Source organism: Miniopterus natalensis, chromosome 11, assembly GCF_054644295.1.
Source record: "Miniopterus natalensis isolate mMinNat1 chromosome 11, mMinNat1.hap1, whole genome shotgun sequence".
NCBI lineage: Eukaryota > Metazoa > Chordata > Mammalia > Chiroptera > Miniopteridae > Miniopterus > Miniopterus natalensis.
The window spans coordinates 36,545,056-36,767,947 of record NC_142091.1 but is presented as its reverse complement, the minus strand read 5'-3'; the positions used below and the strand labels follow the sequence as shown (position 1 = coordinate 36,767,947).

At 48.5% G+C, this 222,892-nt stretch overlaps 4 protein-coding genes and 1 pseudogene across 7 annotated transcripts; 4 read left to right on the top strand and 1 right to left on the bottom strand.

Moving 5' to 3' along the window:
• The first annotated feature begins 12,514 nt into the window (after positions 1-12,514).
• CAPN5 (calpain 5) lies at positions 12,515-64,053 on the top strand. The gene is made up of 13 exons (XM_087821644.1): positions 12,515-12,581; positions 29,050-29,293; positions 35,891-36,022; positions 49,568-49,776; positions 52,945-53,137; positions 54,013-54,206; positions 54,828-54,905; positions 56,516-56,711; positions 57,387-57,509; positions 58,707-58,903; positions 59,770-59,885; positions 60,451-60,587; positions 61,494-64,053. The coding sequence occupies exons 2-13, from the start codon at positions 29,129-29,131 to the stop codon at positions 61,674-61,676; spliced, it is 1,923 nt and encodes a 640-aa protein (XP_087677770.1). The 5' UTR covers positions 12,515-12,581; positions 29,050-29,128; the 3' UTR covers positions 61,677-64,053.
• Positions 40,858-41,364, top strand: OMP (olfactory marker protein). The gene has a single exon (XM_016196390.2). It carries the CDS (start codon positions 40,873-40,875, stop codon positions 41,362-41,364), a length of 492 nt encoding a protein of 163 aa, XP_016051876.2. The 5' UTR covers positions 40,858-40,872.
• Positions 64,054-75,433: 11,380 nt separating the features above from the next.
• MYO7A (myosin VIIA) lies at positions 75,434-141,915 on the top strand. 4 transcript variants are annotated; one of them, XM_087822199.1, is made up of 49 exons: positions 75,434-75,574; positions 80,121-80,234; positions 85,310-85,462; positions 93,572-93,756; positions 94,265-94,386; positions 94,467-94,609; positions 94,889-95,002; positions 96,133-96,286; positions 97,377-97,453; positions 98,087-98,206; positions 99,010-99,152; positions 99,302-99,512; positions 99,995-100,130; positions 101,607-101,713; positions 102,475-102,528; positions 106,511-106,648; positions 108,002-108,160; positions 108,606-108,698; positions 110,800-110,894; positions 112,052-112,136; positions 112,692-112,910; positions 113,369-113,476; positions 114,311-114,520; positions 114,885-115,088; positions 115,343-115,519; positions 116,003-116,092; positions 117,408-117,535; positions 119,659-119,785; positions 120,492-120,611; positions 121,205-121,378; positions 122,251-122,478; positions 123,653-123,823; positions 124,994-125,111; positions 125,825-125,951; positions 126,963-127,246; positions 128,208-128,398; positions 129,035-129,159; positions 129,801-129,976; positions 130,877-131,030; positions 132,229-132,384; positions 132,729-132,834; positions 134,003-134,116; positions 135,104-135,191; positions 135,378-135,484; positions 137,712-137,897; positions 138,338-138,454; positions 139,526-139,609; positions 140,520-140,639; positions 141,262-141,915. In XM_087822199.1, exons 1-49 carry the CDS (start codon positions 75,434-75,436, stop codon positions 141,349-141,351), a joined length of 6,843 nt encoding a protein of 2,280 aa, XP_087678325.1. In that variant the 3' UTR covers positions 141,352-141,915. The 4 variants fall into 4 exon arrangements, with proteins under 4 accessions (XP_087678325.1, XP_087678328.1, XP_087678327.1 ...); XM_087822202.1 differs by lacking the exons at positions 75,434-75,574; positions 102,475-102,528 and having other exon boundaries at positions 80,109-80,234; positions 127,077-127,246; positions 138,338-138,448; XM_087822201.1 differs by lacking the exons at positions 75,434-75,574; positions 102,475-102,528 and having other exon boundaries at positions 80,109-80,234; positions 127,077-127,246.
• A 10,652-nt stretch (positions 141,916-152,567) lies between these two features.
• LOC107524471 (glycerophosphodiester phosphodiesterase 6) lies at positions 152,568-208,335 on the bottom strand. The gene is made up of 16 exons (XM_087822257.1): positions 208,165-208,335; positions 204,496-204,599; positions 197,989-198,082; positions 195,625-195,684; positions 188,415-188,513; positions 188,251-188,344; positions 186,924-187,001; positions 185,946-186,091; positions 185,467-185,549; positions 178,804-178,960; positions 170,587-170,808; positions 169,522-169,676; positions 155,866-156,013; positions 154,345-154,427; positions 153,514-153,566; positions 152,568-152,611 (listed from the first exon to the last, which is right to left on the bottom strand). The coding sequence occupies exons 1-16, from the start codon at positions 208,333-208,335 to the stop codon at positions 152,568-152,570; spliced, it is 1,791 nt and encodes a 596-aa protein (XP_087678383.1).
• On the top strand, positions 160,530-160,868 carry LOC107524464 (vesicle-associated membrane protein 3 pseudogene; annotated as a pseudogene).
• Positions 208,336-222,892: the final 14,557 nt, after the last annotated feature.

Here is a 222,892-nt window from a genome sequence, read left to right as displayed (position 1 = left end):
GGTAATTTACAAGACTAAAAGCAAAAAGAAAGAAGAATAATGTGCAGAAGAGATGGGTGTGACCTGCAAAGCCTCAGAGGTTCACTCTGGTTCTGGGAATTTGCCTCCCTTCTTTAGACCTTCAGCAAATGAGCTCCATAGTGGAAATCTGGTAACTTCTATTAAGTGTTTATGATCTGTAAATACACAGTGTTTTCAACTTTAGAAGCTCTGGAGTAAACACATGAACCTTCCAGCTTTACACACGAAGGGGGACAGATCAGAAACAGAAAGGAGTACTGCGTAAGCCACGCATGTGTGTGATTTCTGTCTTCGGCAATCACCAAAGTCCCATCTAAAAATGTAAAACAAATTAGGATTTCCGACAATTCACCTAGTTTTCCAAACCACAGCTTTTTTTTTTTTTGGAAGTTCTGTGAAAGTTTATGAGAAAAAAATAATCTAGGGCATTATTGTCTTAATTATAAATTTTGAAAAAGATAACAATGAGGAACAAAAATTTTTGCCAAATCAAAGTGGCTATCCTATTAAGAAAATACTTTGTGATTATGTGAAATTGTGTCTGCCTCCCACCTGCAGTGACAACCAGAAAGACCATACCCAAATAGTCTACAAGGGGCCATAATATGCAAGCAGACTGCACTCCTGCCTGGCCTCTACCTGCTCTCTCCAGAGCCTGTCTCCTCTCTGTTCTGACTCACTCCCCTGGAGACGATCATGGAGTTAGCTTACTTTCTCACAGAAATGCTTTCAGCCCAAACCCTCAAGAATCAACCCACTCCAGCTCACTCCCAGCCATCAAGGAAGCTGCAGCTAATGTACTTCAATGGTGACATCAGAAGGGGCTCTGGAGCTGAGGCAGGGAGGGAAGAGAGAGCAGGAGAGAGGACCATGAGGTGGTCTAGCCACTCCAAACCCATAAGGCCCAGTCACTCTCAATAAATTATTCCCTTGGGATCATGGGGCTGGGATTTAGTCATGAAGCAAGGGATTGGGAAATAAGTCTGAACCCTTGTTTACAAACATCTATAAAAGCTTGTCTTTCCCCTGAAGCAGGCACTGTAGATGTGAATGTGGCTTAGTCCCAGGTCTGGAGTATTCAGCAGTCAGAAGGCCCAGGTGAGAAACTATAAAGTGATTCTTGTTAGATGCATCTTCCCAGGAGAGTGGCACTGTGTGTGCAATAGGAGGTTCAACATTATTTGCCCTTAATGTGAAATCTGTAGGTCCGAGAGGGAGCAAAGATAGCTGTGGGAGCTGTGGGCAGGTTCTTGTGGAGACACTGAGTTTAAAAAAAAAGGTTCATTGAGTCTATTGGAAATAGATAATCGGAGACTATGGGATATAAGGCAAGGGATAAAATCAGACGAGTAAAAGTATCTCAAGTTCATAGAATTTCAAGTCCAAGAGCAATTGTCCGGGTTAAAGAGGGTGGTTGCAGTGCTTCTTTTAAAGGACCTGTAGTCTTGGAATGGGATGAAAGAAGTCACTGGACAAATCAACCTAAATCTAGAGAATTTTCACTTTGACATGTAACTTAGCGAGAACTGAGACAGTACTTATTTGCCAGTACAAAGGTGTAATGGCCACAATGATGAGTAGGGTTCTTCAGACCAGCAAACGAAGCAGGCAACTCCACAGAACATAACAGATTTATTAGGAGGTCATTTACTTATGAGAATGTAGGGTCAGAGAGGACAGACAACCCAGCAGTTCTGCAAGAATGATTCTCTGCCCCAGGGCCCTGTCATAGTACTTTTTTTTGTATAATTCAGGTCATACCTCCTAGTGATCTTGAGATAGATGACTTTAAAATTGATACTATCACTGGTTTGATATGTATCTCGGTTTTCATGCCATTCCAAGCATTAGTTACTAACAAAACTATGGCTACATTTTAAGGAATGCAGATAATCATCAACCAGAAGGCTTTGATATGCTGGCTAAGGACAGTGGGGTTGGTCAAAGGTCACAAAATGAAACTTAGAAATGAACTGAAGTCCAGGACACAGAGGTGGAGTTGGTTTTGTTCCCATCTACATCTGTGCACACCCACATCCCAAAGATGAGCATGTGAGATTAACTAGTGTGCCTGTGTTGTCCCAGTCTGAGTGGGAGTGGGTGTGGGTGTGGGTGTGGGTGTGGGTGTGGGTGTGGGTGTGGGTGTGGGTGGCCCTTCGATGGAAGGGCGTCCTGTACAGGGCTGGTTCCTGCCTTGCACCCTGAGCTGCCAGGAGAGGCTCTGGCCACCATGACCCTGCACTGGAATAAGCTAGTTGGAAAAGAATTATCTTCCTTAGATGTGTGTACAGCTCACACTTATTTCAATGTTTAATGTTAGAAGTATTTGAGGCCTTTACTTAGATGTTGGTGATGTTTTTGTAACCAGAAATATGCCGTAGGAACTTAACTCTCTATCAACTAGTCTATGGTAGAATGGATTTCGTTACTGTTTCACTTAAATTTGCAGTTTCTAAGAAGATTTTGATGCTGTTAAGTGAGGACTCACTGTATCCGGGTGGAGCTTAAGGATAAAAACTATGGATCTGGAGCTCAGCTGAGAGATCTGGGCTGAATATATAAACCTGAGAAAGCTTACATAATATTTGAAGCTATGAGGGTAGATGAGATCATGGAAGAAAAGAAGAGGGTCTCAGACTGAGTCCTGGAAACCAATCATTTAAGGGTTAGGTAGAGGAATTTTGAAGGACAAGGGCACCTCCAACCGAAGAAAATCACTAGTCACTTGGAAAGGATGCTTGGAGTGAGACCTGAGTTCTAGCTCCTCCGGTCTGTGGATGGCAGGGTTGGGCTGGACACAAATGTGGCTGTCGGCCGGGTCCTTCATGTGGCATGGGGGTGGAGGGCAGTAACCTTGACCCAAGCTCCTAGCTGCAGCCCATTAGTGTTAGTCCTGACAGGGTGCTGCTACATACTTTATGTCCTTGTTGGTGTCTAAAGACCTGGCTTGGGATGCTGGTCTTCCCCTAAAAAACTGATTATGGCCAAGTCACTTTACTTTAAATGTTGGATTCTACATCAGTAAAATGTAGGCTTGTCTTAAGGGTTAGCACCATGGCATAGTATGAATCTAATTAGAATGGGTTTTCTGAATAGGAGTGTTCCTGTAAGAGTAGGAGTGCCTGCTCTTGGCCTGCCAAAGGTACCTCAAAACTTCTGGACAAACCTGAGGAGTCAACCCCATTTCTAGATCCCTCTCCCACTGACCAGTTCCATCTGGAACAAGGGACAATCCAACTCTCCACCCATTCCTGGTTGTCAGGTGCTGGCCTGTGCCCACAGTACCTGTTTATCTTGGAGTGGGGGCAGGTTCCTGAGTTATCCTACCCCAGTTTTTCAGACTAGGGTGTGGTAGAGTAAGCCCTGGACCAGACCAAGACACTTTATACATTAGGTTAAAACACCACCCATTGTAAAGGGGAGGGCTGAAAGGAGTTAGGATTGCTTTCTTTCCATCCCTGATTTCCATCTCTCAACAGTGCACACCTTTCTGAAGCTACCCTGCCACACCCAGCCACTACCCATCTCACCGAGTGCCTCAGGCCGTTCCCAGACCTTCCTAGAGAGGTCAGAGCTGCCTGTCTTAAAGTCTGTTCATTTTACTCCAATAAACTTACCCCCATTTAACTTTCTTCCCACTTCAGCTCACCCCTAAAATTCCCAAAAGACATTTCTGCTAAGGAGAAAAGATGAGTTTTTAGGGGGCTTGACAAATAGCTCACACAAGTCATTCGGCTAACCTGCCTGCCCTGCCAAGCTTGGCGTCTCAGCCATGAGTGCCACAGGAGCTGTCGGTTGGGAGGAGTACGGTCAGGTCCCTCCCTGGGGCTGTGCCCTGGCCCTTACTGGCCCAAATTAATTGGTGCTTCCATCCTCTGTCCTTCATCCTGCCACCACTCGCTTCCCTTCTCATTTTTTTTTGTTTTTTTCAGTCCTCACCCGAGGATATTTTTTCCATTGCTTTTCAGAGAGGGTGGGGGGGAGAGGGAGAGGGAGAGGGAGAGGGAGAGGGAGAGGGAGAGGGAGAGGGAGAGGGAGAGGGAGAAAAACATCGATGTGAGGGACACACTGATTGGTTGCCTCCCCCACACACCCCAACCAGGCCAGATATCGAGCCTGCAACCGAGATACGTGCCCTTGGCCACAACTGAACCAGGGACCTTTCAGTCCACAGGCCGGCGCTCTAACCACCGAGCCGAGCCGAGCCGGCCAGGGCCCCTCCTCACTCATCCCTCACTCTCTCCCCTGGCCCCTCTAAATTAGTAGGAAGGAGCGGTGAGCATTCCCACAGAATACCCAGTAAGTAACCGAGTTTCAAGGGCACCATCCCTGCCACTCTGACAGCCCCTGCCCTGTGCAGGCCAGGGCCTCGCCTCTCTACCATGGATACTGTGCCACCTGTTTTGGGTCCCCTGCTTCCAGTCTTGGCCTCTCCAGCATCTATATCACCTGTTATAATGGACTCTTGAAAACAGGTATGTTGTCAAAACTTTCAAAGGATTAAGTTAAAAATCCAGGTATGGCATTCAAGGCTCTTGTCAGGGTACCTCTAAACTATCTTTGCACCTTCAACTCCCAATATTTCCCCCTCCAACCACATTAAACCTGGAACATATCCCAGACGTGTCCTGTTTAGTCCCAGACAGACCTATGTGCCTCTGCCCAGAGTGCCCTCTCCCTCTCCACACCCCTCCTTGCCTGCTGGGACAACTTGCCTCCTCAAAACCCATGGGGTAGGTTACAAATGGCCACAAGTTTTTGGAGCTCCTCCTCACCTTTTGCATCTGGGCTGGTCTTGTGACTTGCTTTGACCAACAGAATGTGGTGGACGTAACATGATGCAAGTTCTGAAGCCCAGGACTCAAGGGGTCTTGCAGCCTCCACCTTCATCATCTGGACTCTGAGACCATCAGGTCATGAAGCAGCCCAGGAAGAAAGCACAAGGAGAGCGAAGCCACCATCTCTGCTGAGCAGCTCCCAGCTCACACATTAGCTGAATGGAGCCATACTTTGAAGGACCCTTGTGAGCACAGGGAGCCCACCAAGATAATCCAGAATTATCTTCCTTCTTAAGGTCAGCTGATCAGCAACCTTTATTCATCTATAATGAATTTCCCTTAATTTCCCTTTCGCAGGTAACCTAACATGTTCATAAATTCCAGGGATTATGGCGTGGATATCTTTTGGAGGCCATTATTCTGCCTATCGCAGAGTGTAATGAATATTTGTTGAGTAAATGAACAATAATAAAGGACAAAAATTAATGAACAAATGTGTTAACTTCAAATGCACTCCCTGACGTGGGTTCTCATTCTGGACAACAGAGTCAATAGCCTTGAATTCCCTTTTCCCTAGCTGCCGTTTCTCAAGTGCTTGCAACAGACAAGAAAACACTCCCTGGCCGGGTGACTCATGATCAGAGTATCCTGTACACCAAAAGTTTGCTGGTTCGATTCCCAGTTAGGGCACATACCCAGTTATGGGTTCAATCCCCTGTCGGGGCGCATACGGGAGGAACCTATTGATGTTTCTCTCTCACATCGATGTTTCTCTCTCCCTCTCCCTCTCCCTTTCCCTCTCTCCCTTCCTCTCTCTAAAAATCAGTAAAACCATATCCTCAGGAGGATTAAAAAACAAACAAACAGGAAAAAACAAGAGTCCAGGAAAGAACACCTCCATATCATCCAGAAAGTCTGAGTTCTGTGCTTTGACAGCTTCCCACTTGACAGGCAGGTGGATTATGCCCCACGTTATAAAGAGATTATGGTTCAAGAATTTAACAGCTCTGGAATGTCAGAACACACAGTTATAGGCTTGCTGCATCACTGTGGGTCCTGGTCACTTCATCTTGGGCTGCTGTCCTTACCAGGCCCAGTGAAGGCAAGGCCTGTGCAGCCCTGGTACCCGGTGTCGCCTGGCTCCCTCGGCTGGCCCTGGCTCCGCTAACCCAGCCTCGCTCGCCCGGCTGTTATGCCCCGAGGCCGCCAGAGGGCGTGCCCCCCCCCCCCCCCCCAGTATCCCGCGGAGGCCAGCAGCGGGTCCTGGGTTGGTGTGAATCTGGGCTCTGGGAGCCTCAGTTTCCAGCTACCTTACCTGGGCCAGTGTAACTGACCAGGACCTCATGACCAAGGAAAATGATGGGCCTGTCTCACTCGAACACAGATGCAAAATCCTACAAGAAATACTAGCAGACGGGAGATGGAATGTGGCAATTTGTAAAAAGAATAATGCATCTGCATCTAGATGGATTTATCCCAGAAATTCAAGATGGTTTTAGCATGAGAAAATCAGAATATATGAAGATCTGCCAATGTGGTACATCACATCAAGAGAAATTTGAGTATTTCAGGTGCAAGAGAAAAAAATTTTGAAAATAAAATTAAACATCCATCCGTGATTTTAAAGAAAATCTTAGTAAAAAGTGAGAGAATTTCCTTTAAGATTTGAAAAAAGACTAGATGTTCACCACTTCTGTTCAACACTGTCCAAGCCTTGAGAGCACAGTAAGGCAAAATAAAGATTCAAAAATATGACTTGAAAAAAGAAAACTAACAAAACCTTACAGGTTTGCAGCCCGGTCAGATCCAACTTCCCCTTTCTCTAACAAATTAATTCTTAGACAGTATAATATGTCCACACATATATTTTCAAAAATGAATATAATTATTGTAATATATTAATAAAAGAAAACTAAGATAAAATAATATGAATTTTGATGTATTAATTATTGGGCACAACAAAAAACTCCCTTACAAATTTCCAAACCTCCCACTAGGGAGCAGCACACCTCATTGAGAACCATTAGTATACACAGACACACATACCAAACAGCACACACACACACACACACATCCTAAATATAAATGATTAAATTAATTTTAAAGAATGTATTAAATTTTCCAGGTAAAAAATCAATGTTCAAATTTCAATTTAATTTCTATGTAATAGTAACAAGCAGTCGGGAAAAGTCACCTTTTAAAAGTAGCATTTATAATAGAAATAAAAGGCACCTAAGACTGAATCTAAAAGATACACAAGAAAATAATAAAAAATTACTTAAAGATATTATTTTAAACATCTAATTAATGTAGACTGATGTCATGTTAATAAGGCACCTCTAAGCCCCTGACTTCTTTGGATTCTCACCCCAACCAGGGAACAGGGATTATGATTATAACCATTGGCCAAATGTGGCGACTGAGGCTCAGGTAGGTGAGTGACCTGTCCAAGGTCACACAAGTCTTTTGGGCACAGGCCTCCTGCCAGCCATTCCTGGGCCCTGAGCCCTGCTCTAGCCACCATGCCTGATGTCCACTACATCCGGAGTCCAAAGGCTGCAGCTGAACAAGGCCAGAGGTCAGGTCTCTGGGCTCCAGAGAGGAGGCAGACAGCAATTTGGATGTAGACACACACACACACACACACCCCATTATTCATGCCTTCAGCCTGGCCCATCTCAGTGGCACTTAGGAGCAAGATGAAGCTAAGGTAAGGCCCCACCTCAATGCCCTCCCTACCCAGTCCCTTAGTCTCAGAAGAAAAGAGTAAAAAATGACTATGGAGAGACAGAAAGTCCGAGCCTGGAGAGCCCTGAGAGATGCCCTCCTTACCCCCAGCCCCAGTGAATGTGCAAGCGGTTCAGAGAGGAGCAGCGGCCAGCCCAGCATCACACAGCAGGTCGGTGGCAGAGCGCGGAGGCCAGGCCTAAAGTCAGCTCAGCATCCAGCCCTGGGGAGGGGACCGTGTTTGTCTGCCCCTAAACCCCTGAATTTAATTAGGTACAGCTGCATTCACCTGTCCCAGGAATGACACTGCAGTCTCATAGCCCGTGCTGTGGGGCCACAGGGGAGGGGTCCCCAACCTAGCCTGGAGCAACCGCTTTGAAATCATGAACTGAGACTCATAAGTGGGTCGTGAAATCAATTCAGAGTCTGAAACCCACATTTAAAAAATTTAAAGAGAACAAAATAGAAATTTTGAATCACGCATAGTAAAGATAGAAGTTCATGATATAAAATGTGATTCTAATTGTGGTTGTGCTTTTTAAAAAAATGCCAGCAGCTCTTAATAACAAGGTTGCCAGATTCAAAACCAACATGCAAAAATCAATAGCATTTCTCTACCCCAGGCATAACCAACTGGAAAATGTCATTTTCATAAAAGGTGGGACGTTTCTGTATGATGGCTGGAACTTATTTTCTAGTGGTTCAGGAAAAAAGTGTGTATGTGTGAATGTTCATGAAAGAGAGAATTCACCAATATTAAGAACTGGTATTGAATTCAAGTAAAAGGAGTATTCGTCATTCTTTCTACTTTTCTCTCAGTTTGACATTAAAAAACATAAAAAGTTGGGAGAAAGTACCACTTACAATAGCAACAAAAATTATAAAGTATCTAGAAATTAAGTGAATGTCCAAGGCCTCCATGGAGAAAAAAATTATACTCTATAAAGGGCATAGACAATGACCTGAATAGAAAGATAGTTTGTGTTCTTGTATGGAACTACATAATGTTATAAAGATGTCAATTCTTCCCAAATTAATCTTTAAATTTAGTGCAGCCCTAATAAAAATTCCATTTGGATTTTTAAAAAAATTTTTTTAGGAACTTAATAAGCTTACTATAAAATGTAAGCAAATAGCTAAGTCACTCTTAAAAATGAAGAGTGGTGACATTTGCCTTACTGTATGTGACCACAAAGCTGTGGTGATCCAAACAGTGTGGTGCTCATTCTGGAACAGACTGATAAAGAGGAGAAGGTTCAGAGGCAGCCTGTGCCGGTGGGGACTGGACGTGCAGCACCCATGTAGATACGTTGCTGATGGTGTGCCTCACCCTATGGTCAGCCTGCTGGGTCTTTACCTAATGCTGCATTTAAGAATGAACTCTCTCGGGGCTAGAGCCCTAAATTTGAAATGTAGAGCTATAAAAATAACAGAAGAAAATACAGGAGAATATCTTTGTGACCTAGGGGTAAGGAAGGACTTTTCAAACAAACTTCACACTGATGAATAACAAGATTTTTAAAAGTTTGAATTTGAATGTAACAAGCTTAAAGATTTCTATTCAGTGAAGAACAAAAGTGATGGAGGCTGATAGCAGGAGAGACATTTACATATTCTAAAGCAAACGACCAGGGCTCAACATCCAGAAAAGATGAACCAAAGCCCAGCAGAAAAGTGAGCAAAGGAGGCAACATCCAAGTTCAGAAGAGGAAACTCCAAAAGTTAACAGCATACAAGGAGGTCCTCTAAATTATTAATGATCACAGCAAAAACCAAATTAAAAACAAAAAGAGATAGAACCCTGGCCCGGTAGGTTGGTTAGAGCATCATCCTGATATGCCAAGGTTGCCGGTTTGATCCCTGGTCAGGGCACATACAAGAATCAACTGGTGAGTACATGGAGAGGTAGAACAACAGATCTATGTTTCTCTCTCTCTCTCTCTGCCCTTTCCCCTCTCTTTAAAATCAATAAATAAAAATTTAAAAAAGAGAGAGCTACACTTACAGACGTGTAAAAGTTAGAAAGCTCAGGAGTGCAATGTGACTCTCATTTCTGAGCTCTCAGGAGAATACCATTAGCAACCGCTCCCAACCTGAAAGTTCTGTGTCTGACTGGGCTCCTCTAGATGGGAGTGGGGGGACTGGTTAATGTGGTCGCTTGAATATCCCACCCCAAGACGCAGGGCCTTAGAAGCCTCCATCTTGAGCTACTCCCCTGCCAAGGGGCTTCCTTTAGGGCTCTCAAACAAAAGGTAGGCAATGAGATCTGCTGGGGTTTTAAAAGAAATTATTATTATAAGAGTTTCCATGGGCAACCCAGTTGCATACAGAAGCAGTGGAGACAGGCTTTTTCTGGCCTGGAGCAGAGAAGATTCTGTCTCCTGCAGAACCAGGAAAGGGAGGTAGATCAGCTATGGGTGAAAAAAGGCTGTCCCACCTGGAGTGGAAAGGGCTGCCCTGTGAGGCAGTGAGCTCCCAGTTACAGGGAAATGCAAGCAGAGGTTGGACAGCCAGTCAGAGTCCATAGAAGCATCTTTTCCCTGTGGGAGAGAAGAGGGAAGGGCACAATGTGGAGTCAGACAGGGCAGGTATGGATCCTGGGGCACCTCCCTGGGGCTCAGTTCTGTTATCTACAAAACCGGGCTCCTGCAGAGGGTGGAAAAAACACCTACACTTGATGGCACCATTAGATGCAGGGTCCTGGGGCCAGAGCTTCACAGGAGCCCCACCCCTTCCCCACACTTGTCAGGGGGCCATGCTCTCCCAGACTTGTCTGGAAACTGCCCCCTTCCCCTACAGCAATGGCCCGGCCAATGCCTTCCCCACTCCACCAGGCTGGGTGCCGTGGACAGGTCACTGAATCTTTCTAGGCTCCTTCCCTCATCTGCCAGAGATGGGCTCTGGGTTGAACCTTCCAGTTCTAACATTCTGGGGTGCCTGGCCATCTAGCCACATGTACATGTCTCTGCTTCTGGGGACCTGGTGTCTTCACAAAGTGGGGGGGTTGGGCTAGATGGAAATAGCATCGCCTAAGCCATGCTGAGCATTTAGTCACAACCAGGGAGCACTCCAGGGCTTTATATGATTGGTCCATTTAATCCCCACAATGCCCCCATGGTGTGGTGCTGTAATACTGATTGTACAGGTGAGGTGACTGCCGCAGAGATGCTGGGTCACTTGCCCAAGGCCACATAGCTAATATGAGCCCAGGCAATGAGTCCAGAGTCCATGCTTGCAACCACCACATGACAACCCTCTTGAGGCTCCAACACTGAAATACAAAAGGGGCTGAGGTTGCAGGCTGAGTCACACATATTGTCTCAGACATGACCCCAGCTCAGCTTTGAACACATGGGAGTTGCTCAGCACAGAGGCAATGCTGCCCAACACCCTACATGATGGGGTCTTCCTGGGCCCCGTGACTTGCCTGTACCTGACCATCACACTTCTGCTAGAAGCCCATTTTACAGACAGGAAAACCAGACTTGGAAAGGACAGAGGACTTGCCAGGATTACACAGCCAGTCACCGGCAGAGTGAGGACTGGAGCCCAGAGCTGTCTGGCTTCTCCCAGCACCGTCTTCCCCAGAATGAGCCTCAGCCTGGCCCTCCAGGAGACTCTGCCACCAACTCCCAGAGGCAGCGTAAGTTTAGGGCCCCGGAAGAGACACAACCACCAGGTGGGAATGCTGAAGGTGGTGTAGTGGGGCTCGAGGTGGAGACACGGCATGAGAGCTGAGGCCCGGCAGCAGGACAGGGGTGTGGAGAGGGAAAGAACAGCGCTCCAGACAGGGGCAGGTCAGCAGCAACAGGGTCCGAGAGCGGGGCGGCTGAGAGCGCTGGGGAGCAGCGCCGAGGGCCTGCGAGGCTGCAGCCCAGGGCCCAGGCGCGGGGCAGGGTGGAGCGCCAGCCAGCAGCGCACACTTGGAAGGTGGTCTGGGCGCGGGGGGCCACGGCTACATCTTAGAGTCCCCCTGGCTGAGTAAGAGGCTCCTGGCTGGGTAAGAGGCTCCTGAGGAGGCTGCAGCTACACCCGGATACAGCCGCGAAGCCTGGGCAGAGGCTGGGAGGTGGTGGAAGAGGCCCTCGGGTCAGAGTGACCGAGGGGTGCATGGAATCCCGACCCGAGACCCGGAGCGCGGAGGGGAGATGAGTGGCCCGAGTCTCTCCCTCTGAAAGCGCGCTGATACAGGCCTCGGGTGAGCAGATCGTAGCGTGTCTGCCCTGCGGCCCCCGAGCAGAGGAGGAAGCCCTGAGCGCCTACTGTGTGCCAGAACTGGCCATGCAGACACCTTCTCAGTCTTACTCCTGAAACATGCCCCTCCTCCTGCGGGCCCATCGCAGCACCGTAAAGACTCGGTGTGGGCCTGGAGCCAGTTTTCCCCATCAGACAAGGTCCCTCTGAGCGCCTCCAGGGGTCTGGGTAACCCCCTCCTCCCCCCCCAGGCCTGCGGACGGATATGCACATGGAGGTGGGGGGGGCCGGGCGCCCTCCTCTTCAAGTCCGTCTTTCCCCAGCCCCTGCCGGGTCCTCGCCGAGCTCACAGTACAAGATGCGTGCCCATGCCTTCCGCCTGGCTGGCACGAAATCCTCGGGCACCTGCCGACCCGGGCGCGGCCCTGGGGGGCTCCCAAGGGTATCCCACAGCAGACAGAGCGAGGATGGACGGGAGGACAGAAGAACGGGGACCCGATCGAGCCCAGAGGGGTTAGGCGGCGCCGCACACCCCGAACCCCTTTCGACGCCCCGGCCGGAACTCCGCAGCCAGCTCAGGGCGGGTTAGCCCCACGGCGCGGAGCCAGTTCGCATGCGCAGCAACCCGGGTCCTCCCGCCCCACTGGAGACCACGCCTCTGTCCCCAAATGGGCGGAGGCCGTGGGGCAGGGCGGGGTGGGCAGCAGGCGGGGAGTCCCAGCTCGAGCCCCTGCCTCAGGCCAGCCCCAGCTGATCCCCGGCCGGAGCCGGACGCCGCTGCCCGGGGCGCGTCCAGCCTCGGCCCCAGCGCCCGCGCGGCGCCTGCATCTGAGCCCCGCGCGACCAGCGGCGGCGCTGCAGGTAGGAGGCGCTGCGCGGAGGGAGGCGTGTGCGAGCGCGCGTGTTCCTGTGTGTTCTGGGGTGTGTGTGGGTGGGTGGGTGCGGCGCTGGCCAGTGCGTGCCCCGTGAGCCCCGATCGGTGTGTGGGGGGGTGCACATACTGCACGCCCACGGAGGTAGAGGGTGAGCGCTGGCTTTCAGCCCCGGGGGATGGGAGCCTGGAGGATCGACTTGGGGGGCGGGGGGAGAGGCCGGGGTTCGTCCCCACCCAACCCTCCACCCCACAGCTGGGGGCCTCCCAGGCCCCACCTAACCCCCACCTCCCGGACTTCCGGAGCAAGTTTCCTAGTTCAGAGGCTCTGGGGTTGAACCCCGGGGGTTTGGTCATCTCTTCCTCACAATTTCCCTTTCTTTTTCCCTTTCCAGCCCTCCACCCATCAGTTCCACAGCCCCTCCTGGGTACCCTCCCTCCCTGCCATGCCCCGTCCTGGCAGGCTTGGGACAGGGGGCCTCTTCCTGACCCTCCTCTATTTATTGAACTGGGGCCTTTTTCTTGGGCTGCTGGGCTTGGGTGTGGTGTGAGGGGCGGGGGGAGGGGGCGGGGAGATCTGGGGGAGAGTGGATCCTGGGCTTCTCTGATCCTCCATGGGCCTTTCCGAGTTGGGGATCTGGAGAGACCCACCTGTGGTCCAGAGGTGAAGTAGGGTTAGCAGGTGCCAAGTTCTCTCCAGGTTTCCTTTCATGTGGTGGAATTCCTCCCCCTCCACACCTCACCCCATTGGAATGAGGAGAGAGGGCACAGAGGGGTGAAGTGAGCTACTCTCAGAGGTGCTGAGCCAGAATTTGAACCTGGGTCACCTGGCTCTCAAGCCAGAATCTTCTCCCTGCACCTGCCATGAAGAGAGAAGTGCCAGGGGCAACTACTCCTGGGATAGTAGGGATGGAGAAATGTGAGTAGACTTCCTGGAAGAGAGGGATTTGAGGATGGAGTTCAGCCTAGCTTTGAGTGTGAGGCCTCCTGGGGAAACACTGTGTTCAGCTGCAAAATTAACACCCCCACCTTCACCAGAGTCTTTGCACCTGGTCCTTGCTCCAGTGCCCAAAGTCCTGGAGTAGTGGTGGGAGGCCTGGCTGCTCTACCTGGCTGAGGGACCAAGTGGGATAAGGTGGACCCAGCTGCTGTTGCTTCAGGCTGGGCTGGAGCTGGGTGCCAGGACAAAGGTGCTCAGGCAGGGTTATGCCCTGAGGAGCAGCTCTACTGACTGGTGAGGCAGATGGGTCAACAGATAAGCCCTTACCTAGGGTTACATCCCTTTCTGGGAGCCAAGGCTGGAAGACCAGTCCCTGCCTGTGTGCTGGGGGAGATTTCACTTCAGATACATGAGTGCTAGGTCTCCAGGGATGAAAAGTTCATGCAGAAAAGAGGGCAGGGTCCTGTAGGACCAGGGAGCAGATGGGTAAAGGCCTGGAAATGTAACTGAATGATAGTCTGTGGGGCAGGGCATTAAATAGTCAAATGTGTATCTGAGAAAGGTCATCTTTAGCTGCTATAGTGAGTGGGTCGCTATGAAGGGCAGTGAGGAGGAGGCTAGAGCTCCCTAGCTCCCCACCTCTCCATCTCTCCACTGGTGGGAATCTGATAGGGGTTCCAAGACAGAGGTTGGGGTGAATTGGGGTTGCTGAGGGACTGCACATGGCACCAGCTTGGGGAGGGGTGGATGGGGGAGCCCTGTTTGATTGAGATGGGGCCACCACTGGGGGTGGAGTAGGTCTGGGAGATGTGGACAAGGTAGGGGTTGCACACTGTGGTTGTGAGAGGCTGCGGGCTTTTGGGGTGGCATCCTGGCATTGCTCCCAGGCCAGTGCTGTTCTGGCTGCTTCAGCCTCTGCTTTTCCTTTGGGCTTTCAGGACAGCCCTAAAGCTCTGGTCCCTGCACAGGAGCCCTCCAGGGCCCCCAGTGGGCACAGGGAAGCCTCTCTGCATGACACCGCCTACCTGGTCTGCTCACCTGGCTCCCTGCCTTTCTCTGCCCCCATTTCCTCAAGTGTTGTGAGTGCCTTTAGAGTCACCTCCCCACTCCCCTACCCCTCAGACCCCTCCAGAAACCTCTTCTTTTCTTCATGCCTCACCCTTCCTGCTCAAAACATGCCTTGGCTGGCAGTGGTCCCTCCAGCCTCTCCTTGCCCCCCCCCCTTCTCCTCCTCCCTGGCTTGATGTGAGACCCTGGGCTTGTCTTGCTTCAGTTCAGGCCAAGCTGCCAATTTCCCTTTGGCCTCAGGTCTTGCCTTTCCCTGCTCACTAAGGGCAAAATGGACCAAGTCCCATTGGAGTTTTAATCCAGGATGTTTTAGGGAGCCAGCCTCAGGCTTAGACCTGGGAAGTTGTGGAGTGTGAGCATTTGCTTATTGCAGTGACCCGAGTTACTGTTTCCCATTCTAATTGTTCAGGGATGTGTTTCTGGGCTTAACTTTCCCGGGGAAGAGGTGCAAGGGTGCTGGTGGCTGAGGCTGTGGTGGCCCGTGGGCATGGCCTGTGGTTTTCTGGCACATTGGGGCATGTGGTCAGTTGCCGGAAGAGGGGCTGGTGGCCAGAACAGACAAATTCACCATTGGTACCCAGGTGACCATCACTGTCGGGGTATCAGGGTGTGCCCAGTGATGGCCACGGGATCTTGAGGCCTGGGGGACCAAAGGCAGAGAGCTGCTAGCCTGCTCTGTCTGCCCCTGCCCCAGTTGTCATGTCCCTCCACCCTCCCGTGTAACTTCTGCCAGTCAGGTGAGGTGGCGGACCCAACTGGTTTGTTACTTATAATAGCAACTAAGACATGGAAGTTTGGGGTGCCTTTGTTTTACACGGAGCGATTCGAGGTGTAATAACTTGGTCCTCACTCGCTCGCTCACTGCCTTGAGCAGGAGAGAGGCGTGAGGCCACAGCCCCGCCGCGCTCCCTCGCAGACAGCGTGGTTCTCTCGTGCTGCGCTGACACATTAACACAGGCTGAGTGGTTTAAAGCCACACACATTAATTCTCTTACAGTTTGGGAGCTCAGAAGTCTAAAATGAGTCTTATGGGGCTAAAATCAAGGTGTCTGCAGGCTGATTCCTTCTGGAGGCTCCGGGGGAGACTCTGTTCCTTGCCTCTTCCAGCTTCTGGTGGCTGCTGGCAGTCCTGTGACCTCGTCTTCCCAACTTCCTCTACTTCCCTCTTGCGGAGTCAAGAACACAAGTCTTCTTATGAGAACACTTGTGACTACACTGAGGGCCCACCTGGATAATCCAGGATTAGCTCACCATCTCCAAAATCCTTAATGACATCTGCAAAGTCCCTTTTGCCATATAAGGTAACATTCACTGTTCCAGGGATTAGGATGTTAATATCTTTGGGGACTGTTATTCTGCCTCCCACAGGAACCAACTGCAGTGTCATTGCAAGCTCCTTCCTCAGGGACCCCTTCCTAGGGGCCCACAGCTGCTGGCTTCTTCCCCCATGAGGCCACTCTCAGTGTCTGTGTCCCCCAGCCTGGGAGCTGTGTGGGCAGGGCCTGGGCCTGCTGCACCCCTGGCTACAGAGCCCAGCCTGAGACCATGGTAGCCAGAGCTCAGGGATATTTGGAAGAGAGGAATGTGCCCATGGGCTGCCCCAATGACCAGACCCAATCTTATATTTGACAGTATGTTAGGCCTTTGAGAGTGGAGCGCAGCTCATTTCAGACGTTCATTCAATAAACCCAGTGCTGTGCAGGGGAGATCGCTTGAGCCCCACCATCCCCCTGTGAGGGCTGGCTGGCCAGGAGCCCCATTCTGTAGATTGAAGGCTGATGGAAGCTGAGTTCTGCCTGGATGGATGCATGTGAGGGGAGCAAGGGGGGCAGGCTGGGCAAGTAGAGGGGACAAGACCTTGATTTTACAGATGAGAAATCTGATGCATAAAGGTTACTGTTTTGCCTCATCCTGGGCCTCAGTGTCCCCATCTGAGGGGGAGGATGTGGATGGGACATCTTCATCATCTGCCTGGGCATGCACGGGGAGGAGGCATTGGCATTCAAGGCCACCATGGGCAGGAAGAAGACATGACGCAGAGCAGGGCCCAGAGCCTGGAAGCTCTGCCAGTACACCGTTTCTCGGAGACATGGCTGCCATCCTAGCAGGTAGTGAGCCTCCTGGAACCTCCGAGGAAGAACCCCCAGCCCAACTTTCAAAGAGCCCCAGTGGGGGCCTCCGTTACACCTCCACTACCAAGGCCATGCCATGTGGAGCCCTGCTTCTCTCTCAGGGGCCATTTTTACAGCCCAGTCTCTCTGCCTGCATCCTGACCTCCTCTCCATCCCACCTTCTTATGAACCGCCCAGTAGCCCAGTTCATACCCCCGCACACTCCCATGTCCTCAGCCGGGCTCTCGGGGCTGCCCTAACCCGGCCATGGCAGTGTTTCTGTGCTAGGCCCTTCTTCCTTCTCTGTCCCCTGCCCCCTGCTCCCCAGCCTTGCTGAAATGGTTTCTTCCTCCGAGAATATTCTGTTCTTCTCCAAACCTTCCACTTTCATCTCCTGAAACTGCAGTACACACTTTGAGATCCTGCTTAGGTGCCATCTCCTCTGTGCAGCCTCTCCTGCCTCACCTGAATGAATCACTCCCCTTTGAGAGCAGATCTCTCAACCTGGCACGGAGATGGCTCTCTCCCTTCTGCCAGGCTGACCTCCAGGGCAGAGCCCTGTCTGACCCCTCGCTGCCCCCCTTGTCCGGGCCCAGAGCAGGCATGAGTGAAGGAACAGGACTCTCGGGAGCTGGTGAACACATCACTGTCTTTGCTTGAGTGATGGGCCAGGCAGAGCAGAGGTTTAACATGAAATAGGTCCTGGCTCTGCCCTTAATGCCCCCTTTTCCTCTCTGAGCCTCTGGACTTCATCTGTGCAATGAGAACAGTACAGCTTCTTTCTGAGGTGGTGCAGGGGCTTGACCTAAGAAGCAATCCCCAGTCTGAGAAATGGGCACCCTTTCGCTAGGTTTCCAAACTTGAGACTTAGAAGCAGGTGGTGCCAGGGGCAGAGACTGCCCATGCCAGAAGCAGGAAAAGAGGCCATCCTGGTGACAAACCCTGCAGATTGGAAAAGAGCAAGAAGTGTCCCCTTACCCACCATTCCATGGTGAGAACCTACAGGCCAGAGAAGGTAGGAGGTTGCCTGGGGTCACACAGCACAATGGAGCAGAGATGGCTTCAGTGACCTGATCAAGTCTCATTTTGTCAGCTTATTTTCCCTGTGGGGAGTAGCAACACCTGTCACCTGAAGCTCCATCCTCCCACACTACCCATAGGACTGAGAACAGCCCCTGCTGGAGGCTCTCAGCTGCACCTGCCCCTCCCTCAGCACCTCAGCGGGCTGTGGTGATGGGCTGGGAGCCCTGCGGCAGGATGATCACAGCCCCGGGTTTCTGTGACACAGGACTTTCAGTGCTCACACCAGCTGGGCTGCTCGCCCCACTTGAAGCTGAGCTTTAGCTGCCCCCTGCCCAGGGAAACCCCAGCCTCCAGGAACACGGCTAAGTTCTCCGCTTTTTCCTGCCTTCACTGGAGCGTGCTTTTGGAGGTTTGTCTCCAGGTACACCCCCTCTTACTCCGCACCCCCCCCCCAACACTCTGGGGTAGGACCCAAATGCCAATGAAGAACAGCTGTGGGGCGGAGACCTCAGGACTCAGCCTGGCCACACAGCAAGCTGACCTGGAGGCTGGATTTTTCCCTCAAAATGCTGCCAGGGGGACATCAGTGAGTGCCTCAGGACCACTGCCCCCAGGACCAGTGACAGACCCTGCACCCCAACCCCCTGGCCCTGCCCTCCAGGCCCTTTGTGTCTCCTAGCAGGGGAGCTGCTTGCCTGGTGTATGTGCTAGAAAGATTACTGCAGCTGGGTGGAGAATGAATTGGACACAGACAGAAACGATAAGGAGAGGGGAGTGTAGAAGAAAGACAGGATTTCCCAGCCTCGGTGCCAGCCTGCCTGGCGTTGGCTGGACTGACTCACTGGGCCTGGCCCCTGGTTCTGCTGGCAAAGTTGGGACCCTGGAACCCAGATCCCGGGGACCCAACCCAGCTCTCCCTCCAAGTTCTCCTCTCTCACCCTGCCAATCTTTGTCGGTACACAGTAAGTGGGGGAGGTGGGGTCCTGGGAGGCCCAAATACACCCACCCTGGAACAGAGATGCTCATTAAGCATGTTATTGAAACGGTAGCTTTGGGGCAAGAGGAGGATGGGCTAAAAGGGAATGAATACAATGCCAAAAGCAAAAACGCCCAAATAACCAGGAAGTCACCAAACTCTGAGGCTCTGCCCTTGGCAGGCCCCCACCCCTGCCACCCCTGGCATCTGGCCTCCCTGCCTGGCTCACTGCCTCAGCCTCTTTCATAGCATCTGACCCTTTGTCTCGCCCTCCACCCCTCTCTGGTCGCTGCCTCCTGCCGAGCTGGTCCTGCCAGCTTTCCCCACTCCGAGCTCCGAGCCCTGGCTTCCTGGCTGTTGCTCTGCCTTTACCCTGCCTGCTCTCCCCTGTGACCCATCTTGAAGAGCCACCACCGCTCTTCCCGCCGCTGGAACCCTGCCGGCCACTTGCCTTCCTCCTACGAGCACTGACCGCTGAGTCTCTGGTTTAGTTCTTGCCTTAGACCTGACCCCCATCTTGTCAGCTCTGGACCAGCCCCGAATGGGTGTCAGTGAAGATGTGCATGTTCATTGACTGTGCCCCCTGAATTATAAGACAGCTATTCAGCCCTCCCCGTCCTGGCTGGCTGTTCCCTGGAGCGGGGTGCAGCGGGAGAGGAGTGTATTGCCAGGCTTTGGGTGTGGACGTCATTGGCGCCTCCGCTCCCCCTGGATGGTACCCACTCTGCTGGTCCCGTGCTGTACACTGGCACCCGCCATGGGTATGGGGAACTGGGATACAGAGGAGGAACCCCAGCAGGCCTTCCTCCCTTCTCCCTTTCACCCACACAACCGCTGGCCACAGATAGAGTTGAGTCTCCCACCCGCACAGCTCTAGACCGTGTGTGCTCACCGTTCACACGTGAGGCTGCCAGCCCAGCTCCACGGCCTTCTGGCCTTTCTGCTCTAGTCTCTTCCTTTCCTGATGCATTCTCCACATGGCAGCGGATGGATCTCAAGTCCCTGCCCTGCTCAGAACGCTTCCCCAGCTCTCCCTCACCTCAGGCGAGGCCCGATTCTTGCTCCTGACACCCCAGGACCTCTGACTGGGGTCCTGTGTACCTTCCCACCCCACCTCCATTCTGCCTCAGCTCATTTCCCCTCAGGGCTGAGACTGTCTCCTGAGGACAGGCCCTGGCTGGCTGGCACCCTCTCTCAGATGCAGAGGGAACCTTGGAAGTAGGTGTGCGCCTGGTTAGGGCGAGGGGCTGCCCCCTTCACCTTGTGGGACCCTCTCTTGGACTTGAGCGCTCCAAGTGTGAAAGCTGCAGTGTTCTGAGAGATGGAGACTTGCAGAAGGTCACACAGCTTGTGTGTGACAAGGCCAGGCCTGTGCTCTGACCCAGCCCGGGCGCCTTCCCTCCGGGTGTGTAGTGTCCAGCCTGGCAGGGTTAGAGCTGTTAGAACTGGTGAAATCGGGTCCCCAGGTTCAGCCAATTTTTCTGCCCAGGGACACTGCATTGGCTTTAAAAAAAAAACACACGTTTTATTGAAACATAAGGAACAGTGCATAAATCACAGGTGTGCAGCTCAGTAACCACACCCGGGTAGCCACCGCCCAGATCGAGGAGCAGTGTTCACAGCACCCAGAAGCCCTCTCGTTCCCTTTTAGTCACTACCCCCAAAGGTGGCCACTGTCCTGCCTTCTCTTCACCATAGATGGGGCATGCCTGCTTTTTGATTTTATGTAAATGGAATCGTCGTTTTGCTTTTCTTGTTTAATATTATGCTTGTGGGATCCATCCATGGAGTTTCATACAATAGTTTGTTCATTTTCGTTACTGTGTAATATTCCATTACAATGGGCATTTATCCTTTCTTCTCTCGCACTATTGGGTTGTTTCTCATTTTCAGCTATAACGAAACCACTGTGATAAGCTTCTTGTACGTGGTTTTGGTGAACACGTGCATGCATTTCTGTTCAGCATGTACTCAGGAGTGGACTCACTGGTTAACAGAGTCGGTGTGTTCAGCTTTAGGAGATATGGTCAAACGATTCTGCAAAGTGGTTGCACCAATGCACACTCACCACCAGTGTGGAAGATCTACTTGGGAGTGTGTGTGAGTGTGTGTGTGAGTGTGTGTGTGTGAGTGTGTGTGAGTGTGTGTGTGTGAGTGTGTGTGTGGTGTCTCTCACTTTAGCCAGTAGAGGTGAGGGATGTCGTGGTATCTCATGTTGTTGTTTTTTAACCCTCACCCAAGGATATGTTTATTTATTTATTTATTTATTTTAGAGAACAGAAGGGAGAGAGAGGGAGAGAGAAACATCAATGTGAGAGAGAAACATTGATTGGTTTCCTCCAGTACAAGCCCTGACCAGGAATCGACCCCGAAACCTTTCGGTGTACAGGACGACACTCCAACCCACTGAGCCACCCGGCCAGGGCTCATTGTGTTTTTAATGTGCATTTATTTCCTTGATGATTAGTGAAGTCAGGCACATTTTCTTTCCATTTATTCGCCATTTGAACATGCTCTCTCTTTTTTTTCTTCAAAAAGCTTTATTGCTTTACTTTTCAGTTGGATTCGCATTCTATGTGGAATTGTTTTTGTGTATAGTGGTAGGTAGGGGTCAAGGTGCAGCTTTTTCCATACGGATAGCCAATTGACCCAGCCCCATTCATTGAAAAGACCGTCTGTGTCATAAATCAGGCATCCGTCTACTTGTGGCCTCTGTCTGGGCTTTCTGTTCTGTTGCGTTGGTCTGTTCCTCTACCCTGCACCAATCCCACCCTGTGTCAGTTACCAGAGCTTGGTGGTAGGTCTTGTTAACTGTTAGTGTGAGTCCTCCAGCTATTCTTCAAATGGTCTTGGCTACTCATGGCCATCTGTGTGCTGTTTCCATTATCCCACCTCTTAGAGGAGAGCCCCAAGGCTCAGAGAAGTCAAGTGACTTGCCCCTGCCACACAGCCCTCTGACACTTGCTGTAATGCTAAGGTTCCTTCCTACACCAATAGGAACTTAATAGTTTTTTAAAAATCAACTTCCTTTTTCCCTATTTCTTAAAGAAAACTGTGTGTCTACTGTAAATGGAAAGTCAAAATTACTCTCCATAACTACAGGGTAACTGGAAAAATCTTAAAAATCAAGGGAAAAAAATAGACAAATCCTTCAGGTGCCGCGGCTCTGAGCCTGAGGCCGACTTCTCCCTTGTTAGAGTAGGCAGGCAAAGGCTGTGAGGGACTAACGGCCTGCTGGACCGCACTGAGTTCTCCTTGAGAGAGAGATGGCCCGGGGAACAACTTTCCAACTGACATGTTTATTGCCACATGTGAGTAGGCCCTAAAATGGTAATAGTATTAACCCAGGGCCCTGCTGTGGGAAGCCCTGGTGTGATACCGAGCCTGGAAGTTGGGATCCAGCTAACAAGCCACAGATTTGTGTGTGCGTGTGCTGATTAAAAATTTTAATAATAAAATAAGAGTAAAAAATATGCTATATGGTATAACAAAACGTGTTTTCTTAAGATATTATGTGCCAGAGGTCATTTAAACTAAATACTCCAAAACATTCTTCACAAAGAAATTACAGATCCTATTTATTTAATAACACAATGTCTAATTCTTTAAGAAAATGTTTTTAAGAATGTAACTACAATAAAAATTTCAAAAGCAAATATTAAAATAATATTTTTTTATTAGTTAAAATATTAAACAAATTACTTCATGGGACAGGAGATTAAACTTGTTTCTTTAACACAGCAGGCAGATCGCATGCTAGAAACAGAATAGAGGGGAAACTGAGTTAAACAAAAATTCAGGGAATGGTTATCCATAAATTTCTGGTTAATTGAAGCTTAATATATATATTAATATATATATTTTTTAATCCTCACCTGAGGATATTTTTTCTGTTGATTTTTAGAGAGAGTGAAAGTGAGGGAGGAGGGGAGAGAGAGAAACATCGATGTAAGAGAGACACATTGGTTGGTTGCCTCCCCCACATGCCCTGATTGGGGCCGGGAATAGAACCTGCAACCCATGCCCTTGACCGAAAATCGAACCCGAGAACCTTTGGCCAACTCTCTAGCCATTGAGCTAAACCAGCCAGGGCAAGACTTAGTATTGTTACGGGGGTCTTTGAGCATCAAATTTTGTTTATAAAAATAAAAACGTCCACAAACATCAGAAGTACACCGTCCTACCGCAGGAAAGATTTTTTTCCTTTTACGATTTAGAATTCTCTTCATTTATCAAATATGTGTACAATATCTGGTTAATTTCTTAAACTTAACTACCAGTGTCATCCTTCAGATGATGATTTTGTGGCCTCTCCATATACTTTTTCTCCCTGCTGAACCTAGGGCCTGTGATAGGAAAGTTACTGAAACATGCTTAGATAAAAATTGGTCTTAGAGATACTTCACTCATAAATAATTCAGCAAGTGTTTATTGAAAGCCCACTGCATTTCCCAGTCTAGGAAGAGTAAGACAGACATAAGGCCCCAGAGAGCTTACCATCTAGAATACAGCAGATGAGGCACCAGTTCTGAGTCACTAGGAGCCTTCATTTCATTTTTAAAGATTTGCATAGATATTGATTTCCTCTGAAAGGGCAAATAAAACATGCCTTATGCACCGCATTCTTTAGATTCTCTTGAAGGGTATTTTGAAATCTGCATGTTGACAAGGCCTATACGTTGCTTTCTCTGATTGCTTTCCACTCCTTATGACAATGTTCAGTATCCCCTTCGGTTCTCCCAACACAGCCTCTGTCTGCACTCTGGCCTCTCCAGCTGGCTTTTTCTGTGACACTTTGCTACAGCTTTCTGTTTTCCTTGGCTGCTATTCTTTTGTTTCTTTCCTTCTTACTAGAAGCCTGGTCACCTGGGCTTCCCCATCTTTCTCTTACTGGCTTCTTATTCATTTAACTAATCTTAGCATTTTCTTAAATGCTGGGCCCTCCGTGAGTATAATTAATCAGCATTTCCAATGAGCGTTTTCTTGAGCTTTGGTGTGAACTTCAGATCTTCTTTATAATACTCTCTTCCTGAATGAGATTTAGAAATATTATCCTCAAAACAACAACAGCAATATTTCTTGAGAATTCCTGTTTTAAAGGCTGTATTAAAAGAGACTGGTAGCCCTAGCCGGTTTCTCTCTCTCTCTCTCTTACTTCCACTCTCTCTGAAAAGCAATGGGAAAAATATCCTTGGGTGAGGATTTAAAAAAAAAGAGAGACTGGTAAAAGAATGCATAATTCAGCAAAGGATCATCTACTTTATTTTCAATTCTTAACATTACAAGTATCAGATTCTTCAGGATCATCATTAAAACTCTTTAGTGTGGAATATCAATTTTACACATAAGGGCTAAATCTAAAAATTTAATTTTGGGCTCTTTGATATTAAATTAAAATTTATATGAACACATGAAGCTTGAAACTTAAAAAAAAACCCTATGTAATAAAAAGTTAAGACAGTTAAGTATTCATTGATATGTCTATATCCTTTATCATAAACCATATATATCTAAGAATTCAACTATTTTTGAGTCTGCAGGTCGGATGCTGTCAAGCAAACTGCCTTGCATGATCCACAATCCTTTTAAAATTTTAACCTAAAGACAAATAGGGAGTTCAATAAATTTTACAAATATTCTCCGAAAGAATGATCAGAAGCATCCTCCAGTAATAAAACACAGTCGGATGATCCATTTACTGCAGGCGAACTAGCTGTGTGTGCTGCGAGGTAGCAGCGAACGACGCTATGTTCTGTGGACTTTGTACGCACCCTCAATGCATGAACATTTCCTCTTCACATGACGCGTGGGAAGAACAAGGGACAGGGTCACTCCTGTAAGGCAGGCCTGTAGCAGATGCCACTTTCTTACCTGGCCACTTTAGGAGCTGGAACCGGGTGGGGCTGATAGCAGCTCAGAGGGGTTAGTGACTTGCCCCAGCTCTACATGGTGCAGCTGGGACTTGAACTCGGGTCTCACTGACCGGCTGGAAGACTGGGTCCTCTGAGTTCCCTGGCAAGCCCTCCTAATCCATCTCAGTTCCCCGCGCTCGGTCCCCAGGGCCCTGCTGAGCCAGGCAGGTCGGCATAGCTTTGTGCTTTCCTGCGTGAGACTTTTTGTGAGTTGTTTCCTCTGCCTGGAAAGGGACATCTCTCCCAAAGGACATCTGACTCCTGGGGCCAGGCTTCTGTGTCGCTCTTGCTGGAACCTCTAGAATGGCAGTTTTCATTTTACCTTGTGTTCCTGAAGTTCGTTGTGGTCTGAAACCCTGAATTTTTATAACCCTCCTGGCCTACAAAGTCTGGAAACTTTGTAGATGTCCCCAGACATTGATACTGACATCCCCCGGGCACAGTGCATAAAAGTGTACAAAATGCTACTCCTTGTGGCGGTGTCTCATTTGATCCTTCCAGAGGCCCTGGTGTATTATCTCTTCCTTCCAGACAAGGATGGTGCGGACCAGAGAGGCCACGTGGCCTGTCCTGGATCACTCAGCTTATAGGGACACTGGGGAACTAAAGCCCAGTCTCCATCAGGAGCTGGAGAAAGGCAGAGCTGCAGCCCAGAGCACCCAGCCGTCAGGAGGGGGAGGGAGGGAGGGAGAGGCCTGGTCTTTGGAGACCTGAGAGCTGGTGCTTCTCTGATAGGGAAAGCTGATCCCCCCGGGAGTCCCTGCCACTCTGTAAGCCTGTTTTTCCCATCCTTAAAGGAATTCCTCCCGTATGCCCTGTGTTGGTTCATTCAACACAAATTTACTAAATATGCCCCGCTGATGTTGGACTTGGGATACAGAGAGGAGCTGGACAGGGGCCCTGCCCTGGAGGCTTGTAGGCTGGACTGGGGAGACGGACAAGTCTCCCAAAGATGGGGTACAACGTAATGAGCCTTGTCACAAGGCTTCCAGGATGGTGGAGAGGAGAAGCAATGTCCGGGGCAGGTGGGAGGTCCTTGGGCTGAGCCTTTAAGGGGACCAGGGGCTCTCCCAATATGCACGTGTGGCAGGAACCTGAGTAAACAGCTTTCGGGAGCTGGAAGGAGCTCGCAGCACTGGAACTTGGGCCCAAGGTGGAGAATGGCAGGGGGTCGGTGACATTGGCAGGGGCAGAGGGATGAGGGCAGGATGAAGGGCCGCTGGGAAGCTCCGACTGTCCTGTTAGTGCACGGCTCACACACACAGTAAAACGGTTGAGAAGACAGGTAGTGCTCCGGCCCCTCGCTCAGGTCCAGGCAGAGGAGGCCTGGCTTTCCTGACTCCGGGTTTATCTGTGGCCGTCTGTGCTCATGCCTGGAACTGCAGGGAGAGAGCAAAGTTCAGAGGCTGGTGACTCTGTGACCCAAGGGGGTGTTGGCTCAGTGGATGGAGTGGGAAATGACCCTGGGGCAAATGGAAGGTGCAGGAGGGTAGTCAGCATGAGGTGCAGCCTGTGCAAAGCCCGGGGCCAGAAGAGACTGGCATAAGTCTGCCAGGGTCAGCCTGGCTGGCAGGGGTGAGCGAGGCAGGGACATGGCTGAACTAGGTCAGACCTTTAGCCAGCCAGGTGTGGCCCAGGTTCTCCCAGGCCCCAGCTGAGCTTTCATCTCTCCTACCCCTAGATCCCTTCTGCCCCCCCCCCCCCCCAGGAGCAAACCTTCCCAGCATTGCCGGCTGCTGTATAGCCTGGAGGGCTGCCAGAGCCCTCATTCTCCAGCAGCCTGGCTGTGTGACCTCAGCCAGCTCGCTCCCCCTCCCTGGGCCCTTTGGGCTCTCAACACTGGAATTGCTAGAACTGATTTCTGGGCTTCTGCTTTCAGTTTCTTTGATGTAATTCTTGCACCTTAAATTGCTTCCTGTAGAAATTGGAAGCCATGGAACTAATGACTCCTGGATGGTCCTGTGCCAGAAGCCCAGGGGCTGGCTCCCCAGGCTCAAAGGGTGGGAGGGGCCAGGGTTATTGGCCTTCCTAGGCAGAGGAATGGCCAGAGAGGTTAAGTCCCGGCCTGAGGTCATTCACAGCAGTGAAGCAAGGCAGCCCAGTAGGATGTGGGGGCAGACAGTGAAGTGGCTGGTGGGTTCAGTGCCAGCTCTCAGCCCTCAGCAGGCAGTCAGGGACGATGGCCCTCCCTGTTCTCCCTGCTGTCCGTCGTGTTCCACACTCACTGCCCATTCTCACCTCCTTTCCTTCCTGCTTCTCCCTTCCCTGTGGACCCCCTTTTTCCTTTCCTGGGAGGCTGGCTCGGCCAGGGTGTGTGTGAGGTGAGGCCTGCCCTGCCTGGCACTCAGCTCTTCCTCCTGCCCTGTGGGGTCACCAGGCCAAGGTGGAGGCACCAAAGTCAGAGGATATGGCTCTGAGTCAGACTCTGCCAGGGAACATGAGCAAGTCACCTCCCCTCACTGCGCCTCAATTCTCGTCTGAAAAATGGCAACAATGCAAGTCCTACCCAGCACTATTTGCAAACACTACACATAAACCTCTAGCCAGACGGTTTACACATGGGAGGTGCCAGAGGAATGGACGCTCTCTCGGAAATGAGAGACGGCTTGTCTACTTCTCTCCTCGTTCTTCCTCCCTCTGGCTCACTGCTCGGTCTCCTTGGCCTTTGGTTAATTATAATATCTTCCAATTATTGAAGCAATTATTGTTCCCATTGTGGAGATAGTAAAATGGGGACTCAGAAAGATTCAGTGACTTGTTTAAAGCCACTGAGTAGTACAACTGGGACTGGCACCCACATCAGTCTTGCTCTCAAATTTGTGTTTGGCCCCAAAGCCAACCTGCCTTGCCTTGGTTTCCCTCAGCTGCGTGGGGACGTTGGAAGCTGTGCCTTGGTGGGGTTGCAGTGTTGCCCTGGGCAGGTTCAGGCCAGATGTGGCCCAGGTTCTCCCAGGCCCCAGCTGAGCTTTCACCTCTCCTACCCCTAGATCCCTTCTGTCTCCCCCCCCCCCCCCCCCCCCCCCCCCCGAGCAAATCTTCCCAGCATTGCCAGCTGCTGCTATATAGCCTGGAGGGCTGTATAGCCTGGACTAGGGGAGTGTGGAGCTCTGCCAGCAGCCCAGATGGAGCCTGAGATACGGGACATACATGGGGATGTCAGTCGTGTGCCTGGCTGTCCGAGCATCTGTCAGGGTGTCTGATGTGTCAGGCCCCGCTGGCTACCGCTCCTCACCCTGCCCTCCTCTCCCAGAGACGTCTTGCCAAGTCAGTCCAGTTCGTGTCCCTTGTGTTTGGTTAACATATGGCTACAAGGTTCAGGGCACCTGGAAGCATGGGGGCAGAAGGGAGGGTGATGTGTGCACCCACCTCCTGTGCCAGGGTCTGAGCCAGCAGCTGTGTGCGCATGGAGACCAGACCAAGTACACTCTGCCTTCTGGGGCTTCTGGTCTCATCGGTGCTTGTGGTCCTGATCCCTGGGCTGAGGAGTCTGGGGGATGTGTAGGGGGAGTTGAGGAGTTGGGTTTCGGATTAGTACCCGTAAGGGGCCCTTGGTTCTTATAGGGAGTGGGCCAGTCAGGGTCCCACAAGAGGGGTCCAGGCTGAACACAGGGATCATTAGCTGGCGGGTGAGAGTGAGCAGAGAGACCGCTGGGGTCTCTTGTGGAAGAGGGAAGGTTGGAGTTGGGGCAGGGGTCAGAATCAGCTCCAGGGGTCTCTGAAGTCCAGGAGAAGCTGTTCAGGAGTGTGAGACATGGTGGTCTGGGAAGCTGTCCTGAGAAAGTCTGACTTTGGGGATTGGGAGACCACGTGATGGGGATGGGGGTCTTCAGGGGAATTAGGTCATTGGGATGAAGGAGCAATGAGACTGTGCCTACAGAACTGGAGACATTTATTCTAGAAGTCCTGGAGGGAGGGGACAAGAGGGAATGAATGTGAATGATGGCTGGAGGGGGCCTGGATCAAGGTTTTTCCACACGGGGCACAATTGTGCTGCTCTAGACTAAAGGATGAGTGTCCAGAGGAGAGAGACTTGGAGACAATGCCGCTGCTTTCCTGTGGGCGTGACACCAGCCAGAGAGGTTTAGGGAAGGCTGATGAAACAAAGAAAGTCAGGAGTGGATGCGGCCTGGCAGCCCGGAGCACCATGTGGTTGTGCCCTTGGCCTGCTGGCCTGGCGTCACCTCCAAGCATCAGAAATGAGAGAATTCAGGCTATGGAGTCAGGCCAGTCAGCTCCTATTCCTGCTCCGTGTGTACCAGCTGTGTGACCCTGAGCAGGTCTCTCGCCTTCTCTGAGCCTTCATTCCCAGCCAATGGGAATGAGGATGCTTACTTCACAGGGCTGCAGGGAGGGGGCAGGTGGGGACCACCTGACTCAGGGCCTCTGGTCCTCAGAAAGTAATGATCTTCTTGCCTTCTGTCCTCGCAGGTAACCCTGGGCTCGCCCACACACCCACGCAGCCCTCTGCTGGCTTGTCTTGGCCTCCCCTCTCCGGGCAGCAGCTACCATGTTCTCCTGCGTGAAGCCCTACAAAGACCAGAACTATTCAGCCCTGAAGCGGAAATGTCTGCGCAGGAAGGTGCTCTTTGAGGACCCCAGCTTCCCAGCCACCGACGACTCGCTGTACTACAAGGGCACCCCGGGGCCCACTGTCAGGTGGAAGCGGCCCAAGGTCAGTGCCTGGTCTGAACTGGAGCTCAGGCGAGCAGGCCCAGACCCACCCAGTCTGCAGGGGACAGTGGGGTGGTGGGAGGGGCCCTCCAAGGCCCTAAGTGGCTGATGCAGGGCCCTCCTGCTGTGGGATTTGATCTGGTTGAAGGGGAGGGGATCCAGGAGAATGGGCCTTAATCCCCACTGCCCAGGATTCACCCTGCCCCGGGCCTCTGCTTCCTCATAGGGAAAACTGGGCCCTCTGCCCTGTCACCCTCCCAGCGTCGTTTTTGGGATAAAAATGAGGGGATGTGGATGTGATCTTTTTTAGTGAAATTCAAGCATAAGCGACATTTAAGTCCCATTTAGTGACAGTCAAGTGCAAGGAGTTTGCTGATTAGATTCATAGTGACTGTGACATAGTCGTTTGCTGTAAATGAAAAGTATTATGATGATTAATCAATAATAATAATAGTAGTAAAAAATAATAGTGCCTCATCAGGTTGTAAAAGAGATGATGCCTGGGAGCTTGGCTCAGAGCCTGGCACCCACTACGGACAGCTATTACTGTCACTCTTGAGGATGGCGAATTATGTAGCATCTGGCTGGCTGTTCCCCATGTCCTGGCCTTGGCCGCTGAGGCTAGAACATGTTTAATGGAAGTGTTTGGCCTCATGGGGGCCTAGGTGATGTGTGGAGGCTGCTGGAGTCACTGCCCCAGGTGACACTGTGAGAGTTGGTCACACAGAAGGGACTTTAGTGCAGGAGACTGAGCTGTACCCCAGTGCTTGGGGCCAGGAGGAGACTCCCACTGTCCAATAGTCAGAGAAAGCGTTTGCCAGGAAGGGCTGTGCAGGCAGAAAGCACAGTGTGAAGAAGACTTGGAGGCGTGAAGCCCTCCAGCATGTTTGGGACGTTGCAGTGCCACTGGGGCATGGCTTGTGGAGGGGAGAGAAGGGAAGCGGAGGCTGGGGTCCCGCGGGTCCATAGGGCTGGTGTGTTCTGAGGTGGTGGGCCATCGAAGGTGAGGCTTTCAGCAGGGTGTGCAGATCAGATTAACATTAGAAAGTTCACTCTGAGCACCTGGACATTTTGGAAAAAAGATTTAGTTTTCATATTCCTCTCCTACACTACGATCCCCAGTCCGTGCTAACTCAAAACATCCTGTGTATTTCCTTGGACTGAGTAAGGAAAAGAAACTGAGGCTGAGAGGGGAAGGTGGATGCCCAGATTGCCCAGCTAGCCAGCAGCAGAGCTGGGCAGGAACCCAGCTCCCTGACAGCAGATAAAGGGTCCCTGCTGCCTTTGACTTCAGCCCCAGGAGCCATACTAGAATCGCTGGGCCCTGCCTTGGCTCTCCAGAACTCCCAGCAGCCTCCTGACTTGGCCACATGATTCCTGCCTCTTGGGCCACCCCACTCTCCCACGCCTTTCTCTCTCCTTTGTCTGGCGATAGGGAAGGAGGCTAGCTAGCCTCAAAGGGCCTTTGTGAGGCCTTGGGTGGAAGGAGGAGGGGGAGACACTCGAGCTCTCTGCCTTCCTCTCACTCCACCCCTTTGCTGCCCTTCTGCCGTCACCCAGACGGTTTAGGTCTATGGCTGTGAAGGAGGCTGGTGAGGCCTGGTTGGGGAGTGTGGGTTTGGTGCCCTGCGAGGAGGAAATGCCAGGCGGGTGGGCTCAGCATCCCCCTGCTGTGCGACCCCAGCAGAGTCATCTGCCCTCTCTGGGCCTCTTTCCTTCCCTGCCACACTGCCTTCTCTTTCACTGCCTTCCTCCCTGCTCTTGGTGCCTGGTGCTTTCCAGACACTGAAAGAGAAGGAGCAGAGCTGCCCCTGTCCTGGATGTGCAGGCTGGTGACACACGGCATGTGGTGGTTGGTGTTGAGAGGGAGATGTCTGAGCGGGGGGCACAGGGACGGCGGTGGGGGATCAGCTCCCCTCCGGGTTGGGGATGCAACTCAGGGCCAGGCATGGCCGAGTGGTGTGGAGGAGGGGAGACCATGTGGGCCAGGGTGTGATGGACGGTCCTTGTCAGCAGTGCCTGCGGGGTGGTGGCAGTGCCAGTGTGCGGGGCAGGCCCTCATGCCACTGACAGGTTGGAGGGTTGGTGGAACAGGAAGTTAGGCCAGGCTTGCCTTTGGCAGGTGGCCTGAGACTGGCCAAGCAGGGTGACCATTAACTCCTGGCCACCTGGCCCTTGGCCAGCGAGATGGAACTTGCACTGCGGCTGCTGTATTTCTGTGGAATCCCACTTCCTGGATCCTGCGGCCTGACTGTTTACAAACAGCCAACTTTCTCAACAGCCCAGGGACACCCTTCCTCACTCCCACCCATCTCCAGCTCCTTCTCTGTAGGTCGTGGGTATCGCAGCCTCTGTGTTCCTGGGGAGCTCCTTGTTCAGCCTCCCTGCCTGCCAGCCTCCCTCTGCCTTTCTTCCCAAATGGAATGAAATGGCTGGTTTTCAGGAGGTGGGACCTTGAGCAAGTCACTTCCCCTCCCTGGGCCTCAGTTCCCTCATTGTAAATGGAGAGAATAATTCTCATGGTCATGATTTCTGGAGGTTGCAATGACTTGAGGCATCTGTGGTGTCAGATACATGGCAGATAGATGACAAACTGGCTCCCCTCTCTCACCCACCTGCCAACCCTTTGTTGGGGACCCAGAGCTGGCCCTGCCTGGAAAGTCCCATCTCTAATGGGCTCTGCAGGTGGGGCCAGGCCTAGTGCTTCTCAGTCCCCATCCCGGGCATCCCCACCATGGCACCAGCCAGGGCATCCTCCCCCTCTCCCTCCTCCTCCCCCAGATTCATTGTTTCTTTGTTCCTTCCAGTTCAGTAAACATCTGCTGGCCTCCCCACCAGCCAGGCCAGGGAGATAAAAGGGGGGATGTCAGCAAGGCTTGTGACTCAGGGAATCCCCGTGTAAAGGGGGGTGCGCTTCCTTCTCTCTCAGGCCCAGAGCCTTTAGTAGGGGCCCCTTCTCATCCCTGAGGAGGCAGAGAGCCCCCAGCCTCTATCCAGCACTCTGCTTCCCCTGTCTCTGGAGGTAAGCCTGCAGTTCCGTTGGTGGGACCAAGAAGGGAACCAGTGGGGGTTCTACTAACAGATGTTAGTTTTGGAACCTCCCAGAATTCTCCCAAGGTGACCTGCTGGTCCCCAGCCTCATGCTCATCATACCAGCACCTGGAGGAGGCCCCCTCCTGGCTGTGCTGAACAATAGCCCCTTTATGCCATGAAACAGGTGGTTTGCAGCAAGGCCAGCCACCTGGGGCCCTGCCCTGCCCAGGAATGATCCCCTTCATGGGATATGATACTCTCATGGGACTGCCGTGGGGAGCAGGGGGTGGGAGGCCAGTCTGTTGCAGGAGTTGGGGGAGGGCAGGCTGTAACCCCTGAGAGCACTGCCCTGGTTTCCTGTCCTAGGCGGAGGTCCTGCTTCCTTCCTCGGCCTCTTGCCCACTTGTCTGGTCAATTTCTGCTGTGAGCTGAGATTCTAGAGGGGAGGTGACTGGGGTGAGGTGAATGGTTGAAGAGGGGGAGAGGGAGGAAGGGGGAAGATACCCTGGATCCGCTGTCTGCTGCATTCCTATGTGTACACCGGGCCTGGAACCTGAAGTTCTTGTTATGCCGCTGAGGGAGGTGGTTACTCAGCAGTGACCTGTGTTGGTGGAACTGGTCTAACATGTTGGGAGGGGCTGGGAGGGGCCGCAGGTGCAGAAGGCTGTGCCCCAAGAGGGGTTGGGGATGGCCTGGCCCAGGGCTCACAGCACGTGCCTGTCCAGTCCAGTCCTGCAGGGCACTCTGTCCTCCCTCCTAGGGCTCCTGCCTGCGACCCAGTGATGGAAAGGAACACAGATGGCCAGGAGCCTGGGGAGGATGGTGACAAAGTGGGAGCTGTCTTGAGACTGTGGCACTATTGTGTCTTGGGGGCATTTGGAATCCCTGTTCCCCTCCAGAGCCTCCCTGCCCACCATGCTTTCCATGCCTGGTCTGCTGGGGTTACCTCCTCCAGGCAGCCTCCCCTGATCTCTCTGGGTTCTGCTGTCAGCTGTGCTCACATGGAGGGTGAGAGCTGGTTTCCTCTTCAAGGGCCCTGCCTGTGGGCTGGGAACCTCTCTGTCCAGCTCTGTACTCTGTGCCTAGCTGATGGCCCAGGACAGGTGGAAAGACAGACGATGGCCTTGAGAAGCCTGACCCTGTGGTGGTGAGGGTGAGGGTCTGGGTTCCCCCTGACCCCTTGGTCTCATTATTATACAGTGAGACCCCCAAAGCTGGGCTAAGAACAGGTACAGGGGGACGAGGGAAGGAAGGGTGGCTTTGTCACCCATAAATCTTAGCCCACCTGGAGGCTCTGGAGCTGACTGCCTTAGTTTGAATCTCAGTTCACTTCTTCCTGTGTGGCCCTGAATAAGTGACTTAACCTCTCTGTGCCTTTCTTTCCTTATCTGTGAAGTGGGGATGCACAGGACCCCTCTCTCAGGGTCATTTTGCACAGTGTGGGGGACACTGCAGGTTTCCAGTCATTGTGGGCTCTTTCTGTGATTGTTCCATTTAGGGTGCCCCAAGATGGCTTCTGAGCTCTGGGACAGACTCCAGGTGCTGCCATCCTCAAGTGGTTTCTCTAGGTTGGAGATGGCGAACCCGAACCTCTCTTGGCAGTGAGAACATGCTCAGACGTCCACCTCTTCTCTGCTCCCTCCCAGGCTTGTGGATTTGCCCCGGGTCTCTTTTTTGCTACAGCAAGTGGGGGCAATGCTGGGCCTGGAACCCGGGCCTCCTGACTCCTGAGCTCAGTCTCTCTCTCCCCCTCTCTCTCCCTGGAGCTGCAGAAATGTCTGGAGTCAGCCCTGCTCTGGCGTGGCAGGACCAAGCTGAGACAGTTGCTGCTCTGTGGGGAGGAGAGCTCTGGGTGGAGAGCCCAGCAGACCTGGGCTCTGTCCCATCGGTCCCCATACTTGACTCGTGAGCTTGGGTGTCATTTGTCTCCTCCTGGGCCTCAGTGTCCTCCTCTGTGGAATAGGCAGTCATGTTTCTGTCCAGGGCCCTGGCTGGGAGGACCTGACAAGGAGGAGCGCCTTGGAGGTCACCTCTGCTGCAGACCCTGGTGATCCAGGCTGCAGCTGTCTCTTCCTGTGGTGGGCTGTGGCTTTGGTCCTCCAGATATGAAACCCCCATCCATCCCTGTCCTGCTGGTCCTTCTGGACCCCAGGGAGGCAGGTGCTAAGTCATGGCTGTCTCTGGCTCAGAGTGCTGGGCTGGGAGATAAGGAGGACAGCGGGGAGGGAAGAAAGACTTCCAGATAGCTGCCTTGCTGGGGTTCTGTGACCTGGGGCAATATTCCTGCCGTCTGTGATGTGGGGAAGTCTCCTTGCAGCTTGGCCCTGAACTTATCACTCTGAAGTCCCATCTGGAGCCACTCATATCCTCAGGGGAGTTATGGCCCTCAATCTGGCCCTCCAAAACACTGGTTTTCCCAGGCAGAGGTGGCGACAGGGGTCCCAGACACCTTAGTGAGAAGGGATAGCCCTTTGCCCCATTTTCCCCTGCAAGTGCTGTGCCTCCATGACCTGTGGAATCCTTACACAGCCCTGCAGGGAGAATAACCTCCTTTGCACAGGGGAGGAAACAGAGGCTCAGAGAGGCTCAAAGTTGCACAGCCAATAGTAAGTGGGGAGCAGGAATTTGAATTCTGACTTCCTGACTCTGGAACCCTCTGCTGGCTGTCTTTGGTAGGAACTCAGTAGTCCTGTTGTGGTTAAACTAGCTTGGGAGCACCTGCTGAAGTGGGGGCAGGCTGAAGTGGAAGCAGGCCCATGTGGTGGCCTGTTATTCCACCTCCCTGGGCCTCAGTTTGTTCATCTGTAAAATGGACACAGTGCCCACCCACCTCTGAGAACCATGGTGAGGATTGATCATAATGCCAGCAGGATGCGTGGCACTGGGAAGGTATGTCTTAGTGTTTACCTCCCCCAACCCCCCAACAGTAGCCACACACCCCCTTAGAGCTCTGTGGAGGTGAAGATGCTGATGGGAGAGGAAGTCAGGCCTGGGGTGGGCACTCTGGGAGTTCTGTGGGTGTCTCTTCAGCTCTGTTTGGCATTTGCTTGCTGTATGCCCTTGGCAAGTCACTGCCCCTCTCTGAACCTTCATTCCTCATCTATAAAATGGAATGACAGTGTCACACTCCCTGGCAGAGTGAGGGTCAGATGAAACAGTCTGAGGATGTGCCCATACGTGGTGCATCAGCTCACCACTTCTCCCGCCCTCTGCACTCATCACATGTACTTTTCATGTGTGTTTCCCCATGTGCCCTCACCCGGCTTAATGACTGTGGGCACCTGAGGGCTGCTGGTGCTGGAGAAGGACGTGCTGGCCAGGGGAGGCACAGGGCAGGAGAAAGGTGGTAGCTCAGGGTCCAGCCCCCTGAAGTCCTTCCACGGTATTTGTTCATTGCAGAACCTTTAGCAGAGAGCAGAGCTCTTCAGCCAGGGGAAGGGAGAAGGGCCGTCCAGGCAGCACCTGGGGGAAGCTGGTCTGGGGAAGCCGCCTGGCCCCCAGTCTGCAAGGGGAGACAGGTGAATCTCTGCTCTGACGGTGAGGTCTCCTCTCGGCTTCTCTGCAGGACATCTGCGAGGACCCCCGCCTCTTTGTGGACGGCATTAGCTCCCACGACCTGCACCAGGGCCAGGTGGGCAACTGCTGGTTTGTGGCAGCCTGCTCATCGCTCGCCTCCCGAGAGTCGCTGTGGCAAAAGGTGAGCACCAGGGTGCAGCGGGGGTTGCTGGGGAGTCTTAGTGAGAGACTGCCCTCAGGGGTAGGTGCAGCCTGAACATGCAGGTGAGGCTTTATGGAAGCCCGGGGAGGGGATGGGGCGGGGTGACACCGGGGCTCTCCAGCATCGGCTGAGCTTTAGAATCACCTTCCCCTCACCTGCCGGTCTGAGGTCCCTGAGGCCCCTGAGGCAGCAGCTGGGAATCTGTGCAGCTCCCACAGGGATTCTGACATGTTTCCTCCCCACTGTGGGGGCCCACAGTGTCCCTGGAGCCACTTGGCAAAATCTGTACTTGAGAAACGTGGAAGCTGCCTGAATCACTTGCAGCGTGGAGAGACCACTAGCTGGGGCTCAGGAAACCCCTGCCAGCACCTGCTGTGTGACATGGCCAGTCCTTGTTCTTCTCTGGGCCTTAATTTGCTTACTTGTTCAGTGAGAGTGATCTACGATTCTTGGTTCCAAGCTGCTGATGTTCTGAACCAGCATCAAAGGGTTTGGGGGGAAAGAATGGGCACCGGTCCCGACACTTCGCCCTCTTGTGGCAACAGTTGGCAGTGCAGCCCCTCAATCAGACACCGGGCTCCTCTCCCGGGGAGGCAGAGGGGCTGGAGTGGAGGGGGAACTTGTGCTCTCTTAAGAATTATTAACGGGGATTGCACCCTGGGTTCCCATGCCAGCAAATACAAGTCATTCCTCTTTCTCATCCCTGCCTTTCTGCTCTTCCTGTAGGGCGAGCAGTGGGGCTTAAGAGCACTGGGTGTCTCAGTCTTACCATTCAGGTGCAAGCCTCAGGCTCACCATTTAGTAGCTTTATAAATATCCTCAGCTGAAAAATCAAGGTATCAGGTAGCTCCCTCTCAGGGAGTTGTGTGGATGAAACTGTACTTAGAGGGCCTTAGTCAGTGCTCTGTGAATGGTGGCTGCGTTACTGGTGTTATGGTAATTAATATTCATAGACTCTGTGGGTATTCTTATGTAAGTGGGACACGAGGAGCAGAGTGAGTTTGTTCTCACCTTCTAAGACGTCCCTCAGCCATCAGAGGGAGCTGTGCATTCAGCTGAGGCTGGGACTATGGTGGGGCCCTGCTGTCATGTCTTCTGAATGGAGTGTGACTTCTCAAAGCCACACCAGGGTGGGTATCCCCGGGGCCTGGCCCCTGCTGGTCCTGTGGGAATAGGGTAGCTGTGAGCTGTAGGGCCCGCAGAATGGGTGCTCTTGGGGTGTTGGAGGTAGGGGGCCTCAGAGAGCCACATGGGGGATCGTTGTACTCACGGGCCTCAAAGTCCAGAGAGGGTTGGGCCCTGGCACTGTTCCCTGGGTGTAGGGCTGTCCTCGGGGCTCCAACCACCTTTTCTGAGCCCAGAACCAGGTCCCCCTGCCTCTGAGTCCCACCCTCAGCTCGGTCAGGACAGTCTGGGGGTGGAGGTGGCCCACTGGAATCCTATAGTGCTGGCCTCACACCTCACACCCTGCCCTGTAATTTCCCACCCAGCTACTGGCCAGCAGCGCCACAGCTGACCTTGCCGCATAGGCATCCTGGGGCCTTCGGGGGGATGGAGCCTGACCTGCTGTGTCCCCTCCTGGGGAGTGGGCTGTCTGGTCATTTGTAGAGAAGAGCCGCAGCTTGCTCCTGCCTTGGGCCCTGGTGCAGCTGCTCATCTGGAGAGTGGATAAAGAGGCCCAGAACCTACAGGACACGCCTGCCATTGACGTTGTGTGACCGTGGCAGGCCTGTGTTTTTCTCTGGGCTGGAGGTTCCTCCTGCAGATGCTGGGGCACCTGGCCTGGCTGGAGGCTCCGAGGGCCAGGAGGCTGAGCTCCAAGATCTCGTGTCCTCAGGGGGCTGCGGCAGGGTGGGGTGCTCTGGAGTAATTGCACTGTGCCTCCAGGTGCTGTTGTGGTGACAGCCCCTGGGTCCTGGGAGGAGAGATGAGGCCCTGGGGAGCTCATTACTGTGCCTTACCTCCCTTCCCGTCCCCGCTGCTGGGCCCTGTTTGTTGTCACCCCTCACCTCTGGGCCTGTGGCCTTCTGGGGCCTCCCCTGCTCTACCCTGTTTTCTCCGTGGAATGGGGAGGGGGCTGCTCAGCCTGACCTGCACCCATGCTTCCCCCACCCACCTCACTCTGGGGATGCTGAGCCTCAGATGTGGGCATATCACACCCTCGACACATGTGCCCTTCTCCAGGAAGCCAGTCTGTTACCTCAGTTCTTAATGAAGCCTGGGGCGGATGATTGGAAGCGAGCCAGACCTGGGTCCCTTGCTAGCCATGTGACTTTGGGCAGGTCATGTTCCTTCTCTTGGTCTCAGTGTAAACCTGACCTTTCCAGTCCACAGGGTTGAAAATTAAAGGAGCCGAGGGGAAGGGGAGGGGCAAGTCCTTGGCATAAGGGGCAATTTGAACCCATTAAACCCCCTTCCCTGTCCCTCCTCTGGGCTCTCGCCTATTTCTCTGTTCTGCCAGACACCACTTGGCAGCGGGCCTCCCCCACTATGGGATTCCTTGAGGGGGCATTATGTTCTCCCCAAGTTGACCACACATTCCCTGAAGCAGGGCATGGACGTCAGGGGGTCCAGAAATCAGGATGTGACATTGGGGTGCGGCATGTGCCATCAGGCCTGGCCTGATCCAAGCTGGGGAAGTTCACCTCCCTCAGAGCCCTGTGAAGCCTCGGGGGGTGAGGGCAGGCCTGATCCCTGCTCTGAGCCATGGGGTGCACGGGCCTAGGAGGAGTCAGCTGTGCCCCTGGCCATAGGAAGCAGAAGTAACAGCAGAGTCCTAGTGGGATGCCTGGATGTCTGAGAGTAAGTGTGGGGGCCCGGCAGTCCTAGGGCAGAGCACCTGGTGGCAGGGCCAGGATGTCTTTTGGTTACATTTAAATGTTTCCCATTCCACCTCTGCCCCTATTGTATGAGCAGTTCATGCCCTTTAGCAGGTCATTCGACACACATTAATTGAGCACCAGCTATGCCCCAGCACCATTCTAGGCACTGGGGACAGAAGATTTGAAAAAGTACAGTTACTGAAGATGTTCTTTACCCAGAAACAACTAGTGTCAAGGGTTTCAGTATTTTCTTTCTAGTCTTTTTTCTGTTTGGTGTTTAAGAAGTGTTTATCTGTTTTGTTTCTAAATACACACTTTTGCAATCACGTACTCAAGTTTGTAGCTCCTTTTCTCCTCTCTGTCATTCCAGCCTTTGGTGGGTCCTCTCAAGGCACCTAGTGGCTGAGCAGAGGTCTGTGGGCCTCAGTGGGCCCAGCCCCACCTGCACCCTCCAGCCTCCCCTGCCTTCCCTCCTCTGCTTCCCTGGTTCTCACTGGCCTCTCCCTCCTTCCCTGTCTGTCTGTGAGGTCTGAGTCCTGGTGACAGCTTCCACCTCAGACTCCTCCTGCAAGTCAGTAACCCTCTGCCCAGGCCGAGGCCAGGCTCTCCCTAGGGTCATGTGCCCCTGGATTCCCATCAGTAGAAGCTGAACACCTCCCCCCATGTCCTGCAGGTTTAGGAAGGGTGGGCATTCTCTGCCCTCAGTGCTGCCTCCAGGCCATACGCTCCCCATATAAACCCCTATGGGCTCATGCCACTTGCCCTCCCCCCAGCCCAGCCCACCTTATTGCCATCCCCTGCCAATCAGCTACCATGGCCTCCCACCCAGACACCAAGACCTTGGTACCTCCAGTTTCCCAGCCTTTCTACCCCATCCATCCATTCTACTGCTATGTCCCAGGGGTTACTATGCTCGGGTGCTGACACCCTGCCCTCATCCCCCCGCCTCAGTTCTTGAAATATCTCCGTCATCCTTCACCATCAACTGCCTTAAACTCCTGTTCCCATGGCAGCCATTTGCCCACATGTAATAGCTAAGCTCTTGGTTCCACCTCAGGTACTGGGGATATAGGTGTTTGTCAAATTCTTCCTCTCCCTCAAGCCTCCTGGGGGAAATTGAGGATCAATACAGGTGGAATAAGAGGTGAGATTTTAGCAGGAGAGAAACCTGGGCATGTGGCTGCCATGTGGTGCAGGGTTGAGGCTGGGCCCGCAGACAAGAATCATCCAAGTCAGTGGTTCTCCAAGCACAGCGCCTGGACCAGCAGCAGCAGCACCTGGGAGAAATGCAAATTCCCAGGCCTCATCAGAGATCTGTTAAATCAAGACTCTAGGGGGTGGGGCCCAGCAGTCCGTGTTTCAGGTCCTGCCGGTGGTCCTGATGCTCACTAAAGTTTGAGAACACGGGTCTCGGTGAGAGACGATGGTGGCTGGGCTGGGGCCCTGGCAGTGGGTATCTGGGAGGCAGAATTGACAGGCCTTGGTGATCGGGTGTGGAGGGGTTCGAGCTATGCTGAGTCACGGACGGTTCCTGGGTTTGGCTCCCGTGACTCCAGATCTCAAATCAGCAGGTCCTTTGATCCTGCCAGGGGGTCTTCTAGGCCCTTCTTGCATGCCTCCAGTGAGCACCTGCTCCCCACCTCCCTCCCCGTCTCCCTGCCCTGATTCAGTGCTCCCTTCGTCACAAACAAGCCGGCTCCCAGCCCGTCTGTGGTAGTCAGGGTAGTTGCCACAGCAGTTGACATCAGCGATCTGGTCCCCGAGGAGCCCGTCACCCTCCTGCCTGCCTGCCTGCAGTGCCTCTATTACCGCTTCTGCGAGGAGCGGAGAGGAGGCATTTGGGGACTCCCACCCTCCTACACACCCCGTTTTGAGGACTGGTTGGAGCTGGGAAGGGCCAGTGGCCTAGAGAGGAGGGGAGGAGGGGAGGTGGGCCGGTAGACGGGGCCCCTCTTTGGTGGCCTTTTGCCTCGGCTCCTGGGCGGCGGCAGGGCGCGCAGCACCGGCATGGCAGAGGAGGGGGCGAAGCAGCCGCAGCTCAGCATGCCGCTGGTCCTGGACCAGGCCCTGACCAGGCAGCTGCGGCTGCGCGCCGAGGGCCTGCGGCAGCGCGGGGAGAAGCGCCAGGACGGCGAGAAGCTGCTGCGGCCCGCCGAGTCCGTGTACCGCCTCGACTTCACGCGGCAGCAGAAGCTGCAGTTCGAGCGCTGGGACGTCGTGCTGGACAAACCGGGCAAGGTGACCATCACGGGCACCTCCCAGAACTGGACGCCCGACCTCACCAACCTCATGACGCGCCAGCTGCTGGAGCCCGCTGCCATCTTCTGGCGCAAGGAGGACTCGGATGCCATGGATTGGAACGAGGCCGACGCCCTGGAGTTTGGGGAGCGCCTGTCGGACTTGGCCAAGATCCGCAAGGTCATGTACTTCCTCGTCACCTTGGGCGAGGGCGTGGAGCCCGCCAACCTCCAGGCCTCTGTGGTCTTCAACCAGCTCTGAGGCGGCTGCTCACTGCTGGCCCCCCCCCCGCCCCCCTGCCCTGTCCCCTCCCCGGCCTCCTCCCCCTAGCTGTGTATTTGGGGACATTTTCCTAGTTGCTGGCATGTACTCAGCTTGGCCAGGACCCCAAGCCCGTGTCCTCCCTCCTCCCTTTTCCCTGCTGCCGGCGCTCCTGCTCAGGGAGGAACACGCAGAGTCCCCGTAGCCTAGGAGCTGAAGCGGCTGCTGGTGCTTCTACTGTAGACGACGGAGGCCAGGCTGCAGCCAGTGCGGGAGGAGGGCGGGCCCGTGGCGTCTGCCTTCTTTGTGCCTCATTGCTGGGAGAGACTGCGGGGGACCAAGAGAGACACAGACACAGAGAGAGAGCCAAAGAACCAGCCATCGGGCTTCCCCTGGAGATGGGGACATGGAGACGGCAGAGCAGCCCCATCGGACAGGCACCTGCAGCCCATCCGGCCATGTGCAGGAAGGCGCTGCTCCTGGCCTGGGCCGTGCTCCCGCAATGCCTCAGGGCACTCAGGACATTGGGCAGGGTGGCTGCGGGCATTGGTTTGGGCAGTGAGGAGTGGCTGGCTTCTGGAGGCTCTGCAGGCCAACTCTTGCTCTTCTGAGAATGACTTCAGGAGGGGAGAAGTGAAGGAAAGCATAAAAAAGTCACATAGAGGTGTGTCTATACATATACATATATATTGAGCGAGAGCGTGTTATATTCATATGGATTTATTCTAGAGTCTATGCCTGCCCTGCAGACAAATCTGATTTTAGATGATCTATTATATAATTGCCCAGCTGGTTCATGACTGGCGCTTAGCAGGGCTTGGTCAGGATGACCTTGGGGAGGGATCTTCCTGAGTTGGGAGGCTCTGAGGTTCACACACTGAAGTGGGAACAGTATAGTATAGGGGTTTCCCTCTGCCTGGGGGAGCTGGGTAGAGGGGTCCAGAGCCCTGGAGCTGGGACGGTAGGTTCTCTGGGGCCTCAGGTTTCCCCTGCTGGGACATCAGCTTTACTAGCTCACTGGTCAGAGAATGCAAGTGTTCCACCTGTGTGGCATCTCTGGCATCTTTAGTGGAGCTGAGGGGTGGGGTGGCCTGCTAAGGCAGTGTGATGGCTGATGGTCAGAGGTGGGTGGAGGTGGCAGTGTGCTGTGATGGGAGGACACTGGCCTCAGAAGTCACTGGGCACAATCCACCAAACAGATGGAAACTGAGACATAATTATCAGCAGATTCAGCTCTGCTCCCCAAGCCTCACGCTGATCCACACTGCACTGGCCCAGTGAGCCCCCTTTGAAGGAGGGGCCTGACCTGCCTGGCATCAGCTGAGGGCACCTCAGGAAGTGCCCCCAACACCTTGCATCAAGGCCAGCTCTAGTTTTTGTTTTTGTCAGGGACATGCCCATGACATTTCCTTCATGAAGCAGAGCTGTCGGAGGGCCTCAGTGCCCTGGGAACAGATGCACTGAGAGATGGAAGGTCAGAGCCATCCCCACCGGCCGTGGCTGCTGGGAGGGCAGGCCCCCACTTTGGAGGCATGCGAGCAGGAGCGGGTGTGGGAGTCTGGATTCTTCGGGTGGGAGGTTGGCTGTGGTGTGGGCTATGGAACCCTCAGCTCCCGCCTGTTCCGGGATGTGCTTAAAGTCTTGGCACTGCCTGCCTTGCTTCTCCACTATTGGCCCTGCCCTCTGCCTCTTTGCTTGCCCTGTCCCTGCAGCTCTGGGGACCCTCTTGTGTAGACAGACTGCCTGTACCCACCCTGCCCAACCATACCTGCTCTGTGAGTCCCTCCACTGTGCCCACCGTGTGGCCCCAATAAAGCCGATGAGCCCCTGCCTCAGTGGTGTGCAGTCTCTTGCCGTGAGCCACCCCCTCCCCTTCAGAAGCTCTGACTTAGCTCCACCCCTCACAGCCCAGAGCACCCCTCTCCATGCTTTTCCCCCACACTCTCGCTTCCCCCTCCTACTGCCGTCTGGGATGAGGCCCAGAGTGGTCAGGTGACTGGCCCAAGGCCAGACAGCTGGCAGGAGTTTAGAACCAGGTCTCCTGACATTCATCCAGAACCAATGCCCCTGACAGTATTTTCTCCAGTGGCCCCCATACCAGCCTCTGTCGGGGACATGCAGAGCCCTGCTGAGGCCATAGGGAGGCACCATCTGGTCCTTGGTAGGTGGGGCCCAGAGGGGATGGGTAGGGATACACCAAGCCTGCCCAACCTTGCAAGGTGGCTAGGTGGATGCAGAGGGACAGGGGTGTAGCTAAGGGGTGGGGTGAGGTCAAGCCTGTGCCCAGGTTTCATCAGGCAGCTCCTGACTTCTGCCCAACCTCAGACTCTCAAGAGAACAACCTGCTCCTGTGAAGTTTTTTCCACCCTGTCCTGCTCACTAGATAAGACATTTATTGCCACATCACCTTAGTGTCCCACTGGACCCTTCCTCAGAGCTCTGGCCCCTTGCCATCTCTAGCTCGCTCACTTTTTGGACAGAGACAGAGGCCCAAAGGAGGAAGCAGCCTGCCCCAAATCACAAAAGGTGTGGAGGGACCAGAGGGTGTGTATGGACCAGGCTCTGGGTCTGTGGACCTTTGAGTCCATGACACTGGCTCCCTGGGATGGTCAGAGGCAATGCCTCCACCCTACCTGAGGGCCCAATCTTGGGAGGAAGCTAGCTTTTCCCCAGATGCCAAGGTCAGACCCTGCTTCAGAGTCTAGACTTGGAGTTTTGCTTGGGAGCAACCCCTGCTTCAGAATGCTCCCCCAGCCAGGCCTCACATCCTATTCTCCACCGCAGAGCCCTCCCCAGAGCTCTGCCACACACCTGGGAGAGTCCCGGTCAGCCCCATGCCCCAGCAGGATTTGAGCCCAGCCACTTGGGTCCAGGTGGGAGTCCCCAGGGAAAATCCTGAGAGTGCTCCAGATGCCGGGGACTGCAAGGGGGCACTGTGATGCACCCATTAGTGGGGTCCAGAAGCTTCTGAGTGATTCTGCCGAGAATGACAGCTATGGGGTCCCCTGGGTGTGAGGGGGGGCTCCAAATCCCACACAGTTTTTACCTTGCTGCCTGGTCAGCCCGTGTAAGTGCCTTGGTGCCTCAGGCCTCGCTTTCCCCATCGGCACAGGGGGCTGTTGTGGAGGTTTCCCTTTCTCCTTTGGGAGGGAGGTTGACTGGGTACCTCAGCTCCCTCCCCACCGTGAAGTTTATGAATTGTGTGAGTGCACCACACACTCCATACACCAACGGGGATGACCCTTCACGTGTGCACAGCCCTCCACAGTTTATGCAGCACCTCCTAGGCCATGATCCACCTTAGTTCTCGCAACCCTGGAGGAAGGGTAGGTAGATAAAGACATGAGAATAGTGGTCTGGTCAAAACTTAAGTGCCTGCCATGCACTGTGTCTGGTGATGTGGTGTCCACTAGTGTGTACAGCCAGGGCCTCATGGAAGCCTACGCTTGGGGATTGTCCTCTCAGAAACACCTGGAGCTGACCAGGCCCTGTGCTGGGTGCTGGGGATCTGGGCATGAGTGAGACACGACCCTGCCCTCCAGAAGCTACCCTCAGTGAGCAGAGAAAGAGCTGGAGGAGGGGGTTTCCAAGGGGAGTGTGAGGTCAGGAGGCCCCTGAAAGCTGTGGCTCAGGATCCCCTGAGGGACAAAGAACAGGGTGGGTACCACACATGCATAACTGAGGTGGCCTAATGCCTCACAGGGTGTGGATTCTGTGGGCCCGAGGGAGGCAGTGCTCAGGGGTGAGGCTGAGAGAGTCAGCACAGCCGCCCCACAGGGCTTTGAATGCCCTGCCAGGGAGCTGGTGTCCCTGGTGATGGGGCATTTCAACTGTAGACAACACAAGAAGAGAGATGGGCTAATAAGCTGCCTGTATCCATCTCTCCACTTCAACAACGGTGGCCCATCTCCGTTCCTCTCCACCCCCTCTCCCCAGGCAACATATTATATCTCTGGATGCATTTCTGAATGATAAAGACTTGTTCAAAACAAAACAAAAAACTAACTGTAACACAACTAAAATAATTTTACACTATTTTTCTAATATCCTCAAATACCCGGTAAATGTTCTGGTTTACAATTTGGCCAGCAATGTGTATGCTTTACAGTTTGTTTGAATGAGACCCGAACCAAGGTCTGTAACTGCAATTGGTTGCTTCCACTCATCTTTTAATGTTTTCCTTGCAATTTATTTGCTGAAGGAACCGCTGTCCTGTGCAATTTCCCACTGCAGTAATCCCCTCTTCTCTGTGGTTTTACTTTCTGCAATTTCTGTTACCCAGGGGCAACCGTGGTCCGAAAATATTAAATGGAAAATTCCAGAAAGAAATAGTTCGTCAGTTTTAAATTGTGCATTCTGAGTAGTGTAAGTTCTTGTGCAGTCCTGATCCATCCCCCCTTGGACGTGAACCATCCCTTTGTCTAATGTATCCGTCTGTCTAAGCTGCCCGTCTGTTAGTCACTTAGCAGCTGCAGTCAACTGTCACAGCATCCAAGTGCTCGTCTCTTACTGCGCCTAATTTATAAGTTGAGCTTTATCACTGGTATGCACGTATAGAAAAGAAATTATATAGGAAAAATATAGCTTATATTTACTAAATATAAACTTACGAAGCTAATATCTTACTTTGCCTGATTTATAAATGAAGCTTTACCGTAAGTATGTCCATATAGGAAAAAACAGTCTGTGTGGTACTATCCACGGTTTCAGACATCCCCTGGGGGTCTTGGAACGTACCCTGCGAGGATGGGGGCACTACTCTATCTGGGTTTTACTGGCTTTGGTTTCATGGTGTCATTTAACACGGTCTCAGTGCTCTGTATTTCCTGTAAGCTAGGACTTAGCTCCAGAGGCTTGATAAGGTTCAGGCACAAATTTTATTTGGCACAGCTGCTTCATAGGCGATGGTCTCTCAGGAGGCACGTAATGTCTGGTTGTCTCCCTTTTTTGTAATGTTATAAGCCATGAGTTCATAAATCCATTATTCGTCCGCGGTTGCAAAATAGTGGGAGTCTAATACTCTCATTTCTTAGCTGGAATTCATCTCCACATAAAAACCTCCCTTCATCTGCTATCGGTTGCTCTCTGGTAGTTTGTGTAGAAAAGGCAGGATAAATCTTCCATTCTTTCCCCTCATTTTCCAGTTTAAAAAAAAAATGAGTTGATTCCCTGCCATCCTCCAGCAGTGACTAACTGTGTGTGTATCATAATGATCTCACAGATGTGAGTGTGTTTGACATGGTTTCATCCGTCAGGGTTGTTATCCTTCCTGCTGCTCACATTGGCCTGTCTTTGGCCAGTGGGAGCCTCTTCAAGTTGGTCCTGAATCCTTTGATGTGGCCCCAGGGGCTTTGGTTTCTTCCTTGATTTCCGCCTTAACCTGATGTTTGGAAGGGAGTTGTGTGCCCCGGAGTACTCCTTCCTGACAGCCCAGCAGGCAGCAGAGGGGCAGGGTTGCTGGGGCCGTTGGGGGAGTAGGGCGGGGGGGGGGGGGGGTGGGGGGGTGGGGGGGGGTGGAAGGCTGGCCTGAGGCCCTGCCCCTGCTCTGTCCAATGGCTGTGATGCAGGAGGGGGCAGTGAGGCCCATGGGATCTCTGACTGCATCTCTAGGCCCTGGAGACTTATTAGATGCTTCTTGAACCACAGAGGACTCCGAGCCAAGCCCTGCATTTTACTAATGATCCTCCCACTGCCCCAGTAGGCCCTCCCAGCGCCTAGGGAGGGCTCTTCTTCCCCCCTCCTCAGTTCCCCTCCCCTGTCTCCCCTCTTCTTCCCTCCTCCCCCATTCCAACGCAGTCCAGGGCTTTCAGAGCCGGAGGAGCTGATGAGCTCTACTGGCCAGGCCAGTGTTCTCAGCTTTGGACTCACCACCACTCTGTGCCCTTGGGTAGCTCCTTGCTCCTCTGTGGACCTCAGCCTTCCCATCTGTGTAGTGAGGATGATACCCCACCCTGCATGTGCCCCATTTTTGATACAACTTTCTGCCTTGAGAGTAAAGCTGGAGACAGTGCTAGGGTTCAGGACAGAGGCCAGTGTGGTAGTTTTTACTTAGAAAGGACACAGAATGACTTGAAGGGGAGGTAAGGAGGCAGGAGGGAAAGGGACCAGCCAGTACCAAGCCCTTGCTGGGTTCCAGACACTGTGCCAAGCTCTGAAGCCCTGAGTGTGAATCCTGCCTCCCTCACTGTGCCCCTGGGTGGCCTCTGCCAGTGATTTCTGCAGTATTGTCCCAAAAGATAGCAGTGACGTTCAGGGCAATAAAGTCAACAGCAGGCCCACGCCTGGCACCTCACTGACCTGGCACCTCACTGGCCTGGCACCTTGCAGGCTTGGCACCTTGCAGGCTCTGCCAGTGACCATGGTGCCTCTCGCTGTGCTTAGCATTTTCATTTTCTTGGTCTCAAATGTCCCACTAGGGAACATTTCTCTTTGCCAACATCCTTGCTGATGGTACAAGGCGTATAAACAAAAACATCTTTAATGAACGTGGGGGCTGGGGAATGGCTTTTGGCTGAAGTCTCTGTGCTTAGGCTAGCCCTGCCCTGGGGTTTACAGCCTCCTGACACATGTCTGGCTCCCCAGCCTGGATGACTGTGTGTCTGCCCCCCATACTGGGAGTGGTTTTCCTCTAGAAGGAGCTGCCCGTGGTCCTGATGGTGCTTGACCCCTCTGGTCCCATGGTTAGCAGGCCAGATGGTCCCCCTTCCCTGCCCACCTCCTGCTGCCCACATTGCCACTATTTGTCCTTGTCTGTTAGGGACACTCACTGCCAGCTCTCAGGACACCTGATCAGAAGCTGCTGCTGGCCCCGGGCCGGGCCCCCCACTGCTTTCTCTCCAAGGCCCCAATGTACCCTGTGTGCCTGCCTCTCTCATCAGACCGGGAGCCTCCCGAGGGCAGGGACCATGTCTGATTCATCTGGGTCCTCGGTGGCAGGATGGGGCTGGGCAACGAGCAGTCCTCACTGACAAAGCATGCGTGTACTTTCTAGCTGTGTGACCCTGGACAAGTTACTTACCCTCTCTGAGGCTTGATGTTTTTCATCTGTAAAGTAAGGATGGAAAATAATAATCTACTCACGGGGTTGTTGTGCCAATTAAACTGACATAACCCATGTCACAGGCTTGCTACCTGACATTTCCAAGATGCTCCAGAATAATTATTGTTATTAGAGTCCCATGTAATGCCTGTGAATTTATTTGTTCAGTCAACATGTGTTTATTAAGCACCCTCCAGGCCAGGCTCTGGGCTAGGTGCTGGGGAATAGCAGTGACCAAGACTGAAGTGTCCCTACCTTCAGAGAGCTGATGTTCCAGTGATAGTACCAGAGCTATTCACACCATCACACACTTGTTTAATTATAACTGGAATAAGCATTTCAGAGGAGAAGTACCAGAGGCCATGAGACTAATGGACAAGGGTCCTGACCTAGTCTGAAGAGTCAAGGAGGGCTTCCTGGAGGAGGAGGGTGGATCCTAAAGGACAAGTGAGAGTCAGTTGGAGGAAGAACAAATGCAGAGTTCCTAACTGGAGAAAGACCTTGGAGCAGGGAGCAGGGAGCAGGGGTGGGGCTTGGGGGTTGGGTAGAGAGGGAGGTGGTGGGGAGGGCAGAGGACCTTAGGTTTCTGGACCTCAATTTCCAGGGAGGTGATGATCAGAAAGTTCACTCTGCTGCTGTAGGGTGTGAAGGCAGATGTGGTTGCCGATGCTGTTACAGTGTCCCAGGGCCAGGAGATGGGGGACTGGGCCAGTGAGGTGCCGGGGGAAGGACAGGAGGAGACAGATTTTAGCAGAATGTAGGAACTAGGATTGGCCTGATTAGATGGAGGAGAGGAGGAGGCCAACTTTTGTCTGAGGCTGGGGGTGGGGGAGATTGTGGCACCATTCACCCGGCAGGAATTGGGATGGATATATTTCTGAGGGGGGAGGAAACAGATGGAGACATGAGGAAGGAAGGGGGAAACTCATAGGATCTTAGAATGACCGAGCTGGAAGGAGACTAGGAGGCTCCAGCTACTGCAGAGATGGGGAAACAGGTTCAGAGATGAAAAGGATTTGCCCAAGTCCTACGTTGTTCATGGCAGAGATGGGAATAGAACCCAGTTTTGTTTTCCATTTTGATTCCCTGGAAGCATGTCCCCCTATTTCCTCAGGAAACCAGATGTAACCTCAGTGTGTCCCCATTCTGTCCCCGTACATCCAGGTCATCCCAAACTGGAAGGAGCAGGAGTGGGACCCCGAGAAGCCTGATGCCTATGCGGGCATCTTCCACTTCCACTTCTGGCGCTTTGGGAAGTGGGTGGACGTGGTCATCGACGACCGGCTGCCCACGGTCAACAACCAGCTCATCTACTGCCACTCCAACTCTCGCAATGAGTTCTGGTGTGCCCTGGTGGAGAAGGCCTATGCCAAGTAGGTGCCGGCAGTGGGCAGGTGGCCAGGCTGGGGTGGCACTGCTGATGGGCACGGGTGTTCCTTTAACCAGGGCTCCCAGCACCAATGATCAGGGGCTGGTGCTCAGAGCCCAGGCACCTAGGGCATGGCCAGCAGAGCCTATGCTGAGTGTGTGGGGAGGGACTGGACTGAAGGTCCTCTGGGTACCTGCTTGCCAAGCCCCCACAACTAACCCACACAGGGAGGAATAGTTACTCCCACTTATACTTGAGAAGACTGAGGCCCAGGACAGTTTCCTGCTGGTAGCCAGGCGCAGAGCCAGCACTCACATTCAGGTTAGTGGTTCTTTCCCAAAGATCCAAGCTGCTGAGTCCTCACTGGAGGCCTTATTGGGGATGTGGTATCTCTGAGTCTGGGCCAGCTGTGGAGCCTTCCCTGCTCACTGGCCTCCTGTCTACCTGAATGACCGTGCATCTATTCATTCTGTCTTTGCTGACCACTTCCCCCTGCTCTGTGCCAGGCCCTGGGTCCCCAGCATGGGCAAGAGCAAGGGTTTGCTAAGCTGTTGGGAGAGTGACCTGCCCAGGCCTCTGCAGGATGGGCAGGTCCGGGGCAGGAGGGCCAGAGGGTCAGACACCAGCCACCAACTCTGAGGGAGCCTGGTTCCTCCTCTCGGACCCATTTGTTGGTCTCCTTGGGCTCTGTTTTGGGGGGGGGGGGGGACTCCCAACATTAAAAACAATCCTTAGAGGCCCTAGCTGGGTAGCTCGGTTGGTTCGAGTGTCGTCCTGATACGCCAAGGTACAACAAATTGATGTTTGTCTGTCCCTTCCTCTCTTTCTAAAATTAATACATTTTTTTAAAAAAATTATTTAAGCCCATAGAAAACAGCGGTGAGCCAGTACCATGTTTAATCCTAAGAAAGCAAAGCCTGCCCCCTGGTGGTCACTAAGTCCCCACAGTCCTTGGTTCAGGCCCCTCTCCTCTCACCTGCGAGAGCCATTCGGTGGGCTTGCTCATTTTTGTTTTGTTTTGTTTTTAAATAACAATCTTATTTTTTATTGTGGTCAAATATGTTATTTATCATTTTCACCACCTTTAAGTGTATGATTCAGTGCCATTGCTACATTCACGGTGCTATGTACCCAGCACCAGTACCTGTACCCAGCCTTTTCATGCCCACCTGAAATCTGCACCCACGCAACAGCACCTCCCCTTTGCACTCTTCTCCCAGCCCCTGGGGGCCTCTGTTCTGCTTTCTGTCTCTATAAACTGCCTAGACCAGGTAGCTCATATAAGTGGAATAATCCAATACAGTGGTCCCTTGGTTTTCGAATGTAATCTGTTCCGGAGACCGTTCAAGTTCTGAAACGTTCAAAAACCGAGGGGTCCACGACCAACAGCCAGGCCTCGGGATCCTGCCCTCAGCGGAGGCCGCAGGGCATGTTCGACTTCCGAGGCGTGTTCGAAACCGAAGCATGCATGTCCGTGTTTACAGCGTTTGTAACCCAAAATGTTCGTCAACGGAGACGTTTGAAAACCGAGGTACCGCTGTATTTGATCTTCCGCGCCTGGCTTAATGTCAAATAATATTTTAACGCTAGCATAATGTTTCCAAGGTGCAGCCATGTAGCACATGCAGGATTTCATTCCTCTTTGTGGCCGCATAGCGTTTCATCGCATGGATGTGCGCGTTTTGCTTACTCGTTCATCTGTTGACGGACACTAGGTGGTTCCCACGCCTTTGGCTGTTGTGAACGATGCCGTGTGAACGCCAGTGTCCAGGTATCTTCCTGAGTCTCTGCTTTCTGCTGTTTGGACTATATACCTGGCAGTGAACTTCTGGGCCGTGTGGTTCTGTGTTTACAGTTTTGAGTAACCACCAGCCTGTTTTTCACAGTGGCTGCACCATTTATGTTCACTTGTTTTTTCACTGATTTACTTTTTAAATTGTAAAACGAATGCATGTCTGTTATAGTGAATCCGGAAAATAAAGGAAAATCATGCAGAAGATAACGAAAGTGTCCTGTACTCCGGCGTATTCTTCCAGCCCCACCTCTCTCCTTCCCTATTTTGGGTCATCTGAGATCATCGGGCTCCTCCTGTGTTCAGGAACACCATCCGTGACCACTGTCCCCTCAAGCCCCACCTCTGCCTACTCCTGTCTCCATTTCCTCCCTTTGCTCTCACACTCCTTTCCCCACCAGTGGCAAGTCTTTTTCTTTTCATTTTAATTCTCACCCGAGGATATGTTTTTATTGATTTTAGAGAGAAAGGAAGGAAAGAGAGAGAAACATCGATGTGAAAGAGAAACATCGATCAGTTGCCTCCTATATGCACCCCGACTGGGGATCAACCCCACATCCCGGGTATATGCCCTGACCAGGAATCGAACCCACAACCCTTTGGTGCATGGGACAATGCTCCAATCAACTGAGCCACTAGCCCGGGCTCTTTCAACATCTTTGATGCGTGTTTTTTTGTTTGTAGTTTACCTTGCAAAACCTGTGTTGTTGTTTTCAATTTACATAAATAGTATTTTGTTGCATATCCTATTCCACTTCTCACAGTCACATTCAGTGCTCTGCCTTTAGGACCCCAACCCTTTTCCTAACATTTAAATAGGGAGCCACAGCTGTGCCCCTAATACCTGGTATGTTGCACATAATAGATGCTTAATATTTTTTAAATGAATGCATTTAAATATAATTAGAACCCAGCTGTATGGCTTTCTCAAATGTAATGAGCCAGCCCTACCATGTCCCAGCCACGGGAGCTCTTCCACAACGCTTTGCTCAATGACTGCCGAGTGCTCTTGAGTAGAGCTGCAGTGTTAGTTTTTAAAACCAGTTCCCTCTTAGACATTTAGGTGATTTCTTGTTTTATATTATCACAAATAATGTTACTCATCCAAAATTGATGTATCAAAAGATATATGAGCTTTTAATGCTTTTGAAAAGAATTGATAGACTTCTGGACAGCTAATTTTTGAAGATGGGGCTGCTTAGTCTAAGGGGAATTTGAGTGATAAAGTGGTGTGGCTCAGTGGGACAAATGTTGGCTCTGCTGTGTGACCATAGCAGTTTGGTTGACTCTCTCTGAGTCTCAAAAATCTCCCCTATAATGTGGAGGATTTAGACTAGCTGGGGAACATGAGCTGGGAATTCTTTCCACGTTGCTCCCTAGGCTGGCAGGCTGTTACCAGGCCCTGGATGGAGGCAACACGGCGGATGCACTGGTGGACTTTACAGGTGGTGTTTCCGAGCCCATCGACCTGACTGAGGGTGACTTTGCCAACGATGAGGCCAAGAGAAACGCACTCTTTGAGCGTGTGTTAAAGGTGCACAGCCGGGGAGGCCTCATCAGCGCCTCCATCAAGGTAAAAACCCAGAGTCAGACCCAAGGTGACCCCTCCCTTCATCAACCTTAATAGAGGTGGGAGGTGGCTGTGGTGTCACAGGCAGAGCCCCTGCCCAGGTTGGCTAGTAAATCCAGACCCTCAGCCTCATGGGGGAAGGGGGCAGTTGGAGGGTGCAAGCCCCTCCCCAGTGCTGGGCAACACAAGCCCCAAGCCCCCTGCCTTAGCCCCCTACAATGAAATGCCTTGCCCACACTGTTTGACCAACACCCCCCTTTTCTGGCCCCCTCATATTGGGCTGAATGTTGTCTGTACATCTGAGGGTCCCTCAGTCAAGGTTTGAGGCCTCACAGACTATGAGGTGACTGGGAGAGGGGAGGGAGCCCCCGCTGCCTGCTGGCACATGCCTGGGTCCTTCAAGAGTCTTATTTCATTGACTGCTCATGTTTCGGCTGGGAAATCTAGGGCTCAGTGAAGGCAGAACTTGAATCCAGGTTTGGCTGACCCAGTGGTATGTTGATAAACTGGCTCTCTGGAAAAATAAAAAGCCCTGACTTGTAGCATTTGCTGATTTCCACGGTGTAAATACTCCTATCATGGTTGATTTCAAGCTAACAGTCTGACATCCACCTTGCAAAATTGAGTCAGTGTTAGTGGACTCCAACACACTGCCGGGCCAACCCCACTGCAGATCCGGGTCTTACTCCACACTGCTGCTCCGCGGAGCTTTGTAAAGGGCTGTGAATGGCAGAGCTCAGTCCCTAACCACGGAGGATCCAGATCCCCCTTTCTGTGGGGCTGCCATTCTCTCCCCATCTGCAGGGGGCGCTGTGGCCCCTGGCTCCAGCTGGAGCCTGACATGGCCCTGCATCTCTGAGCAACCCTGTCCCTCGCAGGCTGTGACAGCGGCAGACATGGAGGTCCGCTTGGCCTGTGGCTTGGTGAAAGGCCACGCCTATGCCATCACCGATGTGCGCAAGGTGCGCCTGGGCCATGGCCTGCTGGCCTTTTTCAAGTCCGAGAAGCTGGACATGATCCGCCTGCGCAACCCCTGGGGCGAGCGAGAGTGGAACGGGCCCTGGAGCGACACGTGAGGCCTGGGGTGGGAATGCAGGCACAGGGCAGACCAAGGGCAATTGGTGGGGGCGGCTTGGTCTGAGGGCTCGGGCAAGGACGAGGGTGGGCTTCCTGGAGAAGGTTGATACCTGGGCTCGGTCTTGAAGGATTTGGGGGTTGGATGACATTAGGAAACTGTAGAGTGGGCGAGTGGAATCAGCATGGGCAAAGGCCTGGAAGTGGGGATGAGCTGACTCCAGTAGGGGACACAGAGACCTGTCTGGCGAGTGAGAGGGGAGGAAAGCAGGGAGGGAGGCCACCAGGAATGAGAATGGGGGTGACTTCTCTGTGCTTGGTGAACTGAAACCTGACCCCCAGTAAAAGGAGTGCCTCCATTGAGGGTCTTGTCCCCCTTGTCCCCTACCTTGCAGCTTTGCCCCTTGACCCCCAGGGCCTGGCATGGTGATGGTTACCTGTGGGAATGGGCAGACAGGCTTCTTAGAGAGGGGCTGGGCCTGGCCCCAGGGGCCCGAACCACACCCACACTGAGGGAGGCCTGGTGCTGCACATCCCTCATCCTCTTTGTCCCTGCCACAGTGGCCCTGGTGGGGTCCCTCCCTTACTCTCTTTTCCCTTCCACATGCTCACACCCCAGCTCAGAAGAGTGGCAGAAGGTGAGCAAGAGCGAGCGGGAGAAGATGGGTGTGACTGTGCAGGACGATGGCGAGTTCTGGTGAGTGTGCTCTTGCCCCGGGTGGAGGTCCAGGCTGAGGGAGGACCTCCTGTGTGCTGGGCAGGGTCTCTGAGGGGAGGTAGGAGCCAGGGCTCTAGCAAATGCCACACCCTCAACTTGCCGCGTGGCCTTGGACAAGTCATGCTGTCCTGAGACTTTTTCCTGCTCTGAAAGATGAGTTGGGCAGCCCTTTCATTTTCACAGTGTCCTCTGCCCACCTCAGAGGACCCTTGGCTGCTCAGGCACCCAGGCTGAGCCCTTCAGCAGCCCTTCAACTTGGCCAGGACGCCAGCAGGGTGGGATCGACCAGAGGGCAGGGGGCATGCTCACAGTCTGATTGCCCAGAGCAGATAGGGAAAAAGAGAGGCCTAATGGGGCTGGGGGGGTGGCTCCTAAGCTGAGACCAGTGGTGCAGAGGAGCCGTTGGTGGTCAGGGAGAGAGACCCAATCCAGAGGCAAGAGTGCACACTTGGGATTTGGAAGAGTAAGTTTAGGGAGGCACATGGGTGGAGGTGGACTGAGAAGATGGCAGCAGCATTGCTAAAGAGCCCAATGATTCTTGCATTCATTCACCTTGCATTCATTCATTCTTGCATTCTCTCATTCCTGCATTCATTCACTTCTATATTCATTCACTCCTGCATTCACTCACTCTTGCATTCATTCATTTGCATTCATTCATTCCTGCAGTCATTCATCCTGTATCCATTCACTTCTGCATTCATTCAGCCTGCATTTAGTCCTGACTGTGTGCCAGGCTCAGTGTCATTCTTCAACAGGACATTTGATTCAGAGTCTCAGCCACTTCTTGGAGGGGTACTGGGCACCTTGTGTGTGGCGGATGCTGTGAGGGCCCCAGGCAGGCCCAGAGTGACCTTGGTACCCCAGTGATGACCCCTCCTGCAGGTGTCAGGGGAGCCCCTGGTCCCCTGGTCTAGGCTCCTGTGGGTGAGATCCCACTGTGCCCAATCTGCCTCAGGGCTCAATTGAGTTAAAACTTAGTAATAGAAACTCCTCATTAGTGTAAGGGGCTTCTTCCTAAGGCCTTTCTCATATATGTTCACATACAGTGCATATATGTGCATGTTCTCATATGTGCCTACTTGAAGGGCGATAGGCACTTTCCCCTGACCCACCCAGGCTCCTGGAGCTGTATTCAGTGCACAGTGACCATTACAACATCCTGGCCACTGCAGCACGCTTACCAAGGGGTTCCCGCCACCAGTTTATTCAGGCCCCACAACAGCCGTAGAGGATAATGGATGGAAACATGCTTTATAAACTGTAGAGGGCCGTATATATTAGTTATTCATACTATTAATACTTGTAACAGCCAGACTTTGCAACTGCTTCTTTCTGCCGGGAGTTGTACAACATGCTTTTATTGCATTAGCTGATTTCTACACTAGCTCTGTGTAATGAGCAGGTGTTGTTAGATCCATTCCCAATTTACAAATCAGAAAACTGAGGCCAAAACAGATGTGAAGGGTTAGTGTGATTCCATGTCCATGCTTACTGTTGTGTGAGCCGTGGTTCAGAGCATGCAGGACAAGCAGACGGTGGGCCAGCTGGCTAGGGAACCTGCCTGGCTCAGCCCCTTGCCATGCCAGGATGACCTTCGAGGACCTGTGCCGGCACTTCACCGACATCATCAAGTGCCGCCTGCTCAACACGTCTTACCTGAGCATCCACAAGACGTGGGAGGAAGTCCAGCTGCGTGGGGCCTGGACGCAGCACGAGGACCCATGGCAGAACCGCAGCGGGGGCTGCATCAACCACAAGGACACCTTCTTCCAGAACCCACAGGTGAGCATTCTTGGGGACCCCCACCCTGCCCCTCGAGCAGCTGCGGGGACCCTCTCCACTGTCCCGCCACAGACTCCTGCCTCGGCTCTGGTATACCCCCGGCCCTCTTTGGGCTCCAGCGCACCCGTCCCTACGGTGGGGGTTGGGTGGCATGTCTGGGCGGTCGTGTAGTCCCCAACCTCACAATCTGACCCACAGATGGCAAAACTGAGGAAACAGGCTTTGAGGACTGAGTGTCTTGTCCAGAGTTATTGGGACATTTAGAGGCTGAACTGGGGGCTCAGACCTCTTGTTTCCACACACATAGTGCTGCTCCTTCTGGAGGAGGATGGCCAGGCTGGCTCCTCCACAGGACCTCTCCCCTGCAGCCTCCTCGGTCATGCCTCTTTCTACTGCTTAGCCCCGGTGCTTGGTGTGTCTTTATGGAGCCCCAGCTGCGTGCGTTCTCTGAGCTGAGCAAACATGATCTCATCAAGTCCTCCCACCCCTCATGCAGGGTAGGCATTTTAGGCCCATCTTGCTGATGAGGGACTGAGTCTCAGAGAGGTGATGTGACTTGCCCAAGCTCACACGGCTGAGCGGGGGCCTGGCTGTGAGCTGAGTTTCTGGGAGCCAGCAAGCCGATTATCAGCGTGGTCTCACTGTGGCGTCTCTCTTCCTCCGTCATACTGGCAGTACATCTTTGACGTCAAGAAGGCAGAAGATGAAGTGCTGATCTCTCTCCAGCAGCGGCCAAAGCAGTCCACGCGTCAGGATGGCAAGGGTGAAAACCTGGCCATTGGCTTCGACATCTACAAGGTGAGGTCTGCTCTGGGCGAGGAGAGTGAGGCAGCTGGTGTTTGGGCCGCCTGCACCAAAGGAAGAACATCTTGGTCACTGACTTGATCCCTGCCACCCTAACCACAATGGCTGATGCCATGGGCTTACTGTGGCATGGGCCCTGTTTGCGATATCCACAGAGGGCCCAGTCTGCCTGGAATTGGCTCCCAGGGGAGCACTCAGCCTGATTCCTTCCTGTCCCAGACCCACAGGCCTGGACTGTTTGGTGTCTGGGGAAGGGGAGGATTGGTGCGTGGGGCTGGGCTCTGGGAGCCCCATGCTGCCCCCTCCCTCAGGGTGCTGGGTCCCTCTGAATTAGAGGCTTTGCTAGGCACAGGGAGGAGGCATCTTGGGCAGACCCAGGCAGGCTCACCAGTGGCCTCTTGTCCTGGCTTGGACCCAAGTACCTTCCACCTACTGTGAAGCTCAGTGTGTGATGACACTCAGCTTAGGGGGTCAGCATGCCAGAGCCGAGAACCTAATGACACCGCATGGATATGCGAGGCACGTATTGAGTCCCTGGCATTTGACAGGCTTGGTCATGTCATGACAGTTTGTTCATATCATTGTGGTGGTCCATTCATTGTGTGCTGATGTGCTGTGACTTTGACATGACATGTCTGACTTTCACTGATGTGACTGTAGGTTATCACGTCACTTATTCCAGCAATTGGCCAGCATGTCTTACCAGCTGGCAATATCACTTCCTGGACACCTGCTGAGACCTGGGCAGGTAGTGATACTTGCTTCTGTTGTGATGGTTAGAAACCCAACAGACGTTGTCATCAGGAGAATTCCTATTGCTCCCTCCCCTTTAAGAAGCTTTATTGAGATATAATTCACATACCACACATATCATACAATCCAGTCATTTAAAGTGTACAGTGACTTTAATGTATTCATAGAATTGTGCAGCCATCGCCACAATCAATTTTAGAACATTTTCATCACACCAAGAAGAAAACCCACACCCTTTAGTCATCAACACCGAGTCCCATGCACCCCCACCCCAGCCCTAGCAAACACTCATCTCTTTCTGTCTGTGGATTTGCCTGCTCTGGCCATTTCGTGTGAGTGGATTCTATCACCCTTCTGCACCGTGGTGAGGGAGAGGTGTGGGATGTGGGTGGCGTGGCGCTGGGCGCCTCCGTGTGACCTGCCCGCCTCTGCCCGCAGGTGGAGGAGAACCGCCAGTACCGCATGCACAGCCTGCAGCACAGGGCCGCCAGCTCCATCTACATCAACTCCCGCAGCGTCTTCCTGCGCACGGACCAGCGCGCGGGCCGCTACGTCATCATCCCCACCACCTTTGAGCCAGGCCACACTGGCGAGTTCCTGCTCCGAGTCTTCACTGACGTGCCCTCCAACTGCCGGTGCGCCGGGCCTGGCTCGGGCCAGGGTGGGTGGGTGAGGCTGAGGTCCACGCCAGGCTGGCCTGGAATCTGAGCCCAGAGATGCTCAGTGTCTGCCCAGGCGTCGGGCCCAGGCCTCCAGCCTCCCCCATGCCTGTCTCCCTCCTCTCCCTTCCCCTGCTCCCTTGTGCCAGCTCCTCTCGGCCACATAATGGAATAGCTTCTCATATGAGCATAGCACTTCACAGTTTACAAAGACGCTTTCACTTGTCTCATTTGCTTTTCTCAAACCCAGACTAGGAGATCTGATCCCTCCGTTTTATGGATCAGAGGTGGGGATTGAGGTTGGGGATATTTTCCAAGATCTTGCAACCAGTGGTAGAGTTGGGCTGGGTGGACTGCTAAAGCCATCTCGTCCCTGCAGGGGTGTGCACACTACTGTCCCACCTGAGTAGGCAGCCCACATCCTACACCTGGGAGACAGTTTGGTGAACCAGTGGACCTTGGTCCCACAAGCCTAGGCTCCACCAGCTGTGCGGGTGGGCGAGTCCCTTCCCTGCTGAGCCTGATGCTTTCTAATCTGTAAAATGGGCATAATAGTCACCCACCTTCCAGGGCTTTGTAAAGATTAGAAATAATTCCTTTAACATCCCAACAGAGGGCTTGGCACACAGTAGGTGCTCAGTAAATTGCTTTTCCCTTGGGGAAGGATGGGGCACCCTTGGGTGAGCATAGAGCAGCAGGAAGCCCAGGGGGTTGTCCAGGACAAGCAATGTCTGGACTAAATAGTGCTCCTCTTCCCCTCCCCCTCTTATTGAACTCCCTCACCTTCCATCTTCCTGACCCCCCTCTGTGACCTCACCCCTTTCTTCTCTGCCCTGTACCAGGGAGCTGTGCCTGGATAAGCCGCCCCGCTCTTGCTGGAGCTACCTGTGTGGCGACCCTAAGCAAGTGACCCAGGTGCATGTCCTGGGGGCTGCTGGTCTCAAAGACTCCCTGAGAGGTGCGTTCATTCAAGGAAAGCCCTCCCACTCTCCTCCCCAGGGTGGTTTTCCCATGTGTCGTCCCCCCCCCCCCCCCCCCAGCTGCAGACACCCAGCCTCCAGAGCTCTTATGCTCTCGATCACTGAATGAGCAAGCCTTTTCTGATGTCCACTCAGGCCCAGCCCTGGGATGAAGCTGGGTGCATAGAGAGGAACGCTCTGCCTCTTACTCTTGGGAGGCTTCTAGTGAGGTGGGACAATAAGGCACAGGGATGGGCAGCTATGAGGGAGGCTCAGGGAGAGCTTCCTGAAGGGAGTGGCCTTTCTCCAGGCTGAGGCGGTGTTAAGGTACGAAGCCTGGTGAAATGGAGTAGGGCAGAAGGATGCTCTGGACAGGGGAAACAACATGGGTAAAGGCCTGGAGGCTAGAGATTACCAGTGTGTCCCTCCTATCTCTGGTCTGTGTTCTCTTGAATACATGAGCCCAGGCTTCTCAGGTGATGGGACCTCACCTCCCAGATATCTGCCCCATCCAGTCCCTGCCCTAGCCCCCACCCTCACCCATCACCCCCTCCCTCTCTCTAGGGGTTAACTCTTACGTGATCATCAAGTGTGAGGGGGACAAAGTCCGCTCAGCTTTGCAGAAGGGTACTTCGACGCCCGAGTACAATGTGAAAGGCATCTTCTACCGCAGAAAGCCAGGCCAGCCGGTCACTGTCCAGGTGAGCCCACTGGTCCTGGGGCCACTCCTGTGCCCCTAGCCCGACACTTCCCCACTCAGAGGGGCGAGGCCTGGAATGGCAGAGCCTTTGATGGGACCTGGGAATGCTCGGTTCTGGTTCCTACTCTGTCCTTGACACAGCGTGACCTTGGGAATTCTCTTGCCTGCTCCTCCTGGTGCCCCAGAGACCCCTCTGTAGGGTGGGTAAGTTAGATTAGCTGATGTGACTCTGAGACCCAGCAGGGTCAGTCTTCTGGCCAGGGACAGTTGCCATCTCTGTTGACTTTACCCCAAAGCCTTGGGAGTTGTTCCCTAAATTCCCCTGTAGGTGGGTTCACCTGGAAAAGTTGCATTGAGGTGGCATGTGGTGAGGTGGTTGCTTCCTGAGGGTAGGGGTCAGAAAGCCAGGTCCCTGTGCCTGGGCTTCCTTTTCCTCTCAGGCCAGGGTGTCCAGTGGACAACAATTCTGAGCTCATTAGTGGGAAGCCCTCTGTCCCCTGGGCCTAGGCCAGCATCCCTCTGGGTGAGCAACCATCCATAAATAAACACTTAGGTACCCCAGGGGAGGCACTATAGGTTTTCCAAGTTTTCCTAACACCGGATCTAATCACAGACCCATGGATGTGGGGGCCAGAAGGACTCTTAGGGGCCATTGATACCCTCATATTAAAGATGAGAAACACAGTGCAGGGGGTGTATCACTTTTCAAGGTCAACAGCAAAGCTAATAGTAACAGACTTAACTTTATACGTGGAAAGGAACTTTGACAGAGGGGCAAACCTTGCCTAGGGTTCATGGTGAGGCAGAAGCAATGCAGGAAGGGGATTCAAGGCCCTGCCACCACTGCCAGTCCCCCCCCCCACCAATCCTTAGAGATGGCCCCCCACAATCTTCTGTCTCCTCCTAGATCTGGAACCACCGAATCCTGAAGGATGAGTTTCTGGGCCAGGTGCACCTGAAGGCTCACCCAGATGACCTCCAGGCCCTGCACACACTCCACCTCCAAGACCGAAACAGCCAGCAGCCCAGCGACCTGCCAGGAACCATTGCTGTGCACGTTCTCAGCAGTACCTCCCTCACGGCTTTCTGATGCCTCTCCACCTACCTGGCCCCCACATTTCTCACTACCGTCTGCATGTCCCCAACCAGGGACTAGCCTGGGAGCCAGGACACGGGTCTTTTTCTCAGCTTTTGCTGTGTGACCTTGGGAGGTCACTGCCCCTCTCTGGGCCTCAGTATCCTGAGGATCCAAGGCATTCCTTTCTCATGGAGGTCTTCTTGCCTGAGATTTAAAATAGCCCCCCTTACCCCAACTGTTACCACTGCTAAGAGACTCTTATCTGTTGAAAATGTTTTTCCAGGGCCCTGCTGTCTGCCAACAGAGTGCCAAGAAGATGTTATTGTTTACACACAAACTGCTACATCCCCAAGCCCCATTCTTGCCCCTCCTTCCCTGTGCCTGCCCCAGTGTCCCAGGCATTATTTTCTCTGTCACTAAACCTGGTTTTCTAGCCACCTTGAAAGGACTCTTGGCTCTTGCTAGGTTCCTGCTCAGGCTGGAATTTGGGAAACATGCAGGTGACATTTGTTCATTCTCGAATCCCATCCACCCTCCCACCCATTCATTTATTCAACAGAGATTTGCCAAGTGAATAAGCAATGCTCATGAGACCCCAGGTGGAGCGGGGCCCCTGCCCACAGCTCTGGGAGACCTGGTGTCGATGCTGGGCCTCACCTCTGCTCTGAGGCCCTCTGAGGCAGATGCCCGGATGCCCAGAGGAGCTGCAGCTGCCTTCTCACTCCATGTTCTGATTTCATCCCCAGCCTCTGGAGAAGCTTCATCAGTGATGGAAAAGAAGGGCGTCTTCCCGTCTCCACTGCCCTGATGCCAGAAGGAGTGTGCCCAGTTTGGTGGCCAGGAACCAGGCAGGTAGAGAGGACATGTAGACCCGAGGGGGAGGCCCATGTTCTCAGGACCCCCTTTGCTGCAAAACCTGGGCTTTCCTGGGAGAAGGGGCTCTGTGGGGTTGGTATCAGGCCTGCAAGGGTCAGGTCACCCACTGGGCTTGGCAGGAGATAGGACAATCCATCACCTGACCAGAGGCTCTCCACCAACATTCCCCCCAAAATGCAGCCAAGGAGGCCACAGCTCTCTTCTTGCTGCCCGGACCAAAATGTTCCTTTCAGTCCTCAACATTTTATATTCTTCCTGTTTTAAAACTCTCCATTTTAACCAGGGGTTTTAAAAGGAACCCCTTTTCTCTTCTTAAACGCCATTTCTTGTGGTCCTCTGATTTTATTTTGATTCCACCTGGGGAGGGATCAGGAGATGTCACCCCTTCTCGGGCGAGGTCTGGAGGTAGATAAAGAAGAGGGTGGTTTGTACTTTGATGTTTTACAAGTTGGCACCAATCATGTTGGCACTGTGACCCGCTTCGGGCCTCTCTGTGCCCTTCTTGGGCACCAGAGCAGACAATGTAAATTTAAAAAGCTCCGCTGGATCAAGAACAGGCATTCCCGTGGGCTGTGGGGGACTTCCTTTGGAGAAGAATTTTCGGTTCCAGAGCTGGCTCTTTGGGCCAGTGTCCTGGCTGGAGGGGCTGGATTCTTGACTTTGCTGCCTCACTCCATGGCCGGCTCTGCTCCTGTGTCGTGGCCCTGGGCCATGTGAGGGCCGGGAGCTGCACGACAAGGAGGACAAGAGGACTCTTGGAAAAACTGCACCTTCCTCTCGAGAACCTGGGCCTGAGGCCGGGACTCTACGGATGACCAGGAGCAAGTCATTCAAACCTCCTGTGCCTCAATTTCCCCCTTCTGCAAAGTGGGGCCAATGATTCCTGTTTGCCAGCACTCTTACTAACAAGTGCTGAAGAAGGGCAAAACCACACCCTTTCTCTATGTGTCTGTATGCGTGCACACTGTACACACTCATGTAATCACTTTTCAATGTCTATTTCAAATGCACACTCCCGAGTTGGGGTGGAGAGGCAAGGGCCAGATAAGCCAGCTTGGGGCCTCTGGGACAGACATGTGGGTCTTTTCTCAGGCGCATCAACCTGGGCCTTGGAACGAATCAGGACCAACTGGCAGGTCTGTGGCCTGGGGCAAGGGTGGTGTGTGCCCAGAGATAAGGGAAAAAGGGCTGGGGACCCTCCCGCACTTCCTGCTCCTCTGGGTGGGCCAGGCTGGATCCTGGATGTGCGGAGGTCTCTGGTCCCTGGGAGGTCCCGCGGACAGGGCAGGTGAAGTTGGAGTTCTTCCAGGCTGGGACTGGAGGGTGGGTGGGGAGAACATTGCTCTGTGCGCCTGATGCACCCTTCAGTCCACAGGGGCCCAGTCCCCTTTTGCAGATGGGTGGGGCCTCTGGTTCACACCACCTGATCTGGGCTTCACTCCCTTTATGGCGCACCGTGGGGTTGGGGAGACCTGTTCTGTTCTCAGAATAAACATTACCATAATCCAAGAAAGACCTTCCTGTGTCTGTCTGTCCCTCTGGGTTTAAGGATAATGGAGGAGCTATTTCCCAGGCCCGGATGACTGTCCTCTGGTCAGAGACAACGTAAAGGAGAACGGATGTTACAGCTGAGGCTGGACCCCCGCTACTTGCCCGTTGCATCTGTGAGCTGACATCACTGGCATCGTTCAGTTACTCCCTTAGCTGGCCTTGTCCCAAAGAACTAGGCATGCAGGGGACCAGCCACAGTCCCTGCTCTGGGGCAGTCTACAAACTAGTGGGAAAACCAATAGAAATACAGTGGTATCTCAGTTTTCTAATGTAATCCATTCTGGAGACCGTTCTAGTTCTGAAACATTCGAAAACTGAGGGGCCAACAGCCAACAGCTGGGCCTCAGGATCTTGCACTCAGCAGAAGCCATGGGGCATGTTCGACTTCTGAGGCATTTCGGTTCGAAAACCGAAGCATTTCCTTCCGGGTTTACAGCCTTCCTAAACCGCAGTGTTCGTCAACCGAGGCATTTGAAAACCGAGGTACCACTGTACTCTGATCTGGACAAGCGTCTCACAGAGAATTGCTAGCAAGGTGGTGTGGGAGTTACTGGGGCTGTTTGAGCCTCTGGGGGAAGGAAGGCCTAACCCTGATCCAATCGTCAGATGGAGGGAATAGCCGGGTGAAGGGCCGCAGACAGAGGAGATGGGCTTGTGCAGGTGCAGGTGGATGTGGGGAGACCAGAGCACACAGCTTGAGCCAAGAAGCCAGGGGTGGTGGTGGGGAGAAACAAATAGAATGTGGAGGTACAATGGACAGAACTTGATGGCTGGGTTGCAATGAAGAGTGAGAAAAACAAATGAATTAAGACCAATTCCTAGATTTCCCCATAGGGCTGTGAGAAATGAATTCTGTGCTCACTTTAGTGCAGAGCCTGGCCGCTGGCGGGCCCTGAGTACATTGTGGCTGTTACGGCGTCTGGAGATCACATCATACCTCGCAGCTCCCCACCACCCCTCGCCCATCGCTCACAGCTCAGACCTGCATTCTGCCTGGGGCATCATGTGCCTCTTGGGGCTCAGCTCTCCCATCTGCTTAGGGCTGACTCCACTTGCCTGCCCAGCACGGCTTAGTAGAGAGGTGACTGGAGGAATGGTAGGTACCTGTCTACGGCAAGCGCGAGTCTAGGAGTGGGGACGGTGTTCCAGAGCAATTCCTGCGAAGGCCACCTGACCAAGCACACTCTGGCATCCAGGGGTCTTCAAGGGTCACGACTGTTGTCTGTCAGAAGTCAGAGGAAGCCCTGGCTTCCGCAGAGGCCGAGTTCCCCACTGTCACTTCTCCAGGCAGAGCTGGATGCTCAGCCTTGCTCCCAAGGGGGAGCCATCATCGTACAGCTACACCTTTGCCCAGCGGGTGGCGCACTTGGACCACTGGGTTCTGGGGGATGGGCGCCCCATCTTTTGGAGTGGTCCCTTCCTGCCTACCTGCCCCAGTTACAGCCACTGGGGATCCAAAGAGCACCTCTCTCTGCTCAGGCCTAGAGCTGCCCCTGAAAAGGCCCGCAATGATGGGGCACCTGCCACGCAGAGGGTGGTGAGGAGGAAGCCCCAGGACTGTGGGGAATCCTCAAAAAACAAACTTCCTGTTTGCTCCTCCTTGTTTGTCCCCCACATCCCCTTAAAAACCACACATGTCACTTTACTTCGTATGTGTCCCTGCTACATGCAGGTTGCTCCAAGTCGGCTGGTCTGAGAAAGTTTCCTGCATGATCATAGACAACGCTCCTCCCCAGCAGGTTGTGGGCCTGTGGTGAAGTGAGGGGCACACATCTGAGGGGAGCCCTCAGGGAGTGGCCTGGGGTGAGGATGCTGTGTGCACAGGGATGAAGGAGAAAGGGCTGGAACGGGGCTTGCAGCATCTTGCCCTACCCGGTCCTTTCTTCTCAGAGTCTCAAACGGCCACTTATGGAGGAGAAAACAGTCTTGGTGGAGGACAGGCAGGGGCCGAGACTCAGCAAATCAGTGACCGAATCAGGATTAGGACATGGTTCCCTGCCAGGTGCTGAGAGCAGGTGGTGGTACTGCGAACACTAGGGGGGAACTGAGGCTTGGGTGGGCCAGCCAGGGTCCCACGCTGGTCACGGAACAGCCGAGAGAGACCCCAGCGCCCTGCCTCCCTCTGGGCAGCCAGCGCTCTGCACAGAGTCCTGAGCGGCACAGCCCGCCCCCCACGCTGATGTCATGGCACCCGGACCTTGGAGGCCCCTCCGACTCCGACTCCGCCTCCTGGGGGAAGGCTCTGGAGTGGGGAGGAGAGGGCAGCAGTGTCGCTGGACAGCCGACCTGGGCAGGGACGAGAGGGAGACTGAGCGGGAGAGTCACACAGTGAAAAACCGAAAGGCCCAGAGAGACCCCCAGAGCAAGCTTTGGAGCAAGACAGAAGAGAGGCCGTGTGTCTACAGACTACCCCAGAGCCCGTGACCCCAGCCCTCCGTGCAGGTGGCAGCTGCACCCAGGCTGGTGGGCAGCTGAGAGTGGGCAGCCGGGACACAGGCAAGTATGGGCTGCCCCCGTCCTGGGCATTGGAGAAGGGTTTGCTGGACTTCAGGGGGTGTCATGGGCGTGGTCCAACCTGGAGCCCCTGTGACCACAGCCATTTGCTTCCGGTCTGGGCCTCCTGTCACCTTTGGGGGCTCAACCACAGCAGCCATCAAAGGAAACTGTCCTGAGCCTGGAAAGATGGAGGCTTGTACCCTGGAAATGGGAAGAGCCAGGGGCATACTGTTCATTGAATTGTCTGTCAGGGCTGGGGCAGGGAGCAGCCATGAGAGAGAGAGACAGAGAGAGAGAGAGACCTCTGTTCCTGTCCCTGTCCCCTTTGGCCTTTCTTGAACACTTTATCTCTTTCTTTACTTCTCTCCTCAGATAAGTCACTTCCTTCCTCTGTGCTTCAAAGTTCCCATCTGTGAAATGGGAATATGAAACCTCACCAAGGTATGAAGTAAACCAGGGACGGCACAGAAATATAAAAGCAGTTCTGTGTTCCTTGCTCTCAATTTGCAAAGCAAAGCAATTAACTTGAACATGGACTGGTTCTTTTTTTTTCTTTTTAAGAAAAAATATGTCCTTTTTATAGTTTTCTCTTTATGGGTGGCCCTTAAATTCTATGCCCTCACCCAAGGCCCTGCATCTTAATGAAAACCCTGGTCCTTCCCCCTGGCTCTCATGGCTCACACTGGCTCAGGATGTCAGCACTATGGCCCGGCTTCCCCTTCAGATGTAGCTCCCCGTGGAGGCTGCCTGGTCGCCCTTGCTGAATTCCTTTCCCTGCCAGACACCCAGGCCTGATGCAGGTCTCTGGGAGGACTGTGTGCCCACTGTGTCCCACAGCTCCAGGGCAGGGGTCAGGGCTCGGGTGTCGGGCAGTGTCATGGACAGAGGATCAAATGCCCCAGTGCCTCTGAATGGACCTTGTGAAAAATTGATGCTCATCCTGGGGGGCAGGTGGGGGGCTGGAGGCTCCTAGTGCTGGGGCCTGTGGGTTGGGGCTGACTTGAAATACCACACTCAGTCCCACTAGTCCTTTCTGAGTCAACTTTAGGCCTGGCCCTGTGCTGTGTGAGGCGATGGCTGAACCCCACTCCCCACCATGGATCAACTCCCTGACTTTGGGGTCAGAGGTAGGGACAGACCCTGACAAGATAACATGCAATACATATAATCAGGGCTGGATAGAGGGAAATATCAGGACTCTCGGCAGCCTTGGGATGGTCAGGGAAAGCTTCCCAGAGGAGGTAACATCTGAACTGAGCATAGGTGGAAATTTACTAGTCAGAATTCCAGGTGGAGGAGCCAGCATATGCCAAGGCCAGGAGGTATGAAAAGGGCTGGCACATTTCAGGAACAGAGAGTGCTGAAGATGGTCCACGTGCAGGGCTGGGGAGGGAAGAGAGCAGTGAGAGGTAAGGCTGAGACATCAGCAGGAGCCACATGGTGCTGGGCCTTAAAAGCCAGACTGGGGGGCTTAGAGCCTTCACCTTGGTGGCAGTAGGTGCTCTGGAAGGGTTTAAGCAGGCTCAGCCCATGACCCTCCCCTTGGACCAGCCTGTCCCTATCACCTTCCTCCTGGGGTAGCCCTGAGCTGGGAGGCCTGAGACCAAATCCTTGTCCTGAACTTACCCTGTCCTACTGTATGAACTTAGGCAAGTCTTCGTCCCTCTCTGATCCCCTTTGCCCATATGTCCAGGTAAGAGGGGTGTAGACTTGCGACTTCCTAGGAGCCTTTTGGAATCTCTGAATAACAGTGACCAAGAGAGGAGCTCAGCTGCTTTGGGCAATAGAGCTGGTGATGGTGGCTGAGGCTCAGGTCACACAAGCTGGACTGCAACCAGAGGGAGAAAAGCCAAGGAGGTTCCCCAGAGGCAGGAGGGGCTATGGCTTTGGGAGAAGCCCAGGTGACCCCTGTCAGGTGCAAGGCTACCAGGGCTGGCCTGCTCAGAAGCTTGACATGGTCTCTCCCCCTGCAGAACAGTGTCTGGCCAGGTGGGCAGCAGGAGTATCTGACGAAGGACAATGGTGATTCTTCAGCAGGTGAGTGCTCTCTGCACCTCAGTGGTCTTCATCTTTATGTGCCAGGAATAACCCTTTTGGGTTGCTCATTTTATCCCATCCCATATTCTCTCATCCATATGCTTAACTATGGAAGACCCTTCCCAATCCTGTCTTTCAGAAAACTCCTTTATATGCTTCAAAACCTAGCTGTGAAGCTTTCCCTGACTGTCCCAGGCCCAGTCTAGAACTACTTCCTCTGATACGTCTGGGTAGAAGTTGTTTATTTATATGCATCTCTGAATCACCAGGCATTCCAGGCAGTGGAACAGCATGTGCAAAGGCCCAAATGTGGGAAAGGCTTTAGGGAAAGGGAAGAGGAACTTGGCAAGTTTACTGATGCCAGACTAGGAAGGATCTTGAGCCTGACTGGGGAGCAGTTGAGTTGGGGATGCCATGGTCCGAGCTGGAGACCCCTGGGGTAATATGTGGAAGAAGCAGAGGTGCTGTCTCTGGCTGAATCCTTCAGCTCTGATTCCTTCCCAGAGCTATAATGGCCCCTGACCCTTAGCCCTTCCCCGTGATCGGACTGAGGCTCTAATGAGCTCCTGGTCTCCAGAGCCAGGAATGTGGGCCCTGAGCCAAGTGGGCCTGGCACCAGGCTTTAGAGCTGGTGGGGCGTGTCCTCCAGGACCATCAAAGGCCAATGGGCAGCCTGCTTTTGTGTGAGCATGTGTGCTGTGTATGAGAAGGCAGGCATCGGGGCAGAATCAAGACAGTCATTTGTCCTGGGACTGGAGAAGGCCTTCTCTGAAACCCCTTGGTCCCCAGGCCTGAGCCTGTTCAAAGGTCTATCAGCAACAGCAGGGACCAGAAAGAGAAGGAAAGTCACTATCTCTGTGTGTTTGCTGTGTGCCAGGGCTTGTGCTGCAGGTGGGGCTGGGTGGGTGGGGGCATGCGCAGCCCCCAGAGGGAGACCTTGGGTAACCCCCAGCCCTCCAAGAGTGTTTGCCCTCTGGGGGCCTCTGAGGCAGACCTCTGACTGACCATCCCCTCTAAGCAGTAGCCCACCTCACCCAGCCGGCAGCCTCTGCTGGGAGCAGGTGTCTGCAGGTGAACGCAGGCTTTGCCCACCCATCGAAAGTACATTTCTGTTACTTCTTTGGTCCTAGAAACGATCCCAACTCTGGGGAGCCAGCCAGCTACACAGCACCACAGGCAGAGCCCACATACCTTGGGCAGATTTTAGGCTCGCTCTTCAGCCTTCCTGAGCCTCAGTTTCCTAGTCTGCAAAACAGGGATAAAACCCTCCTTTCCTGGGATGGTTGTTGAAGATAAAATGTCATGATGGATTCAATCAAAGCGCTGCTTCTTTCACCTGCTTCCTGGGTCTGCCCCCTCCTCCCCTCCCCCTGCCCCAGAGCTCTGTCTCCCCTTTTCCTGGCTGACTTCCCCTCAGGCCTCGCTGTGGTCACTATGCCCTTTGGGAACCTTCCCTGCTCTGCTTTTGTTAAGAGTCCTGTCACTCCACCTTCTTCTGCTCACCTGGGGCCTCCTGGTAAGCTCAGAAATGGGGGACAGCCTTTGCCCTGCTTCCCACTGTCTCCTCAATCTTTGCACCAGCCCACTCACAGATGGCACTCTGTGCTGAATGGATGAATGATTGTCACTACACCCTCATTTGGTCCGAGTGGCTAAGACAGACAATGGTACCTACTTTATTTAAAGGGATGCTGAGAATGAAATGGCATAGTGCATACATACCGCTTAGCCTAATGCTAGACACAGCTGGCGAAAGGTTGGCTGCCATGACAACGCCTACTCTCCTGTGTGTGAAAGTTCTCCATCTTTTCTCCCTCTCACTTTTTTGGGGATAAAAACCTCAGGAAACCTCAAAAGATATGATCATTCTTTCCCATGTGTAGAGTGTCCCCATGTGGAACACATCAACGACAGAGATTCACCCCTCTCCCTCCTTCCTCACCTCCCAACCTTTCTGAGCCCCAAAGGGTACCAGGCACAGGAAACACTTTCACAAAAATGGACTAAGAATTCAAAACATGAAAAAATTTTTCATTTGCTGAGAGTTCTAATTCCTCAAAAGCAGCATCCACATTGGTCCTTAGGCATTCTATGCATGACTCATTTTATTGCCTTCTTTTGTATTTATTTCCCCCTTCAGTGCACTGTTTTGATTCTGTTCTCATTTTCTCTCCTGTATATATACACTTTTCTAGTGTTACCCTAGGCTTTGCAATTAACATCTTACATTTATAACAATCTACAGGGACTTAATACCAACTTAGCTTCAATAGTATATAAAAACTTTGCTCCTATACAGCTCTATCCCTCTCTTTATACTGTTGTTATCAGAAAGTACATCTTTATACACGGTGTACCCATTAGTATAGGTTTGTAATGGTTGTTTTATGCATTTGTCCTTTAAATCATATCAAAAAAAATAGAGGGAAAAGAGGAGTTACAAACCAAAAATAACAATAACCTGGTTTATAATTACCTATGTGGTTACCTTGACCAAGCGTCTTTGTTTTTTGTATGACTTTGAGTTACTGTCTAGTGCCCTTTAATTTTAGTTGACTACTTTTAGCATTTCTTGTAAAGCAAGTCAACAAATGACACCCCCCCTCAGCTTTTGTTTGTCTGGAAATGTCTTAGTTTCTCTTTCATTTTTGAAGGATGGTTTTGCCAGATATAGAATTCTGGTTTGACAGTTTTTTTTCTTTCACCACTTTAAGTATATCACCCTACTGCCTTCTGGCTTTTATGGTTTCTGATGAGAAATTGGTTACTAATCATATTGAAGATCCTTTGTATAGACAAGCCACAGCTTTTAAGATTCTGTCTTTGTCTTTTGACAGTTTAATTACAATGTGTCTCAGTGTGGATCTTTTTGAGTTTATCCTACTTAGTATTTATTGAGCTTTTTGTATATATAGATTCATATCTTTCATCAAGTTTGGGGAGTTTTTTGCCAGTATTTCTTTAACTATTCTTTGCCCCCACTCTCTCCTCTCCTTTTGGGGCTCACATTATGTATACGTTGGTTCATTTGATGGTGTCCCACAGGTTTCTTAGTCTCTGCTCATTTTTTAAAATTATTTTTTTCTTTCTGAACCTCAGACTAGATAATCTCAATTAACCTATCTTCAAGTTTTCTGATTCTTCACTTTGCCTCTTCATATCTGCTGTTGAACCCCTCTAGTGAATTTTTCATATCAGTTATTATACTTTTCAACTCTGGAATTTCTACTTGGTCCCTTTTTATAATTTCTATCTCTTTATTGATATTCTCTTTTTGGTGAGATGTTGTTCTGGTTTCTTTCAGTTCTTTGAGCATATTTAAGACAGTTGATTAAAGTCTTTGTCTATTAAGTCCAAAGTCTGGGCTTCTTCAGAGAAAGTCTCTATTAATTTCCTTTTTTACTGTGAATGGACCATACTTTCTTGTTTCTTTGCATACCTCATAGTTTTTTGTTGTAAACTGGACATTTTGAATATTATAATGTGACAACTCTGGAAGTCAGGTTCTCCCCTCTCTTCAGGGTTTGTTGTTGCTGCTTTTTGCGGATTGTAGTCTTGTGTAGTGACTTTTCTAAACCGCTTTTGTGAAGACTGTATTCTTTGTTGTGTGTGGTCACTACAGTATCTAACATACCTGGGACCAACACAAAACAAATCAAGAGTCTCAGTCTTTGCAAATGGGCTCCTGTGTGGGTTGGGGCATGCTTTCAATGGTCAGTCAGCTCTGCCTTAACCTTCACTTCCTATCTGCATAGAACTCGAAGGTCAGTCAGAGGGGAGAACTTCGGAGATTGTCAAAGCCTTTATTCCCAGAAGCATCTCACTCCCTGATTTTCCTCCAGGCTTTCTAGAATGTCTGCTGTTTGTTTCAACTGATTGTTTTTTCCCCCCAAGCAGCATGAATAGTTCATTTGCCTTTGAATATTTTTGACTAATGCCCTCCATAACTGCTTGTCTGCCCTGGACGAGTTCCAAGTTAGGAAAAGAAAAGCAAGCCCTTTGCATTATTCCTCCAGCAAGCTCTCAGACAGATTAAAATAACCACAATTCTTTAATAACAAGGTCTTTTCTGCTCCCTCTGGCCCCAAGAACCCACACCAGGGATGCAGGCTGCCATCTTCAAGATTGCCACCAAGATGTAGGTGGGGTGGGGGATGGGTAGGTTAAAATACTATAAAACTCTCTTGCTGGGTTTCAGTCATCTTTCTTTTCATTAAATACTCACTTGGTTACTGTAAACCTTTGAATATTTTCTAGAGTTCCAGTAAAGTTGATTCTGATAGTTTTTGCCATGTTTTTTTGGTGTTTCTGTAAGGGATAGGCTTTTGGAGTTCCCTACTCTGTTATCTTCACTGACTCTACTAGATGACAGTTGGCACAGTTATTTCCTGAAAGCTTTTTGTCCCAACTTACTATATGTCCTTGGGTAGGTCCCTGACCTTCCTCTGAACCTCAGTCTCCCCATCTGTAAAATGGGTGGCCAGAATTGTACTGGATAGTGGTGTGGTGGGGGAGGGCAGCACCATAGGTCTGTGTGAGGCACCAAGAGAATACAGAAAGAAGGTAGTGGGGAGGGGGAGTGTGGGGACCAGGGTCACATGACTTTGGAGCTTTGGTGGTTAGGTAGGGGCAGGAAGAGATAGTGGGGTGAAGCATTCTTGACAGAGGGCACAACATTAGCAAAGTTGGAAGGCCCTATCAGGGGTGGTCAGGGTAGCAAGAGATGAGCCTGAAGTAGTAGTGAGGCCTGGTTCTAGGAGAAGATCTAGTGTGATGCCAGAGCGGGTCACAGGGTCATTAGACTTGCCTCCCAGACCTGGTACACAGGCTACCTGTAGGGAAGGGGCACATTTCCAGGCTTCAGCGCAAGGTGGCCTGGGTGCAGGGGGTTGAGCAGTGGGGTCTGGTCTGGCAGGTGTCAAGCTTTCAGCACTTTGCTGGGTCTCTTTCCAGGGGGTCTCTCTCCACCCAACAGACCCATTTTACCATCTCTTCCTTCTTCCTTCAGCTTCTCTGTGCTTTGCTGTTCCCTCTTCTGAATGCCCTACCTCTCATATCTGCATTAAAAAAATCATAACATCCAGTTGCCATCCCCTAACATGACTTGCTCAGTTAATAATACCTAACATTCATACAGCACATTTGTTCTAACAGGCACCAATCTGAGTGAGTTACACACATTAACCTATTTAATCCTGTCATTTCACAGATGAGGAAACAAAGGCACATAGAGGTTGAGGAACTTGCTCAAAGTCACACGGCTTGTGAGTGGCCTAGCCTGGATCGACCTAAGCCGTCTGTCTCCAGAGTCCAACCTCTTAGTGGCCATGCTATCCTGTCTCTCCATGGCTAACCAGTACCTTATCTGGTGGTACCATTTTCATCTGTGTCTGTGTCTGTCTCCCCACCGCCATCCCACCACCCCGGACTGAGAGTTCTGAGGATGGTGTCCCTTAAGCTTTAGTGTGATCCTGTGAAGTTTGGTTAAACGGACAGATGGAAGGATGCCTGAAAGCCCACCCACTGACAGCACCTCCCTGTGTCTGAGGGTCTGATTCCTATTCCCATGGACTTCCTGGGTGGGTGAGCTGGGGTAGGTATGTGTGTTCTGGGCTTGACTGTGAGAAGGAGCCTGCCCAAGGGCAGGGTCCCTGAGAGGATACGGGAAGTAGGTGGGAATCACTTCAGTCAGTCCAATTTGTGCTAGGTGGCAGAGTGTTGTGTCCCCAGGCCTGGGAGAGGTGTTTGGGGTAGAAGGAAGCCCGAATCCAGTGGAGCAGCTCTGAGCTCTGTGTGAGGCCTCACTGTCTCCTTCCTGGCCGGTCCTCCCTCCCCCTACCATGGTTGGTTTGTTTGTGACGGGAGCAGTAGGGCTTCCAGAGTTCCAGACAATGTCAAGGGCCAAAAATGGGAACAAAAGCCCTTGAGAAGAGAAGAGAAAGGAGGAGGAAAGAAGGGAGGAAGCTAAAGATAAGTAGAGAAAGGGGAGAAGGTGGGGGTAAATGAAGAGTCATAGGGCCTGGGCATTCCACACCCTCCGGTGGGACTGTCGCCACTGTGGCTCACAGCCCAGCATAGAACGGAGCAGGTGCCCAGTCCTGTGTGGCTGCCAAGACACAGGAGCCCAGCTTGGTACCCACTGTGGGGTGAGCTCTGAGCCCTTAGGGGTTGCTTGATGTACTCAGGAACCAGGGGACCCCCCTCCCTTCAAGCCTCAGTATCTCCTCTGCAGGCTGGAGATCAAGGCTGGCCTCAGAGGCTGGGTGAGGATCAGAGACAGACTCTTCAGGGGCTTCCCCCCAGAGTCCCCCCTCCCCCAACAGCCCCAGATTTTTATCTGCCCTCACTTCCCAGAGGCAGCCAGTGAGCTAGAAAGATCTTCGATGCACCTTCCCTTTAGTCTTAAAAATTCACGAAGTTTATTGTGTGCTACTTCAAAACATCCCCACGTTTCTTTTCATAGAAAATATACAGATTTTCTCCAAAACTGCAGTCAAGGTGAGGTTCCAGGCGCCTCATTTACGCGGAGGCAGGCTGCTCGGCTGCCACCTGCTGCTGTCCGGGTGAAGCCGGTTGCGAATCCCCGATGATGTTGGGGTGTTGGGGGTCCCGCCGAGATGGGAGGGGGCCAGGCCGGGGCGGGCGCCCCCTCCCCGTTCCCGCCCGCAGGCGTCACCTAAGCCGCCGTTGCCATGGGCCCGCGGCAGATGGCCCGGTTTAGGGTTCCCCGAGGGCGGCGAGCCCGGATTAGGTGAATTAGGGAGCCTGAGCCCTGCAGCCGCCGCCGCCGCCGCCGGACCCTCTGCGCCATGGAGCCCCCCGCCCACCCCGCGGACCCCGCGGACCCCGCGGACCCCGGCGCCCCCGCCGAGGCGCGCGCCAAGCAGCCGGGCAAGTGGGCGCTGGTGCGCAGCCTGAACCAGGCGCTGAAGACCTACGCGGTCATGCCGGTGAGGCCCGGCCGGGGGCGGGGAGGGGGGTGCGCCCCGGGGCCGCCTCCGGGGCCTCAGTTTCCCCTCCTGCCAAGCGCCAGGAGGACCACAGGGTCGGGAAGCCTCAGGGTGCACGAAGGCGGCTGAGGGGTGTGGGGGGACTTGAAGTGCTGCGTCTGGTCCCTGCCTTGGCGTGAACTGGCCCCGCTGCCCCTCCCTGGGCGGAGAGCTTTGCATTTACCCGGGGAGGATGGGCCAGGGCCCAGACGGTCCCAGAGCAGCGAGCCCTCCAGGTGCCCCAGGGCCTCTGTAGATGTTTGCGGCCTGGCTGGCCCACGGAGTCTCCTCTGTCGCCCAAGGTTAGCAGCTGGACACTTCCTTAGGCACAGGCCCCCCAGGCAAGTCGGTTGGCTCACCTTTCCCATCTGTGAAAATGGGGCTAATAAAAGCAGATCGATTATGAGGATGGGTGCGTGTGTAGGTGTCCTGAAACAGACTCCTTTTCATTCCACAAACAGGGACTGAGCCCCAGGCCCTGACCTAGAGGAGGGACGAGGCATAAGGGACTAAGGCCCTTGATGAGAAACTGGGCTCCTGCCTGGGCAGGAAGGTGGGAGACATCCAGGACAACTCGCATTACAGGGCTCTCATCTTCACGGGCAATGACTTCCTTTTTAAGGCTGGTGAACACTGAGACCCAGAGAGTCTGAAAGACTTACCCAAAGTCACAGTGTTAGTGGCAGAACTGGGACCTGAACCCGGATCTCTTATCTATGTGTTCCCTGTGGATGTTCGCCTGCTTCCCTGAGGGGCCCCACCAGGGTTTTGGTATACCCTTGAGAACTTCCAGGCAGATCCATTCTAGGAAAACACCACTCTGGGGCTGGGAGACCGTTTGTTCCAGCCACTCATTGATAGCAGAGAAGCTGGAACTTGTCCTGAGTCACACTGCCACACTGAGGCATGTGCCACACCACAAAGGGGGTGTTCGATTCAAGGTGAGGCCCCTGGTGTGGGCACCTGTCCTGGTGGAGTGGTAGGAATGGGGCCAGATGCAGTCCTGGGCCGCCTGGAGCCTGGCCATAGGGATGGGAGGTCTGGTGGGGTTAACCTGGGCTCAGGGCTCCTTTCCACTCATCCTTCTTCCTGCACCTCACCCAATCAGCGACTCCTGACTCACGCTGTTTTTGGTTCAGGATCTGCAGATGCTCATAGTTTTATTGGTCACTGATTTGATGAGTGACTGTGGCCAAGTTCCTTTCTCTCTCTGAGCCTCAGTTTCTTCATCTGTAAAATGAAGACCCTTCCAGCCTGGCTGCGTTCTGATGTTCCAAGGGCTTTCCCTGGGACCATGGAGACTTTCCCCCTCAGGAGTTCTCAGGCCCCAGAATTCTCCTTGAAGCCTCTTAGCTGCCATTTCAACCTCTTTTCACAAGTTCGGACCTAGAGCAGAGACAGTTAAGTTACTGCCCTCCTGGTATCAGTCCTTGGTTAGGAGGGTTCTAGACACTTCTGTTTGCTATGTGGTCCTGAGCTCCTCGCCCAGCCTCTCTGAGCCTCCATATCTTGCTGACACAAGGTCTTTCATTTTGGTTTTTTGTTTCCTGAGTGGTGTGCATTTTCTTTGTTGGGTTGGGGGGTACAGGTGACTCAGAGACAGTTAACCTTGCCCTCTAACTTCCCTCAGTCCAAGCTCCCAGCTTACCTTTTGAGCCCGTGAGTCATCTGTGGACAGAGACCCTATTAGTGCTCCCCATTCTGCTCACACAAGGGGGTTCAGGGCTGGGCCCAGGGCATGCCCGGAAAATGCACCGGATTTGGAGTTTCTCAGGCTTGGCTTCATTTCTGGCTCTACCACAAAACGGCTGTGTGAACTCGGGCACGTTTCTTGACCGCCTTGAGGAGATAAGTGGAGATAGAATCTCCTGCTTAAGGGTTATCATGAGGTTCAATGAAATAGTTAATTACAGGGAAGCATCAAACTCAGTGCCTGGACCATTGTGGGGTAATTGTGAGTCAGCGCAGAACAGTGTCCTGGTGCCACAGCTGGCCTCCGGAGTCAGCCAGTGTCTTTCTCTCACACACACACTCACACACACACACTGCACACTCTCCTTCTCTCTCACACACGCTCCATTACACACTCACACACACACCCTCTCACATATGTGCTCATGTGCTCTCTCTCTGTCTCTGACTCTGAGACAAATTCTGCTTTTCTGTGTTTGACTCTGGGAAGTCACAGGTGAAAGACTCGGACTCAGCCCTGGCCTCAGAGGGCTGCAGGCTAGTGGGGAAAGGATCAGATGGCAACGACCCAGGGTGGTGCTGGCTGCCCCGAGGGATGCCTTCATTCTCCACAGACTAGCCAGGGTGAAGTTTTGAAACTCACTCCATTCCCCTGCTTAAAACCTCCCAATGGCTTCTTGTCGTACTTAAAAGCCCAGCTGCTATCCATGGCTTTTAGGACCTCTGTAACCAGGTCCCTGCCCACATTTCCCTCATCTGGCTCTGTCCCCAGAGTCTGGACCAGGATGGGCCCACAGCTGCTTTTCTGCAAATATGTGCTGAATGAATGAATAAGCTCTTCAGGAGTTGGGGAGGAGGATAGTACGGAGGTGGGGAGGGGCAGAGAGAGTTGTTATTTGTTCTGGATCTGGACAGGCAGGCAGACATCCGCTCTTTGGAAAGGTGGGGTGGGGGGCAGGTGAAGAACAGCTTGAGCAGGGCCATGTCAGGTGGCCCAAGGGCTGGCCTTCAGAGGGTGAGCAGGAAGCTCTGCTTGGGTTTGGGACTAAAGCAGTCGTGAGGATTACCTGGGGCAGTTTATGGAAGTGACCATGCAGCCGGGGCACACAGTAGATGCTCAGTAAACATGTGAGTTCTCTTCCCCTCTCAGAAGCTCTCCAGTTATTCTTAATTTTTCTGGGAAAAAGCTTGGGTTTGGAGTAAGCCTGTCTCTAACATGTGCTAATGCCCCATAAAGTGAAGACCTACAATGACAGCTATGGCTGAAAAATAGTTGTTTCCAGTGGGAATAGGAGGGGGCTGGAACAGTGACGAGTTGACCTTGGGACTCACTGAGCCCACCCCTCACTGAGACATGTGGAAACTGAGGCTCCAAGTGGTCAGTGGCTTATCCAAGGCCAAGCAGGTCCTACAACCCAGTATCCTGACTCGTAGTCCACAGCTCTTTCCCCTGGGCCATTCCCATGGGCTTATTTAAATGTGAATCCATTTTATCAGCTGTTAGGTTTCTACCTGCTGTTTGATAGTAAGTTCTATTTTTATTAGGATGTCTACATTCTCTTACTTTCCTGGGTAATTTGGGAACCACCAAAAAGAATACTCTTTAAGATTAGAATAAAACCTAAACTTTTATCTCCAGGCTAATGAAAAGCCTTTGTGTCCTGGATCTTGCCCACCTCTTATGACCACCTCTCTCTTATCAGGTCCTGACACAATGGCCTCCTTGCTGTTCTTTCCTGCCTCAGGGCCTTTGCACTTGTCATTTCCTCTGCCCAGATTTCTACCCTTGTTCTTTCCTTGTCTGGCTTCTTCTCACCTTTCAGGTCTCAGCTCAGAAATTTCCTCCACAGAGTGGCTTCCCCAGCTACTGCACCTACTGTGGGCCACTCAGTCATTCTCCACCACTGAGGGGCTTATCGCCATCACAACACTTACCACCATTCAACGTGGTCGTGTTAACATGCTTGCTCAGTTGTTTGTTTTCTGTGTTCTTCCAATTAGAGTGTAGACTCCACAGTCACTGCTCGATCTCCAGCATTTAGCTCAGTCAGTGCCTTGTATTCAGTAGGTGCTCAATACATGTTTGTTGAATGCATGATTCCTGAAAGTGGTTATTCTAAGTCCATTTCTCTGATTCTGGGTTCTACATTTGGCTTCCATGTGCCCTTACTGAGTGTGTAGTGAGAGTCAGGCCCTGTGCCAGATGCTGCAGGGGACACAAACATGAGACCCCTCCCCCTCAGGGTCAGAGCACTACCCATAAGCCAGGAGACAGTGCAACTGAACTCATATCACAGAGCCAGGTACAGAACAGTGTCACTCTGAGGAAAACATAACTATAACTATGAAAATCGACCCTGGAGGAGACAGAGGCTGTTAGGGTGTCCTGGGGGAACACTCCTTTAGGACAGAGGAGAAGTAGTTTAGGTGCCTTAGTGTTTCTACCTAAAACTCAATGAGTCTATTGTACATGTGTGAGGTATAGAGGCTTAGCAGAGCTGGGCTTTGAATAGTCCTGGGTTTGAAGCTGCCCAGCTGTGTAATCTTGGCTCTTCTCTTTGAGCCTCTGCTTACTTATCTGTAAAATGGGGACAGCAATGCTGCTACAGAGGACCCGTTGATGATATTGCATGCATACCCAGCCCAAGGCCTGGCACCAAATGGCTTCCAACAAGTCCGAGTACCCTTTTCTTCCTTCTCCTTTGGTTAGCACAAAAGTCTCTCGTGGTGGTAGGGGTCGGTCACACGATTGTTTAGAGGGGGCTCCTGAGCCCCATCCTTGCTCACCCAGCCTGGGATTATCTCTCACCCACAGGGGGACTATGTCTGGATGGATCTGAGATCCGGGCAGGAGTTCGATGTGCCCATCGGGGCGGTGGTGAAGCTCTGTGACTCTGGGCAGATCCAGGTGGTGGACGATGAAGGCAATGTGAGTAGCCCCCTGTCTTCCCCCGCCCCCATGCCTTGGGGAGGACACAGGCTGATAGGGGCCAGGGACCACGCAGTGACCCCTTCGAGGGGGTGCAAGTGGTGCCCTCCCTCTCCCCCCATTAAGTTTCCCCCACTGCCCATAGGAGAGGGCCCTTGCCCTTCTGCCCCAGGCTACCTGTTCTGTTTCCACACGCATGGTCCACTCTGTCTAGCATTAGAGACCTGGGTCTCTGCGGGCATGTGTATATGGACGCGGCAGGGGGTGACTCCAGGCTGGGGGTTCCTCGGGCACGAGCGTGCTTCAGGGTCAGACAGACAAGGTTCAAATTCCATCCTGCCCACTTACTAGCTATGCAAGCTTTGCCAAGTCTCTCTTCCTCCTGAGCCTCCGTTCTTTCTTCTGTAAAATGGGGTTAATAGGAACTGTCTCACAGGGTGTTGACCCCCAAGTGAGATCACACATGGAGAGCTCCTCAGTAAAGTGAGAGTCTGTCTATTGGTTACAGCATTGTGTGAATTCATTGTCTACCTTGATGCCCTTGGGAATCAGCCTCTCAGATTAACCCTTTATCTCTCATGGCCCCGAAGGGAAGGAACACGGGAAGTGTGAGTTGATAGGTAGTGAGATGGGGCTTTGGGGAGGGAAGGAAAGGTCTGAGGAAGGTGGGTGGTCTGGATGAGGGCTCAGAGGGGAAGACTGGGGCCTCTTAACGTGCATGCATGTGTATTATGTGTGTGTATGTGCATGGGAACATGTGGATGTGGTGCAGAGAACAGGGCTGCTACTTAGCAGGGACATGAGGGCCCCAGGGAGATTCAGTTCCACCATAATTTGTGTTGTGCTCAGTGCTATTTCCTCAGCTAGGGACACAGAGATGGGACTGAGTCCTTGTCTTAGCCTCCAAGTCTGATGGGGAGAAAGAGGGTACAGGGACTTGGAGCAGAAGGCTCTGCAGGGCAAGGGAAGGGCTCAGGACCCTGGAGGCCTGGTAATGGACATGGAGGGCTAGGGGCATCCCTGGTATCCTTCCAGCTCCCAGACACCCTCGTCAGGGTCTGCACAGCCCTTTGACCCAGTTCTGTCTTTGGGTCTTCACAGCATCTGTCACAGGCAGGGAGGGCAGCCACTGTTACCCCAGGGGAAACTGAGGCCAGAGAGGAACCACCAGAACTAGTCATACAGCTTGTAAGTGATGGTGCTGGGATTAGGACCCAGGACCTCTGGCCTCTGTGTATTCAGTTCCCCTCCCAATATCTCAGTGGCAACTTAGGGACTCAGCTTTTGTCCCCTGGGTTTAGGAGTACCTGCAATATAATTCCGGAGGCTCCAGTTCACACACTCTCCAGGAAGCCACTGTGAGGTTGCAGCCCCAGAAGGGGGCTTGGCAGCACAAACAGGCCCACTAACCTGCCGGCAGCCTCCAGGGTGGGACCCAGGGACTCTGCCTACAGGCTTGAGTTTCACTTGGGTCATGTTGCATGTCAGATGGTGTCCCGTAACTGTGTCACCGGATCTCAGAGGTCCCTTCCCACCCACCCCCACTAAGGCCCTGAGAGTGGGGGCTGCAGAGTGGGGAAGGCCATGACTGGCTGGCCTGGAGCAGGTTAGGGAGGTTGGGTTGGCCTCAGTGGAATTGGGTGCTGGGGGTTTCTGCCTCCTCTTACCCGAGCCTTTCTCACCCTCATGCCCTCTTCATCTTTCCAGGCCATCTCTTTCATCCCTCTGTCTTCCCATAGACTCCTTCAACTTGAGAGTAGGGACCAGGTGACTCATGTCTGGTTCCTCAGAGCTCAACAAAGGGTCTGCCCAGAAAATGTTCTCCATAAAGACTTGCTGAATGAATGAATGAATGAATGAATGAATGAATGAATGAATGAACGAATAAATGAAAGGTTGTGGTTCCAGTCCTCACTGGAATCTTAACACTGCCTTTGCCCAAGCCGTTTCCACTCCCAGATGCACCCCTCCCTCCCTTCCTCTACATAGCAGGTGGTCCCTGTCTTGCTGAGCTCAGTGCCTGCCGGGTCAGCTCTTTTCCAAATGTGTCACAGTCCCTGGAATTGGCCATGATCTTTCTCTCCCTCTTCCACCTTCTGTTATCCCTGTAGGGCCAGGCCTTGGTTTCTGCCCAGGTTACACTTTGGTCCATGTTGTAGGTGCCTGTGGACATTGATCTGAGGGGTACTGACCTCTCAGCTGGAAAAGGGTGGGGAGAGGCTGGGCTCTGCCATTTGACTGGGCAGGAATGTGACTCCTCACTGTGAAACAGCTCCTGGTCATTCTGTCATGAGGAATCATAATGTCCAGCACTGGTTGAGCAATTACCCAGCACCAGGGCTTTTCAGACCTAGCAGGAGAAAACAAAGGTCAGCCTTTATTGTAGCAGTTAATCTCCCAACATTTCCAAGAAGGGATTGTTATTCTAATTCCCATTTCACAGGTGAGGTCATGGAGGCTCAGGGAAGCAGTGACATGCACAGGATTATAGGGTCATGCAGTGGCTGAGCCACCTCTTATCTCTGTGCTGAACTGTTAGGGGGAAGAATTAGGAGACCAGAATTTGGGGTTGAGTGAGGAAGGCAGACAGCCTACCCAGGAGTCCCCTCCCTCTGGCCCACACTGGAACCTAGGACCCAGTCAGTGAGCAAGGACCAGGCAGAAGGAATTTTCCGACTGGATCAGCTTTTATGAGGAAATAGGGTGCCTGGGGGAGAGGAATGTTCCACTTGGGATTGGAAAGTCCAGGTGTGTTCTTCAATCTCACTACCTGGCCCATTCATGCCTTGGGAGAGCTGTGTGAGGGCCTGACCTGGATTGAATTGCTCTTGGCCCAGGAGGTGCCATGAAATGCCAGGGAAACTGGAGTTGTGGGCAATGGCTGTCCCTGTCCCTGAACCTTCTGAGGGCCTTATGCAGGCTACCACCTTACTCTTGTCCAGTTCTCTCATGTGAAGTGAGGGGATTGGAATAAGAGACCTCTGGGGTCTCCCCATGACTAGGACTTCTGTTTCTAATTCATACCTGGTCTTCAGTGATCACCAGCTGGCCATCTGTCCCATTAGAGATTCCTTGCTATGTCATTTGTGCCCGGTCCCTGTATGAGGCACTGTGGAAGGGATACAGCAGACGAGAGTCTGGCCTCCAGGAACATCCAGCCTTGGGGCAAAGTAGGAGGTCAGCACTCAGACAATGGCAACCCAGGGTGACCACTGCCTTGCAGTGGGAGACCTAGGCAACATGGCAACCCAAAGGGGGCCCTGAACCCTGCTTGGGGTGGGGGGGGGTACAGGTGGAGCATGTGAGGGTGGGCAACGGGGTCAAGGAAAGCTTTAAAAACTGGGGAACATCTGAGCTGAGCCTCAAAGGCTGAGTGGAAAGAAGGTAGAGGGGATAGCACAAGCAAGGTCACAGATGTGTTTGGGAAAGTGGACACCCTCCTTCCCTGGCTTGGAACTACAGGGCTAACTGGAGCAAAGGGTAGCAGTCCCTGTGTCCAGCTCATGCTGGCCCTTGAATGCCAGGCTGAAAAGCGAGGGAGTCAGAGAAGCGCTCAAAGCCCAGAGTGGTGGGATCAGACTGGTGCTTGAGGCAACTCCCAGGGATAAGGGGTCGGAGGGGAGTGCGGGAGGGGAGGTGGAGGACAGCAAGGGGCAGCGACCAGGTGAGAGCTGGTTGTCTGGATCAGGGGAGGGGCTTGAGATTGCCAAGGAGGGCACTTTAGAGGGTTGACTGGGTAAGAGTGGGTGACCAGTTAGGTTGGGGGTGAGGAGGGATGGGGGGGCTGATGCCCAGATTCCTGCTAAGGTCTAGGTGCTGGGGTTGGAGGGGACCTGGAGGAGAATCAGGTGTGAGAGTTCATGACATGCGCATCACACCTGCTCAGCAAGCCTGAGGGCTTGAGCTGGAAGGTGGCGGAGAGGTCCTCTTTACCCTACCCCCCAAAAGGCAGGTCCCTGCCAGGTCCTGAGTCTCCCAGGGTTCTAACATTTGGAAAGAGGGAGGGGGCTTCAGAGGTTTGGGGGTGCTTGACTCAGGTTGTGGCCGCACCTCAGAGCACAGGTCAAACTTGCTTCCCTGGAGGGCTGGGATTGTGAGCAGAAGGTGCTGAAGACTACCAGGGGGAGGGGAGGCTTTCCAGCACTGGGAGGAAACCGGGGCTTTGCAAGATTGTTGGAAGAGCCAATGCTGTTGACCAGATGCTCCACCGTCTGCCACCCGGTGGCAGCAGGGAATGTTGCAGGGAAGAGTAGGGAGAGCCAGAGGGCAATCTCCTGGTTTCTGCTTTAGCTCAAAGCAGAAACTGTGGCTGGGGAAGGAGACGGTCTGTAGCACAGGTTCATGTGCCTCTGTAGGTTTAAAAACCACTAAAAGCTTCCCTGCTCCACATACATCAACAAGCCCTATGAAAAATACCCCGAATGGGTCCACTTCTCCCCATCCCCACTGCTACTGCCCTCCTTCCCCAGCCTCAGAGCCTTTGCTTTTCCTGTTCCCTGGCCCTGGAATTTCCTCTCCCAGGGAATTCCACATTTTACAGGGTCTCTTTCTTACCATTCAGATCTCAACTTAACCGGCACCTCCTCTGAGAGGTGGTCCCTGATGACACTGTCTAAAGTAGCTCCCCTGGTGATTCTCCATCCTGTGTGTCTGTAGCTCTATTCTTGGAACTATTTGAAATTACTTCTTGTGCATTTGTTGACCTGAGGCTAGCTTTGAAACCAAGGCTAACTCCATGTATTACACTTTCCATCCCATCCTGCAAAGTGCCTGGGTTCTCTAATCCCCTTTATGACAACCGTAAGGTGGGGACAAAGTCCCTGGCCTGCCTATCTCTTCGGTCTGCAGAGAGAATCCCTAAGAGGAGGAGAGGCCCATGGTTGGGGGTCGGCAGTACTATCCTCGTGGACTCAGACCTGTTAGTACTGACAGCGTTTGGCCGCAGAAGAGAACAGAACCCTTACCAGGGTCCCACAGACAGGGGGTACACTTCCTCCCAGGGCCTTTTCCCCAGCAGGGCGCAGCCTGGGATTCAGGAGAGCAACCTGACATTAGCCTCTGTGCCTACCCCGCAGGAACACTGGATCACCCCGCAGAAGGCCACGCACATCAAGCCCATGCACCCCACGTCGGTCCATGGCGTGGAGGACATGATCCGCCTGGGGGACCTCAACGAGGCTGGCATCCTGCGCAACCTGCTCATCCGCTACCGGGACCACCTCATCTATGTGAGCGCCGCCCTGCCCAGCCTGCCCCAGCCCGCCTGCGCTGCCCAGGGGCCCAGCCTGAGCCGGCCAGGCCTGCTGCGGCCAGGGGCCAGGGATCCTCTGCCTGTATCCCTCAGTCTGCCTCATCCTTTCTTTGGGCCGTGGCCTGTGGTCTGTGGCTGGGGAAGGAGGCAGTTTGCAGCACAGGTTCATGTGCGTCTGTAGGTTTTGAAATCACTGGGAAGCCGGGGCGGAGTTGGTGAGAGGCTCAGTGCTTTGCTCGGAGACAGGGAACTGCTGCCCCTTCTGGGTCTGCTGTGGGGTCTGGGCCTATTGTTCGGTCCTCAAGGTCAAGAGAGGATGGGTTGGGAGTCTGTATCCTCAGGCAGGGGATGGAGGAGGGAACGTGCTCCTTGACCTCCCTCCCCCAAACCTCATCATCATAACCAGTCAAACACAGGCCCCGCACTCCACCCTGAAACTCAAGAGGACAAATACAGACAGTCTCGCTCAGACAGCACTGAGCTGATCCCAGGAGGTGGGCTGAGGTCATCAGAACAAGAAGGGCCCTTGGTGATCACTTAGTCCCAAGGTTCTCACACTTTTTGGCCCCAGGAACCCTTTATCCTCTTAAAAATTATTATGAACCCCAAAGTATATTTATGTAGGTGATATTGATTGATATTTACTACATTAGAAGTTAAAAGTGGGAACCTTTAAAATTTTATTAATTCATTTAAAAATAACCATAAAAATCTATTATAGCATGTTTTCATGAAAAAGAACTATACTTGCCCCCCTCCCCCCCCAAGTAGTGAGAAGAGTGACTTTGTTTTACAGTATTTTCAAATATCTTTAATGTCTGGCTTTAATGGAAGACACCTGGATTCTCATATCTGTTTCGCATCCACTCTGATGTGCTATTGTTTTGGTTGAAGTGTATGAAGAAAATCTGGCCTCACTGGTAGTTGGGTGGAAAAGAAAAGACCTTGCTGACTTCCTGAAAGGGTCTGGGGATCTTCAGAGATCTTTGGGCCACACTCAGCACTGCTGATCTAGTCCAATAGCCCCATTTTACAGACAGGAAAACTGAGATTCCACAGGTTTACAGGGTTTAGCCAGGCCCACGGCTGTGCGTTGGGGTCACAGCATGGCTCTGACCCAGCCCCTCCCTCAAGCAGCTCATGGGTGAAGGTAACTGGATGTGCAGCAGCAGGCAGAGAGCAGAGGGAGCCCCTTGAGGGCTGGTCCCCAGGCCCTGGGCAAGCTGGTGTGGAGGGCATGCTTGGGGGGCATGTGGGGTGATGAGAGCCTGAGAGAAGTGCAGAGAAGGTTCCAAGGGATTTGTAGGAGTGAGGTGTCACTCTCAGCTTGAGGAGAATGGTGGGGTTCCTGGAGGTAGGTGAGGTGGGCTGGTAGAGATGGCATTCAGGAAAGGGCACTGCATGAATAGAGGGCAGGAGGCAGGACCACGCCCGGTGAGTGAAAGGCACAGTCACTCACTCACTCAGGTTGTCAGGACTGAAGGGGAGCCAGGGAATCAGGGGGGGAGTCTGGGGGAGTCCAGGGTTGTCCCTGAGGAATCACAGCAAGGGCCCTGGCATTGTGGCCCCTCATCTGCTAAGGAGGCCCTCTGCCACCCTCCCCACTCTGGGTCCCTCTGGGCTTCAGACGCCCAAGGAGAGCCTGTGTCTGGTCCCTTTACGTCATCCATTGCACAGGCACAGCAAGCCGCTGTCGCAGGAAGCCCCTTCGCACTGACAAAGCCCCTCACTCTTTCCCTCGCCCACAGTGGGGCATGGCAGAGATGGCACACCCAGACACGAGCAGTGTCACTCAATGGGGGGGCGGGGCTAGAACTCGAGCCAAGGCCAGAGATACCCCAGGAATCTGCACCCAGCTGTTGGCAGTTCCCTCCTTGCTCTCTCCCTGGATGGCGGGTGGACACAGGAGGGTCCTGAGGCTCTCCGTGGCCATCACTCCGGCTGGGTGGAGTCTGGCGTTGGGTCTGAGGTTAGCAGGGAGCTGCCCAGCTGCCGGAGGCCACTGTCAGAGCTCATTTCCTGACCTGGTCCCTGTCAGGGTGCTGGGAGCCCCTCACAGGGAGGAGCTGAGTGAGATGGGCGTTGTCTCCACTGGGGACCCTCAGGCCATGTCTGAGAATCACTCAGAGGCATGGAGGTGGTTATTTCTCACACAGTTTGGTTTTTTTCTCAGACACACTGGTTCCTCACGTGGGAGGGAGATGGTTAGTAGCCTGAATCAAGGAACAAAGGCAAAAACAGGATTCATAAGGGTTGGGGGTGGAAAATTTCAGACAGTCCGGGGTCAGTGAATCCTGTTTGTGAAGTTTTAGGGGGTAGACTGATTGGCTGGCAGCTAGCGGAGCAGCCTGGACATTGTGTCCTTGAGTAGGCTGACTAGGGGGTCAAAGAAAAGAACTCCAGACGTTTATAGATTCTCCAGAAAATTCCAAGATCTGCACCATTTGCCTCATTAGATGTGTCACTAGTTACCTTTCTGACCACTTTTCTGGGAGAGGGAGAGGAGACTGGGAGGGGACAAGGGACGGAGCCGAGAGGAGGCATGTGTCTAAGCTGCCTTCTTATTCAGAGGCTATGGCCAGAAAACCCAGCCAGGGCACCTGGAAGATCCCAGCTCCGATGGTCCGCGGGCCTAAGATTCTGGGTGTCTGGAGAGTTGCTCTAAGAATTGCAGGGCGCAAGGAGGTTTCCTCCACTTGAGGGCTCCAGGATCCTGTGACTGGGTGGATGATGCAGGAGTACAGCAGGGCTTTGAAGAAGCAGTTGGGCCATTGTCCCACTCAGAAACCGTACCTGTCCCTAACCATGGCAACCCCTGGTCACTTCATGGCTTGGGTTACCCTGAGCACAGCCCCATACACCCAGGATTTCCTCAGATTACCACACCACTCAGTCATGAGCAGGGGAGACACCCTGTCCCTGACTGTCTGCCCTGGGCTTGCCTGCTCCAGCTGGCCAGCCCCCCAGGAGCCTGAGGGACAGACAGTGCCCCAGGGCCAAAAATAGGAGAGGGACCCCAGAGAACACCTAGAAATCTCTCACTGGATGGTGGCAGAGGCCAGGGGCTGTCCCTGGGCTCTGCAGGGGAGAGGTGGCAGGGCTGATGGGGACCCAGGACTTCGTTGAACAGAGGTCTGGAAGCCTGGGTCCAGGTCTTGGCATGTGGCCTCTGCAGAGTCTCTGCCACTCTCTCATCACAGCCTTCTCGCTGGCACAGTGAGACTCCTTGGGTGGACACCTCTGTGACTTTGGGAAGGTATGTGTGTCCTAGGATGTGTGTTTTGGTTTCCATGATCTGCTAAGGTAGAGGCCGCAGGCTGGCCAGCCTGAGGGCTTCCCGGAGGAGGTGAAGCTTGAAAAAACCGATTCCTGCCACATCGTCTCTGGCCCCAGGGAGGCCCCCTGGTCTCCCCAGGAGACTTGGAGGCCCCTTAGGACTTGTGTGCTGTGCTCAAGGCTCGGGAATGGTCCTTATCTGTCCTCCAGCCCAGCCCATGGCCCCATAGGGCAGGTTTTATTACTGGAGACTTGAGCAAGAGGCCTGTGCTGGGTAGGTGGGCATTAACTGTCTGCTGACTGTGGACTCTCGGAGAGAGAGAGCCAGAGGGCTCAGGAAGCAGTGCTGAGTGTCTCGGGATGGCTGGGCACCGAGGCCCAGAGGGGCAGGCAAGCCTGGGTCTCGCTGCTAGCCTCTTGCTCCCCACCACCCCGCGCCTCCCCTTCCCCAGCAGCAGCTCCACAGTCCCCAAGGTGCATCCTCAGATTTGGGGAAGTCCAGGTGGGAAGGAGAGAGCTGGGGCTCTGCTGCCACGGTCCCTTGCGCATCCCAGTCCCTGCTTATCTGCTGTGTGAGCTTGAAGTCTTCCCCTTCTCGGAGGCTCAGTTCTCCCGAGAAGGGAATGTGACTACACCTCTCAGTGGCCTTCTGAGGAGCTAAGGGGGAGACGGAGTGCAAGTTGCAAAGTGCACTTTTGAACCCGACAGGGAACTTCCTGGCGGTTGGTGTGTTTTTGTCCTTCTGCCGGGGAGGGTCCTCCCCCTGAAGGAAGAGGCCTTGTGTTTATTATTTGTTTTGAAATGGGTATATGTGCTACAAATTAGAACTTTTTCCTTCTGCCATGCAGAGAACCACAGCCGTTAATTTCTAATCTATCCTCCAAAAGGAAGGCTATATATCTCTCCCTCCCCGGCTCCCGGGTTCCACACTGCTCCTACCGTCTGTCCTCACTGTGAATCATGGGGTCAGGCGGGCCAGATGAAGGCCTGTGATGGATATATGTATAGGTCATCCCTTGGTCTATACAGGGGATTGGCTTCAGGACCACCAGCCAATACCAAAGTCCAGGTTGCTCAAGTCCCTTGTATAAAAAGGTGTAGCATTGCCCTGGCCCTGGCTGGCATTGCTCAGTGGTTAGAGCATCAGCCTGTGCACTGAAGGGTCAGGGGTTCGATTGCCTGTCAAGGGCACACACCTGGGTTGCAGGTTCAATCCCCACCCCCAGTCGGGGCCTGTGCAGGAGGCAACCAGTCGATGTGTCTCTCACATCGATGTTTCTCCCTCTCTCTGCTCCCTCCCTCGCTCTCTCCCTCCCTCCCTTCCACTCTCTCAAAAATCAATGGAAAAAATATCCTCAGGTGAGAATTAACAATAACAAAAAGGTGTAGTCGTTGCATATAACCCACACACATCCTCCTGTATACTTTAAATCATCTCTAGATTACTTATAATACCTAATACAATGTAAATGCTATGTAAATAGTTGTTACACTGCATTGTTTAGGGCAACAAGGGCAATAAAAAGTCTGTACATGTTCAGTCCAGACCCCACCATCATAGGCCTAACTACATAGTACGTCAGCAACAGTGTAACCCCCCCAAATATTTTTGATCCGTGTTTGGTTGAATCCAAAGATGGGGAACCCGTGGATGCAGAGGGCTGACTGTATATGTATATACATCATATATATGGTGTAAGAAATATATATACGATTAAAAATTCTTGTCTACCCAGCCTGTAGCATGTTCCCACACTGTTCTGTGCTTTTCCACTAGCCACGTACGTGTCCGGGCCATCCTTCCCACCAGTGTATGTGGGGCTGCCTCAGTGTTGCTGACAGGCTTGTCCCCTGAGCTCCCTTCCCTGCTATTTCCTGGGCAGCAGGTACTTTCTTCACCCATTAATGTAGTCGCCCTTTCAGTTAGTCAGCACACATTTGCTGAGCATCCTATGTGCTGTGCAGGGTATAGGGGAGAGCAAGGCTGGGGGCAGGGCCTTGGACCAGAATTACAGGGTCAGGTGGGCCAGGTGAAGGGCTGTGATGGGTCACACAGGAGGGTGCCCGACTGCCTGCAGGGGCCCCATCTCAGCTTGGACAGGAAAGATGGGCAGGAATTAGCTGGGTGAAGGACAGAGGATGGAGTATGAGGTTTTTAAGTAAGGTGTTTAATATGGAGGGAGCCTCTGGCTGTGAGGTGCAGCTGGCGAGGGCCAGGGCTAGGGGTCTTGTGGTCAGGGAAAGGATATGGACTTTGTCTTGAGGCCATGGGAAGCCACCTGAGGGTTTTCAGGAGTTGCCAACGTGCTCAGACATTTAAAAAGCTGACCCTGCTTGCAGTAGAAGATAGATGGTAGGAGGCAGTGTGGAACTTGGAGCCCAGGAGGGAGGTGCCTGGCCAGGGGGTGTCCATGCTGATGGAGAGAGGTGGGCTGGTAGGAAGGAGAGGGAGGTGTCGAGGGGACTCCCAGGTCCTGCCCTGCCTGGTAAAGGATGGTGGTGGCATTGCTGGCTGAGCTGCAAGGCTGAGGAGGAGCAGGCTTGGAAGGGAGAGGAGCTCTGCTCTGGACAGGCAGGTGGACATCAAGTGGGAACATCCAGGAGGCAGGGGGCTGAGAGGCCTGGTTCTCAGGAGGGCCCTCTGGACTGTGGGCACAGTGGAGAGGGCCATGGAAGCCCTTGTGGGAGAAGGGGGTCGAGGCCCAGGCCTGGGAAGGCTGTTCCTGGTGTCTCTGAATGCCCTTGGCCCTCTCTGGCATTGCCCTTTCCCCACCCTGGGTCACGGAGCCTGCTCTCAGGCCACCTCTGGCTCTGACTCCCCTCCCGGTGACTGGGTCATTAGGTCTGAAATACTGTCTCTGCCTCCAGCCTCTGCGGCTGCTATTCATCTTCCCACAGCTGCCAGGGCCACCTTTCTCCCGCAGACCTCCCAAATGTCACGCCCTTTCATGCTTCTGTGCTTGAGTCCCACTGAGAGGCCTCGACCCCCCTCTCACATGGGCCTCCTCCGAGCTCCCACAGCCCCAGGTTTTCCCTTCCTGGCCCCCAGTGTCTTGCTGCCAGCCGAGTGCCGCAGAAAAGGGGTCCTGAATGACCGCATGGAGCCGGCCATGCTCTGTGGGTCACCGGCCAGGCGGCTGAGCTTCGCCTTATGAAGGAGGTATAAAGAGGAAAGGACAGCCGCTCTGCCCCAGGCGCCTGGCAAAGGTCATGCCCTTTGGTCTTCACAATAGCCTGGGAGGTGGATGTGAACCATCCCCCACTTTTACGGATGAGCAAACTCAGGCTTAACGACTCAAAGTGATCTGCCAAAGGGCTTTTCTTTGTGGTCACTCCCCCACCCAGGGACCAGAGTCCAGCTGGTCCCACAGCCGGGCAGGGCTGAGCTGTAGGGGAAGATGCCGGGGTGTCGGCAGGTTCTGCTCTGAGAAGCTAGCCCAGCCCTGGGCTGTGTGGGGTGTTGTTGGTGGAGAAGGACCTTATCTCCCTGTTCCCCACTGACCAGTTTCCAACCTCAGATCAGCTGTGGCGGGTGGGTGAGTGCGGCACAGAGCCTGCTCCGCACTTGGCCTCCCCGCTCCCCTTCAGCCCCCCTGTTCCCCGGTCCTGCCCTGTCTCCCCCTGCTTGGGCTCTTGTGCACTGTCAGTTGGTCAGCATGGTGAGGCTCAGCTGCCTCTGGCATGGGCTGCTTGAAGGAAGAGCCCGGGAGGGAGAGGAGAGTCCTGCGGGGCACAGAGAAGGGTGGTGCTAGGCCAGGTCTCCTACCCCAGGGCTGCAGAGCCAGGACTGGATCCCGGGTGTCAGGCGCTCAGCCCAGGGCTTTGAGCCACCACACCTGGCCCCTGGGGTGGGCGTTTTCCCTGCCAGCAGCAGTGCCTTTCCTACATGGCCACCTTGGGCTGAGGCTGCTGGGGCATGGCTGTGGCACTAAGCCCTAGGCTGGAGGGGATGGGTGGGACTGTCACCTCCCCTATGAGATCACATCTTTCTTCAGCCTGTCTAAGCCCAGATGTCAACACATCCATCACCAATTACAGTCTCAGACTGACTTTTTCAGGTTGGGGTGGGAAGGGGCAGGAGGAGGGAGCAGTAACCCCTAAGTGCTTCACTGTGTTTTGGTGGCCTTGTTGTCCCTTAAGTGGCAGGGCTGGGGCCCACAGCAGGAAATTTTGCACACAGGTGGGCATTCTGTGCACTAAGAAAGGAACCCACAGAGAGGGGTCCCCAGAAGGCACTCTGAGATGCATTGGCCCTGAGCCTGCACTGCCCAGGATGTCTAAAGGGCTCTGTGTCTGAGGATGGGCAGTGCTGCAGGGACTGGGGCCCACTCAGCCCCCAAACCATATACCCCAGTCCCGTCAGCTCTTTATGGCTTGTTTCCATTCCCTCTGTTCTAGAAGGATCCAGTTTAGAATTTCACTCTAGAAGTTTGGGCTGCAAGGCTTGGGGGCAAAGTGAGCCAGCACTTAAGGAGTAGTTATAGTGTGCTGTGAATTTTCTTTAGTTGTCATAAGTAATTGTTTTGTGCCCATTTTACAGATAAAGATAAAGAAATCAAGGCTTAGAGACCCTCTCCTCACTTCCTCCCTTCATCAAATGTTACTGACCCCTACTCTGAGCCAGACCCAATACCAGTCTGAAGACCTGCCCCCAGATCATAGGGAGGCAGGATTCTGACCCCAGAGCCATGTGACTCCAAAGCCAGTGCTGCCCCTTCCAGAGGGATGAAGCAGGCAGACCTGAGCGCTTTCTACAGTCAGAGCCTCCCACACGGGGCGTGGTGAGCTCCTTGGTCTTTGTTATCCACAGACATACACAGGCTCCATCCTGGTGGCTGTGAACCCCTACCAGCTGCTTTCCATCTACTCGCCAGAGCACATCCGCCAGTACACCAACAAGAAGATTGGGGAGATGCCCCCGCACATCTTCGCCATCGCCGACAATTGTTACTTCAACATGAAACGCAACAGCCGTGATCAGTGCTGCATCATCAGGTGGGCGGCCCAGCACCAGTGTGGCGCTCCAGGCCTAACCCCAGAGCTCTAGCTATGTGCTTCTGCTAATGTCTCATAATATAATCACGTCCCCTTCCCTGGGTCTTATATCTCTGTTAATGCTACCAACGCTCATGTTAGCTTTTGAGGCCAACCTTACTTACTGCTGGTTCCTGTTAAGTTATGGTCAGTTGAAAGCTCAGGATCCTGTTCTTTCTTGGGCAGAGTGCAAAAGGACAGAGCATGATCCAACATCTAATACATACCATGCTCTGTGGCAAGTAGGGGTGGAAGGTTGTGCATGTCTGAATGAAGGGGAAGGAACCTAACCTTCAGCTGTGGCAGAGCAATGAGCTCCCTTAGCCTTCCTCCAGCCCTGGAAGGTCTATAGTGTCAGCCCATTACACAGATGGGGGAGGGGGGGGAAGCAGCTTGGGCTACAGTCCCGTGGGGAGGGGAACAATGCAGACTGTGACAGGCCCTGCCTTTCTCTGGGAATCCTCTGCAGTGGGGAGTCTGGGGCAGGGAAGACCGAGAGCACGAAGCTGATCTTGCAGTTCCTGGCTGCCATCAGTGGGCAGCACTCATGGATCGAGCAGCAGGTGCTGGAGGCCACCCCCATCCTGGAAGGTAGGGCCAGGGATCCCAGGGCGGGGTGGGGTGGCTGGGTGGGGGCTGACCTTGCCCGTGACCCTCTACCCACCCTGAAGCATTCGGGAATGCCAAGACCATCCGCAACGACAACTCAAGCCGCTTCGGGAAGTACATTGACATCCACTTCAACAAGCGGGGTGCCATCGAGGGCGCCAAGATAGAGCAGTACCTGCTGGAGAAGTCACGCGTCTGTCGCCAGGTGGGCCCGGGGCCGGGGACAGAGCTGGGCCTGCACAGGACCTGGAGCCACAGTGCTGGGTGGTATTTACACCATCTGAATAGCCTCAGTTGTCCCTGGGCGGCTGCCTGCTTGCCTGTGTCTGAAATCCCACCAGGGGAGCTTTTTCATAAAAGCCTGTTGTTAAAACAGCAAACCATGTTCCTACTCTTGACTGATTCCTGATGGCCTCCTGATGGCCTCCTCCTGCCCTCCTGCCCTCCTGCCCCTGTCGCCTAACACCTGTGCCCACATTTTCAGGCCCCTGATGAAAGGAATTACCACGTGTTCTACTGCATGCTGGAGGGCATGAGTGAGGACCAGAAGAAGAAGCTGGGCCTGGGCCAGGCCACGGACTATAACTACTTGGCTATGGTGAGGCCCGGTGGGGGAGCCAGGGAGGGGGCCATCCATCCTACTGGGGTTGGGGCAGCCTGCCCAGCCCCTCCCTAGCTCTAGGCTCCGTGCGTGGGAATTTCCTTGTGGGCTTTCTCCTGTCCCCTCACCCGCCCCAGTCTACCCTGGGCTTGCGTGTGCCATAAGGTCTGTTCCCTACTTGGGCACACACCTGCCCAAGACACACCATAGACACACATTTTAAATGTGTGTAGGTGTCCTAGACCCAGGGACACATAAACACGCACACCTATGTGTACATGCACACGGACCCACCTGTACACATACGCTGTGTTAGTTGAGTCTTTGAGGACATGAAGACTGGGACCTCTGCCAGGCCCCCAGGAGTGCAGGGTGCAGGTCGCTGTGGCTTCGTATTCGAGGGCTCGCTGATTGCAGGGCTCTTGTGCCAGCCTCTTGCCGCTGGCAGACCACCAAGGGCTATTGCTACCAACCTGAACTAAGTGGGTGGCCATGCACACTGCAGGCTGGCTTGGGGGGCACCAGCTTCCTTAGTCTTGGGGAAACCTTATTGCTGGTTGCCTGGAGCTGGCTGGACTGAGCCAATGGCACCTGAGGGATGTGGGACAACAAAGACACAGGCATGTGTGTATATGTGTGTTATAGGTATAACAGGTCTTCCTGGACACTTCCTGTAGCTGCTTGGCCTGGCACACTTGCACACACACACACACACATACACACACAAACACACGAGTCTTATAGGCACACACAGTGGGGCAGGCCCTGTCAATGGTCCTTCCACCCCAGGCTGCATCTGGTAAGGGGTTCAAGTCCCTGAGGGTGGGTGTCCATGGGTTGAGGGGAGCATGGAAATGCTTTGGTGCTGTGCCTGCCAGGAAGGGTGACAGACCAGGCCTGGCATCAGTGACTCAGCTCCTCTTACTCATGAGAAAATGGGGCATCCAGGGTTTAGATCTAGGAAATGTGTCCTTGAGGAGCCCAGGCAGAGCTTTCTAGACTTTCTGGAGGAGTTGTGGTCTCACTAGGTGAGGTCTGTGCCCAGAGAGCCCCAGGTTGGCTTGGCTTGTCAGTGAGGGCCCCCCCCGATGCTCTCTTGCACCCACTCTCCCACTCTTGCCCACCAGGGTAACTGCACAACCTGTGAGGGCCGGGAGGACAGCCAGGAGTATGCCAACATCCGCTCTGCAATGAAGGTTCTCATGTTCACCGACACCGAGAACTGGGAGATCTCGAAGCTCCTGGCCTCCATCCTGCATCTGGGAAACCTGCAGTATGAGGGTGAGGGGCCGAATAGCACCCCACTCCCCCTAACCCTGCACTGGATCCCGGGCAGCGTTACACCTAGCTGTCCAGGGGATACTGGTGGCTCAGTTTCTGTCTCAGCATGTACCTTCTTTGGGAGAATGCACCTGTGGTGGATTTGAATAGGTCTCCTGGCTTCAGGTGTGGTTTCGTTGCGCCGAAATTCCACCACGGAGATGTACATATAAACTGTAATGGGGGTTGACTATTGGCCCTTTAAGGCCACTTCCAAATTTAGTGTCATCTTTAAGGTCAGATGTCTTGGAGAGGTGTTAAATTTTTTAATTAATTCATGCTAAGGTGTGAGTGACAAAATAGCCATCCTCAGAAAAGGGGGAAGGCTAGAAAAGAGAACACATTCACTCATCTAACACTCCCTGGTCACCTACTATGTGCAGGCTGGGAGGTGGCCCTCTGAGGCAGGCACCAAGTCCCACTTTGCTCTTGTCCCACATGGCCCCTAGACTTGAGCTTAAGTCAAAACTGTCCCTGTGGGAAAGTTTTAGTGAATGAATGAATAATCCCAGCTCTAAGAAGCTTATAGTCTAGTGAGTCTTAAAAGACTAAGAGAATGCATAAATAATGTAACAACAAATCGATGTTTCTTTCTCTCTCTAAAAAGGAGAGACTAAGAGAAATGAAGAAAGGGTCACCAAGCAGAAGGAAGAGTTGATGCAAAGTCTCTGAGGCCTGAGGGAGCAGGGCACATTTGGGGGAGAACAAATAGTACCAGGCACTAAACTGAGCAAGTTCATGAAACCTGTCTCACAGGAGCCACGGGTTGTTCTGGGAGCCTGGAGTAGAGGCTGGAGGGGAGGGGCATGACTGCCAGTGTCTGATACCTGGGTGCCAGGCATAGAGCCAGATGTTGGATACACACAGTTTCTATGCTCATGGTGCTCATAGTTCATGATGAGAACATTCATCCAACATACACTGACCCAGAGAAGCATTTAACCACAGCAAGCCCCTGAGTGCAAGTGTGGCATTCAGTCCCCTTAGACCGCCCCCTTTTCCCCATGCCCACCCTTCCTTGCCTGAAACTGTGCCCTCTTGCTGCTAACAGCCCGAACATTTGAAAACCTGGATGCCTGCGAGGTCCTCTTCTCCCCATCCCTGGCCACGGCCGCATCGTTGCTCGAGGTCAGTGCCCAGCCTTCTGTCCCCACAGCTGCTTTTGTCTCTCTCAGAGGGACAGTTTTGACTCCAGGCTCAGGGGCTGGGCATGTGGGACTCAAGGAGCTGGGGCCTCTGCTTGGGAAAGTTCTAGAAATTCAACACTGAGAGCACACTGTGTACAGAACCTGTGCTGGGCATGGGTCCCTAGGAGGAGTAGAGCCCAGAGCTTGGGAGCCACATTACCTGTCTTAGCCCAGTTGCTCCTGGGGATGGTGGGGGCTTAGGGGACCAGGGTTGGGGACCCTGAGTAAATCAGTCTGTTAGTCTTTTAGCAAACACTTACTAGGCTCCTGGGATGAAAAACTGCATCGAATAAAGCCAGAGCAAGAGCAAGAGCAAATCCTGGGAGGGACAGGTAACAGGCTGTGGGGACAGGCAGGGGCTGTCAAAGAGGGAGCAGTTCCTTCCAGGTAGTGTTTGGGTGAGATTCAGTGGTTGGGGAGGATTTGGCTTTAGGGCCGTGGGGAAGGGCATTCTGAGTGAAGGGAACAGTCTGACTGGTCATGAAGTGAGAAGAGGATTCTAGGTGTGGTGGGAGCTCTAGGGAGGGATTAGCTGGCAAGTGGCTGGGTGAGCTCCTAGATGTCGCTCCACCAGGTGAACCCCCCAGACCTGATGAACTGTCTGACCAGCCGCACCCTCATCACCCGTGGTGAGACGGTGTCCACCCCGCTCAGCAGGGAGCAGGCGCTGGATGTTCGAGATGCCTTTGTCAAGGTGGGTTTATGGAGTGGCCTCCTACCCTCCCCACTCCTCCGGAGGATGGGTTGTTGATGGGCAGGAGCTGAGGAGTCCTCAGAGCTGGTGGACATTTGGGCCATGACTCTGGCCTGCCCTTGGGCCCAGGCTCCGGCCACTGGCTCTCTCTGGGGCCTGAGCAAGTCTGCCTTCCGCTGAGTCCCACATGGGTTGGGGGTTGTGCCTTCCAGGGGCCCTGCCAGCTCTGGTCGCCTTGGGCCCTCCACCCTGGTCACCCACCAAGAATGGGCCCTCCAATCTTGTTCCTCATGCTGGGTCATATTCTTTGGGCACTCTGTCTGCTGTGCTGTTCTTAGCTCAGGGGACACCCTCTCTGGTCTCTTCAGAGAAGACATTGAATAAGGGCTGGATTTGGTGGGGAGGGCTCCAAATCCTGCCTGTTTCCACAGTCACAGGTTTGCTATTCATTGCGTTCCTCCCTGCTCTAGGCCCTGTGCTGAGCTCTGGGACCCTCAAGGTATTCAGAGCTGATGGGGAGACAGAGATGGATGGAGAAATGGAACCCCAAAGGGCTCCTTCCCAAACTGTGAAATCAGGGAAGGTTCCTTGGGGGAGTTTTCAAAAATGAATAGGAATTTTTCAAGCAGAAAAGGGTGCTCCAGGCAGAGGGAACAGCTTGAGTAATGGCTTGGGAGTTTCAAAGAGCATGCTATCCCATGGAAGGGGCCGGAGCAAGGCCACAGAGGGCCCAGGAGCTGGGCCTGTCTCCATGGGAGGGTGTGGCTGGGTCCAGAGGCTGAAGCAGTCGCCCTGCCTCTCAGGGGATCTACGGGCGGCTCTTCGTGTGGATTGTAGACAAGATCAATGCCGCGATTTACAAGCCCCCCTCCCAGGACGTGAAGAACTCTCGCCGGTCCATCGGCCTCCTGGACATCTTTGGATTCGAGAACTTCTCTGTGAACAGGTAACATGTGGAGCTCCACCTGAGAGGTTGGAGAGTCCACAACAAGAACGCTGCACATGGAGCCAGAGCTGGGCCCCTGAGCCGTAGAGCAGGGCCAACACCCACTCATCCCATGTGTCCCCTGTGTCCCCTGTGCACCCCTCCCCCAGCTTTGAGCAGCTCTGCATCAACTTCGCCAACGAGCACTTGCAGCAGTTCTTCGTGCGGCACGTGTTCAAGCTGGAGCAGGAGGAGTATGACCTGGAGAGTATCGACTGGCTGCACATCGAGTTCACTGACAACCAGGAGGCCCTGGACATGATCGCCAACAAGCCCATGAACATCATCTCCCTCATTGATGAGGAGAGCAAGTTCCCCAAGGTGGGCCTGCGGCAGGGAGGGACCCTCGGCACCGAGCCTCAGCTTTTCTCCTCTGCAAAATGGGGCTAATGACACTTGCCAGTTAGGGTAGCTCTGGTGTATTTATCTGACATCTGGAAATCACCTATAGTCCTTTGGGTTCTGCACCAAATAATGAAGATCTAAGCATGTAGCTGGTACAGAATAGGTGCTCTAGGCATGGACTAGGTCTTGGAGTCAGGGAAGGATTGCTCCCACGATTTTACACCCAGGAATAGATTTTTTCTAAATGGAATATACTATCACCGTTGTGTTTTTCCACTTCACCCGCTTAATAGATGGGGAAATGGAGGCCCAGGGAGCTCCTGTGTGAGCTATAAATAAAGGGAGGGAAGCTCTTGGGAAAGGCAGAACAGAGGGTGCAAAGACATGGGGCAGGACATAGTGGGGGCTGGTGGAGAGGGGGGAAAGGTGGCTCTACAGCTGCCCCTTGCTTCCCACAGGGCACAGACACCACCATGTTGCATAAGTTGAACTCCCAGCACAAGCTCAACTCGAACTATATCCCTCCCAAGAACAACCATGACACCCAGTTCGGGATCAATCACTTTGCCGGTATCGTCTACTATGAGAGTCAAGGTACAAGCAGGCTGACGGGGTGGCTGATCTGTGTGTGCCCCTCCCTGCCTTACCCTTCTCCAGCCGAGGACAGAGATATCAGGCCCTGGAACAGAGACGGAACACTGAGATCAGTGATTTTTTTGGGGGGAGGGGGATTAAAAAATATAGTAGTAAAAGAAAGATATAAAATGTACTATTTGAACATTTTTAAGCCTACAATTCAGCAGCATAAAGTTATTCACAATATGGTGCAACCATCATCACTATCCATTTCCAGAGCCTATTCATTGCCCCGAATAGAAGCTCTGTGACCATTAACAATAACTCCCCATGCCCCTAGCCTCTGATATCCTCTGTCCCACTTTCTACCTTACATATTCGACTACTTTAAGTACCTCATTTAAGCGGAATCGTACAATATTTGTCCTTTTGTGTTTGGCTTAGTTCACTTAGCATAATGTCCTCAAGGCTCACGCCTGTCACAGCATGCGTCCTTTCTGTTTCTCCATTCATCTGTTGATGGGCATTTGAGCTACTTCCACCTTTTGGCCATTGCAAATAATACTACTGTGAACATGGTGTGCAGGTATTCATTTGAGTCCCTGCTTTTAATTCTTCGGGATGAGCTCAATGCTCTTTTGTATATATGGGAAACTGAGGCTCATAATGGGGGGAGGTTTAACTGTCCTTACATGACACAGCCCATTGGATGCAAAGCCAGGCCTAGAACCAGCCCTTGGGCAACCGTCTCCTGCCCCACCCTAGCAAGGACCCCCCATTAACCAGCTTCTAACTCCCCAATCCTTGGGAATGGCAGCTTTCTTTGGGATCTGTGTGGTGCAGGGGAGCCTCCCTGGGCTGGCATCAGGGTTTGGGTCTTAACTCTGCCTGTGCCTTGCTGTGTGATGTTAGGCACCTTGCTTAGCTTCTCTGAACATCGGTGTTCTCTCTTGTGAGATGAGAAGACAATGCCTGCTTGTCCCACTCCTCTGGGGGTAGTTGTGAGCATTGATGCTGTGAGGGCACTTTGTGAAACATCAGGCAAGCCATTTTGAGTTAATTTTTTTACTACTGGCTAGTACCAGATCAACATGTATTCTCTCCTAGGTGACACTTACTTAACAAGGGCTTTGAACACCTTTGTTTAAAAGACTAAGACTGGCATTTAAAGCATTGGGGTTCAGTCAGGAAGGTGCCCCATTTCCTCCTGGGGACACACCTCCTGCCCTTCTCTCTGGCCAGCCTAAAGAGGGGGGCTGTGTGGTTGGGACGATGGAGTCTCAGTTCTGGCTCTGCCCTCACTTTCTCTGTGACCTTGGCCAGCTGCTACCCTCTCTAGGCCTCAGTGTCCCTCCCTGTAACATGGATGTGGGTGAACTAGGCAAATTTTGAGGGTCCTCTTGGCCTTTGGGGAGGATTTGGGGCAGGGCTGAGTCTTGTCAGGTGGAGGCTGCTGGAGCTGGCGACGTGTGGCCACTCTTTGCCTCTGCCCAGGATTCCTGGAGAAGAACCGGGATACCCTGCACGGGGACATCATCCAGCTGGTCCACTCCTCCAGGAACAAGTTCATCAAGCAGATCTTCCAAGCCGACGTCGCCATGGTAACGTCAGGGCAGGCCTTCCATTGGGCAGGAAGGGTCCCCAGGAGTCAGGTCACTGTCTAGGCACCCCTCTTCCAGCAGCTTCAGCAGATTTCCTTTGGCTACAGAGCAGGGACAGTGCTTTCCTGTGCTTCTAGGAGGGGTCGGGGGGGCCTCCAATATCCTCCCACATGGTTCTCTTGTACTGATTGGGGGGGCAGGGGTGCAAGGCCCAGAGAAGGGTTACATAAGAGGTCACGAACAGAGCCTGATCAGGACTCAGTTTACCATGTGGGTTCCCCTTCCCTGCCTGGACCTCCTGCTGCTAACAGGGAGCAGGGCAAAGGGGGGGCGTCCAGCCTCAAGAACATGGGCAGGTGTGGGTGTTCAGAAAAATTGCACAAAGGATATATCTGTACCAGCCCTGGACCCCATATGGGAGCAGAGAATTTCCCACCCTCTGTATTTCTTTGTCCCCAGAGTGGCAGGCTGGTGGACTTTTCCCTGCAGGATCACATGCCTTTTTACTTCATATTTCCTCCTGTCCCGTGGCTTCTTGGAGGGTGCACGGAGGGGCTCACAGGGAGGGCAGAGCTGCTGCCCCCACCCCCGGTGCCCATCCAGGTGCCTCTGACGTCCCCAGCCCCAAGGAGCCCAGACCTCTGCCCTAAGGGTCCTTTTCTCTCCCTGCTGGGTTTTGCCCTCGGTTTTCTGACCCAGCCCGTTCTCCTTGCCCCCTCACCTGCCCCGCACCTCGCCCTGCACTGTGGTTCCTGTTATAGTTTCTCTGTGGTTACTCATCGGGCATTCTCCGCCAGTCAGCAGCTTCTGTGAAGGTAAAAGACCCCAGAGGCCTGGGTAGTCCCCGGGGCTAGGCTGTGTTCTTGGCTCCCATGGCACCAAAGCTTTGGGAAAGGGCTGGCTTTTTCTTCATTTTTTTGGAGTGTGTTTTTTTGTGGAGTGGTTTGTGGAGTGGCTTTTGTTTTTTTGTTTTTTGAGTTGTGTGTACTGCAGGCATCTCAGTTTCTTAAAGAAGGAAACTGAGTCCTAGAAAAAGAGGCAAGACTTGCCCAGGTATCCATCCCATGAACCAGGCGCAGAGCTGGGACCAAACCCAGGCCTCCCAAGTCCTCTGCCCCCATTGAGTCTCTGAGGCATCAAGGCCAGCTCCTTCTACGAGGCCCTGCTAAGCGTTTCTGTGTCTGCAACTCGGTCAGGTCCTCTGATAAGCTTGTGGAACCGGAGGCGCAGGCAGTATTTTTTTCATTTTGCAGATAGAAAGCTCAGAGATAGGGTGTTACTCACCCTAAGCCAGCATCCTGGGGAGCTGGCATTACACCCCCAGCCCTCCTTAGGCCCTGGAACAGCACCCCGGTGTGTACTGACCTACACCTCAGGTCGTGGCTCCCAAGCACTTTAGGCCCCAAGGGTGCTGGGGGCCCCTTAGCATCAGCAGAGCTCTGCCATCCCCTTTGCCTCCCTTTTCCCTCCTCAACCCTCATTTTCCTCTCTGCCTGATACTGACATCCTTCCACATTTGGTCTTAATGCTGAGTCCCTTTCTTCCTAAGTGTCTGGCGCCCCCTGCTGCCCAGTGCCTCATACAGTTCTGAACAGTTCATGAAAGTCACAGGCAGAGTGGCTGGGAGCCAGGACGGTGTCTAGATGCTATCCTCTGTCCTCTGCCCATGGATCAGCCCTGGGCCCCTCCCCCAAGCCAACATTGTGGCTCAGTCTGTTGACAGGGTAATGTAGGGCCACCACCAGATGGGGCTCCAAGCACCTGAAGCACCAGCACCAGCACTAGCAGTCCCACCCCGAACCCAGCTATCACAGGGGCACAGCATTGATGAGACAGGTGTGCCTCTGGGCTCTCCTCCATTCTTTCCTCTCATCCTCTAGCTCCCAGCCCACCCCGTGCAGGTCCACCCACTCCTGGTCTTGGATAGTCCTGGAATACCATTGAATCCGGTCTTCTCCTCCTACCCCCTCTCTTCTCACCCCAAAGCACCTGGAGGCATATGGGGACCTCTCCATGAAGTTTCCTGTTCTCAGGCTCCTTCCCCTGGACCTTGAGACTAGAACCCACTTGTTGAGGAACCGTGGAGAGGTCCAAGCGTGAGACCATGAGATCTGAGGTCTCCAGGAATGGCCCACTCCTGAGGGAGGTTTTGGAGCACAGAGTTAGACGCAGCAGTGAGAAATTTGATCAATTACATCTACCCTTTGGGCCGGGCTGTGAGCTCTGCACTTATATTTCTCACCTCGTTCACTGCCCCCAGCAACCGTAATTACTACTGCCCCCATGTTGCAGCTGAAGAAGCTGGGGCCCAGAGAGGCCTAGCTGCTTGCTCGAGCTCACACAACTTGTGAGACACAGGGATTTGATCCAGGTCTGTCTCAGCAAGGTACAGGGACTTGCCCAAGGTCATATCCAAGTGAGGGCTAAGGTGAAGCTTTTCAAGTCCCTGCTCTTTTCAGTGCACTATGCTGTCTCTGTGTCACCTCTAAGAAAGAGAAAATGCTTTGTAACTGCTAGAAACATGATAGCTCTGTTAAAGGAACATGGAAATCAGCTGGATGAAGTGTGAAGTCACAGTTATTCGATAGTCTACTAGCTATTGTGCTTTCCTCAGGGCGGAAGCCCAGACACCGTTGTCCAGCCATCTGAACTCATGTCCTGTGCAGGCCCCCACTCCTGAATTCCCAGCTTTGCTTCTGGGTCTGCCTCCCCAGGAGAGCCCGGCAGCCCCACCCCAACCATTGCTGCTGAGGAGATCAGCTGAGCCATAAGAACGCTAGTTCTTCCAGGGCATTGAGCACCCAGATTAATGTCTAACCCCAGTCACATGTCCCCAGGGCCCTGAGTCCACAGGACACTTTGTTTGCTCTGTGCAGGTGGATTCTCCTGCCTGCAACTTCCCAGCCCCATTTCCATCACACTCAGGCTCCTGTCCCTCAGATCCTTTCTATGGCATCACTTAACATTGACTTTTGGACTTTTCACTCCTGCATTTACCCCTATCCCCAAATATCTTCAGATTATAACAGAAGACAAGGAATATCAGAAAGGACCACCTTTCCCTTCAGTGATATAAACCCAAATCAGGAACCCAGGTGGCCAGGGAAGTGAGAGCAGCTCCATAGCCCCATTCACTCCTTGACTCAATCATAAATATTGATTGTTTCCATTATATGCCAGACATTGTCCTGCATCTTGAGGACATAGTAGTGAACAGAACAGTAAAAAATGTTTTGTCCACATAGACAATGTCCTCATGGGGCCTATAGCTCAGCAGAAAAGACAGGCTAAAAGTAGTTCCAGTGTGATCAAAACCAAAAAAGGCTGTGTGTGTGTGTGTGTGTGTGTGTGTGTGTGTGTGCTGTCTGTACAGGTGTGCTCTGTGGGTGCATTGTATGTGTGTACTGTGTGCATTGTGTGAATTGTGTGCTGTATGTCTGTGTGTGCTGTGTATGAGTGTGTGTCTGTGTCTGTGCTGTGTGCGTGTGTGTTTATGGCAGGGGCTCCAGCACAGGCTGGGCACAGGCCAACCTGGACAGCTTCCCCTCCAAGTGCTGCTGCTGGTCAGGTTTGGGGGCCGCCAACATGATGTTCACCCTACCCCAATGCAAACACTCCCCAGCTTCCCTCGGCAAACCTTAGAATATGTTCCAAATAAAACTAAAACGGAAAACTCAGAAAATTTCAGACCAGCGAACCTTTGCTGATTCTCTGCAAGTTTATTTCAGTCTGGGGCACATGGTCTATTGGGTTAAACACCAATGCCTCCCCCACAACACCTCACATGTCTGCATCTGCGCCCCTGGTTTTTGGTGCTACAGGAGATCACATAAAATTATGTCTCGTTTAAAGCACAAAATCTTGCAATGAAAATCAAATTCATTCATAAGAAATCCTCACCTAAGAGAAATTGCCAGCATAACAATAACATAAAAATGCATTGGAATAGGATCTGTTTTCTATGTCCAGTTTCTGGGCGCCGGTCTGCTTCTTGTTTGTTTGCTGCTCAGGTCCTCCCTCAAGACCACCCGTTCTTGAGAGGGGCTCCACCAGGGCAAGGAGGTGCAGGGGTCCTGGCGAGCTCTCCCAGAGAGAGTGGCTGCTGGAGCACAGAGCCTTGGGCCTCTGGCCACGCAGTGGGAGGCCAGCTGTGTGCCTTCTTAGGAGGTTGATCTGAGCCTGCTCCACCCAGCCTGCTGCTGAACCATTAATGCCACAGGGAGGGGAGGACACGGGCAGGACCCCCATCTCAGCTTCCCAGGTGGTGTTTTACATACTCTGTGCCCACCCTCATCACAGCCCTGTCAGCTAGATAGACTATTCCCATTTAGGAAAGGAAGGCTCAGTGCTGTTTAGTCACCTGCCCAGGATCACACAGGAGGTAGCGGGGCCAGGGTTTGGATTTAGGTCTGTCTAACTTATCTCTAGGGAAGACAACAGTGACTAAGGTTGATCACTCATTTATTCCTGGAGAATGAGACTGGAGATTCAGAGAGGGCTTTGCCTTGCCTAAAATCGTCCAGCACACCCGGGTGGGAACCCAGGGCTCCCCAGTTCTCCTGTAGCGCTCTTTCTGCCCCAGGTCCCAGGAGGCTCCCTGGAGGGGGTGTGTCTGTGTCCAAGCTCCAGCCCAGACCAGGCAGGTCACAGGAAAACCCCAAGCGCCAGGGCAGCCTGCTTCCCTGAGCTGTTCTCCTTTGGGCCCTGAGCCCACTGACCTCCCACCTTCCCTTCCCTTCCTGGAGAACTCGAGGGGCACAGGTCAGCCCCTCCCATCGCTGTGGTCCGTCCCCCCAGGGCGCCGAGACCAGGAAGCGCTCGCCCACACTCAGCAGCCAGTTCAAGCGGTCGCTGGAGCTGCTGATGCGCACCCTGGGTGCCTGCCAGCCTTTCTTCGTGCGCTGTATCAAGCCCAACGAGTTCAAGAAGCCCATGGTGAGCACCCTGGCTGGGGGCCAGCCTGGAACCGGCCTGGGGAAGAGGGTGATGGAGGGGCCCAGCCATGGGGGGGACAGGGTGAGGACTGGGTGATGGCCCACATATCTGAGGTGTGGGACTGAAGGCTCTGGAAGGTTAAGGAGCTTGAGGCTGCAAAGCCCAAATCCTCACTGAGCACCCTCCCCTTCAGGGCTCTGGGGTGTGCTGTTTACCACAAGGCTGGGGTGGGGGTGGGGTGAGGCCCTAGGGGTCTGGGGTGGGCAGGAAGGCTTGAGGCCAGGGCTGGGCCAGGGAAAGTGCCTGGAGGGAGAGGAAACAGGTGGCGGAAGGAAGCCAGCCATCTGCGGGAGCTGTTGGCCCTGCCCCCTGCCTAGAAACTTTTCCCAGAGCAGGCTGACCAGTCCTTCTGGGGCTCTAGACCAGGTCTGCAAGGGTGTGAAATTCAAAGAGGGCTCCAGTGAGCTCCCCATCTAAAGCAGGAATGAGGCCAGGGCCCTGCCAGGCAGTTGGGTGCCATCATTCCTGCTCTCAGATGCCCCCAGAACCTTCTCTGGGACTGGACCTCAGTCTGTGGCCTGGACTTTGACAGCAGGACATCCTCGCTGCTCTCCCAACTTCCTGCCTCCCACCTCCCCGTCCAAGGCCCCTTCCACTGCTGTGAGAGACCAGAGTCTCAAATGCATATCTAACTGATCACTCCCTGCTGCCTCCCTAGCCTGGCCCCTGAGGGCCTTCTCAGCCCCTCCAGGAACCCCAGGCCGGCCCTGCCTGCTGCCTTCACAGAAACAACTTAGTGCCAATTAGACAAATGTATCTCTTTCTTGACGCACTTCACTGTCATCAGCCAGAAAGTTGTCTAAATAATGACAAATCTACGGTGGCTGTAACATGAAGAGCAACCCCGGGGATTGTGCAAAGCACCCAGCACCCGCACAGTCATAATTTTGACGTCGATTAGCCTCCTCGGTCCCTATAAAGTTCCCCAACATGTCCTGCACTTTCAGGCTTCCACACCTTTGCACATGCTCACCCTGCCCCTCTAGTGCCCTCTCTCCTATAAGGGTTAGAGCAAAAACTGCCTCCTCCACGCAGCCCCTTCCAAATGTCCCAAGGGGAACCGAGCCATCTCTCCTCTGGGCCCCCAAAGCACCAGCTCACCCGTCCCCCCCAGGAGGGTCTCATTTCTTGCTATGTGGGTTTGACCTGAAGATCCGCATTCAGTCCCACCTCTGCTCCTCATCTGCTGTGTGGCCTTGGCCTCTCTGAGCCTATGTCTGGGGCTGGGGGAGTACAGAGCAGGGAGGCCTCCCGGCGGGAGCCGCCAGCACTGACGCCCTTGGCTCTGGGCAGCTGTTCGACAGGCACCTGTGTGTGCGCCAGCTGCGGTACTCAGGGATGATGGAGACCATTCGGATCCGCCGAGCTGGCTACCCCATCCGCTACAGCTTCGTGGAGTTTGTGGAGCGGTACCGAGTGCTGCTGCCCGGCGTGAAGCCGGCCTACAAGCAGGTGCAGAGCCGGGGCACAGATGGAGGGAGGGAGGGTCGCAGCTCTGGGCTGTGCAAGGGCCCCGTTTTCTCTTTGAGACGGTGCTGGGCATGACATCAGCTTGGCCACCTGAGGTATGGCTGGGGAAACTGGGGGTTAGGCGGTGGCGTGCATCAAGGGCTTTGATGGCCGTGCTTGGTGGCATGGACATCACATGTGGTGTACTGGATGGGGCCGGGGTTACCAGGTGGGCCCTGGATGTTAGATGTGGGAGAGGGTTTTGCAGCCATTGTGCTGAGCTAAGGAGAAAAGTGAGGGTCAGAGAAGGCAGGGCCTGCTTGCGTCACACGGTGAGTCAGGGGCGGAGCTGGAGCAAACGCCCTGCCTCCTAGCCTTGGGAGGTGCATTTGAGGTGGCCTTTCCAACTGTCTATTCCCTCGTGTACCACCTGTCCCCCCCACCCCAGGACGACCTTCGGGGGACATGCCAGCGAATGGCTGAGGCTGTGCTGGGCACCCACGATGACTGGCAGATCGGCAAAACCAAGATCTTTCTGAAGGTGAGAAAGTCTCTGACCCTGGCTACCTTGGGGGCTGTGAACTCCCTTCGTGGTGGGAACAGATGCTAAGGGGCCACTTTGGAGAAGCTGCAGCATCAGATGGGGTCAGTGCTGGGCCTTTGTGTCCTCCTGTCCTGCAACCTGTGATAGGTCAAGTGGGCAGGGAATGAAGACCCCTTGGTAGGGGTGGGGCAATTAGTATGGAGCCCATCTGTGACCTGGGGGTAGGGTCAGAGAACTGACCCTGGGTGAGAAAACAGAAAACCAAAGTGGGCTTACCAGGGAGGCCTAGATTCAATCCTGACCCTTTGGCTATCTTCCCTGGGATTTAGAACAAGTCACTGGCCCTTTCTGAGGGCCACAAAATGGGATGTGCCTGGAGGGGGATTTCTTGAGTGTATCTTTAGGTCCTCTACTGTGGTTTCCTGCCAGGCAGGGTTCACACCAGGCCCTGCGCCACCTTCCTCACTCTTTAGTGTCTCTAGTTCCTACCCTCCCAGAGCACAAACCTGGAGCTCTCTGGCTCCCACCTCAGCCTGGGCAGGACATCGGAGCCTGGCAGATGGGGTGGGGGCAGGCCTGGGAGCAAGTAGCTAGGTCATGGGGAGTCCTGGCCTTGGAGCAGAGATTGCTGGGAGTTGGTGGTGGCGGGGCAGCTGCAGCAGGGACAGCGTGAGCTCCAAGCATGCTGCTTCCTCATTTCCATTTCCGCTGTATTAGATTACTGGCTGTCCTGGGTGACAAGGCAGGGCTCCTTCCTCTGGAACCGGGCGGGGCCCAGGCCGTGCAGGACTTCTGGGTGGAAGGAAGAAAGGAGTCAGCCCTGAGCTGGAGGGAGTCCTGGGCTCCAGCATAATTCCTTCCTGGCTGAATGACCATGGCCAGTCCCTTTATCTCCTTGAGCCTCCATTTCCTCTTTAAAAAAATGCGTGCACTGTGCCCTGCATCTCACAACTGCCTAGACTCTGGCAGGGCTTTTTGTCCATGATCTTATAGTCGTCCCAGCAGCCACTGAGGTAGGATTATTATGCCCATTTCAGAGGCTCAGAGAGAAGTGAGTTGCCCAAGGTCAGGCACTGGGCTTCCTGATGGCCAGCCATGTGGGTAAGGGAGGGAGGGCATGCAGCACGATCGCACTGAGTGCCAGGCAGCTCCGAGGACCATCATTGTCCCCATCCTCACCTCTCTGGGATCTTCAGAAACCAGCAGTGGTTTCCAGAGCCTCAGAGTCCACTTCTCGTTCATTCATTCATTCATTCATTCATTCATTCATTCATTCATTCAGAAAGGCATGGCTGAGTAGCTCTTCTGTGCTGAGCCCTGTCACAAGAGATGTGGTCTGTGATTAACTGGTGGATGTGGCTCCCCCACAGAGACTCAGCCTCCCCAGTGCAGGGCCTCTATCTGTCTGGTTCCCTGAGGCCCCACTCCAGCACCTAACACAGTGCTGGTAATGAAGACATTCAATTTATATGCATTGAATGACTGAGGAGGTTTTGTCTAACCGGAATGAGGGTTGGGGGTTCTGGGGTAAGGAAAAGACAGGATTGGAGAAGTTGTCAGGGCTTGGATCGTGGAGGGCCTGAGTGCCGGGGGAAGAGACAAGGCTCAACCCTGAGAATCATGGGGCATCACTGTAAGATCACCATCATATTTGCTTTAGGAGGGTCCCTCCTTAGGGAGAGCCAGGGGGAGTGACAGATGCCAGGAGACTGTTTAGGAGGCTGCTGCCAAGATCCTAGAGGGATATGAGGGTGGCCTGGCCCAGGTCAGGGACTGATACGGCAGAGGCATCTGGAAAGGTATGGGCTCGGGCAGAAAAGGCCATAAGGATGAAGCCAGTGTTTATGCCTAATATACCCTCTGACTCCATCCAGTCAAATTAGGCTCCTCCTGCTGCAGTTGTCCCACCCAGGCCTCTGGGAAACAGTCACAAGCACCTCTCTCTGTACTGTAGCTGTGAGAGGCTGCCCCATGGAGCCAGAGCAGGCCTGGGAGCCTGTACGGCCCAACTAAGCCCTAGGCTGGAATCCAAGAGAAGGAAGAGGGAGCCTTCACTTGGATTCCCTGAGGGCTGCTGCTCAGGAGCTCTGCCCTCCAGGACCACCACGACATGCTGCTGGAGGTGGAGCGGGACAAGGCCATTACCGACAGAGTCATCCTCCTCCAGAAGGTCATCCGGGGATTCAAAGACAGGTACGTGCTGGGACCAGCTCCTCCTTATGTCAGCCCACACACAGGTGTGTGTGTGTGTGTGTGTGTGTGTACATGTGTGTGTGCTTGGCTCACCTCCATTCCTCCAACTTGAACACTAGGAATAAGCATGCACACCCATGTGCGCACATAGAACCAAGCACACACATGCATAGCACACGGATGAACACACAGACCCATGATTTACATAGGCACACACACATGGGTTCATGGGGCATACATATTTGGGCACTCTGTGGTATCGGATGCCAGGTGAAATTTCTCAAAGAGGAAATTTGAGGTTTTATAATTTACAAAATGTGTTCCATATTCAGTGTCAGGGACATGTGTATAGCTGTGACAATTAACAAATCAGGACTGACTCTGGAGTGTGACTCAGGCTCCACAAAAATCCCACAGATAGCCTGTCCCTTTTGAGGTTCATCTGGTCACCCCCTCCTCTCCATCCATCCATCCATCCCTCTATCCACCTGTCTGTTCATCTATATGTCTGTCCATCCATCTATCTGTTCCCTTCCACAGTTGCTCGCTTGCTCATGTGTGCATCTAAGCATTGGTTTGCTGGCTCATTCACACACAGACATATTCATCTTTCACTCCTCCTGTATTTATTTTTACATTCAGCAGGCACCTGCTGTTTGATGTGTGGTCTCTGTGTCCTCCATCAGGTCATAGGTGACTGTCATCCTGTGAAAGCTGCCTACTGTGTGCGGCAGAACAGCATTGCCCTCACTCAGTCAGACAGTATGGGCTCTAGTCCAATCTCATCTAGTCTCAGTTTTCTCACCTATAAAATGGGGACATTTGACAGTAGTGAGTGATGTTCCTGTGTTCAAATCTTTTAATCTTTCATATTATTTTATTTACTTTATTATTCATTCAATAAACACCTTCAGAAAGTCTTATTGGGCTCATATGACAAAACTGTGAGCCGGCAGGGAAGGTACCATTCTACCTATTTTACAGATGAGGAAGTTGAGGCAGAGAGGTGATACCCTGTTGCCTTAGGTCATGTATCCGGGAGACACAGAGCTGGAACTAGCCCTGCTGTCCTGATTCCAAACCCCACCTGCATCCTGGCTGCCTCTGGGCACCACCTCTCAGCTTTCAGGATCTCCTGTATCACGCTGCTGTTTCAGGTCCAACTTCCTGAAGCTGAAGAACGCTGCCACCCTGATCCAGCGGCACTGGCGGGGCCACAACTGCAGGAGGAACTATGAGCTGGTGAGCCCCCCTGAGGGGGCGGCTCCTGCCCCGCGAGGCCTTTGAACCCGCCCCACTGCCATAGCAGCAGGATGTACCTGTGCCCGGAGACTGGGTGGCCTCCTGTCACTGCCCCAGTCTGCACCTACCATTTCTCTAGCCCAGCGTCCAAGTCTGGTTCTTGTGGCTTTGCACATCTGGTCTGCAATGTTTAGGCTTTCCTTCTGGAATGTTTTGATGAGTGTGAGCACTGGGTCATTAGAGACCTCAGAGGGGGCTGGAAGCAGATGTGTCCCACTGACCTCAGTGGAGCAACTGGGCTGCAGCCTGGGCACAGGGCCAGGGAGGCAGGCAGGAAGGAGAGTAGCTCCTCCCCCCGAGGATGGGGGAGCCAAGGCCACTCCTGGGAAACTTGCTCCTGAGGGGAGACAGAGCTTATCTCTGGGGAGCCCTAGTCCAAGGAAGGCAGAGCTGTTCCTTTGGGGGATGCCAGCGGGAGAGCGACCCCAGTGCAGTGGCGCCCTGTGAACAGGGTCAGCCTGGAGTCGGGGCTCTGAGCCGGCCTTACCCTTGCAGATGCGGCTGGGTTTCCTGCGGCTGCAGGCGCTGCACCGCTCCAGGAAGCTGCACCAGCAGTACCGCCTGGCCCGCCGGCGCGTCATCCAGTTCCAGGCCCGCTGCCGGGCCTACCTGGTGCGCAAGGCCTTCCGCCACCGCCTGTGGGCCGTGCTCACCGTGCAGGCCTACGCCCGGGGCATGATCGCCCGCAGGCTGCACCGGCGCCTCAGAGCGGAGGTGAGGAGTGGGAGCCCGCCACCCCTGGGCCCCGGCCCCCAGGGAGGTCCTGCGAGGGGCGTGCCTCTGAGGGGAGCTGCTGCGCCTCAGGACAAGTCACCCCCACGTGTTGGCTGAGGCCTAGGGCTGGGCGTCCTCTGAGGAATGAGGAAACTGGGGCCAGACCCTCATTTTCGTTCTCCCAGCCAAGGGCAGGACTGGGGACCCCAGTCACTCTTGTGAATCTTCCTGAGGTCGAGGCGAACCTGGTTTGGTTTTAGGATCAAGGGTGTCCCCCGCCTACTGTGTGACCTGGGGAATTTCTCAGATGCCTCAGTTTCCCTATCTGCCAAATTATTTGGCAAAGTCGCTCCCAGTCCCAGCGTTCAGCCAGGGTGGGGTGGGGCAGAGCCAGCAGGCGGGAAGCACAGTGACAGCCACACAGGGTTTGGTGCCCACCCGGCTGTCCCTTCCCTCAGTACCGGCGGCGCCTGGAGGCTGAGCGAATGCGGCTGGCAGAGGAGGAGAAGCTTCGGAAGGAGATGAGCGCCAAGAAGGCCAAGGAGGAGGCAGAACGCAAGCACCAGGTGAGCGGAGAAAGTCCCAGCCCTTAGATGGCCCTTCACCGGTCCCACAGCCTCCACCCAACACTGGCTGTCCTTGCTCCATGCTACTCCCCTCCTTCATTTGTGCCCTGGGTGCCGGGTCCTGGCCCAGGACAAAGGACAGAGGGCTGTGGCTCCAGAGTGCAAGGGTCATGCCCTCAAGAGCAACTTTTCTAGCTGGGAGACAACACCTAGATGGAAAGCCTGATGTGGGTGAGAGCACCCAGCATGGAGCCGCCAGCCATGTGTGGCGACTGAGCACTTGAAATGACAAAGCACGCCAAGTGTAAAATACACACTAGATTTTGAAGACGGTTAGAAAAAAAAGAATATAAACGATCTTGGTACTATTTTTAAAATATTAATTACTTGTTGAGATATTTTGGAAATATTGAGTTAAAGAAAATATATTACTAAAATTGATTTCACTGTTTCCTTTTACTGTTTTAAATGTAGCCACTACATATACAAGGCTCACATTGTCTTTCTGTTGGACAGTGCTGGTCGAAAGCCTTGACCCAACCGCGGTGGGATTTTTGGTGGGCGTTGCCTCCAGCTGGGGACGCATAAGCAGGGTTCCTGGAGGAGATGTTCCAGCTGAGCCCTGAAGGGCAGGCAGCATGTGTCTGCACTAGGCTCTGAGGGGCGATGGGAGCGAGGCCCAGGGTGGAGAAGCCTGAGGCTCAGTCCTTCCCAGTGGTCAGGAGGCGCAGAGGAAGATTGGGGACTGTGGCCTAGGTGCTGTAGGGGCCCTTGGGCTCCCCAGGGAGGGCTTGTCCTCTGAGGCCGTCTCCTCGCATCACCCCCACCTCCCAGGAGCGCCTGGCCCAGTTGGCTCGCGAGGACGCTGAGCGGGAGCTGAAGGAGAAGGAGGAGGCGCGGCGGAAGAAAGAGCTCCTGGAGCAGATGGAGAGAGCCCGCCACGAGCCCATCAATCACTCAGACATGGTGGACAAGATGTTCGGCTTCCTGGGGACTTCAGGCGGCCTGCCAGGCCAGGAGGGCCAGGCGCCCAGTGGCTTTGAGGTACCAGGCTGGGAACGGGCTGGGAATAGGCCTCAGTGGGATGGCTGTGCCCCCTGGCATTACAGACCACCTGGTCCCCTCTGAGCAGAGGCTAGCAGCAATGACCTGAGTCAGGAGCCATAGGTCCCAGGCCCTTTCCAGCCTCCAGCCTGCCATGTCGGTTCAATCACTGTCCCTCTCCAGGGCCACTCACAAACTTTTATTCATTTGTGCATTGAAGTCTCACCATGTACCAGGTTCTAAGTAGTGAACAGGACAACACAGCGCACCCTGGTGGAGGAAGTGCTGGTCCCGCAGGGACAGGTGGGGGGCTGCAGCCCAGCCCTGAGTCTGTGCCCACATCAGGGAACCCTTCTCGTCTCAGGACCTGGAGCGCGGGCGGAGGGAGATGGTGGAGGAGGACCTGGACGCGGCCCTGCCCCTGCCCGACGAAGACGAGGAGGACCTCTCCGAGTATAAATTCGCCAAGTTCTCTGCCACCTACTTCCAGGGCACAACCACCCACACCTATACCCGGCGGCCACTCAAGCAGCCGCTGTTGTTCCATGACGACGAGGGTGACCAGCTGGTGAGGGCTGGGGCTGTGCTGGCAGCGTGGGTGCTAAGGAGGCAGGCCCCTGGTGAGCTGGGACCAGGGCCCACTTTACCCGGCCCCCAGCCTGGGCCAGGCCACGTGGGCAAGATCCTAAGAACATCCAAATGCACTCAGCACAGCGGCCCTCCTGTGGGTTTCTCCAGCCCTCTCCCCAAACCCCAGGTTACTCTGATGGCTTTAGCAATATCCTGCACTTGGACTTTCTGACCCCTTGGCTCTGCCCCCAGGCAGCTCTGGCAGTGTGGATCACCATCCTCCGGTTCATGGGGGACCTCCCTGAGCCAAAGTACCACACGGCCATGAGTGACGGCAGCGAGAAGATCCCTGTGATGACCAAGATTTACGAGACCCTAGGCAAGAAGACATACAAGAGGGAGCTTCAGGCGCTGCAGGGCGAGGGCGAGGTGAGGCCGAGGTGCCCTCCAGCCGATGTCCCTCCCGGGCCAGTGGGCAGGGCTGCCTGGTACGCCTAGCCTCAGGGTCCTCGGCAGAGGAGAGTTCTAAATTTTGCTTCTGCCCCACCTCCCTACCCCACCTCTCTGTCTATTTGCGGGAACAAAGGCCTGAGCGTCTTGTAAACTGTCAAGTGTTGACGACCACGAGTGGGTGAGACCCCGTGGCAGAGCAGCTGAGCTTCACAGCAGAGCTAGCAGCAGTACTGTCTCACTGGGGGTCATTGGGCAGGTTACTACACTTTCCCAAGTCTCAGTTTTCCCACCTGTCACTTGGCTGGTGGTGGTAGGGGCAGTGCGTGGGGGTGGCAATGTGGGGTTTACCTTGTAAACATTAGTGGAGGTGAGACACTCCTCCAGCCATAGCCCCATTGCCAACTGGGCTTGTCATTACTTTGGCCCACTCGCTTGACCCTGACCCCCACTGTCCTGCAGGCCCAGCTTCCTGAGGGGCAGAAGAAGAGCAGCATGAGGCACAAGCTGGTGCACTTGACCCTGAAGAAGAAGTCAAAACTGACAGAGGAGGTTAGAACAGACCCCAAGATGCCTTAGGTGGCCCAGGCTGGGCTAAGGCTGGTCTTGGGACCCACGGGGGTGGGAGCAGGAGTCAATGCTGCCTGTCCTCAGGCTGTGACAGGACAGCTTAGAGGGCGATTGGGAAGACGGGAAGAGGGCAGTGAGATCAGGCCGGGGCCAGGTCAGGGTTTCCTTCCCAGACGAGGGAACCTGATGGCCGGGGAGGACTGGAGTGGCAGCTGGTGAGGGGGAGGACGTGTCCTGCCCTTGGGTTTGATCTAAGGACCTTTCTGTGAGATGAGTGCCCACAGGGCATTAACACTATTGCTTTGTTTGAACTCATTGGTATAGTCCCTGCCCTGTGTTCCAGGGTTGCTCAGGTGGGGGGGGGGGGGGCAGACAGGCACAAACCAAGGCATTCACAGTGCAAGGGGGCCGGCTCCCCCATGCCCCTACATTTGCACATACCAGCCCCTCTCTCTAAAATTCCTCCTTCCTCTTCTTTACCTGGGGGTGACCTCCTCCAGGAAGCCTCATGGGACCCCTACACAGCCATCAGGCTCCTCCTTGGAGCTTCCCCAGCTGATCTTGCCTCTGTTCTTGTCCTGTTCCCCATCTGAGGCTCACATCCAGTCTTGCAGTCATGCAGCCCTAGAGTAGAATACCGCTTTTGCCACTGAGTATCTGACACCCAGGGAAGAAAACGCCCACTCCATGGGCCCCCGGGGGATGGCGCAAGATGACAATGGTGGATGCCCAGTAGATGTGAGGACCGCCCACACCCCTTCCGCCTGGAGAGGCACATTCTCACTGCTCACCCTCTTTCTCACGCCTCATCTCTGGGCAGGGGCAGGGCTGGTATTGTGGGCTGTGAGACCAGAGAAGAACCCAGGCCAGGGGCTGTTCACACAGCAGGGCTAGAGCATAGGTGATGGTAACTGGGGAGTTGGAACCCAGGGAGGACTCTGGATGTCAGAATTGTGTGTGGGAACCCCTGGAAAGATAAGGGTCTTGCCAAGAGCCAGAGAAAGGGCTTCCCTGGAGTCGGGAGCTGGGGTGGGGTATCATGGAAGCTGCAGAGGAGCCTTAACCCCAGAAGTGGGTGCCACCAGGCCAGTGCTCCTGGCCTTATGGGCTGGTCATTGACCCAATGTCTCTTCTGCATGGGCAGGGTTGGGCAGGACTCGGGGTATGACTGGTGGAGCCAGCTCTTCTGTCCATTCCCAGGATTCCGCTCTGGGGGGGAGGGGGCAGAGTCAGGCAGGAAGCAAGGTTCCTCACTCCCCCCTGCCTGATCTAGCCTTGTCCCCTCCCTGCGGCCCAGGTGACCAAGAGGCTGCACGATGGGGAGTCCACAGTACAGGGCAACAGCATGCTGGAGGACCGGCCCACCTCCAACCTGGAGAAGTTGCACTTCATCATTGGCAATGGCATCCTGCGGCCAGCACTCCGGTCAGTGCCCGAGGGCAGGGGTGCAGGGAGCGGGGCTGCTGGGGGCACCCTGCACTTCCTGGAGTACAGTCCTGAGAGGCTTCTGGTGGCTGAATTGTGGCTCTATCACCTTAGCAATAGATTAAGTCATACAGGCCTGGGTTTAGGTCTGCTGCCAGCTAGTCATGTGACTTTGGTGGCATTAATTCCTCTCTGTAAGCCTCAGTTTCTTCATCTGTAAAGGGGGAATAATAGTAGTATCTGCCTCATAGACTTGTGCACGGATGAATCTGTGGAAGGTATGTAACACTGGAGGCACTCAGTAAGTGGTAGCTGTTGTTATTGCTTGACAGGCATTTTCTGCTTTACCCCATCCCTGCCAGCTCATGCCTGGGACCCAGGCCTGGAGGGGCTCCCTCAGGTCCACGGGGTACTGGGGAGGAGATGGATGATTGAGGAACCATCAGGAGCAATTAAGGAATCAGCTCAGCTGGGTCAGTGGAGGGAAAAACAGGACTTTTCTGAGAATTCTATCTGCACGGAACAGTTGGGTAGGAGAGCTGATCCCATGAACACTCACAGGGAGGACAGCAGTAGGGTGCGTGGGGGGTTGAGCCCCATTTTACCAATGGGAAAACTGAGACCCAGAGAAGGGAGAGACTTTCCTGGGAGTCACTAGCCTCCCAGACCTCCTGCTTTCCCTCCAGGCCTCCTCTCATTGCTCAAAGCAGGCCATCACTGCCTCCAAGAGCTGGTCACAGTGTCCAGGGCCACTCATCTCCAGGAAGAAGGGCCAAGTATCTGTGACCCAGTTATCTCTACAATAGACCTAAAGCGGTCATTTCTAGAGAACACAGAGCCACGAGCCCTGGGCCAAGAGTCACAATGCTGGGGTGTTGACTCCCTGAAGGGCCACAGCTGGTCCCTCCCTTATCTCAGCCTAGGTGTCCCTGTACGTCCATAAAGTGATGGGAGTCAGGGGCTCCTAGCTGCAGGTGATAAAGTTTTTATTGGTTTGTGACAAGATGGAAAAATAAGGATGTTTCTAAAACTAAATTTGATTTCTTTAAAGGCCTGTTCTTTGTTCTGAGACTTCAGCCTTTCTACTTTTTGAATATTAAAATTACCTCTGTTTTATGAAATAATTGTGATATAGTTAATGGGCAGGTTGTGTGAATGTGGTGTGTTTTAAATGTCCTTATTTGTCATGATAAAAAGTTAGCAACCTCCAGAATTTATTTTAAAGTTTCACTGATTTGTGAATTCTCAAAATTGGGAGCCACTGAATTAGATAATCCCACCTTTCTACCCAGGCCTGCCCTTCTGAGAGGGAAAAAAAACTGTGAGTGCCCCCTGGTGGTCACATCATCATCGTGGGTCCTGCTCTTGGCCCCTAACGGGCAGGCAGTATCTTAATTGCAACTAGCATTGGTTGAGGGTTTATTGTGCTAGGTGCTTTATAAACCTTGGCTCATTTTTCTGACAGCAATCCTGTAAGGAAGGTACTCTCATTTCCCTTTAAAATGAAAGGAAAACACTATCTTCATTGCTTTAACCTGATTACAAAAGCAATATATGACCATTTAAATTTTCACACATTGCAGAAATGTATCAAGAGAAAGTCAAAGTCCCTGCTTATTCCACACCCCTCCCTGAGAAATGTCCCAGATGTTTTTGCTGTTTCCGCTCTGCCAGTTGCCATTAGTAAAAATTACACCTGCTCTCATGACTGTGGGCTGGGCTCATAAAGGTGAATTCTCCTGCCTGGGCCACCCAGCTAGTGAGGGATGAGGCTGGGGCAGAGGCTGTGCATCTCACCAAAGGGTCACCAGTGGCTGTGGCCACACTGCCCCAGAGCAGCATATGAACCACCCTCGGGATCATGGAGCCCCATCTGTGGACCTGATTAGAGTCAGGAAGGGCTTTGTGTCTAATGATCCGGTCTCCAAAGCAGACCCTCTTCCCCAGAGCCCTGGCTCCAGCCTTCCTCACCTGGCCTCACTCTGTCTCCTCCTGGATGGTCTTGGGCAAGTAGGAGAGGAAGGCATGCATGTCCCATCTGCGGCTGGGAGGCAGGGCCGGGGTGGGAGGGAAGAACTTTTCCTCTGAGGTGACCTCCCTTCTCTGCCTCCCCATCTGCCCAGGGATGAGATCTACTGCCAGATCAGCAAGCAGCTCACCCACAACCCATCCAAGAGCAGCTACGCCCGGGGCTGGATCCTCATGTCTCTCTGTGTGGGCTGCTTCTCCCCCTCTGAGAAGTTTGTTAAGGTAGAGTAGGCGCCTGGCCTCCTGAGGTGGGAAAGGGAGCTGGGAGAGAGCAAGGGGGGGAAGAAGCTCAGAGGGGCTTGGTAATGAGGCCCTGCCTGAGTCACCTCACTCAGGCCTCACAGCTACCACCAAGCCTGTCTTCCTGTCCTCCCCTCTCTGGCACCCAGAACTTCACGCTGTTCTCCCCTCAGCCCATTTTCTTTATGAGGAGGCTGAGTCTGACAGCAGCATCCCCTGGACCCTCTGCAATTGTCATCGAGCAGGCGCTTTAGTTCCTCTCAGGCCTCTTTCCTGCCTGCTCCTTGGTTGCTGGGGACAGAGACAGAACAGGTGACAACAGGACCAACTCGGCCGGCCAGGGTTGTGCAAAGGGAAGCACTAGTCAGGGAGGTGGGCCCTGGAGGAGGAGGGGCAGCTAAGCTAGGTGAAGAGGGGGTAGAGTGTGGGGGTGAGGCAAGAGGCATGGCTGAGACTTGACAGGGCTGGGTTGTGGTGGCCTCTCTGCCAACATGAGGTATGTGGATTTGATTGTAAGGGCAGTGGGGGGCCATGGAAGGCATAGGAGGGGTGTGGGCAGATGTGTCTTGAAGAGCAGGTCCTGAGTGTGAATGGAGGGACTGAAGGCAGGAGACCCAGCGAGGCTACTCTGATGGTCGAGGCTGAGGAAGCCAGAGTGGGGGCCCCTCAGCTGGTCCTCTGTCTGCAGTACCTGAGGAACTTCATTCACGGGGGACCGCCTGGCTACGCCCCGTACTGTGAGGAGCGGCTCAGGAGGACCTTCGTCAATGGGACACGGACACAGCCACCCAGCTGGCTGGAGCTGCAGGTGCAACCCTGGCCCCACCAAGCATGTGCATATGCACGTGTGTGTGTGTGCATGTGTGTGTGTATGTGTGCGCACTCATGCATCTCTAGTGCCCAGAAAACTCCCTGCTTCGGGATTCTGTGGTTCTTCACACACCCATTCCTAAGTTCTGGATTCCCAGGCCTACTGGAACAGGAAACCCCCAGTGGATGATTGACTCCCATCAGCTGGCTTTACGCTCAAAGTGATTTGGGCTGGGCTTCCCTCTGTGTCTCAATGGCTTCATCAGCAACATGGCCATAACGATACTCATTTCACAGGGTCTTGTGATGGTTATGTGACATGAGTGCAGAAGCCCTTGTCATGTGGCAGTGCTTAACCTCCCAGCCCCAATGACCTGGCTCACAGAGCCTGATGGTCCTATCAGGTTGGGGAGCACGACAGGGCTCCCTGGGTACCTGTGACCTGGGACAGACAATGTCCTGGTGAGATGCTGGGGCCTGGGAGCCCCAGGGGCAGGTCTGATCTCATAGGCAGCAGAGAGCCAGGAGCCCAGAGGGGTGAGGTGGTCTGAGGTGAAAGGATTCCCACAAACCCTCTTTGGTCACTTTCAGGCCACGAAATCCAAGAAGCCCATTATGTTGCCTGTGACATTCATGGATGGGACCACCAAGACCCTGCTGACAGACTCAGCCACCACGGCCAAAGAGCTCTGCAACGCGCTGGCCGACAAGATCTCACTCAAGGACCGCTTCGGGTTCTCCCTCTACATTGCCCTGTTTGATAAGGTATGGCCCGCCCTGCAGAGCCGGCTCCAGGCACCACCCTGGGCTGCCCACTGGCTCCCAGCCCAGTGCTGCCACCTACTGGCGCAGGTCACCTTGCGTGGTTACTAATCTTCCAGGGCCTTGGTTTTCTGTTAGCTGGTGGTAACCCTAGCTCTGGCCAACTCTTCAGGAGCGCTCTTAAGCCACCAAAGAAAATGAAAGAATAGTGTAGACTGAAACCCAGAACTCGCCTTGATCATGTAGCAAAGCCATGTCGGCCCCCTTGGTACAGGAGAAACAACATGGCAGAGACAGGCTGTCAGAGCCTGCAGCCATTAGGCTCTCCAAGAGTCCATTTCCTCATTTATTAATGGGAATATAATTCCTCATCAGGTTGCTATGGTAATTTATTTTCACTCCTTAGTGACCACCTGGCACATCTAAGCCTGGAGCCTTCTCTGTGGAGCTGGGCCTGGGGATGGCTGATTTTGCCTCTATACCCAGCAGCATCCCCCACAGCAGAGGTGCCCCCCACCCTGCAGGTCCAGGGACAGAACCATGTGTCTGACACAATTTATCTGAATTTTTCTCCTGGACAGATAGATACCTCTTGCGTTTTCTTGCGTTTCTGATGGACCATTTATCCATCAGAGTTTCACAAAAGGCTTGTTCTAGGAAATGGGAACTCCATGAGGCTATTCCAGCTCAGAGCCCACGGCTGGGGTCCAGGACTCCCATGCTGGTCTGCCTCCAGGATACCTGAGCATCCCCCTGCCTCTCTCTGAGCCTATTTTGCATCCTAACAAGAACAGTTGGCACAGTTGATGTCTCTTTGTAGTCTTTCTCTGCTTGCTCACCCTTCCATTGGGTGACCTCCAGCCCTGTGCCCATAGGTGTCCTCCCTGGGCAGTGGCAGTGACCACGTCATGGATGCCATCTCCCAGTGTGAGCAGTATGCCAAGGAGCAGGGTGCCCAGGAGCGCAATGCCCCATGGAGGCTCTTCTTCCGCAAAGAGGTCTTCACACCCTGGCACAACCCCTCAGAAGACAACGTGGCCACCAATCTCATCTACCAGCAGGTGGTGCGAGGGGTCAAGTTTGGGGAGTACAGGTGTGAGAAGGTGAGTGCGGGAGACTCTCTGACTGAGCTTGCGTGGCTCACAGCCACCTGTTCCCCGAGTTCGGGCCGAGGGTCACTGTCTGTGACCCGCAGTTAGCTAATGCGGAGGTGAGCCGGCTGAGGGCGGCAGGGCCCGAGCTCCTCCTGGGCGAGGGCTTTGGAGGACAGCCCGCACTCTGCCAGTGGGAGGTGATCCTACACCGTTGTGGCCACTGCGCTCGGTGCAGAGGACATGCTTCCCACACTGCTGTAATGTTGTGAGTTGGTCTAGCAAACTCGGCTTTCTGAAGGATCGAGAGATCCAGTCATCAGACCGGAGTCTGCAAATGTGTGTCCTTTTATCTTTCTGAGGACAGGAGCAGCGTGGTTGTTTTGTTGTTGATGGTGATGATGGCTCTCATGATACCTGTGATTCTGCTGGTGACTATGATGGAGCAAGGAAGATGGAGATGATGGAAATGAGGGGATGGTTGGTGGTGGTGGCGGCGATGTTGGAAATAGTGGTGGTGTAGGTGGAGGTGTGAGGGCAGTGACGATGATGATGGTGGTGGTGATGGTGATGGTGGTGAGCTAATATTCGTGCATAATGTATTAGGACAGCCATATCAATTGCTAAAATTCTGAAATATTTTGAACTAGTTGGAAAATATCTACTGCCTTTAAGGCACCCAAGAGCCTTTCTTTACTGCCCTTGCTGCCAGAGCTGGGGGAGCCCCAGGCAGGCCATCACTGGGGCTGCCATGCACCAGCCACAGGCAGAGCAGGGGCAAATGCCTAGTGCCCACCTGGCTCTCTGGAGCCTCTGCACTAGAGCCTGTGGGTTGTTCAATACTTTGTCCCAAAGGGTGTAGTGATGGTGATGGTATTGGTAACAGTGATGCTCTCCCTTCACTGACAGTCTCTAGTGGTACCCAGGTCCCCACCCTCCAGGGCAGTCCCTGCCTGTTCTCTTGTCAGCCCCAGTTGCTGTCTCGCCAGGCTGAGGGTGTAGTGAGACCCATTACCAATGAGCTGGCTGGTCTCTCTGGGTCAGTTCTGGTACCTCTGGTGCCAAGAGCACCCAGGAGAAGGCAAGAGCCACAGGAGGCAGGGGCCCGGGGGCTTTGGTAGTCTGAAAGGGCTTCTCAGAGGCGGTATGAATGAGATCTCCACATACACCCCCAACCCCAACTTAGGAGGACGACCTGGCTGAGCTGGCCTCCCAGCAGTACTTTGTGGACTACGGCTCTGAGATGATCTTGGAGCGCCTCCTGAACCTCGTGCCCACCTACATCCCTGACCGCGAGATCACGCCCCTGAAGACACTCGAGAAGTGGGCCCAGTTAGCCATTGCTGCTCATAAGAAGGTAGGAAGGCCGGGAGGACTCTTGGAAGAGGGGCTCTCTGGTTACTGGGGCCAGGGAGTAAGCACCTGGGGAATCAAAAGAGTCACAGTTTTCACCTGACATGTCTGTCCACAGGCTGCAGGGGGCAGGATGGCACCCTTGACCTCCTGCTTCCCAGCAGCCTTCCTCCACCAGGGACATTAGTTCTCTCATGTCTTCTGTCATCTGCTCTGGCCTGGGTTCCAGGTATACAGAGATGGAGCACATCCAGCCCTGTGGCCTCATGAAGGAAGCCATGGGTGTAGGGGTGTTGGGAGTACCCACCCCTGGCCATGCACAAGCTCTTACTAGAGCCACAACTCAGGAGTTTGGTGCATGCTGGAGGAGGTCCTGGGAAGGGCGCCTTCCTTCCTCGTGCAAGAACTCTGGTCCACCTTCCTGCCTGGGGAACTTTAGGTCCGGATCCCCTTGGCGCCCTTGCTTGAGGTTTCAGGCCCATAACCAGCCCTGAGTAACTCCCTTCCAGGCTAAGGGGCTGCCCAAGTAGAGCAGGGGTAGCCTGCTGGGGAGGGGGTGGGAGAGCCTGGCTGCTGGAGGGGCCCCCGGGGCCTCCCCACTTCCAGGCCCTGGTCGTGTAAGAGCAGAATCATTTTTGCACACAAGTTGCCACAGGGCTTCACAGACCAGTGGTCTCTCAACCCCTCACCACATGGCCCCTTCCCACCCAGTCTCCACCCCTCCCTGAAGGCTCCCTGCACTCCCTCTACATCTAGGCCTGGCTCACCCCGAGGCTCTCCCCTCCCTTCCCCTCCAGAAGAAATACGTGCTCTCCCTCCATCCCTCCATCTCTCTATCCTTAGCAGTCTCCTCTCCATCACCCCTTACACTCAGCTGCTAAAGCCCATCCATTCCCTGTACCTGTGCTGGCTGGAATTGTGGGCTTTTTCTGTCACTCTGGTGAATTGGGAGCTCCCTGTGGGCAGGACCCACGTTTCCCTAGCAAGTGCTGATGTTGATGAGGAGGGCAGGTGATGGGGTGGCTGCAGACCTATGGGATGGGGTGAGGCTATGACACACAGGAAGGCACTGCAGCCCTGGGGCCACTCCTGGCCTGGGGACAGGGACATTTGATTTCCAAACAGAGCAAATATGATGTATTTTTGTTCTCTGTGCTTGTCTGCCCCCCTTCAGGGGATTTATGCCCAGAGGAGAACTGATTCCCAGAAGGTCAAGGAGGATGTTGTCAATTATGCCCGCTTCAAGTGGCCCTTGCTCTTCTCCAGGTTTTACGAAGCCTACAAATTCTCAGGTACCCGCAGCCCTCCTGCCTCCACAGCCTCTCCCCACCCTCACTCCGGCCCATGCAGGGGAGGGGTGGCCTGAGACAGGTGCCCCAGCCAGCCAGCTCCTGCCTGTGGGCTGCTTGGTGTCTCCAGGCTGGTATGCCAAGCGGGTCTTGCCTCCCACGTCCAGTTGGGCTCTGTGGCACACAGTGGGTGCTCAGCGGCACACTGGGTTGAACAACTGAAAGCATCTACATAAGAGGGTGGCCCAGAGCGCGGGCTGGGCTGACTCTGTGAAGCTGAGAGTGGATGTGGCCAACACAAACCTGCACAGGCCGTTAGCTCAGCTGTCCTTGGGCTGTCATTTTGGGGTATCTGCTCCGTGCCAGGCCCCATGCTGGTGCCAGGGTTCACAAAACCACATTATCAGGTGGGAGGGAGCTTTGGGTCTCCATGAGTCCAAGCCCTTGCCACACCCACCTCACTGCAAGGCAGGGACTTGTCCACAGCTGCACGAAAACCAGTGGCACGGACTCACACCTAGTGTCCTGGTCCCAGCACTCTCTTCCCACCACACACTGGGTTTTGGCTTCTAGGGAGGTTGTGCTCTCTGAGGCTCAGTTTCCATTCTGTGAAATGGAAATCAACATACTCCCCGCCTTGGTGGTTGTGAGGATTGGGCAGGGCTGGGCCCAGGAGTGGGGAGGCATCCCTCTCAGGGCCTTGGTCTCTCCCCTAGGCCCCAGCCTCCCCAAAAACGACGTCATTGTGGCCGTCAACTGGACAGGTGTCTACTTCGTGGACGAGCAGGAGCAGGTGCTTCTGGAGCTGTCCTTCCCCGAGATCATGGCCGTGTCCAGCAGTAGGTTAGTCCCAGCTCCCCTGCACCCTACTTCAGTACAGGGCATGGGTGAGACTCAAGCTCAGAGTCCTGATTCAGCTCTGTCTGAACTGAGGAGGGGCAGAGGGACACACAGATGAGGAAAGAAAGGGCTCCTGGAGCTCTCCTGAGGGTCATGGGCCTTTGAGGGGAGTCTCCAGTTCACAGAGGACATCACCGAGGTGCAGTGGCCTGTCCTGGTCATGTGTCATCAAGCAGTTTGTGCAGACCCCTCAGGCCCCCTCCCTCCTAACGGGGTTGGGGAGGGAGGTCTTTAGGGCGCATTAGTGGTTCTGAGGTGGGCGCGGGTGGTTAGGATAGTCAGGGGCAGTCGAGTGTGTATAGAAAGATCCTGGCCTGAGAATCAGGGGCCTGGGTGGGACTCACCTCCATGCCCTCATCCCTAAAATAGAGGTCTTAGTACTTTTCCTCAGTAGCTGTGGTGACAAGTGCATGCAACAATCAGTTGGAGAGTGCTTTGTAAACTGAAAAGTGTGGTGCATGTGGGAACAAGGGTGGGTTCCTGGCATTCCCAGCAGTCCCTCCAGCTTCTGGGGCTTGTAGGATTGTCTCTGGGATGCATCAGTGTGGGCCAGGGTTGGGCCATGGCCAGCTTTAAGCAGGCATGTGCCAGGCACAGAGGATGCAGTGGTGACAAGCTAGTCCTCCCCTTCTGGAAGCTTCAGTCAAGAGGGGAGATGGATATTCAACAGGTTATGTTAAAGCTGGAGCAGTGTAATGAAGGCTGTAGGAAGGAAGGGAAGGCTTCCTGGAGGAAGGGGTATCCACGCTGAGACTAAAGGGTGATTAGGAATTAGACAGCAAAAGGGAAGTGGGCTGGGCTACTGCAGGCCTCCCTCCGACCATGTGTGACTTTGGCTGGGCCATGTCTGACTCAGGCTGAGCTGTGTCTGACCTGGGCCGTGTCTCACCCTGGCTAGGCCAGCCTCTCTCTGGCTAGGCAGTGTCTGAGTGGGCTGGCCTTGGTCTCCTTCAGGGAGTGCCGTGTCTTGCTCTCGATGGGCTGCTCTGAACTGGGCTGTGCTTCGTGTCACTCGGGCTGGGCAGGACTGACCCCGGCTGGGCCCTGTTCTCCGTGTTGGTCCTGCAGGGGAGCGAAACTGACAGCCCCCAGCTTCACACTGGCCACCATCAAGGGGGACGAGTATACCTTCACCTCCAGCAACGCCGAGGACATCCGTGACCTAGTGGTCACCTTTCTGGAGGGGCTCCGGAAGAGGTCTAAGTATGTGGTGGCCCTGCAGGACAACCCCAACCCTGGTGAGTGGCTCCTGGCACGGGCTGCCAGGCACCAGGGTCAGGGCATCAGGCAGATCACACTCCTTGGCCTTGGTCTGGCGCTCAAACCTGCCAGTGCCTCCTACCCATCCTTCCCCAGATACCCTCAGCCCCAACTGAGCCAAATAGCCAAACTCTGCGCCTTCCATCTGTGCTGTGGGGACCCTTCTTCTCCCTCCCTCTGGTCTTTAATACTTACCCTGTCACCTTCTCCAGGTGAGATCAGGGGTTCCTCCTCAGTGTTTGCCAAATACCCCCCATCTTCAGATGATGACAACATTAGCAGTTACCCCAACTGAGCTTCCCTAGAGCTTGCTGGGCCCCGGGCAGAACGGTGAAAAGAGAGGGGAAACGGACCCTGACCCTGCCCTCAATGGGGACAGGGGGTAGACACAGACAGTGACAGTCCCTTTGACAGTGCAGTGACCAGGGAAGCCCAGAGGCTGTGGGAGCCCAGAAGAGAGGCCCCGGGGAGCCTGGGGTCAGGGAGGAAAATGTGTGTGAGTGTTTGAGGCAGAGAGCAGATCACAGACCAAGCACTGAAGCTGGAGAAAGCTGGCATGCCTGGGACTGCAGAGTTTGGTTTGGCTGGGGTGGGGGAGGGAAGAGAGAGAGGGGAAGGGGCGAGAGCAAGGTGGAAGACTTCGAGAAGGCCAGCCCACAGCAGGCTCTCTGAGCTTGTCAGGGAGTGTGGGCTTTCTCCTAAGGGCAATGGGGAGCCACAGAAGGCTGTGAGCAGGGAACTGGCCCACTCTGATGGCCGTGTCTGTGTGGAGGGCTATGGCAAGGTGGAGGCCTGGTGGCCAGTGAGCAGACACGAGTGGAACAGGGCCTTAGTTGTTCTTCAGCGTGAGGGGCGGCTTATAGGCCATCAACCCAAATAAAGGTGTTTCACCCAGACTCTCTCTCTGCCCGCATGTGCCCTCTCCCCACTGCCCACCAGCCGGTGAGGACTCGGGCTTCCTCAGCTTTGCCAAGGGAGATCTCATCATCCTGGACCACGACACGGGAGAGCAGGTCATGAACTCGGGCTGGGCCAATGGCATCAATGAGCGGACCAAGCAGCGCGGGGACTTCCCCACCGACTGCGTGTATGTCATGCCCACAGTCACCATGCCCCTGCGGGAGATTGTGGTACGTGGATGGGGGTTCTCTCGAGTCCTTGTTTGTCTCTTTTCCGTATCTGAGTGAGGGGTTACAATAGATACATGGCCTGCAGCTTCTGTGAAGATGATCTGGGTGTCCAATGGGGCCACAAACTTAAAGTTGGGGCAGCTATCAAACCTGGAGAGGGGCCTAGAAACTGCATCAGATGGGGAACTACCCAGGGGCGGGGGGGGGGGGGGCAGGGACATCACTTAGCTCTGTCTGAAAGGGCAGTGAGGGCAGAGCTGGGAGGGAAGTCCCTGGTTCTTTGGAGTCAACTTGAGCGCAGCACTGAGAACTCAGAGCTCAGCTTTTCCAAGCAGCTCCCGTTCACTGGGCGGTTCTCACACTGTCTCCTCCCGCCTTGTCCAGCATTTCTGACTGACCCAACCTGGTTCAGACACAGGGCACCGAGGGAAGGGTCCTGAGCCCAGCATGATGGAGACGCCAGTAACTTCAGAGATCACAAGGAGCAAAGGGGCTCCCAGGGTCAGAATGGTCCCAGGGTATCCCCACAGTGACAGTCCCCCTTACCCCAGTCCAGAAGGCTCTGTGCTATGTTGTGATGATCCCAGGAGCTCCAGGCCGAGAGCTGACCTCAGCCCCCTGTCTCTCTGTCTCTAGGCCCTGGTCACCATGACCCCTGACCAGAGGCAAGATGTTATCCGACTCCTGCAGCTGCGAGCACCAGAGCCCGAGGTGCGCGCCAAGCCCTACACACTGGAGGAATTTTCCTACGACTACTTCAGGTGACAGGGAAAGGGGAAGGGAGCCCTGGGATGGCAAACTGCAAGATTCTGCGGTTCTCTGGTGGGGACATCACAAAGTGGCCCCACCTCTGAGCAGGGCCTGGTCAGAGGGAGCCAGGGGACAGTTTCTGTCAGTCAAGATGACCCTTCTAGGGTGTGTCATCTTACCCTTCCTTCATTTAAGAGCTTGTGGCTGTGCCCATCCCAGACGAGGTCCTGGGCACTCATGACTCACCATCCTGGTGGGGAGATGGGCACAAAGCCAGGCAGCTGTGATTCTGTGTACCCAGCATTGTGATGGGCTGTTGGGGACAGAGGAGAGGCTTCCCGCAGGAGGTGGCCTCTGCGCTGAGCTATGGAGGGGCTAACTGGGGTAGAGCACATGCCGAGGCCAGAGCAGAGAGGAGCAGGAGTGAGGGGACTGGGGAGGTGGCAGGGCTGTCTGGGGCACATGTTAGAAGCTTAGTTATCCAGCTGAGAAGGTAAGACCAAGGAGGGCTGGTACCTGCCCTAGGTCACAGGGCAGCTGGGAAGAACAGGGTCTGTTCCCTACCCTTGGCCTCCAGAAATGGGGCTGTGGATGGGGGTGGGTCTCATAACTTGGGTGTCAGTTAATGCTGACTGTCCCTGTGCCACATCAGGCCCCCGCCCAAGCACACACTGAGCCGTGTGATGGTGTCCAAGGCCCGAGGGAAGGACCGGCTGTGGAGCCACACACGGGAGCCGCTCAAGCAGGCGCTGCTCAAGAAGATCCTGGGCAGCGAGGAGCTCTCGCAGGAGGCCTGCATGGCCTTCATCGATATCCACACTGACAGGGGTGGGAGGCACGGAAGGGGGTGCAGGGCGGGGTGGGCTGGGCCCTTACCTCTAGAGTTTTCATCTAGGCACCTACTTCCTTCTGAGGGCCCAGCTGGGTCCTGGGCAGATGTGGAGGGACACTGATGGAGCAGCTCCATCCATGTGCCAGGGACCTTACAGTATGCAAGGAGCCACCTCACCTGTTGTCTCTTCAGACCCTATTATTCAGTTGACAGTACTGTGCCATGTTCTGAGCCAGGCATGGAGACATGGCGTTGACCAGACCCAGTCCCTGGCCTCAGGGGAGACATGCTGACCAAGATCAGTGCTATGATGGAGGTGGGCAGGGAGAGCTTCCTGGAGGAAGTGATATCTAAGCTGAGACTTGAAAACTGGAAAGGCCTTGCTTAGCCGGTCAAAGGGCAGATAGGTGGGGGTATTCCAGACAGAGGGAGCAGCATGCACAAAGGCCCTTTAGCAAAACAAAGCAAGGCTGTTTCCAGGGCACAAAATAATTCAACACAGCTGGAGGGCAGATTCCAGAAAGGAATCTAAAGATGTGGGCTGACTCATGAAGGGTTCCCAAGCCCTGTTAAGGAGCTTGGACCATGCCCCGAGGCCATGGGGAGCCCCTGGCACAGTCAGACTAGTGATTCGGCAACCAGTGCATCCTGGTTGCTCTATGCACTTTGGATGTGGGATTAGGGGCCTGAGGAGGTGGCTGCAGGAGTCAAGGAGAGAGGGTTGGTGGTGAGCAAGGACCACAGGGTGGGAAAATAATGCCTATTTCCTAAGTGAGTAGCCTGAGGCCCAGTGCCACATGATCACGAGGCAAGCCCTATGGGAGAATGTGGCCTCCTGCTTCCTAGGCCAGTGCCACCCCCCGTTGGCCACAAGCTCTTCCTTGACGGCTCCCCAGCCATGCTCAAGTACATGGGTGACTACCCATCCAAGAGGATGCGCTCTGTTAATGAGCTAACCGACCAGATCTTTGAGGGTGCCCTGAAGGCCGAGCCCCTCAAGGATGAGGTATATGTGCAGATCCTGAAGCAGCTGACTGACAACCACATCAGGTGAGCCTGGGGTGGTGGGCAGGTAAGGGGGCAGGTCCCCATCCCTTGTGCTCACAGCTGAAGGGGATCTTAAAGTCATGTACCCATTGTGATGGGAGCTGCCTCCATCCCAAAGCAGCAGCTGGCTCTGCCTGGGAGAAGTCCTTCCTCACTCAGAGCAGGGAACCACCCTCAGGCCCCCTCAAGCCCTAGCTCTCCCTCAGGTGGGTCAAGAACCAAGAGGTGGCAGCTGTGCCCTCTGAGTCTGTCCTCCAAGTATAATAGGCCCAGGTCCTCGTAACTTCATGCCACTCCCTGCTTGAATCCTCCTGCCCAGCCCAGACTCTGCTGTCTGGCTGCAGGTTCAGGTCATGAGCAAATGTCCCATCCCTGGCTCAGGCTGAGCTGGGTGTCAGCTGGACGCTCTGGCTGAAAACTCTCATGGGCTAAAGGGGTTTGTCTCAGAGGCTATCACCTTCTTCTCCCTGCTGGGCCATACAACTGCAGGAGGGGGAAGTCAGGCACATGCTAGTCTCAGAGCCTGAGAGAAGCCCTACCATCTCCCCTTACGCCCAGACCCCCAACTCTCTCCCCAGCTGTGTCACTCTCTACATCTCTCACTCAAGAGCCATACACCAGATCTTTTCACACTGACAGACCTCTGTACGTGCCATGACCACAGCCAAGAAAACCTTTCATCTCCTTTGCATATCAGAATTTGTTTCATCTTTCAAAGCCTAGATCAAATGCCACCTCCTCCTAGGAGCCCTCCAAGCTTCCCTCCTGTGAGGCTCAAGGAGCTCAGACTGGTGCCTGAGGGAGCCCAGTGACTGGTCTAACTTAGTGCTATTCAAAGAGTGGGTGACTTAAAGAGCTCCTGCCAGAATAGAAATCACACACTGCTTCCTTCACAGGAAAGTCTTGCTAAGATAAAAAATCTTAGCTGAACCAAACAGAGTGCTTGGTGACATGGCTGACTGTCATTCTGGCATGAGCACCGTATCTCCATGTGGCTGATAACTGTGTGGCCCCTCATGGGTTGGCCGACCACACTTTAATTAGTACTGATTGGATCTAGCAGTCAGGGAGGGGTCTGTGTTGGTCCTCAGACGGGTGGGGGTCAGCCAGGCATGTGCTGCGGTGGTGAAGAGCTGAGGGGCATGCAGACCCCTGTGGAAGGCCCGAGGTGCCCTGCTGGACGCCGCGTCTGTTCCTGCAGGTATAGTGAGGAGCGGGGCTGGGAGCTGCTCTGGCTGTGCACGGGCCTCTTCCCCCCCAGCAACATCCTCCTGCCCCACGTGCAGCGCTTCGTGCAGTCCCGAAAGCACTGCCCGCTCGCCATCGACTGCCTGCAGCGGCTCCAGAAGGCCCTGAGGTGCGGCGGCAGGGGGCAGGGGTGGGGGCGGGGGCGGGCACCGGATGGGCTCCTGGCCACACCAGGCGTGTGGGACGGGTCCCTCTGGGGATGAGAACATGGCCACACAGCAAGCGGGACCCATCCCTGGGGTCCCACTGCCACCACCTGTGTGGTGGGTGTTATTCTCTTCCCACGGTACAGAAGAGCAACTGGAGGCTCTGAGAGGTTAAGTGACTGTCACCTGGTAGGAAGTGATGGGGAGGGATTAGAAGTGGGGTATTCTGTCTCCAGAAGTGCCCTCTGTTCCTTGCCTCGTGCACCCGCTGGCTCCTGACTTTGTCCCCTCCGTCCCCTGTGTTTAGAAACGGGTCCCGGAAGTACCCCCCCCACCTGGTGGAGGTGGAGGCCATCCAGCACAAAACCACCCAGATATTCCACAAGGTCTACTTTCCCGACGACACCGACGAGGTGAGGGCCACTGGCTTCTGTCCGTGGATGCCCCCGAAAACACCAGGCTCTCTTGGGGACACAGGGAGCAGCCCTGATGCCGCTCCCCACCATCCCCAAGTCTGCCCCCCCCCCCCCCCCCGTGGAGTCAGGGCTCAGTCAAGCAGCCACAGACTCCCTGGGTCAGGAGCCCTTGGGTTCCTGGTCCAACCTTCCGCCTCTGCCTCCATGAGCAGCCTCCTTGAGAAGGTCACCCCTCCCTCTCTCTGAGGAGGCTGTGCCTTGGAACAAAGTGCTTTCTTCCTCTGAGCCAACCTCTGTGCTGGTGCCCCCTCCCCGATGCCGCTCTGTTCTAGGCACAGGCCCACCTGTGCCCCAGCTCGGGCCTCCCCTATCGCCCTGAGCCCACTTTCCTCAGACCCCTTCCTTCCTCCCCTCACCTGACCTGATTGGGGGTCCCCGCCACCCTGGTCCCCTTGTCCAATGGTCCTGTTTGTCCTCCTGTCACACCCATTCGGTCAGGCTGCCTGCTGGCCTCCTCTCCTTACTCCAGCTCAGCACAGTGTCTCATTCAGATAAACGAGTCCAACATGGAAACTTTCAGTCTGAAAAGCGGTTTTAAAACTTGTCTAGAGACTAGAGACTCAGAAATGCCACAATAGCATTTCAGTCCCAGGGACAAAACTTTCTAAGATCCTTTCCTGTCCCCTCCAGTGGAAGGTGACGGGGAGCCCCACTCCCCATCCCACTCCTCCCTCCCTCTGTCTGAACTTCCCCAGACTCTCCAGTCCCTCCCACCCCACTCTGGGCTGCTTCCCCCTCTCTTTCCTCCTCCCCCTTCCTGGAATTTGCTTTCTTCTTCCTGGAGTCTCTCTCTTTCCAGCTGCCCCGTCCCCCTGCCGTCTCTGCTCCCTTGGCCCCATAACTCATGCTTGTACAGCCAGGCCCAGGACCCTAGAGGCCAAGGCCCAGTCTCTCTTGGAGGGTTGGGGAGGACATGACCTGGGGAGACCCAGGCAGGAGTTGCCTTTCTCTTTTCTCTTTTCTGGCTGTGCCTAGCTCTGGACCCGTGGGCAGCCCCTTCAGAGGGGGATGTCTTGCATAGGAGGGGGTCTGTCTAGTTGGAGGCACAGCCAGAGGGGCGTGAGCCAAGTCCCCCCCCCCCCCCCCCCCCCCCGCAAACCCCCAGGCCTTCGAGGTGGAGTCCAGCACTAAGGCCAAGGACTTCTGCCAGAACATCGCCGCCCGGCTGCTCCTCAAGTCCTCTGAGGGATTCAGCCTCTTTGTCAAAATTGCAGACAAGGTGGGTGGTGAGTCCTTGCCTATTGCTGGTCTGTCTATCGGGAAAATTTGCTGGAGCTATTGCTTCTCATGGGGCAGCAGGGGGAGGGGAGAGAGACAAAGGAGGGAGGGAGGGAGAGAGAGGCACTCTTGTATGTGGCATCCTACTGCGCGGTCTCCTTACATCCCCACATGCCCCCTTACAGGAGGCAGCTGCCCCGAAATCTCTCTCTGAGGCACTGCACAGCGTGGCCTCACACGAGCCCCCTCACCCCACCCAGCACGTGTACTTCCAGATTTGACTTGACTGGTCCCTCAGCTGCTGAGCTGAAGCCAATTAACCCTTGAAATGACCCTTGAAGGGAGGGTGATCATCCCACCTAATAGATCACGAAACCTGGGCTTAGAAAGGTTAGCTTCTTCAAGGTCACCCAGAAGGGACTGAGATCTAGTTGGGTCTGCCTGCAAAGCACAGGCCCCTGCCACCATCCCACATTGCCCTCCCCTTCTCTGCCCTTGGAGTCAAAAGCCCAGTGTCAAAGCCCCTTCCTGTGGGAAGGCTTCCCTGGCCAGCTGGGGCAGACCAGAGGCTCCCTCCGGGGCAATCCCAGTTCCCTGTGCATCCATGTCTGTCTCCTCACTTCATGACTGTCCCTGTGCCAGACACTGGGGACGAAGAGGAGATCTCAGTGAGGTCCTGGACCCAGGGTCGCTTAGAGCCTGCAGGAGGAGCAGAACGTGGACTGGGAAAATGTCCAAGGCAGGGACTGGGCCTTGTTCTCAGCCTTTTTCCCAGGGCCTAGGGCAGTGCTCAGTAGATCTTTGCTAAATGACAGAATGGAGTGATTGTCTCTCTGGGCAGGCTGTGTTCTGGAGACACCCAACAGGCACAGCTGGGGCAGGGTGCGGCTGTGGAGAAGGGGATGCCAGGAGGTCCCGGGGTGGGAAAGTCAGAAAACTCAGTATTGCTCAAACTAAGATGAGGGAACTAGAGTGGCCATGTCCTTAGGTCATCAGTGTGCCCGAGAATGACTTCTTCTTCGACTTCGTTCGACACCTGACAGACTGGATAAAGAAGGCACGGCCCGTCAAGGATGGTAACGTGAAGCTGGGTCCCGGGCTCATCTGAGGCCCAAAGCAGGGCACATGCTGGCTCAGTGTCATGCCACGACGCCCACCTGGGTGGGACCCGAGCTAGGGCCTCCTCCAGGGCTGGTGCTGGGCATGGGCACACCTTTGTACTGGGACCCTCTGGGTGACAAAGTGGCTGCCCTCTGCCACAGGAATCGTGCCCTCGCTCACCTACCAGGTGTTCTTCATGAAGAAGCTGTGGACCACCACGGTGCCAGGGAAGGACCCCATGGCTGATTCCATCTTCCACTATTACCAGGTGAGCTGCCCGGCGCCTCTCTGCTGTTGTTGCCTCATCTGTGGCCTTGTGTGGTTGTGAGAGCAGAGACCTGCCGCCCTTGCCAGGGGCAGGGCTGGTACCAGCACAGCCCTGAGAGATAGATCTGTTACGTTCTCTCTTCCCGGGTGCTCTTCTCTCGGTTCTTTCCCTCTTTACCTGCTGAGCTTTTCGATGTGAATTCAATCATCTTCTCTCTTCTTTTTAAACTAACATTTTATATTTCAGGTGTACAGCATAATGATTAAACAATCATATACTTTGCAAAGTGTTTCCTCCAGCACGGCTGGTGTGGCTCAGCGGTTGAGCATCAACCTGTGATCCAGGAGATCAAGGTTCAATTCCTGGTCAGGGCGCATGCCCGGGTTTCAGGCTCGATCCCCAGCAGGGGGCGTGCAGGAAGCAACCGATCAATGATTCTCATCATTGATGTTTCTATATCTCCCTCTCCCTTCCTCTCTCTGAAATCAATAAAAATATATTTTAAAAAAACAAAACAAATAAAAAGAAAAAAACAAAAAAGTGTGCCCTCCAGTATTTTCAGTACCCATCTGTCCCCATACATAGTTATTATAATATTTATTGACTGTCTTCCCTATGCTGTACTTTAGATCCCATGACTATTCTGTAATTACCAATCACTACTTCTCAATCCCTTCACCTTTTTCACCCAGTCTTTGCCCTCCCCCCTCTGGCAACCATCAGTCTGTTCTCTGTGTCTAAGAGTCTGTTTCTGTTTTGCTCATTTATTTTGTTCATTGGATTCCACATATAAGTGAAATCGTATGGTATTTGTCTTTCTCTAACTGACTTATTTCACTTAGCATAATACCCTGTAGGCCCATCCATACTGTCACAAATGGTAAAATTATATTCTTTCTTTATGGCGGAGTACTATTTCATTATATAAATGTCCCATAGCTTTTTTATCCATTCATCTGCTGATGGGCACTTGGGCTGCTCCCATAAACTTGCCTATTGTAAATAATGCTGCTATGAACATAGGGGTGCATATATTTTTTCAAATTAGCGTTTTGGGTTTCTTTGGATATATACCTAGAAGTAAAATTGCCAGATCATAAAGCAGTTATATTTTTAATTTTTTGAGGAACCTCCATACTGTTTTTCATCAATCATCTTATCTTAAGGGAAGTCTTCCCTGTCCTCAAGACTGTATCAGGTCACCTTATTTTATGTTCTCATAGCACGGAGAACAGTTCCGTCAAAGATTGGAATTATACTTTGGTTTGGTGTGGTGATTAATGTCTGTCCTTGCCTTGACTGTAAGTTCCATGAGCGTAAGGAGGGTATATGTTGTTGCTTAAAGGGCTTGGCTCATAGTAGATGCTCAATAAATATTTGTTGGCTTGATGGATGGGTGAGTAGGTGAATCAGTGACTCTGAATGGATGGGAGGATGGATGGTAAGTGAATTTATGAGTTGGATATTGGTGTGTGGATGGGTGAATGGGTCAGTAGGCGGGTGGGTGGGTAGATGGATTGACAAATGGGTACAGATGGACAGAGAGGTGGTAGGGTGGATGAGTATATCAGTGAGTATTTGAAAAGGTGGGTGGATAATAATTGACTCAGGTTTCTGACTTGCAGTTTGTCCTCAGGCCAGCCTCAGCTTCCTTGCACTTCAAATAAGAGAGTTGTAAGGCTCTCAGAGCCTGAGGGCAATGCTGGCCCTGCAGAGGGTTCACCTTGGCTTTTGAGTTACCAGAGTAACACCTCATTCTCAGTTACTCTGGTTCTGGGTCTGGGAGTTCAAGGTGGGGGATGGACTGGTACTGCTGATAAAACCAGCCGGTCTCAAGGGAACGCAATGGAAGGAGGCGGGTCTGAGAGGCTTTTCCCAATGAAGGACAGGCCTGGGAGGTCAGGGGCTGGGAATAGTCTCAGGTTCACCACTCTGAGTTTCTTCATTTTTGAAATGGGACTGCTCACCCCACTGGACTATTATGAGGGGAAATGACATACTATTCACACACAGCTATTTTGAACTGCCAAGTGCTGAATCTGTGCAGGCACAATCACTCTTGTCCTGCACTGTGCCATCTCCCTTTGAGGAGCAGTGTCAGCTGAGGCCCAACAAGCGGGTGGGCCCCAATGTGGGGTAAGGCAGTGGACCCGGCCTCAGGGTGTTAGGGAAGGAGCCCACTTCCTCCAAGTCCCTCCCTCCCTGTGACCTGCTCTGTCTCTGGCAGGAGTTGCCCAAGTATCTCCGAGGCTACCACAAGTGCACGCGGGAGGAGGTGCTGCAGCTGGGGGCGCTGATCTACAGGGTCAAGTTCGAGGAGGACAAGTCCTACTTCCCCAGTATCCCAAAGCTGCTACGGGAGCTGGTGCCCCAGGACCTCATCCGGCAGGTCTCGCCTGACGACTGGAAACGGGTGAGCACGGAGTTGGCAGTGGGAATAAAGTCCCCCACAATGGGTCTCTGGATACCCCAGGGGCCAAGGGTGCAGATGTTGGCCAACAGCCAACAGCCCAGGGAAGTCTCCGGTGGCCCTGTGTGTGATAAGGTCACCCTCCCATTCCCTCTCCACCCGCTTTAGTCTCCAGTCTTTTGGGCAAAGGATGTGCTGGCCACTTCGCAATAATTTTTCCTGTCCTGTTTACCGTGTTTACCATGGTGTCCTGACTTTACTTGATATTCTTTGGCCTGTTTGCTTGGGAGGGCAGGAATCCATTAACTGGGGTAAGGGGGTAGCCCCTCATGGCCTCCAGGACCCCCTCCTATGCCTGGCTCTCCAAGACCCATGACAGCTGCTGACAGCTCAGATGGGGCGGGAGGGGCGGGGAGAGCACCCTGACGCCCCTTCCCCTGCAGTCCATCGTCGCCTACTTCAACAAGCACGCGGGGAAGTCCAAGGAGGAGGCCAAGCTGGCCTTCCTGAAGCTCATCTTCAAGTGGCCCACCTTCGGCTCAGCTTTTTTCGAGGTGAAGGTACGCCGTGGGTGGCTCCTCAGAGAGGAGTAAGGAGGCAAGGAGGGGGTACGAGAAGGCACAGAGCCCCCTTCCCAGGACTGTGGGAGCCAGCGATGGCCTCTGCTGCCTGCCCTGCAGGGAAACTGAGGAAAGCCCCTCGGACTTGCCTCAGCCAGGTGTCTCGGCTAAGTGCTGAGCCCAGACTCAGTCCTGGGGCAGAAAGGGACAAGAGCTCACCCTGGCAGGAGAAGCAGATGTATAAACAGGTCAGAAGCATGGAGGATAATCTGCGGGGAGCTCTTGTCAAGGTGGCAGAGCCAGGGAAGCTCACTGAGACTGTAAAGGCTAGGCGGCTTCCTGGAGGAGGCAACACCTGAGCTTTCCAGGGAGATTCTGGGGAGACCGTTCCTGGCAGATAGCCTGAGCATAGACCCAGAGGTGTGAGAGCTCAGGCCGGGGCAAAAGGAGCAAGTGGGTAAGTGTGGCTGGATGTAGGGTAAGAGGTGAACAGACTGTCGTGAGAGGCAGGTTGGCAAGAGGCGAGGGGTTTTTCCTGCAGGTGGTGACCAGCCTTGGAGACTTCTGAACAAGAATGATGGGACCAGAGCTCCGCTCTGACTGCAGGGCGAGGGGTGGGTCTGGATGGAGAGGAGAGGATGACCTGCCACACCTAGGATGGGAGGCCTTCGAGAAGCCAGGCTGTGCACAGAACAGAGGGGCAGAGAAGTAGCTGGAGGCAGGTGTAAGGTTCCAGGAGGGTTTTTAAAGATGAGAGACATTTGGGCTGCGAGAGGAGATAGAAGAGGCTCCTAGAGAAGCAGGAGAGAGGGAATGGAGCTGCTGCACGGGAGAGTGGAAGAGGGGGTCATTGGGGACCAATTCAGGGGTTTGGGGTAACAGTGAGGGCCCAGCAAAGGTGGAAACTGTGAGACCATGGCAGGGCTGCCAGCTCCCTGCACCCTGGGCACCAAATAGGCAGAAGGAGAGGTCAACTTAATCCCAGCTGGGGCGTCTTCATTCCTGCCCCAAATGCACATGGTTTTCCCTGCTCTGGGTCCCCCACCTGATGGTTTTGGCTTTCTTTACTAGCAAACTACAGAGCCAAACTTCCCTGAGATCCTCTTAATTGCCATCAACAAGTATGGTGTCAGCCTCATCGATCCCAGAACCAAGGTGAGCAGTGACAGGGAAGAGCAGGCAGGGGCAGGCTACTCTGTCGGCACCTTTAACAAAGGCCTTGCCAGTTTATATCCTCACTTCACCTGCCCCCTTGGCCACACATCTTGAGAGGCTGTGTGTGTTTGTTCTGTCTACATCCTAACCCCTCAGCTGCTCCATCAAAATGGCTCTTCTAGAATTACTAACCCCTTGTTACTAAATCCAGTGAACTCTTTTAGTACTTGGCCTTTTAGCACCATCGGATGCTACCATCCACTCTCTCCTTCCCAAATGCTCTCTGCCTGTCTTGGTCAGGATGGCAGGCTGTGCTGGGGTAACTAATATTCATATTTATGGGCCAGGCAGTCCTCACCAAGGGACCAGAAGCACAGTTCTACCATGCGCACAGGAGGAGTACCACTGGACAGTTGGCGATAGGTGCCAATGACCACCGTCTTCCCCTCGGCTTCACGTGCCCCACTTTCTTGGTTTTCCACATATCTGTCTCTCCGTCATTGCTCTCAGACCTGTCCATGGGCTTCCCCTCTACCCAGGCCATAAATATTGTGTTCCCTAAGGTTCTGTCCTGTCTTCCTCTTGTCTCTTTCCTCAAACTTCCCCTGGACCGTCTTATCCAGGACCATAGCTTCAGTTCCTTTAGGCCCCCAACATTTCCAAGTCCAGTGCTGCATGCCCAACATTCTCCTGGACTTCCTTGGGTGTCCTGCCTGCTGGTCCCAGCCAAGACATGGAGGGGGAAGGCCCCTGCGTCCCACAGCAGCTCCATGCAGAGCTAGCCTCTACCCTCCTACTCTTTTCCCTAGGGCCCGAGGCCCTTCTTATGGGTGATGTCTGTGGGCTGGAGCTGAGGGGAGTGAGGCCAGAGGGTCCAGGCTGTGCAGCTTCAGACTTTCTGCTCCCCTAGGACATCTTGACCACTCACCCCTTCACCAAGATCTCCAACTGGAGCAGCGGCAACACCTACTTCCACATCACTATTGGGAACCTGGTGCGCGGGAGCAAATTGCTCTGTGAGACGTCACTGGTGAGAGCTCTTCTTTCCAGGCCTGGCGGGCTCCCCTGCCTCACCTGCAGCTTCAGCTACTCTCCTAGGCCCTGGAAAAAACATGGGGAGTGTGTGGCTTGGCCTGGGGTCAGGATCAAGGGTCAGGTTGGGATCAAGATCAGGTCAGTTTGAGGCTCAGCTTTAGGTCTGGGGGGAGGGGCTAATCTGGGGCTGAGGAGCAGACCCCTCCTCCAATAACTATTGTTTGAGTGCCTTCAGTACCTTGGGATTGAGCCTTCATTCCCTGAGTTCAACAGTAAAACCATTAGCAAGGAGGCCTCCTGAACTGGGCTCAATTTCCAAGGCATAGCTCACCTGGTAGCTCCTTTAGAATCACTCTTGGAAGTAGGCATCCAGGATTTGAGGGACCCACAAGCAAGGGCCTTAATGTGGGGTCTCAACAGCTTAGAACCTTAGACATCTGGATGGGTGGATAGAACCCCTCGACTGTATAGCTGGGGAGACAGCATCCAGAGCAGACCAAGACACCTTTGTCCAGGGTTCTGCCTTCTGCTGAGTTTTCTGGGAGCTGTGTTCTGCATCTGAGTGGGCTGGCCTTGTCCTTCTTCGTGCTCTGTTATCTTCTTGCCACTGTTTCCAGGGCTACAAGATGGATGACCTCCTGACTTCCTATATTAGCCAGATGCTCACGGCCATGAGCAAACAGCGGGGCTCCAGGAGTGGCAAGTGAACAGTGTGGAGATGGCACTGGCTCTGTGCCTGCACCCCAGGCAGCAGCTGGCTCAGGCCCATCAGCTACCTTTGCAGCTAGGGGAAGACCTTTGCCATCTGAGCAGGGAGGCTGGGCCAGCCAGCCACCAGTGACTGCGTCAGCTTGGACTCTGGCCTGCCTTCCAGTGAGGTGGCCTTGCTGGGATGCAAAACACCCCTCAAACCACCTGAGGCTCCTGGGCTGGATGTTGTCCTGGCTTGTTGTGGCCTTCCCAGTTGTAAGAGCCTGTGCTCCGTGCGTGCTTTTCTCATCTCAGACCAGCCCTGCCATGTGACCTCCTTTGGCTTTCAGTGCACCACTGGGACTCGGAATCAAGAGGACAACTTAGGTCTTCATACTGGGAGCAACCAGACCAAACAGACTGAATCAAGAATATTCTGAGACCTAAGGGACCAAACTAGTTTAATTCCCCTAAGTCCAGGATTCTCAGCTTGGGGAGGAGACAGACCACTTTTATATATTGCAGTGTGAGTGCTGAGCCCCTGCTTTCCTGATCACCTCAGGACATAAAGCATGTGTTTCACCTTCTGGCCCGAGAGTGTCTTTGTTGAGGGAATGAAAGGAGGAGGGAAAGAGTATGTGGGGACAGGGCCCTGTGTGTGTGTGTGTGTGTGTGTGTGTGTGTGTGATCTGTTTAACGTTCTCCTTGGCCTATATGTAAAGGAGGGTTTGGGGGTAGGTGTGCCTGAGCTCAAGGGGTGATTGAAAGAGACTTAAAGGAACTGGCGGAGACAGGGGCAGATTGCAGAGAAACGCTGGACATTAGCCTGGGAGGTGAGGACCTAAGTGTGCATGGGCAGGAAATCAAGGAGAGACTGCCTTCTGAGCCTTAACAGAGCCAGTGAAGCCAGAGTGGCCCTTGTATCCCACCAGAAACATCTCCTTGGCTCATCAAGAAACCACTGACAACCCCAAGAACAACTCTGCCTTGGGTTAAATCCTTACATCTGGTGGGTGCTTATAAAATGCTGTCACCAGGAAGGAACAGCCAAGTTGGCTATGACCTGGGCAGATCTGAGGGTGGGGGCTTCAGACAAGGAAGGTGTGATTTGGGGCTGTGGCTGGGAATGAGTGCCTAGAGAAGTGACAGTGGAGAATCCCCTTGAAGTGGGTGTGCTTGTGATCTGCCTCAGGGTTCCCTGATACTCCAGCAGAGCCAAGTCCTGCTTTCCTCACACATCCATGTGTCTAGTGTCATCTGCACCTAGGTGCCTAAGCAGCTGCCTGTGGGAGGGGGTGAGGCCGGTTGTGGAAATGGAGGTCTCAAACCCCTGCTTTCTGGGGTAGTCATGTTGCTGTCAAAGACCTCTCTGTCCCCACAATGGTTACATGACTCCAAAGTCAGCCCACGATGAATCTGAACCATGACCTGGGCAGGCCTGAGGATGCTGCAGGTCTGCCCCTTCGCCATCATCACAGAGATGGGGATACTGAGGCCCAGAGAAGAAGTGTGTATAGGTGCTGGTCACCTAGTGGAACTCAATCCACCGCTTTCTAACTTTGGGCTCCCAGACAGAAGGAGCTCCAGATGCTTGTTCTAAGCTCTAGTTTCCCTTCAAGGACAAAGGCCATTCGGTGTGCATGGGACTATGCCCATCATTCCACTGGGGAATCAGCCAACAGCAAGCTATTAGAAAGCACCCCACTTCACATTAGCTCACAAAAAGTGCATGTGGGATAAAATTTTTGCCCCCAACTCATGCCCAAGTTACCTCTCATTTTCTGACTCAGGATGGCATCACTCTTGCACTCATTCCCTAGTCTTGGTCAGCCTGAGTCATCACAGAAGGGTCCAAAGAACACCAGTTACCTTCTGCATCGATGAAAGGTTGCCTTTATTTACATGCTGATGTTCACCACAGCTGCCCCATTAGCAGGGAATACAATCAAGGGTGCGGATGAGACAAGCCCTGTGTCACCCAGAGAACAACCAGTTCCAGCTCCGAAACCACAACAGCTGTTTTTCTCTTGCCTATACCCTGGAGTTGCACCCTTTATAGAAAGTCTAGACCAGAACATTCTCCGTAGAACCTCAAATGCTCTTTTGCCCTCCTTTCTTGACCACTCCCCATCACTGCCTTTAGGCACAGAGAGGAAACGGAAGAAAGGGGCAAGATGTGGCTAATTCTTATTTGAAGACAGCCCAGAGGAGGGGGGAATGCTGGATGCGGCGGAAAACATAAAACAGGATCATTGGGAGTATTCAATAGTAGGGGTCCTTTTGGGTTGTGTTTCAGGGTAAGGGACGGGACCTCTGTGGAGGAAACTGCTGGTTCCTTTGCCTTCTGATACTGCAGTATGGAGGGTGGTCTCTCTGTTGGCCTCCTACGTGGGTACTTGGGTGGGTTCAAAGGCCTCCGTAACGGGCACCGGTTATGTAACATTTTCTGTAGCAGGCGTGGTGGTTTCCTGGACTGGCTGTGCTCCTCTGGCTTGGAGGCTTTCAGTATCTGTGGGATAGAAAAGACAAAAACACAGACTCCTCAAATGTCACTTCCCCAATCTCTGCTGGTCATGTGGTGAAATCCTAGTCATCTTCAAAACGTTAGTCCCTCACTTACCATCTCAGGTTCTTTCTCCCTGCTTCTCCCTATCCCAGACTCTGCAAACTTTATCATGGTCCTCCAATTCAGCATGGCGCTGGAATTGAAGGGTCTACTGTGTGAGGCTCTAGCTCCCCTCAGGAGACAGAAATTGATATCTTCTTAAAGTTCATGCATTTCACAACCATTGTTTTAAAAATGAACACAATAAAAACAAAGAGAAAAAAAAAAAGAAAAAGAAATAAAATGAACACTCCTCTGTTAGAATAGGAGTTTTCTATGGTGAGAGACTTTGTCTTGCTTGCCACTACATACACAGCGCTGTCACACAGTAAGTACTCAATAATTTTTATCTAACTGACTGATAGAAAAAATAGAAGGTGGAGGCATCTTCTAGCAATGGAGCTAGGCACCTGATTCTTAAGACTAATTAAAAACTGGATAATATACAAAACCAAGAAAGCACCTTAAATTATATAAGAATTTACAATAAGGGAGGAACTGTGGGGCCAAAATCTAGAAGAAAGTGAGAATCCAAAGCAGTAAGCCCAGAACTCAGTTATTTTTTACCCTGAATGCAACTTCAATCTGGAAGAAACAGCTGCACACATGAGCTTTATCTTTTGTTAGCTTCACAGGAGGAAGGAGATTTTTTATTGCTCTTAAGTTGAATTTGTAGGTCAACTGAATTTTAGGACAACAAATACTGTAATACTAGGTTTTCTAATTCATGAATGTGGTATATTGCTCCATTTATTTGGGTCTTCTTTCTCTCAGCAAACATTTGTAGTTTTCAGTTTTATGTTGTTATAAATGCTATTTAAAATATTTTAAATTTCCAATTACTCATTGCTAATATAAAGACATACCAGTGATTTCTCTGTATATTGACCTTATATCCTGAGACACTGCTTAACCCACTTATTATTTCCAGTAGGCTTGTTTGTTGTTTGATTCCTTAGAATTTTTTTTTATTCAAAATATTACAGATGTTCCCTTTTTTCCCCATTGCCCCCTTCCACCCCACACCCACTCCCCACCCCAGGCCTCTACCACACTATTGTCTGTGTCCATGGGTTGTGAATATATGCATATAACTTCTTTGATTATTCTCTCCACCCCCACCCCTCCATCCCCACCTCCCTCTGAGATTCCTCAGTCTGTTCCTTGCTTCTGTGTCACTGAATCTATTTTGTTCATTAGATTATTGTGTTTAGATTCCACATATAAGTGAGATCATGTGATGTTTGTCTTTCTCTGCCTGGCTTATTTCGCTTAGCATAATACTCTCTAGGTCCATCCATACTGTCCCAAAGGGTACGAGATCCTTCTTCTTTACAGCTGCATAGTATTACATGGTGTACATGTCCCACAGCTTTTTTATCCACTCATCTACTGATGGGCACTTGGGCTGTTTCCAGATCTTAGCTATTGTAAACTGCACTGCTATGAACATAGGGGGGCATATATTCTTCCTGATTAGTGTTTCAGGATTCTTAGGATATGTTCCTAGCTCAGCGTTGCTAATCATCAGAGAGATGCAAATTAAAACCACAATGAGGTATCACTTCACACCTGTCAGAATGGCTGCCATCAACAAATCAACAAATGACAAGTGCTGGTGAGGGTGTGGAGAAAGCAGACCCCTGGTACACTGCTGGTGGGAATGCAGACTGGTGCAACCACTATGGAAAACGGTATAGAGGTTCCTCAAAAAATTAAAAATGGAGCTGCCTTTTGAACCAGTGATCCTTAGAATTTTTTAATGTAAATAATCATATCTGCAAATCAGGAGTTTTATTTCTTCCTTTATGCCTGTCATTTATCTTATTAAACTGGCTACAATCTCCAGCACAGTGCTGAAAAGAAGTGGTAAGAGCAGTATCCCTGCCTTATTTCTGATCTTACAGGGGAAATATTCACTACTTCACCATTAAAAATGATATTGGCAGTAGGTTTTTATAAATATACTTTATCAGATTGAGGAAGTTTAATCCCTATTTCTAGTTTGCCCAGAACATTTATCATAAGTGGGTGTTGACCTTTGTCAAATATGCTTTTGCTATTTTAATATGGGATTATATTTATTAATTTTGAAATGATATATCCATCTTGAAAGGATATAAACTTTACATGCTCATGATGTATTACCTTGTTTACATTGATGGATTCAATTTGCTAATATTTTGTTAAGGATTTTTATGTTTAAATTTGTGAATGATATTGATCTGTAAATTCATTTCTTATAATGTCTTTGTGAAGTTTTATATGAGGGTATTGCTGGCCTCAAAAATCAGCTGGGAAGTGTTTCTTCCTCTTGTGTTTTTTTTTTTCTGAGTTGGTATAAGATCAGTATTATTTCTTCTTTTTTTTAGTTAATCCTCATCAGAGGATATTTTTTCCCCATTGATTTTTAGAGAGAGGGGAAGGGAGGGTGGGAAAGGGAGAGAGAGAAAGGGAAACATTGATGTGAGAGAGACACACTGATTGGTTGCTTGCTACATGCACCCCAAGCAGGGCTGGGGATCGAACCTGCAACCCAGGTACATGCCCTTGACTGGGAATTGAACCTGTGACCCTTCGATGTGCAGGCCAATATTCTAACAACTTAATCACACTGGCCAAGGCTGTTAGCATTATTTCTTAAATATGTGAATAACCAGTGAAACTCTTTGGGCCCCAACTTTTCTTTCTGGTGAGGTTTTTGATATTTGATTCTGATAGTGGGTTATTGCAAATTTCTGTTTCTTTTCCTGTCAGTTCTGGTAAGTTATATATTTTAAGGAATGTTCTCCTTCATTTAATTTGTCAAATTTAATGACATAAAAATGTTAATAATTTTCCTTTTTAAGTCTAGGATCTGGAGGGATATTCCCTCTTTTATTCATCATTAATTATATTGGCAACCTGGCAACCTCTCTCTCTCTCTCATCTTTCTAAGAGTTTATCAATTTTATTAAACTTTTCAAAGAACCAACTTTTCACTTTTTTCATTTTTCTCTATCTTTTCTATTTTATTGATTACTGCTATATTTAGTATTTCCTTTCTTTTACTTGGGGAAAAATGTACTCTTCTCTTTATAGATTCTTAAGGTAGAAACTTAATATTAAACCTTTCTTTCTTCTAACTTTGAAGTTACAAATTTTCATCTAAGTCCTGCTGTTGTGTATGCATTATCCTTTAGTTAAAAATATTTAATATCTAATTTCCCCTGTGATTTATTCCTTGATCAATGGGATGTTTAAAAATACATTAACTTCTAGTATTTAGAGGCTTATCTAGATATTTTATTAATATTTGTTTTTAATTTAAGTTTGTTGTGGTCACAGAACATACTATGTAAAATTCCAGTCTTTTGAAATTTATTTATTGAGACTTGTTTTATGGCTTGTCATCTGGTCTATTTTGGCAAATGTGGCATGTACATTTGAAAATATTGTATATTCTTCCAGTTGTTGGGGATTTTTATGTCAATGTGATTGAAACTGTCGTTTAGATTTCTATATCCTTTCTGATTTTATTTTGTGTGTGTGTGCTTATTTGTGCTTTCAAGTACTGAGACAGTACTTATAAAATCTCCAACTATGAATTCTCTTTCAGATTTGTTTTGTGGTTTGAAGCTCTTATATTAAGTGCAAACACAGTTTTATTTGTAATGCATTCCTGATATACTGATCTTTTCATCATTATGAAATCTATCTATTTCCACTAATGTTCCATGTTTTCAGGTATATATTTTTCCAGATATTGTTTCTTATGCTGATTGTCTGCATGACATCATTTCCCCCATTCTTTTACTTTGACTCTATTTGTGTCTTTGTATTTTAAGTATTTCTTCTGTAGACCACATATAGTTGAGCCTTACTTTTTTTCTATCTATTTGACAATCTCTACTTTTGATTTGAGTATTTGGCTCATTTATATTTAATGCAATTAATAAAATGGTTGGATTTGTGACTACCATGTATCAACTTGTTGTCTATTGTTCTTTCTGTTATTTTGCTTCTTTTGTTCTCCTTTTCCTGAATCCATCTGCTATAAGATATATTATTTTCCTAGCTTTGAAAAAGCAAGTTGCCATGTAGCTAGAGGGCCATATAGCTAGAACCTGAAGGTGAATTCTAGGAGCTCAGAGCAAAACCCTGGCATCAGTGATCAAGAACAGGGATAATTACAGTCCTACAATTGTAAGAAACTAAATTCTGCCAAAAACAAGAAAGAATGGAAGAGGAATCTTAAGTTTCAGCCCAGGCCAACTCCTTGATTTTAGCTTGGTGAGACTCTAAAGAGAGGACCCAGCTAACCCATGCCTAAATTCCTGGCCCACAGAAACTGTGAGTGATTAATTTGTGTTGTTTCAAGCTGCTAGATTTGTGGTAATTTGTTACACAGCAATAAAAAATGAATATATATTGCAAAAGAATCTAAGCACAGAAATTAGTCTAAAAATAAAAATGAACAGTCTCAGTAACCTATAGGATAATATAGATTACTATAACTGTCTAACATATGTGTAGTTGGAATACCAGAAAAAGGGTAGAGACAAAAAAATATATTAAAATAAAAACTAAAATTGTATCCAATTTGATGAAAATATACTCTGACTGATCTAAGTAGTTCAGCAAACCCCAAGCATGATAGAAACACACACACACACACACACACACACACACACACATGCACACACATTCATGTACACCAATGTAAACCATAATCAAATTACTGAAAACCAGTAACAAAAGAAATAATCACAAAAAGCAGTCAGAGATCCAAGATGGCAGTGGATTGAGTGGTAGCTACACCAACACTCTCCCAGGACCAAACTGGGATTACAACTAAAATATAGAAAAAACACTCTGAATAATCAACTGCAACTGAAGACTAACTGGGGAGCACCCTTGTAACCAAGGAGGAAAAGTGAAGACTGCGTAGAGACTGGTACTGTCTGGGGTCCCACAGGCAGCAGCTGAAGGTCTGGAGGGATATCTCAGCTGTTGGGAGTTCCCACTGAGAACTCTGGGGTCTAAACCACAAGCTGGGTTCCCAAGACCAGAGCACCAGAACTGAGAAAGGTGCCCACATAACATATGGCTGTGAAAAGCAGTGGGATTTCTGTCTTCCAGGGAAAGATGGCTGGAAATGCAGGCACCTTCTTAAAGGGCCAAAACACAAATTTTCATGTGCAGCCACACACCTTGGGCTCTGGTGGAGGCAGAGTGGACTGGAGCTGTGAGGGGAGAATCCAGGAGGTCTAGCTGGGGGAAAATATCTCAGAGGTTGCCCATTTGGACCCCCATGCTGAGTCATTTCCCCATATGGCAGAGGACATCTTTCTGAGGCAGACATTTACCTTCCAAGTAGCTTTTGCCTGGGAAGGAAGCAACTGCCCCACCCTGCTGGAAAACCTATCACCTCACCCCATGGAGTTTCTACAGCCTGAGGCTCCTTAAGAGACTGAATAACAGCCTCTGGGTGCAAGGCCAGTCACAAATAGTGTCTGACACTGGCCTGCACCAGAGACCATCCAAAAGACTGGGAGTCCTAGCAGATCTACCTAATACATAGAAACAAATCCAAACAGGCAGCCAAAATGGGGAGACAAAAAAAAACAAGCCCCAAGTACAAGAACAAAACAATTCTTCAGAAGATGAGCTAAGTGAAATGGAGATAAGCAATCTATCAGATATAGAGTTCAGAATACTGATCATAAAGATGCTCAACAGCATGAAAAAAGATATGGAAACTATGAAGGAAATTAAGGATGACATAGTAAAAATTTTTAAAAAAACACTGGAAGGAATGAACAGCAGATTAAAGGAATCTGAGAATCAGATCAGTGAATTAGAAGACAGGGTAGAAAAAAATCAATCAGAGAACCAAAAAGAAAAAAACAATTAAAAAACAGGAGGACAGTCTAAGGGAGCTGTGAGACAACATGAAACATAATAATAGTCACATTATAGGGGTGCCAGAAGAGGTCAAAAGTAAGCAAGGGTTAGAGAACCTGTTTGAAGAACTAATGGCAGAAAACTTCCTTAACCTGGTCAGGGAAAAAGTCACACAAGTTCAGGAGGCACAGAGAGTCCCAAGCAAGAAGAACCCAAAGTGGCCCACACCCAGACACATCATAATTAAAATGGCAAAAATTCAAGACAAAGAGAGAATCTTAAAGGCAGCAAAAGAAAAGCAAGTTGATACCTACAAAGGAGCTCCCATAAGGCTGTCAGATGATTTCTCATCAGACACTCCACAGGCCAGAAGGGAATGGCATAAAGTATTCAAGTAATGCAAAACAAGGATCTGAAACCAAGACTACTCTACACACCAAGGCTATCATTCACAAGAGATGGTGAAATAAAGAGCTTTCCAGACAAAAAAAGGCTAAAGGAATTTATCACCACCAAACAAGCATTTCAAGAAATGTTAAAGGGTCTGTTATAATAAGAAGTTGAAATAGAGAGAAAGAAAAACATAGGCATAAAGAAGTAAAATGGCAAGAGATAAGTACCTATCAATGATAACCTTAAACATAAATGGATTAAATGTCCCAATCAAAAAACATAGGGTAGCAGAATGGATAAGAAAACATGACCCAAATATATGCTGTCTACAAGAGACCCACCTCAGAACAAAAGACTCACACAAGCTGGGGGGGAAAACAAAAACCCTTCTGGAGGACTTTGAAGGAGAGATCGACAGCAATACAGTCATAGTAGGGGACTTTAACACCCCACTGACTTTACTGGATAGATCCTCCAGACAAAAAAATCAACAAGGACACAGTAGATTAGATGGATTTAATTGACATTTGCAGAACATTCCACCCCAAAGCTGCAGAGTATACATTCTCCTCAAATGCACATGGGACATTCTCAAAGACAGACCACATGTTAGGACACAAAACAAGTCTTCACAAGTTCAAGAAGACTGAAATCATATCAAGCATCTTCTTGGACATTTACACCATGGCATACTATGCAACTGTAAAAAAGAAGGATCTCTTACCCTTTGAGACAGCATGGTGGGACCTGGAGAGTATTATGCTAAGTGACATAAGCCAGTCAGAGAAAGACAAGTGTCACATGGTCTTACTCATATGTGGAATCTAATGAACAAAATAAGCTGATAAACAAAATAGATCTGGAGACACAGGAAGCATGGAACAGACTGAAAAATCTCAGAAGGAATGCAGGGAATCTCCTAGGATCCAGGAGATTGCAGTTCGATTCCCAGTCAGGGCACATGCCGGGGTTGCGGGCTTGATCCCCAGTCAGGGGACGAGCAGGGGGCAGCCAATCAATGATGACTCTTTCGCTGATGTTTCTCTCTCTCTCTCCCTTTCTTTCTCTGAAATCAATAAAGATTTTTTTTAAAAAAAGGATACATTATAAGTAGAGGAACAAAGATAAGAAAATGAAAAACCTATTTCTATCTTGGGAGACTTTTCATAAGAAACTATATAAGACATAAGACAAAGGATTGACTTCTTTAAAGTGCTGAAAAATATATCCCAAAGCTAGAAAGGTACTGAATATCTTCTGGTGGCAGCTGCAGTACATGCCCATCCTGGAGTGGTTGTGGTGCAAGAGGTGACATTGTGCTTAGTGTTGAGGGCTCTATTCCCCTAACCTGAATGGGCCTAGACTGAGGTTTTAGATTCTGTCCAGTCTTCCTTGTTCCTCTGAGGATTCCAAACTTGGTCTTGCACCTTCTAGGTTTTTCTTGGAAGTACTCAGTCTTTTGATACCCTTTCTTTCTGTTTAGATCAGGCAAAACTGGTTTATGCAACAGGCAACTAAAAACTCTTAAACAGGAAAAAAACTCAACGTATTTTCTATTCACTTTCTCTATCATCATTTTAACATGGTGAGGTGTTGAGGTCAAGCTGAGTATTTTTTCTAAGGCATTATAGCCACTTTCTTCATTCAATGTATACATATCTTCAAATTTTCTTTCAAAACTCCTCGCACATCCACAATTTCCTCACCATTTCCATGTTCTTTTCATTTTTTGGCTCAGTTTCAGTTATGGGCTCAATTATGTGCCCTCCAAACTCACATGTTGAAGCTTTAACCCCAGTGCCTCAAAACCTAAACTATACTTGAAGATAGAGCCTTTAAAGAGCTGATTAAAATGATGTCATAAGGGTGACCATAATCCAATTTCATTGAAGAAGAGAAAATTTGGAGACAGAGACATTGAAGATGTGTGTGCGTGCAGAGTAAAGTCTGTGTGAGGACACAGCAAGAAGGTGGCTATCTCTGCAAGCCAAGTACAGGGGGCTCAGAAAAAACTAAACCTGCTGACACACTGACCTTGAATTTCTAGCCTCCATAAGTGTGAGAAAATAAATTTCTGTTGCTTAAGCCACCAGCCTACTGAAGATCATAAGATATCTGGAATACAGGCTTCAGTCTTCTTAACAGCCAGTACAGTGATCTCCTTAATATCCATGTAAGTCAAAGTTACTTAAGAACTCTTTTCCCTTCAAGAGATTTGGGCAATCTTGGTTTGAACCTTCAGTTTCACAGTATGAAAGCCCATTGCCTTCCATTTAATTTATTCACATTTCTGAACTTATTTTTTCAGAGTTCCTGTGGATCCATTCCTGACTCTGAGTATTGTATCATTCAATCATCCACCACTGGTCCATAGCATCTCAGGATCTTCACCACTGTCCACAAGAAATTAAATTAATTCATGAGCTTGTGACTATAACAAGTTAAGGCTCCAGGAGCTGTGAAAGAAAATTATATCAGGTACTGCACAGTCCTCTGCCTTCTAATTGGTTTTTCCTTTGACACTGAACTGGCTTCCCAAACCAATAATGATGTGATTATCACAACATTTTGAAAGTTAAATCTAGCTTCCCTTTCCCTTACTGGGTCTATCTTCCTTCCTCACCCCTGGAGTTCTTCTGCTGAATAATAGGTCATTCTGTTAGTCCATCCTTGTACATAGAAATCAAGTATATTGCTCCCTCATTTGAAACTCATTTGCATCTCCTGACTGCTTATATGCAGAGCCTAGACTCTAGTTCAGGATTTCAGGATCCTTGCTGCCCCCCACCCTCCAACACACATTACCCAAAACAGAAGCTCAATAAAGCACATTCAGTCCTAATTGGCATGGAAGCCTCTCTGTCCTGAACCTGGTGCCTGGCCCAATGGTGTCAACTGCTGTACTTTTGTCTGCTTCCTTGCTGTTCTCTGTGGGCCAACACTCTGCTCTCTTGGGCCACCCTCCATTTTTCAGCTTTCTTCAGCACCTCTCAAGGTGCCTGGCACAAAGTGAAAACTCAAGAACTGCATGATGAATAAATAAATGAAGAAATGAAAAAACACACACCATGTTCAACAGCTTTCAAGGAGTCTCACTGCTTAGAAAATGAAGTCCAAAATGAAGCCTTATCTCAAGGGTCCTCCAAAATCTGTGCCCAGCTACATACACTTCCCAACTTCTCCCTAGTCCCCACCCTTCAATTTCCTGGACTCCTTCAGGACTGTCAGAGACATGGAAAGCAGACCCCGTGTCCTGGGAGCAATGGGTAGGAGTGGGGTAGACCCCCAACTTCACCTGAGTAACTGCTGGTGCTTTCGAAGACTTTTTCTTTTTGGTTCTCTCTCCACCTGGAAGGAAGAAGACTAACCATGAGCCTTGGAGACTTTTTCCAAAAATCAAAATAATCCAAGGCAGTAGCCAGAAAAGAAACATTATCCAGTAAAATTCTCACATAAGCAGAGGATTTGTACTTTTCCCCTTTAAAGGATAACTCACAAGTGAAGAAATGATGGGCATGGTGAGGTCTACACAACCACGGTCTCCTCTAGCTAAAATTCTTCTACCAGGATGTTTCCCCTCCCACCTCGAACCCTGCAATCCTATAGGATTTGCCTGGCAGAGATTCTCAAATGTCATTTTCCTGGGCAGAAAAAGACTACCGCCTGGAAAAGGGCAGTGATTTTCCCAGGTCCCCCAGCAACTAAGGGGCAAATCCAGGGCTAAAACCCAGGCTCCCAGGTTTGTGAACTTGCTGTTTACACAGCATCCCGCTATGCCCAGTTTTGTGGAAGGTGGGAAGATGGAGGTCCTTGTTCTGGACAGCCTTTGACCCCTGTCCTCCCCCATGTGATCCACATAGAATCTGTGGTAACAGGCTTTAACTGAGCATTAGTGACAGTCCTTATCCTTAGAATGACTTGTGCTGAGGAGGAGGAGGGGTGTGATGAGCTGCAGGCAGCATATGAAGAAATGAAGAGTTCAGATGATTAACCCTGTCTTCCTGAGAACGTCCCATGAGGGATGGATTACAGGAAGAGTGTTTAATTGTTTTTACTCAGCTTCCCATAAGAACCACATACTTTTATTTGGGAAAAAAATCATTTAAAATTACAAACATATGCTTACCAATGAAAATAAAATATGGCAACAATGAAAGCTACAGAAATACAATCCAGGAAAAGCCAGAAGGACTTATAGTAACCTGGTGCCTGCAAAACAGAAAACAAACCACAGTCCAAGAACTTTAAATTTGGAAGGGATTTTCAGTCATATGGGCAAACTCCCTTGCTCTGCTGCCAGGGCTGGGGATGGAGTGGCAGGCCAGGGGAAAGAAGCACAGAGAATACCTGCTGCTATCCTAACAATCACCCCTTCCATGTGTGGGGGCTCTACAGGGAATGAAACTTCACACCCTTCATCTCCCTTGACCCTCAACACAGAGGCCCGAGGCAGTCCCGGAGAAGTCACGTAGCAAGTCCGCTCTGGACCCAGGACTACAGCCCAAGTTCTTGAGTTCCAGTGCTCTGTGTTTTCCTGGCATGGCTTCCCAAGCCTGGCTGTGCATCCAAATCTACCTGGGCAGCTTTCAGTAATACAGGTTTCTGGGTCTCCCTACAGAACTCAGGAGTTTGAGTTCCTGCATTTTTAACAAGCTCCCCAGGTGATGCTGAAGCAACCAATCCATTGCCAGCATTTAGGAATCATTGTTCTCTACCATGATGCTTCAAGTAAGCAGGATGAAATTATAATTCTCCCTCACCTAGCATGCCCCCTGCTCCACTCTCCTTGCCTGAATCGCCACATCCCAGAGCTCCACCTGCTGGGGCCTCTGGTGTGTTTTCCGATTCCCTGGTTCCATCTGCCTTCCCTCCTCTGCTCCTCCTCCTCCATGGTACTTGATGCTACTGGGGCTGGCACTTTGCGTTTTTTCCTAGGCCATTCTCCACCCCATCCCAAGGTCTTGCCTTGGACTGAATGATAATATTAATAAAAACACTAATGATCATCATCATAAGAACGACTAACAATTAATGAGCATTTATAGGAGCTAAGGAAGTGTCCTAAGCACTTTAAGGGTATTTTCACATCTAATCCCCACAACTGCCCTACTAGGCAGGTACAGTAGCAGCTCTTAACCAGCTTCCACTAAAATGAGGCCGTTAATCCCCTCTGGGAAACATACTGACGCACGCTTTGGCCTGCTCCAGGATGCCCACCAGGTGAGCATCACCAAGCAACACCAAGAATAAGTTGTTCTTCCGCCTCAGATGGCTTAGAACAGTTGTACTTATTGTTATAATTGCACAGTGTAATTAAAAGTTACTGAAATCTGTAAAATCCGAGTGAAAATAAATGTATGCAATGTGACCATGCTATTCCTTCCCATCAAGAGATGAAGTCTGTTTCTCTGCTCATCAACCTTGAATCTGGACTTGGCCATGTGATTTTCTTCGGCCAATGGAACATTTCCAAGTACACAGTAGAATATGTGTGAGAGAAGGGAGAATGCCACATCTCCAAAATCATAGATGTCTCTGCTCTTCAGTAGCTCTCCAGTGGACTACACAGTGGGCAATATACGGGTCAGGTAGTGTACATACTCTTATTATCCCAGACTTGGAAGGCCAATCTGGACAGTCAGCTCACCATGATGTAGAAAGGGTCATCTATCTGCCTCAGGAGCTCTATGTTGTCTGTGGTCACTGAGTGTATCCTGGAGCACCAGGCCAGTGAGAAGAGCCAAGGCTCATTGATGACATACAAGTTGATCGTGATGTTAGCATCTCTATACTCTCTGTAACAAAAACAGAACCCATGGGGCATTAGGCTTTGTCTGGCTCTCATCATCTAAAAGGGGAACAGCCACCAGGTTTGTGAAAGGCTGTTGCTTAAATCACCAGAAGCAACTGGTCCTGAAACAACTTATGACATGGCATGCAGAATGGGCTTGTGTTACATCGAGATAAAGGAATGGATTTAATACCTCTACTCCCATACCAACAGATGTTAGTAAACTGGATGGCCTAAGGAAAAGTAAAGAAAGGAAAAAGGAAAGGAAAGCCCTATTTGTAGTATTTTCTCATTTCCATGGTATAAATACTCTGACCATAGCCAATTTCAAGCTACCACTGGTGAAACAGGTTTACACAGTTTCTGAATATTTAATAATAGGCTCTCACAAGCTGGTATGAGCCAGCACCAGCACACTGCTGGGTAGCAGCTGTACTTACTTCCATCAGAGCACTTACCACCCTCTATTCTACCTGCTCTCCTTTGGGTCTTCGTCACTTGAGTGTAAGCAAATTAAACCAAGACAGTGTCTTACTCATCTTCGTATATCCAGTACCTAAAATAATACCTGCCTTCATAAACAGTAGTTGAAAGAATGAATAAATGAACTCCAATTTGGTGAGTATTTAAGTTTCAAATATAAAGAATTTTTATAAACTCTGAGGGAATGAAACCCAATTTTTCCCAATACACTAAATGCCAGTGGATACTTGTGCATTGTCTACTGAGACAGGAAGAAAATAACTAGAGGAACATCTAATAATTCTAATAAGATTGCCATTTTCAGGAATTAAACTTCTCAGAAAATAAACCATGTAAGGCCTTCAAAAAATTTTTAACCCTGAGATGGTACAGCATATTGGAAAGAACCCTGTACAGCCTGGGTATGAATCTCACCTCTGTCATGTACCAGCTTAGCAAGTTCTTAGGCTCATTGCATCAACTATAAAATAAAAACAATAATACCATCTTTGCAGGAGTGTTGTCAATTAGTTACCCAATATGTGTCTAAGACAATTCTACAGGTCACCTAAAGGTGATAGATAGATGATAGATGATAGATGATAGATGATAGATGATAGGTGATAGGTGATAGATGATAGATAGATAGATAGATAGATAGATAGATAGATAGATAGATAGATAGATAGATAGATAGATAGATAGATATAGATAAAATAGAAGTAAGGAAACAGTAGTAAAAAGCTACCTTTTTCTTTTCTTTGAAACCAACACACAAAAAACAAACATATTTTTATTTGGTAATAGTGAACAGATAGAAACTAAAATTAAAAACATAGTACCATTAACAACCATTCCAAAGAAAATTAAATAATTAGTTATCTTAACAAAGAAAGTACAGGATCTGTAAGCTGAAAAGTATAAAATATTGATGAAAGTAATCAAAGACAACTTAAATAAATGGAGAGACATATGTGTTTAAGGGCTGAAAGACTCAATACCATAGAGATGTCAATTCTCCTCAAACTGATCCACAGGCTTAATGCAATGCCCATCAAAATCCCAGCAAGGCTTTTTGTACAATTAGGCCAGCTGATTCTAAAATGTATATGGAAAGTCACAACCCCCAAATAACTAAAACAATCTTGAAAAAGAAGATAATAAATTGAGAATCACTCTACCCAATATTAAGGGTTACTAAAGAGCTACAGTAATCAAGACAGTATAGTATAAGAGAAGGGATAGACACATAGTTCAGTGGAACATAATTTAATACCCAGATATAGGCCCATGCAAATATGCCCAAATGATTTTTGATAAAGGTGCAAAAGTAATTCAATGGAATAATGAGAGTTTTTTCAACAAATGGTGCTGGAGTAACTGGACAAGCATAGGCAAAACAAACAAACAAAAACAAAAACCCTTGACCTACACCACAAAATTTATATAAAAAGTATCACAGACTTAAATATATAATATAAAACTGTAACACTTTCAGAAAAAAATAGGAGAAAAGTCTGTGATATCTAAGGGCTATACAAAGAGTTCTCAGACTTGAGATTTAAAACATGATCCATAAAAGGGGAAAATGATGTTACACCTCATCAAAATTAAAAATCTTTTGCTCTGTTGAAGACCCTGTTGAGAGGATGCTACAGACTAGCCACAGACTTGGGCAAAATATTTGCAAACCACATATCCAACAAAAGACTAGTATCTATAATATAGAAAGAACTCTCCAAAGTCAAATAAAAAAAAATCAAGCATTCCAATTGGAAAATATATGAAGAGACATTTCACTGTGGAGGATATACCAGTGGCAAATAACGCATGATAAGATGTTCACTAAGCAATAGAGAATAAAAATTAAACCACAATGAGTACACATTTATCACTACACACCCATTAGAATGGCTATGATAAAAAATAGTGGAAATGCCAAAAATTAGCAAGGATGCAGAGACTTGGGAGCGTCATACATTGCTGGTAAGAATGTATAATGATACAGACCCTTTGAAAAAGTTTGAGTTTCTTATAAAGAAGTAACTGCAATAACCCTGAAATTGTATTCTTGGGCATTTATCCATAGAAATAAAAACTGTGTACACAAGAAAGGATTCTAAGATGGCAGAGAAGGAAGCACCAGGAATCTGTCTCCCCACCTAGACAACAACTGTGCTGGCAGAATCTGGCTAATGTAACTATTTTGTAACTGCAAAGTCTATTGAAGGCTTGCAACTTCCAGAGGAAGATTTGGATGGTAAGTTATCATTAACTTTGGCCAATTTCATCACTTAGCACATTAGCAGTTACCCATCCCCCATACCCTAGTTCCATGGCAGGCAGCTATGCACAAGTTCCTGGAGCAGTCTGCACACAGCCTGTGGGATCCAAGGTAGGCAGGTCTGTGATATGATCACTGATTGATACTTCAGATCAGAGAGGTATGATAAAGAGGAGAGAAGCCCTTATTGTTGCACCTTCCTCCACTGTGGCAAACCCCTCCCCATTCCAGCTGAAGTGACTTTTGGGCAATTTAAAGAATCAGTGATTTTTCTTCCTCACCTTTCATTTTTCTCTTTTTCTCCTTTTGGGATCCAGATATTAAATAAGAGCATTCAAAAGCAACTGCATACATAGGAAAATTAGAAAGTGACTGTGCATGTCCAGGGAAAGGCATAGAAGAGACCTGAGAAGATTTTAGGTTTATACCTCAGACTGGTCCTTGGCACAGAGACAACCAACCAACCAACCAACCAATAAATACATAACAATAAATAGCAAACCCTGAGGAAGAGGGAAAATCTGGAGTAACCAGATTATTAGATTCAAATGTCCTATTTTTCAAAAAAAATCACAAACATACAAAGAAACAAGAAAGCAGGGTTTATTCAAGGAAAAATAAAATCAACAGAAAACTGTCCCTAAAAAAGAGGATGTGGATAAATTAAAACATATGTGTGTGTGTGTGTCTACACACACACACAAAGTGAAAATATTAATAACAAAAAACTTAAAAAGAAATCAAAATGAAATTCTGGAGCTGAAATATAGTAACTGAAATGAAAACTTGACTCTTAGGATTCAAAGACAAATTTGAGCAGTCAAAATAAAGTATCAATGAACTTTAAGATAGAACAATAGAAGTTAATGAGTCTGAAAAAAAGGAAGAAAAAGATTTTTAAAAAGTGAACAGAGTCTGCAAGTACTGTTGTACACCAGTAAACAGACCAATACATGCATTATTATAGTCTCTGAAGGAGAAGAGAGAAAGGAGCAGAGAAAATATTTGAAGAAATAGTTGAAAACTACCTAAGTTTGATGAAAGACATGAATATAAACATCCAAGTTCAATCAATTCCAAGTAAGTTGAATTCAAAGAGACCCACATGGAGATACATTTTAAACAAACTTTCAAAAGACAAAGACAAAGAGTGAATCTTAAAAGCACCGACAGAGAAGTGACTTGTCACATACAAGGAATCCCCAATAAAATCATTAGTGAATTTCACATCATAAACTTTGAAGGCCAGAAGGCAGTGCACCCACATATTCAAAGTGTTAAAAAAAACTGTCAACCAAGAATCCTATATCCAGAAAAACTGTTCTTCAAAACTGAGGGGGAAATTGACAAATTCCTAGATAAACTAAAGCTAAGGGAGTTCATGGACACTAGATCTGCCCTATAAGAAAAGAACAAGGTAGTCCTGCAAGGTGAAATGAAAAAGAAACAAAACACAACTAGATAGTAACTCAAAACTGTATGGAGAAATAAAAGTTTCAAAAAAAAGTACATACATGGACAATTATAAAATCTAGTATTATTGTAACAATGGTTATACATGTACTCTTTCTTTCCTACGTGATTTAAGAGATTAATACATCTAAAGAAAAAACAATTATTAGTCTAAAAACTAGTATAATCATAACTTTGGTTTGCAACTCCACGTGTTATTTTCTACATAATTTAAAAGACTAATGCATTTAAAAATGGTTAGTTTAGCTCCAGTCCTGCTCCATCGCTCCCTCAACACTTGCCCTCCTCCCCCACAGGCAAAATGTCTACAGGTGTGCCTGCAAATCCAAGTACTCCCTCGGGCAGTAATCTGAGACTTCAGCAGACACAGAATCAAGTGGATGAAGTGGTGGACATCATGTGAGTCAATGTGGACAAGGTGTTAGAAAGAGATCAGAAGCTCTCTGAGTTAGGTGACTGTGCAGACACACTGCAGGCAGCAGCTTCCCAATCTGAAATAAGTGCTGCCAGCTTGAAGAGAAAATATTGGTGGGAGAACTGCCAGATGTGGGCCATAGAGATTAGAGTTATCGTCCTCCTTGTCGTCGTCATTGTCATCATCATCATCATCATCGTGTAGAGTGTATCATCATCATCATAATCATCATCATCATCGTGTAGAGTGTTTCTTCATGAAGAACCAGTGAAACTCCAGCCTGCTGTTCCAGAAACCTCTTCAAGACTTTGATTTAGAATCTATGATCAGTCTCACACACTGTAATATCTAAAATGATTATTTTCTGCTGGTTAATGTAAAGTTTGATATTTAGGAAATGTGCCCTTTTTAAAACATGCACTCCAAACTAGAAGTGTAGTCAACTCAGCCCACATTAGGCACAGTGACTTTACAAATTTACATATGGGCTGATAAAAAGGACTTCTTAAATTCCAGGGTGTTATGAACTAGAAGTAGCATTGTCTTATTAATTGCCTTTAATTCCAGTTAAGGGAATTTTTTCCAAGTTAGCTATCCTTGTCACAGGACCTTATCTTCAGAACCACATTTTAAGCCTTTGGGAAATCAGATTTCCAGTTTGTGTCTTCCAGAGAGAACATTACTATCTAACTCAAATCTGTGACAATGACAGGCTGTGCCTTATTTTGCTACTTTTCTGATTCCCTATAAGAGAACCTCTACTGTTAATAAGCACTACTGACACTGGATGTATTTAAAATAAGATGCTGGTAGAGAATTTTTCTTCTTACATTAGATATGAAGATGTTTACTTTCTTGTTATTGTTTTGTATCATTTGCTAAAATATTTTAACCAGAAATAACCTCTTTAAAACATTTTTATAGAACTATGGCTATGACCAAAGTTTCTATTTTGCAAAAAAGTTAAATCCCAGTAAAATGCCCTTGAGTCTGTTCCTGACAGAAAATTCTGAAAAGTGACAAATGGAACTCAAGGCGCCCTTCAGAATTAAAGTTGTAATATTGTTTGTGAAGTTTCTACATCCTAACAAGCCTTTCTTGCCTTTAAAATACTGTAGGTGGTACAACTCCCCTTCCTATTCAGCATTTTCCCCAGGGTTAGAGAAAGTTCAAGCTAGACCCTGACCATCTCACACCTAGAGACAGATTGCAGAATACCACCTGTGGACTCCAATATGTTTCTGAGAATTATGTGAGTGACAATTTTGTAGACTTGAAGAAAGACCATCTGTGAACTGATCATTATCTGGCCCAGTCCTCATAGACTATACCTTTTTGGAGTTTGTTTTTATTTATATTCCACTTCCTATATCTGTCTTTTGAAGTATGCTTTCAATTAGCATTGGTCAAGGGTGGCTGACTTTTCACAGAGGACAGTTAACCAGAAACACTTTGTTTCTTCGATGTCACAGACTGCACATGATGCTGCTTTGGAAGTAGCTATTGTCATCTGAGAGATTTTTGTTGAGACTTTCAACATCAGGCTATGTGGCTCAAGGATGGAATTCAGGTATGAATGAAGACAGGCAAGGAGGTACTGAGGGAGCAACAAAGAAGTTTACCACTCTGGCCCATTGTATTGGGATATCCTAAGATTTTTTTTCACATGCTAGATTGTGACTTACAGAGCAACAGCAGTTGAGGTACACCAGGACACGAGTTTCTTTTCTTTGGTATCTGCTCCCCTGACAGCACTGAAATGATGTAATGCTGAAAATGTGCCCAGCTGTGAGAAGAATGCAGCTGTCAGTGTAGGAGCATTAGCCCCCATTAGCCCCCCTCAGCTCAAGGTATCTGGCCAGGTCTGATGTTGAAACTTTGGTGCTGTCTTCTTAGCTTTATGCCCAGTCCCACGGAATCCACTGGCTCCTGCATTAACGCAGGAACCTCACTCATATCTGTGCATTTAGCTGGGAACTTGTCCACTATAATGACACAAATAAAGTGTTTATAAACATAAAAATTTGATTAGCTTATGTTTTGGGGGCATACAATGTATAAAGATGGATTTTTCTGGTAGCAACAACTGAAAAGAATTGGAATGGAGCTGTAAAGAAAGCAAGTTTTGTATATTATTGAAATTAAGCTGGTGTAAATTTGAAAAAAATTGTTATAATCTTAGAAAGTTAAATGTAGTCCCATGGTAACCACAAAGAAAACAGGTAGAGAATATAAACAAAAGGAGAAAAGGATTTAAATGTTTCAGTACCAAAAAAAAGTCAACTAAAAACAACTAGGCAAAAGAAAACAGTAATACAGAAAATAAAGGAAAAACTATAAAGCATATAGAAATAACAAAATATCAGATGATCAAAACAAAACAAATATTTCAGAAATGACTGAAGTAACAAAATGACAAAAGTCCCTTCTCATCAGTAATTATTATTTTTTTTAATGGATTAAATTAAAGACAGAGATATAATGAATGGATAAAAACACATGATTCAACTTAATGCTGTCTATAAGATTCACTTTACATCCAAAGACACCGATTACAAGTGAAAGGATGAAAAAAGATATTCCATGAAACAGTAACCAAAAAGAACAGCGGTGGCTATACTAACATCAGACAAAATAGGATTTATATCAAAAAGGTTACAAGAGACAAAGAAGGACATTATATATTAAAAAAACATTCAATACAGCAATAAGATATAACAATTATAAACATTTACACACCTAATGACCAACCAGCCAAATTTATAAAGCAAAAACTGACAGAACCAAAGGGAGAAATAGACAGCTGTACGATAAGAGTTGAGAATTTTAACATCCCACTCTCAATAATAAATAGAACAACCAGGCAAAACTTAAATAAAGAAATAGAGGACTTGCCCAAGCTGGTTTGGTTCAGTGGTTAGAGCAGCAGCCCTCGGACTGATGGGTCCCGGGCTCAATTCCGGCCAACAGCACCTACCTCAGTTATAGGCTTGATCCCCAGCCCTGGTTGGGGAGCATGTGGGAGGCAACCAATCTGTGTCTCTCTCACATCGATGTTTCTCTCTCTCTCTTTCTCCCTTCCACTCTTTCTGAAAAGCAATGGAAAAAATATCCTTGGGTGAGGATTAAAAAAAAAAGAAATAGAAGATTCAGTAAACACAAGGAACTATTTCTAATAGATATATACAACATTCACACCAACAATAACAGCATATACATTCTTCTCAAGTGTACAGGGGACATTTTCCAGGAGAGACCACATGTTAGGCCACAAATTAAGTCTCAACAGATTTAAAATGATAGATATCAAACAAAGTATCTTCTCCTACCACAAAGGAATAGAGTTGGAAGTCAATAACTGGAAAATTCACATATTTGTGGAAATTAAACAACACAATTTCAAACAATGGGTCAAAAAAGAAATCATAACAGAAATTAGAAAATACTTAGATGAATGAAAATAAAAACACAATATACCAAAACTCATGGGATGCAACAAAAGTGATCCTAGGGGAGAAGTTCATACCTATAAATAACTTACATTATAAAAAGAGAAAGGAAAAAAAAGAGAGAGAGAATCCCAAATAAACAAACTTTACAACTTAAGAAGCTAGAAAAGAAGAATAATTTGACCCAACATAGCAAGGGGAAGAAAATAATAAAAATTAGAGCAGGCACAAACATAATAGAAAATAGAGAACAGAGAAAATCAATGGCACCAAAAGTTATTTCTTTGAAAAGATCAACAAAATTAATAAACCTTTAGCTAGGAGGAATTAAGAGAAAATACTCAAATTAATGAAATCAGAAATGAATGTAAAGACATTACTACCAATTTTACAGAAATAAAAAGGGTTATACAAGAGAACTATGAACTATTGTCCCCAACAAACTGGATAACCTAAATGAACAGGACAAAATCCTGGAAACACAAAACCTACCAAGACTGAATCCTGAATAACTGGAAAATGTGAAAACCTCTAATAGGAGAGTGAGTGAATCGTTAACCAAAAATCTGTCCCAAAATAGAAATCTTGGAGCTGATAACTTCACTGGCGAATTCCACCTAACATTTAAAGAACATTAGGATTGCTACATCAAAAAACACACACAAATCAATAAGAATGTGAAGGATATGGAAAAACTGGAACCCTTGTGTACTGTTGGTATAGGAGCTGTGAAAAACAACATGGAAGTTCCTCAAACAATTAGAATTACTATATGATCCAGCAATTCGACTTCTGGGTATACAGGCATACCTTGGAGACATTGTAGGTTCAGTTCCAGACCACCACAATAAAGAGATGATCTCACCGAAGCAAGTTACATGAAGTTTTTGGTTTCCAAGTGCACATAAAAGGTATGTTTACATCATATTGTAGTTTATTAAGTATTCAATAGCATTATGTCTAAAATAATAATATACACACCTTAATTTAAAAATACTTTATTGCAAAAAAAATGCTATCATCTAAGCTTTTATCAAGTTGTAATCTTTTTGCTGGTGGAGGGTCTTGCTTTGATGTTGTGGCTAGATTGATCTTCTATCCAGACCAATAAAACTTTCTCATATCGGCAATAAGGGTGTTTCACTTTCCTATCATTTGTGTGTTCACTTTTAATTTCCTTTAAGAACTTTCTTTTGCATTCACAACTTAGCTAACTGTTTGGCACAAGAGACTTAGGTTTTGGCCTTTCTTGGCTTTCAACATGCTTTCCTCACTAAGCTTAATCATTTCTAGCTTTTGATTTAAAATGAGAGACATTTGATTCTTCTTTTCACTTGAACATTTAGAGGTTATTTTAGGGTTAATAATGAACCAAACATTCCCATTAAAAGGCAGAGATTGTCTAACTAAATATAAAAAAAAGAACCAATAATATTCTTTTTATAAGAGATGGACTTTAAATATAAAGATACAAAGCAATTGAAAGATAAATGACAGAAAAAGAGGTATAATACAAACACTAATTATAAGAAAGCTAGTGTAGTAATATTAATAAAACAAAAAGGAATCTCTAAATAAAAATTATTACCAGACATAGTGGACATTTCACAAGGAAAGGGGCAATTCACCAAGAAGACCTGACAATTCTAAATGCATATGCAACCTAATATAAGAGTTTTAAAACATAAGAAGCCAAAACAACAACAGGGCTAAAGAGAGAGAGAGACACAAATCAACAATCTTACTTGGAGATATTAACACTCCCTTCTCAGTAACTGACAGGTGAGGCATAAGGAGCCATTTATTTCTCTCTGACTGGGGAGTTCACTCCCAGGAGAAAGAAGGCAGAAGACTTGGCCTAATCTTCTTGCCAACATGGTAACTACATCATTCGTAAATACAGTAATGACATTTACTAGAAAGAAAAGCTTTATAGATAGAAAATATTCTTTAAAGAATGCTCCTTCTTAAGTATTTCTTTATTACATATTTTGTAAGTAAATACAGAATGTGGATTTATGAGGCATGAGTCTCAGAAGGTCACATATGCTACACCACTCCCTGGGAGTATTACATGGAGATATTTTGTAACTCAAATGCTCCTCTTCTGTGTGAAATATTACAGTGGGCCTTAGAGTACATATGTGTCAATGTCTCTGACTTCTCTTTGCTTTGTCTGAGTCTCTTAACTGCCCACTTATCTTTGAAATTAGTAATAAAGATTGATAGTAGGTAAGTTCTCTGATTGTGTCAGTTTCATCTGCAACCTAGTCCCTTGTGTTAACTTAATAGAAAACAGGGGGAAATTCATTGTGAAATGTTTGAAAAGACTATCGACCAACTTAAAATAATTGACATTTAGAGAATACTACACCCAGAAACTGAAGAGAGCACATTATTTTAGGTAGTCATGGGAAGTTCAGCAAGATAAATGATAGAGTGGGCCATAAGACAAGTTTATGCTCTTGCCTCCTTTGTCAAATATTAACTGACCATAATGGCATGGGTCTATTTCTGGGGTCTCTGTTCTGTTCCATTGATCTATATGTCTGAGTTGTTATACCAATACCAGGCTGTTTTGATTACAATGGCTTTGTAGTATAGTTTGATATCCAGTAAAGTGATCCCACCAACTCTGTTCTTCTTTCTCAATATTGCTGTGGCTATTCAGGGTCATTTTTGGTTCTGTATAAAATTTTGGAATATTTGTTCTAGCTCTGTGAAATATTCTGTTGATATTTTAATAATAATTGCATTGAATCTATAGATTGCTTTGAGTAATATGGACATTTTAATGGTATTAATTCTTCCTTTAAATACATTTAAAAGTACTGAAATCACACAGAGTTGTTCTCTTGTCACGATGAATTTAAATCAGAAATCAAGAACACTAAGGTAGCTGAGAAACCTCAGATTTTAAAAAAACTTGACACACTTCTAGGTAATCTATGAGTAAAGTGGAAAATAAGGGAAATTTAAAATACTTTAAACTGAAGGATAATAAAGACAGTATATCAAAATTATTTGTGGGATGCTACTAAAGCAATGTTTACAGGGAAAATTATAGCTCTAAGTGTTTTAGAATAGGAGATTGAAAATCGATCACCTAATTTTCTACCCAGGTAAAGAAGCTAGCTAGTAAAAGAAAAGCAAATTAACTCTAAAGTAAACCGAAGAGAGAAAATAATAAAGAGCAGAAATCAATAAACCACAAAGGAAACGTGCAAGAGAAAACTAACAAAGCCAAAATGTGGTACTTTGAAATGATAAATAAAATTCATAACCCCATGGCAAGACTGTCCAAGAAAAATAGGGAAAATAAAAATTTCCAGTATCAAAATGTATCAGAACTAGAGGTGATAGTTGTATAACACTGTGAATGTACTAAATGTCACTGAACTGCTCACTTCAAAACAGTTAATTTTATGTAAACATCACTTAATAAATTAGCTTTTAAAATTAAAAAATTTCAAAAAACACTTAAAAATCCCCACATCAGAAATAAAACAGCGGGCATCTCTATATTAATATAATTTTGGTTAAAATAATGTATTTAAACCAATCTGTCAAAATGGGAAGGTCACAATGTCATGTGACAGTGATCTGAGGGACTAGGAAGTGAGCACTGACCATAGAGAATGTATTGAAAATGTGATTGTAATCCCAAATATTCTGGTCATAAACATTAAACAAATACCTGAAAGACAACTGCTTAATTTCTTAAGATTTAGTGGTTCTTGAGTGGAATGACTTGAAATAAAGTCCAGCTCCTGACTTTACTGTGATCAGCTCTGTAGAATAGCTACATAGGACAAGCCCTATTCTTCCTACTTGAACATATGGTTTCCTTAAGGCAAAAGAGGATGCCTTGCTTATGTTGACTTTTCAGAATAGGACTCAGGCTATGACACCCCCTCCCCGCTGGTTCTGATGCCAGTTGAAACCATGCCTGTGTAACTCAGGCCAAGGAATAAATAAATTTAAAAGCCCAGTGGTCAAAGAATTTGGACTCTGGACTCTGTCATACCTATATTTACTCAGTTTGGTCCCCTACTAACCAACTGTACAAACTTTTCCTCTTTACTGGCAAGTTTCCTCATTTGCAAAATGGGGATCAGATAATTTCCAGGACACAGCATGTAAGGATGGTAAAGATAAAGGCAGAAGCTAAGTTATTGTGTTCTTACTTTTGTCCAGCATTTTGCTATGTGCATAACAAGAATTCTCATTTCATAATTTAACAATTCAATCGTGTTATTATTATTCTCAATTTATGAATAAGAAAACTGACAATCAGAAACTTGTCCAAAGTCCTATGTAGATGATAAATGGGCCAGGACTGAAAAAGAGCCTGTGGTCTACCAACCACAGAACATGAACATAATAAATGCTCAATAAATAGAGGCTATTAAAATTCTTTTTCTACTACAAGACTAATCTAAATTATGATTAGAAGAAAAGCAAATCATCTTAGAGCCATCTCTTTATAAAAAGTTAAAATTATAGAAATACACTCAAAATAGAGGAGTAGTTGGACAAAGAGGAATCTTCTAATTAAGAAATAAAGGTAGAAAAATGTTCCAATGCTAAAAAAGACATATTTTATTAAGCCAACCCAAGGCCAAGAGGCAGGAAAAGCAGGAGCAGGAACAGAGGTATATCCCACAGCTTAGTTCATGACTTGAGATGCAGAAAGTTATCTAGGGGAATTTTTACTAAGCCCAAGGAAACTTTGGAGATATATATATCTCTAGAGAAGACTTTGTCTCTGAAACTTTTAGAATTATCTGAAAAAAATATCTGTAAATCTAAGGAAAAGGGGATACGGATTAAATTAAACAGTGATTAATAACAGTTCAGTTTGAAAAAGTGACCATTTTATTCGCAGGTGCTTTTGATTCTCAAAACTGTCTCTAACCATATATTTATAATTGTGGTGGTTAATAATTTTAGTTTTGTCTCATGGTTGGCTGCTTTAAGTTTTTTAAATAATGATTTAGTAATGTTCTTAATTATGCCTATTAGAAATCTGGCTATCTGGATCACAAAGCAATTTTTGAAGTCCTGCAATCCATCTGGTAATGGCAGGAGGAAATAAACACCTTTCTGAGTTCTGACTTTTCAACAATCACCTTATAGAAAAAGAGAAATGCCAAGCATACAAAAACATGTGTTGAATGATGAGAGACTGAAGCACAAAGGAGAAGGGGCTGAAGACTATGTTCCAGGGACACAGCCTATACATGATAAATGTTTGTTGGTAGAGGGAGGGAGGGAGGGAGGGGCAAGAGGAGGGGAATGGGGGTTCCAAAAAGAAAGCCACACACAGAATCCTGAGATGGGAAGGAGAAGCTAAGTAGTTTGGTTAGAATGCAGATTTTGCGCAAGTAAGGCAATACATGCCTAGAGAGGTGTGGTCAAGCACTTACTTCAACCCGTTGTGGAACAACTTCTTGTAGTCAACATTTATTATACTGGCATTTTGTTTTCTAAGTTCTTCAATGGTCCATAATCGGCCTACATGCTGAAAACCAGGAGCAAAAATCCTGACATACTTTCTATCAAAACCAGGCAACCAATAAATCTGTAAGAAGAAACAGGAAATCTTTCAGTGGACAGTCAGCTGTCTAGGTACAAACAGTCCCATATAGAATAGATGGAGCCCTATTACAGTACTAGTAACAGTCTACAGGGAGCAGAGCGAGATTCTAGCCCTTGGCCTAATATTGTCTAATAAACTCTTATAAGGGGGCTTTCACTGGAGTTGTTCTGCAGCTGAGTTTTCTCAGGTAACATCATGGGTCAAGGGCCCATTGTGTGCAGATAGCCTCCCACCAGCCAAAGTGGAAGAGGGGTTGGCAGATGTGGATGAAAGGCGGGAATCATAACCATTTCCTCTGGCTGATGATGCTAAACATCATCTTTGAGAGGGCTCATTTCCTGCCAGTGGGCAATGCTATTAAGAATTGTCTGTACAAATAGTTACATTGGTAAAACAACACTTTTTTCCCCTTCATTCACAGCACTCTTGCATATTCTGAGGATGTAAGAGAGTTGGAATGATTGACTACCCCAATGCAGAGAGTTGCTTCTGAAAAACATGATTAACAAATCTCTGCTCCATAAGAACCAGCTTATCCACCATTAATTGAAGCCAAGCCCTCAAAGCCTTAGTGTTCCCAGGTCCTTTCTAACAGTTCTACCTTGGTGCATGGTGCAAGTCACATCATGTAGTCATTACACACATTCGTTTTTAACAGACTGCTGATACTTCATTTGGTTGGGAATAGCAAAGAGCCTCAATGTTTCCCCCCAGTGGGCCATTCTTACGTTGCCACATCTAACTGTATAAGCAATAATCTCCATTTCTATAGGGAGCAAATTTATTTAGGGATCCCAGGGAAGATCTATAAGATAGGGTAAGTTCAATTGCTATACTCCTGGAACGTCTACCCACCTCCCAACCTCTACCATAGATCCTGAGACAGACATACCAGATGTTGCTCAATTTTAGAGTCAAGGATCACCTGTACTACACGACGTACATATGTATTTCTGAAAGGATGTTTTGGTGGAGGGCCATTAAGATCAAATATCACATATTTATTTGTCTTCTTTGCAAGTTCCAAATAATCACTTAGTGTTGGAATCATCTGCTTTCTTGCTTTTTCTTTATCAGCCTCTGATAAGGGTTTCATATTGTAATATATTTTGTACTAAAAATAAATACATCAGAGAATATATTAGCTCCTATCAAAAGCATTTTCCAATTCTCCTGCTATATAGTCAGTCCTACCCCCAGCCCTACCTCCATGCTGCTCCATTACCATTCAACCCACCAGGCCCTCTGAAATACTCATAATGTCAGGAGGAAATAAACAATTGACAAAAGAGTTGCCAAGGAGAGAAATAAAATATAGACTCCATGCGTAATTATATTTGGAATATTTTTGTCTATATCGAAAAACCTGTTGTATTTGCACTGAAAGACCTTCATGTTTCTGTCTTAACCTTCCTTTTCAGACTTCTTTCTATAACTCAAGGTAATACAATCCCTTTTCAGTTGCCTTGGCTTCCAATATTTGCTCTCACTGTTGGCATCAGATTGAACTGGAGTCGATCCCAGCTCTATCACTCATTTGCCTTCTTTGCCATCTTCACCTGTTTAAAATCCTACCCTCAACCTGAAAAGCCCAGTTCAAATGCTACCTCCTTCAAGCAGCCTTCCTTAAATGTTCCTGAACTAAAGAGACTTGGATGGTGTTAAACTCCAACGGCCCATTTTTGTGCCTCTCCAATTGTATGTCTCATCTGCCTTCTAGAGTTATTTGTGGATGTCTTAGACCGGATTCAAATCCTGGCTCCATATGCTTCCTGCTGTGTAATTAATTGGTAGAACTGTTTAAATTCTCCAAGTCTTCATTGCCCAGACTATAAGGTAGGGGATGGGAGGGGAAATCTATGTATTTCTCGAGATTATTTGGAATATGAAATATGATGAAATATTTACAGGGTCTAGGAGCACATAGAAAAGTGCACAATTCACTAGTCCCCTCTCTCTCTCTCCTGCTTCAACTGGAATGTAGCTCCCTCACGGCAGGAAGCGTCCATTTCTCTTTGCGATACACAGCATTTCATCCCACACCTCAGTCCGTACATATATTAGCTATATTAAATGTAATGGACGGCTGCTTTTATCGTCATTTACCGATTGTAGATTATCTGTGGGTGAAGTCAGTGACGCAGGCACTAGCCGCCTCACATTTTCTTAACTCAAATAATCTCTTTCTCTCTGCACAACTTTGTTTTCATTCTCATTCTCACCCTCTCTGTTTCTTCTCCTTCCCTGCCCTCTTTAACAAGCTGCCCTTCCTCACCTTCCACAATATCTCCCTGCTGGACTGGAAGGCAGACCATAGAAGCTGAATTAAACATAGCATAGATCTGAGTGGAGGTCTATCATGAGGGTGTTTTTCATCCTCAGGAAAACAGAAATTTGCTTCAGGATTCAAGATTTTGTTAGACTCCACCAGATCTAGACCAACTGATTCATTTAAATGTTAAAAGAACAGGATGGCAACGATCAAGACAGGATTTAAATGACTAAGCTGTGCATAATTTTTAAACTGTCTCTGAATGGGAAAAATAGGAAATGCACTATAGGAGGACATTTATCAAATCTTTCAAGGATAAATTGGACAAAAATTCAAAATAGTAAAAATAATAAAGATTAAGCAACAGGAGAGTTTAAAACTAGATTCCATAAGCTTTAAATGTTATTATGGGGTAGATCTAATAGCTGAAGTAAATCAAGTCTCTTTTTTTTTGTATATAATATAGGGGACTTAGTCAGAAAAACTGGAATGGGACAGGCCAGTTTAGACTATCTCCAACATGTGGGTGAACATTTTTAAAAGCCTAGGAAGTAGTGAGATAAAAATAAAAACTTCCAGTTCCCCATATAAAACATCTGGTTCCTCAATTAAAAACAAGACTAAAAGGTGCTTGGTTCTCTATGCCCATGCTTAGAGCAACTGCAAGTAGAAGCACAAGTGGACAATCCAATGTATTATACTGATTAAAAATTAGGTCAATTATCCAAAATCTTTGAAGTGATGTCACGTAAAGGGAAACATTACCACTCAATTGACAATTTTTTAGTAGAACTATCTGTAAATATAGATAAACAACAAATAGTTTCTTGTTGATACAACTGCCACTACCTTTTTAAAATTTCATTAACCCACTACTTCAGACTATCTGAGTTCTAAAACCGCGTAAGTCGTAGGAATTTCTAACAATCCCAAGTCCTTTTCCATGTCCCAACCTACAACTGTTATATTGAGGCCATTGTCAGAAGCACTCCTTTTTCTCTACGGCACTTTCCTATAAGCTTCATCATTAGGAATCTACTTTCTTTGCAAAAAGCACCACCAGAAACAAGTGTACACAGGAGTCAGAGAAAATTCTATTGCACATTATCAAATTATCGCTATAAATATTAGTATGCTAATTCAAAACATAACAAATTATTAGCCATAATACCAGAATCCCTGAGGGAAAAAGAGGCAGAATAATTGAACTCTCAAACCTGTGAGAGTTCAGACTGACTCTGTTGATACTGTTTCTTAAAATCCTCTCAATGCTCAAGTTAAGATTTAAACCAATTATAACAAACAATATAACAAGAATTATCCCTTTCATTAGTCAAAAAAATATCTCTATTTAACCCGCTTAAACCACCCTCCCCAGATGAGAAGGTGGATGATACAGATTTATCTGTGAGCTACTAGCAAAAGTACTTTCTAGTACTGCCTCTCTTTGTTCCTATCTCTATTTACTTTGTGTCCTAGCTGATGAAGATAGCCAATCCTTATTGTCTTCACTAGAGAAAAATCAACAGCTTACCTGGAAAGCTATGCTTCAGGAATTTACTGAAGGCCCATCCTACTCCTTTCAAGTCAAACCAAGATCTTTTTAAAATTCTCATTAAATTTATTGGGGTGACAACGCTAATAAGATTATATAGGTTTCAAGTGTACGATTCTATAATACATCATCTGTATTGCACTGTGTGTTCACCACCCAAAAGTCAAGTCTCCTTCCGTCACCATGTGTTTGACCCCCTCCACCCTCTTCTGCTGCATCCCACTCCTCTTTCCCCTGGGAATCACCGTACTGTCGTCTGTGTCTATGAATTTTTCATGTTTGTTGCTTTCTGTTTTATATCCCACGTGAGTGAAATCATATGGTTCTTAACTATTTCCATCTGACTTATTTCACTTAGCATGACATCCTCCAGGTTCATCATGCTGTCACAATCGGCAGCATTTCATCCTTTCTTATGGCTGATAGTGTTCTATGGTGTACATGCGCCACTTCTTCTTCATCCAGTCATCCGCCAAAGGACACTTAGGTTGCTTCCATGTTTTGACCACTGTGAGTAATATTGCAATGAACACAGGGATACATATATTTTTATAAATAAATACTTTCAAAAATTTCAGGTAGAAACTCAAAAGAGGGGTTGCTGGGTCATACAGTAACTCTATTCGGAATTTTTTGAGGACCCTCCATACTGTTTTCCATAGTGGCTGCACCAGTTTACATTCCCATCAGCAGTGAATGAGGGTTCCTTCTTCTCCACAACCTCTGCAACTTATTTCCACAACCTATTTCTTGTCTTTTTGATAACAGCCATTCTAACAGGTGTGAGGTGGTATCTAGTTGTTTGCATTTCCCTAATAGCTAGTGAAGTTGAGCATCTTTTCATGTATCTGTTGGCCATTTGTATGTCTTCTTGGGAGAAGTGTCTGTTCAGGTCCTCTGCCCATTTTTAGCTGGGTTTTTGTTGTTGTTGTTGTTGTTGAGTTATATAAGTTTTTTGTATATTTTGGATATTAGCCTCTTATCAAAATTCTTTCACTTACCTTGCATTTTGAGTCAAATTCACAAAATCTTCTCTAAGACCAAGACCATAAGTTTAGTACATATGTTTTCTTTCAAGTATTTTATTGTTTGAGGTCTTATATTTAAGTCTTTGATGAATTTTGAGTTCATTTTTGTGCTTGGTGGCAAACCAACGTCCTTGAGGGTTTTGTTGTTCTTGTTTGAATCCTCACCCAAGAACATTCGCTCCATTGCTTTTCAGGGAGAGTGGAAGGGAGAGGGAGAGAGAAACATCGATGTGAAAGAGACACATCGATCGGTTGCCTCCCAATCGGGGCCAGGAATTGGATCGAGGGTCAAGACTGCCACCGAGGTTCGTGCCCTTGGCCGGAACTGAACCTGGGCCCCTTCAGTCCACAGGCTGACGCTCTAACCACTGAGCAAACTGGCCAGGGCAAAAGTATAGTTTCATTGTTTTGTGTGTGGCTTTCCAGTTTTCCCAGCACCATTTATTGAAGAGGCTTCCTTTTCTCCATTGTATGTTTTTGGCTTCTTTGTTGAAAATTATTTGCCCATACCCTGTGCCTTCCACTGAGTGGTCCCAGGCCTGACTCGAATGGCACCCAGCCTCAGGTCGAAGCATGGTTTCTCCCAAGTGCCTCTGAGCCCAGCACAGGCAGCTGCCAACCAGGGACCACTTTGTAGTTCCACCCAGGAGGTCCCGGGCCGGGCACAGGTGGTGACTGAACTCCACCTGTACTGGAGCCCCTCCCAAGAGACCCCAGAACAAACACACCCGGTGGCTAGCCTCAGACCACAAAAGAGCACCACCTGATTAGTTACACAAACAGAATACCCAAAGGGTCGGTCTCAGCAGGCACCAGAGCCCCACTGGGGCAAATTCTGCTCTGTGTGGTCAACCCCTGCTGTGGTCATGGCCAGTCCTCACAGCCAGTCAGCCTCAGAGTAAACCCCCACCCACTCACAAGCTAACAGCAATCAAGGCTCAACTGAAATAGGTCATACACAATCTACACCAGGGACACTCTGGGAACACTTGACGCTGCAGAACATCTACTACATAAGGCCATTCTACCAAGCTTCACCTAATACATAGAAACAAACATAGGAAGGCAGCCAACATGAGGAGACAAAGAAAAAAGACTCAAATGAAAAAAGCAGGAAAAACTCCAAAAAAGAACTAAATGAAATGGAGGCAGGCAATCTACCAGATGTAGAGTTCAAAATGCTGGTTAGAAATGTGCATGGGCCAATGCTCTAACCACTGAGCAACACTGGCCAGGACACACTTAAGCCACCTAAAGGTCATCTGGCTCTTAGAGAAATGTACCTTTGTTTAAATTATTAATTACTATTGATTAGGGCCAGAACATAAAGTTAGATGTTAACTTGTAGAAAACTGATGGAAGTTGAAATGACTTCTGTCCAGTAGAGATGCAAATTATTTTTGTCTGGTAGAGAACTTAACTCCAAAGGTATGGTTTTATTGTCATATAGTATATTAACCAACTTAATATACTAGGTTTGTATCTAATTTAGCAATCTAATTTCAATATTTCTTTGTTGCACTGACTACATTTATGTTGGTTTCTCTCTTCTCTTTTGAGTGTGGGTTTAGTCATCCTGCTTGTTCCCTCATTAATGTGCTAAATGAAACTTGTTCTCATGTTCACTATCTTTAGGCATGAGAATGATATTTTTGTCAATTTGAGAATTATACTTTCCCAAGAGGATATATAAGAAAGCTCCACAGAAATTCTGGTTTTTCTGGAGAAACAGGAACTCAGCTAAACTTCCAGAAACAAAGCCCAGAACTTCTGCACCTACTTTTATTTTGTTATTGATCAGATAAACTGCTTAATTTTCACAAGTAATGTCAAGAATAAATATATCTAAAAATAACTGCCAACCCACCACCATCATCAAACCATAAGCATACCCATCCAATGAAGAACAACAGGAATAATCTTTATGGAAAAACCCACCATTTCTTTGTTATGAAAAATTACCCAAATAGCCAAATCTTTTAAATCACATGTTGACACCACTTCAACCACCTCTGGGCACAGAGCATGAAAGCAAAGAAATCTCCACAATCAAACCTAAAAATAAAGCTTAAAAACCATATTTGGCCCTGGCCCATGTGGCTCAGGTGGCTGGAGCGTCAGTACGCCAAAAGGTTGCAGGTTTGATTCCTGGTCCGGGCACATACCTAGGTTTCAGGTTTGATCTCCAGTCAGGGAATGTATGGGAGGCAACTGATCAATGTTTCTCTCTCACATCGATGTTCCTCTCTCCCTCTCTCTGTCTCTCTCTCTCAAAATCAGTGAACATATCCTCAGATGAGGATTAAAGAATCATACTGGAACCCCAGGTTTCAGGACAGTCCTCAATAGCCACAATAATAGAACAGACACTGCAAGCATATTGGCTAAGTATGCTAAAATAAAGCTATTAATCCTAAAAAAAAAATCCACCAAATTTTATTACAGTAATATATCCAACCCTACCACTTACAAAAAGTAACTTTTATGAGCCATACATTATATATCAGATATAATAGCCTTTTCATCTGAAACACACATTTGCCAAAACATTAACTATGGCTAACTAATCCAACATATACATTCTAACAGAGCATCTCTAGTTTGCATGCCTGTATTTATTCATGTATGATGAGACATATAATGAGCCTGCATATGCAGAGACACCTGGAAATCAAAATGATCCCATTATTTTCGCATCTGGAATCAGCATTTTATGGGCTATGTACTCCTATGAGTTTTCTGAGGAGATACAGTAATCACAAATCTACTTTCAGCTATCCATTATGTTAAAAGAATGAACCTGAAGTAAGTCCTTCCTTACATAGTTCTTTACTTTCCACTATTTTTACATGACAGAGGATCAAATAAACCCTCAGGAGGAACACCAAACATAAAGAGAATCCCATCCACCCTTAATGCATAATAAAAATACCTTAAGATTGATTTTCCCAATTACACAATTACCCGATAAGAGAGCTACTACCACAGCTGACCCCCAGAGCATGTGCTCTGCTGTCGCAGGTGCTAGCGACATGGAGCCTGCTGTCTGTCCTGCTCTGATGTTTATTTTCAAAGTCAAAGTCTCAAGTTAGTGTATCTGATTGGTGAAGCCTCAGTCACATGGATTCCCTCTGTACATGTGATAAGGTGAAAAAGGTAAGTTGTTTTGTTTTCTTTAATCTACCTTGAGAAGGTAGGCTTGACTTTTATCAAATGCAAATCTGCCATTTTATTTTACCTGCTTTAAAAAATTCTTAAACTCTAACTTGTTATTTAAGCATTGCTATAATTTCCTCTCAACATGTTTTCCCAGATTATTCCCCCAACCTCTCTCCCTCCTATACCCTACATCTTTCTCTCTTGCATTTCCTCCATTATCCCTTCCTCTCTTTTTTCTTACACACACACACACACACACACACACACACACACACACACACACACACACACATTTCCTCTGGCTCCAGTACACTATAATCTCTGAAACACACCACCATCATTGCCCATGGTCCCCGTTAGTAAAGATCTTCCCTCAGCTGAAATGATACTTTCACATAAAGTGTTCTCCATTTATCTCAGGTAGAAATGTTCACTCTTACATCAAAATTACACTGTATACAACACCTGCTTTATATTTTACCACACCTTTGTTAGCCTATACAGCTTCTTTGTCCAAAATCCCCAGCCCATCCATCAGACTGAGTTAGAAATTGTCCTTTATGCTCCTAAGCAACCTGAAATTAGCTCCAGTTTAGCACTTACCACAATGGATTGTAATTACCTGTTTTACATACCAGCATGTGAACTCCATTAAGGCTGTATGTGTGTTTATTCATCATTGTATTCCATGTGTATAGTACCCAATAGGTACTCATTAAGTATTTGTTGAATAGTAAGGAGAGGGAAACAAGAAAAAGCATTTATGACTGTGAGCTACTCAAAATGCCCAGGAAAATGTAATATACATGGTAGGCACACTGCAAAAGTTTATGAAATTCTTGGATAAAAAGGAATTAAATGACAATAGTAAGTTTACAAGTTTGTCTTCAGAATTTCCAGTGACTGCAGAGAGCAGTGATTAGATTGACTGCATTACTGAAAGAGCCCTTCTGCCAAGCTCTAATCCTGCTAGCAAACGGGAATGAGATCGGGCACGTGCTTGACTCTTACCTAAAGCCTTTCTCCAGGAGCAGCACGTGACCTTGCACAGGCAAGGGAACCAATCCACGACTGTTGCACTGGGGAATGTCTTACCCGTGATTCTACAAACCATTTGCCAGCATTCAGAGTTGACAGGAAATTCCAATAGAAGAAGGAACTTGATGAAAGGGATTCATTTGGCATGACCTCCCTGATATTGGTTGTTCTTCTCAGGTCGTGGTCATGCATGAGAAAAGGCACCCCATCAATACTGTAGGCAGAGGGAGAAAAGAGGGGAAGGGGTGGATAGGCTGTTCTCAGCCACCTTGGCACATAGAGTTCTCAGAAAGCCCATCAAGGTCTTACTAGGGTTCCTTGCTCCCTCCCAAATCTCATCAAAGGATTAAGTATCAGTCATTTACAGTTTAATGTCCATATTTTTCTGCCCTAGAGCTGAATTTTTGTGATGTATCATATCAGTGATGGTGAAAGAGTAGCTTCCCTATCCAGGAGTTTTCTGGTATCAAGAAAACAGCAGGTATAGTAGTGACCTGAGAGTGAATAAGGTAGTACTGGGGCCAGGCCCTGAGGTCCCAGAACTATGCTAAAGAGGCATCCACACAATCTTCCTATGTTTTTCTGACCCATTTCCCAGCTAGACACCTGCCCTGAGTATTTCTGGTCCTAGATCCTTCACATCAGTTGGTATCATTAGGAAAGAACCTGGTTCTCTTATCTGGTATTTGCCTTGAAGAATCTCTGATTTTATGAAAATCTCTCTTCCTTTACTGTTAAAATACCTATGAAAAGAACTCTGTAATGGCCATGAGGGAGAAACAGAGTTGAGACTTAGCTTTCTGTCCATAAACAATTATAAAACTGGACAAAATGAGGGAAATAACTTTTTCAGCCAATGGACAACAGGGAGCACAGTATGATGATTTCAGAAAAGACAAATTAATGAAATAACCTCTACCATTATTACCCAGGCTTCCTTCCTTCTTGCAGGTGAATACAGGGCTGTAGCACAAGGAGGGGGAACCTAAAAGGGACCAGCTATTATGCTGAAATGAGGAGAAAGAGATCAGATTAAGAAGAGGTCAAGACAGATAGAATTTGTGGACTAGAGTCCCATAGAGGATGGAGCTACGAGACAGAGAGAGAGAGAGAGAGAGAGAGAGAGAGAGAGAGAGGTCTTGATTGATCTAGGGAAATATGTACAGAGGTTCCTGAGAATACAGCTAAATATCAATGTGCAGATGTGCAGAATAATATTCTATAAAGCTTGCCAAGAACAAGTTCCAAGAAAAAAAATATTACCAGAAAGTTCTAAGACAAATAATTTGCAGAGTTCATACAGAGGTATAAATCATTTGAGTTCTATTCAATGAGAGTGGCGAGACCTCAGTAACTGTACCATACTCTAGAGATTCCAGAGGGCCACATCTTAGAAATGGCAATAATTTAAAACTAAAATGGCTTTCAAGCCTCCCATCAAAGAACTTAAAAATAAGCCTGCAAAGAATCAAACTAATCTGCAACTAACTTAATTGCCTGCTAGGAAAAGTCCACAGTTCTTCCAAGAATACAAAAAAATATAGCACCCAACATGGTAAATAACAATGTCCAACATGTAAATAAAAATTACCAGACGTGTAAGGAGACAGGAAAATGTAACATGACCAGGAAAAATTACTCAATGTAGACAAACTTGGAAATGAAAAAAATTCAGAATTAGTAAACATGGTATTAAACCATGTAAAACAAAACCCCACCAGGAATCGAACCAGTGACCTCTTGGTGCATGGGACGATGCTCAACCAACTGAGCCACCACTGGCCAGGGCTGTGCCATATTTTTACATCTATTTTTCTACACTCTCTTTTCATCGGTATATTTAGATCATTTACATTTAATATAATTATTAATATGTTAGGATTTAAATCTGCCATTTTAATATTTGTTTTATGTTTGTTCCCTCTAATTTTGTTTCTCTGTTTCTTCTTCCTGGCTTTCCTGTTGGTTATTTGAACACTTTAAAATCTATAGTGTTTTCTAGTATATTATCTCTGTATATTTTTTGGTGTAGTTGCCCTACAAATTACAATATATATACCTAATTTATCATATTTACTAATAATGTCAACATATTATCACTTCAAGTAGAATGTAGAAATTTAGATCCCTTTACCCAACTCCCTTCCTTTAATGAGCACATAATGAGAATGGCCAGAAGCAGATGGCAAACACTCTGAAAACTAGATTGGATACAGTGGTCTTAAATATCTCAAAATCAACTGAGACCCTCATGAGACAAAGTTATGATTTTTTTCTTTTAAACATCAAACATAATTTTTAAACTCTGGAGGGGGAGAATTGTCTACTTACTTATATACTACCCTCTCTATTGCTCTTTCTTTATTCCTGGTGTTCCAAATTTCTCTCTCCCCACTTTATTGAGATATAATTAATATATAGCACTGTTAGATTTGATTGTACAATATAATGATTTGATATATGTCTACAAGTTGACTTTTTAAATAATTTCTTTTGTCTAAAGAACTTTTATTTCCATTTGACTCTTCCCTATTCCTTCTACTTTTTTGCTAAGACTTTCTACTTTTTCATTTAATGAGTGTTAATAATTTGTTGGAGACATTTTATGATAGTTGCTTGAAAATTCTTAGATAATTCCTGCTCTCCTTCTTAGTATTGACATCTATTGATTACCTTTTCTCATTCAAGTTGAAATTTTTGTTGATTTTGGTATGGTGAAAATTTTGGATTTTATCCTGGCCAGTTTGGGTATTATGAGATTATGATTCCTTTTTTAAAAAATTTATCTTTGTTCTTGAAAATATTACAGATGTTGCCTTTTTCCCCCATTGACCCCTTCCACCTAGCACCCACTCCCGGCCCCAGGCCTTCACCACACTGCTGTCTATGTCCATGGGTTATGCATATGCATGTAAATTCTTTGGTTAATCTCCACCACCCCCACCTTCCCTCTGAGAATTGTCAGTCTGTTCTATGCTTCTATGTCACTGAATCTATTTTGTTCATCAGTTTGTTATGTTCTTTAGATTCCACATATAAGTGAGATCATGTGATATTTGTCTTTCTCTGCCTGGCTTATTTCGCTTAGCATAATATTCTCCAGGTCCATCCATACTGTCCCAAAGGGTAAGAGATCCTTCTTTACAGCTGCATCTATTTTAGCAGGGTTACCATGTTTAGGCCAGGATACATGTCCTGGCACATGTTCTGTGGGCTATAGTTTAAATGCCAATCTAGTTTTCAGAGTGTTTGCCATGTGCTTCTGGCCATTCTCATAACGTGCTACCCAGAGGTCAATCTAAAAACTGGATGGTACTCCAGATCAATGTTCAGTTATCAGATCTTCTGCTCTTTTGCTTCTGTGTGGTCTCATACATGAGTTATACAAAGGTCTGCCTAATATTTTATATATAGGTTTTAAAAATCCCATGATCCACCATAGCAGTTTTTCAGAAAATTAAACAGAATTACCATATGGCCCAGCACCTCCACTTCCTAGTATATACCTAAAAGAATTGAAAGCAGATGTTGAAAAGATTTTTGTATACTCATGTTCACAGCAGCAGTATTCAAAATAGTCAAGAGACAAAAATAATCAAAATGTTTATTGGTGGATGAATGGATAAGCAAAATGTGGTACATACAAACAATGGAATATTATTCAACCTGAAAAAGGAAGGAAATCTTGTCACATGTTAACGCATGGATAAAACTTGAGGACATTATTCTAAGTGAAATTAGACAGTCAAAAAGATTAATACTGTACGATTCCACTTATATAAGGTATCTAAAGTAGACATACTCATGGAAACAGAAAGCAGAATGGTGTTTACTAGAAGCTGAGAGGAGAAGGAAAAGGTGTTTAATGGGTATAGAGGTTCAGATTTGCAAGATGAAAGTGTTCTAGAGATCTGATTCACAATGTGAGTACACTTAACACTACTGAGCTGTACACTGAAAATTGTTAAGATAGTAAATTTCACGTTATGCATTTTTTAACACAATAAAAAAGGAAAGAAATTTTGGCATATGCTATAATAGAGATGAACCTTGACATTAAGCTAAGTAAAATGAGCCACACGATAAAGAACAAATATTGTGTATTTCCACTTATATGAGATAACTAGGGTAGTCAAATTCACAGAGACAGAAAATAGAACAGCAGTTGCCAGGGCCTGAGGGGAGGAGAAACCAAGGAGTTATTATTTAATAGGTACAGAGTTTCAGCTTAAGAAGATGAAAAGTTCTAGAGATGGATGGTAGTGATGGCTCTAAAACAAGGCCAATTACTTAATGCCACTGAATTGTATAATCAAAAATAGTTAAATTGAGAAATTTTATGTTAAGTATATTTTTACCACAATAGAGATCACTAGATAACTTATTTCAGTAATTCTCTCCTTGCTCTGTAGCTAGGGGAGTGAGGAAAGGGGTACCCCCTCTTATTTCAGGGCAGGAATGGAAGACAGGGATCTGCTCATCATCTCTAGGGCCAGGGCCCCAGGCGGGGAGGGGGGGAATGGCTTTATTGTGATGTTCACATGAGTAGGGCTGCTATAGTCAACATGTTTATATCCTGCTGGGCTACACTTCTCCCAGGCTTTTGCTAGAAAGAGTAGCCTTTGGAGGGGGTATTTTTTTTCTATCTGCCACTACAAGTGTTTTCTGGGTTTCAGGTCTCTCTGGAGCCACATAAGAATATATGAGGAAAACACAAAATGAAACAACAACAAAAACAGGGAACTCACTACCTACTTGGTATTTCTTTGAGTCTTATGAACCCTAGCCAGTCCACCTTCATTTCTCCACCTTTCAGAGTCTTCTGTCAGTTGCTTGGTGAATTTTGCCCAACTTATAATTTTTTGATTTATTGATTGATTGATTTCCTGGAAAGGATAGGGTGGGATGTGCTTACTCCATTTTCTCTGAAACATATGTTATGATAGCTTGCTAGTTTTATACTCATGGGATATTCTTTAATCTCTTTAAGTAGTTAACCACATTTACCACTTAGTAATTCTTGAGATTAAATTTTTCCTGTTCAGCTTACTGGGGTGATATTCCTGTCCTGACTGATATGTAATTTTGGGTATTGATGAAGCTTAGGGTATGGTCATCAATGTAAATGGTGGAGTATATGGAGATGATCACTGGAAATGAAGATGTCGTCAAGTAGATGAATCAGGGTTTCAAAACCCTGATTCAAACATTGTGCATCAAACAGTTGTCACTGTTGGGTAATAGCAAGAACCCCAGAGAAACAGAGGTGCTGGAAGGATCATCTATCTACATCACAGCTAAAGTCACAGAAACAAGGGAAGAGAGAAAGACCATGTGTCAGGAGCTCAGCAACTTTACCACATTATGCCATGACCACCAAGCACTTCCACAAATAAACCCAGGAGCTCTGACAGAACATCCTGTTTCAAAACCCTGATTCAAACATTGTGCATGGAACAGTCGTTATTGTTGGGAATATCAAGAACCCCAGTCTGGGGTCAGGAAATCTAGGTCCAATCTTGGCTTTATCAGGGACATTTCAGCCTTATGACCTTACCAATACATTTCCCTTCACTGAATCTAGGTTCAAACCACATTTCCTCATCTCTGAATTTGTTCATTTCTTTTCTGTTTGCCTCACAGAAAGGCGGCAAAGGCAGTTTGTACACACCACATTCACAAAATCCTCATGCTAGAGATGAAGCCTTTCTACTTCCAGGCTGCTCGGGTACATAGATTTTATAGCAAGCAGGTCTTTTGTCCACACCACTGCTCTGATCCAAGTATTCCATTGTTTTCCCTTGGACATTGTTACAGCCCAGTGCCCATCTCCTTGAGAAGTCTCTCTCACAGATTGCTAGATGAATATTTCTAAATCACATCTTTTAAAACAATGGGAAATCTGTCAAAACCTAGGATGACTGCCCATTATACACTTAGGAATCTCCAATGTCTAGCTTCAGTGACCCTCACAGCCATACCTCCTCCTCACATGGCCCGCTTCTATCTCCAAGCTTATCAATTTGGCATCCATACAGGCTAGTTCACTGATCTACAAAGCTGTTGTTTTTTATTTAGATGCCTTTGAATAAGTTGTCCCTGCCTGGAATATACTCTATCAACATATCTTCTTATAAAAAAATATTTCTCCTTCAGGACTCAACCCAAACACAATTCTGAGTACACAGGTCTTTTTTCCCATAATAGGAGGTGACCTTTTCCTCCATGTTTGATCTATCTTTCTGGAAGGCACACGCCACAAATGGTCTCATACTGGGGTAAATGTGCCATGTCTCCTTCACTGGCTGGGAACATCCCTTAGGCAGGAGTATAGTACTTACTTGCCTCTCAATTGCACTCAGAAGAAGGCCTGGAATATAGTAGGTGTCAAGGGACTGTTAGGTAAACATATTGTTGGTAGTGCTTGGGGTTAAGTGTTAAGCATGGTTTACAATACGGGCATATTGAAATTATGTTTGGAGTCTATATAGACTCTGTAGGATTTATGACCTTATAATTTAAAATGTAGTGATACAGACGTATGCTTGCAAGGGAGAAGTGGTTCGTGTGTGTGTGTGCATGTGCACACGCTATGTGCACACGTGGCTAGGAACACAGGAGAAACTCCCAGAGGCTTGTCCTCTCTACAACTTGGGCCAGGCTGGTCATCTTCCATGGCACTGACCTTATCTCCTCCCCACCCAGCCCCTGCTTTCCTACCTTAAATATATATCAGTCTCCAGCCCAAATGCCTCATTTTCAACAGCTTTCTCAAAGGACATCATGGTGTTCTCAGGCGCCAGCTGTGGAAGAAAAGGACATCAGGCCCTCTAGCTCTGACTTTCTCCCCACAACATCCCTTTTAGAGCACAGAGGGAGCCCAATAATAGCAGGGTCTTAGGAAGCAGACTTTGGCTCCTTTGGCAATTATTTCAAAGAGCCTGCCTATATTCTCTTCTATCCAATATGATCTGGGACTCTGCTCATCTGAGCACATGTCACTGGGCACAGTAAAGAGAAATGGACTGAGAGTTAGATGACTTGGGTTCAAGTCCAACATCTACAATGAACCCTTTATTCTTGTCATCAAAGCCAACCCCTTTCCCTCTCCAGAGATTCCTACATTTCTGAGGTCCCCAATCTCATTCATAAACCCATGCTCACTGGTACTCACCCAAGTCCATCATGCTCAGACCTACCATGGGTGCACCTCTATGTCCAAAGAGGTCTGGCTTGGGTCCCAATTTATGCCTCTCCTGAAGGCAGGGAGAATAAAACCCCCATGGCACCACAAGCAGACATAAAAGGATGAGAAAAAATGGCAGTCCAATAGCCACTTGTGCAGCTGAAAAGGTTGGAAGGAGTGGAGAGTGAGAAAAATGATAGAGGACTGGAGACCCGTCCCAAGCAACTAACTATCCCAAAGCAGCCGTCAGTAGAAACCCAGTGCACGGGTTTCATTGACTCTGTGGACTGTCTGGATTTACTCTCCGTTCCCATCACATTCCCATTTATTTGCAGCGATTGGAAAGTAGAGCACTATCCAAATGTAAGCACTGTTATTAAGGCAATACTATCTGACTGGAAACCCCTGGAAATGAATTGTGCAGGAGGTGGAAGCAAAGGAAGGGGAGGGCATGTTAAGGACTGCCCTCCACCCTCAGGAGTAGGAGTAGAACGGCTGGTGCTGAGAAAGCCCTGAAGCCTGTAAAGATTCGCCTAAAATGTCCAATATATAAAGCAGTGCAGGATAGAGGGAGAGGCACTGGCTGACAGAAGTCTCTACCACTGTCTAATGTGTGACTAAGGACACATTGCTTACCCTCTCGGGGTCTCCATTTTCTTCATTCTGAAAAAAGGGGCTATCTCGCTGCTAACAACTACCTCATAGAGTTGATATGAGAGTGTTTACCTATAACAGGTACTCAATAAATATTAGGTATTTGCTTCTGTCTCTTTCTCTCTCTGTCTCTCTCTCTCTCTCTCTCACACACACACACACACACACACACACATACACACACACATGTACACACACAGCTGGTCCACAATGCCTTTTATCACTGGTCACTCCCTAACACTTATAATTGTAGACCTCTGAGGATTTTACCATTTGTACATTTTTAAGTTACCACCTATACTTCAGTTACTTTCAAATCTGTATCACCAGCTCTAACCTCTCAGCTTTGCGAGTCTAGTACATCTCTTGTTTCTTTTTCTCTTATGATGTGTACTCTGGTATCTTCTGAATCTAGCTAAAATTTCAGAAATGAAAAAGAAAAGAATTCATTATTGTCCCCTTTAAGCTCTTGCCCCAAAACATTTCCTACAATTTGCCCTCCACATACACACAGACACAAACACACAGTGACAACACTACATACTCGTACACAGTGATACAAACACACAGTAACAACACTACATACACATACACACAGATAGAAACACAGTGGCAACACTACATACACAGTGGCAACACTACATACACATACACACAGGTACAGACACACAGTGGCAACACTACATACACATACACACAGGTACAGACACACAGTGGCAACACTACATACACATACACACAGGTACAGACACACAGTGGCAACACTACATACACAGTGGCAACACTACATACACATACACACAGGTACAGACACACAGTGACAACACTACATACACATACACACAGGTACAGACACACAGTGGCAACACTACATACACATACACACAGGTACAGACACACAATGGCAACACTACATACACATACGCACAGGTACAGACACACAGTGACAACACTACCAATCCAGCCACTGCCTTGTCTCCACCCCTGTCCAAGCAGGAAGCAAACACTCCTTGTCAAACCCGTAGTAAAAGGAGATCCATAAAAAGAAGATCCTACTGGTTTCTCAGTAAGGGCGCTGAGGGATAACTCCATTCTCAAAACAATTTAATGTACAGCTCTGATCCTCTTTTGTTTCCACGACATTAGGGCAAAGAATGGAGAGGAAGCCAGTGGCAGAGGTAGACATTTCTGCTTCTGTTCTAAGTTCCCAGGTGTGACAGGGACTCACAGGCACCTGCTTTGCATTACTAGAATGTAACCAGGCATATCGGGACCTGGTGTATGTTCATCAGTTGAAACTAGTAACATCTGAATACAATCTAAAGGAACTATGACTAGTACCATCACTCTGTCAACTAAAATTAAAATGGCCTCTACCCTCCCCCAACCCCTTTCCATTTCCAGGCAGTCACTGTGTAACAACATGGAGACAATTCTTACTTTCCCAAGAGAATCCCTCTTTAGAAGGCCTGTTTGGTCACAAAAATGTTCTGACAGGCCACGTGGGGTTGTGAGTTTGACCACAAGGAACATGCCTGAGTAAGAAGCTAAATGAACTTCAGAGCGGCACGGTGATGGCTGTCTACCAAGCTTGTGTTCTGCTGAGTAGAGTATGTAAGCTAAAGCCAGAGCTGAAAGGGTCAGGCTCCACCCACAGGACATACCTTCTTGTTCCAACTGGACCAAGTAGAAGGCCACAGGCCAGAAAAGGAGAACCATCATGGTTATGCTGCAGAGATGCAGGTGGGGAGCAAAGACCTGGGAGAAAGCCAAATGTCAGGCTGACCACGCTGGACAAACAGTGCTAGACCTACAGGGTGATGCTTACCTTCAGTGACAGCCCAAACGTCAGCCACCTCTCCTTCCAGTAAATACATAAAAGTGACAAAAAAAACGAGCATATCCCAATCACTAGCACAATCAGGATCTGGGGAAACAAACAAACAAACAAACAAACAAACAAAAATCTCCTGACTTCCAGGCACTAGGCTTGGATCAGAACTGTCCTTGGGAATCTTAGGTGTGTCCCCAGGATGTCAGGGACCTCCTTTCCTCATCCTTTTAATCTGACCATCCTGCAAATCCCCAGTATTGGATGGAGCCAATCGTTTACCTTCTTTGCTCCCAAGTCTTTGTTGTGTAGCACGGCTGGAAACAAATTACACAGCTACGTGGTCTGATGCCTTTACTAATTATCATCTCCATCCTCAGCTGGGCCCTCAGCATTGCCTGGCATCTCTCACTCAGTCTCAACAATGGCCACTAGAGATATTCACTATTTTTTTTATTCAACTCAATGCAGTCACAAATAAATAATATTTTGGAATCCCCTTTTCAATGTATGTTTTCCCCAACAGACTGTACACTTCATGAGATTAGTAAAAGATTTATGATTATATTCTCCCTGCCTTGCAGATTGCCTGACACGTAGTAAGCATTAAATAAATACTTTTGAACAGATGAAAAGAATCCACCTGCCAGAACACGATACACTTCATAGAGAACATTAAGACCAAGTAGATATAAGTTTAACTTCTTCCCCTTGAAATGTTGTCTTTCTACATCTGTCCTGCTTTCATGACAATGATTGAGTGCTCAAGAGAGTGCTCAGTTACTTTCTTTCCATAATCTGTGTATCTATTAAAGTAATTGAGACCATAAACTTCTCATAAAATAACTCCAAACCTTGCTGGTATGAATGTTTAATTTACCAAATACTATTTAAGGCAGAAATATTTCTAATCTTTAACAAGCTCTTCCAGGGAATAGAAAGAGAGATAACACTTTCTAACTTCTCCATTTAAGCCTACAAAACACTGATACCTAAACTCAACAAAGACCTTACAAGAAAATAAAAAATACAGTCCTGTGCCACAATAACGCTTTGGTCAATGACCAATCTCATATACAACGGTAGTCCCATAAGACTATAACGGGCCCTGCAGGGCATGGCTCAGTGGTTGAGCATCGACTTAGGATTCGGGAGGTCATGATTCGATTCCCAGTCAGGGCACGTGCCTGGGTTGTGGGCTCGATCCCTAGTCGGGGGTGTGCAGGAGGCAGCTGATCAATGACTCTCTCATTATTGATGTTTCTATCTCTCTCTCCCTCTCCCTTCCTCTCTCTGAAATCAATAAAGATATGTTTTTTAAAAAAGATTATAATGAAACTGAAAGTTTCCTATTGCCTAGTTATGTCATAGTCATCATAATGTCATTTCGCAATGCATTAGTTAATTATTTGTGGTGATGCTGGTGTAAACAAGCCTACTGCACTCCAATGGTAGAAAAGAACAATATCTTTTCTATGTTTAGTTTTGTTTAGATTCACTAACCATTGTGTCAAAATTGCCTACAGTATTCAGTGCAGTAACATGCTGTGCAGGTTTGTAGCCTTGGAGCAACAGGCTATAATATTTAGGGTTGACTAAGTACACTATGATGTCGCACAATCACAAAATCACCAAAGAATGCATTTCTCAGAACACATTCCTGTGGTTAAGTGACACATGACTATATAGGCCTAACTCTCCTATGTACATAGATGCAAAAATCTTAAATAACCTATTACTGTCTTTGTTTATTGTTTCTAATAGTTTTTTTGGTGAAGTCTTTAGGGTTTCCTATGTACAGAATCATATAATCTGCAAATAGTGACACTTTTACTTCCTCCTTCCCAATTTGGATGCCTTTTTTTCATTCTCTTCCCTGATTGCTCTGGCTAGGACTACCAGAACTATGTTAAGTAAGAGTTGTAAGAGTGGATATCCTTGTCTTGTTCCTGATCTTAGAGGAAAAGCTTTCAGTTTTTCACCACTGGGTATTGATATTGGCTGAGGGTTTGTCATATATGGTCTTTATTATGTTGAGGTATTTTCCTTCTATGCCTATTTTATTGAGTGTTTCGATTGTAAGTGAATATATCTCATCAAATGCTGTTTCTGCATCTATTGATAAGATCATATGATTTTTACCCTTTTTGTTAATGTGGTGTATTACACTGGTTGATTTGCATATGTTGAATCATCCTTGCACTCCTGGAATGAACCCCACTTGATCGTGATGTATCACTTTTTAATGTGTTGTTGTATTCAGTTTGCTAGTATTTTGTATAGGATTTTTGCATCTGTGTTCATCACAGATATTGGTACGTAATTTTTGTGTGTGTTATCCTTGCCGGGTTTTGGTATCAGGGTTATGTTGTTTTCATAAAATGTGTTAGGAATTATTGCCTCTTCTTCAATTTTTCAGAAAAGTTTGAGAAGAACAGGTTTTAAATCTTCTTTGAATGTTTAGTAGAATTCACTGGTGAAGCCATTTGGTCCTGGACTTTTATTTTTTGGGAGGTTTTTGATGATTGTTTCAATTTCCTCATTGCTGATAGGTCTATTTGGATTTTCCAGTTCTTTCTGATTCAGTCTAGAAAGGCTTATATATTTCTAGGAACTTATCCATTTCTTTTAGGTTATTAAATTTGGTAGAACAGAGTCTTTCACAATATTCTAGTACGATCCTTTGTGTATCTGTGATGTCTGTGGTTAACTTCTCCTCTTTCATTTCTGATTCTGTTTGAGTCTTTTCTCTTTTTTTCCTTAGTGAGTTTAGCCAGGGGATTGTCAATTTTATTATTTTTCCCAAAGAAGCAGCTCTTCATTGTATTAATTTTTCTGTATAGTCTTTTTGTTCTCTCATTCAACTCTGCTCTGATTTTTATTATTTCCTTTCTCCTGCTGACTTTGGGTTGCTTTTGTTCTTCTTTTTCTAGTTCTTTAAGATGTGATGTTAAATTGTTTACTTGGGATTTCTCTTGTTTCTTGAGACAGGCCTGTAGTGATATAAACTTCCCTCTTATTACTGCTTTTGCTGCATCCCAGAAGTTTTGGTATGTTATATTGTCATTCTCATTTGTCTCTCTATATCTTTTGATCTCACTTTTCATTTCATCTTTGACCCAGCCATTTTTTAGTAATATGTTGTTTAATCTCCACATATTTGTGGGTTTCCTTAATTCCTTTATTGCAGTTGATTTCTAATTTCAAAGCACTGTGATCAGAGATTATGCTTGGTATAATTTCAGTCTTCTTGAATTTGTTGAGGCTAGTTCTGTGACCCAACATATGGTCTATCCTTGAGAATGTTCCATGTGCACTGGAGTAGAATGTATAATCTGATGTTCTGAAATGAAAGGCTCTGTAAATGTCAATTATGTCCACTTGGTCTAATGTGTCATTTAAGGTACAGATATTTCTGTATTGACTTTCTGTTTGGATGATCTATCTAGAGCTGTCAATGAAGTATTAAGGTCCCCAACTATGATTGTGTTTTGGTCTGTTTCTCCCTTTAGTTCTGCGAGTAGTTGCTTTACATAGTTCGGTGCTACCTGATTGGGTGCCTATATATTGAGAAGTGGTGTATCTTCTTGATGTAGTGTCCCCTTTATCATTATAAAATTCCCATCTTTGTCTCTTGTTACCTTTGTTATCCTGAAATCTATTTTTTCAGATATAAGTATGGCTACACCTGTTTTTTTGTGGATATTTGCCTGGAGAATCATTTTCACTTTGAATCTGCCTTTGTCTATGCAGCTTAGATGTGTCTCCTGAAGGCAATATATGGTTGGGTTTTGTTTTTTGATCTAATTTGCTACCCTGTGCCTCTTTATTGGTGAATTCAGTCCATTTACACTTCGGGTGATTATTGATGTATGAGGATTTCCTATATACATTTTCTCTTGTTTTCTGGTAGCTCCGTGCCTCCACTGGTTCTTTTCCTTTGTGTTTCTGCCTGCTGTTTTTGCTTGGTGGTATTCCAAACTTCTTTCCTCTGTTTCCTCTTTTTCTAAGCTAAGTGTCTTAATTTTTTTTGTTTTTGTTTTATGTGTGTGGTTACCATTAGATTTATGAGAAAGTTCCATATATAGTGTAGTCCTTTTTCTTTTGAATGTATCTGACCTCCATCCTCCTTTGTCAATTCAGACCTTTTCCCCCTCCCCTTTTATTTTTTGGTTGTCACAAATTATCTCTGTTTATGCTGTAAGTTTGTTAGTTATCTTACTTGTAAATCTGTGACCTTCTTGAGAATAACCTCCTTGAGTATTTCCTGCAGTGGAGATCATCTAATGATGAATTCCCTCAACTTTTGTATGTCTAGAAAAAGTCTTTATTTCTCCTTCATATTTAAAGGATAACTTTGCTGGATATATTATTCCTGGCTGGTAATTTCTTTCTTTCAGTAGTTTGAATTTTGATTCCACTCTCTTCTGGCTTGTAGAGTTTCTGCTGAGAAGTCTGATGATAACCTAATGGGTTTTCCTTTATAGGTTACTTTCTTCTTTTCCCTGGCTGCTTTGAGGATCCTTTCTTTGTCATTAATTTTGGATGGTTCTAATAAAATGTGCCTTGAAGAAGGCCTTTCTCGATTGAGGTAACTAGGTGTTCTGTTTGCTTCTTGGATTCAAGGATCTAGTTCTTTCCATAGGTTTGGGAAATTCTCATCAACTATTTGTTTGAATAGGCTGCTTCCTTCTCCCCCTCTTCTTCTGGTATGCCTATTATTCTTGTATTACTCTTTATGATGGAGTCAGATAGCTCTCATAGAGTTCTTTCATTTTTTTATGCTCAAGTCTCTCTCTTCTTCCCTCTGCATCATTTCTAGACTTCTATCTTCAATATCACGGGTCCTTTCCTCCATTTGGTTTGCTCTGTTTCCTATGATTTCTAGTTCATTCTTCCTCTCTTTAACTCAGGGGTAGGGAAACTTATCTGCCAAGGCCCATTTGGATATTTATAACATCATTTGTGGGCCATACAAAAGTGTCAACTTAAAAATTAGCCTGCTATATTTGGTCAAACATTTAATTAACTCACCAAATGGGGCAGACCAAATGATTTCGCAGGCCTTATGTGGCCTGTGGGCCTGACGTTCCCCACCCCTTCTTTAATTGAAGTCTTCATCTCCAGGATTTCTTTAGTTCTTTATTTTAAAGTTTCAATCTCTTTGGTGAAGTACTTGTTTTGTTTGTTGTTCTCTGAGCTCATTAAATTGCCTGTCTGTATTTTTTCGTATCTTATTATTTTCAGAACTGCAATCTTGAATTCTCTGTCATTTATGTCACATATTTCCATGTCTTTAAGTTTGTTTTCTAGAGATTTTTCATTTTCTGTTCGAGCTGCCTCATTACCTTGGTTATTCAAGACATTTTATGTATTTCTTCTCTGTCTAGGCATCAATGTGTAGATTGCACTTCTCTAACAGATTAACACAAAGAGGTCTTTCTATTATTTTTCAGTAGGTGGCTCTAAATCACAAGTTTGTTTTTTTAGCTCTGTGATATCCCAGCACTGTCTCCTCCAGCCTCTTTGGTCAGTGTAGCTGTGATGTGTCAGGTGAGGGTGGGCTTGGTGATCCCCAGGTTATTTGTTGTTTTATGCTCAGTAATGACAGCCTCTGTCCTCCATCAGGGTGCCCCCAGTGTTCCAGTCAGAGTGTACCCTTTGCTCAGGGAGAAATTTGATTCTGCAGTATTAGATCTCGAGTACACATTCTCAGGCGTGCAGTTAATGAAGTCTATAACCTGACATCAACAACAAAGGGAAGCAATCTCTGAGAGGTTGACAGGAGGTGGCCAAGCTTGGTAGCTTTGTTTCACCTCTTGCCCAACAACCACAGCTACTCTCCTGTGCTGTGTTCTTGCCCAGGTCTCTGGGCTCAGCCGCAGCTAGTGCTACTCACTCCTGCTGGACTGCTCACTGAGTCTCTCTGTTCCTTCCAGTTGAAGAGGGTGTCAGTTACAACCAGATCCCTCCCATCCCTAGGCTGAACCCCAAAGGAGCTCCTGGCTGCCGGGCTGCGTTTCTGGCTCATATCAGCCTCACTCCTTTTCACCTCTCCCTTTTGATTCACTTGTCCACCTTTAAATGTTTCAATGCATGGATCTGTCAGGTATATGTGTGTGTTGAGCAGGGAATCCTTAACATTGAGATATGACTATACAAACTGTTGTAACTTCTAGGAGAGAGACCAAGGGAATCTCTCATGTTGCCATTCCTCTGATGTCATCCTTCATTGTAATAATTCTTAAATATACATTTCCAGTTCATATGTCTCATTAGAGTAAGAGTAAACTTAAGAGGACCGCTCCGAGTTTGACATGCTCCTGGATTTCAGGAATCACAAGGAAATGTACCAAAACCATGCCTGAAACAAGAGGTTGTGGGTGGAGCTGCTCAAGCACAGAAGAACAAAATGAGGGAAGCTATGTTGGAAATGACCTGCATGTTCACAGATGGTGGGGCAAATGCCTGCTTTCTGGGGACCAAATATAGATCCTTTGAGAGAAGCTATGCTGGTGTCATTTTAAAAGCTCCAAATAAAGGTACCTCACCAGACAAATTTCAGGGGCTATAGGAAGACAGGCAATGTCTCCACCAAGAGAGCTGTAGTCAAGGTTCTCAGCACAAGGGTCTCTGAAAATACACATGGAAACAGTCCAGGGGGTAAAGAGCCAACAACTGTGCATTTACCTGGTCCTGATGACCCTCTTGCCCTTCCTTATGGGACTGTGTTCTTTTATCCTGTCTCCTGTTCGCCTGCAACCCCCTTTGGTGACATAGAGGTAATAGGACCATCATGCTCTTTCCACCAGTGCAGGCTTCCAGCAATAGGGGAGGGGGAAAGTCTTATGAAGTTGGAGTCTGGATTATTACAATGAACTGAATTTTTAATGACTGGCATGAGAATGTTCTTGTCACTATATAAGACTAGGAAAGTAATGGAGCTTGTCTAAGATTTTATTGGGATGGGAAGAGCAGAGTCACAGAGTGAGTTTAGTAAGGAGTGGTGAGAAAAAATAAAGTTTGGGTTCAGATCATTCAGGATATCAGTTACATCTGTTAGAAATTTAATGATTCCAGTTTAAAAAGAGTAAGTAGATCTTTCTAAGGGGAGCAATGAAGAAAGCAAGGCTCTGACTTAACACTGAGTGCCCAGGGGCACATTCAGTCCTGGTCTAAGATTCCTGTGAAGATTCAGATGTCCTACCTTATGACTCCAGTGCAGGTATAATTCATACCCTTCCCGAAATACCAAAAGTGCAAGTATCTGAAAAAGCAAAGAAGAAAAAGGAGGTTATTTTGAAGTCACCAAGTTGTGGCCCATAGCACTGTTCTGTATTCAAATGCTTTTCACTACACTCACGTCTTGTTATACCTGCGTCCTTCAACCTCTGGGAGTTTGCCATGCTGTTTCTCTGCCTGAAAAGCTCCCTCTTCCAATGCCACTGACCTTTCAAATCCAGTTCATAGGTTACCTTCTATTCATAACTCTTACCAGCACCCCCAGGAACAATTATTATTTTCTCTGAATTTTCACAGCAAAGCCCCATGCTGATATCCTTCCTGAATTCCTACCAGTTTCTTTTCCCTGGATGGACCTTACTCCTGGTATTACTTAGACCCACTTGTAAGAGAACAGATGTCAGAGGCCAGCACTTTCCAGGGTCATTTAAAAGCTCTTTCTTGAGGAACCAGTGTCGTCGTTACAACTGTTCACCACTGTTGTTAATACTGGTGTTTAGTCAATAAATCTTAGATTTCAATGTAAATCTAGCCAGGCATCAAGTCTGTGTGGAGAGCTGAAAACTGGAGTCCTCAGATGCTTAGGATGTTACTAAGAGTTGGAATATATATGGCACTTACATTTTATCAAAATAATTTTATGTATATGATTTCATTTCTTCACCTAGGCTTATATAATACCATTTTGTTAAATATTATTCTCATTTTCATTTGAAATAAAAGAAAACTGGGTCTCAGAAGAGTTATATAACTTGATTAAGTTACAATATAAGCTAAAGATAGAGCTGGAATCACTGTTGTATCCATTGCATGTATCCAAAAAAGGTAGAGTAGAGTAGGAAGTTTGTTAAAATACATGCCTTATTGGACAGTAGAACACAACCCACCTCAGCAGCTAACACAATAAACAGCACTCCACTTTTTATTGTCTATGAAAGCAGTACAATTCAGTGGCCAGAGTCTGCATTTTCCCCATTATAAAGAAAAGTGTCTAACTGGTCTCTCTGCCTATAGTCACCATCTACACAACCAGGATGGTTTTCGTAAAATAGAAATCTAATTTATGCCAAGTGTCTTAGACTTACTTTCCAAGCCTTCCAAAAGCTATCAGAAGCCTATCGTTTCACCCATGTTCCTTATTATTCTTCATCATGCCCTTCATGCTAACAGAACTGGCCTTTCCCCCCTATATTTTCACACCCCATATTTCTCTATCTTCCCAACTTCCTCAGCCTGGAATGTTCTCCTCCACCCCATATGCTCACATCCAAATCCAACATCCCTTCAAGATTCCACTCCAGGGCCGACTCTTCCAAGAAGCCTTACTTACTCCTCTTGGCAGATGTCGTCTCTTCCTGCTCAGAATCCATGCAGAACTTTATTTAGGTTTCTCTAATGACAATTATAATACTCTGCCTGTGTTAGTTATTTTTGTCTATCAAAATTCTAAACTTATTGAATTAAGGGGCTGTTGTAACTTTTAATCTCATACATATCTCTTTGAAATGCCCTGCATAAAAACAGAAACTGCTTTTTTAAATTTCTGTATACTCATTACTTATCACTCATAATGGCCAATACATTTTATGGGGAAAAAAAAAAATTGCAAATGGCACCTGATTTGAGGGTTGGGTTTTTCTGTATCAGACAGGAAATCAGTAGGGGCAAAAAACAGCGATGTAAACGTATATGTCCTGTGTATATATGGGCACTAAAAAACTCTAAGTACCTAAATGTTGTCTTCCCATAAGCTTTCCATTTCCACAGACCTTCCTCTTGCCTGGACTGAATTTCTCTCCCTGTAGGACACTACTATGCAACAATGGAGACAGGGTCGCTATTGCCAAAAGACTTTTGCTAAAATTTAATTTGCACCTGAACTAGCTGACCAGCATTTGCACATTATGACAGGTTTAAAAAATTAGCTAATTTGTAAGGCTCAAAAAGACTGATTCTCAGGAGATGGGAAATGAAATGGGTTAGTTCAATGTAAAAGTACTGCTAATATGAAGCTGTGTGGGTGCCTAAAATAACAATATTGAGTGAACCATAAAATAGGCTTATGAAACAGGGGTAGAAAAAGGATGTTCTACCACCCTTTCAAAGGGTCAAAGTGATAAGATGTATCCTCTAATAGCACAAGTCTATCTTTCTCCATTGATCCCTTGTGCCTAAAATTCAAGCAGTTGATGTAAACCCCAACTCTACTTAGACAAGAGTGATCTTAGGTTCCAAGGGCTCCCGGCACCACTGGGCACCATACCATAGACAGGAGCACCTCATGAGGCTGCTCAGGAAGGGAGTAGGAGAAATGGGGAACATTACTCACCAACAGCAACGAAGTGTAGGCAACCAGGATTCCAAATAAACTCAGCAAAAGAATGGACCCAATAGTCCAGTATCCTGTAACTAGATAAATAACCCTGCAAAAATGTATTTCAATCCTTAAAATATAGCAGAAAGTAGTTGTCTCAGAGTAATCTAGGTGAGGCATAAGAAAACTGAGGGAGATAAGAGGAGCATTTTGGGAACATATCTGTGAAGAGATTTGGGGATATTCAGTTAGGAGTTTTAACTCTGTCCTATAGGCAATCAGGTACTTTAACGGGGATCTGTATAAGTGGTATGATTTTTTAATGTTATTTAGAATATATACTCAAAAATTATGTCCTTTTTAGAAAGTAATATAATAATACAGAAATTCTGAAATGCCAAAAAAGATAAAGTCATCCATAAGTTCACCACCTTAACAAAACTAATACTTTGGCCCTGGTCGGTGTCATTCAGTGGTTACAGCATCAGCCCATGCACCAAAGGGTCGCGGGCTTGATTCCCAGGCAAGGGCAGGGTTGCAGGCTCATTCCCTGGCTTCAACTGGGCTGTGCACACAGGAGGCAACCAATCAATGTGTCTCTCTCAGATCAACGTTTCTCTCTCTCTCTCTCTCTCTCTCTCTCTCTCCACCTCCCTCCCTCCCTTCCACTCTCTCTAAAACATCAATGGAAGAAATATCCTCGGGTGAGGATTAACAAAAAAACAATATATCCCAGCCAGCATAGCTCAGCGGTTGAACATCGACCTATAATCCAGGAGATTGCAGTTGAATTCCCAGTCAAGGCACATGCCCGGGGTGCGGGCTCGATCCCCAGTAGGGGGCATGCAGGAGGCAGCCGATCAACGACTCTCTCATCATTGATGTTTCTCTCTCTCTCTCTCCCTTCCTCTCTCTGAAATCAGTAAAGACATGTTTTTTTAAAAAACTGAACTAAACTAATACTTTCCATTTGGGCAGATTCCTTGTCCATGTCCCTGTATGTTTTCTTACATAATTGTAATAATGGCCACCACATTAATTGCTCTATTCTGTATAAAAGATTTGGACTGTTAAAACAGTCCTGATGTGTTCTTTTCCAAAGGTAGTTTATGAGAGAAAACTACTAATGATTTGCTAAGAGAAATAGTGTTATAGTTGGTCTAGATATCATATGTCAAAAAATTTAGACTTTATTTCAAGATAACAGAAATCACTTCCTCTCCATATAAAACCCAGATAAATTATATTTTAACAATATAACATTAAATTAGTGAACATACAACCACAGTAAAAATAAGAAAGGAAATTCTCTTTGGTCAGGGGTATAAGACACAGCAAGAAGAAAGAAACAGAAAAACAGCTATCCTAGTGAGAGCCACTCTAGATCAAGACACTGGCGAGAATACTCTGTACATGAGTCTACAACCAGGAATCAGAAAATATGTAAGGAATGTGAACAAATGAACTGAATAAAGTCAATAAATAGAGTAACTTGCACCCAACCCTATATTATTAATAGAATCATCAGAAAAGAACCACAAAATAAAAATATTTAAGATATTCAGAGAAATAAAGGACTCACATCAGCATAACAGAAATAGGGTATTAACACAATCATGGTGATTATCAAAACAATGTAACAGATATCTTGAAAAGGAACATGAAAGATGAACTTAATACCAGTCTAGATGCAGCTAAAAAAAGAAAATAAATAGCTTAAGCAAGTAGTGATAGTGACTTTGCTTTCCAAGTGATAAAGGAAAGTAAATCTGCCATTTAATAGCGCCTCTACCTTTTCTAATCATTTCTCTGGCCACATTAAATTGTTTTCACTTCGCTCAATCTAAAAGGTTTTCTTTTTAATATTCAATCACATGGAAATATTATTATTAGTTTAGTTCAGCTCAAAACTTGCTCACCAAACAGGTGAAGTGCTCACCCACCTGCTGTGAACTAGAGGCAAAGGAAGAACTGTTTTTTCCTCTCTTTTTATCTCTCTTTTCTCTACTTCATTGGCACTTATTCTTGGTGGCAGTGGTAGGGTAACGAAAGAGAGAAGAATGAGAAGGAGTTTAAGTGAATGCATATACATCAGTGGGATTGAAAAGGGGTCTTTCTCAGCTACCTCTTCTTTAAACTAGGGACACGCAGCTGCTGCTGACTGTAAAAAAAGGCTCACTCTACATATTTTTAAGCAGTTTCCTCCCAGCTCTTGGCCACTGTTTTACCTCCCTCTAGCAGCATGATCACATCCCACTATTAAATGAAGGCATTCTCATTCTACAGAGATAGTGTTCTTGGGGCAACCTCCTCATCTAAATCCACACTCTTTGCCCTAACGTTTAAAGAAATTGTCCAGGACCTCCTCCCTCCTTCCCATAGCTGAAAGATGCAGCTGTCTTGCATCTTCTCCCAATACAACCCCTACATACCACAAGGCTTTATATCAGCACCAATTGTCAGTTGACAGTAACTCCGAGAAAGAAAGGAAAGACACGTTGTAGTAAGGCATTGGGGACCTTCACATAGCAAGGAATGAGGAGACAGGAGACGAGTCTAACTCCACACACACCTGGGGAGAAAAGAGGGAAGTACATTTTCCCCATCAAAAATCTGTTCTGTGTCTCTCTGGCTAGAGAGCAACTACAAAAACTGGACAGTATGTTTTTAAATCTAAATGAAGGTATCAGAGGGCCAATAGGCACTAAGCAATATGGAACCAAGATCCAAATAAGAGGAAATCCAAAGATAAGACTTGGCACTTGTAATGATTTTTCTCCAAAGAAGTGGCTGAGACACAGCCAGGAGGGATTCCCGCATCTTGCAGCAATAGGAGGGAAAAAGCGAAGAATGTGATTTGGGATCTTCCAGGGCTACAGCCTATAAGTAAGCACAAACTGGAAATAGGCTGCTTTTGGGAACTGAATCCTAGTTTCAAACCAAGTTGTGACACTGGGTTAAGGTGAGTGGGATTTGCTAACACCCCTAGTTACCTGTCAGAGTAACTGAGAGGACATAATATAATTCAAGGTCTCAATGACTTATACAACTTTCTATATACAATGTCTGGTACTCGAGCAAAAACAGTCAGACACACTAGGAGAGGAGACCACATTAGTGAATGCCAAAAGAAAAAATGGAAAACATAAAAAGATCTTCAGAAAACCTAGAGAATAGAGGTATCAGACAAAGACTTCTAAATAACTATCCTTAAAGTATTTAAGCTGGCCCTGGCAGGGTAGGTCAGCTGGTTAGAGAGTCGTCCTGATATGTCAAGGTTGCAGGTTTGATCTACAGTCAGGGCACATACAAGAAGCAACCAATGAATGAATAAGTAAGTGGAACAGCAAATCAATGTTTCTCTCTCTCCCTCTTTCCCCCTCTCTAAAAGTCAATAAATAAAATCTTTTAAATGTTTAGACTGGGACAAAATTAGAATTTCAGTAGAGAAATATTAAATACAGGACCAATTAAGAATTTTACAGCAAGAGGAAAATACAGCAAGAGCTATTAAGAACTCAGTGAATGTATTTAATAGCAAGTAAGACACAGCCAAATAAAATTTGTTTAAAAACAGTTTAAAAAAATCAAGGAGGAAACAGAGACACATAAAAAAAAATATATGAAAAATACAAAAGAAAGTCTAAGACGCTTAGGGGATAAAGGGAAAAGGTCTAATATACATAAAATTGAAATCTCAAATAGAAAATAGGGTAAAATCAATATGTGAAAAGATAATGGCTGAGAACTTTTCCAAATGATGAAAAATACTGTATTGAAGGGATTAGACTTATGCTACTATAAAAGCTGCTAAAGAAGACTATGTAAAGCTGTTACATCTATTCTGATATTTGGCCTAAAGTTTCCAGAAGTCAGATGGGCCAGCAGTTGGGAAAGAAAACCAAACACAACATATGAAAGAAATGAAACCCATGAGGAGGAACTGGACCCACAAGGAAAAAATGAAACCCATGAGGACACACAGAAAACATGGAACCTATGTCTATCATTGTGTCAAGAGTTTAGCTAAGCTCCTCCATGGTATTGTGGCCTCTGCATCCATTTCTCATGGGCAAGTGGCCTGCAGGAACCTTCAGGTGACACTAGCCCCTCAGGGAAACACATGCCCTAGATGGCAGCTCACAGAGCCAGAAGCAAATGTTAGTTCCTGATATGACTTGTGATCATCAGTCTCCCCTGCTTCCATGAGCCTGTATTCCTTCTGCACCCTAGATAAGACCCCTATGGGTCTTATCAAAACCCTGCTCTTTTGAGTTTTAACTGATTGATTTGGCCCTAGTCCAGAAACCCGGAAGCACTACACCCATGCACTAAAGGCATGTGCCCCAGGTCCTGCCTCTCTCTGTCTGCTCTCTGCCCTGACCTCCTGTGTGGCCCCTCGAGGCTTGTGTGAACTTCCTCCGGTAGCTATGAGTGATAAACTTCTCTAGTTCAATTTCTCTTCTGGTCTGTTGTTGAACCACCATTCACCATTTTGTTTGCCAGGAATCACCATCAGGCACCCTGTGCTCACTCTACTTAACAAATGTTAATTTAACAAAGTAATAATACACTGCAGCCAAACTTTATGATAAAGATGACCTGTAGGAAAACCTGGTGCTTCTCATCATTGAGCTGCATAGTTATCTGGCCTAGGACATGGAGAAGCTGAAGAAGGTCTGGCAGGAGCGGGGAGAATGTGGGCCCGGGTGCTGCTCCATGTCAAGTAAGTAAACTACCAGATATTGACATTGAATGAGGGCTGCTGTAATACCTGGGCCTATCACTGATCAGAGTGCAAAAAAAAGACTTCTGATTGACTCCCCACTTCCAAATCTTATGCACATTTTCTCTTGTGACTAATCCTAACCCAATCCTACACTGAGAATGGAATTCAGAGAAATGTAGCTTCAGTTTGGCTAAGTTGGCCCAGATAGCACACTACCAGTCCACTCTTATCAACTTGGTGCCTATACACACCTTGATTAATTCTCCTTACTTTTTGTCTATCATGATGCAATTATGTCTCATACAACCAAAAACGCACCAATCTTCTCCCCAAAATAGGACGAAGAATTCCTTTATTACCACTGGCAACAGAAAATAAGGTAAAGGCAATATTTGAAAAGATAATGGTTGAGAACTTTTAAAATGATTAAAAATATTAAAGTACTGGTCTGGGATCACTTAGAAATGTATTTATTGTAGGGATTAGAACATATTCTATCGTAGAAGCTGCCAGAGAAGACTATGTAAGGCTGTTACATCTACTCTGATATGTGAAAGCTGGGTGATATTTATTTCTAATTTAAATATTATTATATAAGATTAAATACTATTAACACATTTTATTTTCAATAGTAGAGGAATAGAAGAAAAATTCTTATGTATATCCTTATATATGACTAAAATATGTATGTACATTTATATTTACATATATTAAACTATTATGTTGTATACCTTAAATTTATATAATGTTATATGTCAATTACATCTCAATAAAACCGGAGGCAAATCCTCAGCTAACAGCATACTCAATGGTGAAGAGATAAACGCTTTTCCTACAAGATCATGAACAAAACAAGTATGCCCACTCTCGCCACTTTTATCCAACATAGTTTTAGAAGTCCTAGCCAGAGCAATTAGGCAAGGAAGCAAAATAAAAGGCATCCAAACTGGAAAGGAAGAGGTAAAACTGTCATTTGCAGATGACATGATAATACATATAGAAAATCTTAATAATTGCACCAAATATTGTTAGAATAAATGAATTCCGTAACGTTAGAAACCCAAATTCTTGGGTACCACCCCAGACTTGCTGAATCATGGATCCTGTGTGCAAGGCCAGCAGTTTATGCTGTAACAAGCTGTCCAAGGAACTCTGATGCTTGTTCGTATTTGAGAGCCACTGGCCTAGATTGAACAACTATTACTATCTCTAGGACCTTTCTGTGCCTCACTTCCCACATCTGTAGAATGGGGAAAATAATGGCATACCTGTTCAAAGGGTGGTTGTATGTTTTCAAAAGTTGAAAAGTGATACATAGACACTATTATTATTAACTTCAGCCACCAGACTTGGTTTTCTGACTTTCTCCTCTCATCTGCCCACTATGCCTACAGAGGCTGGAGTTGAGACAGAAACACCAGGGTCCATTGAAAGAGATAATGGAGGGAACTAGCATAGGCATCAATAACCCAGACATAAAGGCCGAGGAACAGGTGTCAGGGAGTCGTCAGAACAGAAGGTTTGGGGACATTGGAAGCACAGAGAAACTTCCCACTGAACCAGATTTGGACTAAATGTGAATGAGCACAGGTGGACAGGAAATAAAACAGGCGAGGGTGCTCAGCATCCTCACTCTGCCTCAGGGTCAGGCCTCTCATCCAACAGGTGTGGAAAGCACAATTTTGTCTACCTTCCCTCTTATGACATTGGATCTTTCCAACCTGAGGTAGGATCCAGGTGGCTATCAGACCAAAAAGCCCTTTCACAAATGAAAATAAAAAAGTGAAACTCACCAGTCAAAGCCATTGTATTCATTTGAGGTTTCTATCCACACGAACAGCAAAATCACAGACACGAAAAATGCAATAACAGGAAATGGGGAAAATAACTGCTCTGTCTGCGAAGAGAAAAATGGAAGTAGAATTTAACTCCATTTATCCATGTTATCTCAGCAATATCTGTATACGCTTTCCAAAGCTCTGTATAGTTACAGGGCCATGCATTACTCTCACAGGCTGCAGTGAACACTGTATTCTTTTAAACCCTATGGAATCTTGTACAAGCCTATTATAACATTTATTACACTGAACTGCAATTATGTGTTTATGTTTGTATCTGTTGTGACAGTTTCTGAGGAAATGGAACTTCTGTTACACATCTCTGTATTGCTAATATCAAACATAGTTCCATTAATGCAGCTGGCTCTCAGCAATTATCTGATGAATTTACCCACCTCTCCATCTACCAACTGTTTATTCATTGAGTAATTCATTCATTCATTCTTCATCAGTTCGTTTAGTCATTTATCTTTTCATGCATGGAGGGAGTGAAAATGGGTTAGGGAATATAGCTTTTTTTGAGGAGCTATTTTGTGCTAGTACAATGCTAAGGACTTCACAAGCTACTTTCATTTTATTTGTTTCTCAATATAGCCATTTATATTAGGTATTGTTAACCGCATTTTGCAGAAGAACTAAAGCTCAGTAAGGTAAAGTAACTGACTCACGGTCACGCACAAGTAGCAGGGATACTGACTAGATCTGTGAGTCCAAAGCTAAGATGGAAGATGTTCAGACTGAGGCTTGAAGGCAACCCCTTCACTGACAATCATGTCACAAACCAGTCATGCCAGAGGTTGCCAAATCCTTTCTGAGAACACTAGGTTTTGGTTGCTGAGTTATAATCTTAACACCTCTATCACAGAACTAAGAAATCTGTCTCTTAGAGACGTTGCTTTTACTCTGTTAAAAATGGATGGAATAAACCCTACCTTGCCTAAATCATGGGGTGATTGTAAAGAATAAGAATAAAGAAATAAAATGGAAAACACAGCAATGGTATTCCACAAAGACGAAACATAACAGGTATCACGGCACTAAACTGCCACTTCTGAACACAGGAAGATGGAGAGCACAGGCTTTGACTCAGGTCTTATTCTCTACACAAAACTTGGGTGGATTTTTAAAAACACATATCAGATAATGTCCCTCCCCTGCTCACAACACTGCCAGAGCTTCGTATTATACTACAGGATCATCCAACCTGCCTGCCACAGCCCACAAGGTCCTACATGATCAACCCTGCCCCACCCTTGACCTCATCCCAGTCTACACACTGAATCCATTGCTGAATTCCAGCCACACTGGCCTTCTCTCTGTTTCTGGAACATAATCAAATTTGTTCCCACCACAAGAGCTTTGCTTTGCACTTCCTGGTTCTTCTGCCTGGAATACTTCTGCCCCAGATGCACATATGGCTGGCTGTACCTTTTCATTTAGGAAACAGCTCACATTACCCTTGTTCAAGGAGGTCTTCTCTAACCACTCTCCCATCCCAGTTTCTAACACATTTTTCTTTTTATTACTTTCAAAACTCTTACCACCATCTGAAATCATCTTTCTTTATTGTTTATTACCTAACTAATCTCACTAGAATGTTAGGTGTAGGGGGACCAGAGGCCTTACCTGTACTAATCACTGTGACACATAGTAAGTGCTCAATAATACTGTTTTAGTTGATTGCATCCATTTTCGTATTTTGAGTCTTATTGTTGCCATTATTATTCAAAACTTTCAGTCTCCCGACTATTCACAGGATAAAGTTCAAATATTTTAGGATGGCATAGAAAAGCTTCATAAATATTCCTTTCCAACTCCACCATTTACCATTTATAAACTTACATGTCATTAAATTCAATACTGAAAATTTGTTTTTCCCTAAACACACCACTGTGCTTCTCTATCTCTGGGCTTATGACCACCTTATACCTCCTATTCAGAATCGCCTGCACAATCATTTATAGCCATGGAAGGTCACTTACAAAGGCAAGGACTCCAAGACATTAATAAAAATAGCTAATATTTATTGAGTGCAAGTTGTGTGCCAACCCCAATTCTAAGTGTCTGCACATATTATCTCTTCTATCCTCACAAGCAGCCCTATTGGTGGGTACTATTGGTATCATCTCCTTTATCCTATTGAGGAATATAAAGCACCACAATGTTAATTAACCTGCCCAAGTTTCCACAGTGGTAAAACTCTAATTTGGTGATAGTCAGTGGTGAAGCCATAAATTGAATCCAGGCAGTCTTTCCCAGACCCCAGATCTTAGCTCTTACATTCTATGCTATACTCCTCCCCCTGAGCAGAAATGGGGCCATGAGAATTACCTACTTCAATTCACATAAGCAGCCCAAGGGCAGAGTTGGAATTAGGACCCAAACATACTCCCGGGCCCTGGTCCAGGGATTTTCCAACTATACCACACTGCCTTAAATGTCATCATTCCCATGAAGCCTCCCTTTATCTTTCCCTCTATGTCTTTTTAAAAATATATATCTTTATTGATTTCAGAGAGAGGAAGGGAAAGGGAGATAGAGATAAAAACATCAATGATGAGAGGAGAGTCACTGACTGGCTGCCTCCTGCACGCCTCGTACTAGGGATGGAGCCTGCAACCCGGGCATGTGCCCTGACTGGGAATCAAACTGCAATCTCCTGGATCCTGGGTCAATGCTCAACCGCTGAGCCATACCGGGCTGGGCGCTATGTCCTTCTTTATAGCTCTCATGTGACTTATAGCCTCATGCCCACAAAATAAATAGCTTTTGAATCAATTCACTCTTCTCCATGTTTTTCATCACTACTCTAATCCTGGCCACCAACATCTCTTACCTTAAACACTGCCACTGGGGTGAGGCTAGGCCCCATGCTACCAGTCAGCCTTACCAGTCTTCTTTAGGGAAAATCAGGCATTAGCCTGACCAAGAATAAAAGATCACCTTGCCTGGCCAGTGTGGCTCAGTTGGTTGAGCGTCATCCCATGCACCAAAAGGTCGCTGGTTCGATTCCCAATCAGGGCACATGCCCAGGTTGCTGGCTCAATCCCGTCATGATGCATGCAGGAGGCAGCCAATCATTATTTCTCTCTCACATCAATGTTTCTCTCTCTCTTTCTCCCTTCCTCTCTCTCTCTCTAAAAAATAAAAAATAAATAGTAAATAAAAAACATTAAAAAATAATAAAAAGAAAATAAAGGAGCACCTTGTCTCCCACTTGCTGGGTTTTTTTTCTCATAAGCAGAGCTCTTTAGGGAATCTCATAATGAAAAGAAAATTAAATATTCAGGCATTCCTGTAATCCCTAGACAAAAACATCTAAATGTACTTAAACTTCTCTTTTTCTTCAAGCTTCATTGAGTGAATAAAAGCAAAAGTGAGTGAATAAATGAATGATATAAAAGAGGAAGTAAGGAAAAGGAGAGGTGAAGAATGAAAGTGGAAGAAGCAAGCGTATGTTTCAGTAAGGTTAACTGGCTCCAGGATTGCAGCAGACCTTTCACGGGAGGGCCAGAGCCCAAGCATGCCCAGTGCTGGAGACTAATGAGCCCTCATGGCAGCAGGGGACAGCCCACGTTCCCCACATCTCAGGAAGTGTGCCTATATCTCCCCATCTCTCTGTACCAAAGAGCAGCAGCAGAATCCATGCCTAGGTTTTTTCTCTGGTTTAGCTTTCCACGAGCAGCTGTAGCAGCCAGTAATGTGGGTGACATAGCACTCGTGGTTGCAATTGTTTGTTGTACATCTACCACACTTTTTCCATATACTGGTCTCCGTCTCGTCCTCCGTTTGCATGGTTCACCCTTTTGCTGCAATGACAAATAAACAATCAGGATTGAGTAGCTCATTTAAGTGTTTCCTACCACACCATTCTTCAGAAAATTCCATAAAAAATGGATTTTTAAAAAAGTTTATAATCTAGGGTAATGTATGTACTTAATTCGGCACAGGAGACTAGAGCTGCATCCCAGCTTTCCCACTACACTGTTGAGTGTTTATTGCAGTCATCACACCACTCAAGGTTTAATTTTCTCACCTCTAAAATGGACCATATTCTCTGTACTAGCCAACTAATAGATGCTGCAAGCATCACATTAGATAATAGATAGAAATGTATCTTTTAAACTGTAATATGCTCTTGAAATAACTTGAGAATTTAGAGGCACAGATGAGGAATATGAAAAATATAATCCTTGACTAATACGTGACTCACACACACACACAGTTCCCTGCACCTTCCCTTTCTCTCCTCTCCCATGTGGAATCAGTGAGGGTCAGCTTCAATTAAGAATGATGGACTGATGGACTACCCCTGGCTTGTGTTGCTCAGCAGTTAGAGCATTAGTCCGTGCACTGAAGGGTCATGGGTTCAATTCCCTGTCAAGGGCACATACCTGGGTTGCAAATTCATCCCCGGCCCCATTCAGGGCTCATGTGGGAGGCAACCAATCGATGCGTCTCTCTCACACTGATGTTTCTCTGTCTCTCCCCCTCCCTCCCTCCCTTCCACTCTCCTAAAAAGCAATGGAAAAAATACCCTTAGGTAAGGATAAAAAATAAAAAAAAAAAGATGGAATATTCAAAATAGCAATGGCTGAGATAAAACAAGTTTATTTTTACTTTTGCCAAAAGAAAATTTCAAAGGTAGAAAGAACAAATTATGTTGTATGTGGTTCACAATGTCACTAAGAGCCCAGACACTGTACATCTTGCTGCTCTGCCGCAGCGCAGGGCTCCCTTCTCAGGGTCCCAAATGGCTGCTCACGCTGCACGCATTACTCCAAATTCCAGCGAGGCGGGGGCAGGAAGGAGGAAGGGTGCTTCCCTCCCTGCTGGGGGCATCCACAGGAGCTGGACATGACATTTCCCTGACAGACGGGGGTCTGCTTACTAGTAAAAAAAGGAAAAACCGAGATTGAGGGATATCTAGCTGTCACCACTGCATTTCCCCACCACACTGTGACAGGAGAATGTTGTCGTCATATGCAGAAACTTTCATAGAATGTGTGAAATTTTGGGGGGAAAATAAGCTTATTTAAAAACAAACAAGAACAGTCTTAAAGGACCTGACCCAGCGCAATAATAGTCTCTGCCCCTGAAAACTTTCTGTTATGGTCCACCTTGTTTTTTGTGTGAAAAGGACTCCAGTGTTGCGGTTAACAGTACATAGTCCGAATGGCCACTTCTGGCCACAATGGAGTAACAGGGACTGCAGTAACCCTCCCACTTTAAGTGACTAAAAATCTGGGGAAAATATGAACAACAGTTTTCAGACAGTGGACAATAGGCAGTGAAGGATAGCAATCCATCAGCGGGGAAGCTGTAGAAGTGAGTACAGGCATATCTGGGAGATATTGCGGCTTGGTACCAGGTCACTGCAATACAGTGAGCATCACAATAAAGCCAGTCATGTGAACTTTTTGGTTTCCTGTGCATGCACAAGTTGTGTTTACACTATACTGCAGTATATTAAGTATGCAAAAGCATTATGTCTAAAAAACAATGTATACATCTTAATTTAAAATATTTTATTGCTAAAAATGCTAATCACCATTGAGCCTTCGGCAAGTTATAATCTTTGTGCTGGCGGAGGGTCTTGCCTTGATGTTCATGGCCGGTGATTGATTAAGTTGCTGAAAGTTAATGTGGCTGTGGCAATTTCATAAAATAAGACAACAGTGAAGTTTGCACCATCGATTGACTCTTCCTTTCACAAATAATTTCCCTATAGCATGTGATGCTAGTTGATAACATTTACCCACAGTAGATCTTCTTTCAAAATTGAAGTCAATTCTCTCAAACCCTGCTGCTACTTTATCAACTAAGTTACATAATTTTTTAAATTCTTTGTTTCATTTCAACAATCTTCACAGAATCCTAACCAGGAGTAGAATCCATCTCAAGACACCACTTTCTTTGCTCATCCATAAGAGGCAAGTCCTCATCCACTGAAGTTTTAACATGAGATTGCAGAATTCAGTCATATCTTCAGGCTCCAATTCCGATTCCAGTTCTCTTTCTATTTCCACCACGCCTGCAGTTACTCTTCCACTGAAGTCTTAAACCATCCAAAGCCTTCCAAGAGGGTTGGAAACAACTTCTTCCAAATTCCTATGAATGTTGACATTGTGACCTCTTCCCATGAATCGTGAATGTTCTTAATGGCATCCAGACTGGTGAACGCTTTACAGAATTTACTTGGCCCAGATCCACCAGAAAATCACTATTTATGGCAGCTATGGCCTTATGAAATGTATTTCTTAAATAATAAAACTTGAAAATCAAAATTACTCCCTGATTCATGGGCTGAAGAATAGATGAAAACAACATTTAGCAGGCATGAAAACAACATTAATCTCCATCAGAGCTCTTGAGTGACCAAGTAGATTATCAGTGAGCAGTAACATTTTCAAATGCATCTTTTTTCTGAGCAGATCTCAACAGTAGGCTTAAAATACTCAGTAAATCATTTACAAACATATGTGCCGTCATCCAGGCTTTGTTGTTTCATTTATAGGGCACAGGTAGAATAGATTTAGCATACTTCTTAGGGTTTTTTATTTGGTAAATAAGCATTGGCCTCAACTTTAAGTAAGCAGCTGCATTAGGCACTAGCAAGAGGGTCAGCCTGTCCTTCAAAGCTTTGAGACCAGGCACTGATTTCTCCTCTCCAGCTATGAAAGTTCTAGATGACATCATCTTCCAATATAATGTATTTGTGTACATTTAAAATCTGTTGTTAGGTATAGCCACCTCCATTAATTTCTCAGCTAGATCTTCTGGGTAACTTGCTGCAGCATCCATATCAGCACTGGCTGCTTCAACCTTGCACTTTTATGTGACAGAAACAGCTTCTTTCCTTAAACCTCATGAATCATCCTCTGCCAGCTTCCAACTTTTCTTCTGCAGCTTCCTTCCCTCTCTCAGCCTACATAAATTGAAAAGAGTTAGGTTTTGGCTTAAGTGGAATGTTGTGGCTGGTTTGATCTTTTACCTAAACGATTAAAACTTTTTCCATATCAATAATAAGGTTGTTTTGCTTTCTTATCATGTGTTCACTGCAGTAGCACTTTTAATTTCCTCCAAGAACTTTCCTTTGCATTCACAGCTTGCCTGTTTGCTGCAGCAGGCCTAACCTTCAGCCTAACTTGACTTTTAACATCTTCCTCACTAAGCCTAAACATTTCTAGCTTTTGAGTTGAAATGAAACATCTGACTCTGACTCTGCCTTTTACTTGGACACTTAGAGGCCATTTTAGGGTTATTAATTGGCCTAATTTCAATACCGTTGAATCTCAGGGAATAGGAAAGTCCAAGAAGAAGGAGAGAGGGGAAAAGCTGGTTAGAGGAAAAGTCAGAATACACACATTTATCAATTAAGTTCATTGTCTTATATGGGTACAGTTCTTCGCACCCAAAAATAATTACAATAGTGACATCAAAGATCACAGATACCATAACATATATAATAATGATGACAAAGTTTGAAACATTATGAAAATTACCAAAATGTAACATAGAGACACAAAGGGACCAAGTGCTATTGGAAAAATGATGCAGGGCTGCCAAAAACCTTCAATTTGTAAAAAGAGAATATCTGCAAAGTGCAATAAAGTGAAGGGCAATAAAACAAGGTATGCTTGCATTGTCAATGTCCAATGTGCAATCTAGATAGAGTTTCCAGGATGAAGCACTGGAAGTAAGAACACAAGTAAAGTCTGGTAGTATCCCTGAACTGAGCAGATAGAAATGAGAGTTTGAGGAGGTAAGAGTTCCCACTGTGTCTCTCCCTGAGTCTCCAACTGAGTATTGATTGATCAGTACTTGCTTGTGGAGAAATTACGTGAGGCTAGAAAAACCACCACACAAAAGGAGGTGGTGAGACAATCTCCAGGGCTCACAAAAGGCTGGGAGTATTTGGTGCTTCCACCAGAGCAGAAAAACTTGCAATTACATAAGAGCACTAAGTAGCGTACTCAAAAGGGTATTGCCTCAGCAGTGGGGAAAAAATTAGGCCTGCATTAACGGCTCCTATGGCCTGGCCTAACAAAGCTTTAAGGTGATCCTCAAAAGGGCCAAAATCTTTCCAAGTAACTTGAGTATGTTCAAGAACAAAGACCAAGAATGTGTTGGGGATTTTTTAAATATGAGAAGCAGCAAACAAAGCAAAATACACAATACCTAGCATGCAATAAAAAAAAGTCACCAGATACAGGTCAATATCCCTGATGAACACAGATATATGATGCCAGGTGGGTACTGGAAATATCAGGGAAACACTTTCTAAAGTATATGATTGTCTAGCCACTATGTTGCACACCTGAAACTAATACAAAATAATATCTAATGTAAACTGTAATTGAAATAAAAGTAATAAAATCAATTTTAAGGGGGGGAAAAATTACCAGACATGTAAAAAAGCAAGAAAATACAACCCATATGGAGAGAAAAAAAGTCAGTCAATCAATAATTCAGAAATGTCTCAGAGGATAAAATTAGTAGGCAAGGACATTAAAACATATTTACAGCTATATTCCATATGTTCAACACTAGAGGGAAACAAGCTATTAAGGAGAGACATGGCAAATGTTTTTAAAAGGTGTAAGTTGAACTTCTAGGGATGAAAACGTCTGAAATGAAAAATATGCTGTTGTCATTAAGAGCCAATTAGGCACTGAAGAAGAAAAGATAAAAGAACTTGAGAATTTTTTTTTAAATGAAGAGAACTGTAAGCTGCAGGACAACTATGAGCAGTCTAATGTAAATGTGACTGGGGTCTCTGAGAGAGGAAAAAGGGACAAAAACAATATTTGAAGAATGGCTGAAAATTCTCAAATTTGATAAAAACCATAAACCCACAGATGTAAAAAGCATACCCAAACCCAAGAGAAAAGCACATAAAGAAACCTACCAGACATTTATAAGCAAAATGCTGAAAAACACTGGTAAAGAGAAAACGCTCAAAACCAGCCAAAGAGAAAAAACCTATTACATGTAGAGGAACAAAGATAAGAATGACTTCTTGACATTCCTTCAACAAGAATAACTTCTTGTTGAAAACAATGCAAGCCAGAGGACAGGGGAGCAACATCTTTAAAGAATTTAAGAAAATAAGAAAAATGTGTTAACCTAGAATTCAGTACTCAGCAAAAAGTTTTTAAAAAAATGAAGCTTAAATAAAGACATTTTCAGATACTTAAAACTAGAAGAATTAATCACCAGGTAACTTATACTACAGAAATGTTAAAGAAAGTCATCCAGTATGAAGGAAAAATGTATCAGGTAGGAATGTGCACCTACATAAAGAAATCAGGTGTACTGGAAATATTAAATATCTGGGTAGATACAAAATGTTTATCTTATAAAATAACTTTAGAAGAGAATTGACTGTTGGAAGCAAAAAACAATAACAATAAATATTGCAGCTTATACCAATCGTAGAGGGAAATGTAAGATCAAGATAGCTCAAGGAACAGGAAAATGAAAGTGTGCTGCTGGACAGTTCTCATACTATACGTGTTGTGTCATAAAATTACTTGTAGGTAGAGACTCATAAGTTAAAGATGTATACTATAAATTGAAAAGTAATCGCTGAGAAAAGCTGTATGTCTATAATAGCCAATAAAGGAGATAAAATGAAATCACAAATATTACTCAATTAAAAAGAAAGCAAGAAAAAAAGTGAAAATAAAAAACCAACACATAGGAGAACAAATAGAAAGCAAATATTAACTCTCTGATTTAAATCTAAATACAGGGTGGGGCAAAAGTAGGTTTACAGTTGTTCATATGGCAAAAGCCATTCAGGTTATGACTGTTACAACATCTTTATTAACTCTGCTTTTTCCATACAACTGCAAACCTACTTTTGCCCCACAATGTATATCTATAATTCCTTTCAATGTAAGTGGACTAAATTCTCCAATTTATTTTTTAAATTTATCTTTATTGTTGAAAGTATTACAAATGTCCCCACTTTTTCCTCTCCATTGATCCCCTCCACCCTGCATCTGCCCCACCCCCAGGCCTTCCCCATACTCTTGTCTGTGTCCATGGGTTAGGCATTTATGCTTATAAGTTTTTTTATTAATCTCTCCCCACCCACTCCCCCACCCCCACCTTTCCTCTGAGATTCCTCAGTCTGTTCCATGCTTCTATGTCTTTGGATCTATTTCATTTATCAGTTTATTTTGTTCATTATATTCCACATATGAATGAGATCATGTGGTACTTGTCATTCTCTGACTGCCTTATTTTGCTTAGCCAATACTCTCCAGTTCCATCCATGCTGTCCCAAAGGGTAAGAGATCCTTCTTTTTTACAGCTGTGTAGTATTCCATGGTATAAATGTCCCACAGCTTTTTTATCCACTCATCTACTGATAGACAGTTGGGCTGTTTCCAGATCTTAAGCTATTGTAAATTGTGCTGCTATGAACATAGGGGTGCATAAGTTCTTTCTGATTAGTGTTTTGGGGTTCTTAGGATACATTCCTAGAAGTGGGATCACTGGGTCAAATGGCAGTTCCATCTTTAATTCTTTGAGGAACCTCCATACTGTTTTCCATAGTGGCTGCACTAGTCTGCATTCCCACCAGCAGTATACTAGGGTTCCCCTTTCTCCACATCCTTGTAAGCACTTGTCATTTGTTGATTTGTTGATGGCAGCCATTCTGACAGGTGTGAGGTGATATTTCATTGTCATTTTAATTTGCATCTCTCTGTTAGTGACTTTGAGCGTTTTTTCATTTATCTCTTGGCCATCTATATGTTCTCTTTAGAGAAGTGTCTATTTAGGTCCTTTGCCCATTTTTTAATTGGGTTGTCTTCCTTTTGTTAAGTTATATGAGTTTCTTATATTTTTTGGATATTAACCCTTTTTCAGATGTTTCATTGGCAAATACGTTCTCCCACACAGTGAGCTCCCTTTTCATTTTGTTGATGGTTTCTTTTGCTGTGCATAAGCTTTTAATTTTTATGTAGTCCCATTTGTTTATTTTTTCCTTTGTTTCCCTTGCCCTGGGAGATATATTGGCAAACATATTGCTACAAGAGATGTCTGAGATTTTGCTGCCTACGTTTTCTTCTAGGATTTTTATGGTTTCACGTCTTACATTTAAGTATTTTATCCATTTTGAGTTTATTTTTGTGTATGGTGTTAGTGGTCTAGTTTCATTTTTTTGCATGTATCTGTTCAATTTTCCCAACACCATTTGTTGAAGAGACTGTCTTTACTCCACTGCATGTTCTTGCCTCCTTTGTCAAATATTAAATGAATGTAATGGTGTGGGTCAATTTCTGGGTTCTCTGTTCTGTTCCACTGATCTATATGCCTGTTCTTGTGCCAGCACCAGGCTATTCTGATTACAGTGGCTTCGTAATATAACTTGGTATCTGGTACTATGGTCCTTCCAACTTTGTTCTTTCTCAAGATTGCCATGGCTACTTGGGGTCTTTTTTTTGGTCCCATATAAATTTCTAAAGTGTTTATTCTGTATCTGAAAAATATGCCATTGGGATTTCAATAGGGATTGCACTGAATTTTATAGATTGCTTTGGGTAGTATGGTCATTTTAATGATGTTAAGTCTCCCAATCCATGAACATGGTATAGTCTTTCACTTGTTTATATCTTCCTCTATCTCTTTTTGTGACCTCCTATAGTTTCCCAAGTACAGGTCTTTTACCTCCTTGGTTAAGTTTATTCCTAAGTATCTTAATTTTTTTTGTTGCAATGGTAAATATCATATCATCTGCAAATAATGACAGTTTTACCTCGTCCTTTGCAATTGGATGCCTTTCATGTTTTCTTCTTGTCTGATTTGTGTGGCTAAGACTTCCAGTACTGTATTAAATAAGAGTGGTGAAAGTGGACATCCCTGTCTTGTTCCTGTTCTTAGGGGAAATGCTTTTAGTTTTTGCCCATTGAGTATGATGTTGGCCGTAGGTTTGTCATATATGGGTTTTATTATGTTGAGGTATGATCCCTCTATTCCCACTTTGCTGAGAGTTTTTATCAAAAATGAGTGCTAGATTTTGTTGAATACTTTTTCTCCATCTATTGATATGATCATGTGATTTTTTGCCTGTCAGCTTGTTTATGTGATGTATCACATTTATTGATTTGCGAATATTGTACCAGCTTGCATCCCTGGAATAAATCCCACTTGGTCATGGTGTATGATCTTTTTAATATATTGCTGGATCTGATTTGCTAATATTTTGTTGAGGATTTTAGCATCTGTGTTCATCAGGGATATTGGCCAGTAATTTTCTTTCTTTGTGGGGTCTTTATCTGGTTTTGGAATTAGGCTAATGCTGGCCTCATAAAAAGAGCTTGGAAGTATTCCTTCCTCTTGGATTTTTTGGAATAGTTTGAGGATAGGTGTTTCTCATGGTGATGGAAAATGTCCAGGAAAGCAAGTTCCGTTGTGCAAGCCTATTTCAAGCCTCTGCTTCAAGGGATCTCTTTAAGTCAAAGTCAAAAGCAGAGCAAGTGAACTCATAGTAGGAGGGCATAGTAAAGTTACTTGGCAAAGGGTGTGAACACAAAATGTGTAACTAAAGGAAGGGTGAGAATTAGGGCCAAATGATATAATTTACCTTACTGTATTAACAGCAGATAAAACACACACACACACACACACACACACACACACACAAAAACATTGAGGCAACTAGAATTAATAAAAATACAAAAGTACATTCCATAATGATAAAAAATGATTTATTTTAAAAGAATTTTCAATTTATAGGCACCCAACCACAGAGCCTCTATATAAGCAAAAGATAAATCCACAATTATGGTGAGAGATCTAGCACCTCTCTCTCAATAAAAGACATAATAAGCAGATAAAAAAGCCTGTAAGAATATAGATTTTAACAACTTGATTAACAAACCAATCTAACATTTATAAAACACTGTACTCAATAACAGCAAGATGTACATTTTCTCAAATGGAAATGGAACATTTATCGAAAGTGATGATGTATTGAGTACAAAACTGGTTGTAATAAACTTATAAGAATTCAAATCTTTTCTGACTACATTGCAATTAAGCCAGAAATCAGTAAGAAAAAGATAACTAGAAAATTCCACATTTGTTAATTAAACACTATATTTATAAAAACCCATGGATCAAAGGAAAATAATCACAATGGAAATGAGAAAAATGTTTGAACTAGTTAATGATGAAACTAGAATGAAACTACACGAACTTGGTGTCTATGTTGCAAATATCAAATTATCCTTTGACTGAGAGGATGGTAAATGGCTGAAACACCAAGTTAAAGGCAGCATTTTAACCAGAATCATTACCACAGCCATTTCCCACATATCTACAGGTCCTTTATATTTCAGTCTACCAGCCAGGGCAGCCAAGTCCACACTGAAAATTCAATGTTTGGGGGGGGGAATCAATGAGCACCGTTTCCCTTCCAGGCCTCTGCTCTGATTTCCAAACCCACACACCCGACAGCCTCCTGAAAGGCCCACTTGCGTCGCTCACCGGTACCGCGAATGCAGCGGGTCCAACACCGAATCCCTCACTTTCCCTCCAAGACCAAGTCCTCCCCAGGCACCTCCCATCTCAGGAAAGGGCGCCACTGTTCACCCACGCGCTTGAGTCAAAAACCAGGCTGGGCCTGTGAGGATGGAGAACTAGGAAAAGACTTGGCCTCCCGCCACACACCCCAGAAAACCGGACAGAACACGCTGAACAACTACTTTCAGACGTTGAACAACACGCGGCGTCGGGCGGTGACTGTCGAGGCGGGAGAGACAAAGGCGCCCAGCCCTTCCCGCCCGGGGACTTGCGGACAGGCCGCCCCGGGGCCAGCCCCGGGTCTGCGGGGCTTGGCGCTGCTGCCCCCACGGCCCGCGCAGGCGGAAGGGCTGCGGGTCGGCTTCCTCCCAGGAGCGCGGCGCCTCAGGGCAGCTCCAGGTCCAACCGACCCGGCGAGCTCACTGCGTCCCAGCGCCTCGGGTCTGGCGGCCAACTCGATAGTGAACGCAGCTCCCGTCTCGGGAGATGCTTCAGTGGGAAGCCCGGAGCTGGGCACTTTACTTACCGCCACTTCACAGCCCAAACCCAAATGAGGATTTCGCACTGGCGACGCCAGAGGGGTCTCTCAAGATGGAGGCCGGGCTGAAGGACGGGCAGAGGGGGCGTGGCCAGGACGAGGGGCGTGGTCAGGGACAGGGGCGTGGTCAGGGACGGGGGCGTGGCCTCAGAGGCGCCCTCAGGTTCTGGAGCCTGACTTTATTAATCTATTTATTTCTTTATTTCTTTATTATTTATTTATTTATTTATTTGACTTACTTATTATTTTATAGAGGCAGTACATTTAGATACTTTTGAGAAAGGAAGAGGGTAAGGCATTCGAAGAACTGAAAACACTTGAGAAGTTTTATAGGCCAAGTAAAATATTTAGTGTAGAGGAAAATATTGGCGTTTAAAAAAGGATGCTTACTGGAGGCGTGAGAAGAGTGAAGGGAAGGGGACCTTGGCTGCGCATGTCTTTCCCGGCAGAGGAAAAGGAAGGTAAAGAGCTTGCTAGATTCCCCTGACCTGCAGAGTAAAACTCAGAGCTAAATTTTAATTGCTGAGAAAATGGAGATGAAGGAGATGAGGAAGAAAGTTGTGAAACAGTTGCCATGGCACGTGCTATGAGAAACTAATGAAAGAAGAGCACAAGCCAGGAGAAGCAGCCAAGCCCTGCAGGCCCGACTCCCACACTGTAATGTCCGGCCAGGCATCCAAAGGGCCGGTTAGGAGGCTAACACTGGGGAGTCGCCCCAGAGTTGGGACTGGTGATAAGGTCCAGGAGAGGGGCTAGAGAGAAGATGGGTCCAGGAAGGCAAGGGAGAGCATACTTGATGTCCGATCGTGAGGTCCAGGTGGGAAACAGGCCAAGTGATGCTTGCAACGAGGTGGAGGCCAAAGAGACTAGGGAATGGAAGGTTAGGAGTAGGTAGCGATCAGATGGATATTTTGCTGCATCTTCCCAGAATTCACATTAACTTTCATGGAGTTTGCGAGACATTGGCTTCTTGAACACCCTAAGGTAATTTTTATAATCAAAGAAAACTTGGCAAACCTTCACTAGGAACAGAAAAGCTTTGAGTCTGTCTTTTTGTTTTGTTTTATCTTTATTGTTGAAAGGATTACAAATGTCCCCCTTTCCCCCCCCCATTGATTCCCTCCACCCTGCACCTCCCCCCCTGGCTTTCACCACACTATTGTCCATTGTGTCCATGGGTTAGGCATTTATGCGTATCTCTCCCCCCCCCCCCCCCCCCCCACCAATCCTGCCTTCCCTCTGAGATTCCTCGGTCCGTTCCATGCTTCTGTGTCTCTAGATCTGTTTTGTTCATTGGTTTATTTTGTTCATTAGATTCTACATATGAGTGAGATCATGTGATACTTGTCTTTCTCTGCCTGGCTTATGTCATTTAGCATAATGCTCTCCAGGTCCCACCATGCTGTCTCAAAGGGTAAGAGATCCTTCTTTTTCACAGCTGCATAGTATTCCATGGTTTAGGTATCCAAGAAGATGCTTGATATGATTTCAGTTTTCTTGAACTTGTAGAGACTTGTTTTGTGTCCTAACATGTGGTCTATCTTTGAGAATGTCCCATGTGCATCTGAGGAGAATGTATACTCTGCAGCTTTTGGGTGGAAAGTTCTGTAAATGTCAATTAAATCCATCTGATTTAGTGTATCATTTAGAATCACTATTTCCTTGTTGATTTTTTGTCTGGAGGATCTATTCAGTAAAGTCAGTGGGGTGTTAAAGTCCCCTACTATGACTATATCACTGTCAATCTCTCCTTTAAAGTCCTCCAGAAGTTTGTTTTTTCCAGCCTGTGTGAGTCTTTTGTTCTAAGGTGGGTCTCTTGTAGACAGCATATATTTGGGTCATGTTTTCTTATCCATTCAGCTACCCTGTTTGGATTGGAGCATTTAATCCATTTATATTAAGGTTATTATTGATAGGTACTTATCTATTCCCATTTTCTTTATGCCTATGTTTCTCTTTCTGTTTCTACTTCTTATTACAGCAGACCCTTTAACATTTCTTGAAATGCTTGTTTGGTGATGATAAATTCCTTTAGCCTTTTTTTGTCTGGGAAGCTCTTAGTCCGTTTTGCTTTCTGATAACATGGGACATGAGGTTGACAGCAAAAAACATCATGTTGCTGTACAGCCTTCCAAGTTCCAGCACAAATCATTGGTCCAATTTTTTAAGATTAATTTTTAAGAAAAACCACTCATCAGTGCAGCTGAACTAATCTAAGCTCAATGCAATAAACACTCCAAACTTGTAGAGATAAACACTGACGTAGTCCATTTTTAAATTTTACTTTGCTAAGCTCTCCAAGTTCGGAGAATTCCACTTTGGTGGTGCAGCCAGGAAAAGATTCTAAACGAAAGGCTGCAGGACTTCTTAGAATAAACCAGAGGCTCCAGGTCCTAACCACAGGAACCAGGCTTTCCTCAGCACCACCTATTACAGGCCCTCGAGGACAGTTTCTTCCAGTCATTTACTCATTGCCTCAGGCACACTGAAACCTGAAGCCACGCTGGAGGTCAGCATTAGCTAATGCCCACAGACATTCTCCCCAGGGCCACCTCCAACCTCAGTCACCACCGCAGCCCACAGGGAACTCTTCTTTCTTACCCCCCAAGTCTTCTTAGAGACCCAAAACTACCTACCCCTTGGGAAATTCTGGATCCAAAGTCTGGGTGAAACCCAAGCATCTGTACTTTTAAAAGCACCATGAGTGAGTCAGATGTGTAATCTGGGCTGAGAACAACTGACAGAGGTAGTGTGCTAGGATGTAGCACATACTTTAGGTAGACTTAGTTCCACACTCATCCCTACCACTTCCCAGCTGTGAGACGTTGAACAGTTTACTTTTCTCCAGTCCTCAGCCACCCCAACTGAAAATGAGTTGTTGTATCAGATAAAACAATAAATATGGTTTCTAGAAAGAAAGAAAAAAAAGAAAAAAAAATGAAGGAAAAAAAGAACACTTCATATTTGTACGCTGTTTTATTATTTAGAAAATGCTTTTACACATACTATGTCAAATGGCAAAAGCCTACTAATGTTATGGGGTGAATGGATATTATAATTATTACCATTTTACAGATGAGGATACTGGGATTGAAGTAAATAGGTTAGAGGGAAAAAGGTCACAGAGTTAGTAAATGTCAGAGGTAGGACTCAATCTAGGCTAAGTCCAGTTCTAGACCATTTCTCTATGCAGCTGGTATAAATTCCCAAGTACATTTTTCTTTTCCTCAGATTCTTTTTATTTATTTTATTTTATTTTTTCCATCACCATTTATCCCCTCTATAAGGGCACACCACTTTAAAGATTGCTGATGCTGTGTATCCTGCTAGGACTAAGCACAAAGCAGCAGGTCAACAAATGCTGACTGGCTGAATGGCAATAACAAGCACAAAGTCAAGCTGAACAACGGCTCCAAGCAAAAGGAAAACCCTCACTTTTCAAAAGAGTTTCATTTTGATGCACACATTAATCGTAGCCATCTAGGATCTTAAACCTATGTGCTCAGGGCATGTATTTTCTTTTCTCTAGCTTACTTTATTATGAGAATAATACATATAACAGACAAAATATATGTTAATTGACACATCATGTGTATTTATGTTTTTGGTAAGGCTTCAGGTCAACACTAGGCTATTATTTAGTTTTGGGGGAGTCAAAAGCTATACAGATTTTCAACTGCATGGAGGGTCAGGACCCCTAACCCCTGTGTTATTCAATGGTCAACGGACTAGTTAAGTTGAAACTAACCCAATGTTGTAGAGTTAATTGCTTCTAGTATGAAGGTTAAAAGACAAAAGAAGAAAAATATGATTAAAATAATTTGTGTATGGATACACGATATAAAAATGTAAATTGTATCGTGAAAAACATAAAATGTGGGGGGGACAAAAATGTAGAGCTTTAGAATGCATTCAAAATTAAGTTGTTATTAACATAAAACAGACTATTATAAATAAGATGTTTTATGTAAGCCTCATGGTAACCACAAAGAAAAAACCTATAGTAGATACACCAAAGACAAAGAGAAAGAAATCCAAGCATGCTCCTACAGAAAATCACCAAATCACAAAGAGAGCAAAAGAAGAAGGGAACAAAGGAATTATAAAATATCCAGAAAACAATTAACAAAATGACAATAAGTCTATAACTATAATTACTTAACTATAACTACTTTAAATGTAAATGGAATAAAATCTCTAATCAAAAGGCATAGGGTGGCTGAATGAATTTTATAAAAACCAACAAGACTATATGCTACCTACAAGAGACTG

Bases quoted from the DNA above. Each gene is read 5' to 3' on its own strand.
- MYO7A (XM_087822199.1), top strand. From the start codon at position 75,434: ATGGAGCCCCCCGCCCACCCCGCGGACCCCGCGGACCCCGCGGACCCC. The intron at 96,287-97,376 runs GTGAGGGGCCGA...TGCTGCTAACAG, and splicing joins GGGAAACCTGCAGTATGAGG to CCCGAACATTTGAAAACCTG. The intron at 120,612-121,204 runs GTGCAACCCTGG...GGTCACTTTCAG, and splicing joins CCAGCTGGCTGGAGCTGCAG to GCCACGAAATCCAAGAAGCC.
- CAPN5 (XM_087821644.1), top strand. From the start codon at position 29,129: ATGTTCTCCTGCGTGAAGCCCTACAAAGACCAGAACTATTCAGCCCTG. The intron at 53,138-54,012 runs GTAAAAACCCAG...TGTCCCTCGCAG, and splicing joins TCATCAGCGCCTCCATCAAG to GCTGTGACAGCGGCAGACAT. The intron at 54,207-54,827 runs GTGAGGCCTGGG...CTCACACCCCAG, and splicing joins AACGGGCCCTGGAGCGACAC to CTCAGAAGAGTGGCAGAAGG.
- OMP (XM_016196390.2), top strand. From the start codon at position 40,873: ATGGCAGAGGAGGGGGCGAAGCAGCCGCAGCTCAGCATGCCGCTGGTC.
- LOC107524471 (XM_087822257.1), bottom strand. From the start codon at position 208,335: ATGCAAACGGAGGACGAGACGGAGACCAGTATATGGAAAAAGTGTGGT. The intron at 186,092-186,923 runs GTTAGAGCTGGT...CAACCTTTTCAG, and splicing joins TAGACTCGCAAAGCTGAGAG to CTGCACAAGTGGCTATTGGA. The intron at 152,612-153,513 runs GTGAAGTTGGGG...TCTTGTGGACAG, and splicing joins AAGCACCAGCAGTTACTCAG to TGGTGAAGATCCTGAGATGC.